Source organism: Pteropus medius, unplaced genomic scaffold (assembly GCF_902729225.1).
Source record: "Pteropus medius unplaced genomic scaffold, Ma_sr-lr_union100, whole genome shotgun sequence".
In the NCBI taxonomy this organism is placed as follows: domain Eukaryota; kingdom Metazoa; phylum Chordata; class Mammalia; order Chiroptera; family Pteropodidae; genus Pteropus; species Pteropus medius.
The window spans coordinates 5,389,104-5,677,461 of NW_024344374.1; the positions used below are offsets into that span (position 1 = coordinate 5,389,104).

A 288,358-nucleotide genomic window follows, 5' to 3' on the forward strand; every position below is an offset into this window, starting at 1 on the left:
AGCCATTCTTCTTGGCTAACTCTTTGAGAGGATCTTGGCTAGGCAGAGGCAGGTATAGAGAGTGGAAAGAGAAAAAAAACAGAGAAATCTTTTTCTGCCAATGGAACAGCTGCTCCTCTCAGCCATTCACTCCTTTCCCAGGCCCATGACCATGCAGAGTGATGGGTAGCACCAGCATTTAACCCCCAACAAAAACTAGAGACTATTTTCTAAAATAACCATATCTCAATACGGATGGAATCACGGTTGCCCATGTGGATACTGGCACCTCAGAGTAAAATAATCCTCATTTTGGTATTTGCCTGCTTGCTCATACTTTCACTCTCTAAATTAAAGTCTGTCAAGTATACCATGCCTAACCAGGGGAGAGGCCCATTGGAGGAAAGACCTATAGAAGAAGCTCACAGCTACACGTTATATTAATCAATCCAGTCCTTCGCAAAAGGGAACAGAGAGCCAAGCATCGCCAGACATCTGAGACAAACCATGGGACCAATGGTGGGGACCAAGATGAACAAATTACAAAAAAAAGTAATAATAACCCCTGAGGAAAAAGAAACTTCTCATAGAACAGAGAAGAGCTAAGAAAAACATTTGAATTAGTATTCTCAGAGAAGTTTTAGGAGATACTGAGAAGTTTGAGAAGATACGGCATCCAGAACTATATGAACAGGTTGCTATAGAAAAGGAGAAAAAAACAATAAAGTTGTTAAATTTTTAATATTTTCATTAAAAGAGTAAAGTCAATTTGATTTCATTAATGATCCCATTTTTTCACCCCTTTATCCACATCCTTTACTATTTAATGCTGTGGTACCTTCCCTATTTGTCGCTGGGTTTGTCCAGGTGACTTCCTTTAGCCAATGACGCTAGCAAATGTGATACAGACAGAACCTGGAAAAATGTGTTCCCTCCCTTCCACTTCTGCCATTACCATAGAAATATGCCTGAGCTAGGCTTCTGGACATATCGAGTTCTATATAAAGTAGAGCTCCAGCGGGCAGCTGTCAAGTCTTACAGAAATCAGGAAGAACCACCCATTCAAGTTTCAGCCAACGCTGCCCCTCAGGGAGGCTTTTCTTGGCCTCTCCACCCAGCAAACACCTCCTTGGCAATTATCTCATTAGCTTGATTCCACCTCATAGCACCCATCACTATTGAAATGGTCTCCCTTATATCTTTGTGTTCATGTTTATTGTTCTCTCCATTCGAATCACTGGTAAGAAGATTGGTTATTAGGAGTGATCATCAAAATAGTTAGCAGTTGATATGACCCAGGCACTCACAGATGAGGAAGGTCACCAGCGATAGGAGGCCTGGATGCCCTCTCCTGCAGATGAATAACACTTGTGTTAAAGGATCTAGGGAAGATCCAAAGGATCCCTGAAGCATCTCAGTATTTTAAACACTAGGTTGGCCCCCATGGTATACCATCTGAAGACCACCCTGTTGGTTAGGACAGCCATGTGATGCGCAATAGTAATGAAGCCCCATAAACCGTACAAATACAGCAAATGACTCATTTTTGAGTGCTCAGTAGTATCATCTTTGTGCCCCAAAGCATATACTACTATTGTTGGATCCCATATCAGGGTTTCCATGGCTATGTAAAATGAAGACTGATGAGCTCGAACGCCAAGCTCCCAGGCGCCCCTCTTGCTTTACGGGATTGAAGTCATTTAAGAAGAAGAATGAGATCACTTACACTTCTTAAAAACTGCGGGACTCTCTGAGCTTCCCGCTTCTCCCACTCACATTTCTCTGAAGTAAGTGAGGCACCACTTCTGCTTGGCAACCAAGAGCTGCCCTCTCTTATTTCCCAATGCCCCTTTCTTTGCCAAGATAATCTTTCCCAGACAGTGGCATTTCAGGAGGAATAGAAGACTCCAGAAATGGGAAGGAGGGGGGAATCCCACAGAAAAGGCCCTGGCAGTGCTTTGTTAAATGAATTCCACATTTGGATAGGAACCAGCAGCTGACACACATTATGAGAAGATTAGGAGAGAATGTGCACTGAATAGTTCTCCAAAACCAAAAATTAAAAAATAAAAATTTTCAGGCTATGGAGAAGAATGCTAGTTGAATAAAGCAATTAATTTTCCATACAAAATATCTGTTAACTGCAAATGGCAAGTTAGCTACCAACCAAAATAATTGACATTATTAAAGCTTCACTTGTTTGGTTAAAAAAAGAAGAAAGCCTGGTAATTAGAGCCAATTTTAAGAGAGGGACGGTTTGTTTTTCTAAATGCTCTCTTAGTGAACAAACAAGAGTAACTACTAACAGTTCTTTGGAAAGCCTATCAAGAATGAATGACTTCAAATTGTGATGTCCGCTTGCTCCTAGATGCATAAAATAAATTATTATTGCTGTATTAAGTATCCTCTCTTGTTTCTTAGAAATATCTTCCCCCATACGTGTTAACATTTGAGACATCAGCTCACACAAAGATATAATGAGTAAATAGTTTGGATGTTAATTTATGAATTTTTCCATTTTTAGAAAAACAGCAGCATTACCCTGGAAAGGCTACAAGTACACAACTCTTAACCCTGCTTCCTGCTGCCAAGGGGCTGTTAAATATTTGTAAATAGGAATCAAACATAGAATAAAGGCTTTCTGATTAATGGGGCAAGCCTTTCAGGAAACATCCAACTTGAAGGATAAAGCCAGAGAAGTCTCTAACCCTCTCTCACCATAGCCTCAAGAATTTTTTTCCAGAACCATTAACATTATATAACAGACAGAATCCCAGCATCCTTACATTTCAAAGATAACAAAAAGAAGCCAAAAAGAACCAGAGTAATGCGGGGGGGGAAATTTGAAGAAATCACTTATCTCACTTATCTCCACGTTGAAGTAGACAAAAAGCTAAATATAGCTTATTGCTAAGCTTGTTAAAACAAAGCTTGAAAACAATGTCAGACAAACTGAGAGAAGGTAGAATGACAAACTATAAATGTCGAGCAAAAGCTGAGGACAGACGGAAGTAAAAAATTAAGCACTCAGAATACCAAATGGCCATATAGGGAAGCCTAAATACCACAAAGAGGCACATTCAAGGTCAAGGACACAGAAGTTGGAGGACTCTACGTCAGAAGCCATGCACAGTATCTCTGAGGACCAAACTCCATAGCAAGAACAAACAGGAATAACAAATACAGAAAAAAGAAACAGATGCACAGATCAGGGAGACATGAGACTCTGAGTTCTTACCTCTCATATCCTTGTTCTGACACTGTTTCAAGTCCCAACTGCAACTCTGCCCTTTAATTGCCTGTGATACTTCTGTATTCTTATACTAAACCTCCAGCCCCTTTTCTTTAAGTCAATTCAAGTTGCTTCCTTTTACTTGCAACCAAAGAATTTTAATTAACATTGCACAGGCACATTAGAAAGATCTTGAAGTATATTGCCAAGTTGCTCTTCAGAAAGTTCATAGAGATTCATTTATCCATACAACAGGGTCCTGTTTTTCTCCATTCTTATTAACTCTGGATATTTACATTCTTTCAAATCTTTACAATTTCTCTTTTACATTCTAATGGCTGGCATACTACAAATAGCTTTTGCACACTATGGCTTTGCCACAGGAGGAATGGATATCAGGAACAGATGCTATACTCAGAGAACAAGTGTTCTTATTGATACAAAAATGTGTGTTATCTTCCATTGGGAAAATGATGAGATCATTTGTGGCTAAATATGGCATAGTAAGATCATGCTAAGCGAGAGGATCTTGGAAGGACTGGACACAGTGGTGGGTGAGTGTGTGCTACATCATAGCCTAGGATGGGTGGAACACAGTAGATATGTCTTGAGTCTCAAGGAAACTGTCCAGCCCATAAGGATTTCTTCTTCTCATGATCCCATTGATGCCCAAAGATGATCCATCAAAAGGATACCTAATCCACTACACTAAATTAATTATAACAAGACGAGGTGTATTAGAAAGGAGGAAATACAGTCATTTTACAAATCAGACTGACTACTCTGATAGCCTGTGAGTAACTGAAAATTATAAGAATTTATGCAAGAATTTAAGGAGGTCGATAGTTAAAAATAAACATGCACAAATCAACATGTCCTAGATAAAACTGATTAAAATATACAATACAAATTATTGCACTCTCCACCACAAAGAATATAAAATATCTGGGAACTTGCGTGAAAATAAATCTCTAAGATCGATGCAAATAGCGGCAACAACAAAAAACTAAGTTATATGTGTACAAATAAAGACTGCTTAAACTGAGACACACATTTTGAGATGGGACTATTTACTATTATAAGATGTAAGTTATCTCCTGAATTTAATTAAAATTCAATGAAGATATATTTAGAACTTGACAAAAATATTCATCTGGAAGAAAAGTCCATGAGGTTTATAAAACATTGAGCTAATAGGGGACAGTTATCCAAACACATATTAAAAATTACCATAAAGCAGTAATCAAAAAAGTGTGGTATTGGCAGTAGAATAAACAAAAAATTTTTTCAATTAAATAAAAATAACAATGTGGGGCAGAGATGCATGTGACTCACCCCTGCTCTTGGTCTCCTAGAACCCTGCTATAGCCAGAGATCAATAAAGAAGGGACACTGGTAGGGGGAGGGGGCAGGAAGAACAGACTAAAAATATATGTAAGTATTTGATATATGATAAAGATGAGATTTCACATCAGTGGGAAGAGAATGGATTAGTTAATGAATTTTATTTGAGAAAAATTAAAGTTAGAGCCATTATATATCTATCACGTTCAATTGCAAAAACCCGGTGTCTACTCTTAACTAGTTTAAGCAGAAAGAAATTTATTACATGGTACTAAATGACTTACAGAATCATTAAGAAGACTGAAAAAAGAATAGACCACAGGTTGTAATTCTAGGAATAACTCCCAAAGCCACATGGCAAGTCTGGGCTAAGAGAATGGGTACCGAATTGCTAAGTTGCTTCTCCGGTCGTGGGCTCTGAATGGATACTGCCTTTGCCAGTTTCTGTATTATTGAAATGAGTGTCATATATACTCTCTTTCTCCCCATTCAACTCACTTGTAAAGTCAAGTCTCACACAAATACATTTGATTCGCAAAACCTAAATCACATCAGAAACACTATTTGCACAAATGAGTAAGAACTTCAGGTTTTAGCTTTCTAGAATGTGCAATGCAAGGAGGTGTATTAGACCAATTCACAAAAAACAAAATGACCCTCAGATAATTTACATATAAAGAACCAAATTATAGAGTAGAACAAAATATAGATATATTAATTTTAAGCAATTAAACTAATTTTTAATAGTCTGAGTATTAATATACGATACATTACAGTGTGTTAGTTCAATATGAATTGAACATCCTAAAATTATCAGTATAAAATTGCTTAAGTAAATTATGGTACATTATATGGACTATTAATTTGAAGATATTTAATGACATGAAAAGGTGTTCATAATAAATCACTGAATTTTAAAATTAGGTAATAAAATAACATGAAGAGTATAATCTCATTTTGTGAATTATCCCTGTAAACTGTGTCATATGCATTAATAGATATATTATGTGTAATAAACATATTTAACTTATAATATATAACAAAATGCATATACACACATATTTATCTAGGGAGAGAGAGAATGAGCATGAAAAGGGTATATTCCTGAGTGGTAACAATAACTCTCTCAGGACTATGGGTTTGTGGGTTCGTTTTATTTCTTTTTTCTTGCTTGTAATTTTTTAAATGGATATATAATAACATAGTACTATATATATCTTCTTTTTTGTGAGAGTTTGTCTTTCTTTAAAAAAGAACAATGAACCAACATAATTTAGAATCAAGATTTTTAAATCCTAAGTAAAATACTAGCTAACAAACATTTTTAATAAAAGTTAACTTTTACTGGGAACTTACTGTTTGACAGACACTGTTTCTAGTGCTTTAAATGTATTGATAAATTTAGTCTTTATAACGACCCAAGAGGTAGACACTGTTATTATTTTTATTTTATGCTGAGGGAACGTAACACACATAAAAGGTTAAGTAACTTGCCTGAGGTGGCACAACCAGAAAATGGTTGAGCTTGGCAAGGCAATTCTATTATAGAACCCAAACTCTCAACTACAATACTAAACAGTGTTATCAATACTAATATTGTTAGCTGACATCTCCTGGGCACCAACATACAATACAGTTTATCCATTTAAGGTATGTAATTCAATAGCTTTTTGTATATTCACAGAGGTGTGCATCCATTTAAATAATTTTGGAATATTTTCATTTCCTCCTCCCCTAAAAAAAAAATCTGTACCCTTTAGCTGTCACCACCCACCCCCACCAGTCACCCTAGGCATTACCAGTGTGTGACTTGCATAATCTATTGTATCCTTGCAACAGCCCGATATGGTAGGGGCTAATAGCCCCTCTATACAGATAAGGAAATAGAAGAATAGAGAAGTTAAGAAACTTGCCTAAGTTCACACAACTGACCGGCAGTGGAACTGTGACTTAAATTTAGGCAATCTGCTTTCATAACACCTCTTTTAACTACTGTTATGCCACCATCCCCATATTATCTTATAGAAATTGAAACTATTGAAACCACTGAAAAAGTAGAAATTATTCCATGAATATGAATGGTTTGATTTGCATAAACCTAGTAATTAGATATATCAATAAATGCAATTTTAAAAGTATCTGCCAAAAAGTATTTGATAACATTCAATATATACTTCTAGGGAAAAATGAAAAAAGAAGATAAGAACCCTAAACAAGAATAAAGTATGCTTACACGCATATCTCAAATAGTTTTCATACCTAAATAGTGATTCAGAGAAGGCATACCTAAGTAATAAAGAATAAAACATGTTCATTATCCTGACTTAAATTTATTCTAGTAGTTTCAACCAATGCAATAAGTCGGTAAAAAGGAAAAATACGGGTTTCTCTTGAGGGGGAAAAAAAAAGCAAAATAATTATTTCCATGTAATAGATGACACAAATAGAAAAATACTAGAAAATCAACTTCAAAATTGTTTTCAGTAATACGACATTTCAGTAGTCTAAGAAACTGAATGGAGGGCTGTGGAAAATAAAACAACAAGATAAATGTGCGTGGGAGCGGCCGAGGGAGTAGAGTTCTAATCTGTCTTTCAGGCAACATAGTCCCCAGAAATAGGAAGTTATGAGGTCCTGCTTCGCCTCCCAAGAATGCATATCAGTCAAGATTCTTTACATTCTTTTCCCTTGCCTATTTTGCCCGGAAAAATACTTGAAACCACAATGGTGGAGGGATAGTTTATTTTTGTGTGTCAGTATTTTAACTGGAAGAGAAGAGAATTTTTCCTGGATCTTTAAGTTACAGTGATTTCACATTTTATTAGTTGTAAGATTTATCGCCCACATAGAAAAAGAAAGAATTTTTGCAAAGGGAGAGTGGAAAATTTAAGGACCAGCATTGTGTATTCTCTTCTTCCTGGATCTACTAGTCAAAAGCACTAGTTGTGTGGAGTAAAAAGAAAGGGCCTCCGAGTCCTTTGATGTCCATGAGGCTGCAGGAAATTAGAGGGACAATGTCAGGGAGCATCTTGCAAGACTGCTGCAGTCACCAGGGATCTGGCAGAAGGGAATCTTTAGCTTTGCATACCCAGGAGCCCAAATGCAACTGCTCAACTAGGGACTATGAGGATGTCCAAGAGCTTTAACCTAATGAACTTACTAGATACTTTTCGATAAACCACTCATTTATGCATCTTTACCTTCCTTCCTCTCACAAAGCCTCTGGTGGCTAAGAAGTCAATATATTCTTTTATCTTTAGAAATAAATCGGGACTGAGATGTACCAAATGAAAACTGACATAAAGTCAAAACTCTGGTCTGTATCCCAAATGACCATTTGAATATTAGGTGTGATCTTGGCTGAGCCACTTAACCCATCATGCATCTAAAATTAGCCTCAACGAGGTATCTTTAACCTGCTGGTCCCCAACTCCAGTAGGCCTGTTTATTAAAATCTCACTTAACCTCTCTGTGGCTTTGGACCCTGCTGACCACCGTTCCTCCTTAGGCTTTCATAATATTACCTTTCTGGTTTTCCTCCTACCTGTCAGATGATTCTTCTTGTTTATTAACTCACTCCTCACATCTAAGATCTGATTTCCATACTCCATTATTTGGCACTTCAGTTATTTGAGTTTAAATCACTTTCCCTGTGTAGCCTCATCCAAATCCACAGATTCAAGTTTCAGATCTTTATCCTGAGACCGAGAACTAATGACTGGACATCTCCCCTGCAACAAACCATGGAGATCTAAACATAACTGGCTCCAAATTGAACTAAACATTTACCCCTATGCCTCCCACACTGTCCAAATCAGAAAATGAGCTCTTCATATGATGTTGATGCTACAAGTCTGTGGATGCCTCTTTGAGTAGCAAAGTTTAAGAAACAAGGCTCTTTTTCATAACCCCAAATAGATGGTTAAGATTTGGGGATTCTACCTTGTTTATGTCCTTTCCCTCATCATCATCCCCACCTCCACTACTTTTATTCAAGATCTTATGACATCTCATTCAGTAGCCTCTCTATTTGCTCTACTGATCTCTCTGACACCCTTCTGGACCATGTCAATTTTTCCTACATACTTCTCTCACAGCAACCTCTACCAAAGGCAAATCTGAGACTCTTAAATGGATGGCTTTTCATGGCTCTAAACTTGTTTTAGCTTCTTTGTTTTGTCCACAAGGCCCTTCATGGTCTGGACTCATCCTATCAGTCACTAGACCTTCATCTTCAATCACCTTCCCACATTCCTTGCATCCCAATTAATTACTTCTCTTTTCCCAAACGTATCATGCCGTTCCACACACACTTGCCTTCCTACCCTCCCTTCCTTTGTTGGAACGCCGTTCCAAACCCTCAAGCTTATTCTTCTCTCATCCTCCCAGGATCAGTTCATTTGTTCATTTCACCAGAAGTCTTCCCTTACCCCGAGTGTGAGCGTTTGCATTAGTGGCCGCAATCCTTTGCCATCCTCTGCATTTATATTCTTTGCCATGTTTCCTCGCGCACAAATACCCTTCCCCATGCTTCAGCTTCAAGGCTGGCTTTGCACCTTGATGTGGCCTATATCACAGAAGCAGAGATTATAGCTCCAGTTCTGAGTCCCTTTAAACAAACGTCTGACATCACTAAAGAACATGCCTGAACCTGTCAAAAGCATGGGAAACTCACGGAGCAGAACTTCTCTGTGAGCTGCCCTAACCGAGTCCAGCTTTCATCAGCTGACCCTCTGAAGCCCCATGGACATGTGAGATTAATGCTTATTACATGCTACTGATATTTTGCGGTTGCTTGTTAGGCAGTATATTATAGCAATAGACTAACTGATACAGCCAAGGTGGTTTGTTTGTCCATTCTCTATCTTCCCATAGCATCTTTGCCTGCTTTTGTGCAGTTTATCTCCAAGACAAATGAGAAAGCAAGCTGGCACGTTGCTCTGCTGCCATTACTATTAAGCACATCACAGACTTCAGCCAGAAGAAAAAATTCCTCTTTTCATCCTGATATGGTTTTTAAAAAGGCAAGAACACTCTGCCTTGTACTATTGCACCCAAATAAATGCAGCCTTGAGTTCTTTCCTTTAAGTTATTAATTCTCTAATAAAAACAATTTTACCTTTGACTTTTACAAGACCGATGGCTACACATACATGCAAATCTTTATTTATAGGTGATGATCATGGAAAGAAACATGGTCTTCTGCCATGGATAAGCTAACTTTACCCTTGGTTACTTGGTGGAGCCTAGCTCACTTGCAGTGTGGAATAACTTGAAATACTTTTCAAGTAAAAATACTTTTATTTTCTCAGTACTTTTGCCTGAGCTTTTGTTTGCCACAAGGTAAGGTGTTGGGCATTGAGATCCATTATTTCCAAAAGCCTATGCCTTGCAAGGGTGATGGTAGGTCAGAGATCTGTCAGTGAGAGCAGAAAGCTGGAAGGCACCTGGCCCACGATCCAAACTCATCACTAAACCCGGAGATAGGCAGCTCGGATACCCAATTCTTACACTCATGAAAAGGTACTGCTACATTTGTTTAGGGAGCCATGCAGCCTCAGGCATAGGTGAGAGTCATGCTGGCATGGACATTTTTCACATGCTAGCACAGAAATTGTGTACTTAATTCTTTTGCATTGTATATACAGGCAAGCGTTGTGATGCTTGTGCAGAGATATTAAAAATGATGATTATGACTATGATTTAGCTGTAGGAGACATTCTTCTGATGGAATGTTAAAAGAGAAAAAACAGAAAACAAAATTGCTTGCATACTGTTATTATAAGACGTATTCCTAGAAAATAGACTGGAAGAAAATACAAGCCAAAAATGCTTCTTAGCTAAGTGAGATTAACAGTGACTTTTTGAAATGTTTCTATTTTTTAAAAACATTCAATGTGAAAATATAACTTTATGATGAAGATAATAAATGTTTCACATAAAATGGTACCTACTAATAAATACTGAAAAATGAAAAAGGAAGGTTTCTCAGTGAGCACTGAACCAGAACAAAGCCCTGGCATCTCGCCGCAGAGACAACTCCTGCCCAGGGCTCCACTACTCATCTGGGCCACGTCGCCCCTTCTCCAAACTGGGTTGGCAACATATGACTCACTCATTGGCTCTGGGTTTCTAGACTCCACACAGACAACGGTCCTTCCAACACAGTACAATTGAGACGATTACTGTTTACTTCAATTACATGCTAGTTATATATTCATGACAGGTTTTCTAGATTAAACATGGGACATACCTTGCTCTTTTGACCTTGCTCTTTTGCAGAAGGCTTTGAAATATTTCATCAGCAAAAGTACTCCGCTTTTGTTGTTGTTGTTGTTAAGTGTTTATATGCATAGAAGGCTCATTTTCATTTCATTTTCAGAAGATGCTTTTTCACACCCCATCCGCAAAGCTATGGCTTCCTTTATTCCGTAGCCCCGTGCTCTACCTACTGCCTGTTCCGGCTTTTAACGGCTTTTAACAAGCGTGAGTAAAAGCAGCTGGTCCCAATTCTGTTCATAGCAACCCTTCACACACTTGATGTCAAAACTGTTTGTCTTAATGAACAGCTTTAGTAATTCAAATTAGCTCACCTGCTCTGTTTGGCCATACCTCTGATGTTTTGTTTTTTCAGGAAAGAAGTGATTTTTTTTCTGGATATCTGTAAACAGCTCCCCATTAGTGTTAAATCAAAGGTATATCTTTTTTAAAATGTTCTATATTGGTGCAAATATCCCCAGCATTGCCTGTACTGTAAAGCAGATTGTATGGTGGGGTAGGGAGAGTAAGCAAGAAAAGATATCTTTCTCTATCAAAATCAATTTGTTTTATAGGCTATCACAAATATGCATGGATGGTGGTACGCAGTAATTACAATCTGTGTGCTAACAGAAATCTGTGCTAAATAACAGAGTAAAAATAATCTGTTCTAAATAACAAATTAAAAGTAATCTGTTTCTGGAACAACCAGTTTGTAATATGAAAGAAATTAGTACGCGATTCCTATAGAAATAATCTCATGGCAGGAGTGCTATTTAGAAAAGATTCTGTTTGAAGACTAATGAGAGGGAATATAGAGCTTTACAAAACGATAGAACAGGAATGTACCTCTTGCTCTGCAGAGCTGTCAAAACTATTGGGACAGGAACACGGAGAGTAGAATGTCAGAAGAGAGGACCAGGGACTGGATTTGTCAAGAGGAGTTCGGAGATGGGCCAAGTTGATGAAATGGGGAGTGAAGGGTCGGGTTCTTCCTAGGGAGAAACAGTGAAGTCAGAGTCAGATGTTCGTGAGCTGAGGTTTGGAGAGACCTTTCAGGAAAGAGCCAGAATTCTGAACATGGTTAGAGATAAGTAGCGATGGAAAAATGGCAGCAGGGATGGAAGTTGTGACCATTATGAATCTTGGACACAGGTGGACCTGGTTCCTGGATGATATCACATTCAGAGAATCACAGTAAGAATTTTAAAATCGTAATTATTAATAGCAATTAAAATTTTTTTTTCAATATTAAACATGCAACTCAGATACAAACACAAAACAGTGAGCGGTACCCAATTCAAAACCCTTATCTTGCCATCACTTACTATGGAGATTACCTTCATATCTCTTCCCCTGAGCTCTTTTTCTCGATTCACGCCCCCACCTCTAATCAGGGCTTTCTGTGCCCTTTCACTATTTCCAGGAACTGGTGAGGCAGACGAAAGTACTCCTCAGGGAGCAGTGAGCGGGGAACCGCCATGGTGGGAAAAGAGCTTTTTCTTGGGGAAGGTGGGATGCTAAAATGATCTACAGAGATTAGTGATTTCGATTATGTCTCCCTTCCCCTCTGGTCAAAATTACACACACACACACCCACCCACACACGCACACATGCGCACACAAGCACACAAGAAACTTCTTATATTAAGTAGGAACCCCAGAAGCTCTTTTTGTTTAGTCTAGCCTTTTCTGTCTTTTCTGCTGGGGACATCTGAAATTGCCCTTATAATGTGCTTCTGGATGTCTTCCAGGTGGACGGCCACAGCCACTCTCACCTCTTACTATACCTGATGCCTCTAAAGGCAAATTTCTAAAAAGCAAACACAGTCCACTCAATATTTAATCTGGAAGCTCTGTCCCAAGTTTTTAGCACTGACGTTATACCCCTGGTAACATTCTTCCTGGTTGCAGACGACCATCTGCTGTCCCTCTTCCCTTCAACCTAAAGAAAAGAATGAGACTCCACCCCACTCTGGGGTCTGTGACCAGAAGAATAGAAGAACATATGTGTGGGCAGAGCCTCTCAGTGAAGAAGGAGAGATGCAAATCGGGGTCAGAACTTGGCTGCCTTGGAGAGTCCCACTGCCACTTCTCTTTCGGGTTCTCTGTCTTTAGAAAATGAAGATGCCTGTGAACTCTATCCCCAGCAATAAGTTCTTAATTTCATTAAGAAATCCTTGTCTACAGCCATGCCACCCTGAACAAGCCTGTTACCGTCCTAAGCAGGGTCAGGCCTGGTTACTACTTGGGTGGGAGACCACCTAGGAAGACCAGACGGTGTAGGCGTGAAAAAATAAAAAATAAGGGATTGTAAGCTGACAAGGTTCTTGCAATCTGTGAGGTCAACCAAGGGTTGCCTCGCCTAAAAAAAAAAGAAAAATAAAAAAGAAATCCTGTGCCCCCAAAGCTTTAAATGTTGACTTCTTTTTCTTCTTAACTCTATTCTTCACCAGTAGAATAGAGCTTTCAAAGGTCTTCAAGGTAGCAGAGAAGTTTAATACCATTACTAATTCCCGATTGTAAATTCACTGCATGAATTCTAGAATTTCCATCCATTAACCACACCGGGAGAACAGCTCATTCTCAGACTCCTCCAGTCAGTAACTGGTCGGGTTGAGCAATACTAAGGACACCAAAAAGTGACATATTCAATTGCTAAAAGGGCTCAGATCAGCTCCAATACTGATCAAGTTTATCCTTTATTGCAATAAAGAGGATCACTAGTTTAGTGTCTAAGCAATTCCTCTCGGAGAAAAAGTTAATAACAAAACAGGAAAAAACTTTTGTAAATATCACATTGTGTATTTTCAGTGTAATTTAATAGACCATAAGGACACATAAAACTAATGTAGGATACTATGGGAAAAGGAGTAGAGAACAGGAACGAGTTTCTATGTGAGGAAGAGATGATTTATGTAATTAAAAAATAAATAATAGAGGCCAGAAAAAGTAGAATGAATGCTAGATTGCTGAAAACAGATTAGAGCAAGTACACCAGGAATTTACTCATGTATTCAATAAATGTTATTTAAGTACTTCCTCTGTCCTTCCTTCAGGCTCATACCCAGACATGGGGGATCCAAGAAGCAAATGAACACCTGCTCCTGTGGAACTTTCATTCTAGTGGGAATTATCACAGAATTTAGAGCATAAAAAGAGATTAGTGTAAATGAGAAGAGAAATGGTTAGTGAATGATAGATGAGGATGATCCAATATCTATAAGATTAGGTCTTTTAGAAGGAGACTAGAAACATCCCAGGTCAGTCTGACCTTCCTCTCCATGCTTCTGGCAGGCCTTTTGGGGGCAGCAGGAAAGAAGCCCTCATCCCCTGCCCTGGCAGTTTCACTCCATGCACTTGCTACCACGTGGACTGCTGTCTAAGGGCCCCCCCCCATTAGGGCAGGCCAGGTGCCCCAGTGGCTAGGAGCAGGGACTTTGTGTTCAGCAAAACCTGGGTTCAAATCCTGACTGTGCTTCTTAATTCTGGGTGACTTTGGACAAGTGACTTATTTTCCATCTGAAAGTAGTCTCAATAAGCATTGCAAAAAGAATAATCACACCGAAAATAGGAAAGAAAGAAAGAGAGAGAAAGAGAGAGAGACAGAGAGACAGAGAGAGAGACAGAGAGAGAGAGAGAGAGGAAGGGAGGAAGGGAGGAAAGAAGAAAGAAGACTAAAAGGCACATAAAAGAAATAATAAAAGACAAATTCTCTGAGCTGATTGAGGTTTACATCAAAAAGACTCACTAAGTCCTGAGGAGACTTGGTAAAGTAGCATTCAATTATGTTAATATTAAATTTTAAAACATTTAAGGTATAAAGTATTATTAAAGATAACAAGGACTACTACATAACGATACAAGATTTAATGCACTAGGAATATCATTTTAAACATGAATACTCCAAATAAAATAGCCTCAGAATACATGAGGTAGAATACATGGACTTTCCAAGGAAAAAATGACAAATGCACCATCAAAGTAGGTCTCAACTTGTCTTTCTCAACTGTTGACAGGAAAGTAGAAAACAACAACAACAACAAAGCAAAGATTTTAAATCATAATGAAGATGCTCTATCTAATGAAAACACACAGAATTTTTCACTCAACCATTAGAGAATATTAGTTCTCAAGTCTTCAAGAGACATTTAGAAGAAAACAGATACTAAGATAGAGACTCCCGAATTCCAAAACAAAGACGAATTCCTACGCTATGAAAATGTACCAAACTGACATCATTTATCATTCCTGCAACACTCACTGCTAGAGACAATCAAGCAATGTTCTAAAATTTCTTAAGAAAAAGATTATTACCCAAGAACTATAAACTCAGCCAAGAAAATGTTCACGTGAGAGGAAAAATGAAACATTTTTTTCACTTATACAAGCAGTCATAAAGTATGCTTTCTGGAATAAAAAGTCATTCGTGGAAGCCCAAAATAAAAATGATTCAGCATAAAGAGGTAAAGAAAGAGGAAGATGTGGTGTAAAAAAACTAATGAGCTAGATAACCAGCAAAGTAGAGTTATCTAAGGACTTGCTGGCACATGTTAGTAAAGATCCTTCCAGGAGAAACTGCATTATGAAAAAAAGGATCTGAAAATAAATATGCAGTTTTTTTTAATACATGCGGAATTTTTGAGAAAAGGTTAGGAAGGAAGTAAAACTGGTAAATTTCTGAATTTGAAAAAGGAAAATGCTCACATGTTCTTTGGATTGATAGAGGTTAAAATCTTGAAAAACATTTTTAAATATCTAACTTCAGAAAAACTAGAAAAGTAATTTCAAGCTGGCAAATTATAACAAAGAAAAATAAGCATATGTAAAGCATAATACAGTAGATTAAAGAGAATCAGCTAGATAATCCTATTATACAAAGCCTCATGGAATGAATAGTAGAACAAAACCAAGCTTTTGCTGGTTTTAAGCTACATGTCCCAAACAAAATAGAGTTGGAAAATGAATAAAAATGAAAACAGCAGGCTTAAAAATAATGTTTGTAGAAGTCTAAATTCAAACAAATAAAAAAATTTATCTTATAAAGTGAATTTAAAAATGCTCTATAATGTCTGTCTAAGCCATAAGCATTGAATTTGGCCAAAATCACGATGGGAGACTATGGCAAAACTATCTTAATTTGATATCTAAAGAGTAACAAAATTAATTATGAGATATTAAATTAAATATACCAGTCACAAACATTATTAGAAAAAAAACAAATCTGTGTATCTAGCAAAGAACTCACATACTTCACAGGTTTTTTTGAGGATTTGACACATTAATTCTAAATTTTAAATAGAACAAATGTATAAGAATACCTACAAAAATATTGACATAAAGGAATGGTATGGGTAAGTTTCCATGTCATATATTAAAACATTTAACACTGTAATAATTTATATAAATATTAAATTATCAAAATATTAAATTATAATATATAAATTGTTAAACTTAAAGACTTGAAATCAATAGAATACCTTTTCTCTTATCATTTTTCTTTCCCTATATATATATACATTTATAACACATATATGTACATTTATGAACAATTCTATAATTGGTGTTAGAAAAATTGGCTTGCTTCTTGGAAAAATAAAGGTGCATCTCCACTTCTTACCATACCCTTAAATAAATTGCAGTGCGATCAAACACTTAACCACTAAAAATAATAGAAGTACAAAATAAGTGGAATAAAAGATAGTCAAACACATTTATAAAATGGAAGAGGACAAAGGATTTCTAATCTTGTCACAAAAATCAGAAACCATAAATGAAAATAATACAGAATTTATTAAGGGAAAATTAAAAACTTATGTAGCCACAGACATACTCAAAGGTAAGAAAAATATTCACTTTATAGAGAAAAGATAAAGACTTAGTATAACAAATAACTTCCAAATTAAAATGACCAATAACTCATAAAAAGTAGAAAAAGATTATGCAAAGAAAAATAGTAAATTTATGAAAAAACCCTCAATCTCTCCAATAAACAAATCAAAATAAAAGTGAGAAACAGTTAAAACCAACTTAGCTAAGAATCAAAAGATTGCTCAGGACTAGTATTGGTGAAGGCACAGGGAAATGAGCTCTTTAGTAACTGGAAATCTTCAAGGATATCCAGTAAGTAGTATCAAAAACTGAATAGACATATTCAATTGTTATATCAGCAATTTTAATTCTAGAAATTTATTTTAGGGAAGTAATCAGGCAAGTGCACGAAGATACATAAGATTCTGAATCCAGTATTTTTATGAAGGAAAAAGTACAAAAATTTAAATATTCACCAAGCATTATTTTAATTACAATACATACACACAATAGAATACCAAGCAGCAACTTAAAAGTTAAGATACACCTGTATGCAAATGCATGAAAGTGGTCCAAAATAAGGGGAGAAAAAGATTGCAATGCAATACGTATGCCGTGATCCAATTTTTGCATGATGTGGTTAAAACTGATAATTATGTCTAGGAGGTAAAAAAAAAAAAAAATGTAACTTTATTTCTTTATAACTGAATTCAAACTTCTGAGGTTTTATTTTTCATACAGTAGTAGAAAAAAAGTTCACTCATGCAAGATAACTTCAAAAATTATTTTAAAACTTATTTTATTGATGCTTAACTCAATTTTCTCTGGGAAATTGTTCTCTTTCCATTTTCTCCTTCTTGCTTGAGTCATCTGGGTACAGGAAGAAGCTCGTGGATATCATGGTGTTGGAAAGAAGTATGGGCTATCTCTGAGACTCCCAAGGATTCCAGGCTTGTCCCACCTGGAGTCTGAGGAATGGACACTGGCTTCCGCCCAGGTGTAGCAGGTCCTGCCTTGCATTGGTGTGTGTGTAACATGCACCGTTGCTATCTGTGGTTCCTGCCACGTCCTCGGGCCATGAATTCCTGAGTATTCTACCTTCCAGTCACAGACCCTCAGCCTCTTGCCACCCACAAGTTCTCAGCATTTGTGCAATATGACAAGCTTTTTTGAGGGGATGATAGTACTAAGTAGTTATGTTTTAAAGAGATAAAATCATAACTCATACAAAAATTAAGCAAATACATAGCAAATATTTTATTTAGCTCATTAACTAATGAGAGATGTAAGATGTTATGATCCAGTTCAAGGAGAATGGAAAGGACAGGGTCCAGATTTCTCCCCATCAATATTAAGCTCCAGCAGGGCAACTGCCACCAGGAGGCTCCAAACTACAGTAGGGAAGAGATAGTTTGGGCCTACACAGCCAACCCTAGGAAATCTCAGCAAATCTTGCAGTTTGCTTTGCTCATTTCATTGACCTTTAAACAATGTGATCCTGTATTTAATGTAATTAAATCTGTTGGACTTCCCTGATTGTATTACTGGTGGGATTTACTATATTTGGATGAATAATATCTTCTCCTAAATCTATCCTCATTCAACATAGTGCAAACATCTGACTACCTCATTATTTCCATTACTCTAGTGTTTGCTGCCTCATTCCCCCTTCTGAGACAAGGTTAAGTCCCCTATAATATTCATCTCATTGGTAATAATGTCTCTTCCAATGGACGTTCTCCTTTCCAGACAATAAGCTTTGTGAGAATAGGTACCATATCTTTCTTGTTTACCATTCTTTCTCAGATATGTGGCATAATGTTAAACACAGTATATGCTTAATAAGTGTCTCACTAGGAATTACAAAAATATTTAAAAGTTTTGAAAGGGTAAGGTAAAGTATGATCCTAAATAGAAAACATAAGTAGAGATATATAACATGATATAATCAATATTTAAATAGAAATGCATTCAGCTGTGATTACCAGAAACCTGAGAAACTAATTGGGGCTTTTTCTTTTCCTCCATCGTAAGGAACCTTTAGTGTAGGGAGTCAAGAGCCTCTGCAGCAGTCACAGATAAAAACTTAAGAGTTGTCAGCTTAGCTACATTTTTTAAACGATGGAACTAGACGAAAGCATCTAGTAAGAAAAGATAAAAACAGAACGGACATGGCATTGAACTTTGGGGGGCCCCAGCAGGAGAAATTATTCAATATTATATTCTAATAACACCAAAGAAGTGACAATGTGAAATTTCCAAAGCTAGAGTCATAAATGTGGCCTTTAAGTCAGCTGCTTTGGTGAAGATTTAAAAGAAAGTGATAAAAATGGTGTTGGAAACTGGAAGAAAGCAAATCTTTTTTAAAAGAGCGGCAGAAAATTTAGTAACACTGACACCTACTGTAACATGGAAAGAAGAAAATGTACCTATGAATTGGGTGGTTTAACTAAGGATATTTCCAGGTATAGTGTTGGAGGTTTTGCCTCTCTTCTTTTTGCCATTTATAGTAAAATGCAACAGGAGAGAGATGAGCTAAAGAAAAGACTGTTAAATATAAAGGATCCAGGAATTGTTTGGGTTGAAAGTTGTCAATTTCTAAAAAAAGGGCAAATGATGCTAAGTAAAAAATGAATTCGGGCAAAGAACAAATTGAGGCACTGTCAGGAAAACATGCTCTAAAGATGAAGCTAAGATTTTGACTGTAAAATATTTTCTTCATATTTCAGAAAGATCTAAGTTGCTGCCTCCAACAACCATCCAAACAACAGGGTTTCCTAAAAATTAAAAAGTGTTCTCCCTGCAATAAACAACCATGTGTGGGTTTTTGTGCGGACATAAGTTTTAAATGTCTCTGAGTAAAATACCAAGGAGCACAATTGCTTTATCGTATGGAAAGAGTACGTTTATAAGTTTTGTAAGAAACCGCCATGCTGTCTTCCCAAGTGCCTGTATCATTTGTACTGCCACCAGCAATGAATGAGAGCTCCTGCTGTTCCATATTTTTGTTCCAAAACATTGAAAATATCAGTGTTTTGGATTTTTGCCATTCTAATAGGTGTGTAGTGGTACCTCATTGTTCTTTTAATTTGTAATTTCTTAAGGGTATATGACCTTGAGGATCTTTTCATGTGTTTATTTGCCATCTGTATATCTTCTTTGGTGAGACACCAGTTCAGGTTTTTTGACCTTTTTTTTATTGCATTGTTTATTTATTGTTGAGTTTTAAGAGTTCTTTCTATATTTTGAATAATAGCTCTTTATCAGATATGTATTTTGCAAATATTTTCTCCCAGTCTGTGGTTTGTCTTTTCATAATCTCGAAATGTCTTTCACAGAGCAGTTGTTTTAAATTTTAATAAAATCTAGTTTATCAATTATTTTTTTATGGATTATACCCTTGGTGCTGTAGCTAAAAAGTCATTGCCAAACCCAAGGTCATCTAGATTTTCTATGTTAACTTCTAGCAGCTTTATAGTTTTGCATTTACATTTAGGTATTTGATCCATTTTGAGTTAATTCTTGTGATCTCTGTAATGTATGTGTCTAGATTCATGTTTTCGCAGGTGGATATCCAGTTGTTTCAGCACCATTTTTTGAAAAGACTATCTTTTATATTACAACCTTGCTATAATCATTTATTAGTTCATTTTTGTTGTTGTTGTTGTTGATTTTTCAGATTTTCTACACAATTGTGCCACCTGCAGTTTTATTTCTTCCTTCCTAATCTGTATACTTTTTATTTCCTTTTCTTGTCTTAGTGCATTAGCCAGCACTTCCAGTATATTAAAAAGGAATGGTGAAAGGGGACATCTTGTCTTGTACCCTTAGTGGGAAAACTTTGGTGAGTTTCTCACCATTAAGTATGATGTCAACTGTAGCTTTTTTGGTAGATATTAAGTTGAAAAAATTCACTCTATTTTTAGTTTACTGAGAGTTATTTATCATGAATGGATTCTGGATTTTGTCAAATGCTTTTTCTGCATCTATTGATATGACCGTGTGGGAGGATTATTTATTTTTTGCTTATTGATATAATAGATATAGTATTTTTTTTTAATATTTAACAAGCCTTACATATCTGTAAATTCTATTTGGTTGTGGAATGTAACTCTTTTCATACATGGTTAGATTCAGTTTGCTAATATTTTGCTAAGGATTTGTGCATCTATGTTCATGAGAAATATTTGTCTCTAGTTTTCTTGTAATGCCTTTGTCTGGTTTTGGTATTAGGGTAATGCTGGTCTCATAGAATGAGTTAGCAAGTATCCCTTCTGCTTCCGCCTTCTGAGATTGTAGATAATTGATTTGCTATTATTTCTTCCTTAAGTATAATTCACCAGTGAATAAATCTGGGCCTGATGCTCTCTGTTTTGGAGGGTTATTATTGATTCAATTTCTTTAATAAATATAGATCTACTCAAATTGTTTATTTCTTCTTATATGAGCTGTGGCAGATCATCTTTCAAAACACTGGTCTATTTCATCAATTATCAAATTTGTGAGCATAGGGGCTGTTCATAGTATTCTTTTATTATCCTTTTAATGTCTGTAAGATCTAGTGATATCTTTTTATTTCTAATGTTAATAATTTGCGTCTTTTTTTTCTTAGTCTAGTGAGAGGTTATGATTTTATTGATCTTTTCAGAGAACGAGCTTTTGGTTTCATTGACTTTTTTTTAGTTTCATTGATTTCTGCTCCAACCATTACTTTTCTTCTGGTTACTTTGGTTTTAATTTGCTTTTCTTTTTCTAATTTCCTAAGGTAGTGTAGATGATTGATTTTAGATCTTTCTTCTTTTTAATATATGCGTTCACTGCTATAAATTTCTAAGCACTGCTTTCAATGACCCCACAAACACTGATAAGTTGTATATTCATTTTTATTTAGTTCAAAATATTTTTAAATTTCTCTTGAGATTTCTTCTTTTAGCCATGTTACTTATAAGTGCTTTTATAAGAGATATGACAACTAAATACAACCAATGATTTTAGACTGGATTCTTTTGCTGTAAGAAACGTTATTGGAAATATTGGTTAAACTTAAATGAGATCAGTGAATTAAATGGTAGTTTATGTATTAATGTTAATTTCCTGATTTTGATAATTGCATTGAGGTGGTGAAAGATCATGTATGTCCTTGTCTGTAAGAATTACACGGTATTCAAGAATGAGGCATCACACTGGCAACTTACAAATGGTTCAGGAAAAATGTTCTGTAAATTCAGCAAACTTTTCTGTAAGTTTGTTTCAAAATAAAAATTGTTTATTAGGAAAAATGCAATTGTGATAATTTTCTCCGCAGTCTGGAGCTCAAGAGTTCATGGTATGCCCAATTTCTCCTTCCTCTTGCAATAAACATTTAATCAAATGAGGATAGCCTGATTGAAATGGAGTTCTCTAAATCAAGGGTTGACACACTCTTTCTGTAAAGGGTCAGATAGCAAATATTGTAGACTTTGAGGGACAGACTCTCTTGCAACAATTCAATTCTGCTGCTGCAGTACAAAAAGTCATAAACAATACATAACCTAGTGTGGCTATGTTCCAATAAAACTATTAATGGACACTAAAATTTCAATTTCATACAATTTTCATATATCAGAAAATATTCTTTTTCCTAACTTAAAAATGTTAAACCCATCCTTAGCTCATAGGTTATAAAAAACAGGTAGATTTGGCCAATGGGTCTTAGTTTGCCAACCTCTGCTTTAGATTTTAAAATGGTCTTTACATGCCACATCATTGAACAGATTATTAGCAAATAATCTGTATGAGCATTATACATTGGAGGGAAGAATTAGAGTTCTATGCATAGTCTATACAAGGACAGGTGAATGTTACAGAATCAATGGTTCCTGCTTTTTAAAACTGATGACCCATTCTGGCTCCTAGTTACACACATTTCTTCAGTCAGATTGTGCCTATATCCAAGCCCATGCCAGCACACAAATGAAACCCCCGCCCTACCGAGGGTTTGAGATCAGGTGACGCTCACTTGGTGTTAAAAAATAAGCAATTTGTTTCCAAAGGTTTTGACTTGAAAATGTTCTCCTTACCTTGGTATAACGAAGGGAGCCGGTAATTGTTTCTACAGTTTTTATCTAGCACGAGTCACACTCTGGGTTTAAGAAGAAGGGCTAGAAATAATATTGCATGAATACATTTCAGAAGTTGAGAGACTAATGGGATAAATTAGAAAGATGAAGAGTGGAACCTAAAACAATAGTTACTTGGGAAAGAGAATGAAAAAAACTGATAAAGCTCACTAATTATATGTTAGTTGAATCTAACAAACTACTGTCTTACTAAACAAAAACAGGTAATACAATAGTCCCCTCTTATCCTGGGGGGATATATTCCAAGACCTCGACTGGATGCCTGAAACTACATAGTACTGAACCCTATATATACTATGTTTTTTCCTATACATACCTACCTATGATAAAGTTTAATTCATAAGATAGGCAGAGTAAGAGATGAATATCAACTAATAAAACAGAAGTTATAACAACATACTGTAAAAGTTATGTGAATATGGTCTCTCTCAAAATATCTTATTTCACAGAAGATTCATTCTTACCGTAGATCTTAGCAACCTAGCATACGACTTTTTCTTTCCTTATTAAGTCGAAAATTTTCACCTTTTCCCTTAAAGGAAGTGCTTCGTAGTTTCTCTTTAGCACATCCAAATTGCCAGCATCACTACTCTTGTGCTTTGAGACCATTACTAAGCAAAGTAAAAGTGACTTGAATGCAAGCACTGCAATACCACAATAGTCCATCTGACACCCAAGATGGCTACTAAGTGACAAATGGGCCAGGAACAGAGCGTATTCGGTGTGGAGACTCCAGAACAAAGGGGTGATTCACATCCCTGGTGGAACAGAGCTGGTCACGTAAGATTTCATCACACTATTTAGAACAACACGCAATTTAAAACTTGTGAATTGTTTCTTGAATTTTTCATTTAATATTTTGGGGGACTGCTGTATGTGAGTGGCAGCTAATTTATGAAGAATTCTAAGACATTTGATTTCTAAAAATCTTACATCCACCTAAACTTAAAGATACAGAATTCTCTTCTAAATATTCATTGAGACATTCATTTGAATAAACATTTTATCTTTTTTCCAACATCTCGGCAATATATTGAAAAGGGTGTAATTAGCATATAACTGGAAGATACCTATCATTTTTATCTTGGTAGTTATTAAATCTATAAGCATTAAGACCACTGTGATTTTATAAACTCAGTGAGTTTTTCATAAGCCTTCATAAAGGTTTTAAAAATCAGAGTTTTTCCAAAAGAAACTTACTCTAAAAGTTATACTGTTGAAGTAATTTAAAGTATTGTCCTAAGATGCTATGTTCCCTTTCATGCAACATCAAACCACCATCTCTTGGACATCGGACTTATTACTCAGGTTGAAAAGAGCAGTTCTGAGCTGGGGAAGCATATGGTGGTGGCTTCACATGAGTCCAGAAGACCCTGTGACGGGGAAATAAAGGAGGTCACAAGAAAGGCACCATGCAACACAAACTGGAAACTTGAACAAGAGAAAGAGAGCTGACCAGAACCACACTTTACTACTGATTGAGAATGATTTATTAAGGTCCAATTAGTATGTTTTTAATTTCAAATAGTCCATATCTCCTTCAGAATACATGCACATGAGTAAAAGTCCAAGTTCATTTCTTTTACTTCCAATATAAAATGTTCTGCGTTTTGTATAAAGTACGTGCAAACATCTTTTTGTCAACTGGTTCCCCATATTCTTTTTACTTTGGGCACTCAGAAGTCTGCCCTCTGCTCAGATGGTGACCACGCACTGACTTCCTCCTTCCTAAACAACCATTCTTCTTCTGGACATCTTTCTCTTAAACGTACTCCTGACTTTCCCATACCTGCTTCCTGACTGTCACTTTACTGGTTACTTATTACAACAAACTGGTACGATAACTGGTTTACCTAGACAATGAATGAAACAGGTATCACCTGATATGCCAGCAGTCTACCTGGGGTGATTCTAAGGGAATACCCAATATCCGGTCAGATACTGACACTCAACCATTTGCTATAGAAAGGTCCCTAACTATTAAATATGAAGACTTTTTATTTACTTGGCATGTTTGGTCTCCGCATTTTCTTGAGTTCTACATTACAGTTGTGGCTACCAAGAGCTGAATAACTGGTCGCTCAAACAAAATTTGGAATTGCTAGTCATTAATTAGGGTGTCCTGCTTATTTATGACAGTTGACTATTTCTAGTCCATGTTGTTATATAAAAAAGTACTCTAAACTAACCATTGCATTTCCTTTGTAAAAAAGTAATTTAACTGGCTTTCCTCACAATTGTCACCCATGAGGTGCAAAGCAGGAAGTCCATTTTTATAAAAGGTACAAGCATAAAAAGACATTTCACATTTAAAAAAAAATCCTTCATGGGAACATGTGATAAGTAAATAATCAATTATATGGACAAAGTTTTATATACACAAAATTTTTGCAACATCATTTATAATGATGAAAATTAGAAATGACCTAAGTAGTCAACAATACGGAAATGGTTAAATAAACTGAGTTGCACCCATTAAGTGGAATATTGGATAGCCATTAAAATTGTTTTTGTAAAATTTTTAACGCCATAGGAAAATGTGGCAATTCTGCAGTGGGGAAAAAAAACTGGTTATGAAATTGTTTACAGTATACTCCCAATTATATAAAAACGTATATAAAATACATATAGGCATACACAGGGGGAAAAGCTGTTAACGGCATTTACTTCTGAGTTGTGATATCAGTAATTATTTTTTGTTTTATACATATCTGCATTTTTCAAGTTTTCTACAATGACTATGTATTATTTTATAATACAGAAAGCACAGGCTATTAAAAATTCCTCCGATGTACTGATAATTAGAATGTATTTGGGTATTATAAATATGTGAGAACAATATTATTACTGTGCTTCATCTTCTATGAATTTTTTAGAGTACATATTATTTTGGTAATAAACTTACATCCCCTTTTTGTTTTACATAACACTTTAATAAAAAGAAAATATTGTGATTAGAGTATTATTTGTTTCATAACCTAAACAAATACCAGCTTTGACATCTAGGTTCTTCTATTTCCTAGAAGATTTAAAATTAATACCCTTTTTTCTTTTTAAGTAAGGCATATTGCATACATACATTACATGCATGCTTTCTAAAAAAATAATTCTAATTTACAGTTTTCCTACATAAGGAAAAAAATGAAGTTATGGTGGTTTAAAAACAGTCTATAATCTTATCCATCACAAGCACACTGATAGGCATAAACGTGTTTATTAAATGAAATGTATCCTTTAAAAAGAAAAAAAGGGAAGCCTGTATGTAAATGATGTTGTGGATTCAATTAGTCAGAATTTATTCTGACTTGCACCAAACCACACAAAATCTTTTGAAGTCTAGTTAGTGTAGTCTATCTAAATGGACACTCCAGAGTCTGTTTACGAATTCCATTACAAGATCGCCACTTTCTACTTTCAAAAAGAATGGGGATCCAGACGAGGGCTGTCACATAAGCTAATTTTCAACATGTATCAAGTCTTGCTGGGTTTAGGAACAAATACTGCCATCGGTTAGTGTTTAAGTACATGAGTTTGCTTTTCCTCTGTCTCTCGCACCCCACACCTTGCCCCAGCATTTGGGTAGCAGGAGGCGCTTTATCCCTCAATAAGATGACGGCTGGTTTCTCATCTTCTTTTGCTTTCTAAACCACGGAGTGGTCATTGCTGTGAACTCCGGCCAAGATGGTGTGGTTGAGGGAAGAAGCTGAGCGGTCTGAGCCTTCTGTGGGGCCGCTGGTGTTCTCACTGCGCTGGCAGCAGAGGATCTGTCTGAAGGTGGCGCTCATCTCCTTGTCCCGGTAGGAGTAGATGATGGGGTTCATGGCAGAGTTGAACTCAGCGAGCAGAAGGAAGAATTTCTCATAGGCCAGAACATCACACTGTGGACAGCACACGTCCAGAAGTAGTAAGACCAGTCCAGGGGTCCAGCAGATGATAAAGGCACCTACGAGAACAGGGATAGGGGTCAGGAGGATTTAAAAAAGAACCAAAAAAATATAATTATGAAGCATGAAGCAAGTAACAATAAAGTGAAATGATTTCAGTTCAAAATAAAAATACTGAGATTCGAAGCCACCAGATCACCATTTGAAATAAAATGTTCATTTTCTGAAATAATCAGAGACAGTTTTAACGATGATAAAATAATCGATTTAATAAAATCTCAATCCAGACCCTACTAAAATTGAGCACTTATGAGACACTGATGACGATTATTTTGAGCAAAACAGAGTATGCTAAGCAATTGAGATATGAAAAACTGCATTCAGAGTACATAGCTGGATGGTAATAAAGATAAGGTTTTAAATAGCATAAGATTGTTTTCAGGCAAAAAAGATAAGCACTGTGACAAAGGTCCTTTAATGTTTAGTTGAGGCACTGTTTCTGGATTCAGGTGACTGGGCTGAAATCCTTGCTCTATCGTTTAATAAACTGGGTGAACTCTGGCAAACTACTTTTGTGCCTCAGTTTTCTCATATGAAAAATAGAAATGATTATATTTATCTCATTAGGTTTGTTTCAAAGGATTAAAGAAGTGCCAAGAAAATAATCACTCAGTATATCTTAACAGTAATAACAATATTATTATCTGCTCAATAGCATGGGCCTCTTTGGAAATTGCAATTCCCAACGATAGGATAGATGTATGTTGACTTTTATTTTTATTCAACATTGTTTAAATGGTCCTTTTCTTTTTGCTTTACAAATATTAATTCATTTAATCAGCACAACAGCTATATGAGAGAGAAACTATTATCCCATCATGCAGTTGAAGAAACTGAGACTCAGAAAAGTTAAATAACTTGCTCGAGGCCATAGTACTGGAAAGTGGCAGACAGGAGGTAAACTCCAGAGTTTCTGCTCTTAGAGGCTGGCTCTAGAGTCCACATGCCAGAAAATACTGTGTTATACTCCCGTTTCTTGAAATAATTAAATATTTTAAACCAAAGTTCATGCTTTAAATGTTTTACTAATTTAGATGAACTTTGTTCTTCTTCCTCAACTATTCATTAAGATTTGGCTGTAACTATAAAAGGAATGGAAATATATTCTTAATCCAGCTTATTTAGTTCCTAACATCACTCGCTTGTCTCCCAATAATGTTATTTATTGTGAAATAACATTAAAAGCTACCACCATGTTATCCCAGAATGATCTGGGATTTTTGGCTAAAAGAACATGAGCCAATAGATCTGGTGAGCACCATCATGTCCCATTACATCTCACCCTGTATGTATAATTAGGCTATACAATGAGCAGACAGCAAATAGAGAGGATCCCAGGAGAGCATTTGAATCTTTAGATTAAATGGCACTAGCCTAGGTTAGACACAGGCTTGGACTAAGGTGGTGGATCTGGACTAGCCTCAGGGAATGAGTTTTGCAAAATGTAAACAAACAAGATTCAGTCTCCAAACGGCCCAGTTTCGAATGTGAGCTTTCTTTCTTTTTTTTTTTTTGAACCTTTTCAGCAGGAAAATGAAAATAAAGAAAGGAGAAAAGTACCCCCATAAAGCTCCTTGTTCTGAAACGCAAATGTGTATTGGTTTTAAACTGCTGTTCACTTTGAAGACAATCCAAGGTGCTTCATTTTCTAATAAACACAATACCTTAGATATTTTTGTAGAGGAAAAAAAAAAACATTTCAAATATCAAGAGATAATAGTCAAGAAGCTATTTGAACTTCAAGTAAAAACGTTAATAAAGCATTTATTCCATGTCCTTGAATTTCCTTGCTTGAAAATCACTCAGAAAGCTAAACATACAGGAAAATCAAAGGAATGCCTCTTGAGTTTCAGAAATAATACATTATTCATTGAGAAGCCAGGAAGGGAATTATTCTCAGGGTGGAAAATGCTTGGATGGAAAATGCATGGTCCCATTATTCCATTTGCTTGGAAACTAAAAACATGCAGGCCCTTCATGAATGGCTGAGCATGCTTCCAAGTTTCCTTTCCCTTTTCTTTTATCAAAGCTCTAATTGAACCCAAATTCAGAACTTGATTAGATACCAGCAACATGCATCTCAACAGATTTATTTTAAATAAAATGACCTTCTGCTCCTTCCAGGCAGCAGAAGGGAACATTCTTATTCTCGTGGACTTTTTCAAACTGCATGGCTGTTCAAAAGTGACAAATTTTTTTTTTAAAGTCATTTGTTGTTTATAATTTCTTTTAATTTTTAAATTGAAAAAGAACAAAATTTTTTCAGTCAGAGGCTCAGAAGCTAGTCCAATGAGTCTAACTTTTAAAAGACCAAAAAACGCAAGGAGCCTTATGACATTAGAGACAGGAAGTAGGAACACCACGGCCTGACACAGGGGTTAATATACGTGGACGCTTCATTGAGGAATTCAAACTCCTCTGCCTTTCTTCACTGAAAGGAACTGTTTTTAGTACTATGATCAGGCTACACCACACAGTCCCAAAACTGCATTTGGATCTTCAAGGCTCGATGGAATAATTTAAGGGACTCACAATACAGGCCTCAAAAATTAATATCTAAACCCAATCATACACAGTTTTCCCTTCTTCCTTCCCTTCTCTTTCATAGCAGTGCCATGGATCAAAATGACCAAAAGATGATGGACTACATAAGTGGAAAGTGGGGCCTGGAAAATTCCAAGGTAATTAGGCTTCTACACAACAGTGAGCGAATGTTATGAAATTAAATTTGTTCAAGTTATGGATTAACCGACAAGCTCCGAAAAAGAAAAACTACACCCAAGCCCCTTTAGTGGTAAGTAGCTAACCACAGAATTTAAGATGTACATCGCGGACCTCATCAACACAATCTATATAGACTCAACTGCTTACCTATAAGTCATATTGATAATAGTAAAAAGAACCTCCATCACCGCATCTCTAAAATGGAAAAGTAATAGCTCCCTGTCTACTCCATAGGGTTTGGTGAGGCTCAAACTAAGATACAACATGTAAAAGCTCTCCACGCACTGCACATCTCCATGACCACACTGCCTAGTGTGGGTAGTGGGCAGTGTAATCTGTGCAGACTGGTGTAGCACAGTTACCAGGGCACGTTTCCTCCAGGGAAGAACATGGGAGCACATTTTGGACCACGGAGACCGGGAACTTCAAAAAGCTCTGAGATGACATCATCTTAATGATGAGATTCCTAGGACTTGCAGTTGGATGTGAGAAAGATAACAATATGAAAAAGAGAAGAAACACAGAGAGGCACGGAAGCCCCAAATCACTTTAGAGGTTCTCATGGGTCAACTCGATACCTACCAAGATGGAGAATAAAATAATATGGTACTCTGTAGGGACAGTGCTTTAGGTAACTTGTTATTTCCAAAATATATCCGATGAACGAATCCCCATGGCCCAAGGCATAAAACCAAGGAATGGTATGCAACAGCATGAAAGTGAGGAAAGCGCAAGTAGTTTATAGTTATTTCTGGTAAATTCAGAAGCAGAAGTGGCAGCTGACAAGACGTCCATGGTCATGAAAACCTTGGATACGGCCTGGCTAAGACATTTGAAATTTTTCCAGTCCAGCATTGATTCTCAACCCTAGCCACATACTACAACAGCCTGCACAGCTTAAAAGAAATAATGATTTTCATCTACCCCTTCCCTCCTGAGATTTTAGTTTCATTGGCCTTGTTGGTCGATCTCATTTAACATACAACACTGTTAACGGTGGAAGAACAAAATGATCTGGATAAAAATAAAGGCGAAAACATCAGACGTTTCCAAATTCCAGAGGAGAAATAATGAGAGCCTCAACTGGGGCAGTGATAATGAGGAAGGAGAAGTACTGAAGAATTAGGAAAATATTTAGGAGATGAATTGCATGAAATAGATAAACAAGATAAAAGAGTCTACGATGACTCCTAGATTTTCTATTTGGGTGAAGGAAGGACGGTGCTACATTTCACTGAAGGAGAAAACAGGAGAGAGGGTAGGTTGGTGTTTTCTGAGGGGAGGTGAGAACAGAGATGATGACCTCAGTTTCATATATCTTTAGCTTGAGGTACCCGCAAGAATTCAGATGGAGATGCCTTAGAGATATCATGATGGGCTGATGGCAATTTGAATCTTGGGAAACTGTGTCTTACTGTGCTAAACAAGAGTGGTTACATTCTGCGTGATTTGCCAATGTTACAGGTCATATGGGGAGGAGGACACTCAAAAAATATCCGTGGGTTGGAATAAGTAGCAGAAGTTGCTCTTTCTAGAGCAAGCTTCATTCCTTTCTTATACATCTGTCAAATCCATCTGTGAGAGCCCCAGTGCCCACAAAGATGGAAGGAGAGGTGCTGGAATGTAGATGCAAAAAGCAGGGAGGAAGGAGGCTGTTTTGGAACAACAGGTCACAGCTGCAGAACCAGATCATATTACCACACCTTCCCTCACATCTACACAACCTCATCAGCTGAACAATGCTTACCATCTGTTCTCACAATTAAGAGTCTTTTCTTCTAGAGTGACTTTTTTTTCCTAACTAGTTATATTTTGCTTACATATGGAACATAAGAATCAAAGTTAAAGAGAAAAAGTGTCTTTGACAGAGAAGACCTCTAGGGAGAGAGCCCAAGATTTCTGATGAAAAAAACAGAAAGCATTTCCAGTCTGGCTGGCAAATTTGTGTTTTTACAAAAAAAAAAAAAAATCAGACATCCCACAGATCTAAAACAAGTTAAGGTAAATCAATTCTACACCAGGGCTGTGTCCAAGTTAATCACTCCTTGGGCCTCACTGTTCTTGTTTCTTAAATGAGATCTCAGAAACAGTCTCTCTATCTTAGAGTCTTGAAGTAGAGATCAAAGGGGAAAATAAGCATTCAAATACATAAACTACTTTTGTAAATTGTGTATTCCTTCAAGGCTACATCTTGGTATCCAAGAATCCAACCTAATTTTAGTTCATTTCTGTAGTTATATTGTGATTTCTGCTATTAAATTACACATATAAGATTTGACTACCTAGAAAATCCTTCTAAATGATATATCTTAAAAGAGGCTATGTTAGATAATAAACTATGGATAAAAAGCTTATTCCTAGTTAAACAGTTAAGGGGTCGCTGTAATGGAAATGTATGTGAATGACTTTTTGAGGTTAAAGCTTTTTTTTCCTAAAAGAGTAACCTAATAATAAAATGTTTTCTAGAACATGGAGAGTATAAAATTAATGCAACTCAGACAGTGCCGCAATAAGTTATTTATATCTTACAGTACCAATTTTACTTCATTTAGTTTAGTACCCAACACTTCCACTTCTTCATGGTCATAGTAAATGTTTCATACATTTAAAGTTTCATGATTTCATTCATTGTGTGACGTCCTCTAGTATTTCTGTTACCCACTCCTGACAGCAACATTTATCTTTTAGGGAAGGGCATTAGCAATACACAGATCTCCAAAGCACAGTGGTACATTCATTATATTCTCTTTTTAATATTCCTGGGTGTCTGTAAGTTTCAGACCCATAATACTGTCCTAATCAACACAATGCTGTCTTTCTTAACACAGGAGCATGCCTTCTGGCATTTCATACACTCATTCACATTAAACAGTGAGTAGCATAACATGTGTACTCCATAACCCATCACAGATTCTAAATCTCACCCTGCAACTGTACATTGGAAAGCACATGCTGAAAAGGCTTGCACGCTGCCTCTTACAGAAGCGCTGCCTCTTACAGAAGAACATCTGTGCTCGAAAACGGCCAGTATAAACCACTTCTTCGTGGCCACAACTCTGGCCAAGTGAGCAATACCTTTTATCTGCCTATTGCAACAGGCTCCTAACCAATTCCTTTTCCTCCATGTTTCTGCCCTAACGTCCAGCTTGCACAGAATGGCCAGAATGATCTTTCAGAAGCATAAATCAATTCACATTACATCATTTTCCTGCTTACAATCCCGTAAAGGCTTTCCTACTTGAAATCCTTACTGGGGCCCCTAAGGCCCTACGTAACCGGTGCCTACCAGACTCTTCAGTCTCAACCCTTTCCTGTCACCCCTCATTCACCAGGTTCCAACCACACACATCAAGGAGGTTTGTTTCTGTCTCAGGACATTTGCATTTATGGTTCCTCGCCTTGGAAGATTTTCTGTAGATCTTCATGCCCACTTACTATGAAATAGCACTTCCTCAAAATCCATCCCTGCCTACCCCAGCTAAAGCAGCACCCTCTCCCCGCTACATTATCCCATTTTATTATCTTCATATCCTTTATCTATAGTCAAAATTATTTATTGGTTAAATGTTTATGTTCTATCTTGCTTCAGTGAGAATGTAAGCTTCATAAAGGAAGAAAATGCTGTCTTTTCATGTCTGATTTTTCAGGCATCTAGAATAGTGTCTGATGTACCGTGGACACTCAGTATATCTTCTGCTGAATGAACTGGCAAGTCACAGCTAACTGCCCAACCGACATATCCAAAACAAGGAAAACTAATTAGTAGAAAAATCATTAAAATCTGTTTGGAAAACAAATATTAACACCTACATTGTGCAAGGCCTTTGATTGGTGCTACAAGGCATTCAAAGAAGCAAGAGGTAAACCCTATATGCAAACTCTCCTTATATATGCATCTGTTACCGTAGTGTAAACTAGCCTATTGTTACTAATATTGATGGATGTCAGATTATCTATGAAATTTACTGAGTTCTAGAGCACCAGTTTGAATCAGGAGTGAAGGGAGACCTGGCATTGGCCAAGTTGCTGCATCAGACCATGGATTCTGCAGTAGCTGCCTAGAAAAAAAATCACTAATTGACCCAATAGATCTTTGTGTTAATCCCTCAAGATTCAAAGTTTCATGCAGGAGCATTTGACCATGTTTAAGTCTCATATCCACACTCTAGTTATCAGAGTGGGGAGAAAGAATATATCCTACAAACCAGCATATAATGTCTTATCATTTTTTTAAAACATAAAGTACAGTTCTAATAATTTATCGGCATAATCAGTAGCCATACATAATATTAAGTTTGAATATTCATAGATTTTTTTCCAATGTCATACCTGCATTTTTTGCAGGGACTCTAACTGATGCACTGTTTTCATATATTTATGTTCTAGTAATTTGTAATACAGTTTATTTAAAAAGAACATTGATAATTTATGAGAGAATGAAAAGAATAATTCTCATTAATTTAATTTTTCCTTCTGGAATGGTATCTGTCAGTTACTTTCAGTGATTGATATCTAAATTATGGTATAAAACTAATTCCTTGAATTATTATGCCTTTTTTCCTATAGAAAGTTTGGAAAATATAAAAAAATGTAAACAGTAAATTTAAAAAGTCACTTATAGTCCTGTAGTCCAAAGACATTTTAGTATATGATTTTACGCTTTTTAAATGTTGCTTTTTTAATTCTAAATTTGTGCCTTCTTTCTGATTACATATAAATTAACACAGATTGTATACTAGTGATGGGTAAAAGGATTAGGAAATTAGATTTTTTCTTTTTAGGATACCATTTTTATTCTGATTGGTGCTTTTATATGGCAATGTATCCTAATTTAATCAATATAATATCTTCGTAAATCTGTCAGGATATTAGTTATCATTTATTTGCAACTGTTTGTGTTTCCTATATGACCTCTATTTCCACGTAAGATGCTACATTACATACAAATGCATGGGTAGGGTGCCATTTTTCTGGAAATGTCTGCCCATTTTGCGGGAGACTTTCCTGAACAGGAGATTCCCAGAGAAGACAGGATAGTGAACTGCTGCCAAAGCCAGCTTCTTCCTGTACCTAAAACATCCACCGATATCCTCTAATGAGTAGGCAAAATGTTATATTAGACAATCACACGGGGAGAGGTGTGTTCCTCTGAAAAGTTCTTATCTATGAACAGAAAAAGTGAAGTTGTAATAATGCTCAAATAACATAGAAGTAGCATGGCCATCTCATTAGCTCCAAATTCTAAGAAATCAAGAGACAGCTAGCAAACTAAAGATGCACTGAGTTATATGTCCTTACAAACACATGTCCTTACACACACACACACACATACTTCAACAGTGGCTAATGTTCTCTTGTGGTAGTATATGATCCCTGAGGTCTCTGTGAGCATACAAAACAGGAAATGCTTAAAATTTACTTTCAACAAAATCAAAACATATTAAACCATGTTGAGATGGGTCACTGCCTCTACCCTTCCTCCCTAAACATATTTTCTGATTTCTACCCAGTTCTGTCTTTGGGTGAACTAAAAAACAGTGCTATTTGAAATGTCTACCAGAGCATTTTTTCTTACAAACACTTACCATTTTCAGAAAGATGTATTTCAAACTTATGAAAAATATATCTGTATATATATGCACACATATACACATATACATACACTATATAAGTGTATATATAACATATGTGTATATAAACATATTTATCATACTCGCCCACACATTCAGAACAGTCACTGCATTTTAGTGTCTTAAAAAAGACAATGAGATTTTTCTTTCACATGCAGTAGACTATAAGACCCAAACCAAAAGGATAATGGCACTTACATATTATTCACACAGAAAATAATTCACCATTCTCAGGATAGTCAAACCTGTTTGCTTCCTAAACCTAGTGATAGATTACAACTTTTATAAAATGCAAATTTTCCTCCTTATTTTAAAAATGATAACTCTTAATTAAATCTCACAGAAAATCAATGTTGTCAACTTCATACCAACACCATCTAATTCAGAAAGTGATACTAAACTTATTGCATGACTGTGGTCCAGCTGTTACCAAGGTGATTTGAATAATATTTATCCCTTTAAAAGGATAAATAAAGTTCCCCACCCCCAGGATTTTTCCCTAGCAAAAATTCAATATAAACAGGGAATTTATAAGTGGTTTTGCAACGTATTTAATTTTTCAACTATAAATTAAGACTATCCCACAATGATATAAACTTAAATGAGTACTACGGTCCAGCTGAAAATGCTCACAGAATATAACTGATGACAGAACCCTGTGGATTTCATTCTTTGCAGTTCATGAACTACCAGCATGGAGCAACAAGATATGTGTTACTCAGGAGGCAAACTTCAAGGACAAAGAAACGCAATGGAAATTTCATTTATATTTTCTTACTAAAAATAATGGAGAAAAAAATGTAAGTTTAATCCAAAAGCAAATTCAGAAAAATTTGTGAAATACTCCTGCAACCTAAAATGTTTATAAAAATTACATATATTTTAAAGGGCTGAAAGAGATGAAAAGGAGAATGGCAGAAATTGTAAATATGACCATTTTTTTTGAGGCGATTCCTCCTACAGTTGCCAGATGTCCTGGATTGATATTTATGAAGCACAGATTCTTGGCAGAGTAGGAGAGAGGTAGAGTCTGTTCTGCTATAATATGATAGTTGTATGACTAAGATCTCTCATGTTATTAAAAAATTCTATAAAAAAGTTTGTAAATAAAGTCATAAAAACAATTATTCAATTGGGAAGTAGGTATTTAGGCTAAAGAGTTCCAGATTCAAAATCATAAACATATTTTTTTACATGAATTTCAATTCTTTTAACTAGAAGTTCAGATTAAAATATTGGTTGCTCAAAACTAACAAAACTAAGACCAAATATTACAAATCAAATTCTAACACATAAATCTTGAACAAAAGTCAATCAGTTCTAAAGCCATCTAAATAAATTGCAACAATATCACTTCTGGGGATTTATCCTGTAGATATATTCAAACACAGCCAGCATTTTTTTCTTTATGGCATTTTTTTATTTTTAAAAATTGGAAATAATCTACATAACCATAAGGAGAGAAGTAAATTACATTGGATTCATAAAGCGGAATCCTATTCAACTTTTTAAAGTTATTAAGGTATTCTATCCTTACTGATACAAAATGATCTCCAAGATACACTGTCAAGTAAAAAGAGCAACATATAGAAACAAACATAGATGTACTATAATAAGCCCCAACTGGAGCTAATAAACAATTAACTTTAAAAACATTTAGAAAGTGAAATTATAAAAATGGTACCTCAAATACTTTATTTGAACTTAAAATACCAATTTGTTTTCATTTGCCAATCCTTTAATACCGAGCTAAGGCTTTATTTTCATTTGAATACAGGTCTGCTAACTGGACTTCTGCAAGATCTTCCAAGCAAAGCCACGCCAACAAAGCCACACACACGATTTCCAAACTGGCTCCCAGAAGGTAGAGTCGGAACTTAAAATTCTTGTAACTCAATGTGAGTACAAAAACTTTAAGGTGTGTGTGTGTGTGTGTGTGTGTGTGTGTGTGTGTGTGTGTGTGTGTGTGATGTTCTCCAAATTTAGTTGTTTTTACAGCAAATTTAAAGCGATTTTTTTTTTGGTATCTTGCCTTCATTGAATATTTAACAAAACATTCATCTTAGTTTTCTCCCCAAATTATTTTCTTGTTGCACTCATTTTTATTAGAGAATGTAATATTTAACTAGTTATATCATTATCATAATAATCTGGCATACACACCTTTTAAGAGCAAAAACGACTACTTCTTAGCAATTGTCAAGAGCTGAATTATTGTCCTTATAGTCTATTAACTTTTTTTTTTTTTTGGTCTAAATACACGAGTGTGTGCTATATGTCTATATGTCAGATGCTATTCTGGGTCCTGAAGATACCACAGTGAATCAAACAGAAGAAAATTTCTCCCCTTTTGAGCCCGAGTTCCAGAGGAGTATGAAAGACAACTAATAGAACAAATAAGTAAAATATCTTTTAGAAGGGATAGTATTTGAGCACTGTGGGAGAGCAAGTGTGGACGTAAGGAGAGCAGTTAGGGGCTCATACAGTAATCCAGAGAAGAGATAATGGTGGCTTTGAACATGGGAAGGTGGTGATCGCAGATATATGTGGATGGTAAAGCTGATATGATTTGCTACTAGACTGGATGTTGGGGAGAGAGAAGAATCAAGGAAACCTGTAAGCAACTGAAATAAAGGACAAGGAGGTCACTGATGACAGTTCGCTGGGTCCTGAGAATGGAAGCCTCACTGGGTAGATTCAAGAGTAAACAGGAGAGAAATTGGATTCTGCAAGTATACACAACACTTTTAGGCAGTTTGCTGCGAAGGCATTAAGAGAAAAGTGGCCATAGGTATGAAGTACTATGTTTTGCAAAGCTTTCATTAACAATCAAGTTGGTTAAGAGAAAGTTAAGGTCTATACCATATGTGTGTGTATATAACCTCCACATACATATATGCTCATATACAGAGAGAATATTTTTAGAATGCTATATCAGAAACTGATTATTGCCAATTATATGTGAATTGTACACCTTAAATATGTGCAGTTTGTTATATGTCAATTTACTTCAACAAGGGGGGAAGAGGAGAAAGGTGGGAGAGAGAGAGAGAGATTGAGATTAAGAAGAGACTCATCAAGACTAGCACCAACCATCTGCAGTGTCTTCTTTCTCATCTACTGGTAGGAAGTGAACATCTGGCCTGCTCAAAACCAAGCGGCACACTTAGTGGTGCAGGCTGTGTGCTGGGGAGGCCTTTGGGTGTCTAGTAATGTCTGTGGCCAGATGGTTCAGTCTTTTCATCCAGGAATGAAATGTTAGCAAGCCCTTTGGCTTTAGAACTAAAGTTTGTCAGTATTAAATATGATATCCATATCTTAAAAAAAATAGCTAGTAGATTGGGGAAGATTTAAAATCCTATTAATGACAGAATGAGTAATAAATCAATGGACACACCCATATATTGTTGCTAGAAGAGTCATTTGACAGTCTTTTTGGAAGCAATTTGATGATGTCTAAATTTAAAAGTCCTCTTCTAACAATTCCACCTTTAGAAATGTATCATCCAGAAATACTTAAAGCAGCATATAAAATTATAAACACAGAATGTTCGATAAAGCAATATTTGTAATGGTGGAAAACTGTATATTTTAACATCCATCAATATTATAAAGAAGTGGAGTAGTAAGCAGCCATTGCACAGACTGACATTACTGTATTTACTTACCCACATGGGAAGATAAGCAAATTACATTAACTCTGTAAAGTTACAGCAGGCATAATTCCCCATTGGTTATAAAATCGCTATAGGTACTTACACGTGTATATATTTTACATGCATTACAAAAAGTCTAGAAGAAGGATACACACTGGGAGTTACCAGGAGGGGGCTAGGTGTGAAGACTTTAAATTTTAATGTAAACATTGCTTTAATTTTCAGTTTTTTAATAAAGAGCATGTTTCGCTTAAAAATAAAGACATATATGACAATATTCAGGCATTATTCTCACGACCACTCGAAAGGCTAGTTGGTGGGGAGAAAGACAGACTGAGGTTCCTTGGAGATAACACTTGTTTTAATCTCCCAGGCTGTGTGATTTGGAGGACTTTAAGAGTACATATTCATATTTTATGGGAGAAAAGAGATAGACCTAAGGTAGGACACCTACTGTTTCTTTCCCGTACTAGTTGATTGACATTGGACAAGTTATTCAATTTTGTTGAGCCTCAATCTTCTTTTCTGTTAAATGGGGATATAATCTATTTTTAGCACTATCGTGAGGACTGAATGAGACACCGTAGGTAGAATATAAAGCATAGGGTCACCTCATAGGCTCCCTTCATTTTTGCCTCTGTCCTCTTTCTTCAGGAAAAACCCAAGGAATAAATCTAAAAAAAAAAAAAAACAAAAAGTAAATATTTGGAGTGAACTGTTATTGGTTCTCCCAACAGAGAGATGGCAAACTGGGATGCTGTATTTCTTGCTATGGCCCTAGCCTCAGAGTGCCCACCAGGCCAGGCCATCCTTCAGTGTGAGAAACTTCTGAAGGTATCCGCCAGCATTTCTTGACGAGCTCTCCAATTTCAGGGTCAATCTCCTTTCTGCTTTGAGTAAAAAATAAGTGTTTTCTTTTAGTTTCTTACTTTTAGACCCTATCTCATCTTTAAAAAGATTTGAGGTAACAGAGAAATTAATAAAAGTTTAAATAATCCTTGATTTTACTATGCTTCAGGCGGCGGGGAAATGCTTTTTAAAGAGTGACGGGCTGCTTCAGCCTGCTGCATGCTGCTCTGGCATTCTGAAAACGGATGAAAGTGTTCTGGCTTTGGAGAGCCCGGACACAGCGGAGTGGTGATGCTGTACTCCGAGCATGCTCAGAGCTGTGTGGTACCGGAGCAGCTGCCCAAAGCCCAGGCAGAGCCCGTGGAGCTTCTGGGCAGCTGGCTACAAGTTTCTCTAGCACAGATGCTGGGGCCTGGCCACTTGGCAGGGTGTGCCCCACAGTCAAGAAAGGCAGGACTGAGTCGCCCAGGCCAGGACCAGAGGCAGAGACCAGATCTCCAGAGCTGAGAAACTGGATGAGACTGACTTGTTTTTAATGACAGGGACTGAGCCAGCTCAGATGTCTGAGGACAACAGATAAGGCGGCCAGGAAACTTCTTCAGGGAGTGGACACAGGCTGTGCATTTCTGCATTTCACAGGTTACAGCTTAGGAACGGACGGTGGGGACTTATGAGGTAGCGTAAGCACCGAGTTGGGGTGATCGAGAGGGGGTGATAGGCACTGGATGCATTCCAGCCACCTCTGTGGGATTGAGCCCGGGCCCCACCCTCCTGAAAACGGGCTGCTGGGAAAGAGCCAGTGCTGAGAAAATTCCATCACAGCCTAGTTTTGGCTAAAGAGGAAAACACACACACACACACACACACACACACACACACACACAAAAACAAAAATAATTTTCCTAAGAAACAGAGTAGCAACAATACAGAACCAAACAAAGTCAAGAGGGGCTTCAAGTTTTCTTTGTAAGGAATGGGAAGGGAATCAGGATCGTCCTGGACATTTCTCTTGCTTCTCTTGCCACATTTACGTAACCGCCCGTTTCGTACAGAGTTCTTAATCAAAGGTCTTAATCAGATCAAGCTTACAGACAGAAAACAATTTGTTAAGGAAGATACAAGCTGTGTTGATTCATTTGCCTACCTTCAGCTAGCTCCAAGCAGAATGTCTGCTTCCAGTTTAGAGTAGAGAGAGAAATGGACTTTCTCGATTTAATCCAGGGATATGATGTGAATGAAGAGTTTCAAGTCTAATTTGTAATTTAGTCTTAATACTACTTAATATTTTAAACTCTGCTGATACTTTCTAGGGCTCTCATTTTTCAAAAATACTACAAATAGCTTCCTTTTAGTAAACTTTTATTTTTCAGACATGTGCTATTTCTTCCAGTCTTTTGTGGTCTTTTTATTTTAACTATGTTCAGTTGTAAGGTACAACTATATCTTTTAAATGCGTTTTTACATTATATCTTTTATAATGCCTAGTTGAATTTATCAGGGGCAACCCACACTTGAAACATTTACAAGGCATCTCAGAATGTGAAATTTAGTTCTTTAGTCTAATTACCAAGTGACAACTAATTTTGTAGTTTGTTCTTAAGTATTCGATTTTTTTATTCCCCATTGTTTTCCATGGTCCAATTTGGAAAGTAATCTATACTTAAGCAGGTAAAAGAAAAAAAAAAGGTGAAGAATCACCAAGAATAGTATAATAACATGGATAGTATAAGATGGAACAGTACGCAACTGAAAACTTCCAATAAGATGCAACTATTATTATTATAATAGTATAACAACAGTGAGGTTGCTAGATGGAAGACTTCTGAAAAATCAAGTAATGCATGAACGTTTAACAAATACACAATATACTTAAGCATAGCTTAAAAGTTGGGGGTGAGGATCAGTAACATATATGAATATGTTTAGGTAGGAAATTTGTTTTTCCGCATCCTGCCTTCCCATCTCCCAATCCTCTTAGCATATGGACAAAGCTCCTATAGATCAAAACAGAGGACCTAGAGAGTATTATACTAAGTGAAGTAGGTCAGACAGTGAAAGACAAATACTGTATGATTTAACTCATATGTGGAATCTAAAGAAACCAAAACGAAACAGAAACAGACCCATAGAAATAGAACATAATCCGATGGTTGCCAATCGGGAGGGAGGTGGGGGCACAGAAATAATGAAAGTAAGATAAAATAAATAATGAAGGAAATGGGTACAGAAAGGGAATAATGTGTGTCCTTTGAAATAGATAATTGGTTAAAAAAAGTACTGTGGTCAGAAGCAGAAGCAAGGTAGACGACAGGCATCACTGTAGCTCTTTCAGCTTTAACTCATATGAGTCAATTATAATAATGAATGTATTTAATAAAAACTACAACATGCTTTGGTGCTTAAAAAAACTATAAACAGATCATACAGGGAGAAACCTGTGCATGTGTGCCATTGGTTTATCTGATAACGGAATATCACATAGCTTTTTTTTTTGCACCTGTGTTCTTCAAATAAGAACATCCCCACCACGCTTTCTCTGAGGATAAGAAGACACAAGGTGGAACAAAAAAAGAATACTGGAGAATGAATTCTAGAAAGATGGGGAGAACACTGAGGGCAAGCAGAAAGAAAAGGAACTGGGTATGGACTAAAAGGAGCTCTTTGGTGTTTTGTTTTTTAACTAAGAGGACATCCACACTATTCTTGTCAATGATATCGTCTCTACACTACTGATGTTGAATTTTCATCACTTTGGGATTATTTCATAGGGGTGACATAAAATTCTCAATCATGGCATTTTTGGAAGAAGAAAACATTTCATGAGGAAACACAGGATTCAAGAAATCCTACTTAGACTCATAGTTTTAGGCAAGTCCTATTCTCACTGGCCTTCGAATATATATTTCAGAAGTTGAAAAGTCTGGGGGTTCTTAATCATTTCTGTGACTTTTACCCCTCTGAAAGTCCAATGAAAACCATAGCTCTATCCTCAGAGGAGAAAAAAATGTCCTAAAACAACATTTTGCTTACAATTCTAGGCAATCTACACCAAAATTTCTGGACCAAATTCTTTTTTTCCAGTTCTACTAGTGCTTTCAGGAATTAAAAAAGAAAAATAGTCTGTTTGACTTTGCCTAGTAGCTTCAGAATTGCAGAACTATGATATTGGAGAATTAATGCAATTTGGCACTTCTATTGGTTGTATTCGTTTCAGGTATACAATATAGTGATTCAACATTTTTATAGCTTACAATGTGATCATCCCACTAATTCTAGTGATCATCTGTCACCGTGCAAATGTTTCACAATGCTATTTACTATATTCCTCTTTCCTTTTCCACCCATCCCCCACCCGCCTCTCAACGGGTAATCATCCCTTTGGTCACTGTTTCTATGAGTCTGTTTTTGTTTTGTTTTTAGATTCCACATATAAGTGAAACCATATGGTTAAAAAAACAACTCATCAATATGCTGCTTACAAGAGAGTCACTTCAGATCAACAGACACACACAGACTGAAAGTGAAGGGATAAAGGAAGATGTGCCATGAAAATAGGGATAAAAAGAAAGCTGGGGTAGCAATGCTCTGATATCGGACAAAACGGACTTCAAAACAAAGAACGTAAAAAGAGACGAAGAAGTATATGACATAATTTTAAAGGCCAATCCAAGAGGAGGATATAACAATTGTAAATATCTACACATCCAACGTAGGACCACCTAAAGATGTAAAACAAACGTTAATGAACATAAAGGCAGAAATTAACAGTATACTATACTAGTTGGGGACTTTACTACACTACGTATTTCAATGGATAGATCATCCAGACAGAAAATTAATAAGGAAATAACAGCCTTGAATGCCACCTTCGACCAGTTTGGCTTGATGGACATTTACAGATATTTCATCCCCAAACTGCAGGTTACACTTTTTCTCATGTGCACATGAATCATTTTCCAGGACAGATCACAAAGAAGGCCATGAAACAAGCCTCAATAAATTCAAGATTGAAAATATATCAAGCATGTTTTCTGACCACAATAAAATGAAACTAGAAATCAATTACGGGGGAAAAATGGAAAAATACAAACATGTGGAGATTAAACAACATGCTTCTAAACAGCCAATGGATCAAAGAGGAAATCAAATAGGAAACCAAAAACTACCTTGAGACAAATTAAAATAAAAATGCAAATCAACCTAGTTTAGGATTTCTCAACCTGGGCACTAAGACATTTTAGACAGGATGATGTTTTCTTGTGGTGGGAGGTGGGGGGAGGGAGGGATGGTATTTCCATCCTAGATGTTTAACAGCATCCCTGCCCTTTACCCACCAGATCCCAGTAGTACACCTAATCATGAAAATCAAAAATGTCTCCAGACACTGCCAAATGTCCTCGGGGGTTTGGGGCAAGGGGAATCAGTGGTCTAGATAATGCTTTTATATAGAAAGGAAAATGACATGAACAGCAACATCCTTAAAAATAACCTAGGTATTTGTATTAGTTTTCTAGTGCTGCCAAAACAGACTGTCACAAATTTAGTGGCTCAAAATATAACAAATTTATTATAATTCTAGGGGTCAGACGAGTTGGCAAAGCTGGATTTCATTCTGGATACTCGAGGGGAGAACCCGTTTCCATGACTTTTCCAACTTTTAGAGGACATCTGTGTTCCTTGACCCATGGATCCTTCCTCCACCTCCAAAACCAACAATCCAGCAAAATCTCCCCATCTCAAGGTCCTCAACTTATCATATCTGCAAAGTCTCTATTGCCATGTGAGGTGATATATTCACAGGTTCCAGGGAGAAGGAAATGGATTTCCTTGGTGGGCCATTTTCTCACTATTCCAGTATTAAAATGAAAATTTAAAGCAACAAATAATTCACACCTAAAATGATTTAAGATAGACCCCCCCCACCCAAGCCCTAGAAAATTGTGATTTTATTCTATGCTGCAAGTATTTTCCGAGAACATTTTATAGCATTTCCATTCACACATAAATTAATCTAAAGCAGAATCAAGTTCTTCGACTTTTAAAGTTATAGTTTTCATGACTCACCCCATGCCTCCCCGACCCTGTTGAGATCACTAGTATAAACTTACATTTTTAACACCCAACAAATGAGGAAATTCGTTCACTTCTTAATCTTTGGATTTTTCTTAGAATTTGAGAATTTCATTTGTAAATGTTTCCAGTTATTGTCATAGTTCTTTTGGGTTGCTGTAACAAAATGTCACAGAATGGGTGGCTTATAAACAACAATTTATGTCTCATGACTCTAGAGACTGGAAGTCCAAGATCAGGGTGCCAGTATGATAAGGTTTTAGTGAAGGACATCTTCTGGGGTGCAGATTGACAACTTCTGGTTGTATCTTCTCATGGCAGAAGGAGCTAGGGAACTCTAGTCTCTTTTATAAGGATATTAATCCATTCATGAGGGCTTCATCTTCATGACCTAAGTACCTCTCCCAAGGTCACACCTCCTAATACCATCACCTTAGAGGTTAGGTTTTAACATATGAATCTGGGTGGAACGCATTCAGACTACAGTGGTTCTATTTACAACTTCTTTACTTTTCTTTTACTCCTTTAATTTTTTGTTGTTGTTGTTGTTATTTCCCTTAAAAATGAAAGGAAAATTTGGTTATTTGAACCCTCATCCAAAATCTTCACCAGTAACTACTCTGTACTTTTTTTTTTAGATTTCTGTTCATGTGTGCCAAGGACTGGGGCATCTTCGGTTACAGAACAATTAGTGACAAGTTAATTAAACCCAATTATCATTCAAAAAAAAATTTTAAAGTCTTTTCTTCAGTCTGTTCCTATAAACTGCTCTTTAGAGTAAAAGCCTACATCTACTCAACTGTATCTGAAAGAGATGATGAGTAAATAAAGCCAGGTGGTATTTACACTTAAGTTTCCTTCCCTTTTTGAGTTTGATGTACAAGATTTGATTGTCTTTAAAAGCCCATTCCCCAGTCTTGGGAAGTTAAGCTTGGTGAGGTTGACAAGAGGCAATTAGGAGGAAGGTAAAGAGAGAAGTAGTGGCCTAAGGATAGAGTATTTCTTGACTCACTTTCCCACAAGAGAGGCAAACCAAATCTGAGGCTTTAATTTAACTCTTCTTCTGCATTCTCAAGGACAGGACTTCCATTCATAGAAGCCTATGGTGACAGCATGATTATAAAGGTGGAGGAAGGAAGGGGGAAGAGAGAGAAGGTAGATTGTGTTCTGGTTTTGTTCACAGGGAATATGATAAGTAGAAACATGAATAGAGTACTTTCTACTAAAAAAAAAAAAAGCCACTGACCAAATTCATTTGTTCTATTATGGGTAGTCTTAAGGGTTTTCACTCTCCCCTTCTAAAAGCTCCTGAACAAGACTTCTGGTCCATATAAGATAGTATATAGACTGCTTTCTCCCTGATCCTCCCAGCTAAGGACAAATACAAACCCTAGAAAAGATACAAGAGGAAACCAAAGAGAACTCTTAAATGCAGAAAGAGGAAGGTGAACTGGCTAGAAACCCCAGGACTGACCGGTCCTGCGATCCACAACCTAACAGAAGAAGGCAGCTAAGCCCAGATTTTTCCAGACTCCAAAGCTTGCAATAGAAGGTAGCTCAGGTAGGCTCACTCTCTTCGCAGATCACATGGGAGTCCCACCAACACACCAAGCTAGCCAGCTGCACTGGCAAGGGGGATGGATGGGAACGCCACTGACAGTAAGTGGCCAGGGAAATCATTCTCCTTACTCATCGGGCCTAAGACTCCCTTCCTACAATGAGAGGTAATAGGAAGCTGGCAGCACCAACAAAGGGGATCCTGACACACTCAAAAATGGCCTCATCTGGGAAGTGCTCTCCTTCTCTGCAGTCTGGTAGAAGCGGGAGGAAATGAGGATCATAGCACGAGTGCCAGAAAGCCTACCTGGCCTCACTGGCCAATGAACTCCTGCCCCTATCCTCACCTGAGGCACTAGAGAGCTATACCAAGGAAACTCATCCACCCTCTCAGGCAGCACTAGCAGGGACCAGTGGGATCCCTAGTAGCACCAGATAAACCAAGCAGACCAAAATAACACTACAAAGTCTCTGAAAATGTGTTATTGGAAGCACAGCCTACAAAATTAGGACAGAATTGGTGTGCTAAATCTAAGTGAGACAACTACCTGCTAAAAGAAAACATTTAAATAAGACCCCAAGTCTCCTAATACAATGGCCAAAATGTCTAGGATACAATGAAAATCGCCCATTATATCAAAAACTGGACAATTACTATTTGATTGAGTAAAAAGAATGAACTGATGCTAACACTAAGGTGGATCGTGTTAGAATTATTTACGACGATTTTAAAGCAACCACCATAAAAATACTTTAACATACAATTGCAAATTCTTTAGAACAAATGAAAAACGGAAACATAGCAGCAAAGAAGTAGAAGTTATAAAAAAATAACCAAATGAAAATTATAAAAATATGCAACAACAAAAAGAAACAGTGAGTTCAATATCAATAGGACAGATACCAATGAGCTTGAAGATAAATCAATAGAATCTACTCATTCTGAACAAAAGAGAGAAATAGACTAAAAAAAAAAAAAAAACCAGAGCATCAGGGACAGTGAGACAGTAACAAAAGGACCAACATTCATAACATGTCATCAGAGTACCAAAATAAGAACAAAGAGAGTGAGTTTAGAAAAATGTTAGAAGAAACAATTGTTTACAATTCCCAAATCTGGCAAAATATATATATATAAACCTACAGATTCAAGAAACTGTATATCTCAAAAAGGATAAACCCAAAGAAATCCACACCAAGATATTTCATAATTAAGTTTTGAGAACTGAAGCGAAAAAGACGAAAAATCTTGACAACATCCAGAAAGAAGTGACTCATTACCAATAAGAGACATTCAAATAAAAGCAAATTTCCCATCCAAAACCATAGAGGCCAGAAGAAAGTGGCACATTTTCCAAGTGCTGAAAAAAAAGGGGCTGTCATCTTCGAATTCCATATCCAGCAAAACTATCATCCAGGATTTAAGGGAAAATAAAGACATCCTCAGATGTAGGAAAACTAACAGAATTTGTTAGCAGAGTTACCTTTAATGAACGGCTAAAAAGCTTTCAAACAGAAAGGAAATTATAAAAGAAGGAATCTTGGAGCATCAGAAAAGGAAGAACAACAAAAGAAACAGAAATATGGCTACTAACAATAGATGATCCTTCTCATGACTTTTACAGAACACATTAGATGATTGAAACAAACACCATTACACCTCCCGATAGTCAAGACAATGATATTTAAAAGTGGGGAAAGTAAAGAGACCTAAATGGAAGTAAGGCTTCCACACTTCAAAGTGGTAAAATGTTGATATCAATGGAGTATAATAAATCACAAAGGTGTACTGTAATATACAGAGCAACCAATGAGAAAACTATACAAAGAGATATACTCAAAAACACTGTAAATAAAGCAAGATGCAATCCTGAAAGCCTCAAATATTTTCTTGGGAATTCTGCATATTAGATGGCTAAATGTACAGAAAAGCATAAATTAATTTAGGGAAAAGTACTAGACTAGGAGCGACCTTACTCTGGGATAAATCTAAACTAGAGCGTGATCTGACAGTAACTGGGACTGTAGATCACCAAAACTTACTAGGCCTCAGTTTTCACATCTTTAAAACATAAGTGGCTGTAACACAACCTGGTCCATTTACAGTGCTTAAATTTGATTATTCTAGAAATTATTATGGATCTCCATTCTTCTTACCTGTCCTATGTTATTCCTTATAATTCAAATGTCTCTAAAAGTGCTCTGGAAACTGTGCTCTGAAAACTATTCAAAGAATATTTGAGATTTCTGACTTATATCAGTTCAGTTGTTCTAAAATTTTCATACCAAAAAAAGACTTATCCTACACACACACACACACACACACCTTTTCTGGTCTCATAAAAGCTAAAATGGGTTCATAAGAAAATTATACTACGCTAGATAAAGGCTAAGCTCTTGTCCAATGCAATTAATTCAGCTTCCAATCAATTGCTCCTTGTTTATTTGTTCTTGGAAAGTAACTAATTGATGTGTTTTTCTTATTTTCATTTTTCTTTTAAGCATATTTTAAGAATATTTTCCACTTAAAGTAGAAATTAAAGTATTATTAATTTTAAATATTTAGAAATATTTAATAAGCTGTTTTATTTTTATTTTAAACTATTTCAAGATATTACTTTAAACAATTTTACAATGATTTATTAACTTAATAAAATATTGATAAACTATTTAGATGACTATTTTTATCATCAAAATACCTTAACTATGGTAATTTACTTTTAATTATTAAAGTCTTAAAATAGGAAATACCTATGTAAATCAATGTCTTATCACATAATACCTTTGAAAGAAATCCAAAGGGAACTATAAAGTAGAATACAACCTAAGTGGCTACATATATTTTAGTAAACACATTGAATAGAACATTCTAGCCTTTCAGAGAGAGACTCATTAGGTAATGGGGTTAGCTGGACACTGAAAAAATGCCTTTTCCTCTGTGGACCAGAAACTCTGCTGCATGGTACAACTTCTCAGAAAGCCTTGTAAATTCAGAGATAGCTCCTCAGGGTGCTGGGAAACCTAGGGTGCTGGGAAGAACCTTGTTGAAGGAAAGGGCAGGTGGGCCCAGTGTCCCTTCAGGAGAGTGGGAGTGCTCCATGCACGAAAAAGTTCAATGGGACTTTTGGTTTGCATTTTAGAAGGGACAGGAGAACTACAGAGCAGACAGCAGCGTGGTAAAGATTTGTACCTTCCCTGTATTCCTATTACCTTTTGTTTCTCAGGTGGATTGAAATTAAACCCTTGATAATATACAAAAGGTCTAGGTCCTTGTATAAGGGATAGTGAGAGAGCAGAAAAGGCTGGGGAGACACTATCATGGTCTAGAGAAAAGCCGGAGTGAGATAGAAGTGGACAGATAGATGAGGAGCAGACTGGGTCAGTGAGGGTTGTGGATGAAAAAAGCAAAGCACAAAAGCAATGCAGAAACAAAACTGTTAAATCACAGCTTTTAAATTCTGAGTAATAGAAAATGGAAAGAAAAACATGTCTTTCCACACACATGCTACTTCTGACCACCCATAAGGCAAGGCCCCTTCTCCGTGACCTCTCCCACGTGAAGGTGACCAGAACATGTCACAAAACCTTGGAACTTGGAAACCCGATCACTGCCAAGAATCTCCCTCCCTCAAAGGCAATTCTGACTTCCTTATAGATGCAAATGTCTAATCTCAGAACCAGAGATAAAATATAAAAATTTGAAAAATGAAAACTCTTATCTTTTAATGACGGTTTCCAAAAAAAAAAAAAAATAGAATGGAGGTCAAAGATGCTTTTCTGAATGCACAGTTCTCATTTAACTGTTTTTACTTCTAAAAGCAAAGAAAGAAGATGAAATATGAAAGAAGACGAAAGATTGAATGAGCTTCTTTTACACAAAACCCAATTTCAGACATTCAGCATTCTGAGAGCACTGAAATTTTTCTAATGGAGCTAGTGTTTAAATATTCAGGCTTTTGTCTACGGCCATGCCACCCTGAACAAGCCCGATCCCATCTGATCTCAGAAGCTCAGCAGGGTCGGGCCTAGTTAGTACTTGGATGGGAGACCACCTACGAAGACTAGGTGCTGCAGGCGTAAACAATAAAAAAAAAAAGAGACTGTAAACTGACAAGGTCCTTGCAATCTGTGAGGTCGACCAAGGGTTGCCTCACCTAAAAAAATAAAAATAAATCAAAAATAAAAAATAAAATAAATATTCAGGCTTTTATCAACTACAGAAACTGAGTCTAAATCTGAATCAACTATTAAAATATAAGGCACATGTCTCTTGCTGAAGACAATATGTCAACATTAGTTTTTTCATTATTCAGAAGCTGTTCAGAGAAACAGGCTAGAGCATCCACTCTAAATGTTACCAGGACACTCTGTCCTTCCTTCCTCTCCCTCCAGATGAGAAGGGCCCCCTTTAGTGCACAGGGCGCTAACTTGCCTCTCTTGGGATTGCCCCTCTGAGTGAAAGGACTGACCTCAACTGGACTGAGTTGATCCTTGGGAAGGTCTGCACAGGAACAAGGCAAATAGGTTAATAGGCACTGAACAAGGATCTGTGGCAGACATTTTGCATTTACCCTTCAACACAGCGTATTAAGTAGGATCTGTTGTCTTATTTCCCAGATGAAGAACCTAAAGTTAAATTCAATTGATTTGTCAAACTACATTCAAAATCTACAAATCTGTGTTCAAATCTACATATTCCACTGTATTCCCAAACCTAGAAATTCATCTGGCATTAATAGATGTCTGTCTGTCTGTCTGTCTGTCTTTACTTTAAAGTCTTGAACTATCTGATTCAAAAGCATTTTTCTACCAGACCATGCCACTTGGAAAATATAGACTTTCAGAGCAGCCATTACGTTAAGTACAGGTTTGCAAAGGTAGTATTTACCACTATTATAAGTTGCTCTTAGAGCCAAATCAGAAATGTTCATCTTCCTAAGAGAAATGAAAATCAGCATCAAATTGCCACACACATGCACATGTGCACACACATACACACACTTGATTCTAAGTCTCTCAGTCCAAGTTTTGCAAATGTAGCAATGACACATGATATATATACACTCATACACACACACACACATACACACACACACACATTTTAAATAAGTAAGTAAGTGAAGGGGAATTATGTGAAATAAGTCTGAAGAACAGGCTGTAATATAATTTTGGAAAGATGAGAATATTAGAGTAAGAAATGTCAGCTGTCCTTAGGCAGCAGGGATCCATTTGAATTGATTGTGAAGACCAAAGTGACTATTTTGCGGAACACAGAAGGGGATTGAGGTGCAGAAAGAGAGAACGGCTAAGAAGTTCAGCTAAGTACCTGCTTTATTCCTCCATAGGAGGCTGGTTGTTATTAGATTGTATTAAAGAGACATGTCCAAGCTTGACAAGTATCACTGCCCTTTATTGTCGAGATGGACAAAAAGGAGAAGTTCCCTACTGCTTTTTCCCCTTGGTTCTTGCCCACAAAGGATGCCATCATCTCAAACGGTACCTCTGCCCAGGGGAAAGCAAACTCCACACTCACGAATTTACAGACTCCCAGCCTGTGCTCAATTCTAATCATACCTAAGTCTCTTCGTCTTCTTATGTAGTTGTCTTCCTAACTTTTAACTGTCTTATCATTGAGACATTAAATACAAATGTCTTTAATGTGTTTCTACCAAACATCTAGAACAATGCTGGTTGGGAGAATAACTCATGGTTTCCTTCTTTCCCAGGCAGGCTAAAGGAGGCAGAACCCTCATACTTAAAAGGAAGATGCCTAATACAGTCTTCTCTCTCCCTCTTTCCACTTCTTTTCCTCATTATAGACTCAGAAGAGCGTTTTGTTTTTTGGTTTTTTTTTTCACTGAGATATTGCTTCTGTGTTTCACTTCTCCTTCTCCTTAAAAATGAATGTTCTACCTTTTCGGACTAAGTTAAGTGCTAATCCCATCCTCGAAAATGGAGTCTGTTCTTATTTTTAATCACCTGGCTTGCATAGGAACTTGAGTGAAACAGATCTCACAAGTTAAAAATAAAAGTCTGAATTCAGTGATTGGAATGACAGCGGTAGCCTCTGCGCAAACTACACTGATGTGCATACACTATATAGGTCCTATGTTTAAGACACATTGTCCTCAGGATACTTTGAATTGTTTTTAAACTCTCTGTATAACTGTACTCCTCAACTACTGTGTTGAGGATTTTTAGTTTTTCTTTATCTTCTTTCATTTAAAAAAACTAATATTTGTGGCTATTTTACAATCATGAGTATTAAGCAGCGTAGAACATTTGAAAAATAAAATATACAACAAAATTTATAATTCCCCCTGTGAAATCAAGACTGTGAACATCTTATACATATTTACAAATGCACACGTATACACAACAACCAAACACACACATATCTTTAGACACATTTTTTTCCTTCAGAATTCCCAGAAGTACAAAGACATAAAAGGATATGAACGGTTTAAAGTCTTTAGATGTATTATTTTAACTCCTTTTTCTATACTTATCATTATTAATAATGAATCATTAACTGATATCCCTAAGAAGAGAACTTGAATAAGTTTGCCTTCTTTTACCTCTCCTTGCTTACTTTTGGGTGCTTGTCGATATAATAATTTAATTATCAAATTATCAATTTTTAAACCATGGTAACAACAGCAATGATCCAAATAAAGCAAATGGATAAATATAAAATGATATAATCTTGTGGTAAAATATTAGGCAGATTTTAAATGTTAAGGATAAAGGAAGCACTATTGAGTATAATACCAATTTTATAACATAGCTATATATACTCATATGCATGTATACACACACACAATAGCTAGCTTATATTGAGGCTTTGCTATATGGCTTGCACTGTGCAAAGCTCATCAGATATACTTTATCATGGAATTCCTGCCTTGCAATAACCATATAAGATAGGCATTCCTACTACTTCTATTTTACAAATGAGGAAATTGAGGTTCGGAGAGCTCAAGAAGCTTTTTGGGCCATACAGGTGATAAATAGTAATGCTGGGATCTGAATCCAGATCTGAATGCATCCAGAGCCTCCATTCTGAGCCACAAGGCCACACTGCCATAGGGACAATAAAAAAAGCACTGGATAAAAATATATCAGAATTATGGTGGTCAAATGCAGATGACTTGTATTCTTATTGAAATGTTTCTGGATATTATAAAACATTGACATTAGACGTGATTTACTTTGATAACCAGGAATAAATCAGTGAACAGTTGATAAATATCACATGCAACCTTTGTGAGTCAGAGCCATGAGGCCTAGAAACCTTGCTCTGCAGGACAACCATTATTATAATGAGGGGACCTTCTGCTTGTCCACGGGGTTCTCCTTTTCCTTTCCGTGCAGCTGAGATGGAACAGTCTCCTAATGAGGTAGATGTCATTTTAAGCTCCTCAAGTCTTCTCTAGAGAATGCTAATTACCACCCCGACTTCCCACCCCGCCAAACAAACAAATATACTAACTTCAAACATTCTATACTAAACCAGAAATTTAAAAACAACAGTATTCAGATGTTATCCGGAAATATAATCTGAAAAGAAGAACCTGGAAAAAAGAACTACAATATGTATGGCAAACTGCAGAATTCATTCTTCTAAGTTAAAGTAAAGATTCTTAAAGGCTATTGGGAGATGATACAGCAGAATTCCTAGTTCTGTGTATATGTATTTTTAATACTATAACGACTTTGTAGTTGGAAGATAAAATAACTTTTTGAAACATAATCCAAGGAATGGAAAGTAAAATTTTTAAAATCTAACTTCTGGGGGGCGGGGCAATACGTTTTACAAATACTAAAAAAACTATGCAAAACTTCATTCTAGACTGAGTCACCCAATATGTTAGAAAGGCAAGCCCCACAGAAATGCTCTCCCTGAACTGCACTATGGCAGCGGGCCTCCAGCCTTCGTGGAGGAATGTTAAATGACCATATGGGACATAATCATAATCATGCATGTGCTGAATGTTGTGAGTTATTCAGCACACCACACCATGGCTGATGTGACCATCGCAGATGAAGACCCATAGAAGAAATGGTTCTTTGGGCGCAGTACTGAGAGGAGCTGTTTCTCCTGATGTTACCTTTTGGCCACCAAATCATGAATCTAATTGTGTTCACGTCCACATTAACTGCTAGAAAAAAATATCTTTGCCTAACTCTATGTCACTTTCTTACATTTATTTCTCCCTTTCCCTTTTTTTTCCCCCTTAAATCCTTTTTTTATACAAGGTTAAGAATAAATAAACACGGGCACATACTCTGTACATGTCTATAAAACTATTCATATAATATTGCTATTTGGACATAAAAACCACCCAATGTGAATGGAACCAGCATGTCTCCTATGGACCAAAAAGGTGAAAATAAATTTTCATTCTTTTAACAGTGAGATCCAAACAGTCTAAGGTCTGTCAGCCACAGGCCATTCAGCAGACACTCAGATTACAACCTGACGGTCCCAACAGAGCTGCTGGCTTATCTGCAGGGTCACAATTACATCCTGATGATTGTTTCCATGCCACTGTGCTCAGGAAGTAAGTGGTTGAGGTGGAAGACTTCTAGCTATCCTAACCAAAGGGATTGTTGGGTTAGAGATGTGACATTTCAAAACTGGAGTGGATGGAAGAAAGTGTAAGTGAAGGAATAAGTCAAGACAGCAGAATCATAGGAAAGAGGAATGTCTCAGCAGCCAAAGGGAGAGAAAAACTCAAGAAAAAAAGTGTTAAATGATACATTCTTTAAGGAAAGACAAATATTTCTGCAACAACATTAAAAAAGGTAGATTTAAATAAATAATACTTCATCCTTTAGCCTGTCATTTTGTAACATCAATTCATTTTAAAATGGAGCTTTTCAAAAGCTACTTTTTTTTTTTCAGCTGTACTCAAAACACATGGTACATCTAATGGACAGGCCCTAAGGTGACCACAATGACTCACATCCTTGTATAGTCCCTTGTGTGTGAGAAGAACCTGTAACTAGCTTCTCACAAATAGAATATGGCAATGGTTATAGGACAGCACTCCCTTGATTAGGTTCTGTTAAATGGCAAAGATGAAAGGATTCTGCAGATGTAATTAAATTGACTTTAAACTGATCAGAAAGATTATCCTGGGTCAGTCAGACTTAATCAACTGAGCTCTTTTAAAAAGAATCTAGAAGCCAGAGACTGGAAGGCACAGAGACGCTCTTTCCACTGCTGACTTTAAAGAATCAAGATGTCATGAATTCTACAGCACGGAAATAAATTCTGCTAACCACCTGAAGGATCTTAGCAGCAGATTCTTCCCTAGTCTAGCTTCCAGATGGGAACGTAGCCCGCTCACCACGCTGATTTCAGCCTGATGAGGCCCTGAACAGAGGACCCTCTAAAGAGTGACTGGAATTCTGACCTACAGAAACAGTGATAGTAAATGGATGTTTTATCACTGTTTATGGTAATCTGTTATGCAGCATAAAAAATGAATACAATATCTAAAGACAGTCAACTCACATAGGAATTGCCTTGCAATATCACCCAATCAGAAAAAAATGGAACGGAAAGTTCAGACTCCTTTTTTAGGAGTTTCTATCACTTACATTCTCTTTTTTCCTGTGTTTAACCTTAATGTTTATTTTTCAAACCACTTGACTGAGGTATGACTGACATCAGACTCATAACAGCTTACATCATAATTAGCAAAGCTCTCCCACATCAAATGTTTCAGATTCTTAAATTAAAGCGACTGCCACCATGTCCATGATGCTGGGCTGGAGGACCACCACACGGTGTCCTTGCGAAGATTCAGCAACCTACTTGCCTAAAGAAACCAGGAAATGATCAACCTGGCTGGCCTGGGACTTTCACAATTTTCTAGTCAGCCAACAGAGAATCAAGATAACATCCTCAGACTGTTCCAGTGACTCAGCACACTCAAGTCAATGCCTTCTATTCCGAAGCTACAAGACCATTTGTTCTCCCATCACTTGCCATTTGGGCATGAAAACCACCAAAGCATGGGACCAGCAAACTCCCTACAGACCTGAAAGAAGAGCCAAGGTTTCATTTCCATTTCAACACTGAAGTCAAAACATAATCCAAGGCCAGGCTATCCAGCCGAGACTCGGTTCCATAATAGCATGTGTTCTCTGCTGTGTGTACAATTATACCCTGATGATGTATTTCCATGCCACTGTGCCCAGAAAGTGGTTAGGCAGCAATGGCCCTGGCATGGGTGAAAGGGTTAGGCTTGGGAACATTTGGGGAAAAGGAGAATAGGAGGAAGAGAAAGTTATCTTTTTAGTGAGGCATTTTTCTGTTGTTTAGAAATTGAACTTAAAAATTCTTGTATTATAATTTTTGAGTGATAAATACAATGCTTTTGCTACATAGTTAAAAGGACACCAAGAATTTTCTTTTGAAATTATTTTTAACGAAGGATTGGCAATTCTTTTTTCAAAGTGTTGTGATTTCTACATACTAATTAAAACTACCGTGACACTTAAATGTACTAGATCCAGGCAAAATAGCCCATTTTATTACTTACAAAAACCAGAGACTAGCAATCATCTTTCTTTTCTTTTCCTTCCTTCTTTCATTTTTAACTTTTGAAATACTAAAGGCAGCAACAGAGCAAGTAAGGAACAAAGAGAATACCAATTATCTTTTTTTTCTAACTACCTTCCTTCCCATCTTCCTCTTTAATTTTAACTTTAGAAATATTGAAAGGTAGCAACACAGCAAGGAGGAAGCACTATACTGAAATCCCAGATCCTGAGCTATGATGTGGGCTCCAGCAAATACTAAGTTATCTTCGACAATCCACATAATCTCTTGAGCCTCAGTTTTATAATCTCTAAAATGGGGAAATTATCTACACTGTCATACCTATACAAAAGACACCGATAATGTAATGCAAATCTTAAGAGAGCATATGTGTCTATAGAAATACCTTAAAACCAAATGTTACAGGAAAGCTAGGTGCTTTTGCATTTCGTATTGATGTTTTCTCACATAAACTGACATACTAAATTTAAAAAGTCTGTTACTTTATTCCTAATAAAAATTGAAATGTTTGAAAGTAAATTTCACAGTTGCTGTCAGAATAAACAAAAATAGTAACAGTTAACATTTATTAAGTGCTTTAATAACATTTATTAATGACATACATTGTGCTAAGGGGTGCCATATTTTATTTTCACTTTATTTGCTCATCTGATTCTAACACGAAGAAAGAACTATTATTATCTCCATTTTGCAGTTGAGGAATCTGAAGTTTCAGGAAATTAAGCAATAAGTGGTAAACCTAAAATATAAAAGCAAGCAGTCTAGTCCAGAGCCCACAATTAACCACTCAGCTGCTTCGGATACATTTTCTGGGTTGACATGCCAAGGACAGCAGCAATGAGATGTGGTCTGAACAGGTCTCTGTTGCTGTAAGGCAGAGTGCCTCTTGTGAGTTGGGAGGTCTGATGTGGAAGTCATGCCCATCCACACCCCAGGGAGACTGCCACAGATCAACATCTAAAGATAAGGCACATCACTGGCATACTCTTTAGGTCATCTACAGTGGAAAGGATGCTCCATGGACCTGTGAACTGAAGAAGTCCTGTACGATGTACAGCACAGTGACTGACCTACAGCCAGCTACCAAAGCATCTCGGGGCCTCCGGGGCTGCAGCTAGGTCAGCGAAGGTCCAAGAGCAGAGACAGACACTGCTGCTGCTGCTTGATGGAGACGAACAGAGAATGGCCCTGGGCAAAAGGGAAGGAAACTAGACAGCCAAAACCAAGAAATAAATAAAAACAGGAACTAGGAAACAAGAAGGGTCAACCAGTTAGAACAAAACAAAACAAAACTGAAGTAAAGCCGTAAATCAGGAATACAGAAGACCCCTGGTCCCCAAACTGGGCCCTGAAGCACCTTAGGTTTCAAAGTGAATTCAAAGTCACTAGATATTTTATTTGTTTGTTTGTTTGTTTAAATTTATTTTTTATTATGGTGGCATTGGTTAACGAAATCCAGTAAGTTACAGGTGTACAATTCAACGAATTTTTTAAATTTACGGGAAACAGTAACACTGAACATGTCAGACTCCATGAGGTAGTTTGCAGTTTCAACACTAGATGGCATTACATTCCTTTTGATGACGTCACGTCTTCACAATCTGTCCATGATGAAAGTATTGCATACAACTCAATATGGAACAGGAAATGAAGATAGTGTCTAATCTGAGTCCAAATTTTGAGGAGTTGTGCAGTGCCCAACAGGTGTACTCTTTACTTAATAACTGCTATTAAGAAGTAGTTACGTTTTTGTTTTATGAAATGACTACTAATGTATTAGGACCTATATATTTAAGTTGATTTAACTGTTTAATAAATTAAACTGTTACGTATTTCTTTTGGCCTAAAGGCACTGTGAAAAAAATTATCGAGCGAATAAGTGCACTGAGGAATTATAGGAATTTAAGTTGTCTAAGGAAGACAGGAAAGTGGGAGATCTCAGAAGTGAGTTCTGTATATCTGTTTCTAGAGTCTTTTAGGATCCCCTGACACAGAAGCACCATCCAGTCCCAGGAAAACCTGTCCCACTGAGTTTGGGAAACTTGGTGGGTCCTGATCCTTCTGGCCTGCCCCTTCTTCTCAAAATGTAATGAAGATCTAACACGATGAGGACTAATCCAGGGACTTTAGTTTCAACATAGCAATACAGTCATTCGATGAAAACACAAAGTTATGTATTTTGTAACAGTGTCTACCATGTACTTACATGCCTGGTATCTAGTATCTTAATCTTTGGAGGTTTTACTGTTTCTTCCTTGCCTCTCAACATACAGGCAAAGAAATGGAAGCTTGGAGCAACTGAATACATTTTGCCCAAATTGACTCTGCAGATGTGCAGTAGGGCTAGGATTGGCATCCAGGCAGTTGGCACTTCAGAGGTAAGTAACAATGTTATCCCCTGTGCCATACCGTTCAGCTGTTAGGCCTTTAGGGTTCTAAAGAAATAAATACACATTAGACCTTTCCATGGAATAAACTACTTCGAAGTAGTACATATGTTTAAACGGCACTAAATGTACTTCTGGTTTTGTTTATTCTTAATTTCTAAATCCCAGAACATTTTCCACAACTTTCCTAGGTTTGATAATGTCTATCTTCATGAATAAATATAATGTAAATGGTTACAACATGGCACTATTAAGAGGAAAAAAAGCTATCCAATATTGGCATGGATGTAACAAAACATTCTCATTCCCTTGTGGTAAGAGTGTAAATTGGTACAAACTTTCTGGAGAATATTAAACAATAAGTAATCGATTCTCCATGAAGAAAGTAAAGATTCATATTAGATAATATTTATCTCAATGTTACTTAATAGCAAAGAGACAGACAGATAGATAGACACTAAATGCCCAGTGATTATATAACACTCCATCATTTGGATGGGCTGTATTGCATTTTCTCCCTAACCTTATCTTCCTCTATCATTCTCTCCTCATCTTCTCCCTTGCAAAGCAGATGTACAAACACATGTGTGGGGGCAATCATGGGCCCTCACCCACTACTTAAGGAGTGCCAATAGGTCCATTTCGAAAAAGGTGGGAAACAGACATTAAAAATGAGCAAGGACAGGTTAAATGACATATAATTTAAAACAAAGCCAGAGACACCTATCTCTGTCATTCTCAAGGTCTGTGTGACTGAAGTACAGATGCCTGGATGCCAACACAAAGATTCTGCTTCAGTGGGTCTGGGCTGGGGCCCAGCAATCAGCCTGTGTATTGAGCATCCCAGGTGATTTAGATGCGGGTGGTTCTTGGACCACACTTGGAGAAACGCTGAAGTAGTGAAGCCCTTCAAGGTACAGATGAGGAAACTGTCATAAAGGTTAAGTGAACTGCCCAAAGTCACTCCGACCAGTAAGTGGCAAATCAAAAGTTAAAATACAGTTAATGCCTTTTCGACCATACTATGTCACATTTCTTGCTTAGCATTCCAACCTTTTTTTCCTTTGTTTGGTTATTACTCTATAAGCAGCAGCTGCAAAAACATTCGTAGCTTACATTTACATGACACTTCCTATAAAAACAGTGTTCACAATCATCATATATGATCTTCACAAAATTGTATTATCTATATTTGGTGGATGATGAAACTGAAATTCAGAGAGATTAAGATTCCTACTTATAGTTTTATATATATTTGGGGCAGAGTAGTAGGACTTAATGAGTCCTGAGGACTAATAAGCACTCAAATGTTAACATTATTATTTTCTTTCCTTTTTTGGAAACTCATATAACCATAAATATTGTCCCAGGAAAAGATAAAATTGGTAGATAAAATTAATTAAAAATAGAATCAGTGGTCAAACTGTATACAGTAAAACTTATTACATATTAAAAGGCTCCCAAATCAAATATTTTTGATAAAACTTACCTACAGAATAAGGCCAAGAAAAGTAAATGTGAGAGGAAAAATAAAAACAATGGTAAACACTTTGTTACAATTGATATGTTCAAAAAAAACCTAATCAATAAATTAAATATTTTATAATCTATACAAAAACATGATTCTCATGAAAATTTTAGTTAAATCTGAAAAAAAATGTAGCAAACCAGAAATGTTTTAAGTTGTTGAAGGAATTAAAGTAGAATAATAGTACACTCCAGAAAATACCTTCTCAACAAAAATTGAACGTTTCTCTATGACTTAAATCTATAAAAATAGTGCAATAATGTCCTTAAAGTCTAATCAAAATAATAGGTCAAAATATCCCATAACCAAAATAAGCTACACAGTAATAAAGCTACATGCAATGTTGTTATTAAAGTTTTTAAAAATGTACAGCTGAAACTTACTGGATTTTGTTAACCAATGTCACCATAAAAATAAATTAATTAAAAAAATAAAAATAAATAAATAATAAAGTTTTAAGTCAATAAATGCTGAGGGACAACATACCGAACATATAATAGCAGTAAACCATTTATTATGTAATGTATATAATCAGATCAATTTTCTAATTTTTCCTAATTTTTTCTGTTCCTGCTTTTAATGCCTTTTAAATTTATGCATGCTTTAGTGACAGATTTCTTGTGGCAAGAAACAATTCAGATTAAACTAAAAACATTAAGAAATTTCATTATAGAATTACATCGTATTATCTTAGCACAGCAATGTAATAATCGACACTACTGTTAAACATAGTATTCAAATTTGGTCTCTACGGCATTCTCTTCCATTCCAAATAAGTTGTTCTTAAGTATTGGTAATTGTAAATAAGCTAGAGTATGTATCTGGTGCCTTAGAAGTGTTTTTTAATGAAAACATCTTCACTCTTTTCCTCCCCAAGACATTATAATTTGCCAAATTAAATAAAGCCAGTGCTCTAATCTCTAAAACTGTTGTTTATTTGATCACTATATATGAACTTTGTAGGCTGTCCAAGTACAGCCTCTCTTGTTTTCGTTCAGAAACCCACTGATTCCAGCTCCTCGGTTTATAGCTTGGCTTTTCCTTTGGGGCTGGAGCAATATACGAAGAAGCATCCCAGGCACCACATGCTCAGCAAGGTTAATAAAGCAAATCCCTCCAGCATGACACGGTGAATCATTTGCTGGCTCCAGCAAAAGCTTGTCAACTTTTCACTTTGTTAGTCTCCTGTACAGGTCCTGTAAGGCTGGGCTCCTAAGGGCTACCTTCTATCTCCCCAAAGAAAGGAAAACAGCTCAAGCAAACGAATTCATGCCTGCCACATGAAGAGAAGCTCTCTGAAGTGCAGAAGTACCTGTTTAGAATGAACTCATGGAAAACCCTACTTAAAATGCAGCGCTCTTTGTGTCAACAAAAGTCAACTGGGGCAGGATAAATAAGGGAAGCCATGACTTTCCAGTCTCCTGATGCCAGATTATGTCCCACGTCTTCAAAAAGACCCTGTTGTTGCTGTGTCACCCTGCTAGGACTTCGTATTTGCTTTGGATCATTATAATAACTCCTCTATTGGCGGAGGAGACCTGCCAGGGTTTAAGTAAAGCCATGACCACACTCAGTCTAGACACTATCATCTTCACTAAAATACCTCAAAAAAAAAAAAAGTAGCTTCTTAGAGGCACGCACTGTAGTTTAGACCTTAAAGGAAAAACGCGCGCGCGCGCACACACACACACACACAGAGAAACATAAGAAAAAAATCCTTTGTTTACATAGAAAAAAATGGCATTAAATGTTTTCAAAGAGCATGACAAAGAATATGTAAAAGGAGGTAATTCAGTTTTGAACTCATAAACATTATCTGTTTATAAGCATACATAATTCCTGAGAAACAAACATAAGATGCTGTAAAAACAGATATGCCCCTTTATTTCTTTCCAGAAAATTCAAAATAAAAATCAGAAATATTAAATAAATAGAACTGTAAGACAAAAAAAAAAAAAATCTATGTCTAGAGGGTTGATTGTCACTTAAAATGCTTAACTGCCTCCAATGCTGTGTGTTGTATTTGGCAATAAAATACACAAAGCCCAGTTAAATCTGATTTTCAGATAAAAAAAAACGAATGCTTTTGTTAGTATAAGGATGTCCCATGCAATTATTTTTATTTGCTAAATTTGGCGATTCACGTGTGTTTATGTGTTTATAGTAAGCGTAGGTGTGTCAATGCTTCCTGGCAATGATATTTCAATGAAATGCATGTCACTATAGAGCCCTTCTTACTTTCCACAAGATGTTAATTTGCACATGTAGAAATTCATCACTTTCCTTATAGGTCAGTAACCATTCAAACTTATTTACTTTATAACCAATTTGATGATGTGAATCTGCTAACTAGGGTTGATTCAAAAAAAAAAAAAATGAACATATTACGCCAGTGCAACATGCTGGCGAAAATATTATAAGCCAGCCTTCCCTCCCACCTCCAGCAAGTTACATGAGATTCACAGGCCTAAGAGGATTTAAGTGACATGTTAATTGCAATATAAGGAAGTGACTGAATACTGAATTCAATTCACAGTGCAAAGAGTATCTAATAGAAATGATTTCTTTGCCTGGGTTCACACGACAAACTTTTACGTATCTAAGACGCTATTCCACTATCACCTTCATCATACAATCTTTCCTGACACTGCCCAATCGAAGGCGGCTCTCCCATAGCACCTTGCATGTTTTATTCACCATGTTATGTTGTACCCATTTATTCAAATTATCTATCAAGATCTACTAAAATGAGAGCTCCTTCAGATCAAGATCCCTATTTTCACTGATCTTTGCACTCCTACTCCTTAACAGAGGGCCTACGAGACCTTCAAAACCTGTTTGTTGACAAAATAAACTAATATTAACAAGCTCAATCTGGTAGCTGTAAGGCATCTTGCCCATCAAAAAGTCCTCGATAGGCAAGATGTGGAACCGCCTTATAACTATCTTACAACAAGAATTCTGTTGAATGGCACTCGCTAGTAAGCCACATTAAATTTCAGGCTACACAGGTACATTTCAATTGTCACTAGGGAACCTGTAAAACTCCACCCAGAATAAAAGGCATGTTTTATTTATTCATTCAAAAAATATCCATAGTTTGCTAAGTGCAGAGCCCTGTTCTAGGTGATGGGAAGTAAGATAAAGCTCTGTCATCTCGTCATGCCCATAATGATACTCCAAAGAGGTCTGTGAAGTAGCAGTAAGAGATAAGGAGTTAAATATCCTTTTCCTCCTAGGTGAACAGTGATGAGGCCCAAAATAAAGGACCCACAGGTGGTCACACTGTAAAGCTGGGACCAGCTAGAGAACAGCAATAAGGTCTCATGACCCCATCCATTTGCCATTTCTTCCATTTATGTCAGACACAGTCCTTTACTGTGGATCAGAAGGAAATAGAATGGCGCCCTAAATGACACCTGGGCTTCCAGCTGTGCCCTAAGCCTTGCGAGTGCATCTGAAGGAACCGATGATTCTTTCTAATAGATGCTGACAAAATGTCCTGTTGCACTGCAAAATTCATTTTAATGGTCAATACCATTTAATTATCCTCAGAGAGTTACCAGGCTAAAAATGTCTTTTCTTGTGGTGCTAATAGAAATTTCCATATCTAGGGCTGAGTGAGACTCAATGAATAAGATGCCAGCAATGTTGCAGCACAGATGTATCTCTGGAAAAGCAAAGGTCGCTCAGAATAAAATTTATAGCCTGGTATTAGAGCCAATAGGTGCTAAAACACAATAGTACTTCTATACCATGTCATAGAAATGAAGCACCATCTCGACCATCACATTCACTATCGTATGCATGCTGGTGTGTGGGTAAGCGTGGGTGTGTCAGAAAGAGAAAGAAAAAAGTGGGGAGAAAATGCTCATGCAGACAAGACCTAATAGTCATGATAATACTTGCTACCATTTAGTGTTTTATAGTAGCCAGATACTGTACTAAGTGTGCCTTACAGGAATCAGCTCATTTAATGCTCACAATCACTTAATGAGAAAGGTCTTACTGTCCTTATTTTATCAATTCTGAAACTGAGGTTCAGTGGAGAGGCTGTCATTTACTCGTGGTCATGAAACTAGTTAAGTGAGGAGCTGGGATCTGAATTCTAAACTCTGACCTATTTTATTCTAAATCTAAGCTCTCGAGCCCTTAGCAACAGTCATTCCCAGTAGTCACCACAATTCGTTCAAGGGAACTTTGCAGCTCTGACGACCTTTAATGATAATGACAAATGACTGTGCAACATTTATTGTGAAACTGACCAGTACGACGTTTATTGTGAAACTGACCAGAATCTCTCAGGTAGATAAGGTCTGAATCAGACCTAAAATCAGAAAGCTTCATGGTCTGGTTGCTCTGTCCTCACCTCAAAAGGAACTCTGTTAGGTTAATGTGGTATTTTTGTTGTTTGCTTCTATTTAAAAATTTCTTCTGAGTATAAATATTTGAATGGAGTTGGACAACAAAAGTATTTGAAACTTGTTTTCTCTCTTGACCGGGGCCCAGGATTTGGGGTCTGGTGAACACTGTAAGGCTTCTGCAGAATGTCGCTCCTGACCACACCCGGGGTGGCAAGCTGGCGCTGGACAAACAATCAAGGCTCTCATGAATATTCTCTTGGGTTCTTCCTCAAAAAGGCCTTCAGTGAGGTGCCACGGGGACCTGAGGAGACTCGGGGGAGCTTTGGTTCCTCTTCAGAGCAACAGGATGTGCTGTTGGTCACCTGTGGCCAGGGAATAAGAGACTCTTGTGTCTATTTCTTTCCCCCAGCAACAGGACCAACTGGGAAACCTTCCCTTCCTGTCACGTGACTCTCTACTGGAGAGTAAAGCAAAATAATAATAATAATAATAATAAAATCATTTCTTTGAGACTATTTTCTATAAAGATATGTGTCACTCCCTTTAATGGGGAATAGTACATCTAACACTAATTATTGAAGAAGCTGGTGTGGAGAAAATTCACAGTCCTGGTTTTATTCCAATTCCATTTATTCCAATTCCAGAAAACTCTACATGGCTGACCCACTGTGGTTATGCCCTTATCATTTTATGTAGAGAAATAAACAGAACTCTAATCTTGGAAATCGAATTGGCCAACTTCATCTTACAGATGAAGGTACAGAAAAATGAATGCACAGAGAAAGCAACTTGCCCAGAACCACCCAGTTAATGGCAGAGTCAGGAGGAGATCCCAGAGCCATCTTGCCTCAATGAATATCAGTGGGAAAACATACACGCACTGGGTGAAACAGAAACTTAATAAAAAGCCCAAGATAAATAACAAACTAATATAATGCTGTTATTAGGAAAGCTATCAGGATGCTAAAATGTTTAAAAAGTACATAATATGCATTTGGTGATGGACAGAGGGGAGGGGGGTTGAAAGGCTGGGAGAATGGGGTGAAGGGTTAAAGAAGTACAAATTAGGAGCTGATAGTTGGGCACAGAGAGCATGAAAGAGAGTATGCAGTTAGCATTAATACAATGGTTAAGTGGAGGGCCAGGGGAGAGAGGGAGCAATTGGGAGAGGGTCGTTTTATGAACATTATAGATGTCTAACCAATGTACTGTATACTTGAAACTAATTTAAATAATTTATTTATTTTTTTTAATTAGATAATGTGCAAGTAATTCAGTTTCCGGTTATTTCTGTCAAAGCTTCATTAAAGAGATTACCAGTTGGTTATAATGAGGCCAAATTCAAGGGCACTCTGTCTGTGGGTACCTTTATAGCCAGTGTTTGCACCTAATCCTGGCTAGCCGCATAAACACATGTCTATGTTCACAAGGAAGAAAAGGACGAAGTGTGGCTAGGACTGAGCAAGGTGACAGCACAGGCAGTAAGAATAGCTCCTTAGTGGAAGTCAGCAAACCTGGATCTTGGTTTGGGCCTAAATTTCTAAATTAACTTGAGAACTTCAGTCTCTTTATTTGTAAGATAAGTGAGTTGGTTGGTGTGATTTTTAAGTTCCTTTGCAGCTCTAAAATTCTAAATCTGGACCGATCCTCACTTCGAAAAAGAAAAAAGTTCTTTACCATTTTTACACAGTGGAACAAGTCCAATGTTCGTTGAGCTCTACATTTAAAAAGCTAAAAGAAAACGTAGAAAGAATATTAATAAACAAACCAGCAGAAAGCAGAGCCTAGAGGAAGGTGACATACATCCTGAGGTTGACCAGACCAGTCTTGGTTTACGCCTGTTATCCCAATGTCCCAACCACTCAGTATCCATTTCCTCTAACAAAAGTGCCTCAGTTTGGATGATAAACCATATGGTCACCCCTATAAGGAATTGGTGTTCTTTACCTTAGAGAATCCTTCAGCATCTTTGATCACCTATAGGCAGAAACCCAAACTCCTTGGTATGTTATAAAGGCTTTGACCTCTTCAGTGTGAATGCCCCACTATCTGCTAATCACACTTGACTATTTTCAGTTCCTCAAAGGGGAGGACCACTGCTCCTGCTATTTCTTAGCTTCGCCACACCACCATCCGACAGGTTGGCAAGCACCTCCACATTCACCAAGATTTAGTTCAATACTGCCTCCCCTGAGAGGTCCTCCTTTCCTTCCACTCTGGATCACTCAGCCCATGCCTCTATTAGCGCCTGGACCCGACTGTTTTTGCAGGCCTTAGTCTCCTCTACTACACTATAAGCTCTGTAAAGAATGGAGTTTACCTTACGCATCTTTTTATCCCTCAGCCCACGATTAGCACTCAACAACATGTTTGATGAATTAAATAGAGAAGTACATAAAGATCTGCTAACACGATACTGGCCAAATTATTCTTCATCAGAGTGAACAAGAAAACAATGGACTTAAACCCACCTGGCCCCATCACTGTTATCACCCCCCAGTAACAGTCTCTTGTATGGTATGCCTCGTCAGTGTCCTATGATGGAAGGTCATGGTCTACAACAATCCTGCAGCTGAATTCCAGACCTGCTGCTTCCAGAAGTGACCTTGGACAAGTTACTAACCCTATCTTAACTCAGTTCCTTCCATGTAAAATAGGGGAAATAGAACTTTCCTTGGTGTAAAGTTATAAATAGTACATGGAAAGTAGTACCAAGTATTAACCCTGGCACAGAGAACATAGGTAAAAAGGGATCATTTAGCTTCAGTGGTGGTCATTTCCAGCCAGAACAGATCAAACAAGAAAAAGAATATTTCTCTTCCCCAAAAGGAAAAGCCCCACCTTGATTTATATTGTTTTCTGTCTCTCACTCTATCCCAGGGCTCAGATGCAAACCCTCCTTACCGTAACCCCGTAACCATTATTTCCTCTTTCCACATCCTGGTTTTTCTTTTTCCAAATTATCCCCAACAGAAGTGTCATCACAAGGAATAGAACAGGAAAGGCAAGGACTTACAACTCAAAGACAGACTGTGGTCAAATAAGGAAGAAAGTCTTGACTGTCACTTTGATTCCACTGTAAAATAAGACTCAAAAGGAATTCTTGGAAAAAAGTCAAGTAGGAAGAATTCAAGTTTGGGGAAGGACTACATGACTTCATGCTGAGACAATAAAACCACAAGTTAACTATACCTGGAAGCAAACACTCCCTCACTCAATCAGAAGCAGTCAGTTACTGGCGCTCCAACAGCAAACAGTGAAGAGGGCTGATGAAATGAGAGTCAAGAGAGTCATCATTCGAAACAAAAGAAGAGGAATGCTCCTTTAAAGCTCTCTTCTAGGCAGGAAACAAAGCACAGGCAGCTAGGTAGTTATCAACAGAAACAAATGGGTAAGGACGTTTCAATTTAATAGCAGAGCACAGTTTAAACAAAACACAACATATGCTGATGATTTTTTTTTATTATTATGGGCGGACAGAATAGCATGGCAGTGAAAATCACATGGGCTCTGGAACCAGAGTGCCTGAATGAACTCCAGCTCCTGTACTTAACTAGCTGTGTGACTCTGTACAAGTACCTAACCTCTCTGTACCTTGGTGTTCACCTCTAGAAGAGGAGGATAGCAAATAGATAATGGCACCTATACTCCATAGGGTTGCTATTTACAAATACTAATTCCTAACATAGAATAATAGTACTGGGCAAACAATTAATGGTACATAAGTGTTTGACAAATAAAAATATTAAGATCCAGTACTCACTCAAAAGCAGCTTATACACAATCTTGTACCTAAAAACTACTACTGGTATTGCCATCATAAATCTCAAAGGCACCTTTATTTTATGTTGACTCCTAGGAATTTGACTTGTTGACCAACAAATCCTTTTTTTGATCGTGAGGTCGTTTTGATGTGGTGAAATGGAAACTGAAGGTTTTCTCTACAGTGTTAACTGAAAGATAAACATATTATTTATTGAGCATCCATGTGATCAGTCACTTTCCAAGCTGTTGTATTTTAATTGGAAGGTAATGTAGAAAAAATGAGACAACACGTCATTACAATCCCTGCCTGTCGTCGCAAAGCTGATAATGTGGCAAAGAAGACAAATATGAAAAACCAAACGTGTCAAAAAAAAAAATAAAACAACAACAACAAAAAAAAAACCAATTGTCTATAAACTAATTTACAATGAGAAGAGCTTCAAGTAGACTAGAATTCTTGTTCCTACAAAACCAACCCATCTCTTCCATGCAATCAAGGTTACTCAGAATTCAAGCAACAGAGTGCAATGTATGAATGGTATTAGGCATCGTCATGATAAGCATCTGTTTAGGACTGTGAATTCCCTACTCTAAGCCTTCTAACCACCCACCGCCCACCCCTCACCTCACCCACTCTCCCATTCTTGCTGCTTTTTTCAAAAATGCTGCGGTGCATTTATTTAATTTCTCCTTCCTATGTCACAATCACATACATATCTTGCCTCACCAAATTTCTTCACTTATCATCCTGACAGCAGTTTTCCATGTTTTAAACTTCTTCCATCACACACCTATAGAAATAATGCTATTTATTCCAGAGGTTACCTGTTACCTATAGTCAATCTTTGTAGAGTCTACTAGTTTAAACCTCAGAGAGCAACATTATTTCTGTTATTTTCAGATTTGAGTGGGTATGCTGAGGTAGAAGGGGCATTTAGGGCAGCTATCCACTGAAATTGTTGCCCCATAAACCCTCAAAATAATTCTAATTTAACCTACAAAGCAACCCGATGAGGCCCAAAAGTTAATTTTACGTGAGTCAATAAGCATACTGCACACCAACATATGTTAGGCATTATAAAAAAGTCAAAATTAAAACAAGAACTTGGCAAGTTCATACTCCAAGTTCGGTAGTCACTTTCTGCTGGTCCTCTATGGACTATAAGCGGCACTTGAGGTATAATAGAAAAGGGTCTCCATATGGAAAGTTTCAACCAAGGTTCAGATCATCAGTAAAGAAACAAATATTTGAGTCAATACAGAAGCGAAATACATTATGTTGTTTAACTGCATACAAAAGCAGCATCCATGGGAAACTGAGACGTGTTTCATTCACATCATGGAAAACATGTGCTTGTGGCACAGGTACCCCAAGGTCTTTGTTGATAATTAAACACATAGAGAAACCACTTGTGTACCATTAAGCTTCATTGGCTAGAACAGAATAATCTCACATCGGAGGGGACGAGGCCCCCAGCGGGAACATTATCTAAGTGTGTCAGTTAGTGTCAGGCAAGGCTTTAGTTTTGTCGGCAACTCCAAGGTCTCACCCTCATCTTTACAGGTCACAAATCAGGATACCTATATACGATCTCCATGACGCATTTGTTCTAATCGAAATAGATGGGACCACTACCTCAACTGGAATGCTGATTTAGTGATAATTATGTCTTTCTCTCTTTCCAGTGACTAAATTAATGTAACTCCCAGAGTTTCAGGAGAGCTACACAATCCCAGGTTACATTCATTCAACATTACTTTACAAATTGGAGCAAAGAGCATTAGAGGAACTTTCCACTGAATTTCCATGGGGAAAACTGGAATGCTGACAGATTTTTAAAAAGATTTGAAATATTTTAAATAAAAATATTATCTTGAATATAGTCTATGGAGAAAATGTAATTCAATGCGGGTAATTATCTAAACAAATTCTCACTGGGTGAACTTTTAAGAGGCACTCTGAGCTCCAAAAGAAATGTTCCGTGTGTGACCTTTTCGTGGGTACATTTATTTTTACATAAATAAAAAAATAAATATGTTCATCTTGATCATTATCACAAATTTTTCATCCAAGATAGTGATTTAAAGGCAAAAGTTATTTAAGTATACATAAAAGAATAAAATCTTGCTCTTCACCTCAAAATACGAATAACTTCTATTGCTGCAAACAGAAAATGAATGGAAAAAAACATAAATTTTCATAAAGATGACTGTCATAGAATGCCATTAACTCGAATCCCTTTTGTACAGTAAATCCATACAAATCCTTGATACACTTACCTACATGTATGTAGTAACAATCACAATGTGAAAGATAACTTAATTAGAAAGAGACTCATAAAATAACTACATATAAAAACACTATCTGAAAATCTGTAATAAAGAGACCAGAAGGCAAAAGTTCCACAATCGGGTGTAAATAAAACCTGTCAAACGCTGTAATTTTCAATATTCAATAGCCAAACTATCAATGACATCTTTCACATCACCATGTATACCAAACCACTGAAACATGTATTTCCCTAACGCCGGCTCTGTAATTGTAGAAAGACTTGTCTGCTGACCTTGCCATAGGGATTTGATATAAAGTATCTCATCCCCTTATAATTCCTGCATATATACCTGGTGAATATTCATATTGTTGTTTAACGCACTCATAAACTAATGTAGTTTATATTAAGACATTAAGAATCTATCAATTTACAGTCAAGAAAAAACTTACCAAGCACAATGACCACAGTCTTCAGAAGACTCATCATGGTATCACGATTCCGCCGGGGTCCAGAACTATGCCGAGACATTCTCATAGTCCTCTGGCGAACATAGCCAAAAATGTGAGCATAGAGAACCACCATGACGACAAAAGTCACCAAGTTGAAAATGGCCCAGAAGACTAAGTAAGAGACACTGTAGAGGGGTGCCATGTTGGAACAATTTTCAATATCACAGATGCAATTCCAGCCCACACTGGGGATAGCACCCATAACAATGGCCATAGTCCAGATGACCACGATCACCACCACCACCCTCCGGTTGCTCATCCGTGTGTGGAGCTGCATGCGGAAAACCGTAATGTGCCTCTCAATTGCAATAGCCAGTAAATTCGCCACAGATGCCGTCAGGCTGGTGTCTATGAGGCCCTGACGAAGGAGCCACGTGCTGACAGTCAGTCTCCGAGTATTAGGTCCTGTGTTGAACATTAGGTAGAAGTAGGCCAACCCGGCAAAGAAGTCTGCAGCAGCCAGATTAGCCATTAAGTAATAAATAGGAAAATGGAAGCGGCGGTTGACATAGATTGCCACCATGACCAGTAGGTTGGCCAACATGATGAAGATGCAGACGGTGATTCCAAGTCCCATCACCAGTTTGCTGACTGTGTTCCATTCTGTCGCAAGATATTTTCCACTCCGGTTATAAAAGAAGGCGATGGACTCGTTGTAGAAGCACTGTGGTTCATTCATGGCTGTGAACTAAGAGAAAGGAAGAAAGATGAAAAAAAAAAAAGAAAAGAAACCACAGATCCAAATTTAAGACGTATAGATAACATAAGACTTCATGGTAAATGTGGCAAGAAAGAAAAAGGCAAAGAATTTGAAACTGTGATCCTGCATAATGTTCTATGATTATATTGAAACCCCAAGGTTTCTCACTGTATTACTGTCCTCAAGATTAAAGACAGTTGGAGTTAAATAAATGACAAGGTCTGTGCTTGGTGGTTGCACATCATTGAAGTCTACTAGAAAAGCCACATGGCCCAGAAATCTTGCTTAAAATATATGAGACGGATGAGAATTCTGCAGAGCATTGCAATTGGAATATTTACCATAGTGAAATCTACTTTGACCTGTTATTTAGGGGCTCTGTAAACATAGCTGGTTTATAGATAGGGTATTATTGCCCTATTATTCTGCATTTCTGTTCTCACATAGAATGTTTGATCTGTGACAGACATTTTTAATGCAAGTCCCCACAAGGACCATCAGTCCCAACATTTCAAAGAAGTCACTATGCATCACAGCGTCTTTGCCCAAAGCCAGCATTCACCGCTCTACATTCCTGTGGTCAGCCCTGTCTATCCCCACAACTCCTATCCCCAGAATAGCATTCGTCAACCGATCAACGACATTTGAGAACTTTTTTTTCTTTTTGGGGGACTTAAGAAATATATTACCTAATGTAATCTCCAAAGAGGGGTTGACACTTTGACACTGCTCTACAAAAAGCAAAGTATACTTAAAGTATATCTTTTAAAATGTAAAGTGATAAATATTATGTTTTCTTATTTTTCAACTAGAATATATTTGCTTATTAATTATTTATACTTCACTTGAATCCCAAAAGGATTGAGGAAGTTTACAACAGAATAATACAGGTAGTCATTAAACTATGAAGACAAAATTAGAAAATTAAAGTAACACAGAGAAACTGGAAAATTACACATCGAACAGAATAAATCACTTTCCTGAAGACTTAAGTTTGTTTGCGACTTCTAGAATTACAAAAAAATTTCTTGAAGACAACTCATATCCTACCTTTTTCTTTTTATCTTGCACTGTGTTTTAATTATTTAGCAAATGTGAGTTTTAGCCGCTATTTTTTAAATTATTTTTTTATTTTTCAATTACAGTTAACATTCTACTATTATATTAATTTCAGGTGTATAGCCTAGTTAACTACTATTTTTGACCAAATATTCTGCTGAATAGCTACAAGTTGTGCATAAATGTTTACCAAACACTGAAAGTTCCAAAACAGTGTGAAATGCTTATTAAATGGTTAGTCTTTTAGTGGCCCAGACATCTAGAGTCTCTTTCCTCATTTAGACATTCTAGCTTTTAGATTATGCTTCTATCATTACACTTACGATGCTGTCTGTTGTCTGTTTCTTAAAGTGATCATCGTCCAAGGGAGGAGTGAAGCCCTTGCCTTACCTGCTGGTAGCTTATGTACTTTCCACAGAACCGCATTCATTTGAGAGCTGCGATTCTGGCTTGCAGTGTTCCATTCCACCCCAAATCTTGCCACTGCTCTGGGTAATTCATCTAATTTTCTTGCCTTTCAGTTTCTTGACCTCCTCTCTGATGACTTTCTATTTCATTGCGACACAGCTAGCCACTTCCATGGTCACACCCTGGACTCTGTAACCACTCAGAACCGTCTCCCTTTGGAAATAATTTATACCTTCTAAATAGCACAATTTCCATTTTTCCAAATTTCTCATTTGATCCCCAATACATCAGTTCTTTGAAGTCCTCTATTTCCTTAAGCATCCTATTTTTCCCAATGGATTGCCCTCTCTGTCTTCCCTTTTCCTTATCCCGCTTAGATTCCATAGTTTATCATTTTCACATCTTTATTGCTAACACAGGAACACATTATCTTCTTGAAGGCTTTGAGGTCAGACGTCCTTTAGAATTCAATTTTTTTCTGGTTTTAAGACCAGTTACACAGTACATAAACAATATATGATGTAACATCCCTATCGAAATTTGGAACAGCACTCCTTAATCATACACATTAATTTCTGAAGCAAAGATGCATACACTAAATTTGATAAGATTATGAACAGCCTCACATCAATTCATTCAGAGCAAGTTTTGTCACTAAACGAGTTATGAAAAAAATTTTCAGATAAGGAAGCAGAGACCTTTATTTTTGAATCTACTTGCCCCATTGTACTTCTGCAACATTTTCTTAGAATAACACCAGTCTTGGGTGAATGCAATTGGTTGCTACTTCCATACCTACACCAAGACTTCTGAGAAGAGTTAGAGAAAGTTAACATATCTGGCAGCTTGATTCTGGTATAAATTCATGATGTCTAACCTGAAATGAGATTTTAGTGCCACAAGAAATCTGATTTTTCCCCTACTTATAATTTTATATCTTCTCCGTAGTCATTTTTAAACTTGTCTCTTGTTCTCTTATTTATTTGTTTGTTTGTCTGTTTGTTTATCTGTCTATCTATTTATTTATTTATCTTATTATGGTGACATTGGTTAACAAAATCCAGTAAGTTTCAGGTATAGAATTCAACTGTAAAGCATATGTATATATTGCATTGTGTGTTCACCGCCCATACTTAGATTTCTTTCTGTCATCACATATTTCACCCCTTTAATCCCATCTACCTCCCCGCTACCCTCTGGTAACCACTAGTCTATTGTCCATGTCCCTGAGTCTTTGTTTGTCAAGTTCGTTTGTTGCTTTCAGGTTTATATTCCACACATAAGTGATATCATGTGGTTTTCAACTTCTATCTGGCTTATTTCGCTTAGCATGATTATCTCAAGATATGTTATTCTCTTTTGAGCCTCATCTTCCCTTTCTCCATCAGCAGATGCTAAAAAAGAAAGAGAATCATCAGATTAGAACTCTTTTCCCTTTCTCCCACCAAAGACAAAATTACTTATTCAAGTACCCTTCCTTTCTTCTTTCTGTTACAATGGAAAAGGTGTACCCTTTGCCATCCCAGTGTTCTGAATCCCATTCATTCCTACTATTTCAAGAAACTTGTTCTATAAATTGCTTCCTTTCTCCTCCTTATATCTTCGGTTCTGCCCCCTCCACTCCTTCTCTCTCCTCCTCTGAATCTTTCCTATCCACATTCGAGTTTTGTCTCTACCATCTCGAAAAAGAAAGGAAAGGAGGGAGAGAGGGAGGGAGGGAGAAGTGAAGAGAGGGAGGGAAAGAAAAAGGTAAAAAAAAGAAATCCTACATGACCTCTTCTTCACCTTCCAGCTTGGATTATTATTCTCTTTCGTGGCCAATTGCTCTCTAGTGTCTCTCTTACACTAATTTCTCAACTAACTATAGGATGGCTTCTACCCTGCCAAATCTACTCCATCAAATCCACTCTAGCCAAAGTTTTCAATTCCATGTAACTTCCCAAAGTCACACCAATCTCGTGGCTATTCCAATGAAACTCTTCAGCCCTCACCTTACTGACCTCCTCAGAGCATTAAATACATGACTGAGAGACTCTCCTTAGAAATATCTTTTTGGCTTTCATGACAGCACACTCTCCTGGGTTTTGATCCCTCTCTTGCTGGTCTTTCTCAGTCATTTCTGAGGGTTCCCCATATTATGAACAATATTAATGTTTCTATACGTTTTATGTTCTCATTCAACATACTTTCATTGAGCTTTCTAATATGTCCTCCAAGATCTTGAGTATCTTATGTATCCCAAATAATCCCATATCTATTTAACCCATACCTCTTTGCTGAGATCTAGGCAAATATCAAATTGCCTACGGTTACCTCTGAGATTAGCAGTTCCATCTCCGTGATCAAAACCAAACTCAAACACATAATCTTCCTTCGTGATCCCTAAGGAACTGTGCTCTCCATTCCAGAGACTGGAGAACCACTCTCCCTCCAGTGGTCTGAGAGCTAAACCTGGGAATGCCTTCTTCTCCCCTCATCCTTACCACTTAATCAATAACCAAACCCTGTAGATTCTCCTTCCTGCTCGGCCTGTCTAACACTCCATTCTCACGTCCACCAGCATACTACTACACTGGCTTCCTAAATGTTCTTGCTACCCAGAGCCAGTCTCTTCTCCAGTGATCTTCCTAAAAGACAAAGTTGGCCATGCTGCTCCCGTACTGGAAATGCTTCAGTGGCTTAAGAGAGCATGTAAAATAAAAATCAAAACTCTTCGACTACCTTATCAGGCCTCCCTTGCCTTTCCAGCCTCAACTCAAGCTATTAATGACTTCGAACTCTCTGCTTCAGTTATATGCAACATGCATATAACTCTTACACATTCGGTTCTCGGCATCAGTGACAACAGTGGTTTTCTGCATCAGAATCACCCAAAGGGTTTGTAAAACACAAATTTCTGAATATATTCTGAGAATTTCTGATTTAGTAGATCTGAGGTGGGGCCCCAGGTGATGCTGATGGTTCTGGTCCAGGGACTACACTTTGAGGTCCGCTGACCTAGAATGACCTTCCCCAATTTTGCCTATACTCCATGCATCAGTTTAAATGTTTTTCTTTCTAGTCATTTTCCCTAGACCTTCCCACATCTGGGCATGGTGTTTCCTACTACAGTTCTCTGCATTATTCCTATAACAACTCTTACCCCACTGTATAGTAATTGGTTAATTAGCTATTGGTGCCTCCCCATACTGGGCTATAAACACTGACAGCGGAGATTCTAGCTTTCTTGTTTGTTGCTACGTAACATCCAAGTGACAGACGTTTTAGATGTTAAATACATATTGACTGCATTAACGAATTAAAGATAATTCCAAAAATGTTTACACTTTACAAGTTTCCTTTCTGCAAAGGATAAAGAAATTATAAATGTAAATGCAAAACTCTGTTCTATCCTTTAGCCCTTCTAACCATTTACTTTCTTTGGACAAAAGAAGTTTTTAAATCAAACATGAAGCATGTAGTATTTCACAGCACCCCAGCTCCCGAACACCAACTGCCAACAATGCCACACGGTGACGTGTGGAGTTTCTTTGCTCTTCTGTAAAAAAACAACAACAAAAAACTCTACAGTTAAGGATGACAAAATAAAATGTAAGTTGCCTTTTTAAATCATAATACACCAAGATGAATAAAACTACTAGAATTTGTCTAATGGTATCCCATACATTTACTCAGCAAATGGCCTGTAACCCATTCCCATGCCATCTCTTAGCTCTCAAAAATTGAGCGGTGGTATCATAAAAACTATGCCATATTTAATGACATTATATATGATTTTTTTGAACATCCGTTTTGTGAAATTGTACTAAATATACATAAGGTCTATTTCAGAGTTAAAATTCTATACTAGGAATTCTATATTTTATAAAAATTACCAGCTAAATATTAAAACAGGAGAAAATATACCAGAAATTAAAAATAGTAAGGGTAGAATACAGCAAAGAAAAAGAGGAGTTTCAGCTAGATTTAGTATGACAGGACTCAATTGAAAGATTTAAATCTTCTCTCCTATTATCTGCAAAAAGTGGCAGGTCTGGAGAATAAGTGAAGGAGACCCTGGGAGAATCTCCCATAGTAGTTAGAAGGGCAGTACGAATGGGCTTTCTTATTTTTTCAGGACCCGATGGATTTAGGCAGAAACCCACATCACGCTCTGGGAGAATCCAATTGAACTATGATTGCACTATAAGTCACTAAGGTAGTCATAGCTGTAATGATACAGCAAACAGAAAAAAAAAATGCACATTTATTATCTAATAGTGTTAGAGGTCAGAAGTCCAAAATGAGTCTCACAGGGTTAAAATCTCACCGAGCTAAAATGACAAGGTTTTGGCAGAGCCGTGTTTCTTTCCAGAGGCTCTAGAAGAGGGTTTTTAGAGACTGTCCACATTCCTTAGCTCATGCCTCCTCCATCTTCAAAGCCAGCAATGGCTAATCAAGTCCTTCTCATATTGCATCATTCTAATGCTGACTCTTCTTCCTCCCTTTTCCACATTCAAGGAACCTTTTGATTACATTGAGCCCACCCAGATAACCTAGTATAATCTCCCCATCTCAAAATCCTTAATCACATCTGAAAAGTCCCTTTTGCCATGTAAGGCAGCAAGCATAATCACTGGTTCCAGAGATTAACATCTTCGGAAAGCCTGTGCCCACCAAAGAGATGAAAATAATTTCTGAATTAAAAAAACAGCAATTCAGGCCATGAAATGAAGTATAAAAATTCCAGGAAACTGAAATGGCAACTAGAAGACATACTTAACAAATCCACCCACCACTCAGAGAAGAAGGTCAGAGATGACAGAATGAAAGGAGGCACATAGAGGAAAGAAATCTGGGTACACTAGGAATCCAAGAAAGACTAGGCCAAAGCTGGAAGTAATATAGCTTGAAACATGAGAAAAGTTACTGCTTAAGAAGAAAGACATCGGATTACCATTTAAGTTTGTATAAATTATGAAAGAGTTCATTAAAAGCAACTAAAATTTGTAGATAACTTGGTTAGATTTTCGAATCTCAAGGGTAAAGTTAAAAATTCTAAAAAGTAACCCAAAATTAAATAAAAAGTAAACAAATCAAATATCTAGGGAGAGAGAACAGAGTGTCATGAAGCCTCTGCTGCAGAATTCCAAAGGACAGAAGACAGGCAATCCAAACCTCCATTATATGGAGAAAATATCTGAGAGCCATAAATTCTACAGCTAAGTACTGTATACTGATGTTCTCATGTGGGCGCAATAAAGAACAGTCCCAGAGATATGGGAGCTCAGAGAGCACATCACCTCCATTTCCTTCCTAAAGAAAACACAAATGCAAGTAAGCCATGAGAAAAGTCGAAAAGAAAAACAAACACTGGCAGCAAGCACCAAAAACCCACATAATGCGAGTCTAAGAAATTGCCCTTCACATGCTTATAAAACTTAAAACTATCGAAAATAATTTTCGAAAGGATAATTATAAAAATAATAATTTAACAACAATCTGGATTAAAATCACCATATCAATAAGAATTTGAAAACAAGGGAACAGAGTGTGTAAATATCTGTTAATTTTATTATTTCTCAGGTAAAAATCAAAGCATATTGTTATATTTAAATTATAACAATAATTTTCAAAACTTAGTTTAAATATGATGATCCAAAAACCACCAAATTGCGTAATTAAAATACTAAAGGAGGATGACTACTTTTCATATTACTGGAGAAAGAGTGAAAATAGAAAGATAAACAATGTATAGAATGACAATTTTGTGAAATGTATATAGGTAAGACTATAAATGATTTTCTTTACTTCTTTAGAAAAGTAACTAATATTTATTGCAAGAAATTTAGGGAAAAATAAATATATGATTGGACAAAACTCAACAAATATTTTTAAGTTTATTATTCTAAAATCTAAATCACTATAATTAGAAATTTCTCTATAATTAAGCTACAGCTTATCTGCTCTGCCTGAGAAACAAAGACATAAATAAAATAGGATAACCCCAAAATTGTCCTCAAAGCTAAAAAGAGAAATCCACATTCATGCCCTTTTCACATTTACCAATTACATCTCAGGATGATGGAGCAGAGGGAGGAGGTCTCATTGGCTGCTCTACAGAACAGATGTTTCAAATCTCAGAAATTTACCTCACCCTATCATGTGATCTCAAAAGAAGTCATAACAAATCTGCCAAGCCTAAACTCTAAAGAGGCACACATATGGTGTTCATCGTCACTGTGCACTTCATTTATTCATTCGCACATTCACAGACATTTATGGAATGCCAGGTATGGGCATGGCACTGCACTACACTACACTATGCCTTCAAGGGGTGCCAAAATGATACACCTGAGTGCCTGCTGTATCCACTCACAGTCCATCCCATGTGTTTTTTAATCTCCAGAAAGATAATTACATATTCATTAGCCAAGTATAAAAGGGAACACTTGGCACAGCTTACAGACTGGTAATTAAACCTATGTGATTAAGTAAGTACTTAGAGAAGAATGTAAATATGTGCTCTACTGTCATTTTAAAAGAGAGATTTTAATCTGTGATGGATAAAGGACTAGTAATAAGACATCAATCGAGCCAACTTGGTTTCCCACTTTTGTTAAAACACAACAATGAAGCAGGGGAGGCCTTCTTCCTGATTCTGATGCTCACCAGCTAATTTGGTCTTCAATGAGTCTCATAAATGCTCTGAGTGTCGATTTTCTCATTTGGAAAGGAAGATATGAATTACTTCTAAGGCCTCTTCAATTCCAGTTCTTAAATCTAAAGTAATCAGACCTTCCACACAGTTCCTCCCCCACAAAAGATTACAAAAGAGACAGTATTGAATTAAATGCCATTAAGTCTCTATTTACAAGAAAAATAGTTCCCATACTTTTTATAGCCTCAAATTAGAAACAATAAAAAAAAAGTGGAAAATCTGCCATTAGAACTAGAAACAGGCCACAAAACAATGCTGATACAAACGAAAAATGTTTTAAAGCTAGAATCTTTAAAATAGCTGAAGAATATGCAACCCCTAGATTAAGGTTTATCAGAAAAAGTACATAAAATGCTACTTCTTATAAACTAACAATGTATATAGATATGATGTACATATGTGTAAAAAATAACTATAGATAACAAATTATAAATCAATGAAAATACTGTGTATCTTTTACACCCCCTTGTAACAGGCTGAGATAAAATGGGCAACATCCTCCTTGTCAAATTTCTAGAGAGAGAGAATTCTGAGTTGGTCCTAAAAGGAAGGAATGGAAAAAATCACTACAAACACTAAGACATGCTGGAGAAATATACGTAGTCTTTTAGATGCACTGCTGAGCTAAAAGGCAGCTAAAAACCAAGGTAATAGGCTGCCCGGGCAGCAGATTCCCAGATTATGGATACAGAGCATTAAATATTACTGGGAAAAAAAGATGAGCCTTTGGCCTTGACTGAAGCAATGAGTTAGAACTGAGATTCAATCATTAAGTTTAGAGACTTGAAGATATCCATATCAATAAAAAAATAGATAAGAAAAAAAAAATCTGTGCAGTTGCACTGGAGAAAACAAGGGAGTTTGTCTGTTTTAGCGTAGGCTTCATGTTGGGAAATAAATAAAAGACTCCCTTCAGAAATCATGATCCCAAGCCTATAAATCACACATGGTTGGGATTTGAAGTTAGACTATCTGTTAAGTCTGAGAACCCGCAATAGGAGAAATTAACATAGACCATGGTCCTGAGCTTGTGATATACCCATCCCCCTCCCACTCCATGTGCCTGGCACCAGCAAGCATCTCTGGAGGGCCAGACCTCAATGCAGCCACGGAGGATTCTCTCAGATCAGCATCAGTGAAGATGAACTTATCATCCAAAAGAATAATACACAGGAGGGAAACCACATGTGAGAAATGTCAGAATAGTCCACAGCAGGATCAGACCCAGGAATAATTATATACCCATCAGATTTAAGACAAAACTGAACTAACTGAGTTTTTATATTCTCCCTTTTCCACTTCCAATGGTTCTGGAGTTACACTTCTATTCTTTAATGCTTATACTTAATATTTTAACATGTATACCTACTTGAAACCTAAAGGTCTTCCTTTTTCTTTGTTAAGCTTTTATTATGATGCCTCTGTTCCCATCTTATGTGTTACTGTGGTTTAGCATTTTACTTCCATTTGTTTTGAAACCTACCTAAAATATTACTGTTTTGATTTTACATTTTCAAAGTTTTTTTTATTTGGTTATCTTTGTATGAAGCCAGCACAGCATTGTTACAAGGAAAGAGTAAAATAAATTATTAGCTAATATGATTTAAGAACATAAATGAAAAGTTCCTAAATAAAATATTTTATATTTATATTACGGAATTATAAAATTTACATATATAATTATATATTACATCATATAAATAGTGTGTGTGTGTATATATGTCTCATAATGACTAAATAGGGTTTATTCCAGAATGCAAAGATGAATACAAACATTTAAAAATCTGGTACTATAATTCACCACATGTACAAACTCAAGGAAAGAAAAAGTCCAGTGATCATTTCAATAGACATGAAAATGTGTCTGGTAAATTTTAATATCCTTTCAGGATAATTTGGCAATCTGGGATTAGAAGGGAACTTCCTTAACTTGATAAAAAGTGTATGGCAATTGTCATATTTGATGGAAATACTCCTGTTTAAAACAGAAACAAAACAAAGTTGACTCAATCACCAATAGCTTTTAGCACATACTGGTGATCATGGCCAAAACAATAAGAAAAACAAAACAAAAAGGGAAGCATCAGAAAAGAAAAAAAAACTTACTGCTTCTCACAAATGATATGATCAGTTACATATAAAATACAAGATACTCTATAAACCAACTGTATTAAGAGAATTTAGCAAATTTGCTGGATTAAATATCAAGCCATATCAATCAACTGTATTCTTATAGAAACACAAGAAAAAATATTTTTAAATTACTTCAAGAACAACATATTTACAACAACAAAAGCTCTAATGTATCTAGGAATGAGTCTAAATATTCCAAAAAACTTACAAGAAAACCTAAATAAATGAAGACAGAAAATATTTCAGGGACAGAGAAAGAGGTTAAGATGTGAATTTTCCAGAAACATATGAATTCAATGAGATAAAATGAAAATCCTGAGTTCATGAAGCTTGACAAGCTCCCTGAACATTGATATGAAAGCACTAAAAACTCAGAGTATCCAAGATAACTTGGATAACAAAGAACTAGGTGCCCTATGGAAAAGCATATGTAATTTTAAAGTAATAGCAGTAAAGACATTGTCATCCTGGCTCAGAAATACATGAATAGCCAATGAAATAAAACAGAGCCAGAAACATACACTTACATGGTAACTTGATATGAAACATGTTTTTACCCATCAACAGGGAAAATGGCATAATTATTTATGTATATGAAAAAAAGAAAATTGAATATCTATGCCACATCATACACAGAAATCAATTTCAGGTGATGTAAAGATATATGTAAAACAGAAATAAAGAATTTATAACTCAATATGGGGATTCTTCTAAACAAGACCAAAACATTGTCAAAATTTAACTAACGAAAAATTCAAGATTTCTGTGCTACTAAAGGCTTTATAAATCAGTGAAAAGAAAAGCTGAAGACTAGTAGAAAGTTTGGCAATGTACATAAAAAAGGCTGAGTTTACAGTGAAATATAAAGACTGCCTACAAATCAAAAAGAAAAAGCCACACAATCCAATAGTAAAGTAGGCAAAGATGGGAACAGGCAATTCAAAGAAGAGGAAAGCTTAATGACCAATCATCGCACGAAAAGATTATCCAGGGAATCCGAGAAAGTTAACTACAAACTGCAGTCAGATCCAATTCATCTTTCCATCAGGTTGGCAAAAATTAACAAGTCTAGAAATATCAAGAACTGGTGAGGACTGCCATACAGGGCTAACAGGAGTAAAATTTAGTACCTAACTACTTTGAAAAACAGTTTAGCAAAAATCACTAAAGTTGGACATGTCATGCACATGAATGAAAGATTCCGACCCTAGAAAATCTCACATATGTGCCAAAGGAGACATGTATAACGATTTTCATTGCCTCTCTTTTATAATATCAGAATATGAGAAGTATTTTGTCAATTGGAGAATGAATAAATAACAATATAGACAGAAAGGCATACTATAGAGCAGTTAAAATGAAAAAGAAAAGCTTTATGTATGCTGATAACTACAGCAATTTGCACAAGTATGGACACAGTACTTGTATGCAATGTGTACAAATATAAACATTATGTAGGGATGTTAAAAACTTGCAGAAACACACTATTTATTGTTTATACTCTTCACACTTTATGTATATATCCACAAACACATGTGGGGGAATGGTAAGTATTAATTTATGGTCTGAGCTAAGAGTGAGATTAATAAAATTGGGAAGTACAGGGGGCTCTAACTTTATAATTGTTCATTTGTTTAATTTATTAAAGCCCTAAAGATGTTGAAGCAATTATATCAAAATGTTAAAATTTTACAAAGCTAGGTAATAGAGATACTATTATAGTACTCTCTACACTTTTCTGTACACTTGACATATTTTAAAAAAACATCTAATTTTTCAGAGTCGCAGCAAACAGGAAGTTGTCAATAAGAGGAAGGAGACCAGAAGGAATGCAGAAGAGAAGCAGCAAGCAGTAGTGCTAGGCTTCACCGGGCCCAAAGAATGATTGATGGATAAAAACTAAAATACACAGAGAAGAGTCACTTAAAATTTCTATTTCTTGAGAGACGACAAAAGGTATAGAAGATAACATCACAGATTTACCGTGGCTGAAAGCTTAGGCCTTAGAATTGGCGATACCTGGGTTTAAATTCCACTCATGTAGTTTCCTAATATGACTTCAATAAATCAAACACCATCTTTAAAATGTAGCCTTCTTGAACTCATAGATCAAAACAAAATAAGTCATCCTATCGAAAAAATAAAAACATTATTTTTCCATTAGCCCATTTTTTTCATAGGCTAATAGCAGAATATGTTTCCTTATTATTTTGATCCAGTTTTTTTTTTTTTTTTTACAATGACATGTGTGTGAAGTTGGAGTCCAGGCTCTCTTTCTTCCAATGGATCATGTATCCCTACACAAATATTGCACTGTCCTATTTATTATGACTTTATAATACATTATCTAAAACAGCAGTTTTTCCTGCTTAGTTCTTCTTTAAGCTTATACTGGCTATTTTTGACCTTTTGCATTTTTATATAAATGCTAGAATCAGCTTATGAGGTTTCATTTTTTTTTTGGAATTTTTATTGTGACTACATTCGACCTATAGATGAATTTGCAGAGAAATGACATCGAATCAATAATCTTACAATCCATCGGCACGGTATCCAGTGACACAGTGTCTATTTTAACGTCCATTAATAAAGTTTTATAAATAATTTCAAAGAGTTCTTACACCTATTTTATTATTAGAGTTATTCTAAAGTATTTGATGATTTTAATGCACTTGTATACAGCTTTGTTGGGTAATTTTCTCATCTAACAGTTGTTTGTTATTGAAATATAATTGACATATAACATTGTATTCATTTTAGGTGTTCGATTTTTTAAAAACTAGGATGTATACCCATTTATCTTTTTCGTTGTATGTTACTACCTATATTTATTGTACTCTTTATTCTTACAAACAGCTTGACTATGCTTTCTTTTTCCATAACTAGCCTAGAGGAAAGCAATAAAATATACAACCAAAAAGAGGCAGCATTTAATTTTTTAAATATTGAAAGCAATTTATTTTTAATAATTTTAAGGAAAAAATCATGCAAAAAATCCTCATACGAATAAATGCATGTTCCTGATACACCATTTAAATTAAACATCATGGTATAACTGAGACTATAATCTTCACAGACTCCCTCTCATTTGTCACCTATTTCTTGTATCTTTTCTTTCTCCACTGTCACAGAGTTGAATTCCCATCTGCAGATTCATTGTTGCCCTACTTTTCCCAGCTAATCTTGAATAAGACAGTGGACTGATCTGCAGCTGAGGCTCTATATTAACATGTCTCACAGAAGTGGGATCTATGCCTGACCATGACTGCTGAGTCCTGAGTTCTCACTGGCCATCTACACACAATACATCACGTCAGAAGTGAGCCCTGACCACAGGGTTTATGGCTGGGATTCTTTCTGGGTCTCCCCGCCCCCATCTTCCCACTCCATTGCTTTTGCCAGGTTACTTCAGTAACCTGATCAGCCACAATTAAGTTAATGCTACACAGAGTTCCAGATATGCAAAGCCTTCAGAGTCCACCCAAACTTAAATCCAATGAACGTCCCTTCCAAGCCTGAACTAAGGCTCCAAGCTCCCTAAGCCGGCTGGTGGAGATTCATCTAAGTGCAAATATTTTGATATCAGGCAGCTACCTAATTCACCAACAATCACACCCTAATCCCTCTTCCTGTGGGACTAGAGTTCTTGCTCCCAAAATTTGTCTGAATCTTTGAAAGTTGCTTTATCGACAACTGTGGACCAAAAAAAGGGCCACCTACTAAACCTGACAAGCTCAGGGGAGGCCTGCATGGCAGGTCCTACAAACTCGGAGACCGAAATTAACCGCATAGGATGGTCTGAACATAAAAATTCCTAACTAAAAGCAAGTCAGCAGCGAGTAGTCACATCTTGGGCCTGAAGCTTCCTCAACAAAGGTCAATCTTTACCTTAAGTGAGCCTATCTATTGTCTTTGTGCATCTAAGATAACTCACCCTTGGAATATCAGAGCAATCCCTTTTTTCCAGACTCCTCAGGGCACAACCCACTGCACCAGAGCACAGAGCACAGAACTCCTCACGGTTATCTTGCCCCACACATACCATCTCTATGCGCTGTAAATGTTAATTATCAACTCTCCAATAACCACCAACGTGAAAGAAGTATGTAAGTATGTGTCCCTCCATTTTACCTTTTTTCCAATCCCAGAGACTTCCCCACTTTGCCTTCTCCCACCCCCTTAATTCACCACCAATGAATTTCATGTAATCCTCCTTGCATCTCCTTTGATTTTAATGTATAAACTGCAAACTGCCATTCTCTGGAGCATTTTCTCAATCCATTGAGAGTTAGCTTCCCGGCAATTGTCGTCAGTTTGGCACAAATAAACTCATTAAAATTCTCTACAGGTTTGAAGGTTTCCTAAGCGGACACAACCTAGCCTTCCGAGAACTAATGTGCCCCCATGGCCCTTTTCTAAACATTTTATCTGATGCTAAAGAACAGGTATCAACCACTGTCACTTCTCTCCCAGCCGGAGCCTGTCTAGGATAATCATTTTTTGAAATGGGATAAGTTTAACCTAAGGGCAGTTCTTAAAGTGATGCTATGCAGTCTCATCACACAGCAAACGAAGGGTGATTTTTTAAATGACAGTCTTATTGCAGCAAGGTACAGTTCTCAAAAGACATAAATCCCCTGGACCCTATGATTATGATCTCCTCAGCTAGTAAAAACAGCAGGGCATTGTCCCACCTTCGTGTTTATTCATGGAAAAGCTGGAACAGAAGTTCAAAGAAAAATAGCCAGAGAAGCTAGGAGCCGGGAAAGGAAAACAGACAAACAGCACCATAATGGGCAGTAAGAGGGAGAAAGCCACATCCCTTTGAAGGATAAACAGGTAGCTCCATTAATCATTAAAGACTAAACCAATTAGAGAAGATGAATTGGAAAGAAAAAGAAACAAATGTGAAAGGTCTCATTGTGGTTTACCCAAGGTATCTTGGTACAATTTTGTCTTAAGAATAGAAAACTCAAAATGTGCCCTCAGATTTCAAAATATGATATCCTCTCAAACTTTATCTGACTTTATAAACACAGAAGGCAGCATAAATGAATTTAAATTGCAATATGAGAACAAATTTAACTTCTAATGGAAACATGGTTGAAGATGGAGTAAGTCAGCAATCTCAATGTTTATCTCCACATGCATTTATCCCTGGCAATACATTGGAGTTTTCTGTAGAGTGTTTATCTAACTTGGCTTTCTTTGATGGATCTTCTGGCATACTCCATACGCAACACATATACACAGACCATATGTAGAGGTAACCACTTTCTCCCTGTAAAGAACTCCCAGAATAATTATGGCGAAAAAGGAAGGAACTAACTAACATATGTCAGGTATTTATAAGGGGCTGATAGTATACGAAGCATTTACCAGATATTTTGCCATTTAAACTAGTGAGTATACTGTGTATTATTTAAATTTTAGAGATTAAAAAAAAATTAAGCTGAAAGAGATACCTGTATTAAAAGATCACCTTGCTATGGGATTTGAACCGGGATTTGAACCCAACTCACCTAGATCTAAGCCATGCATTCTCTTTTCTCAATTTCATGTGAGGTAAAGCTAGACCACACTATGTCTTCATTGTGTAGAACTGGAAATATACATCATACTTCAATTAATTGGTCACATTTTAGTCTAAAAGAAAGTACTATCAAGACATCAGTGATCTCTTAGTGACTGATAATAATTGCAGCCATTCCCTTACTTTGGAGGCTTTGGTATATGTCTCATTTTTTTATTCTTCCGTGATGAAATATTATTGTTAATATTTCAATCTATTTCCTCACTTAGAGAATAAAGGGGAGTAAACTATTTAAACCTTAAAAAAATCTTGAATAGTTTTAAGCAGAACAGTAAACTAATCTAACCAATATTTTTAAAAGATAACACTTAACACCCAAGTACAAAAGCACATTATAGGAAAACAATTGGGGAAATCTGAATATGAGTGAATATAAGATGATTAGAGTTTTTAAAATTTTGTTAAGTGTAATAATGGTACTGAATGGTTATGTAAGTGAATTATTTTTTAGAGATACACACTGATGTATAAAGGTTGAAATGAGATGACACAATGTCGAGGATTTGATTTAAAATATTTTACCCCCCCTAAATGGAAGAAAAATTAAGTATAGTAAAATGTCAATAATTGTTGAATCTAGGTGATGGCTATATTGGGATTTATTATATTATTCTTTTTATTTCTGTGACTGTTTGAAAACTGCCATAATACAAGGTTCTTAAAAAAAAGTCTTTCGATCTCAAAAAATGTAACCTATTTAATATGGCATTCAGTTGCTTTAATCCAGAAGTATCGGTCTCTAATATCAGAAATAAAACCCCTAAAACATAGATTTAGGAAATATGATGGATTTTGTTAAGATGACCTATTGGCAATAATGTTCAAAAACACCTTTCTTCTAACAAACAATAAGTAGAGACCTACTTATGTTACATCAGAACACTGAATTAAGAACTAAAGGAACAAATCTGTTGTTTAAGACACTGAGAATATACTCAAATTTACGTCATTAATGAAAGCCACAGGAAATCTTGTAGGACCTTAGAGAAATCAAAATATCTTTGTTTCCTTGGATTAAAACCAAGATAGCCATTTAGTAAATGACAAACAATAAAATACCTTGTAAAATACTGATGGAAAAGAATCCTTCCTTACTGGAATCACAGGTGTGAGATCTGAATACCTTTGAAGTTTTCAAACCATCATTCCGGTCTCTAATACCAGTCCTGGATTTAAGAGAGGCCAACCCCCTCATTCATGTATTGAACTACTGACCCTTCCATTCAAAAGGAAAAGGAAAATAAAACTTTTAATCCATACTTTACCCACAGTAACTAGATGAACCACAATTAAAGTAATGCTAAACAGAGTTCTAGAAACAGAAAATAGTCATGAAGAGTGGCATACTTTTGGGTTTTCTATCCCACCTCTATCCCCCACTACATCCACAGGGCATGAACATGTTAATTGAACCAAATGATGAGCATGTTCCCATCTGCAAACACATCCCTGGAGCTTCCTTTGGGTAAGGAAGCTCTTTATCAGTGTCTGGACTAGCAGGACTAGAAATCAGCTACAAACACAGAGTCTTCCTGCTGCTGCGAGTCCAGTTTCGCCTCAATATTCATCCTGCTTATTAGCAAAAACAAGGTGCTCTCTCGGCGTGAGAAAACAAAAATCCATCTTACAGTCCAGGCAGGAGTAAAGCAGGGAATACAAACTTGTCCCACTTCAAAGCACAGGGCATATCTTTCACTCACTAAACAGCAATCCCGGCAGGAGTGACAATGAAAGCTTTCTTCCCTATTATTGTTTGAAACAATCACAGGCTATTTGTTCATATTAATTAGTTTATATCTAGTATTTGGCAGCCTTTTTTTTAGAAAAATGCTCTTTGTTACCAAGTGAATAGAGTAACAAACAAAGCCAAAAGCTTTAAAAAAAAAAAAAAAAAATTCTTGTTTTTGTCTAGAAAAGGATTTTTGCCTTAGAAAAAGATTGTCAGGCCTTTCACACTTGAATGTGGGCTTATCTCTTCACAAGCCCTTGAATTCACTCTAAAAGAATGCAAGTTGATGTGCCAGACAATACCAGGCTAAGCTGATCAGGGGGCTGCTTATTATGCCTCGCCTGAGGAGATGCTGTATTTCAATTACTTTTACCTTCTCTGAACCTGCGGAAAACTTGATAATAGGAAAGAAGACATCAATACAGGCAAGGGCAAGACAGTCTTGGGCTAAAGTTGACTGCACAAATTACATGTGAAGAACTGACACCAAATCAGGAGGCCCATGATCGACCAGAGGATCCTGGGAACCAAGTGAGTCCAGAAGAGTACACTGCCTCTCCCCTGCGACCTAACACCCCAGTTTACAGCTGACTCCTTCCTAGCAGGCTTGAGTTTCTCCAGCTATCAGTGGCCACTCCTGTTCCTAACGTACAGTAAGAATAATGGGGCTTGCTACCCTGGTTGAGATAAATGAATTTGTTCAACATAATTGTCAAAAGACAGGGTTTGAACCCAGGTCTAAGACTTGAAAACTACACAAGCTTCTTCGAGATTAATGTTAAATTCCTTAACAGCACTTGCGAGGCCCTGCAAAAATCTTCTCCAACCTGGTAACCTAACCCATCTGCCTCCTCTATAACCAGAAGTATGCTAATAAATAGTCAACAATGGGCTCTTAGGAGTGCAGGGCTGAGCTTGCCAATTTCCATGATGTAAATACTCCACCCCGCCTGATTTCAAGCTACAAGCATGAAGTCAATGGGCTCGCTAAATTCCTGAAAATTTAACAATCAGATATTGTGAGCCAGCAGAGCTGGCTCTAGCACATCTTTTCTTACAACCCAGTGCCCTGTGATACTGCAACTATCCTGAACTAACATCCAAATGCTGTGCTCTCTCTCACCTTGAGACATTTGACATTCACAAAGGCTATCTACTCTTCTTTACCAGAATAACTCATACTCATTCATAAGCTCCCTGGCAGGCGGTCTTCCTTCAAGAAGCCTTCTCTGATCCGCAAAGTCTCCCTGGATACTTCACTTAACTCCTAGGGCACCCACACCCTCTATTTCCTGGATCACAGCATTTGTAACACAGCATTAAATTTTTTTATTTCCTTATCTGTATATTTCCCACTAAATTTCTAAACTCTGGCAGGACAAAAGCCTTGTTTATCTTATTTATTCCTATATTCCCAGGGCTGCCACAGTGCTTGCCAAACAATACTGATCTAGATGTTTTGAGCAGTATGTGCCAGATACTGCTCTAAGTTTTACACATATAATCTAATTTCATTATTAAAACAACTCTATGAAGTTGGCTTTATTATTATTATGCTCATTTTCAGATGAAGAAATAGAGGCACTGAAAGAAGAAACCTCCCATCCCCACCCCATCCCACTCTTATGTGCTCAGTTAGTAAACACTGGAGCCAGGGTTTGAACCCACGCAGTATGAATGGAGAGCCTTGTGCATCCTTCTAGACCAGGGTTTCTTGACTTTTGTTCCCATTGGTGACTTTCAAGGAGAATGTTTTCATTAAATTTAAATTCTCCCTAATGAGAGAAATTAAATATCAAAGAATAAGATTTCTTCAGGTAGATTTAATCTTCAGAGGGACTGGCCATCTCCTAAGGTCCAATTTTTGCCCTCTTGGGGGCAATATCACTCCCTCTGATGATGTATGTTCTAGACCTTTCACTATGCTTTTACATTAATGTACCATATGTTTACCCCTAAAAGCATATGGTCCTGTTTAACAGTTTTAATGACATCTTCCTATAAGTATTACTCTGCATCTTGCTTTCTTTTCCCTCCATCTGATATCCTGGAGAGATATAGCTGTGTTGAGATATATATATTTATGATTTTTTTATTGCTGCATGATATTTAAATCATATCAACATTCCTGAATGTTTTAAGTCTTTCCACTGTTGTATATTCAGAAAATCTTGTATTTTTTGGCCTTCGACTGAGGCTTTAATGAATATCTTTATGCACATCTCCTTGGACTCATGTGTGAGTGTTTTTCTAATGTAGAGACCAAGATAGGAACAGGGTATTTGCAAATTTTAACAGGTACTGTCAAATTACCCTCCGGAATGACTGTACCAATTTATATTCCCACAGAGAATTCATCAGAGTACACATTTCCCCAAGTGTTTATATTAACTATGACCTGTTTCTACCTTTGGTGGTGTTAAACATTTTAATTAAATAAGTCATTTAAAAATATTTATATTGCTCACCGGCAGATAGCAGCTTGTGTAAGAGGGAAGGTGTGTGTAATATGATAATATGATGCTGCTGGAAATGCTGACAAATGACAGCAGCAGCCCCAGGATGCTGAAATGCCTCACTCAGAAGACCTGTCCGAGGGCCCAACTTCACAAACAGCCAAGCATAGTCATTGTACAGGAACAGCTGCAGTGGTCTCTGAAATGGTGACCTCAAGCAACAAGGCACTGAATCTTTTCAGCCATTCGCCAAGGCTCTCAGGCACCAAAAACACTATTGAGGGGAATGGACACCAAATACCTACAGTAAATGAAATATTGCAGAGACAATGACCCATTTACCAGAAAGAGAAATACCCATAATGGCAGTAACACACATTATAGAAACTAATACTAAAAGCTTTAAAGTGTTAAAGTCCATTTTATACGGATTTTATCCATATAAAATGCCAAGGTCTTTTAGAGGCAAAAAATAAAAAAGGCATCTATAGTAAATAAAGTAAAAATGGCCCCTTCTCCCTCTCCTTCCTTTCCCTCCCTCACATATATATACTCCCCTACTTGAAATACAAACTACATTTAGTAGCTTGCAAAATAATACAGGAAAAAAAGTGTAGAACAACATTTTGTATCAAGATTCAAATTTCAACCAATATGGTTCTTTCTCAAAGGTATACTTTCTTCTTTAACCTTGGCCTACAAATGATTGTCATGAATGAGATGGGAGGTCACACTTTAGGAGGAGAAGATGAAAGAACAAATAGAAAGCATATATTCTGTCATTTAATCCATAGAACCATCCCGTGAAGTACGATCACAGAAGAAATTGGAGCTAAGTGATTTTAGCATGACTCAGGCTCCTTATCCAGCAATCAGAATGTGAAATCAGGCCTAATGACTCCAAAGTCTCTTTCCCCAATGTGCCACACTGCCGGTTGAAACTGAAAGAGTCCAGTTACTACTCGAATAGATCAGGTTGTAAAATAATCTAAACAATGTTCCTGCCGTATTAGTGTTCAGAAAAAATAACTCATATTGCTGTTGTTCAGAAGTTCCTAGAATTGCCTTTTCTTTTTGGAGTTACTAGATGAACTCAAGGCAAAATACTAAAACTTATCAGAGGAGGACAATGAGACAGCACTCAGAAAACTTGTAAGATTAGATCTGTTCTAATTAGATGTATGTCCATAAACTCAAAAAAAGCCAAGAGAGGAAAAGCAGTAAATTCACTTCTGACTGTCTTGATTTGGAATTTGATGCCTAGAGTAATAGCTAAACATTCTAAGCTCTGAAAACCAAGGCCCCCGTGAATGGAAGCCAGTTCACTAAAATCACGTGCTCATTGTTCCAGTTGCTTCTTGAACTAAACAGCACTGCCCTCACAAAAGCACTATTTTCTGAATACTCACCAAATGATAATTAGAAGGATACACATGATCGCCAGAATCAAACACACTTTCTGAAGCTCAATTTAAATATTCTGCAAAACTGTGATTAGCTTAAACCTCTGCCAGCTGGAATCACTTACCTGGGGCTGTGAAATTACAGGGGTGGAAGTGGAGGCAGCGGCCATGGCAGCTCTGTAGTTGCGGGCAGTGACCGGGCCCCAGCACTACAGCGCCAGACACACGGGAGTCAAATTCTTGTGGTTGCTGATCAGATCGCAGTCATGCTAGGAGAAACTGTGTACCTGGAAAAGGTCAGGAATACCCACATTAGCCTACCACCACATGAGAGCGAAGTACCATGGGCCAGAAGAAGCAAAAATCCCTTATATGATGCCAACTACTGGCTTAATGAAAAGAGGAAGTCAGGAGGGAGCATCTCACATCTCAACACCAGGATTTCTGCACTATTCCCCCAAGTCATGTGAAGTCGATGTATTTTCCTAAGTCTGAATCCAACTCCACATGCTAGCTACATGTTCTGGGGAGGTAGTGTCAAGTTGTGAAGATGGGGAGAATGGGCTGGGGGAGAAGCCATCCAGTTATTAAACAATAAAGGAAGTTGAGTGACCCACAATTGAGAGCTGAGAGTTTACATACAAAGGGCAGAGAGAATAATACCGTCACGTGTCTTTGCGACCACCCAGTTCAACCCTGCCTATCAGCAGAGCAAAACACTGAGGGTTGGAATTTTGTTAATGGCAGAACCAGCACTAAAGCAACAACCAACTTCCAGTCTAATACGAAACATAAGAAAGTGAATGTGTTCCATGTTTATATTTCCTCAGGGAACTCGGATACCACTTTTAAGACTAAAGAGAAGGCAGACACCCCAAAGTTATAGAATCAGTCATAGGAATGAGTCAAGTACTCAAATGGGTGGTAGGGGCTTCAGAAGTCAGACCTCCACATGTGGAAGGAAGCGTGCACTTCTAAAATCCTTTGACATCCTCAAGGAGGGGATGCTAGATACGTACACAGTATAACTCACTCTTCCATTATTAGCATGTTTATTAAGAAAACTAAAAAAGCACTAAATTCCCTGCAGTAAAGCATGGCCCAATTTCTGTAAAAAGAATGAAGTGATTGGTTTCCATGTTGCAATTTAGTGCAGAGGAAATTTTTTTTTTTCATTTTAAGAATTTAAGAAAATTCTTGCATTTTAAGAAAATTGTTCATTTATAGATTGTTTTCATGCCAGCTAACAAATCTTTTTATTCAAAAGGTATTTATTGAGTATTTAGGCACCCCTGCCTTTGTCTGTAAATATACTTTCTAGGTTCACCGGAATTCAAGATGATATCTGAATGCTTTTAAACTATTAGAAAATGGTACTATTAATAACAGTGAAAGTAATGGAGCAGGATCACAAGATCCAAAGACTTGAGCAGGAGTTAACAGTGAAGTTGGACACGTTATCTTAGTCCTTTGACCCCAAATCTTCTGGTACTGCTCTACGTTAGCTGAATGATGCTGAGCAAGTCACATAACCTCAGAAGAACCATTTTTTAAAAAGTAATCTAGGTTTGGAAGCACTTTCTATGAACTTTAAAATTTGACTTTTACCCTGTCTTTGTGTATTATCTTTCATACTATAGTTTCAACAGCTTTAGGTTCTAATTGTTTAGAACTGTGGCATGTTCCTACCTGCTTCCCTCTGTTATTAACAAATAAGAAGCAAAGCTGTGGAGCTGTTTTGGTACGACATTCAACACAGAGTCCATAGGTGCCCTGAGACAACACTGCTATTCTCCTTAGTCTCAGTTTTGGGGGTGGGGTGGAGGGAAGACCTATTGTTTATCACGCTGTGAATCTAAATGAACAGCCCAGGAGAAAAGTACATGTTTATTGCAGTGCCTTCTCTTTCATGATGGCTGCTAGAGTGCAGAGTCTACTCTAAGAAAATTATACATGGGGTGCTGTTTTGTACTGAACTTATTCCTGGCATCATTTTGTGCCCACTCCTACTTCTTTACTTTTCCTTTTTCCTTCTCATGTATTTGCAATTCACGTGATCTTGCTCCATCATGTGTAGGGTGAACAGATGAATATATAAATAGCTTGACAATCAAAAAACAAAACGAGCGGGCAGTGAGAGTCCATTCTTAAAGACTCAGACTGTGTGCTCAGATCCAATATCATCCCTGCCCAGATAAGTCATTAAGTAATATAACCTTAATATATTTTCAATATTCAGAGTACAGAGAGCTGCCCAAAAGATGAATCCTGGGCACCTAGCCTGGAGTAAGGAAAAGGATATAGAAACTGATGTGACAAATATACCACACAGCATCATTGCTGAAAACAAAAGGGGGAAGGTGGGAGGCTGAGATTTAATGAAAGCCTACTAGATGCTGAGCACTAGAGCGGTCATTTCACATACAGTTTGAGGCGGATATTGTTAACTCATTTCAAAGATGAGAAACCTAAGACTCTGAAAGGTTGTGCTATGTAACCAGAGTCACAACCACCAGAAATGAGGGAGCTGAGACCTGACCAGGACCCATGCCAGGGCCCAGGCTCTTTCCATAGACTAATCCTCTAAAGGAACAAAAATTAAGAAGAGACGGAAAGTGCCTGGGGTCTCTTTTTTAAAAATTTCAGAAAGTCCTGAAGAAAGCAAGACGAAAGTAAGATGTCCTGCAGAGTAACTATTTTCTCCACACCCTGAAACAGAGAAGCCTATGCTCTCACCTACATAAAAATTTAATGTGTACCTAGTTTTGATTTATGTTAAATATCCTCGAGATGCATAATAGGTAGTACACATTATTAGTCTGGTATCTTCCAAAAGAAAATAAGTCAGAAAATTAACTGCCTTCCCCTAAACCATTTAAGACATATGTAGTTTAGAGGCTTTTGTTGAACATTATAATTGTTGAACATTGTAAGGACATTACACGAGCTCTTTATAAAATGGTGTATGGTTACTTGACTCTGAAAATATAAAGGACTAAGCAATACTACCTCAAAGGGTACAAATCGGCTCTCTCCTGGGAGTGATGTCTTAAAATTATATTTATGAAATCTATTTACTTCCCAATTTATTTACAAAACTGGAAAAATTATGGGGGAACTAGACACAACGACAAAAAAGACAATATTCTAAGTCATATTGCTGTTCAGTCTCTAGCTAAGTAAACTGGCTCCTTGTGATATAATAATCCCTTGCTTTCCCAGATTCCCAGACTGTCAACTACAGATTTGCACAGAATTTTTAAAGAAATATATCGCTCTTGAACTCTTCCAAGTACCTGGATAACTGTCCTGCAGTTCTTCCCATCTGTTATCAACCTAACATTCCATTTCCTTTGCTTGAGCTCCAAGACTGCTTCAACTACAGGAAACCACAAAGCAGTGTGGGTTGGCCCCACTAACTCCAGCTATCCTTAGGTTATTACTGTTGCCCATTCTCTTCTTCTCTAGTTGTCTCCATTTACATTCTAGGTATCTCTTCTAATCTATATCATTCTTTACAAAACCACAAAGCCACCTCTAAGGCCTCTCACTTGCAAAAAATGAGCTTTGTCATTTATTTACTTGACCATTCATTCCCCTATTGTCACTGAATAAGAATGGCCTCAATATCCCTCCCTACAGTTCAAAAACATATATATAAAATACAATTTACAAATAAGAAAACTAAATCAGCTCATTCTTCTGTGCCAGATTACAAGAGAAATAACCAATTAAGTGTAAGAAGTGGAAATATCCTGAATCAGTCCTAGAAGCCACAGATAGATCCCACCTATTGCTTAAACCTCCAAAAATATACACTAGAAAAAATCAACATGGGAGGCTAACAGAAGGACTAAGACACAACATCACCTTAATGTGAAGCTGCAACTGTATGGACAGAAAATCAGCAAATGATACCCCAATGGACTCATAATGATACTCCTAGTTCAGCGGAACAGGCTTGAGGGAACTGAGCCATGGGGTGTTGGAATATACTGAAAATACACTCACTCCTTAAATGGGGTTCCTGGCTCCAACTAAGCAAGTAATCTCTGGCTGTATTTACTTCTAATTTGCATGTGGCCATGATGATTGCCCCAGAAAACATGTGGGGAATAAAACACTACCAGCTGGCTTCTGATACGGGCAGCCGTGCCAAGTGACAATAACCTTGCTAATTACCGAGTGCCACACCAAATACTTGAAAGAAAATCTCTGGTTCTGAGGCAAACTTCATTTTGATTACTTATGCAGCTGATGCTGGCTCCTTCCCTAGGCCTCACAGGAAGATGAATTTCTAATTTACAAATTAATCTACTATAAATCTAACCTTTTTACTTCAGCTGGACTTGAGTCAAACAGTGACTCATTTTAGTCTCTTGAAAAAAACACAGGGTGATACCCAATACTGAATATGCACAGACTTTCCTAAGGATAAGCACAGAGAAAAATCTAAATACACCAAGCAAATGAAAACTGCTATGGTTCAAGAGAAGGAAAGACTCTAAAATCAGAGCAAATATTTACTTAAGAAATAGGTGTATTACATAAAGGAAAACTTAAAAAAAATATGAGATGAGAAATGAGCCTGCATTAACCAAAAAGAAAAAAAAGAAAAATATCTGAATTATTAACTTAAATGAAGGCAGTAGATTAAGCAGAAAAGAGCATAAAAAATAAAGCAGAAAATGGTATTAGTGAAGCAGAAGATTAAACTATAGCTTGAGAGAGCTACATGGAAAAATATTTTAAAGCTTCCATACCAAAAACAGATCAAGAAAAAATACTAACTAAGGAAAGAAGAAGCTATCAATGATGAAACTAGGAAAGGATAAATTGATCTTCAAAATTTTAGAAAGGTGTTTCACATCTACAGGACCATTTAAATCAAATAGGAAAAAATTTCAGACCTGAAATTTGTGTATCTTGCTGCAGAGAGCTCTACAGTGTGGCAGAAACCAAGGGGGAAAAACTCTGAACCCCAAACCCAGACGGGTTCAAAAAAATGACAAGATGTAGGAAGGCCAGAGCTATAGCTTAGCGTTCTTAGTATCTATTCTCCCTGCCAGAGATAAACAGCATCTGAAGCCAACCTTATATCATCGAAGGCCTGAGACTGGAAGATTCTTTTCTCTGGAATTTGAACAGATGAAAAGACTTAAAAATAGTAACATCAGGAAGACGACATTGACCCACTGAAACAAAAACAAAATGCTTCGAAACTGATCATTTGAAATTCAGTAGAAGGACTGGAAAGTGAAGTTCCTAAAGTAAAAATCCAAAATGTGGAGCAAAAAACAAAGTGAAAAGGCTAGGTCCAGGAGATCTGATGGCCAAATAAAAGCAATTCCAAAATAAAAGAATAAAGGAAATGAAAGGAGGGGAAATGAAATAACTCGAAACATTTTCTAAAGTGGGAAAGTCTTAAGTTTGTTAACTGTAAGGGCCCACTCAGTCACTACCAGCCCACCTCAATGATTTGAATCTGCTCACATTAAGCACATCATTATGAGGTTTGCTGTTTCTTGTAGTTTTTTTTTTTTTTTTAACACTAGAGAGCAAAAAAATCTTATAAGCTATCAGAAAGTGTGCGTGGAGGAGCTCAGAAACAAAGGATCAGGAATCAGTCTCTGGACTTCTAAACCGCACCTGGAAACTAGAAGACCATGGAGCAACGAGAAAAGTGATTTATGACCTCGATTCTATTGGAGGATGTTCTTCAGCAAAACAGGGAGGAAACTAAGAAAAGGGAAGGCATGTGATACAGGACTAGGAATATAATACAGGACATAAACAAAGGGAATTTCTGGCATAATTGTGAAAGGAGACCTATGAATGACAGGTAAGAAGACTCACAAAGGAGCCTTGACAGAATAACTGTCCTTTGGATATATTAAGTGCAGATTTCTAGAACTGACAGAGTGTCTGGGATTGAATGAGTAATAAGCACATAAAAAATCAACCAAACATAAAAAGAATGATTAATTTAAAGGAGAATAAAAAATTTGCAGAAGAAAAGGATTCATAGACTTCTAGATGGCTCAACTCTGAACATCATTAACAAGATCATAATAACATTAACACTGTAAAGGCCTAATCTAAATCATGAACTAACTATATTAGGACAATGAGGTAAAGAAAATGGCAGTATGTGTATGGCACACCTTGCACATGGAAAAGTCTATAAATATTTAAAACTGATATATCAAAAAGTACAGATAAAAATCTTAGAAATGCAATGCAAATACCAAATTAAACAGGTAAAACAAGAGAAAATGATAGCTATGGTGAAGATAAAATGGTACGGAGAGCCAGAGACTCTTCTTATCAACCCTCATACAGCTATTTAAGTTACAAACATAATGTTGATAAAGAAATAAAAGCAAAACAGGAAAATTTTTAAAAATAATATCACTGCTAAAACAAAAAATTTAAAGCTACAACATGCAGAAGTTCCACTGCAGAAAACCAAACTGATGCCAAAGAAGACTGGCTTGATAAAAATATACATGCTTATAACAATAGAAGTCACTAAAATGATTAGAAATTATGGCCCGACAGACAACAGGAATTCAATATAAGAATAATCGGTATACTTGAGAACAATGGAACAGAAGTTATTTAACTATAAAAGTAAACTTTTCTTAAAAGATGTTAAATTTACAGGTTTAAAGAACTCACCACAGCACAGATAATGAAAAAAAAATAGGTAAAATGTACTAAAACAAAGTTAAAAACATCTGTGTATTAAAGGACACAATCAAGAGTGAACAGGCAACCCATGGTATAGGAGAAAATATTTGCAAATCATGCATCTGAAAAAAGTTAATATCCAGAATATATTTTAAAAACTCCTACAACTCAACAATAACAACAAAAATAAACAACCCAATTTAAAAAAATGGTCAAAAGACTTCAATAGACAAAGAAGATATACAAATGGACAAAAAGCACACAACAAGATAGTTAACATCTCCAAGCATTAGAATGGCTGGTAACTCAAAAATAAATAAACAAACAAACAAACAACAAGAAAACAGAAAATAAGTGTTCAAGGATGTGGAGAAATTGGATCCTTTATTTACTGCTAGTGGGAATATAAAATGGTTCAGCTACTACAGAAAACAGGATGACGGTTCCTCAAATAATTAAAAATAGAATTATCATATAATCCAGAAAACTTCCAGATATATACCCAAAAGAATTAAAAGCAGAGTCTCAAAGAGACATTTCCACACCCATGTTCACTATTCACAACAGCCAAAAGGTGGAAGCAACCCAAGTGTCCATGGATGCATGAATGGATGAACAATATGTGGAATATACATACAATAATATTAGTCAGCATTAAAAGGAAGGAAATTCTGACACATTACAACATGGATAAACCATGAAGACATTATACTAAGTAAAATAAGCCAGCCACAGAAAAACAAATGTTATGATTCCGTTTGTGCAGTACCTAGAATAGTCAAATTCATGGAGACAGAAAGTAGAATGGTGGTTTCCAGGGGATGGGGGCAGGTGATAATGGAGGGGTGTTTTTCAATGGGTATAAAGCTTCAGTTTTACCAGATGAAAAGAGCCTTGGAAATCTGTTTACAACAACGTGAATATACGTAACATTACTAAACTTGAAGATGGTTAAGATGGTTAATTTTATGTATAATGTATGACACCATAATTTTAAAAAGACCTCACCACATTCCAGGAAAAATATAAAGTGCATGATCTACGACTGGCTTTGTTAAGTTATTAAACTTCAAGAGTTAAAATAATTCCCATAAAAAAATCAAGTGGGGAAAATCAAATCAAAAAGGGAAAAAACTGAGCTAGACACAGCCATCACTCTGGCCACAACAGATAAGACAAAGGAGCAACCTGGAAGACTTTGTCAGTTGGCATTATATAAGGGATTTTTGCTTCTTCTGGCCCATAGTACTCAGCACAAGCAATCTGTCAATCCAGGTAAACACGGAATACCTGCCAAAATAATGGTGACCAAAAAAGACAGTTATTATAGCTGTTTTTTAAATAGCTATCTGATTGAAATACATATATAAACTGCAATGAACTACAATAAAAACTCAAGGAAATCATAAGGAAAAAATTCACCTTTTGAAAAAGAGTTAATGAATGCTGTTTTATTTCTAAAGTTAATAAATTAAAATTTCGGGCTTAAAAACAAAACTAAAAACAAATAAATAAATAAAAAGTAAAGGAGGAAAAAGGCTGACAAGTAAATGGCCAAGCTACATTTTTTATCTGAGCTTCCTATCCTCACCACTGCCTCCCATAAGACCAGTGAGACAAATGGTCCAGCTGAGACAAAGAAAGCTGTGATCACTTTCAGAATCCATTTGCTTCACATGCAGTTAAAATAAAGAAATTAGAAAAGCACTTGAGGGGAAACCATCTCTACCTGTGGCGGCAAAACACTTAGCTCTCTTCTTCAAAGTATCAGGTCCAAGATCTTGCTTTAGTATACTCACAGAAGACAGTATATTTCATGTTCTTAAATCTTTCCTTTTCCGCACATAGGATCAGTTTTTTTCCATTTACTTCTACAGCTTTTCAATCAGACCTTTTATTCTACATTTGTCCTAAAAGTCTATCATTCTCTCCATGTGGCACTGAGTGGATACATTCAAAAGAAGGAATTCAGCTAGCCCATCCTGGTCACACTGGCTGGCTGCAGACGAAGAAACTCAAGCACCACAATCACACTATTTTATGTGTATTTTATTAGTTCAGAGTCCAATATTCTGCAGATGGAAGAAACTGGCCAAAAATTATTTAAATAAGCTCACTGTCCTGATTTCAAAGACTATATTGACAGGCAAACAGTTTTCACTTTTGAACAGTGTTCCTGATGAGAAAAGATGTGACCCTAAAACTTGTCGAAATAACTAGAAATTGTAAAACACAATATGCAGCAAAATCTCAGAACAGTTGTCACTACTAGGGCAAAGAATATATTGGCAATACTCTTTACAATCTCAAGCTTAAGCTACTTTGTGTTATATTGGAAAGAAAATGAGGAAAATCTATAGTTTATGAATAGTGGGTCAGGAATGAGCTAGAGTTACAGGTTTCTGAATTAGAGAAAAATGTACTCAAGTGAGTGTGCTCAATCGTGAAAGGAGAGAACAAGGAAAGAAGGGACAGGAATTAAGGAAGAGAAGTCAAATGAAAAGAGGTAGGACAATTAGAGGAATTATCCTTTAGGAAAGAGACAAATTTATTTTTGCCCTGTTTCTATTGCCCAGCACCCACAATGTCTAAACTCTTTTCGAATCATCTTACCATCTACAGCCATGACCCTCTGCCTTTTGCATAGGGACCCAGAGAAGTAGAAATTAAGAGATCCACTTAGGGAAAGAAGTACCTGTAGCATTGGGCGGATACATTTTTATTGAGAAATGTTTGAAGAGGGAGCCTCTGAGCCAAGCTGAGCATTTGCAATCCACAGGTTTAAGAACAAGGAAAATTACAACCCCTATAACCAAGCCTCAGGCCAAGCTAGGCTTTTCCAACCAAAGCCAATGGAGGAGTCACGGGAAATATTTCCTTCTGAAAGCAATTACGTGTTTCTAAAATCAGAAGTAATTCCAAAACGGCCCGGAATAGAAGAAATATGAATATACATATTCATATTGGTGGAGGTGAGGGGAAGGGAAAGAGAGGAGAAAGCAAATGAGGGTGGGGCAAAGTGTCAAAATACCTGGCCGGAACATAGAACTCTACAGCTGCGATAAGAAAAGAGATTCAGCACAGAAAAAAAGTTTGTAGGAGCAAAAGGTTCTGCTGACAAAGGCATTGTCTACTATTTATAGTTTTGAGTAGCTTAAACTTCAAATACCTTTGAAAGTGTAAGTCAAAATCAATTATGAATGTTTGAATTGAAGAACAGTGATTTAAAATTGTACCCTGACATAAAAAATTATGCTTGAAAGATAATTTTCAGATGTCTTTGCCACAATGTAGGAAAATAGGGACTCAAACTCATTTCTGGTACAGATGCAACTTTTACAATCTTTCTGGAATACTGTGTGTGTGTGTGTGTGTGTGTGTGTGTGTGTGTGTGTGTGTGTGTTGCACCAAGATCCTAAAACATATGCTGAATCAGAGGGTATGTCATTCCACAACTAGGAATTTTTACTGTGGAATGAATTAATATTAAGGGCAAAGATTTTGCTACAAGGATGCTTAAAGCAATATCATACGTAACTGGAAATTTTAGAAGCAATCTAAACATCCAATAATACAATACTTGCCGACTGAGCTATTAAAACCATGTTTACATGCAATTCAAGTTTATACGGTCAATAAAACTTAAATTCTTTTGAAATTATGTATTTACATATCTCCCCCATTTGGGAGAAAATACAGACCCAGAAAGACAATATATATACATGTATTATGCCCTGAAGTGCTACAGCCTTTTCAATTTTTCTACAGAAAAAAGAATGTACGGGACTAAAACAGAGTAACAGGGATCAGATATAACTGCCTGCCTTAAACAACCAAAAAAAAAAAAAAAAGAAGATTAAAATATACAAAATATTGGATATCAGGCAACAAAGAACAATGATCCCCAAGAAGTGGGAAAACAACACGGTGGGCCCTGTGATTGCCCCACTTTCTGCCTCAAGAGCCTCCAGGCTTCAGTACAGGAGAAATTCCAGTGGATCCCGGGGAACTTAGTGAGTGGAAAAAGCAAATCTGAGAACCCAAGAAGCTCAAGGCACTTAAGAGTTCAGAGTATCACAGAGGAGAAAACTGGAAATACAGAAAACCCCAGAGATCTTCAGTACCTCCCTTGAGTTTTCAACAGAGAACTGATCAGAGATGGCACATGATGAAACTGCTAAGAGGATCAAGTAATATCCATTTCAATAGTTTCGTTTCCCACCAGCAAAAGTGGAAAACCTCATAATCCACAGGACACTGGGAAGAACACTCAGAAGCATCTTACCTCAGTAGTGGGAAATAATTAGCCCTAGACTAAACATTAAGATGATCCAACTGAACAAATTTTAAAAGCAAGACCTCCAAAGATTAAACTGTTTCCAAGTAATTAACTGTGACTCAAAACAAAGCTTGAGAATATTTATAGGAACACAAAAATATCCAGTATCCAACAAGGTAAAATTCACAGTGTGGCATCCACTCAATGATTACCAGCCAAGCAAAGAAGCAGGAAAATATAACTCATAATGAGGACAAGAAAAAAAAAGTCACTCAATTGAAAAATATCCCAAACGGACAAGGATGTTAGAATTAACAGACAAGTACATTAAAATAGTTATTAAGTTATATTCTAAATGTTAAAAAGGTAGAGACATAAAAGATATTTTAAAAGACTCAAATCAAATTTCTAGAGAAGAAAAATATAATGTATAAAATGAGAAACGCACTGGAAGGGATTAAGAGAAAAATCTGACATTGCAGAAGAAAAGATGAGTGAAGTGGTAGAAATAGAAACTATCCCAAATGAAATATTGATAGAAAAAAAATAAGAAAAATTAAAAGAACATCAGTGAAATGTGGGAAAATTTCAAATGTCCTATCGCACATGTAATTGGAATCCCCAATGGAACGAAGACAGAAAAAGTATTTGAAAAATAAAAGCCAAAAAATTCAAAATTTAATAAATACTATAAAGATTCAACAAGTTTAATGAACCATGAGCACGAGAAACAAAGAAAAATGCACAAAGGCATATCATAATCAAATTTATCAAAACATAACAAAAAAATATTTAAAGTTGCAAGATTTAAATTTTAAAAATTGTAGCATAGACAGGAACAAGGATATGGATGACAGCAGATTTCTCATCAGAAACAATGAAAGAAAAAAGACAGAGATAAACATCTTTAATATAATGGGGCAAAAAATGTCCTATCAAACTAAAATTCTTCACCCACAGAAAATATTTTTCAAAAATAAAAATAAAACAAAAAGATTTCAAACATAAAAAAGCTAAAAGAAATCATCATAAACAGACCTTAAACTGCAAGAAATATTAAAAAGTCCATCAGACACAAGGAAAATTGTATCAGGTGAAAATAAAAATATTCACAAAGAAATGGAGAACATCAAAAATAGTAATTAAATAGGTAATTATAAAAAAACAGTTTTCTTATATGTTTCTTTAAATTATAATCAACAACTCAGAATGGAAGAAAATATCTGTAAATCATATATCTGATAAGGAACTTGTATACAGATTATAAAAGAATTCTTACAATTAAGTAATAGACACAAATAAACCAATTTTAAAGTGACAAAATATCTGAATAGACATTCTGAAAATAAAATTATACAAATGACCAATAAATACGTATATAAAAAAACATTCCACATCATTAGCGATTAGGGAAACAAAAACCAAATCCACAATGAGATTCCACTTCACATCCACTAGAATGGCTATAATCAAAAAGATAAATAATAACAGTGTTGGTGACAATATGAAGCAATCAGAATCCTTTAACATTGCTGTGGTAATGTAAAATAGTACAGCCATGTGAAAGGCAGCCTAGTAGTCCCTCAAAATGTTAAAGAAAATTTCCATATGACCCATTGATTCCACTCTTAGGTATATATACCCAAGAAAATTAAAAATACATGTCTACACAAAAACTGTACAAGAATGTTCGTAGAAGCATTGTCAAAAAAAGTCAAAAACTGAAAACAATCCAAATGTCCATCAACTGACAAATGGGTAAAAATTAAATGTGGTATTTCCAAACAATGGAATATTATCGGTCAATAAAAAGAAATAATGATAAATGCTACAAGCACGCATGAACCTGGAAAACATTACGTTAAGTGAAAGAAGCAGCCACAAAAGGCCAAATATTGTATGATTCCATTTATATGAAATGTCTAGGATATGTAAATCTATGAGACAAAAAAGCAGATTAGCTTTTGCCAGGGATTAGAGGGAGGACGAATGGGGAATGACTGGTAATAAGTTACGTGATTTCCTATGTGAAAGATGAAAATTTTCTAAAATTAATTGTGGTGATAGTTGCATAACTCTGAATATATTTTTTAGAAAACACTGATTGTATTCCTTAAATGGCTGAATTATATGTGAATATATCTCAATAAAGCTGTTAAAAAGAATTGACAAAAATAATGATGGGGTTTGATACAAAGGTAAAAGTCAAAAAAAAGGGGGAAAATGTAAGTATACTGGCGTAAGGTATGCTACACAGAGGTATAATATCACTTAAAAATAACCTACAATAAATTAAAGCCTACTGTAGGTGCTGAATCAACCACTAAAAACAAAAAAAAAATTATAGCTAATATTCCAGAAGAATATAAAATAAAATCATAAAATGTACCAAACACAAAAAAGGAAGAGAAACAAGGAATAGATGGGACAAATAAGCAAACAGAAAGATAACAGACTTAAATATAAGCATATCAAAATACACACACATTAAATATAAGTGGTCTAAACAACCCAAATAAAAAGCAGAGATTGTCAGATTAGAGTTTTTAAAAAAGCAAGATCCAACTATATATGCTCCCTTACAATAGCCATACATTAAAAATGAAGACACAAATAGTTTAAAAGTAAAAGGATGGAAAAAGATATGCCAAGCCAACACTAAACAAGGTAAAGCTAGAATGCCCATATTAGTATCTGACAGGGGAGATTTTAGAGCAAAATATATTGCCAGGGATAAAGAAGGTCATTTCATGATAAAGGTGTTAATTCATCAAAATGACATAACAATCCTAAAAGCTTAGGCATCTAATAAGGGAACTTCAAAATATACAAAGTAAAAACTGATGACAGGAACAAAAGACAAAACCACAATTACAATCAGAGACCTCTGTCATTAATTGATAGAACAGAAAATTAGTTAAGTGTATAAAGGACTTGAACAACACAATCAACCAATTTAATCTAACTGACACTTTGAGAACACTCAACCCATCACCAGCAGAAAACATTCTTCTCAAGTGCAAAAGGAACTTGTACAAAAATAGAGCATATTCTGGCTATAAAACAAGTTCCGATAAATTTAAAAGGATTCAAGTCATACAAAGTATAGTCTCTAACAAAGCTGAATTAAATTAAAAATCAATAACAGAAAGATCTCTGGAAGATCACCAAATGCTGGAAAATTAACATATCTCTAAATACCTTATGGGTCAAGAAGTTAACTGAAGAAGGAAATTAGAAAGTATTTTAAATTAAATGACTATTTTGAGTATTTTGAAATGAATGAAGATGAAAACAACAATATTTGTGGGATGCCATTAAAGCAGTACCTGAGAGGAAAATTATAGCAATAAATATTTATATTAGAAAAGAAGTCTCAAATAAGTGATCACATCTTTCACCATCAGAAACTAGAAAAATATCATCTAATTAAATCCAAAGTAAGCAGAAATAAAGGAAATAGATCACAATGAAATAGAAAGTAGAAAACAATAAACCTAAAAGCTGTTTCTTTAAGAAAAATCAATACAATTGCCAACGCGATAGCCAGACTGGTTAGAAAAAAAGAAGAGGCACAAATTACTAACAACAAAAATGAAAGAGGGGTGGTCACTACTGACCCCATAGGCATTAAAAGGATGATAAATGATAAAGAGTATAGGGTGGGCATAAAGAAAGACAAATAGATTAAGGGCACATAACAGAAAATTCAGAAGTAGACCTACACTTAAACGAACTAATTTTTGACAAAGGTAAATACATCACGTAGTGGAGAAAGAATAGCCTTTTCAACAAATTGTGCTGGAACTATTGGATATCAATGTGCAAAAAAAAAAAGATTCATATCTCACACCACATACAAAAATTAACTTAAATGGCTCACAGATCTAAATGTAAAACTTAGAAATACAAAATTTCTATACGAAAACAAAGAAGAAAATCTTTACAGACTGGAGTTAGGCAAAGTTTTCTTAGATATCAAAAGCATAATCCACTGAAGAACAAACTGAAAAACTGGACTTCATCAAAAGTTCTTCTGCTCTTCAAAAACACTGTTAAATAAATGAAAAAACAAGCCACAAACTGGGGAAAAAACACTTTCAAAGCATATATCTAACACAGGACTTGTATCCAAAGTACATTTCTTTAATGTCAAAATTCAGTAAGAAACCAAATTTGTTTTAAAAATAGGCAAAAGATTTGGGCACTTCACCAAAGAGAATACACAAATGGCAAATAAGCACAGAAGAGCACTTCGGAAAATGAATTAAAATCACAAAGAAATACTGCTATATATCAATTAAAATAGCTTAAAAAGATTGACTATCCCAAATATTGGTGAGGATAGGAAGAAATTGCAGCTCTCACACACTGTCGTGGGGATGCAAGATAGAACTGGTTTAGAAAATAATTTGTCAGTTTATTTAAAAGTTAAATATACACTTACCATCCAACCCAGCCATTTCACTCTTAGATATTTACCCAAGAGAAAAGAAAATATGTCAACACACAGACTTGGGCACAAATGTTTATAGTAGCTTTATCTCCAAAAGCCAAAAACTGGAAACAGCTCAAATACCAACTCACAAATGAATAAACAAATTGTTACTACTTAGCAATAAAAAGAAATGGAATACTACTTAGCAATAAAAAGAAATGAACTATTCATATGCACAAAGCATTTATCAGGTCTCAAATTAACTACACTGAGCAAAAGAAGCCAGATTAAAAAAACATTTACTGTATGATCTCATTTATATGAAACTATAGAGAATACAAACTAATCTCCGGTGACCAAAAGTATATCAGTGGCAGCTCAAGAATAGAAGGGGAGGCCAGGGCAACAAAAGGGAAGAACTTCAAAGGACAGGAAAAAATCTGAGGGGTGATCGATGTGTTCGCTATCTTAATTGTGGTGATGATTTCAAATGTTTATTCATGTGTTAAAACAAATCAAATCGTATACCTTAAATATGTACAATTTAGGTATATCCTCAATAAAAAAATATTAAAAGAGTATGTCTCATAATAAAGAAAAATGCTATATTATAGATATTTTAAATACAATAAAGAACATTGTCCTTGAAGGGAAAATACTGGCTTATAAGAAAATCTGACCATTAATTATTTTATATATATAGACATACATATATACATATGTATGTATACATGAATGTATGGGGGTGTGTGTGTGTATATATATATACATATATATAAATAAAATCATAGGTTTGTAGCAATACAAGGACAGCCCAATGCAGTGTTAGAGATTTAATGAGGTAAGGAGGATGTCCCCTTGGGAAGGTAGTCCAGAGCACTTGTCAGAGCCTGAAAAGGGAGGGGGCATCCAGTAGAGGGAGAGAAAGAAGTATGGACTCACAGTTTTCAATAGCTATAAAAATAAAAATAATTGAGAGAGAGAGAGAGAGAGAGTGAAGGAGAGAGAGAACACACTCACAATGAGAAGCCTGGGAGTGGTGATACTCCAATAACTGCAAGTACTCTAGCACTTAGATCTTGGTCTCTAAATACCATTGTCTACTAGAAGAAATCAGGCTATTTGGAGAAATGTCTAATTCCAGAGCTGGAGCAAGAGAAGTACATGACGACTCAGAACATCTTGTACCGGAAAGCAAGACAGCATTCAAAGAACTAAGGAGACATTTTAAAAGGATAAGAAAACTAACTTGAAGAGTATACCCCTCCTCAGCTTAAATGGAAATTGTTGAGCTTAAAAATAAATGATAGATTTATAACCCTTTGAATAAAATAGGAATCCATGAGTTCATTTTAATGTAAATAAGCCAATAAAAGTTTGACAAGAAAACAGATATTTACATAGACTCAAATACTTCCTCACATAATACTTATTAATTATAAAAGAAAAATAGTAACTTTACAGTAGAGAATTTTGGAAGACACCACCTTTATCAAGTGATCAAAGTAAACATCCCTGGAAATTGGGACAAATCAACATTGTGCACCACCTGATAGGATACAGAGAGAAGAATACAGCATCACTTCTGTGACAGTCCTGCCAGAGTTTCGAAATCTGAATTTAATCACAAGGAAACATCAGTCAAACCCAAAACGAGGGACAGTCTACAAAAAAACTGTCCTATAATCTTCAAAACATCAAAGTCATAAGAGAAAAATGAGAAATTCTTTCATAATTTAATTAAGGAGACTGACAAGCGATATGACAAATATAATGCAAGACACTGGACTGGATGCTTTGCTATAAAGGATATTATTGAGACAATTAAGGAAAACTTGAATGGGATTTGAAAATTAGCTGATAGTAAGATAAAAATGTTAATTTTCTATTTCTGGTGGTGGCTCTGTGACTAATGTAGAAAAACATCCTTGTTTGTAGGAAATATAAAGTATTTGAGGGTGTTAAAGCATCATGTCAGCAATTCATTCTTAATCAACTTGGTTAGATAAAAGGTTTATACATTTGTACAGTGCTTGTAACTGTTCTGTAAGTTTAGGGGGTAGGGGAGAGAGGGAGCTGGGGCGAGAGAAGACCTGTCACCTAAAATAAAATAGAGCGTGTTTAATTAGAAAAATGTGTTCATGTGTCACTACTAACTGTAAGAACAGACATGTCCAAGAATAAATTTAATTTTAAAAAATGTTTTAATCTATTTAGAAGTTACTGTTACAAATTACATGACTATCCAGACACACATGTGCCTGATTTTAGAGAAGACAGGAAAAGATGTCCAGACAAATCGCAGAGTATAAGAGGCATTTGCCAAAAGTCAAATAGATCTTTTGAAAAGGGAGAAGTCTATACCACAGTAAACAGTGCAAGAAGCATCGTACTACCAAGTTTTGCTGTATTTTCAAAACAGTATAGTATTAGAGAGATACATTTACAAAAAGGCAGAAGCCCCAGTAGTAATCTGTTGCTTCTCTTTAAAAGATATAAGGAAAATGTGAAAAGGTATCATGTTCTTTGAAGACGGTGGGTTATGAAATTTCTCCTGCCTACGGTGACAACAATCTCTTCCATATGTTGTTTGGCCCACAATGTACTATGCAAAATTATGAAAGTTTTGTTTATTTTCAAAATTCAAGAGTCAAATAGGAATCCTGGTTTCCTTCATTAATTTCTTATTAAACTGGAGATAAGTTAGCTTAAAAAAAAAAAAATTCCGTGAACATCCTAAGTCTAGACTAATACTACATCCTGCCTGGAGTTTTGAGAGGGGAAAAATACTACCTGTTGAATACAATTCTAGTATCTACTCTGCCATGGGAAAAATAATGAAACACTTAACTTCATTTCCTTTCCTGCTCCCAATATACACCATTTCTCCTCTGTGAAGTCCCTCATGGCAATATCTCTTTAAAACAGACTTCTTTAAAACAGTGAGTAAGAGAAAAATCTAAAGAAAACTAGTGTTGTGCTAAGGGATCAATTATTCCCAGATGGGTTGTGGATATGTAAATACCAGTTTCCTGAGACTTCACATGCATGCTTTTGCTAACTTGAGAGGTCAGTAGGAAAAGGCTGGCCTCACTCATTCATATAACATTTCTATGAGTAACATTCAAACATTATCACCTCTGTGCATGAAATTAGGAATGGGAAGCAAAGGGAATTAAAGGACTGTTCTCAGTTCACAATGATTTGTTAACGATGAAAACAAAAAAGGGCCCCTCCCTAACTTGCGTGAAATGTATTCTAACTCCTGCTTTCCTTTTACAAAAATATTTTAAATGTAACAGTGGATATCTTTTTAAAATTACTGTTGAAGCTGTTTATCACAAAAACAGCAGAAAATGGAAAGGAAAAGAAGCCTCTTTATAAACTGTGAAGAAAGAGTAAAACCACAAAGTGGCCACAAGGCCCCCATGCCTAAGGCACGAGCTAAAAACCATCTGGAGATCTAAAAACAGCTGTGAGGCACCACTTGAAAGACTTCTAACCATCTAATCATTAGCCTGAAAGATGCTGTCCTACCTGTCCAGAAAATCCCAGGTGGGAATCCAAACGCGGAGAATGGAGACTGTCACAGAGAAAACTTCTAACTAGTATGAAAAGGGATTACATGGCCCCTCCAAAGAGAGGATAAGACATTATACTATTAGAAAGGCAACTCTGGTACAAAAGAAATCAGAAGGGGGAAAAAAAGTTTTGCTAAACCGATATTACCTTAAAAATCGGGGAGAAGAAACAGCCACACGGACTCTGTGGATGCAGTTTCTACCAAGAATTTCCTGAGGCCTGAAAGGAAAGGAGTGTGTTGTAGGGCTGGGCTTAGTGTGATTGCTGTTTTAAGCCAAGTCATGGAGATAAAATAAGCAGGCAGGATATCTATAAATCCGTTATATTCCAAGAATTCTCCGTTTTACGCTACTGTAGTTCTGGGCTCCAAGAAACTAAATGCGATGTGCTCAATCCACCGCAGAGGAGTGACACGGAAGGAAAAAGGAAAAGGCCACCTCTCTGAAGAACCAACCCAGTTTCTTTGGGTGGTGGCTGTGGAGGTGACTGGGGTGACAAGCAAGGACCCTTCTCCGGCTGGGGCCTCATGGTTTCGTTTCGGAGCCTGATCTCAGACCCATGTTACGCGAACTCCTCTCAGTTGGAGTTCATAGCACCACTGATTTCTTTTGGCTCCAATCCTGCATTGCAGCTGTTTGTACTTATTTGAGGTATGGTGTATTTTGAAACAAAATGAACTAGATTTCCCCTTCTGCCTATGTCAGTGCCTGGTAATGAGAACCATTAACTCTTTCAAAGCCAAACTGCTGACAGTTGTAATGCATCTATCACATGCAGGAAGACATAAGGAGATACTGACCCAAAGCTGGGAAAGGTTCTCCAAACAAGATGCTTGTTTCCAAGCAAAGGGCAGATATTCCATCATTTAATTAGAAATGGACTCCATCCATTTCCAAACAAGTTTCAATCAGGTTATAGAAAGTTATAAAAGAACAAGAGTCATGGCTATGGTCAATTATATCCCAACAAACTGAATAACCTAGAAGAAAGGAATAAATTACTAAACATACAACCTACCAAGGCTGAATCAGGAAGATATAGAAAATTCAGACAAATAACAAGATTGAAAAAGTAATCAAAAACCTCCGAATATAAAAAAAAGACTAGGACCAGACAGTTTCACTGGTGAATTCAACCAAACATTTAAAGAATTAATGCCAATCCTTTTCAAACTCTTCAAAAAAACTGGAAGAGGGAAGACTCCCAAAGTCATTTCACAAGGTCAGCATTACCCTGATACCAAAGCTAGATAAGGACACTGTGAGACAAGAGAACTACAGGTCCATATCCCTCATCAATACAGACACGAAAATGCTCAACAAAACTCTAGCAAACCAAATTCAACAGCACATTAAAAAGATCACAGAGCATGATCAAGGGGGATTTTTCTCTGGGGTACAAGGAAGGTTCAACATATGCAAACCAATAAGCATGATATACCACATTAATAGAGGATAAAAATCATATTATCTTCTCAATAGATGCAGAAAAAGCATTTGACAAAATTCAACATTCTTGCATGATAAAAACTATCAACAAATTAGAAACAGAAGGAATGCACCTCAACATAATAAAGGCCATATGTGACAAACCCACCGATAACATCATACAGATAACAGCGGGGCCACTGATTCTGAGCCCTACTGAATCAGACTATTGAATCAGACTCTTTATGAGTGAGAACCAAAAACCTGGATTTTAACAAGTGCCCCAACTGAGCCCAGGTTGAAAGCCAGATGTGTTAACTACTGCATCAGACCAGTGGTTCTCAATCTGTAGCATGCAGGATCCAGGATTCACTGGAGGGCTTGTTCGAACACAGATGGCTGGGCCCCGTGCCACTGAGTTCCTGTTTCAGTAGGTCTGGGATGGGCCTGAGAACTTGTACTTGTTCTCAAGTGATCTGAGTGTTGCTGGTCTGGGGACCACATTTTGAGAACCACTCACTAGACTGTTCTCTAGGGGAAAAAAATGTAACTATTTGTGGTGATGGGTGTTAACTAGACTGAGTATAGTGATCATTTTGCAATATGTACAAATATCGAGTAATGTTATACACCTGAAACTAATATAAAGTTATATGTCAATTATATCTCAATTAAAAAAAAAAGACTAACTGAAACTCCATGGACCAGTGAAGAAAGGCGAGAGAGCAGGTCTTAGTTTATAAACCCTGGACGTTAAAAAACATAGTGAAGTTACGAAGAACATGTTATTTTTGAACAGGATTCCAACCCAGTGTGTGTCCACGAGAATAAGAGAGCTGCAAAACGTACCCACCACATCATTAAATGAATCGATCTGTGGAACGAAGCTGTTTAATGCTGCCCATCTGAACCGTGGAGGGACTCTGCCAAAGGCAACAGCTTTAGTTTTGACAACGTCGATAGCAAGAAAGGATGTGGCTATAGGTCTGAGGCTTCTTAAATTCATTTCCTGTTTATGAGAGTAAGATCATACCATATTTCTACTGGAAAGGCAAGAGCTTATTCATATAAAGATTTTATGTTATTCAATTATAAGTTTAAAATAAAGTAGAAGGACATGGACACAGATAGGCTTTATTATCAATTAGAAATGAAATTTGTCAAAAGATAATTCCTTTAACTACATGATTCTCAGTGAGGCTGTATCAATTTTGTCTAAAAACACAAAAGTCTGAAAGAAAAGTAAAAGCCTAAAATCTTTGAGTTCAGTCAGTTTAATCCAGAGACATTTCATTAGAATCCAAGCTGTGGTTAAATCAATAAATCTTGCAAATGGTCATAGACTGATTTCTGAATAAAGATGACATCAGCCCAAAATTCCTTGATCTGTCCCCACCCAATTTCCAGTTAAATACACATAAAGACAAACAAAAAGACGAAAATTCAAAAAAGGCTCTGAAACCAAGAATAACAGCCAGTCATGTATTAAGAACCTGAGAATAACGTCTACTAAATGGAGTAAAGATGAAACAATTAAAAGCGGTGTCCAGTGAATGTTTTGCTTGCTGAAAAGGAACAACTAGAAGTCAGTCAGAAAGTTCAAACTTCTACCATCCTGCCTTATTTTCCACAATAAAGAGTGGGGACCAATCAGAGCATCAGGGAGCAGCCCTGTACTGTGCAGCTCTGCTTTCTGAAACGACCAGACAGTGCCCGACTATTCTGCCTTCTTCCCATCACTTTCAAAAGTTCTGTGCAAAGAAGTTTTTTTCATAAATCAGTAAGCACAATAAATAATCCACTGGCCCCCTGAATAAGGGAGAACAGAAGTTCAGTTTTAAAAGATCTGGGTACAGGAAGAATTCTAACACAAAGAATTTCCTTGTCACTGGCCAAGTTTCTCAGTATTGATTTGTAACATGGGAAAGAATGGGCCCCACTTTGACTGGGGAGACTTCTTTGGGGAGCGGGGAAAGGTTTTTCCGTTTCAACAGCCGAGGTACACTGCCTCAGGGGTACTCAGGGGGATGGTCCTTGCTGACGGTGTCAGGTGCTCATGCAGAAGGACACCTGGTTACTGGGAGAGACAGGGCTGGAATCTAGCAAACGCTGCACTTCTTGCCCAGCTGTGTGCCTAGTGTGGAGCGTGCCTGCCCAAAGGAATAGCCTGAAATCAGTAAGGAGATAACAGCCAGTAAAATGGGGGGTGGTTTTAACTCCAAAGTCTAGGCCTGCACTGTCCCATATGACAGCCATGTGCCACATGTAGACAATGCAAAAATGAAACATTTCCATCACTGCAAAAACTGCTATCGGACAGGGCTGGCACACTGTTCACAAAAATTGTGAGGTAGAAAAAGCTTTGTTACTTTTCAATTAAAAATGAAGTAGTAGTATCCTCTTCTATAAAATGTAGTCTCCAGAGAGCTCTGCCATTCTGAAGTGAGAATGAAATCTAACTAAAGTCTAACTAGGACGATGCATACATTAAGACAGTTATAATAAGCTAATAAATAACTTTTTGTTCATTGTGTTTTCTAATTTTTAATACATTAGAATCAAACACATGGAAATACTGGGCAGTCCTAAGTAATATTCCTTAAAAAGGAATAGAATTCTAATTACATATTCATCTATTTACTTCCTTGTAAAATTCTCTTGAGAAATCAATTTTTAAACTTACTTCTAAGCCACCTCAATTTGCCCACTAAAGAGTAAATCACCATAATACATACGTGTATTATAGTTATCTTAATGCAACATAAATAGATTTGATTTTACCAGACAATATTCATTGTGTGTCAAAGTTAATCATACAAAACCAAAAGCAAGCGAGAACATATTTCAGAAAGAACTTATCTTTAAAAATGGAGGAAAGTATCACATGATGTAAACTAACAATGGGAGAACAGTGAGGATGAATGTAAAGCAATATCCTTCGCCTTCTGAGAGCTGGCTAGGTAGGCATTCTCTTATCTCTAATCAAAGTTGAATAAACCAGAGGATCTAAAGCCATAAATACACATAGGATTTTTCCTGCCAAGGCTAATAGAACAAAGCAATTAAAATTGTCAGTAAAAGAGGAATATAAGAGTCAGGCTCTATAGAAAGCTGTGTCCACCCAAAGTCTAAAGCACAAGTGGTATGTGACTTCTTTTTAATATAAGGAAGTGTTGGTTACAGGAAGCCTAATTTGCATACCCAGACCAGGAACTCTGGGAGTCCAGGAGCCCATTTAGAATGGAAATCTCTAAATTCTATGGAATCAATAGGAAAGTACTTAAACCATAGTGATTCATCCTTAAACAGAGAAAGAAGGACTATGGCTGCTCCTATCCCTAGAGTTAGCAGGCAAGTCAGAACATTCCAAGGTAGAAAAGAAAGAATAGCTACACACCTACATTTCAAGTGCCTGTTCAGATAAAGGCTGGCAAGAGTGAGAACAGCAGGGTGGAACTCAAATCGCCCTAGAGCTATCCTGTGGGGTAACTAATGTCATTTGCTTAACAGAAGGTACCACACATTGAAAGAGAAAGGCTATTTTCATAAACATGTAGACATCTCTGACAATGACTTAAGGGTTTTTTCTATATGAGAGGAAAACTTCCTTCTGTTTAGGGGTTTGGGGGATGGAGTAGAGTGAACTATTATTTGGGGTGCAGGGACTGAAACGTGGTGGCAGCAATCACAGAATGAATGGGCAGAGTCACCCAGACGCCAAAGTAACATGGTAGGGTCAGGACTTTCCTTCATTCCCAGGAGCACCATCCCACACAGCCTAGAGCATGAAAATTACACCAGCCTTCATGGAAGTGAAAACGAGATGCTGGAGCCACATACCCCAGTAACTATCCCCCAAAACTTTTGATTGCTCTTCAGGTTCTTGCTGCTTACAGAAACAAGAATATAATGGAAACGAGAACTAGTCTAAATAGTAATAACCCAAAAGGTACTAAATTTATTTACATAATCATTGACCATTGTTCCAACCGACATGTAACATTCTTGTACTGTTTGTAATGTCAAAGTCATATTTATTATTTCTATATAGTTTATCCCAACAATTCAGACTTAAGGGAAAACACCCGACTCATTGTTACATGAGGACATAATCAAGGCTCTATCATAATGCCCAGTAGACAGCTGCCACAGTTCTTTAGGCCATAAACAATTCTGAAATTGATAGTAACAGTGATAGTAACAGACACCAATTTTGGCCAATGCTGACTTTGCAAGACATTTCTCCCATCTTAATCCTCAACTGGTCATGTCTAGTTTTGAACTCAAGCTTGCTTCATTCAATTAATTATTCTCTCTTCTGTGCCTTCAGCTTTGTTCTCTCCTCAGTTCCCAGTGGTAAGGATAAAAGCATGCTATAAATCCTATTAAAAAAAGAAAACAAAAAAATACGACCTTGACCCCAACTACTACTTCTTCTTCTTGCCCCTTTCCTAGCCCCCTCCTCTTCCCTCTCTTTTCCTCTTTTCAAGGCCAAGAATATTGAAGGAACAGTCTGTGCTCACTGCTTTACCATCCTTATAAGATGCACATGGTTTCTGCCCTCATTATTCAAAAATTTGAGAAAAGATCATTTTCCTCTAAATAAAGACATTTCTCTGTCTTTATTTTACTTGACCCTTTAGTGGCATTTTACATTGTTAATCACTTGACCCTTTAGTGGCATTTGTAAACTTGCCCTACTCATGACACCATGCTCCCTTGATTCTTATCCAACTTTTTGATGGCTCCTTCTCAGACATCTTTGTAGGATCCTCCTTCTTTGAGGACCTAGAAATGCTGGCAGACCCCTGAATTCTTTGCTTAGCCCTTTTCTATTCTACTTCTGCTCACTCTCCCCAGGTCATCTTATCCAATAGATCCCAAAGACACTTGCAGGTTGGTGATTCTTAAATATGTATCCCCATTCCAGAACATTCTCTCACACTCCAATTAGCCTGTATTTCATTTAACAAGCTCAAATTCAAATTTATGTGAAATCCAACTTCTTATTTTCCTACACTAAGAATGTCACCAAATCTTGTTGACTACACACTTCCCAACAGATTCAAATCCATTCTCTCTCCTCTAGCCCCCACTGTCACTTCAAGTCGTCTCCCCAGGACAATTGCAAGGGTCTCTATCTCTAATCTAATTTCACTTCTCTGTCCCTCTCCAATTTAACTGCCCATAATGATCTAACTGCCAAAACTGTGAAAAGCCTTTCAATTTTTAAGAATTGGAAGGGAGGAGGCAAACTTCAGATTTCTTTGTACGCTCCACAATACTTCCCATGACCTGGCCTCTGTCTCATGCATGAGCAAGTCTTCTATTATTTACCAACCAACCTACTTGGAATTCCTAGAAAACACATGTCATTTCATGCCTTTTCATATTCGATTTTCACTGAACAGAATGCCCTCTTCCGCTGCCTATTTCCCTCTATCTTTCAGTCTTTTATTATCGAGTCTCGGAAATCTCCTTCTTAGTCACCCACACACACACCACCTTCAGCAGGGAGTTGGCTGTGCTCTCTTATACGGCATCATATCTGCACCTTGCACGTAGATAACATTCATCACACTAAATCTATATTCTTTTATATGGCAACTACTGGACTTTGAGCTCCTTGAGCACTAAGTCAGCACCATGATTATCTTTCTATCCTAATGCTCAGGGTACCTGGCATATAGCCTGTCCTCAATAAAGGCTTGTTGAATAACAAAAGGAAAAACTAATGTGGATGCATGGCCCCTAGAAGTAAAAAGAAATGAAATAAAAAATTGGTTTACTGAAAAGTACAAAGTACTTAAATACAACTTAACTCTGTTTCCTAACCTTTAGGAATCTCCTTCATTCATTCCTTCATGCAACAAGTACTATTGCGTACCCACTGCACACAAAAGGCTGTACCACACAAGAAACAAAGTGCTGGTAATATAAAGTCTTCCCAGCTTTTAAAATCACTACAAACCCTGACAATTCAAAAGCCTTCCTGGTAAATCACATATATTATTCCAAATGGCCACTAAGAAAACAAATACATGCACACATGTGCGTGTACATGCGTGCGCACACGCACACACACACGCACACACACGAATTGGTGGGAGGATGACCCTATGATGGTCAAGCATTGTAGTTAACTTTCTTCTTTAACAACATCCCTTAACTCACCCCATCGTCCTTAACATTCACCTGCTTCTTAATCATGAATTTAGAGTTCGCCATTGCCTGTACAAACATCTACATTACCAATTCCATACCATGCCAATTCCATTTTCGAAAATTACAGCCTAAACACACAAAAAAAATTCTCAAATGATTTGGCGTTACCCAAATCATACCTCCAAACAGGTACACAGGCAAACTAACTCGAATAATAAATTCACAGTGACATAAGATGACAGACAGATCTTCACATCTCATAAACAAAAATTTTTTGGGGGGTGTGGGAAAGTCTCAAGAGACCTAAAAGAAAACGTAATAGGACATTTACATTATCCTAGAGTGAGGGGTGGCTATTTTAGCATAATGCCAAAGCGGAACTATAAAAGACAAGACTGATAAAAATGACTACCTAAACATTTAAAGCTTCTTCATATATATATGAAATGCACATTGGAAGAATGTTTTGCATCATAAGAAATGCCATTAATACCATTAGTTTTAAAAAGCAAATTATATATATTAAATACACGGTTTAAACAAAAATACAGCTACAAATGAGCATCCTAATAGAATGATTGACAAATACAAATGGGAAATTTATAAGAGACATACATATGGTCAATGAGTATAAGAAAAAGTTGTGCTTAACCTCTTGAATGATCAAAGAAATCTGAATTTTAAAAATCAAATGTCATTTCCCCCAGTGTATTGATTTGCTGAAATTTATAACACTTGGTGTTAGTTAAGTATAGCACTTTCATGTACTATGATCAGGAGTTTCACTATGGAACAATCATCCTGGTCCTTCAGGATGTCTCTAGCAATATCTATCAAAAATCAAACAAGCACACCCTTTGACCTAGCAATTTTGCTTTAAGATATTTATCTTGAAGAAATAATCAGTGAGTTATACTAAGATGTCTATATAAGGCCATCTTTTATAACAGAGAAATTGAAAGCAACCTTAAGGTTCCAAGGAAAGGGATTATTTCAATAAAATTTTTTTCAAAAGATGAAATATGACCTACTATTAAAGAGTTATACTGTAGACTTTCCTTCTAGGAATACTGAGGACAAAGTACCCTGAAACTCTCCCAATAAAAAAACATCTAAAACTGCTAGGTGCATGTAAACATATACACGCGCGCGCGCACACACACACACACACAACCTTTGTAAATGCATAGCCAACCTGGCCAAAAAAGTAATGAACCTCCTGAGAAGCCAAAATATGTCAAGGAAGCAAGCAAGGTAAAAGAACACTGAACCTAGCAACCAGTTATATCCCAATCCCAGGTAACTTCTTGTTTTTGACTTTTATAGGCAGAAATCAAGAGGAAGGTGAAAGGCAGATCAAAGCCCTCTGCAAAAACCTGGGACATCCCACCCTCAACAAGTCAACTAGGGGAAAAAATACTAACCCACAACACATAGGAAGAGGGTAAAGAAATGTGACTGTCTCAGATTTGGATCTAGATAGGAAAGAGTCACCCCTGAGAACTTGTATCCAGACACTTGCCCTCATATAATTGGCATGGCCACCCATAAAGCTTAATATTTAAACTGATGTGAACATGATTTGATCAAGTCCCTGAGGCATCCAGCAGAAGCAAATACAAGTTCTTCCTGAACTGATGCACCTTAAGAATTCCCAGAAGTAAAGAAATATGAGCTCACATTAAAAAAAAAAAAAAAATCACAGAACACACAAAGAAGCAAGCCAACATATACGAAAGCCATCAAAAACAAGAAATAGCAGAATCGGACTGATGAAGTGTAGGGATGATGGAATTAGCAGACGCAAATTATAAAATAAAAGTTTAAAAATAAGAGGATATATTAAAAATATGATACATTAAAAGTGACAACACAATTTGAAAAAGATTCAGAGTTTCTATGAAAGAAAACATAGTATTTCAAATTAGAAACTCCAAGAGGGAGATACATGTCTGATTAAGTGCAACTGATGAGAAAATTAGTAAATGGGATCATTACTACAAAGAAATTACACAGAATGGAGGACAGATGCACAGAGATGAAAATCTGAAAGTGAGGTTCAGAGGCAGGAATGATAGTGAAAAAGTCTCAAAGACCTTGAAATGGAGATTCAGAACCAGGAACTGGCAAAACAGAAGTAAAGTGTTACTCAAAGAAATAACAGCCAAAAATGCCCTAGAACTGGTAGCAGATATCCTCAAACTCAGGAAACAGCAAGATTAATAAAGAAAAAAATCTACACCAAAAACAAATTTAATGCAGCATATATTGATGCAAAAATGTCTGACACATTCCTAAGGTATTTTAAAAAAAAAAAAAACCCACAAAGCAGTATATACCCTACAGTCATTTTTATTTTTTAAAAAGTGTGGGTTTACAGACATGTGTACACACTTGGAACAATTGAGTTTTTTTAGTGACTATTTGTTTTTGAGTGGAAAGATTTCTATCAATTTTTGATTTCTGCTTTTTATCTTTTCCAGGGATCCTGAGTTGTATATATATATGTCACTTTTACAATAAGAAAAGTTACCAAAAATTAAAAGAAAATAATACTGGCCATATCTGTGTATTTACTATCTGAAGAAACATATACCAAAAATGTCAACAGCATTATTTCTAGTTTCTAAAAATCTGGATGATTTTTACCTACAGTTTCTAATCAATGACCAAACAAATTATATGTATAAATACAGAAGAAAAAAAGAGTTGATATTCAAAAGCATCGATAGTGGTTTTATTACAGATGCTAAGCTATGTGATTTATAATTTTTATATTTTATAAATTTTTGTTGCTTACTTTGTCTATATTGTTTACATTTTACACATCTCATTTGTTATTTCACAATTTAAAAAATTTGACATACGTATACGAATACATAGGTAGGTCAGTTTGTCTTAAGAGTTCTGGGTAAAACTTTGTGCAAGAAAACCCCATTTTAAAATAATCGAATGTGTAATCAAACAGGCAGCATGTCCATATATTTATATATCATGTTTTTAGAGACTTATAATGTTATAAGAAAGTGTTACCTTTACATGTTAAAACTTTAAAGCTCAGAATAAAAATATGTGCAGATCTCATAAAGAACCTGCAGGGGAATAACGGGCAGAAATAACACAAGAATGTTAACAGTGGCCGTCCCCAGTGCTGCAGTCTTCTTCTTGCATTAATATCTGGCAGGGAGAGAACAAGAGGGCCAGTCAGGTTCTCTCAATGTTGACACACATCTGGCCTCAATTTTGAGTCCTGGGAACCAGAGCAGTGGAGGCAAGAGAACCGAGAAAATAAGACAGGGGTTAAAACCACCTATCTTAAAACACATTAAAATTTACAATCATTGGCATTTAGAGGGGGAAAGTCAACATTTACTATGGCCTTTCAACATCCAGGGAAAAGACCGAGGCAACCAAGAAAAAGGGGGCAAAGCTAATAATGCTTGGCTGCTGCCACTTCTCCTTAATAACATCAAAATCCACATCAGATATATGATTTGGGTGTTTGTGTATAATATCCTTGAACTAGAAACCACAGATTTTAATCTCTAATTTATTTAGGAATAAAAATTCAGACCGTAGGCAACATATTTTCATGTGACTTTAAATACATATTATTAGCTAATGATAGGAAACCGCACACTGCCGAGTTGAGTTCACACGAAATGTCATGACTCTCCCTCTTTCCGTAAGATCTCTGAGGGCAGATCCCTCACCGAAGAACAAGAATACAAAATATCTGGAGAAAACTTTAATTTATTCTATCCAGCCTTCCTCTGATCTTTAAAGTAGTAATTCTGCAGTGCTTTCCAAATTCACAGCAGACCTGATGTATAAACATCGAATCATCAAAGACAGTTCAAGAGAGCACTTTGCTTCTAGAAACATTACAAGCTAAAACTAAGAGCTTCTACACCTGCAAATAATAAACTTCAAAGACAACCCAAAACTAGCCTGGCATTTATCATGTGTGTACATAAGAGTGTGAGTGTGTGTGTGTGTGTGTGTCTGTGTATGTGTATGTGTGTGTAAAATCAATTGACCAACTATGGTTCACCTAGTCTTACTTTAGCCTTGGATTCTTACATAGCGTCCTAAAACTTTTAAGTGTGCTGTTCATAAAATTTATAGCACCTCACAGTTGGAAGGAAACTTCTGAGGTCATGTAGTTCTACCTCTTATCCAATGCTTTAATCTCTTCTACATTCTTCAATACCTGCTGGAACATTTCCAATGACAGGAAGTCATTCTACCTTCCAAGGCCAGCCATGAAGTCCTTGGACAGGTTGTTCACTAGAAATTCTCTTCAGCATAGTTCAAATCATCCTAACTAAAAAGCCCATCAGTGGGACCAGCTGCTCTTCTGTAACCGAGTTGAATCTCATCCTTTAGGCAGATGAAGATAAAGATCAGGTCACCTGTTTCTTTCCTCTTTCTCAGAATTCCTATTTCACGGATCCTTTACAACTCCTTCCCATTCTCCACTTGTGATCACACTATTCTTAAAGGGTGTCACCTAAATCACAATACAAGACCCTTGCTGGTGGTTCTGACCACCCCGGAACATGGTGAAACCAACCTTTCACATGTTCTCACTTGAACGGTCAGATGTTTAGAGAACATACTATAATGAAATAAAGTCTATAGCTTGAAATAATGGCCATTTCAAATGGGTCCAGCTTTGAAAATGCTATTATTATGAAACTCAGAATTATAAAAATTAGAGTCCCCAAATCCACTGTTTCACAAAGAAAAGTGGTCCACCAGTAGAGCCGTTACTAATACAGAGTCCTGGATCCTTCCCAGATTGCCTGAATCAGAATCTCTGGGAGAGGACTGAGGCGTTTGCATTTTAAAAATACTCTCTGGTGATTCTGATGAAAAAAAAAAGTGAGAACCAATGACCTACCCTATGATGCCAAACTGTTACTGCTTTTCCACACACAAATTTATTCATTCATTCTATCTCTGCCTCTATCTCCTGGCAGCCCACAAAGGCAGAAGTGAAATGACCAGTACAACCTGGGTTGGTTTCAATAGACGGTTAAACTGGGATTAGAACTAGGGATTGGTAATCCCTTCTTTTAATTCCAGTCCATCCATACCCCTAAAGAGAAGAACAGCATCTGGGATGTTGGAGAGGGGCAGACCATTAGGTAGGGCTGAATTTGGGGAAATGGCCTAAAACAATTACCCACTCACACTTGATCCATAGAGGTTAGTGATAAAAGGCTGAGAAATGGTATGATTTGGAGGAACCTGCCAAAAGAGATGAGTACAAGGAAGGCAAGAAACGAGAGGAAAGAAAGAAGGAAGAGAAACCCCAAGTAATAAGAAGGGGAATTCTTGTGACTATACAGAACACACCAGATGGATTCAGACTGTAGCTTTGTGAAAGTTCTGGAGTTTCATTCATAATTTTAACTTTTAGGTTTTCTTATTTAATGCTAATTTTTAGAAAATATTCTTCCCCAAGTAAGCAAACTCAAAATCAAAGTAGCTGATGTCTGTCTGTACTGGCGGAAACAAGAACAACAACAAAAATTCAAGAGTCATTCTTAAGATACTGGGACGAGGGTCAAGTTTATTTCCTCAAATATCAAGAAGAAATGAACACAAAATGTGCCCATACAATTCTTTCTGTTGTTTTGGGTCCTAGTTTTAAAAACTACACTTCATTCTAGTTCCAAATACAGATGCAAAGTGCAGACAAAACATCCTACCACAAACTAAATCCAAAAATGCCCAAGACCAACAAATCCACAACAAAGAGGCTGGACTCCAAACCCAAAATGGTAAATGTAATAACGATGACCCTCGCCATGTGGTAAAAGATGAATCCAATTAATGTTACCTTAAAAAGAACTTCAGTAACTCCTCTCCTTCCTGTCATAATTGCCCAGTGTAGGCCTCAGAAGCCAAGCTGTTCCATGGAGACAGATCAGTGATACACAGAAAAGCATTTTCTGACCAATGTACTACTTTCACCCTATGTGAACTCTATGAAACATGCACTAATGGATTCTAAAGGTATTTAAAGAGGCCATAATCGGTCAAACATTTACAATTACAAGGGGATCAATAAAAATGGAGATGTCAAATGGTTACTTCCCAGATTGCTCCATTCCGATTCTGAAACAACAAAAAGACAGCAGTGACTCAAAAACTGACATTTTGTTAAATCATGAGGCTGGAAGGGACCTTAACAGTTATCTAATAAAACTCCCCTACCCTCCATTTCCTTCCACAAACAATTTAGTCATTGAGCAAGTTATTATCGAGGGTAATTTCAACACATCCAAAAATCTGACCTCTCTGCTTAGCCCTTCATTACCCGAAATTGCCCTGTGACACTACAAAAATCCCCTAACTGGAACTGTACATCCGTACAGACGTTCACACTCACATACACTATATCTGCCCTTGGATGTCAAATCATCTAGCTTCCTGCCCGCTCCATTTCCCCTGTTCATCAGCCCTGTCCAGCCTCAGTACTCACCAGTTCCGGCCTAAATGTCATGGTCCACCCCAGAAGCTCCCCTCACACCAGCCTGCTACCGACCACACTCCTTTCTGCTCTTCAATAGCCCAGTTCTGATTAAATGCCAACTTCCTGTTCTGCTCCCATACACAGCCTCCAGAGACCACATGGAGAAAACTCAAAGACAAGATGAAGATGTCACTACTGATCAGTGTATCCTAATCTCAGCAGAGCCACAGTGGGAGCCTTTAATGCTGCCATTTTTCTCTGTTCTCTTTCTTTTCTCATGGTGTCTCTTCTAAGCCTTTTCATATCCATCATGGAGAAAATCGGAACTTTAAAAGCCTCTTTAAGTTCTGCCCTTCCTCTCTTTTTCTCCTCTACCTTCTATCGCTTGAATGATCTAGGACATTATTTCACATATCTTCTCTGGCTCACCTACCACACTCATCCTTAACCACTTCTCTCAAACTTAGATGCACATTAGAATCACCAGGTGGCTGCCCTAGTGTCTCTCCCAAATACTGGGACAAATGGTCTGAAGTGGTGCCTCCGCACGTAGTTTATTTTAAAAGCTCCCCTAGAGAGTCTTAAAATAAGCCAAGTTTGGGTACCACTGGCCGAGACAACTTCATCCACTTCCATGATTTTAACTACCAAATCTGGAGCTCTTTTCTGAGCTGCATTCTCACATATCTAAATGCATTTTAAAACCACCACTGCCCCGCTCTGCATATTTATAGGCATCTCAAACTCAACAGGTACCAAACTACATTCCTCATTCTTCCAGTTATGGGCTAATTTGTGTCCCCTAAAGATTCACATGTTGAAGTCCTAAACTCAAGTACCTCAATATCTGATCTTTTTGGACATATGGTCTTTAAAGAGTTAATTAAGTTAAAATGAGCTCATTAAGGTGGGTCCTAATTCAATATGAGTAGTATCCTTACAAGAAGAGGAAATTTGGACACAGACATGCACACAGACAGAGGAAAGATCATGGGAAGACACAGGGAGATGACCATCTAACAATCCAAGAAGAGAGGCCTCAGAAGAAACCAACCCAGCTGGCACTCTGATCTTAGACTTCCAACATCCACAACTGTGAGACGAATTTCCATTGTGTAAGCCACCTCGTCTGTGCTACTTTGTGATGGCAGAACCAGCAAACTCATACACCTCCAATACCCTCGCTCTCTCTTACTTTGCCGTCTTAGTCAATGGAATCACCATCCATTCGCCATTACTTCTCCCTCTCCCTCACCTACCATATCTAAATTACTAAGTTTTGTCAATTCTTCCTTCTAAATATCTTTCTCATCTTCCTCCTTCTTCTCTCCAAACCCATTATCATGGGCTTAATTCGGGTCCTAATTATCTCCCCCTAGGATATTCCAGTCCTTTCCACCTACCACCATTTCATATGGCTGTGTGAAGAATAATCTTCCTGAAATCCATCTAGCATGCCAATGCTGTTTTAAACCTTTCCATGGTTCCCCACTGCCTTAAGTCCAACCTCCTCAAGTATAGGATACTGAGTTCTCCAGCTACTTCCCACTTCAGCTATAACCTACCTTGCTCATTAAGCTCCCACACTTTAAATCTATTTAGAACTCCCCTAACACATGACGATGATCCACACAATTGTCTTTGCACATGCAATTTGCTCTTTCTGGAATACCCTCACTTGTCCAAACTCTGTGCCTGGTATATATGCACTTTGTCCTTCCAGCCCCAACCTCAGATTCGCCTCTCAATGAAACCTCTTCTGACCTTCCTGCCCATCCGCATTAATCACCATCTGTTCTATACTGCCTCTGAAACTCATACATTCTTCACATTATACTGTGACCATAATTTGGCAGGTGTCACAAACACAAATACCCATAGGGACCAACCAGGTAACATAAATAAAGTAGCTAGTGAAAACAATCTTAAATTCGCATGATACTGAAACTATGCTTGCACTAGAACCAATCGTGATGCCTACCTGTCTGTGTCACTTTTTAAAAGCTTGTATTGAGCCATATGGGGCCACATTCATTTAGCACACAGACTGCCAGTTTTGCAAACTCTAGCCAAAGGCATAAAATGTCAGAGACTTCATTTTTCTTCCTTCAACTCCTTGAAGTAAAAAGACCACAGAACATGCCTGTGGGTACTCCCATAGCCCAAATACCTGTGGTCATGGCTGATCCTCGTCCCTGCTACTCCCTCATGTCAGTGGGGCTGACACTTAAAGCACACAGACCCCCACTTAACTGACTATGAGAAAAGGACAGTGTTGAGTTGTATAACCCTGAACTCACTGCTACTCAATACTTACCAAAAATATTCTTTTGCGAGAAATAACATTCATAAGCAATATCCTGAAAGAAATCTAGCCCATTATCTCACAAGGAATGTGGAATGTCTACCCTTGGACAGAGCCACACCAGCAAAGAGCTACTTGTCTGAACTGTCTTGCTTTGGCTCCTACAGAATTGTTTTACTGAGATAAGCTTTGGTATTATGCCATTGACCTATATTGAGCAACATTTTTTTAAAACTCCACTGTTACATTCATTGTAAAGATTGTGTTTGAAGACATTGTTCATTACATTAACATATTTAATGTTTAAAGAACCACAGATAAAATCCTGTCTCCTCCCAGTACCATGAACAGTCGTGCCCCTTGTTTAGTCATCATCCTCAGAGGCTCTCTGGATCATACAGCTGAATGTGTCCCCTCTTCGTGTCAACTACTAGTAAGAAGAGTGAAATGTGTTTCCCTTTTCTAATACATGGATAGGACACCGAGGTGGATCCTCTGCTTTGGCCTTTGCTTAAACTCACACTCCCACTTTATCTTCACTTCCTTCTTGTGCTTCCTAAAGTCCTTTTCTTTATCTTCAGAAGGAACTAACTTTAGCATTGCATTTATTGCACCTCTTCTATTTGTGAGCTTTTTGAAGATAAGGTCTTCCTCTTACCTTTGTATCTCAAATCTAATAAATGATCATTCATTAATTGAACATCAAATTGAAAACTGTATCCCATGTGATTACTTCCCGTTACAGATGAAATGGTAAATGACTTCTTAAGGAAGCTAACTCAATTTCCCCCAAAGAGCAAAAGTGGTCCCTGACCTCAATGCCAGCATCTGGAAGAAAATAAAGCTTCTGGGGACCAACATGACAAATACATACTAAACAAGTACAGGTATAAATACTATTTAGTTTTTACTTCTTTGTTATCCATTTTTAGAGTACTCGTTCTCTTTTCCAGTAGTTCTTTTTCAGAACTACATTAACCAGGAATATGCCACAATCGGTTGACACAGTGAATGTAGTTAAAACCAAAATAGTTTACGGCATGTTCAAATCTTCACCCTCAAAGGGTACAGGAGGACCAAAGGAAGGCTTGAGAAGATGTTCTTTGTCAAAATACAAAACCGTAGACAAGAAGAGGGTATCACTGCAGTAGGGAGAAGCACGTCCACTAGCGAGGTTGGGTCAGTTCCACTCGGTGTCATTGATTATTATAAAGCTTCCTATTATTCCAATCATTTTCCAAGTTCCAAAAATCCACATTTCATTCATACAAACTTGTATCTTTACATTTTCCCAAACTCTGCTGCTAGGAGTATGAAGTGTTATCACTGTTTTGGAAATGGATTTAATCATTTCTCACCATAGTCATAAAAATCATCCCTCACCTTCAGGCATAAATTCTGTAACTGGGAAATCTACCCTAAAGAAATCATCTGCAATGCAGAAAAAGCCTCGCACCAGAGCTCACTGCAGGGAGGCAGAGCTACTGAATAAAGGTCCCAACTAATTATGACATACTATTAAGACAAAGAACAAGATACTTGTTGTACCCAGTAGGTTTTCAACCATATAAAATGTACGGAGGAAATATTAAAAGGAAATATCCCATAATACTGACAATGGCGAGCTACAGGTGGAGATTATAGCTACTTTCTTTTCTTCTTTATATTTTTCTTTGTTTTCTACAATGAACACATATTACTTTTGTAATTTAAAAAGTTTTTTAATAACCTTTTAAATATACTTAGAAATCAAATGATATTACTCTCAAATTAGTAATCACACTCTTAGTCTCAGAAAATTACATAGAAAGCTGCTGCATGCAGTGTTTTTTAAAATAGCAAAGAAATGAGAAATAAAACTAAATGCCCCAAAACAGGACAATGGTTGAATGGACAATAGTTTAACAACTTAATGGATTACTATTAGTTTATTAAAAATATAATGATTCATATTGTACTGCCACATATAACAGTAGATAGAAAATGGTCAGTAGAACAAAAACACATCTGTTGCCTCTAAGCAGAAGTAGCCCATAAAATAGACCATAAAGAAAAGAGGCCAAAAACTAACATGATTAAATGAAAAATATATTACATTAGGGAACTGCAAATATGAGTGTTTGTTTACTTAAATACTGCCATAACATGCTTTAAAAAATAATTTTGAAAACATTTTAAGATTATAAGCAGTTTGTTACATAAAACAAATATTTTAAATGACTTGAGTAGTTTTAAATACTGTTAAGATGTGTTTACTGAATAATTTTTATCTGCTACGTTATTCTATCATCAAAATGGGAGGAAGAAGGAAAAAGGAAGAGACTTTGGTATGTAAATAACTTTGTGCATTCTCCCAGTATTAGAATAAGCCCCAGATTGTCCACTAACCTCACTCATAACTGCTACTGGCCAGAGATAATACTTTTCCCCCCAAATGAATGGAATGTTAAATATGTTTTAGAATAAATCTCTTACAGAATATAGACATGTAACCCAGGCTAGTTCTTGCTCCTAGAAAATGTCTTCAACAAGGTCCCTCATACTTCAATCAGATAAGAATTTGTAATTCCTGGTCCTCCACTTTGAGGTGGCCAAATGCTTGAAGAGTTGCTGAGACTCTGTTTCCCAAGGTCATGGTGACAAAGCCCTGCATGAGTGTTGAGGTTCCCTTGAACAAGCAGAGGAGTTCAACTGATGCTCCCAACTCCGAAAATAAAATTCCTTTAGGGAGCTTTCAAGTTTCATCCACACAACTTCTCCAGAATGCCTTTCCTTAGCTCATCGGAACACTCTGTGACTCTTCCTGGCTTTGTCTGACTTGAACCTGACCTAATCCCATGACCCCAACCCCTTCTGACCTGACCTATTTCTAGTACTAGCCTTGAACAATACCTGTGCCTATTACCAGCCTATGATCCCAAATACTGAGACCTGCCCTTGCCTTGTCGCAGATCAGGAGCCTGAGGTTCTGGCCAGGTTTCCAAACAGTGTTAGCTTAAAAAAGAAAGATATTCAACAGCAAATAAAGGAATATAAATTAATAAGTCGACACCAATACGCAATAAGTAAAATAAGTAAAATACCCCAGTTACTTGGACTTCCTGAATAAATATTTATTATGAATGAAGAATTAGGTAGAGCTCAAATAGAAAAAGCATTCGTCTTATCTTTTTTCCTCAAATATATTTTCCTCAGAAATAAGAACAAGTAGAATAAAGTGTTCAAATTATAAAAGTTTTAAAATTACAAAAAAAAAAAAATAATGTATCAGATCAAATGATTTAATTCACTGGTAAGAAAAGCCAATTTGCCAAGTACCCTATACTCCCTTCCACATAAAACTCATTTCTATCAAATATTCCTTAAACTTGAAATAGCCATTGAAACTGAATTCATCCTCCATGATTCCTCAGCCCTTTAAATCTCTTTGAAATAACATCACTCATTGTTCAATGAGTTTTTATAAAATATGGATTATATACAATTTAGACACTGCATATTTCCCCCAAAGCAAGCATCCAGCATATAAACCTAAGATAATGATATTTTCATCTTTGCCGAATCTGAAAGGTTAAAAAAATTAAAGTCGATTATGGGCAAACTACAAACTACTATGTTCATGTCTTAAGTATGTGCTCAGGAGAGTCCTAATTTTTGCCCATTCTGCCATGTTTCCAAGAGAAGCATTAGTGGTGTTGTACCATCTGAAGGTGTTTGTGCCACCTGAGCCTTCCCTTACAATATACATGAGGAGGCCAAAAGCTAGAGTTCTCTCATGTTTAGTCTAAGTTCATCAGACTAAACTGGTTCAATGGCATGGGATCATCATTTCTTTGAAGATTAAACAGCCAGAGCAAAGCTGAAAATAATTAGCATTGAATAATACATGGGGAGAACGATTTGTGCAAATTGATTCCATGTCCTCTATTTTAGGACAAACACCTGAAGGCCTGGGAAGGTTGGGTACTGTCAGAGGCCCTATGGACAGCAGGGGGTAAACTGGCACTTCAATCATGGCCTCATTAGTCTCAAACATTAGTCTCATGTCTCATTTAGTCTCAAACCGACTTTATGAATTTCCAACTTAAAATATTTTTTAAAACTCTTACATACATAGCTTTAAAACAGTGAGAGAAGGAATGCATCCTAAAATTCTACAATAGCAAAAATAAGTAAATAAAAAGTAAAAATCCTAACAGCGACGATCACAAACCATTATGTTTAAAGAAATCACCAAGAAATATCCAATCATCTGGTCTTCACATACCAAAATTTCTGCATTCTCCATTTTACAAATTATGCATAATTACTAAATCAGTAACCACGTTATATAAGAATATTTATTAATCCAACCAAAACTACTTCTATCTATGCAGAGTTTTGTAGGTTCCTAATGCAGAGTAAATCTTCAATAAATGGTTGCTATTACTATCTAGCAATACACAAAATTGCTTAATAAAAAACTGTTTCAAAACATACTTACAGTCACCTCCCAAAAATATACTTTCTCCTCCTATTGGACTGTTGTCGAGTGAAAAATTTAAAGAGCCACAAACAGGAAGTCCCATTAAAGTATCATGAAAAATGCCAAATCATCAAACAAAAAGGACATCTTCCATCTGTCATTCATTCACTTCCAGTACTCTTGCTCCCGTTGCTCAATTCTCTCCCATGACTCTACAATCCTACGCACACTCCACCATGTTCCTTTGCAGAGTTAATCCCTTCTCAATCTGCAGACCTAAACGAATGTCACTTCCGTAGGAAATCCTGAATGGCCCTAACGTCAGATGAGGTTCCCCATTTAATCTCTTTTGAAACTCCCTATTCTCTTCTCTTGGAGCATTTATCACATTTTGTATGTATGTGCTTCGGTGATTATGTGGTCACTATCTTCCTTCCCACTACAGTCCATGCTTCACGCCTCCACTAATGATGATTGCTTTATTTACCACTCTATTCCCAGATACCAGCACAGGAACTGGTACTGTACATAACAAGGATATATTGAATAATAAATGATCCTAATTCTACATAGAATAGCAACAGAGTAGATCAATGTTTTTCGAACTGCAGTTCATGACCAGATCAGCGTTCAAAACTTCTGAGTTATGATCGGTACTTCTTATTAATGAAAAGTATAGGTTATGATAGAAAAAATAAGGAGGAAAAATAGTAAATGCTATGAAACTCTAGTTTTATTCATGTAAGCACAACCATTTCTAACTATAAGTCATGGTTTAAAAAGGTTTGAAAGCCACTGAACTTATGTCCCAATATAATTATTCCAACTTCTCATCAAAATGCTTAAGAAGGTGCACAAAATGGCAAAACCTGACCAACAGTACTAGAAAGAGAGAGGAGGAAAATCCAAAATCAAGGCATTATTTCCACTAACTACACTCTGTGAAGGATGAGTAAGAAGCACATTCTTGGACCACATGAATCTGAAAGATGCACATTGCACCCTTAGAATTTTAACAAGACAGACGCTCTGATAAGTGTATGAAAAATCTCGAGTCTAACTCAGAAATGCAAAAGATAGAATTGACCAGATAAAAATGAGGACATCCCCTAACTACACAAGAAACACCTGTCAAGCCAGCCAAAGTAAGAGGCCCCAAGTGTTAATGAAGGTCAAAATTGATTATAGATACACACAAATTATTGCTGCAGATTTTATTACAAAATAGAATACAAAATGTAAAGTCCATACTTAAAATTTAAGTTATGAGGTGAAATATATAAAAATGTTTTATATATATATGAAAATTGGGAAGAGATAAGAAGGCAAGAAAAATAAAGGCATATTAAATTTGTTATTGTGCAGAGGAGTGAGATCGAAAGTTACTTATTCTTTGACTTTGGGAACCAGAAAAAATATAGGCTTATAAATGTATTTGAAACATAAAGGCAATCACTAATAAAACTGAAAACTAGACTTGGCTTTTCTACACAAGGCTATAGTAGCTTTTGTAACAAAGAAAGCTCAAGGGTAAGAATAAAGATCAAATATACTGGTTATAACAATAAATGTAAAAGTAATGTTTCCCTATCAGAAGTATGTTAAATCAATTAAATGTTGTTTACAAGCAAAAATATATTAAATAAAATGACACCAAAAGTTTAAAATCAGAAAGATGAGTGAAGCCATTTCAGACAAAGACAAAAAAAAAGAAAAGAGGATTGGCAACATTAAAAACAGGAAAAAGGTAGACCATAGTCCCAAATGCATAGAGGGTTATTTTATATTAACACATAGTAGAGGCCTAACAGGAACCTTTATGTATTTAATATTATGTTAACACATAAAAATTGCTATAAAGAAATTGACAAAAACCTATTTGTAGAGAGAGACTAAAGGACAGCTCAAGTACAGAATCAGGACATAGAGGATGTGAATGATATTATTCTAGTAGCTGAATTAATAAATATATCTATACTTGTCACCTAGAGAAAATCATGCTCTTTTCAAGCATCAGGACACAGAAATCCTTAGTTAACAAGAAATAGAAACTGTACAAACCTCACTTAGTTACCCTGATGAATAAAACCAACAATTTATGCAAAAGTTACGTGTATACAATAAGGCAATATTAAGCCAAGTCATACTGAACCACTAGTATTCCCAGTGAAGTCAGATATTAACAAGAATTACTTTCCCTGAACTGTTTTAAATTTTTACAGTGATTTATATTAGCGCAAAACAGAATTTAAACTAGTTCCATTTTTAAAATATTGCTCCTTTTACATGAAAATTCCTCACCCCTGCTGATTATTTACTTATGGTTATTTTAGTTATTGAAAATGGACTACTACACACCAAAAATGCCAACTAAGTTGGTCAACTTTTACCCTTAAATAATTTCATCGTTTAAAACAAATGATCTAATTTCAACTCAAGAAGTGAAAAACAGACCAAAGTCACCTTACCTTCCTCCTCCATTCTTACCCCCAATTTCACTAACTAATTCATCTTTCAAGCCTCAGTATAAATGCTATTTTCTCAGAGAAATCTTCCTCACTCCTCCCAGACAAAGTTAGTCTCCCTGTTACACTCTTCCAGGACACCCTGCTTGTCTCGCTAATTCCAGCCACACTTGGAGTTACTTGATTAGAGGCTGTCTCTTTCACCAGATTGTATAGCTCATGCAGTCAAGACATATTATTTACTATAATAAGCTCAGTAGATAGTAACTATATTTGAGTTCTACTATGTGCAAGGTATTATACTAAACATTGGGTAAACAGCAGTAAATAAATTTTTAAAAATTAATACTTTCCCTAATCTAAGAAGTCAAAAGAAAATAAATATGAAGAAGAAAATATCAGGCAATGGAAAGGGTCACACAATTTAAAATATACTAATTAGAGAAGGCCTCACTAGATGGTGACGCTTGAATTAAGACATGAATACCTGGATGGATACCTGGGAATAGATAACCCCAGGGAGAAGGGAAAGCTGATGGCAAAGTCCTAGAAACCAGTTTACTGTGTAGGTAAGTTCGTGGAGATTGCTTAGAGTAAGGATAGGACTCTGGGAACATCAGCACCTAAAGATGGACAGAGAAACACAGATCCTTTACTGAGGCAGAAAAGAAGCGAATGGAGATAGCGAGTGATTAATATGATACATATTAAATATTGTGACTCTTGAGTAGCCATTGGAAATTTAAAATGAAATAGATTTTAATGGCATGTGTATTTATGATACACAGCAGAATGCTATTAAATATTCAGCAAAATCAAATATTTTTACAACTGCAAGATATTATCCCCCAGTGGAATAAGGAAGTATTCTTCAGTGGTAGAACTATGGATGAGTCTTCTGTACTTCCAAATTCTAAAATGAGCACATACTGCTTTTGCTATCAAACGGAAATGAGCATAATTTTAAAGAATCGTAATGGCCTGGAAGAAAAAAAGACTAAGAGCAGATTTATTTTTGTTTTATCTTACACTCAAGAAGACATGCCAATATAATTATCTGAACTGGAAATACATTTTTCATTGGCAAAGGTATTTTTTTAACCAGGCAAAGAGCATTTATACTATATCCTATTTTTACCTTAATTAGGTAATTAAAACTTCAATTTACTTGATCAGATTTAATAAAATCTCTGACAAATCTGTTGGAGTTTCTCAAAATCTGATCTTTAAGCTACTGGGGTTTTCAAATTTTTTCTGAGAAGTTTTTCGGCTTGTCTTGAACAGTAGAAATGACAGTGCCAGGACACTAACTGCCATTAGTCATGCAGTAAATTAAAACTATATTTGCAATTGCAATTCCTCTCAGCCCCCAAATCACCACCAGTCTTCCAATTATTTTCAGGATTTTTTTTTTTCTTTTTTGCCTTTGCTGGAATGAATTGTTTTAGAGATTCTTCTTCACTCCAGAGAAACATCAAGCTGAAACTCCATGTCCTTTTTACCATTCAGAACCACCTCATCAAGAAAAGCCATAGCAGATGCTCGATGGATGTTTGATAACCTATAAAACTAACTTAATCACCTGCTAGAAAGAAAAATAATGTAAAGAAGCAAAATGCGTCTTGTCCATGTTAAAGCATCAAGTTTATCAATGGACAGAATCCTTTCACAGTATATTCATATATCACATCATCATGTTGTACATTTTAAATATCTTGCAACTTTATTTGTCGATTGTAATCAATAAACATGGGGGGTGTAACAAAAATAATTTTTTTAAAAAACCACATATATATCACTCTATCCATTCTTCAGTTTATCACATGAATTTCACTAGTATAGTCATGTCTCACATAAATGACATTTCGGTCAACCACAGACTGTATATACAACGACGGTCCCATAAGATTATAATGGAGTTGAAAAATTCCTATTGCCTAGTGACATCGTAGCTGACATAATATCGTAGCACAACGCATTACTCTCATGTTTATGGTGATGCTGATAACAATCCTACTGCACTGCCAGTCATATAAAAGTACAGCACATACAAGTATGTACAGCATGTAATACTTGATAATGCTAAAAAATGACTATATTATAGGTGTATGTATTTACTACACTATACTTTTTAGAGTATACTTTCTACTCATAAAAAAAGTTTGCTGTAAAACAGTACGCCGTGTTAACACTGGCAGCAGCCTCATTCATACATCTCATGCTTACTCTTGTGCTTGATTTTATCTCGCGTTGTTTTATAAATTTAGTATAGCCTAAGTGTACAGCGTTTATAAAGTCTACAGCAGGGTACAGTAATTTCTTTCACATTCACTCACCACTCACTCACTGACTTGGCCACAGCAACTTCCAGTCCTGCAAGCTCCATTTATAAGTGCCCTACACAGGTGTGCCATTTTTTACCTTTTATACCTATTTTTTTTTTTACTATATGTTTTCTACATTTAGAAGCACAAATACCATTGCGCTACAACTGCCTACAGTATTCAGTACAGTAACATAATATTCTAAGAGTGGTAGGCTATACTTTATAGCCTAAGTGTGTAGTAGGCTGTACCAGCTAGGCCCGTGTAAGTGCACTCTATGACATTTGCACAATGACGAAATTGCCTAATGATGCATTTATCAGAACATATCCCCATTGTTAAGTGGCACATGACTGTATTAACTTTGACATATGACAATTAACCCTGAGTACTGCTAAGCTGACTTTCCAGCTACCAGCTGAAAATCTCTGCCTACGTGCCTTGCTAGAACAATCCTACTCTCATGTCCCTTCTCCTGTTAATGACATCAACGTGCCCTTTTATTTCCCCAACAGCTTCCAGCACCCTCCAATTGGCTTTTCAAGACTGACCCAAAGCATTACCACCACTCTGCCACAGACTGTAACCTGTCCCTCACATGCAGCACTTGGGCCTTCCTTAATTATTCTTCTTGTGTGTGGAATGAGTTTCTCGGACAACTCGTCCCTTGAGGAAGGAATCCTACTGCAAACCTTTCCTCTACTCCAAAGCAGAGTTACTCTCTCCGCCCTCAGATATTCAGACGGTACCTTGTTTAAACCCCGGTTTACAACATTTATCACTGTCTGCCTGATCTTACGCATGTGTATGCACGGCTCTCCATGTTTGAGTTACTTGAGAGCAAGGACCATACTTTCTTGGTGGTTGTTTTTCTTCTTCCTCTTTTTTAAATCTGTTATTTTAGTGTCCTTAGTCAAGCACAAGGTCTAAACCACTGCGGTGCTCAAAGATTTCAGCATCAAACTGTATTGACAGAGTGTCATATAAAGTCACTAGTGAATTTGAAAAAGTCAGTCATCCTGCCCCAGCCTTTGAAAATGTAAGTCTCTGTGTCTACAAAGAAAGTAAGGAAAGTTTTGTGGGACTACAATAAATACTGGGTATAGAATGAACACCTCATTTTCTTGACATGACAATAATCCCTCTCCCAACAAACTATAATCCAAGATGGCAAAGCAACCCCTTAACAAAAGGCAACTCTGTTTCAGCTGTATTACCTACCCCCTTAGTAAGAACACCCCCCAACCCTATCCTCTGCTGCCTGCTGACTCCTAAGGGGGTCCTTGTTTAATACCCCCACAATGAAAACTGCCTATAATGAGTAACTCCAGCTACCTTCTCTGCTCCAGAAATGGTTGATAGGTGGGAAAAAAGGCATTCACGGAAGGCCTGGCAACAAAAGGTTTGCAGATGCCAAATACGTGCTCCAAAATGCCCCTCCTCCCTTCACCCGAGATCCAGATGAAGCAGAGTCCCTGTGGAAATAACATTCTCTGCAATGATATTTGTTGTCCTGGCAGTCACACAGCTGGAAGTAGTTTTCTTGTTCCCTGTTCATAACAGCCAGACATTCATATCTCTCTGACAAGAACTCTTAACTGAGTAATATCATGCTGCACCGATTCAAGAAGAGCCATGTAAGATCTTTGGACATGAAACTCTGACCCACGGTGGCGGCCTCAATAACAGCCTCTCTAAAACCAAAGAGAATGGAGGCAGGAGGGAGTGCGTGCACACACTGACACATACAAAGATGCACAGAGACATACACGCACGCAAAGATAAATATAAATATGGACATATTTAAACAGACACACACACACACACATCCCACGCTCATATAAATACAAATAAACACTAACATTTTTGTAGGTTTCTATAAGCAAAGGGACAAGTATGGAAGGCTATGTAACAAATTGATGATGAAGGGGTTACATTAGATGAGTAAGGATGAAGTGGCAGAGGGTGATCATCACATTTATTTTACCTACATCTATATTTTTGAATCATTAGAAAACCATACATTTTCATAAATGAATGCAGCTACCTTTTTCTGGTTAGAACACTTTCTATTGTATTCACATCCCTGAGTAACTTAAGCAAGTTAAGTAAAATGCATTAATGAAGCAAAGCACTGTGTGTGATAGGGTGACCTCAAAATAGGTCTGACTTCCCACGAACACTAGATTTGGATTATTCTAGGAAGCAAGTCATACAATGAATATAGAAATTCAAATATAAGTTGTGTCAAATTTAAAACTATCCAAAATGAGATGGAAGCAAGCCAGCATTACAGATAAGACAATAGCTACGTCTGTCTCTAGACTTGACAACTAACAGGTAAATCTGGGCAAAACATTTCAAACTAAAAAAAAAAAAAAGATGAGAATACCAAGCTGTCTCCTTCTTCTTCACTTGTTTAAGCCGGAAAAGCTAAGTGACCTGGAAGTGCTGAGATGAGTTTGAAAAAAACATTCCTAAAGTTGAAGAAGAGCGCAACAAACATGCTCCGTATTTGAAGGGATTTCATAAGAACCTCTGTTGTCAACATAATATTGATGGAATGCGAGCTCGTTGAGAGAAGGGGCTTTACATGCCTTGTCTTCTACTGTTCCCCAGGACATGGTAGCTGCAACAAATATCTACTGAATATGAAATATTCAATTTTCTTTACCCCATCCCCATAACTCATTAATAATGAACAACAATGCTACTTTGAAATCACACTAATTTGCTGAAACAAATGCCAGGGAATTTAAATAAAATCACCAGCACCACCACCACGCCTCCCTTCACCCCATCCCCCTCGCCAAAAAAAATCAAAAACAAAAATGTATCCTTCTAAGAAATAAACTATACTAACCTCGGGCTCCTTATACTTAATTAATTTAATTAATTGATTAAACATGCCAAACCCGAGTTCTCTTGCTGAAAATTAAACTGCTGGATCATTCATTCAAACTGTATTCAGAAGACAGTAGAAGGCAGCTGCCCTCATCTCCTTTAATTATATCTCCTTGTATCCCAGCATCTTCAGATTCAAGGGCAATTAGAACACTTACCCAAATCAGCTCCACCCTCTACATGCAGCTGACAAGCTACACATTCTACCTGTGACAGAGGTATTGCTGGTGAGAGGAAACCCGGAGCTGCTAAGTGCTTCTCCCAAATGGATCCCACCAGAGTCTTTCTAACAGATAACTGGCCAGACCCCTTAGCTCCAGAGACTGGGGTGAAGAGGGGGAGACAGCAGGAGGAGCAGATGACCAGAAAGAAGATTCTTAAAGAAGTATTAGTCTACAGTATTGAGCAAGCTACTTCTATTGGAGGTTAAGAATTTTCAGGGTCGAGTCAGCCCTCGGTGCAGTACTCAGGATACGGATCTCTCCCCATCTCCCCTGTCATGCCCCTGTCCTTTACCAGGGCACTGACTCCACTTCCAAACTAATAATAATTCTTTCTCTTTTATGCTACAAATATTCAACCACTGTGGTTAAATACTATGTATAGCATAAACATGGTCAAGAATGCTGGTGGTCATTGGAGGCATGTTTAAATTAGCATTAACCAGCAGGCCCTACCCTAAGCAAAACAAAACAAAATGCTTTCTTGCTCAGCTCTGTGCCTGGAGAGTGATTTTAACCCACATGCTCAAAAGGCCTCAGAAGGTCTAGACATAACACAATAGCATCATTAATTTTTACTGAGTTAAATGTCTGAAAAGTACAAAGAGCAGCATCAAGTTGGAGGAAATATGGGAAGAGAAACCACATATTCACTTATTCTGAAACTTTATATAATCTGGATTAACTGGCAGCAATGCCCTAACTCATTAGCCATGAGTTACAATGGAATTTAACAGAATAAAAGTCCAGTGACCTCTCAATCATTTCACCCCTTACTATGCCCCAAAATGTTATTTAGTGTCTTCTTACATCTTGAGATTAACTAATACTTTCCCCCGCCCCATCCCTATGGAGCACAGCTCCTTAAAATAACATCCAAGTTCCCCCGTAATTTACTACCTGATATCTTTCCAGCCTTCATTACCCCGGACTCCAATCGCATGTTCAGCCCCCAACATTCGCCTTTTAAAAGACGCATCATTTTCATCCTTCTATCCCTTCTGTGAAGTCTTCCCCTAAGTCAGAATTTAATTTTCCATTCCCCGGCACGCCACGGTTCTTCATGCCGCTCAGTTATCCAATCCAGCTGCTACATACTGCAGTTAGCTGCGTGCTTTCCCTCTTACTGGCTCTCTTTCCAGAGCCTCCTTTTCATCATCCTTATATCTGCCACTAGAGAAGGAATTCAGGAATTGCTTATTGCATTAAAATTTCCTCCTTTTCCCTCAACTCTAAGACATCCGTAACGGCTCTCCATTAAAGAGCGAAACAATTACACAATAGGGACTTGTGGGGCAACACGACGGGTAAAAATAAGAGACTGATCAGGAGTATGATGCTGAGTTAACCGGGCCAGAGCAGACTTTCAGGCTTTAAACCGAGAACGTATGTTCAAGTTTTTATTATATCGCAGTCCACTTTTAAAATAAATCATGTTCCTCAAGTGTGTATATTGGTACCAGAAAAAATAGAGAAAAGAAAGACAGGTTGCACATCAAGCACAGACATTAAAATCTTGACCTCAAACTAAATTTCAAAAGTCTTATTTACTGAATACTTGGAGCTTCCCAGTGAAAATGGAGTGTATTCTGCCCAGACTGCAACTTTCCTTACTATTTGAAATAAGATTTCTGGCCCTAAAAATTACTATCATACTGAATACCATCATGTATTAAAAAGACTTAGCAAGTAAGAGTTTTACTTTCTTTCAATTTTCCAGTAGGTCTAACAGAACAGATTCCGTAAAATCTTGAAAATTACGGTATAATTTTTTAAATCAGATTACCCTTTGGAAAAAATTAACTTCAAATTGAAATAGAAGTTTCAAAATGCAAGTTGTTGAAAGGGCTCCCACATTCTCACCTCTGTTATTCCCCCCCCATCATTCATACATGGGGAGGAACAGAGGTGAGAGGCCCACAGCACAGGGCAGCTGCTGACTCCATAAGACAGGATGCAAATATGGAAGGAGTACAGGTCAGCTGTAGAGATCACCTTCACTCCTTCAATTTTTCAATTTTACAGCTTATTAGGTTTACACATTTTAAATAATAAAGGTAATGGGAGATGGACCCGAGGGTGTGGGGAGTATTACTAATACCCTGGTGGAGGAAGAAAGAAAAAGAGAAAAATCGACTCCCAGCTCAAGGCTCTTCCCCCTCCAGGCATCGCCTACTGCTGGTTTCCTTTCACCTTCTTGGCCTTCTTGTCCTCTCACTTCCCTCCTGGACTAACCCTTCACACTTCCCTTTAACCCTTTCCTACTGTTTTAACATGGGATAACCACCCAACAGTTTTCAGTTACTTGGAGAGTGGGAAGAACTGCGAAGATCATCAAACCCCTCCATTTTCCAGAAGAGGACAAGACGGAAACTAACGAGCTGACCTGACTGGCTAAGGTCGCACCGCTAGGGGACGCGGCGTGCGTTCCGGCTCGGATTATGACAACCCAGTCTTCCTGCATGGCACCTCGGCCCGTGCCTTCCAGCTACACACTACTGTCTCATGCTTCTCGGCTTCTTTATCCTCAAATTAAAAAGTTATCAAGAAAAATGCAGCCTTAACATATTTATAATGCTAGTTGTTATTAACAATTTTGTATTGTTATACTCACTCCTACCCCAATTTGGAGAATCAGGGGCTGAAACAACTGGACGTGTGTGTGTGTGTGTGTGTGTGTGTGTGTGTGTTGCAATTTAGTTGTTCCAAACAGCCAGAACTTCAGTACACACCCTTTTTCCTTGGGGCTTACTCTTCTATTTGACAGGGGAAAATATCTCTTTCCGAGAATTTAGCAGTTTCCCAGTGCAGTCTCCCTTTAACCAGAATTGCAGGGTTTGATGCACAGACTTCTCACTTCACAGTTATACTTAAGCCCAGCAAACGACACTTATGCAAATTGGTGAAAAACAGACTGTTAGAGCCTGAAGGAATAGAGGATTTTGCTCTAATAACTGCAGTTACATGTTTTCAACATTACGTTTGCAAATACGTATCTACTTCAATGGGAAACAACGCATTCATAGTGAAACTTCAACAAGTGAGCACTCGCTGGAAATCCACATTTACGAAGAATCCATAGATTTCAACAAAAAGGACATGAAAGAAAGAAGAGCAGACGTAGTAGCAAAGAGCAACAATCCCGGGCCCCAGACCGAAGGCAACAAGTCCAGGATGCCGTCATTCTTACACATCAAAGGCCAAATGGCACGGGAGGAAAAAGGAGAGAGAGAGAATAAATTTCACATCCATTCAATACAAACTAATCCTACACAAACCAAACAAGCCCGTTGATTTCAAAACCACCAACTCAAAGCCAGGTCCCTCCCTTGCCTTAGATTTTCCAGTTACTTGCTAAGCGTGTTTGTTAAGCGTCTGGACAGAAACTTAAGTTTAAACTCCTGAGACCGGGAGAAACTACTGAGTCGTCAGTGAGAAGCAACTGGTCCCAGAGCTCCGCGCTGCGGGGCCAGGGACCCCCAGCGGTCCACGTCCACCCGGACGCGGCTTTGGGGGAATTTTGAGCGCCCCCGGCAAGCCTTCCCGTGCTCCCACCCAGTCCCAGGTAACCTGAGGCCACCTACGTGTCACTTGGGCGGACCCCGGGACGCACTGACCTGGCTGGGGGAGAGGAGGGCCGGTGGCCCGGCTGCGGCAACTTCTCTCCCGGGGCTCGGTCAACTGGTTGGTTTGGGAGGCCAGGACAGCCTCGCCTCCTGCAGGCCGGCTCGCATGCACGCACGCACACACACCCACACCCGACACCAGCGAGCGCGCGCGCACACCCACACTCACCCACACTCGTACAGCCACAAAGCCCGTCTGGCGCGGGACAGTGCGACCCCAACGCGCCGCTTAGCTACGGAGGCCACAGTGCGGTCACAGGCTCCGCGCCCAGGGGGCGCCGTCACCCCACCCCGCCCGCCCGCCCGCCCCTTTACCTGCGCCGGCCGCAGCCGCCTGGAGCCCAGCTCCCGCCGCCCCGCGGCTGGCCTCCAGCTAGGCGGTCAGTCCCCCGCGGCCTCCGCCCGGCGGTCAGCCGACCCCGGCTCTTCGCCCTCCCCTCAGCCGGAGCCCGGAGCGGGGCTGCCCCCTGTGCCCACCCCGCCAGGATCCCGCGCACGGCCGGGAGGCCGGGGAGGGCTCCGCGGCGGCGGGGCCCAGGCCGCCCAAGATCTAGGCAGCGCTCTGCAGGGAGACAGCGAGACACAGCTCTGAGAGCGTCAACTGCGGCTCGGCCCCAAATGCTCCAGCTTTGGCGCGCCGGCAGGGGCGTCAGGACAGGGGGCGCCGAGGGAGGGCCAAAGTAGCAAGGCGGACGCCAGCCTCCTTCTTCCTCCGCCTTCTTTCTTTTCCTGCTTGCTCCACGTAGCACAAGTCAACAACTCCCGCACCCCCAGACTCCCACCCCCTAGCTCATTCTCTTACCTGGTGTGACACCCCTAGAATTCCTACCCTTTGCGCTTCCTCCCCCCATTCATTTGCCGAACTTCCCGCCCCGGCTGCCTAAGCCTCCATTCATTATCTTACCAACCCCCCCACACACACACTCCACTGCCCCTGATCAGACACACACGAGGCGGGAGCCCCGCGGCTGCCTGCTCGGAATCCCTACCCCCTCCCTCCAGTGCTCACCTCAGCATCCGACAGCTGGCAGCGGGGTTCGGGTGGGTTCCCCCACATGTTGCATTTTCTTTTTGTGGCTCTTCTCTTCCCACTTGAAAAGCTCTGGGAAACATCGCGGGGTCCGCAAAACCCCTGAAGTATATGGCCTCTCGTAGTTCAGTTTCTAAACTTTCCAGAAGGCGCAAAGTTTCTCCCAGTGCAGCGTTTAAGTGGAGGTTGCAAAGCAGGAAGAATCGACTTCGCTGCTGGAAAGGTGCACACGTTTCTATTTAGGAGTTTTCGATTCACTGGGTCTGCAGACCAAAGCAAGTGTGACTGTGTGTGCTCCCTTAGTTCTCTATATCCATAATTGTAAATTTCTCTTCCGCTTTCCCAGTGAAACTTCGCAAGTGCAAACTATCAAGTTTAGAAGAGTAATTAAGGGCGGGGAATGCGCACCTGGAGGTGTGGGCGGGAGCGGCGCGGGACTCAGGCCTGGGGATCGTTCTCGGGAAAGTGCAGCCACAGAGATTCGATCAGATCTCGTAACAACGCCCAGTCAGTCAATCGGGGGCTCTCCAGCCGTGCCACCAGCCACCCACCACTTCCCACTTCTGGCTTCCCAGGATTTCCGGAGGGTTGGCAAATTCTCTGCCTCTCGTTCCACTGCTAAAGCCGCCACACATCAAAAATAGCTGCTTGAGAATAAAAAAAGTTTGGTGAACTCTCGTCTGAAATGTCATCTAGGAGGCCACGACAGCCGTATGACAGAAGACTGGGCAGAACTGCTACGACTGCATCTAAGAAAGAAATGCAGCACAGAGAGGCAGGGCTGCATTGGTGGTGGTCACTCAGTAACCTTGGTCTTCGCAGAAAGGTCACTATAAACCACAGTGGGCGGGACGGGAAACCTTGGAGGAGGTGGAAAATCCAGGCTTCCGGGGAGTATGCTTCGAGGGGAACATGATCACCTCCTTCCAGGGACTGCTGAGAACCCTTGACTGGTTCGCCTTGTGGTTTTCACAGGATGCTCAAGGCTAAGCCCTGGCTCCTGGTCAATTACTATCTGAAGCTGTTTCCTTTTTAAAACAATCTATCAATTCTCCTTTTTAAAAAAAAAAAATAATAATCAACTTTAAATGACTCTGCTTTCTCTCTTTTCCTACCAATTTATGATTTAGTTTACAATAATCCACTTAAAATGTGAAAAAATAGAAATTTTAATACATGCACTACTAATATATTCATATAAAACATGCAGAAACGCACATAAATAGTCTTATCTCACAAATAATGAGTTGATCTTAAACTCTAAAAAAATATATCGGGACAAAGAAAAATGTACACTATAAAATCTAAGTATAATAAAAACTACACATTGGTAAGAAAAGAATATACTGAAAGAGACTTTTGTTTCAACAATAGCTCTACACAGAAAAATCTCTCAGCTGATTTTCCTGTCTCCTCCTTGCTACACATTTTTTTTATTTACTGTTAAGTTTCTCAATACCAAAACTTCTACATCTAGTGAAAAGAATATTTAAAAATTTTTATTTTAAAGAAATTATATTAATTATATCAATATTATTAAATAATTATTTAATTAACTTAATAACTAATTATTTCAATGTTTAGTTCTTCCTCATAAATCAAAGGTAAAGTGAAAATGAGTTTTTTGTCTACTAGTCAGCTTGGATATTTTTCAACATAGTGATTTTATCTCTTACTGTCTTAAGAAATATGGCTGCTTCTGCTTTGACTATATATTATTAACTGCCTTAACTACTCTGTGCTCCTTTCTAACATCAAATAAGGAGTTCTATCCCCACAAGACATGAGTATTAAGGAGTTCTAAGTTACTTGCTGTAAAACATTTTATGTCCTCTTTATTTGCTCTACCATGGCCTAAAATGGAATGGAGAACAACAAACAAGGTCAGCCTGGACAGACCTGTCTTCTGGAAGTGCAGACCTGTCTGGATGTAAGCGCTCTACAGCTAGCTTTAGGTCAATAACTTTAAAATCAGATTCTGTTCAGCACATAGATTAATCCATCAAAACTAGTACTGTGTTCCAAATGAGCCAGTTCTGTCATCTGTGAAATGGGATGATAATACAAGTACAGTCTGTTTTATTGGGTTCCAAGTTGTCTTTATCAAACTAAGATATTTGAGCAGGCTTGTTAAAACACTAAAGTGGATGTTGTTTCAACAGAGATGAGGGAGGGATACCTTGATATACTTTCTTTAATGCTTTTATCTGTCTGTGGCCCTCCTGCCATTCAGTTACCCCTTTCATGGATAGGCACTCTAATACTTTCTGTCCTACTGTCCTCCCTTATCCTCTGCCAAGCAATGTCTCCCTACATTTGTTTCTTCAAATGACTTCAGCAGCACCAAATATTCAGACAGCTGGTGTCAAATGTGAGAAAAAATATTTTCAGCAAAATGAAGAGAATTTTAATGAGGGATATTTCAAGTCGAGTTTACATTAATAATTTGAGGATAACGTAGACCTTGTCAGATTATTGACGTTACCTAGTAATCCGAGGACTATAATTTGTGAAGCATTTAGGATTGAAAAATTGGTTGTCAATACTTTGGGCTCTGTTTGTTCAGAAAGGTTTGCAGGTCATGCCAGTTCTCCCTTCCTCCCCATGCTCCCTTCCATCTGGCAAAAAGCCTTTGAAATTTTCTACTAGAGAGTAATCAAAACTATCAGCAAAAGGATCTGTTGGAAACTTTCCCTACAGTCTAATTATGTAGAGACTGATTCAAAGAATATATTCTTGTGAAACAATACCCTGAGAGAATTCAGCCTGCTAAGGAAAGTTTTTCAGATGTCCCCAGGCAGAGGTATCTCCTTTTCAAAATGGAATATTTGTGCCTCTCCAGTGTTTTTCCTCTTAGCTAGAAAGAAAACATTCTTCTTAGGAAACCTATTTTAAAAGGCCAGTGGCAGAGGTGAGTGAGGCAGCCCAGTTTAGTAAACAAACAAACAAAAAAACAAAAAACAATGACACTCTTCAGGGTAGAAGTGGCGTAAAGAGACTCCAGGAATGGGTGTTTTGGGGATTGTGTGTGCAGCAGCCTTGTATGAGGACTAGACTACAACGAAATGAAACCCGTAAAGAGAGTGACTCTGTGCTCACCTTTTCTGACAGCATGTTTCTGCATGAATAATCGGTAATGTCTGAGGTGGATCAAGGACAAGCAAATCCTGCAGTCTCCCTTCACCCAAATAAGAAGGCTTCACTCTAAAACAAAGGGAGGGAGGAAAAAAGAAAATGAAGAACAAAAATATATGTGCATTTTATATATACATATATATATATATATATATAATTTTAGAGCTAAAAATAGACCTAGATACAAAGAAATCATAGGGTCACAAAACAAAAAGCTAGTTCTATAAAACAATAATAAAATAGGTAATTTTCTACTAGGACTGAAAATGGGAAAAAAAGAGAAAAGAAACAAGACTATGAATTAGATTTCATAATTTCAGTAGTGTTTTTAATACTAAGAATAGTGTATTATATTAAAAACAGCTAAATTAGATGCCTTTTAGTAAGATGTAAATTATGAAATTATTGATTCAAAAATTTAAAACATGAATATATTTATAACCACTAAATAAACTGAATTCGTATTTCTAAATCTACTTTAAAAAGGGGTCAATGGTTGGGTGGCAAGGACTTATCAAATCTTCATAGACAGATAAACTCTATCCAAATAGTTTCAAAGAATAGAAGAAAGCACCCCAATTATTTTATGAGCTAATAAAATCTTGATACCAAATTCAGACAAAAACATAGAAAAGAAAATTACAGGCCAATCTCAAAAGGACTAAAAATTGTGTACATACAATATTATCCAACAAAGGTCAGCAATGTGCTTTTAAAAAATACATAAGTACATTGGATTGATATAATGTAAGAATGGTTTAACATTAGAAAATATAAATTTGCCATTCGTTATATATATATATATATATATATATATATATATATATATATATATATATATATAAAACGAATATATATATATATAGTATATATATATATTTTAATCTTAGCAAACTAGGAAAGAGAGGAATTTCCTGAACCACCTAATTCTAGAAGCATTATTCTAATGTTAATTCATTAAACATTTTTCTTTAAGAGTTAGGAACAAAACAAAGATAGCTTTTTCATTTCTACTCAACATTGTACTGAAGCCCCTTGCCAGGATCCCAATCTCTCTCTCTCTCTCTCTCTCTCTCTCTTTCATACACACACATACACAAAGAAATTAGAAGAATACGGTTAGAAAACAAGAAAAAATATGATTTATAGGTGATTCGGTTGTCTGCTACCAAATTCACGCAAATCTATGAAAGTATTAGAGCAAATAAGAGAGTTTAACGACATTGTTGAATAAAAGATCGATATGTAAGGAAGCCACAGCCCATCAGAGATATCAAGGTTTTAAAGGCTTCACTAGTAAAACAAATCTTTACTATAACTTAGATAAAAACTAATAGTAAGGTATAGTATCTATAAGAAGAAAACTATAAAACTTTCTCGAAATACATAAAAAGGCCTAAATAGATAGATACATCATGTCCATGGATGAGAAGTCTCCATAAACACAATGCAGTCTACTCCAAATTGTATTAGGGGTTTTCATAAACCTTGACAAACTAATTCTAAAATTCATGTGGAAATGGAAGAGACCAGCAATAACAAAGACAAGTCTATTGAAGCATAAGAAGGGAAAATGTCCCCTCCGGATACCAAAATATCCTAAAGCTTTACCAATTGAAATAATGTGGTATTGGTGGTATGATTAGTAAATAACCTAATGAAAGAGAATGGCAGGTTCAGAAATAGAACCATATATAAATGACAGATGAGTCAATGTAAATTAGGGCATCAAAATGTTCTCTTAGTAAATAAGACTGAAACAATTAGTGCTCTCTCTATATATATATTATATTTATTATATTAATATAGTATATATTATATTTAAAAAAACAACATGGGATCTCTACCTCACACTGTAAACAAAAATCAGTTCTTAACGACGTAAAGACCTAAATATGCAAAGTAAAACTTCCAGATTTTCAAATACGTTCATCGTTTCAGGGCAGAGAAAAATTTCTTATACAAGGTATAAAAAGCACAAACCATAAAAGTCTGCTCCTTTCAAAAAAATATAGCTGATTCTAATATGCTGGATTCTTGTGAGTTCTAGCACTTACATGATGTCTGCCACAAGACCTGCAATGACTATTCCAAGGAATATCAACAGTATTGTGCCACTCCAGGCAAAAATAGGGCAGAAGGTTTTCCTAAGTCATGTGTATTTTATGTCATTTCTGTTGTTTTGACTTGATAGCCTGTTATACCTTCTAAAGCAAGGTAGAAGCAGCACTACTATCGGTCCCTTAACAGAAGGCTCTGAAATATTTTTGTATGTAGACCCCCCTTTCAGAACCTAATTAAAGCTATGAAACAGCTCTAGCAATAAAAGTGGAGCATATAAGTTGTATTAGAGGTTTCTAACTACAATATGCATTCTTGCCTTCCCGGGCACAAGCTAACTAGCTTTCCCAGCCTCTCCTGCAGTTAGTTTAAGCCACAAAACTGAGTTCTCTCCAGTAGAATGTGAGCATAAGTGACTTCTGCCGATTCTAGGACTACCTATAAAATCCCCTCACATGTGTTTCCTCATGCTTTTCACCCCTTCTGGATGACTGTGATGAAAATGTATACATACATACATACCAGCCTTGCAAGCCATGGATTGAAGATGACAGGCAGCCATTAATCCTGACTCCCAAGTGTCCATGTGAAGGAGAGACTCCCCACTGATGTGAACATCCACTCTGGATTTCTATGTGAAAAGGAAATTTCTTGTTCTTTGAGTCACTAAATTTTGGGAGTCTATCAGTTAAACTATATATATGTGTGTGTATATATATACACATACATATTTTGACTGTAATCTCAAGGGTTCAATGACACCCCATAACCTAGCTTGTGGATTGATTTGAGAAAAAGAGAAAGTCTGATGTACTTCTCTTGGGAATGGGCACTCGCTAAAAATGAGCAAGCTAGAGCTGTTAATCCCTTTGCACAAACTCTGCCTGATTAAGTACTGATTACACTTAACTGAATGCTCCTCGCCGTCCCCCACCCCCGCCCCGCCCATTTCTCTGCCAACATATACTCTGCCAGAAGCAGAGGAACAGTAAATTCTGAAAGTTTTAAAAAATGGACATAAGTGGAAGACTAGTCAGCAATATCAGGAACAAACTCCTGATATACGCAGTATGGATGAATCACGAAAACATGCTGAAAAAAGAAGACAGACACGAAACAGTGCATACTTTATGTTTTCATTTCTATGGCGTTCCAGAATAGGCAAAATTAATCTTTGATGTTTGAGGAAGAATGATTGCCTAGGGAGAGAGAACCAACTATAAAGGCACCCAAGAAAATGTCCTGGGGTGAGGAGAATGTCTTATATCTTGGATTGTGTGGCGATAACGTGTGTGTATGTAATTGTTCACACTCATTGAAGGGAACAGTTAAGATGGGTACAATTTATTGTTTGTAATTTACAACTAAATCATATATTTTAAGTGTGAGTGAAATTATTGGGATCCATACAATAATATTTCTAAAACAAACTCTTATGGAATAATGTTCAGCCATCACGTACATCCTTTAGGGGCTACTATTGTGATTAAACACATATGAACACTACAATATCTAAGAGCAGAAAATGTACTCTTATGTAAAACCAAGACACACCATAAACATGTCCTAAGAAAAATTAACTTTATAAAAAACAAGTCAATACTTTATTCCTATGTATAAAGCCTGTGATTTTCCACAGCTAGTATCCCAATTCTACATAACCATAAAACATATTTCTATCATCAAAAGTTTATAGTTTCTTCTGTCCTTAGTGGAATATAATAATTATATGACAAGACTATATTTTAAGATTTTTATTCCACTTTCTCTTCTCTATCATTGTTGAATAGTCATATGTTCTGTGCTCATTGCTTAGGAAATTATGTGGCAAAATAGAAAACAGAAGAGTCAAAAATCTTTACAGGAAGCTTAAGCTCTTAAGAGAAGGGGATCTACAGGCATAGAGTAGTATGTATACACCGGAAGGAAAAACAATACTCATTTTACCTTAATTACCTCTTTAAAGGTCCTATCTCCAAATACAGTCACTGGGGATAGGGCCTGGGGATTAGTACTGGGAATTAGTACTTTGACATACAAATTTTGGGGAGACACAATCTTGTTCATAATACCCAATAAGTGTGGAGTTCTCATCCATGATTGCTAAGAACATCTGGCCGCCTCTTGTCTGCACCACGGAAAAGTTACAAATCCTAAATAGGAATGAATTTGGTATATTATAGCCACAACCTTAGGAGGATTACTATGCAGACAAGAAGTGACCTCGCAGAAGTCACTGCTAATTTGCAGAGTACAGATGGACCATAAGGAGTTTGAAACATAAACACAGGACACTTTAGAACCCCTAAGAAGATGCAGTATGATCAGAAGAATTGAGCCTTGACAGAATTTGCTGATAAGGTTAACTTATCTCCAATTACCAAGAAAATATCTGGAAAAATATCTGTGAAAAGTTATCCTTAAAACCCACGTCTGGGACTTTAAGTTTCTGAAAGATGAACGGCAATAACAATAAGTGGACTTCTTCCCAGAGAGAGATCTGCACTGACTTGTAGAAATTTAGACTTAGCATAGATCTGACCCATGAGATATTGGTTTTTGCAAGTGTGAATTACCTTGAGTATCATAATCTATTCCAAGATGAACTTGAATGAACAGGATCCTTCCCCCTCCATAATTCTTCCCACTGGTAATGGAGAGGGAAGAGAGGATTCTTGCTCACCTCAAGCAGGAATGCTGAGGCAGCCTCTGTAAGCAGCACAATGGACACATGAGTGAAGTGGCCACCGCTGCAGAGAGGGAGCCTGCGCATGGACCCAATAGTATAGACACCCACTTACCAAAGCTGATCCTCCAAATGTTCTTTCTGAATGTCCAAACTCCAAGCAACAGAGAACAATTCAAAACCTAAAGTATGGACATAAGCATGGACCAACTCTGAGCCTTTAGTATGGACTATTTCTTGAGGAGACCAATTGGCAACTTGGTGGCAAGTTGACTAAGTTGGGTGTCTTCCATCTTCAAAGGGCTTGTGCCTCCACAGGAATGGACACCTGTTCTGGATATGGATGGTATTACCTTTCATGCCTTCAGGGCCCAAACCAGCATCACTATGGAATGTCTAATCCACAGGCATGGAATTCCATACAACATCCAACCAAGGCATTTAATTTACAGTGAAGAAGGTGCAAGAATAAATCATGCAGTCTTATCACATACTGCCCCATCCAGAAGCTTCCTGCAGAAGGATGAAGTGTCCTGCTAAAGACACAAAAGAAGCACCAACTTGGAGAGAGTACCCTGCAAGGGTGAACTATCTTTCAGGATGCAGTATATGTATTGGATCAGAGAAATATTTATGTGGTGCTTTGTCACCAATAGGAAAAATACATGGGTCCATAAAGTTAGAGCATGGAAGCAGAAATGACCTTACTTATCATCACTCTCAAAGACCCATTGTGAGAATTGCTGCTTCTCTCCACAACTCTGGGATCTGCAATGTAGAGGTTCTGCACTCTTACCAGGGTCAAAGGTCTTACAGGAAAAGTCCCATTAAACTACAAGCTGTGATTGCTACCTGGGCAGTTTGGAGTCCTTATGTCTAGAGACCAGCACACAATAAGTATAGTTACCATCCTTTTGGAGATAATTCACCATGATAATGAATAGGAGGATATAGGACTACTGTTATTAAATGGGGGCATGGAGGAATATGTGTGGAACTCACATGGCCCAAGTGGGTGCCTCTTGGTACTCCCTTGTCCAATTGTGACTGTGAACGGACAAATATAGCACCTAAAGAAGAGTATGGTTACCAATGACACAGAATCCTGAGGAATGAATTTGGGTCACACCGTGATATAAATTACCAAGACTGATGGGGGTGTTAGCTGAGAGTGAGGGGAATTTGGAATGTGTAATGGGGGTGGGGGATGAAAGAAAAAGGTAAGTACCAGTTGTGGCCTTGAGACTAACTGCAGTGATGAAGGCTATATAGTTGATCCCACTAATCTCTCTTTTCCTAGATTTTCCTCAGGAACAGAGACCCACCAGATACCTGGGAGGGGCTGCTACCTCAACAAGTCTAAAGAAGTGGATCTACGTGGCACAAGGAGTGGACTAGGGAAGACATGGAGATGTGCCATTCAGATCCATTTCAAGAGAGAACTCACTGATCAGCTGTAAAGAGTGTGGTTAGCAGAGAGTCCATGGCTTTTAGCACTTTCAGGGTCCTTTGTAGCTTAAGATAAGACCACATTCTTTTCAGGGCATCCTTTTAGCCAGTGAATGAGCAAAGCGATAGCCAAGATCACACTCTCCTCGTGGGGGATCCTGGCCAGTGACTGGGCAAGAGGGTGGTACTGGGGCCTCGCCATTTCTGTCCAGTGAGAAACTTCTTTAATAGACCATCTCTGCCCCCAAGATTTCCATGGGGCTAGCAAAAACTTTATTGAGTCTGTCTGATGATCTGATGACTTCCCCTGCCCTATCCTGCTTCTTCACCTTTTCATTTGATAGATGTATCAAATAAACCCTTTGCTCTCTTAACTCAGCCTCAGCATCTACTTCCCAGAGAACCTAACCTGTGAAAAGTATCTTCCACAGTTACCATTCTATTTAAGTCATCTTACTATTTACTTTTAAATAATTATCACATAATAGTCATTTCATTGAGATTTTCAAATTGTTTGAACTAGAATTGTTATAATATTGTTATATTTACCCCTTTGTTTATCCTATGACTGTAGATTAATATTTTATTTTTTTAATGATTTGCTTTACTAAAGGTCCTTTTTTACTCTTTACAAAAAACAGATCTAGGATGTATTTATCAATGCAATTCATTTTCTGCTGTGTATTTCATCAATTGTTTTATTTATAGTCAAGTCCTTCCTACTGATTTTCTTGGGTTTATTTTATAATTCTCTTTAGTTTCTCGTGCTCAGTGCTTAATAATTTATTTTATTCTTTTTTTAATAATAACTTTTAAATGCTCTCGACTGGGTATAAAATTCAGTCACTTGGACTAATATGTACATTTCTCAACGAGGCTTTATGAATGGTATATACTTCAGGCTTTGCATATCTTTGAATATTTTCTGTTCTCTTCAAAAAAAGAAAAATATGTCGTAACTTAGAAATCTCTTCATATTTACAAAAATATGTCTTTATATAATAGGTTTATAAATAGGTTTATAAACCTTTATAAAATAGGTTCAGAAAAGTTTTCTTATACTAAATAGTTGTGGCCTTTGTTTTGTTTGTTCTGTCTCCTTTAGGAAGAGCCTTAGCCATACATTGGCTCGTTGTTCTCTGTTCTCCATTCAATAACTCTCTTGTTATTTTTATCTCTTTACCTTTTCCCCCTGCATCCTAGGAGAGCTTACACAGTATTAAATCCACATTATTGATTATCTTATCCATAGAATTTTTCTTTTTAATGACTCCAACGTAGATTTTATTTACATTGAATTAAATTTTTTTGCACATCTCCTCTTGTCTTCCATCTTCTTTTTCATCGTATCCAATTATCTTTTTTTCTCTCTCATGCTGTTAACATTTTAGATCAAAATGCCCTTTTTATAACACGTCTGTTCCCATTTCTTAAAAACCTGTATTTTTACACTTTGTTAAATAGGTATGCCTAAGTCTGTATATAGCACTCAGTAAAGGTTTAGTAAATATTTGTTGGATATATTAATTTTAAGTGAATGAATGAACCTTTGATTATAGGTCAATTCCCATAGTAAAGGGAAAAGATAATATGCTAACAAAAATTGGCAGTTCAGTCAAAAAAATGAAATATCATTACTTCCTGTGTTCTGAATTTCATTCAAAATCAGTTTTTAAGATGTAATAAGAGAATTATCCAATATTTAACTTAAATCTGTTTAGAAGAGATAACTGATTATCATCAAAATTATATCCAGCTGATGTAAGAGGGCACTTCTTTTTTTAAAATTGCCTTGAAGAAAAAATTTAAAATTTTTTTGTTGAAATCTGCCCACTCTCTTGCACTCTACAAATATATTTGAAGCTCCTTCTTTTTGTGTTCTCTTGAAAAAAGCTCTTGTGGTAATATTACCCAGCTACAAATGGCCAGGGTAAACTTCCTTCATGAAGCTTCTTGCCTAGAGGTGGGATTGGGTCATTATGTCTGTACAATAACCACCCCTGCAAACAACATATGAATGCCAGATGGTTGGAACTGTTCCATTAAGAAACTGATGTTTTCATTGTTTGGAATTTGATTTTGTAACTTTCTCCATACAGTGATTTGATTGCAGCATTTAGAAGCCTTAAGAGCTTTCCCATAAATTATTCCACCCCTTGAATGTGAAACTAGGGTAGGCTTATTAGCCTGTTTTTCCATTAGTATGTCATTCCCACTTTCTTACTCAGATGTGGATAATTTAGGCAGGATTCATAAAAAGAAAATATGGGTTTTGTGCTTTGGTTGTTTTCTTCAAGAAACTTGCTACTGAATAACACTTCTCTCACTTTGTTCATTGAATATTTATATATGAATATTTATGAAAAACTAAATAATAGCTGACAAAGTTCTTACTATGTACTTATGTGGCTCTTATATTACTTTCATAGTTCTTACACTATTTTAAAGATTTTATACATATTGATTCACATAAGCATCATATCAACTCTGTGTAGTCAATACTATTATTATTTCCACTTTATAGATAAAAAACTAAGGAATAGTGAAGTCCAGTGACTTCCCTAAGGTCAAATAAGCAGTGAGTGCTGGAAGTAGTATTTCAACGCAGGGAAAAAATGTTTCGGAATTTGTGTTCTTAACCACCTCACCCCACAATATGTTGTTTAAGTCCCAAATAATCCAGCTTGTTCCAAAAGAACAATGATAAAACTAGATTCTCTGCTCTCTGTTTAGACCTCATTAATGTGAAGAGGGTCTTGCTATTATTGTGGCAAATGTCTTATCTATTCTAAGCTTTAGAGAATATGCCAAAGGTATCAATTCTAGGTGCCCAGTCCTCATCTATAACATTGAGATACTAATATCTTTATTGGATTGCCATGAAGATTAAATGAGGTAATTTATGCAAAAATCTAAATGTCTGACATATAAAACGCTTCAATGTTAGCTATTGTTATTAATACCGAGCAAAAAGCAAAGAAGCAGACTTTTTTAATAGAGAAGATAAAGGTGGAGGAGAGAGGCGAGAGAGACATCAAATTCCCTATGTATCTAATGGGTGTTGAGTAAAACTTTTCCAGATTAACAAAAATGGATAACTAAGGCTGGAAGCTGAAAATAAAGAGATTCCAAGTGCACATTTTCTAAAGAGAGACACTGACAAGTGGAAATGGACTTACATGGTATAATAAGAGACCGCACAACTCGCTAGCCACTGATGGTACCCTTTCCCTTAACCCCAGTATGTAACGGGAGAAAGCAGGAAGGCGAAGATTTTCAGGGAGTTTTCATAAATGACTAGAAGTGATTCTCACTGATTATACATGCTGTCTAGTGAAACCACTATTAAATTATGGACATAGCAAAAGCAACAGGGATGGGTAACCTGTTGCACCTGACTCAATCCAGCATATTGATGAAATCTGAGAAATGTGAAATAAGTGTGAGGGTACCAGGGAAGAATATCATTCATTGTCGGCTCCAAAGGCCCTCTCTTGACAACTCAAGTCGAGGTAGTTTTAGGTGAGGGATTTGACGAAAGGGTAAAGGAGTAAGAAAAAATACAGAGCTAGAGGTGGAACTTCAGATTAAATGGAACTTAAGAGATATGTCAACCAATTGCAATGTATGGACATTAGTTGGATCCTGATTCAAACAAATAAATTATGTTTCAAAAAATAAGACAAATGGGAAATTTAAATTGTGACTGGATACTTGATATTAAGGAACTTATTAATTTTTAGGTGTGATGATAGAATTGTGGTTATATTTTAAAAGTTATTTTTTTTGAGATGTACATTGAAATATTTAAATAAAAAATAATATTATGTCTGAGAATTGTTTCTAAATAATCAGAGAATGCATGTGGGTAAAGGTACTGATGAAAAACATTTGAAGGTGTTTAAAGGTTGAGTCTTTGAATAAAATAACAATGATCTCTTTAAAAGAAGCATACTTAAAACAAAAATAAAATAGAACTTTGAAAATAAGCAGAATGGGAAAATACTAGGAGTATGCTAGTTTAAAAATTCATGGATGGCATTATTAAGATCAGAATAACTAATACTCAAGGGAAGTTTTAAATGAAGTAAAAATGGATAGTTCATATGAACAGATGGTATAATTTATCAAAAAGATATACTAGTGAATATTGGTGTATAAAACAACATTGCATTAACTATCTAAAGCAAAAACGATTTAAAATGCAAGGACATTTTAATATAGTAAAAGAAAGTACAAATCAATTTGACTTATATAGATAAAAATATTCCAAAAGCAATATTATAGAACAAATGGCGATATTATAAGATTTCAAAATAACTACATAAAATTACTTCTACATGTTCAAAAGTGACTTGTAATTTCATTCATACGTCATCCCAAAATGAGGCTTAAAAAAATACAGCTTAATAAATGCAGAAAAGTCCCATTTGGACTTGGGGATATAACAGTTAACTAAATATACTCTTCTTCAAGGAGCTGCAATTCCAGTGGGAGGAGACAGAAAAATCAACCAATAAGCAAATAATACGTCAGATAGCAATAAGTGCTATGCAGAAGGTTAAAGTGAATGCAGAGTTTTTAGGGGAGCATTTACTTTAGATAGAATGGTCAGGAAACACCTTTTGTAAAGATGGCATTTGAATACAGATCTGAGGAAAGCAGATAAGGGGATGAAAAAGAAGTGAGGATAAGGATTCCACGTAGAAGGGAAGGTGAGTGGTATAAGACCTGAGATGGCAGTTTGCTCCCCTTATTCAATAAGGGAATTAAATAATTCAAAATGCCTATAAAAACAAGCGACACTTTAAACAGAATAAACTGGGGAATATTTGTGTAATATAAATAATATTTTTTTGAAATATTTTAATCTGGTTTTCCTTTTTTCGAGCATCCATCTAACTTGGATGATGGCCGGGGTAATTACAACTGGTAGCACCAGGAATGTAAGAGAAAGAAAGCGCACAATGTTCAGTTTCTGACTGTCAAATGGCTTTGCCCAGAGAGAAAAGGACGTTCTAAATGCTTTGAGCTCGCACTTAACATAATTGCAAACCTGCTCATAGAATTCCTATCTGTAAGTATAAAGAAGAGAGAACTCAGTAAGCAAAGGCCCTCCTGAAGGAACGAAAGTCTGTCCTTTCTTTCTCTATAGGAGTTTGGAGAAAAAGAACAGATGGGATGAAGTCAGATCCCAGGCATCTCACTTTCCTCCTCTTAGTGCAGAGATCAATATGAAACTTCTAGAAAAGGTGTCAGGGAAACTGAGGACCCTGGAGCTACCGGACTCCTTCCCAAGGTCTAAGGAAGCCCTATCTATACACGTTCAATGCGATGTTCAACAATGTGTAAGAGATATAATGCAAGATTGGCAGAGGGAGGTGGCTGGAGAGATGGCTTTCCACACCTACATGTGGCACCCAGGGGAACCAGACATTCCCAAGTGCCTTCATGTGGATGACCCAAGGGCACTGAGTGGATTGGCAGACCAGTGAGTGTCTGCTGTTGAAACAAAGAGGCTGCAGTGGTGAAGACTTCCCGCCTAGCTTCATTTCAGCTGGTAGAGTGTGCGTGAGTTATTTCGAGGTCTTTGCAGTCAGCTGAGTCCCTTCCAGGATGGAGGCAGGCAAGTTTGTCAGTCTCTTTAAGACTCGTGTTTCCATTTTCTCTTGTGGTTTTATAGATATTTTAGTGAGACCTTATGTGAGTCTGCTTCAGGGAGTAAACTGTTGGCTTATCAAAAAAGGGACTGGGATGGCTTTAGGTACCCTTACCCTGCCACCAATAATCTCCATCACCCTTACTCTTTCAGATGAACAGTTACTTCCTCAAACTTAAGTCAAGTGCTACACGAACCCAACCTCGGGCTTCCTTCCAATCCCATTGCTGCCTCCAAGTCCCTCATACATAGAAATTTTATAATCATCAGTGGCTAACCAGATACCATTTTGAACTCTAAACTCTTAAAACACACACTGGAACTTAGAAGTTTTCTTTTCTGAGGCTGAGAATAACAGGCTTCCATCTTTCTATTGACAATTTTAGATCTGGCCTCTTCTTTCAGCCACTTTAAAGTTACATCTTCCTTTCTAACAAAAGGTAGGCACCTCAGTAGAACTTCTGGGAATAAGAGTAATGAATTCGATTAGTCATTTATTTCTGATAGTACTTTCTTCTGATTCCCCTATTGTGCAATAAGTATTTCAAAGAGAAATGTTGGGATGTATGACTGGCCAAGTGATCTAAGAATTTAGCCACAGGTTTTGGCTAATTTAATTAATGCTTTAATTAAATTGGGTCATCCTCTATTTCTTCTCCTTTTCCTGTCTTCTACTTCATCTCGACGGCAAATCTGGATGTTATAAGCTAAAAAGAACCTCTGTAGCTACTCACTTTCTCTTCTCACTCCCTTTTTCCCACTTCTCACGAGCGTCCCTTTTGTTTTGGTCGTTATGCATCTCCCTGACCGCATTCCCCTCGTTCCCTCTGAAATGTTCATTCTTCTTTCTGCTTATGTGACTTCATTATACGCATAGAGCCCATTTTTGGGCAACTTTTATAGGCCCGATACCTGTGAGGACGTGTTTGTCCTTCAACTTTATTACGACTAGTATTTCTTGTTAAAAGGAAGGTTCCTAGGCCTCGAACCAATAAAAAACTGTCAGCATGTGTTGGGATTCTTCATTTTACAATCTTTCCAAGTGATTATGATGCACACTAAAACTTAGTAAAAAAGATAAAACCTTTAGTTCTCAATTCTTGATTCTTCGGTTCCTTCCTTTCTCCCTTTTTTCCTTCTTTGGAACTTAATGGAATACTCTAGGCTCACTTTCTGGTTTCTATTTAGCCTTTCTTCCTCCCTTCCATGCTTTCTCCATCCCTTCTTTCTCAATCTCTCTCTCGTGCCTTGGCCTGTCATTTAGGTGCATCATGACAATATGCAGAGTATTACAAGTGTCTGATACTCTTTATAAAAATTCAAAAAAAAAAGAGAGAGAGAGAGAGAGAAAGAAGAGAAAAGAAAACTAACTTGGGCAAGAGCTGCTGGACTGAAATCTCCCTTGAGCTATGGACACATAGACTACAAACTACAGAAGAGTAAAGGGCCAGGAAACCCAAAAGTAAGCACAGCTGGGATCCATAAAGTCCCCTCCCTCTCTGATTCAGGGAGAAACATTAAAACAGCTGACCTATTGCTCCAGCATTTCTTTTCCATCATCAAGAATGTGTGATAAAGGGATATTTAAAAGCTGACATTGTCCTGCCTCCTTTACCCTTCACCACAATTTCACTAATTATTTTTCAAGAAAGCTTCCATCCTAAAGCCCTTATATAAAAAGGCTTAATTCTTCCATGTGGTTTTAGAGTTCTGTGTTCATAGAATATAAAGAAATCTCTTCAAAACCTGCAGAAGTGTGTAATGCAGGCAAAGTCTGTGGTTGTCGTTTTATTAAAAACAAAAAGCTAAAAGAAAACTGTTTAGATTGCAATTTTTTTGTTGCAGTTGATGTTACTGAAAAGTTGCATATTAAATAAATTATGGTTAATAAAAGCATCTTTAAACTGTATTACCAGAGTCTGTAATTTAAAGAAATGTTGTAGTATTTTTTGGTCAAATAATAAATTCTCTTTGATGTGCAAATATTCGCCTTACTGTGTTACACTTTGCAAATTAAGATTGATCAAAAATCCATTTTCCTTAAAGTGGAAGCATTGTATCTCAAGTAGTATTTTGCTTTAAATGTTGGGAGAAACACAAATTCTATACCCATGTTTACCTTGCACAAGAAACTATGCTAATTATATGTAAGTTAACTGGTGCGCATCTCAGTTTACTTAAAAAATGTAGAAAGTGGACTGAAAAAAAGGTTCTAAAATGCTCTAAAATTATCTCAGATGACTAGGCTTTGTGTCTACAAACTAGATAACTTCTTTCACTTAAAAAAAAGACCTATTTTATCACCACTGGTTGGTTTTTAAAATAACAAATTCCATTTTATTTGCAAATATGCACAAAGAGACCTATTTGATTGCCAAATTTAAATAATTTATAGACAGATAGCTTTCTTAGAGATAGAAAGGGGGGAAAACTAACAGCAGTACCCACAGAGAATTATCTTCCAAATACCGCCTCTAAGTCTGGACTTCACATCAAGATCTGGCAAACAGTAATGAAATTGTCAGCTCTCTGAAATAATCAGAGCCCACTGTAAGTCAGAGGTTTTGCAATTGACTTAATGCCCATTTCTCTCTTACGCAGAAATCCCCCTTTAATTCTTATTCTTCTCATTCTTGTAATAACTTTATTAATGCCACCTATACCTCCTTCAGCTGTACAAACGCACAACAGGAAATATAGTTAAAGGACCAAGGCCAGAAGGAAAGAAAAAAAAAAGTGTGTATGAGAAAAAGAAGAGACGGGAAGAAAACGCCAACCCCTGAATAGCTTCAATATGCCCATCCCAAGTCTGATAAACATCTCTTTCATATTAAATATTGGCTGGAAGTACTTTTACATAAAGGAAAAAGAAGACCTTTTTATGGCTTTGAAAGGTGAGCACAAGATCAAAGCAGCCAGGATCGAAGTTCCTTGGCTGGAATTCCACCAACACAGATGGAAACCCCATTTTTAAAAAATCAAATCTGTTCACAAATAAAAATAAGCCACTAAGTTTTAAGAGCTCTGGCCTGTGTTATGTGGAACATCAGGAACCAATTAAGTTGCTCTCCCCTTCTTGTTTATCCTAAATAACATGGTCTTTCCCCTCCTCTGACTATACCAGCTTCGTGTCCCTGTGGCAGGGGTCTATTATTTCACTCCCTATTGAAACTCTTTCTCCACAGCACATAAGACTTGGTAAAAGATTGAATGCCTGCCTTTTTACCATGCTAAGGCAAAATAGCTAAATATCTATCTTACATCATGTAGTGTTTTCTTTTGCCCCGAAAAGACAGTTGGCAGTTGGTTAATGGCTGCGTGCATTTGTATGTTGAACCACGATATCCAACCATCGACTATGATTCTGTTTTTCATTTGCTTAAACTTTTCACCTCCCTCCTGAGCTTATAATGGAACATATTCTTCATGTTCTGCTTTTAGTTTTCCTTTTTTAGGCTTGTGCACATGGTTCAGTTCTGAGAGGATAGAGAGCTAGGCTTAGTGCCTTATTGTGAAATATGGACTGTAAAATGACATCAATCTTTCCAGTTACTGTCTGAGATGACACCCCTCTGTGTGTCTGTTTCCCGTCTGCCCACCAGGACCACAGCCCTAGTAGGGCACTATGTCTCATGTCGGCACATTGACAAATCTACATATCTGCTCCTGGGTGTATTCCTAGGAGCAGGGTGGATATTACACATTGGAAAGAGCTACCAGTTAAGTTCAGAAAACCACGAGTCATATGGCTCATGACTTGTACAATACGAAGACATGATCATCCTTGTACATTTTGCCATAGAAAACAAATGGGGAAAGAGGAGTTTGGGCCGATGCCCTTTTAAATCTATCCAGACAGCAGTGGAGCCTCAGAATGCTTAGGTAAGAGCATGTACTGACCTCACAGACTTTTTGGAGCTTCTGCTCCCAGTGAATCCCAATCAGTGAGTTCAAAGTACAGTCATGCGTCTTGTTAATGTCCAGATAATTATGCCAGGAAATGACAGAGGAAATATTATCTCAAAGCTGAAACATAGCTTTCATCTTATATCCACTATAACCCAAAAGCTTAGCTTTATCATCCCCGTGGCTCATCAAGAAACACTTTTTCCTTAATAAATGCTTTCACTGTTCCACTCGAATCTGCTGAGTAATTGCCATTTACTACTGTACAATATCTCACAATGCTTTTCTAACTCAACTACCAGATTAAATTATGTACCTTCAGGGACAGTTGATTGGCCGTCTGCCTTGCTATCTCCACAGCAGTGCTACTTTTTGTGCTTTTCTAGGAAACAGAAAGGTGTAGTTGCCTTCCTACAAACTGCCTAGTGACCTGGCATCACCAATGTCTCCAGATTTCTTAGTAACGTCCAATCGAACTCAAGTGGTGACATACTATAATGGGAAAGGGGATCGGATCAGGGAAAAAGAAATCTAAATTTAGCCAAATTTCATTATCAAAGATGGCACCTGATCTCTAAACCCCAATGTTCTAAACTATTAAAGGGATAGCAGAAAATTAACATTCACAGAGTAGCTACAATATTCCAAGCACTTCAGAGAACTTTTTTTTTTTAATTCATACATTACCCTTGCAAAGGAAGACTTTCTCTCCCCATGTTATACAAGAGAAAACCAGAGCTCAGAAAGATTAATTAATTTGCTCAGGGTCACAAAGCAAAAAGTGGCAGAGCCAAGGTTTGAACCTATGTCTGACTAGCTTCGAGGCTATGCCTCCCCCGAAACACATGTATGAAAGCATTATACTTGGCACACAGTTAGTGCTTGATAAATGCTCTTTTCCCTTCCAACATCCTTTCTAGCTTTAATACAGATTCTATTATAAATTCTAAGCTTCAAACCTATTCATTTATGCAAATCACATAGCTCATTGCACACATACAGTCTAGCACTATCTGCGGAATTTCCACTTTAATTCTTGCCAGGCTACTTTCTCTTATAACATCTTCATTTCTTTCAGGCTAAATTTCTTGCTACTCTTTTTGACCAATGTTCCCACATTCCCATCTTTGACATCTCCCAGGTTATGCCCTACCCTCCAATACCATCTTCCAAGTTCTGACCCTTTTTTGTATGCTAAGACCTCTTGAAATTTCAGCCTTCATTAGAGGTCTTCTGAGAAAAAAAATAAGCATAGTAATTCCCTGACTCCTCAATGGCCTAGGTGACAACTTATTTTCACTAAACAAATATTCATATATCCATGTATATGTAATATAACCATATATAATAATATCTATAATATATACCATATATAAAATTATATTTAAAATATGTACTATACTATGTATATATAGCCTGTGGATAACTATGAAAACATACACACACACTCTTCATAAAAATAAATACTACTTTTCAATAACAATGTAGTCTAAGTCATATTTAGAAAAGCAGCATTTTCCTAAAGGAAATAAAATCTGCAAAGATCCACCTCTGCCCACAATGAAGTCAACTTTTTATAGGAATAGCAGAGGACTTTAGCTCCTAGAAACCACATGATCTCCCTCCTCTCCAGTCCAAAAAATAAGATATTTGTGGTGGTCTTCCCATAATAAAAGAATATTCCCCACCGCACACACACACACACACACACACACACACACACACACACGCACACACGAACATAACTGCTGAAAGCTTTGAAATCACAATGTTTCAGTTAGGAATCAAGCTTCAAAACTGTGGGATCTCCTTCCCTCAGAGTTTTAGCGAGAAATAAGTTTAGCCAAGCACTTGGCCAGACTCTGAGATGAAGACAGCAGATAACTTCCTTCTCCTTAGGCAGCAAATCCCAGAAGTTGTGACCTTTTATTGCCTGTTAAATTTATTCTCATACCAAGACACCTATTTCTCCATAATTTTATATTCCTATTTTTCAAAACCCATAGAATATGTGAGAAAGGTAACTGTCTCAAATTTTACCTTAGCTAAACTGATATGCTATTTTTGTTTTTGTATTTGAACAATTTTACTTTGACGTTTACCACTTAAAAGAATGTAGGTTAAAGGAATCGTCGGGTGCAGGAAAAGGCAATAAAAGAGTACTTCAGGTAGGAAGGAAAAGAGATCTTACAATTATCTCTGTTCTTCCCATGGACTGAAATTACCCAAAAGGTGTCTACTTTAGGTTATTGTTACGTATTTTTAAAGATTCTGTCTCTATTGCCCTAAGGTAATAACACTTGTATATTTTTAAAATTAATATTATTATTTCCCTCCCACCCTGAACTGAAGAAAGGGAAGAAAAGAACAAAGGAAATCTGGAACCTGTCACTATTTTTCTCTCCTCATCAGCTTTTTCTCTTACTCACTTCCTCGTCTTGCTCACTGGAGATCGCAATCCAAACCATGCCCACAGGGACCCGTCACTGACTGAAAGAAACCGCCTCAGCAGTACACACTCACAATGTCAATACTAGAGTCTCATTAAATTTTTAGAGCTGGTTATATAAGCCAAACACTCTTCTTAGTCTAAAGGCATCCTATTTTCTGGGGGAAAACAAATTGCTAAGTCATACAGGAGAATAAAACTACTCGACACGTCTCCACAAAGCTCTTTTGCTGCAGGGAATAAGCCCAACATTCTCATCCCCAACTCTATCCTCTCAGTTACTGACCACAGGGGAGTATTAAAGACTGTTCTTTGCTTAAGTGGAAAATTAGGACACATCAAAATCCTACTGGTAGGAGACTTTGGTGAGGCGGCTGATACTCTAGAAATTTTCAAGCTTCAGATGAATTAGGTATCCAAGAAAAAGTTATTGAAGAATATGACCAATAATATCCCACTAAGAGGAAACTGAAGCCTTTCTCCACATTTCCCCTTGCACTAACACCCTAGCATATTGTGATAATAGCCTTGTCCAAGGAAGAAGGAAGAAGTGGAAAGAACTGCAGAGAAGGTTCAGTGCTGTAAATAACAGGAAAACCCCATTTGGAGATGGCTTGTAGAAAGGGATAACTGCGAAAAATGTTGTCCACCCTGAAATAAATGGTGTGACTGTGGAACACATCTCAGAGGGAAATTTGAAGAGAGCAGTTAGTTACCTATTGGTTTAGGCATTTATGGGGGGGGACATGGAGAAGCTAATGAAACATCTAATTTAATTAGAGAATGGCTGGGGAAACTGATCCAGGCAAAGGGCAGATGCTATAGAAATGAAAAATATGAATTTGGTTGTAGGGGCAGGGTAGTTTTCAAAAGAGAGCTGACAGCACATTGTCTGAGGCTTCCAGGAAAGTAAAGAGGCAAAGTCGACCTCATTAATAAGGACTTTTGTGAGATCAGATTAAAAATGCCTACCTCAAGGTTCTCCAGGGACCCTCAGATGGATCTGTGCAGCCTCTTTTCAGAGGGTGATGGTGTAGAGGGCTCAATCCTGCTCTTGGGAGGATAGTCTGCTGGCTTCAGGCCAATTCTGAGGTCACTCTGTCAGACCAGCAGTTATTCAGCGAATGAGCCTTTTTAAGGGCAAGGGATCCCCCCTCCAACTTGCTAGAGCATATGGAAGCAGGCAACCTGAATGCCGTGGCCAGATCTCTCTCACTGGCTGGATTAGTTGAGGCAGGAGTTGAATCCAAGGCAAGCTAAATATCTGGATGGATTTTTAAAACTGGTAAATACCATTGGCCTGCTCTTGATGCAAATGGAGAGAAGAAATTGAGCTCGTAGAGGCTACCATGTGTGATCAGCAAGAACTCTTGGGAACTTCTGGGATGTGCTCCTTGAACCAGTGGTTTCCTTAAGCATTCTAGAAAAATCTCCTTAAGCCTAGATTCCTAAGAATCCAGATATAGTTTGGAAGTAGAACGAGGAAAAGGATAAACTTTATATTAACAATTATTTTAGTGCATATAATCTTCATTCAAACGGTCAAATAATTTTAAATTGTTTCCAAGTTGACATTTACAGTGCATATGACCCCTAGCTTATCAATAATTGCTCTCATTATACCAAATTTACTTTCTCCATTTCTCTTTGTCAGCTGCATTTAGTCTCTTAGTGACCTGGTATTCAGTAATAATACATATACCTAATTTGTGATTATGTAAGTTTGTTGCCATTTCCACTGGAATTATTTCACAGGTTTCAGAAGGCAAGATAACTATGTTAAACTGAATCATTTAAGATGGCTGGTTCCAACTGTGACTAGTCATGTGACCGTATAAAAGTTACAGAACATCTATACAAAATTGATTTGATAATAGTACCTGCCCCAGAGAGTCGCTGTGAGAATTAAGTGAGGTGACATATATGTGACACTAACCGGACTATAAAAGCTGCTCAATGAATGAAGTTTCCTTCTGAGATATCTGCGTGGTGGACCCTTTTGCGGCTCTTCTCTTTCCCACTTGGCATCCCTTTGGGCTGCCATGAGCCAAATGATACTTTTTGAGTTCTTACTAATTATTAGTCACTGAGTACTTTATATAGATTATATTTTTTTCATTTTTAAATAATTCTGTAGCTATATACATTTATTATCACCGCCCTCATTTTATAAATGTTGAAATGAAGCTTAGATGGTCAAGGTCACATGACCAAGGAGTAACTCACATTCTGGCTCCAGTGCCTGTCCCCTTAACCACTGCTCTACACACAAATGTTCAAAGCTACTATGGTTTTCAGGCCAAAGGAAAGTAACCACCTCAGACTAACAAGCTTTTCTAAGATTTCGGACCCTAATTCTCTTCCCAGTGCATTTTAATTAGCCTGAGAGAAAGGATCTGACAGAGAGAAAAATGTTAGAACACTGCTCTCAGAGCACCAGAGTTCTCCATATTATTACTATAATAATAGCTGCTATGAGCATCTACTATGTGATGATGCTACACTAGGAACCTTCTTTATATTATTTTATTTAATTCTTAGAATGATCCTTCCAAGTATTTATTTTCACCCCTATTTTATTACTGAAAAAAACTAACCTTAAAATAGTTGAGTGACTTAATAACCGAGGTGGGATTTGATCCAGGTCTCAGACTCTGAGCCTTTGTACTTTCCAAGATACTGTCTTCTAAACTTTTTTTTCACTTTTAGAAAAAGTATGTATTGCAGCCTTTTTGCCTATAGTCTTTGACCGATGACCATCTGTAATTCTTCGTGAAAGAATTAAAGTGATAAAGAGACTTAAATGATTCAAGCAATCAATTTCTGATTATCTCAAGTTGCCAAACAAAGCTAACTTATCCTATGCGCCAAGACCTTTCACCAAGAAAAGGAATAAAACAAACACATTATTTTATCTTTGTTATGTGGTTTACAATTCCTAGTGAAAGGAACTCAGCTGTAAAATTAAGAAACGAAAACCAAATGGTTCACAATGAAGTTCTGAAATCTATTCTCTTTAACAGGTAAGAAAAAGGGGGGTGGGGAACTGGGAAAAATAACTAAAGGAATGATCATGTTCCATGGAAAGAACACAAGGGTTTGGGTTCTACTCTCAGTACATAAGCCATGTATTCTTGCACCACTTTATTTCCCTGAGATAGTTTTCTCAACTGTAAATGGAGCCAATGTCTGCCTTTTTTAACCCACTGAATTGCTGGAAAAATTAAAATAAGAGAAGGCATAAAATAATATTTTATAATTTATAAAGTCTATTTAAATATATTGGTCCATCATCACCATTGCCTTTGGAGTCAAATGGATCAGAGTTTAGTCCTAATTATACCTGAGATGTTGATCAGATCATCTAATCTCTCTGTCCTTCCACACATCATTTATAAAATGAATGTAGTAAATATTTGTTAATTACCTACCCCAGAATCAAATCTTCCTTTCTGTCATCCTAACATTATCCACAATTTTTACTCAGGAATCTACCATACTTTAGGTCACCTGACCCCATCTTTCAGTTTCAAGGGTGAATCTTAATTGAACTAAGCAAATCAGGGACTACAATCTACCTTGCCATAGCGATTGATTTACAATTAGCATAATCTGATAATCAAAGAGATTGGCTGAGAAATAATCACCCTGCCCAATGAAAGACATTGTTAGTTTGCAGATGAACTGAAGCTTTGAGAAAGAAGCTTTCTAGCTCTTATGAGATAGTGCCTAAAAATATTTTTATATTTCCAATTCTGGTCACGATGGAATAACTAATCTCATACTAATGTTTTAGCTGTAAACAACTAGAAAACTATACAAAATGTATAAAACAACTGTTTCTAGACACATACAATTGTCAGCACAGCATTGTGATCCCCCTGAATGAAGGGAAACAAATGAGCTGAGTCCAGTGATTACCCCAGCTTTCTGCATGAAGGCACTTACCAGACATTGACATAAAGAAGAGGAATCCAAGCAGAGCACAGCAGTCTTAATAAGCTGGAAATACAGACAGCAGAGTTCGGGGAGGCCAAAGTGGCTAGAATTTATATGGAATACCAGAAAAGAATGAGGTACCTAGATACCTTGTTCCATAAATCACCTTCAAAGTTTGACCAAATAATAAGCTGAGTATTTACAGTGTGAGAGTATACAAGAGCAATTGCTAAGGAAAGAAAACTAATGTGAAGCTGTAAGTTGAACCAGAAACGTTTCTTAACCAGGAATGTTAAGAAACATTTTACTTCTGACCAACCATTAAAGAAACCTCAATGAACACTCAGAGCATTCATTAGAATCTACAGAAGGCTGCACTTTAGAAATAGGGTTTAGCCCTGGAGTAAAGACTACCTTAAACAGAGCTTTAGAAATTCTTTGAAAGGATTGAGAAGATCTAGAAGTAAATTAATTGATTTCCAGAATAAAATCCAACACTGATTAAAGAAAGGCAATAAAATCCAGACACTCAAAAAAGTCTTCATCACCATGTCAGCATCCAACAAAAATTATTATACATGCTTGATATCATTAATTTAGTCTTAGGTAAATGCAAACCAAAACAGCAGTGAAGTACCACTTCACATCCACTAGAATAATCACAATAAAAAATATGGAAAATGACAACTATTGGCAAGGATATGGAGAAATTCCCACACTGCTGATGGGAATGTAAAATGGTACAGACACTATGAAAAAGTTTGGTGGTTTTTCAATAAGTTAAACATAGAATTACTGTATGAAACAGCAATTCTACTCCTGGGTATATACACAAAAGAATTGAGAACATGTGTTCAAACAAAAATTTCTACATGAATGTTCATAGCAACACTATTCATAATAGCCAAAAAGTGGAAGCAACCCAAACATCCATTAACTGATGAACGAATAAACAAATTAAAATATGTCCATACAATGGAATATTACTTACTCATAAGAAGAAATAAAGTACTGATACATGCTACAACATGAAAACTTGAAAACTCTACGCCAAATATAAGAAGTCAGACAGAAAAGATCACATATTATGTGATTCCATTTATGTAAAATACTCAGAAAAAGCCAAACCATAGAAACAGAAAGCAAATTAATGATGGCCAGGGAGTGAGAGAAAGGGAATCAGGAATGACTACTTAATGGATATGGGTTCTCTTTTGGGGTGAAAAAAATGTTCACCCCATTTTTTGTAACTATACATAATGCTACTGAACTGTATACTATAAAGTGGTTAAAATGGTAAATTTCATGTTACAAATATTTTACCACAATTTTAAAAATTATTATTATATGTGTCAAGAAGTAGGAAAATTCTTGTGATTTTATTTTCCTTGTTTGAAATTTTTGTTATAAAACAAGGAGAAAAATCAGACAATAGAAACAGACTCAGGAATGAAAGCAATGATGGGATAAGCAGGTAAGGACTTTAGAACAAAGATTATAACTATGTTAAAATATTTCATTAGTTATACATTGCTGTGTAACAAATTAACTCAAAATTTAGCAGTGTAAATAGCATTTATTATCTCATATTTTCCAAGAATCAGAAGTTCAAGAGTATATTAGCTGGTGGTTCTGGCTGAGAATATAGTGATTCTTTAAGCATTTAATGAGATAAATTTGTCAGTAAATACAAAAAAAAAAAACACAGTATAACGGGCAGTAAAAGTAAACCTGGTAAACACTACAGGAAAATAGCAAACGTGGCAGGAAATGTAAAAGAGCTTTCCGGATTTTTTAATTTCTTTAAAAGATAATTGGTGGGATTCTTTTGTTTGCAACAGACTAAGTCTTTATTGAATGACCCCTCCCCTCTGCAGAAAACAACTATAAAATTTAAATATAAATATAGTGCTGAGACCATTATCCCAAGACAGAACCCTGATGACTGAAAGAGGCAAAGAAGGCAGAAAAATCTTCTGTGTCACATCCTCCAGGATGTACAAAAACCACTAGGTAAGACTTGCCTGGTTATGTCCTATGCTGGAATAATCTAAGGAGAAAAGCAATGGGGTTCACATAAAGAACTGAGATGAGACTCATCTCAGTCCTCACTGGGAAAAACCACAGGTTAAACCAAAAAGGAGGGAATATGAATTTATTTTTACAATTTATTGTTTGCAAATCAAAATTCTATATTAGATCACTGAGAAAAAAGTGAAATATCTGTCCGTATGGAGTTAAACATAGAGTGAAATTCTAAAATTCTCCATCTAACAGCTCTTACATGTCATCACGCTGACATGCCTCCAGCCAGTTGGGATACTCCCAACAACTGATAACCAAGAGCCATTTGAGGCTGTGGGAAGCCCTTCCAGGCAACTTTCTTAGACAATGTCATTAGCTTCTTGTTTCCATGAGTACCAAATTATTTGTTTTTAAAAGATTTCCTATGACTTCACATGTTTTTTAAATATTTGGACTGCATGCCTTATTTAGAAAGTCAGCACAGCCCATGTTCGAGAAAGGAACACAATATGACAATATGGTGTGAAACTCACCTCAGTCCTGCTCAGGACCAGGAAATTCCAGAAGCACATGAGTACCGACCACGAGGGTGCAACAGGGAAGGTGCACGTAGAGGGGCAATCCTAAGAAAGGATAAATTTCTCATCGACCAAGAGAAACAAATTAAAATTAAAAAATTCAGTGTTGCTAGATTTTGACATCATCAGTTCTGCTCTTTGGAGTTTCAACATGGTTAAAACTTCCTGTCTTCTCTGGGATTTAGATGAATTTACTACCCGCTCCTGCATTGCTTCTCAGCTCTTGTTGTACTTCAGAATCACCAGAGAAGCTTAAAAAAATTACTCATGCTGGGTCGCCATTCCCAGAAATTCTGACTTAATTGGTCTAGAGTGCAGCCTGGGCATCAAAGTATTGTAAAGTTCCCGTGCTGATTCTAACATGCAGCAAAGTTTGAGAACGAGGTCTCCAATGCTTTGTTTCCTCAAAGTGCGGTCTGAGAACCTGGTAGCTTGTTGTTAGGACTGCAAATCTCAGGCAACATCCAGATCCTCAGAATCAGAATCTCCACTTTAATAAAACTCTCAGGTGACTCACAAGCATATTCGGTTTGAGAAGCTTTGTTCTACTTTCCCATACCTCTTTCCATTCTGCGGATCAGTAGTTCTCACCCTGGCTATACATTAGAATCATCTGGAGAACCTTTCAAAACTACTGATGTCTGGCTCCTCACTCCAGAAATTCTGATAGAGTGTGGTCCAGGCATGTTTTTGCTTTTTGCTTGTTTGTTTGTTTTTCTTTTTTTTAAAGCTCTCCAGAGGGTTTTAATAAAACTCAGGACTAAGAGCCACCGCTACAGAAAGACATTTTTATTCTTTTAATTTAATAGCCTTTGGCATAAAGTGACAATTTCTGTTAAAAAAAAAAATGTAGGTTCTCTGGGTTAGATAACACTTTAGTCTATTTTTCTGCATTAGTTACCAAACCGTTAATTTCCAAAGGCAACGGCAGATTTGCTTATCGAAAATAAGCAGATTCCCAGTATCTCACCTTCAGAGAGTTCCCTTTGGTTGATCTGAGATGGGGCCCAGAATCTGCATTTTTCACAAGCCCGATCTGGAATTTTGATGTACATGGTCCTTGTATCACATTTTGAAAACCGCTGCTTGTAAGGGAAGAATCTGAGAATAGACTTTAATGAGGATGAGAGAAAAAGGAGAGCATGTAAGAGCCCAGACTACAGGGTGAGGGAGCAGCAAGAAGTGATGTAGACAAAGCAAAAAAATAGAGCTGCAAAGCTCACTGAAAGAAAGATGAAACTGTATGGCACAATTCTCAGAAATAAGCAGTGAAGATCAAGTTGTGCCTGCAGCAGGCTACTTCCTGCCCGATCGACTCCCAAGTTGCCCCGGGGAAAAGCAGCATGCCTAACCTCAGTGAGTACCATCTTGAAAGTCCAGAGGGAAAGAGACCATTTAGGCTTTTAGCCAGCCATAAAAAAAAAAAAAGAAAAGAAAAAAGAAAAAAAAAAAGGAAAGGAAATCCTTCCATTTGCAACAACATGGATGAAGCTGGGAGATAGTATGCTAAGTGAAATAAACCAGACACAGAAATACAAAGACCATATGATCTCACTTACACGTGGAATCTAAAAAAGTGGAACTCATAGAAGCAGAGACTAGAATGGTGGTTGCCGAGGGCTGAGGAGTGGGGGAAGTGAAGAGATGTTGGTCAGAGGGGATAAACTTCCATATTATATAGCTGCAATTTGCTAAGACACTAGATCCTAAGTGTTCTCACCACAAGAAAAAACTGAAAACTACGTGAGGTGATGGATGTGTTAATTAGCTTGATTGTGGCAATCATTTCACAATGTGTGTGTGTGTATGTGTGCGCGCGCGCACGTATACACACATAATCATCACATCGTATGCCTTAAATATATACGATTTACATTTGCCGATTATACCTCAGTAAACCATGGGGGAAATCACTACAGCAGGGGAAAAGGGCTTGCAGTTTAAAAGAATCCCCTGCTAATTTCTACATACCTGATTGTATTAATGAAGAACATTACTTACATTTAATATCACAGTTCATTAGGGTCATTATTGGATTAAATGAGATAATGCATTTAAAACATTAGAATAGTCCCTAGCACATTGGAATATTCAAAAAATATTAGAGATTATTTTTACTGTAATGATGGAATTTGTGTAACCTATACCTCAGAAGTCCCATCTATAGCTTTCCACCTCAGGGGTCATAACTCCTTTCTTAGGAGTCTTAGTGAGATTTATGTCTGTTATACAAGAGCTTGAAGATGGGGACATTATCAGCCACAATCTGTCAATAACTGACCAGAAGATGATTTTCTAGAGAAGGTCGGAGTGATGAGAACAGAGAAATCCAGACCCCAGCATCCAGTAGTGATTCTTTTTTCCCTAACAAATCCATTCATAAATCATTCGATTTCATTCAATGAGAGTTTACTACTTAAAAACGCAGATTGAAATCTCATTTAATCTTCAATTGTTATTAGTTCCACTTTACTGATGGGAAAAGGTCTAGAAAGCGACAAAGCAAAAAAAAATTGGGGTCTGTCTGTATCCCATGACAGGTTGTAACCACTCTACATTCCCCTTCCTCAGTAACTATTATCCCAACAAATGTTCACTTTGGCACAGCATCAAAACAAGCAAAGACAAGTCATTCGTAAGGCGACACTCGGCCATGCTAAAATGAGATCTCGACGGCTCAAAGCAATCTGAAATCACAGAATGTTAAGCTCTTTCTCTTAAAAGACAGATTCCAAACCAGACCGGAGGATACTGCTATTCATTCAGGAACTCAGGAGACCTCTCAATTCACCAGAGCCTGATTTAACTTTGTTTATAAAGTAACATTCTTATGATTTGGGATGTCAGGCAGAGCTGGAAGGCAGTAACCCACTGGAGGCCTCCATCAAAAGTCTGAGCCAGTCCTACCAGCTTGAACTCGCACTTGATCTCTGCCTTCCTCTGCCCTCAGCACTGCGTGACTGCCTGCAGGACCAGGTCCAAAGACCTTTTCCCATTGCTTCCTCTATGAAGGGCACAAACCACAATATGATGATTGGATATACGTATGCATTGTAAAATGATCACCACAGTTACACTGATTAAGACATTCATCACCTCCCAGTTACCATTTTGTGTGTGTGTGTGTGTGATGAGAATGCCTAAGTCTAGTCTCGTAGCAAATTTCAACTATAGAATACAGTGTTATTAACTACAGTCACCATGCTGTGCATTAGGTCTGCAAAGCTTCATCTTTACAACTCAAAGTTTGTACCCTTTCACCAACATCCCCTCATTTCCACCACCACCCCCCAGCCCCTGGTGACCACCATTCTAGTCTCTGATTGTGTGAGCTGACATTTTAGAGTCCACATGTAGGTGAGATCACAGGGCCCCCACTCCATGCTTAGTTGTGGTACCCTATTTCTGCGGTCCCAGGTCGCAGCTCAGGTTAAAGGCCCCACTACGCTACTTGTCTCAGTTAGTGTTCTCAAATGCCAGGAACTGACCTTAGCGTGGGGGGTTCGTACCTAGAGTAGGAGCATGCGATGATGTCAGCAGAGCCAAGGAGACCAGCCTTTGATTGTCTAGAGCACTTAGGGAAATGAAATCCCAGCAGGATTCTGATTTTCCTCCTTAATTAACTTCCTCCATTCCCTTAGGCATTTGTTCCTTAGCGGGATCCTACTCCATAAACTTTCCTTTGTCCTGGCTCAGGGGTGTTAAGTAAATACCTGGGAGCAATTGCCTGTAGCTTTAGAGGGCTTTTTGCAGTCCACAGCAGGCCCCCTGTCCTGACAGCTTCTGCTAATGTTGATTGGAGTGCTTGTGTCACGCTTCTGTCTGGAGGAGGATTTCAACAGCCCTGCTCTATCTGCCTAGAGCTTGTGCCAAGGGAGTCTTACGGTTCCTGATCAAAGAACTTCTATAAATGTGCGTTTATTCCTAGCAAGTCTCTTGAGGGGTCAACAGGTGTTTATTTTATACACGTTAAAGGACTTGTTTTCCCATGATCTCTAGGTATTCTAAAATGGAGAAGTCAAAGGACAAACAGAATAAATCCATAACTATAATGTTAATCCCAGTTTTGAAACTCGGATTAAGGCAACTCATTACTGATCAAATAGAGCAAATGTTAATTCTACAGATAAGTGTTATAAATAGTATCACCAAGTTCAAGTTAAAATCACACATGCTAGGAAAATAACACTGAAATCTGGTGATCTGCAGGGTCTCTGTTTCTATCACAATAGCCTCTCCCTCTTCTTAACCTTGATGGCTCCACGGTCTGTCAGACATAATCAATCACTTTGTTAATTTTTTAAAGAAGCAAATGAGGAAAATTAAGAGAAAGGAGAAGAGAATTGGGGACAGAAAAGGAATCTTTTTACTTCTTGTAGATTAGGAAACCTGAATCTTGATTTCTATGGCTGAATTATGCTTCCTGTTAAAACACTGCTGTTATGCAGAATTAATATTACACTGAAACATTTATCTTGATTTCCTCTTGTTAGTCATTCAATATGTACTGGGGTTGGGAATAACATACAATTTATCATCCAAACAGGGATAGTTTAGAGAATGAAAGAGTACTTTATTAATCCCACCAAGCCAAAAGAACACACCAGAACTATTCTGAACAAAATGGGAGGTATGGTCCCCTTAATTATTAAGTACTTTTTATATACCTTGTATAAAAACAGAAAATGTCTATGGGGTAGGGTAGAGGAGCTGTTCTTCATTCCTAGATCCAAAATCAGTGCTAACTCCCACATGCTCTCAAAATACCAAAAGGTTTTGGTAAAATCTATTGGTTCTTTCAAGTAAAATAAAAATATATGCTCCAGTCATTCGACCACTGATTTTTCTGGCTGGGAACAATTCTCTCTAGCCAAATACTATACAGTTTCTTCCCTGTGTTTTTTTAAGAACAGGTAGAATTTTGAAAGGCAATTCTATATTTAATTGTATTAATATATGATGAGCAGGTCACTGAAACCTAATCTTACAAAAAATACTACTCTCTTTTGAAAATGAGGAAATCACTGTCTCACCACTCACGGAATATTACACAAAGAGGGGAGATCTATTTTAAATAGTCAAGCAAAATAAAGTGCAAAAAAATCATATGTGTACATATATGCGAATATATAAATATGTATATATTTATACATATTTCCAAAACTGAATATATGTATATTCAGTTTTGGAAAGATGTGAGCGTAGTTGACGTTAACTCATGTTTTCACAGAACGGATTTATACTTTAGAAATATATTTTGCCCATATTACTACAGTTGATTCTCAAAACCACTGGGTCAGAAAGTATTTTACAGTCAAGGAAATCACTACAGATCTACACAGACTGGCACTTGAAGCTTCTAGCTCTGATTCCAGTGCTCTTCTTACAATAAAACAATAGCTCATTATAGATGTTTAAGGGGTAACAGGTGTAATAAAAAAAAATTCCTTATACTTCCATCAAATTTAAAACTTTTTAAAGTATTTTCACATTTATTCATTCAATATACTTAAAGGGCCTACTATGTGGCATGCACTGGCTAGAGGCACAAAAGTGACTAAAACTGTCCCTGGGTATAAGGAACTAGAAATCTAATGTATAAGACCGACAAGGAAATGGGTCCAAGTCAGTGGATCGTTGAAATGAAGTACGTGTGCAATATGCAATGACCCACAGGAAAGAGCACCAAGTCCAGGCTGCTGGAACCTAAGAAGACATCCCAAGGGTATGACACTTGCAAGAGAAGTGAGATTTGCCAGGACAAACTGTGGATGAGCTCATGACCTTGAGTCAGGGAACATCAGACTACGTGAAAGCAACACAAGTTGTAAATATGTAGCAAAGGATGGTTTCAGGATAAGATACTGGATAAGTGGCTGGGCTCGGGATGGGTGCCTGGAATGTTGGGCTAAGGAAGTTGAATTTTACCTATCGATTTAGGGTGACAATGAAAGAAGGAGGTAAGATGGGAGACAGTGAGACACCTGGGGAAGCAAATGAAATAGGTTTGGTGAAAGATGATTGGGATCTAAATTTAAGATAAGGAAGAGGACAGCATAGCCAGGGAATGTATTTAAGACATAGAATTAGCAAAATTTAGGTCTAGATGTGGGTGATGGGGGGTGAGAAGAAAGCAACCGTAACTCTAAGTTCTTTGAGGAACTGAGTGATGAAGTTTCAGGAAACAAGACAGGGCATGTAGAGGATGGAGGATGAGTAAGTTTCTGAGAAACACTAAGGAATTCAGTTTTGTACATACTGAGTGTAAGGGTCCTGTAGAGCAGTCAAGTGGCAAGACCTAGAGAAAACTAGAACTAGATTTCTGAAGCTCAGGAGAAAATTCTAGGCAGTAGTTACAGATTTGAGGCACTTTAGTGTGAGGCCATAAGTGAGGCAAAGAAAAGGAAGGAGGAGGAGGAGGAGGAGGTGGCCACTCATTGAAGAGAGAAACAGAAGAATACTTCCACTGAGGAGAGGAGGAAGACTTTTTAAACAATAGAAGGTTTTACTGTGTTTTATTAGAAAAAGAATTAGTTGAAAATGTGTGTTTGAATCAATCAAAATGTAGCAAAAAAATTTTCCCCATCACTCTGTTGTTTTTGAGAACCACACATGAAACTCCACAGTATTTTCCTCTCATAAATGGACTTGAAATCATATATATAGAAAAACAAAATTAGATGAAATTTTCTTCCATGAGGTCAAATTGATGAATGTGTGGTGATCTTTCATAGGCCGAGCCATACCAAAGAAAAATGGGCATAGTCCTAGAAGCCCAGGACTGACCTTCTAAGTTTTCTGCCAGCTCCAATACGCCCTCTGAAATCACATCACTTCATTCAGCCTCTGCATGTACTTGTATCTAAACAAATCGTTTCGACTTCCACCCACCCATTTTCTCATCCCTTTCAAATAAAAGATGTAGCTATCCCCATGGCCAGCAATAAAGCCAAGGCATGACTAAAATCTATTTAGCCCTGGGAAACAGGCCACATAATAAGGAAGAGGGAGGTAACTTCCCTAAGTGTCCATCAGTGAAGTCACTTTTGGCTCTGCTCTGATTGTACAAATGGCTTAGGCAACTGGACCTCATCATCTCGTGTTGTAAGAAATGGCTTACTACAGTGCGACTATGGTTCTGAACTTTGTGACCCTGGGCCATGTTATGGGCTGAATTGCTGTCCCCCCGCCACCATCCATATGTTGAAGTCCTAACCTCCAGTATCTCAGAATGTATCATATTTAGAGACAGAGTCTTTAAGGAGGAAATTAAATTAAAATGAGGTCTTCAGGACAGGCCGTAATCCAATAAAACTGGAGTCCTTATAAGAACAGGAGATTTGGGCACACAGAAGAAAGACCGTATAAGGACAGAGCAGGCAGGTGTTCATCTCCAAGCTAAGGAGAGAGGCCTAGGGAGAAACCAAACCTGCCAATACCTTGAGCTTGGATTTCCAGCCTCCAGAACTGTGAGGAAATAAATTTCTGTTGTTTAAGCCTCCTAGTCAATAGTACTTTGTTATGCAGCCCCTAAGAAACCAATACAGGCAGTTATTAAATGTGGCATAAAATATGTGCCAGGGATTTGCCAAGATGAAGTTAAATGGGAAAGAAAAAGCAGACTTGTTTTGTAATTAAGGATATTGGTGATGCGCAATTATACTGTGTAAAATGTGTGAATCTATTAATAAATTCTATAGAAGTTTAACCATCCACAAGGGAAGCTAGTAGGTGGTTACTACATCTTTGCTACATAATTCACTGGTGAATACAGTTTCATGGAATTATATACATTCTGTGGCTCAGATGGGATTCAGCCCTTGTCTGTTGTACCTCAAGATATAAGCGAACTACTTTGAGCAGATTGTATTGAGTTGATTCTGCAAAACTCTTAATACTTGAAACACGAAATTCTAAATAACATAACATGATATTTCAAAAGCAGAAAGAAAAAATTGTGGATCCTGTCTCTGCTTCTTTCCCAAGTTATTTTTTTTCCTTTTCCTTTCCCCATTCAATTAGTCGCCTAGTCTTTTGAATTAGCACTCAAATCTATTCCCCGCCCCGCCCCCACCTAAACTGACTACCATTGCTTTCATTCAAACCCTTATAATTTCTGGCCCATTCTACTACACACCTAAGTAGACCTTTCAAAAGGAATGCAATATTGTGTCATGGTTAGGGAGCACAGTCATTTGAGATAGAGTTTCAGCTATGTCACTTAATAGTTGTGCGACCTCACCCAAATCTAAGCCTCAAATTTTCATGATTAAAATAGAGGTAATAACAGTACTCTCCTGAAAGCTGTTGGAGAACTGAAATAAGTAAAAAGTATTTGGCATAGTACATAGCAAAATACTCAGAAAATATAAGGTGTACTATTGTTGACCTTTTAAAATCCATCACCCTACCATGTTTTGTCATGCTCTCTTCCATGACTCTACGAGCCAAGATTTTCTCACGCTTAGATTTCTTGTAATTTATATCAGGAAAACAACAGACTTGTTGAATTTTCTGTTTCAAACATCACAGGCTTCTCGTGCCCAAGTCTCCTAAATGAAGGGGCCAGTGCTCTCCATTTCAAAATCCTGTTCCTAGCTGACATTTCTCAAGACCTTATTATAATTCATTCTCTCTAGTTTCCCATGCTCCTGGGTTCTTTTTCTAACGCACAGAATTCATCTTTATAATGCTTCAGTGGCCTATTCTAGTTCAGGAGAGGAAGCTCAAATGCTTTCTCACAGCCCACAGTGCCTTCACCAAGCTGCCTCTACCTCCATATTCTCCTCTCCAGCATGAGGGCCAGCACAGGACCTCACAGGTGCTCAGCAAATGTATGTTTAATAACAGGTGCTCAGCAAATGTATGTTTAATAACAAGAGTGCATAAAAAACACACCCTGGCTCCTTCTCCTCCATCAGCATCAGCATGTTGTATCAGTTTCTTAAGGCTGCCATACAAATTACCACAAAATTTGAGGCTTAAAACAATAAAAATCCATTCTCTCACAGAGTCATGCTCCCTGTAAAAGCTCTAGGGGAAAATCCTTCCTGCCTCTTTCCACTTCTGGTGGCTCCTAGTGTTCCTTGGCTGGTGGCTGCATAACTCCAGTCTCGACCTCCGTCTTCATGCGGCCTTCTTCCCTGCATCTCTCCTGTGTCTATGTGTCTCAAATTTCCCTCTTTTTCCTCTTATGGCACCAGTCATTGAACTTAGGACCCGCTTTAAAACCAGGATGACCTCATCTTAACTTAATAATATCTGCAAAGTCCCTATTTCCAAATAAAGTCACATTCACAAGTAACTAGGATTAAGACTTGGACGTATCTTTTTTTGGAGACACAGTTCAATCTGCTACAACTGTCAGGAGTGAGGGAGGTCACGCGGCGAGGAGAGACTGGAGCACAGAGAGCTCCAATCACGCTCAGGAAGGAAATGGGATTTATATTTGCAGTTCAGAGATCAAAGTTATATGGGTGCTGAACATGCCATCTGACAAGAGAGAGTCCTTGGTGCCAGCCTGGGGTAGCAGGGGAACAATGTTTTCTGCTCAGCTCTCTCATTTTAGATCCATTTGTTAGTGGTGGTTGTTTTTGTCCCATGGGAGATTATGTATTAATAAGGTAAATTAGAGAAAAGAGAAAAAAATCACATAAATCCCATCATCCTCACATCTTTTTCTCCCATATTTGGGTTTTAGATTGGTTTTTTAATGGGTGATTCAAAGTTAAACTTGCACATAACTTAAAGTTTATAAGGTTTGCTACAAAAAAAAATGATAAGTCACAAAAAAGGGAAAAAAAAAACAAAAACAATCCTTTGCACCATAGTTCTCTCCCATTTCCTGCTACCCAAGGACAAGCACTTTCAAATTGTTCAGCTGATTCTTTAAGTATTTACTTTCCTATATCTCAGTACCATGCTGTTGGAAATATTTCTTGATCTGTCAGTTTCAGGTGTTATTAGTTGGCTGGCACCGGTGCCTAGGCTGCTCTTCATCTGTTCCCGACTGCCACCATCACCACCACCACTACCACACACATACATGCACACCTCACACACATACATACACACATACACACACAGTCACACGCTTCCTACCCCCTTGTGCTCTCAATGTGTTTATTCACTTTAGTTAGATCCAAAAGTCAGTGTTTACATTATCCATAGCTGAGTCAGAAAGTATGCCATTTTTTGCTTTGTTTTCTATTTATTTATCACTAATGCATTTTAAAATTCTTCTCTGTTGTCTCAACACCTTTCAATTAATTTCTTTTGGGGGGAGCCCTGTCCCCTGGAGCTAGTTGACCTGTTTTCACTGATTCAGTCGCTCCCTATGCCTGCTACACAGCTGCCATCCTGGGGTGCCCCTCAGCCTTCACCTTGAGGATTCCCTTTCTTCTCTGTCTCCCATGGGATCTCTTGTTTCCCAGGTCCCATGTCTTCCTTTTTATTCGTTTGCTCTCACATTGTGGTGGAGCATCTCCTCCAGTAGCTTCCTGAGAAAAGCTGTTTGGTTGGTAAATTCCTAGAGGCCCTGAATGTCTGAAAATATCTGCAGTCTCATACTTAACTGATATTCTGACTGGGAATTGATTCTAGTTTGAAAATAATTTTCATTCACAATTTATAAGAAATTGTTCCATTGATTTCTAACTTCCTCTGTTGCTGTTGAAAAATCCCAGATCATTCTCTGCCATCACCTTCCCCCAAGCATCCACCTCTACCTCCAAGCTTATAGGATTTTCTCTTTGTCCCCAGGTTCTGTAATATCATGATGACATGAGTATCAGCTAGGGGCAGGAAAACTGACCATACTCTCAGATGCAATTTTTAAAAACCTTAATAAGAGAACCAGTTACGTAGGCCACGATGAAAGGAACCGAAGGATTTGGAGGCACCTCAAGATCAGCAAGTACAGAGAGCTAATTGCACTCTCTGATGTGAAGAGGCAGGGAAGAGGAAAGAAACTTCTGTATCAGATCCTGCTATCATGCTGCAGCTCTGAACAAAGGGTTGCCTAACAGGCCCTGTGGCAACAGCAGGAGCAGATTGCTAGGACTGTGCATGATATTGTCACAGCCAGGGCCTTCTGGGTGTGATGAGAACAAAAGCACACTGTGCCCTCACTTATGTAATCTCCCCAGTGGGGTCTTGGTGGTTGCTGACTGTATATTGGTCTCTGGCTTATAGGATATCCTTTCCTATATTCTAACAGAACTAAGGCCTTCTTTTTGCGGGGGGAGGAGGGTATGTATTACATGTGGATACAGGAAGAGGATTAGTTGGTAGAACTTAGTTGTTTGTGACTTAGTTGACAGAAGGAGAAAAATCCAGCTGTCCAGCAGGAAGCTCACGACTCCAGGACCCTGCGTAAAAGACAGTTTGAGTAAAAAGGAAATAGACAATTATATTTGTATCTGGAAGGCCTTGAAGATAGCCCTTCTAAGTAGGAAAAAAAATGGCAGACCATGAAGGAAGACATCAAGACATTATCTAAAGGACCCAGGATGGGCCAAGGTGGGTCTTACTAACCTCTACAGAAGCAATTTTGTATGAGCTAAAGAATGGTACCCCTTCTGTTGAGATAACAAAAAAAGATTCCCATTCTGGAAGCACAGTTTGGTGAGCAGAGCAGGAGTGGGTGCCAGGCCCCATTTACTCCCTGGGCCAGGCACTTTTATCAAACAAAATTTACAATTATGTAAAGTGGCCATGGGTCCTCTTTTAGACCTGAAATATGATAAATTTGTGAAGGTATGAACCATTACCAATAGGGCATCGCGATGCCGGGAATAAAGAGGTCTACCAACACCATCCAAGAGCTGACTCAGAGTAAAATAATAACAAATTCTTGGAAGATAAAGATGCAGAAAGATGAATGATAACCAACTTATCAGACTCAAGAAGGATGAATCCTACACCAGCAACAGGGAAAGCCAAGACACCATCAGAATTACAACGCAAACAATTCCCAGAACGCCATCAGAATTCCCACCCCAAAGGGGCTCAGAACACAGCCTCTTCCATTTCCCTAGTATGTCCTTTACTTTGAAACAAGCTTCACTCACAATTATAAGGGAGCTGTTCTACAAGTGAGGCCAGCAGAAGCCTGGGAAGGACCCTGCTGGCCGTCTGGAGCAGTAGCTGCAGAGCTGACTGTAAGGATACAGAAAGCCCACCCTACGTTTAGCTCCCCTGATACCTTGAGCAGAGGCGAGATGAAGGAGGAGTTATTTTGTAGGACTAACAGATAGAGGGACGGGTTTGTAACTTCCAAAGGGGGCTGTGGAAGCTACAAAGTTCTGGGTGGAAGAGTTCCAAGGCAAAGTAAACCTTGGCATCCCTCATTATCCAGGTTTGCAGAAACATTGGAACAGGGTCAGTTATGCTTCCCAGGAAACTTATGGCTGCAGGGACTTTGGCAAACCATCAGTCCGTGCTTCTTGCTGCTCCTATACCATACTCCTAGACCCAGAAAAACAAAAACAAAAACAAAAACAAAAACAAAAACAAAAAACGTTGTCTAAGGAGCTCACTTTTGCATCACCGACAATTTGGCTCAGCTAGGAATAAAGAATATACCGGAACAGTAGATCATAAGTTTAGGCTCCGTGGGTAGCCACCTTTGTAGCATTGCATTTAACATCTTGCTGCAACTCCCTGTGGACAATGGAGAAATTTCCAAGAACGTGAAGGCCTTCCACCTTCCTGAATATCGCAGCACCGGAATCCCTGAGACCTTTTCAGGAGGTCCATAGGTCAAAACTCTTTTTTCATCATAAGACTAAGATTTCAAGACTTTCCCACTGCACTGACATATAAACTGTTGGTACAAAAGCAAGGGAAGGCAAAACTGCCGGCACAAGTCAGGGCGGCAACACCAAAACGTCCTAGTAGTCTGGGAGTCACCATATTTTCCTTTTATTGCCACTCATTCACATTCACAAAGGGAAAATCCAGTTTCACTTTAAACTGTCTTTGACAAAGCAGTGAAAAGTAGTAATTTCATTCACTCTTGATTCTCTTTAACATTCCGTGTGATGAATTTGGCAGCATGCATTAAGTTTGATGCATACCAAGGTAACCGAAAGTAACGTGTTTGTCTCAAAGAAAAACACTTGTGTAAATCTGAGCTCCAAGCGGAATTAGCTACTTTTTTTTTTTTCATGGAACATGATTTTTACTTGAAAGATTAGCTGAAAGATAAACATTCTTATTTAGATTTGGATGTTTGACAGACATCTTTTTAAAAATTAAAAAAGCAAACCTGTCACTTCAGAAAAACAACTGACAGTATTTGTTGCCAATTATAAAATTTGAGCTTTCAAGCACAAATTATAATTTTGGAAAATTTGTACCTGTACCATGAACTTGACAGCTTCCCGGTACTCAAAGAAGTTTCTGTTTTTTTTAAGTTACTTAAATTGTTTCTCTGAGACTGGTGTTAATGCGAACAGTTGAGATGTTTTGATGTTGTATAACAAAATGTGTCAACATTTAAACTATCGACATAACTCAGTGACCCAGTATCATAACATGGTGAATGAGTAAAAGATCCATTCAAAGTGCAGAGACCAATATTTTTCCTTTCACATAACTGAATATGAAAGGCATTTGATAGCTTCAGATTTCACATTGTAACTGACCTTTAAGAAACTATCACTTGTGATTTAGTGTGGTATCAAAGAAGAATACAATTTTCTGAATGGCTACTAAAACTGCTCCTTCCTTTTCCAGCTACTTATCTGTGTGAAGCTAGATTTTCCTCACATACTTCAAAAGAACATATCACAACGGATTGAATACAGAAGCATATGTGAGATTCTAGCTGTCTTCTATGAAGTCCTACATTGATTAGGAGATTTGCAAAAATGTAAAGGAATTCCCTTCTTCTCACTAAATTTTTTGTGTTGAAAATATAGTTATTTTTAATTAAAATGTTACTTGTATTAACATGTATGAGGTTTATGATCATTATTTTAAATGAATTAATATATAAATTAAAGATTTATTGGGGCTAGTTTTCATAAAAATGTACTATTTATGTTAATATGCAATAGGCTTATTATAGTTATTTTTAAATGACTTAATAAATAATAAAATTTTCTTAGTTCCACTTTCTAAATATGGTAAATATATCCATAGAAGCAAAAGCTAGTCAGGATCCTCAATAATTTTTAAGAGTTTGAAGAGGACCTGAGAACAAAAATTTCAGACTCCCTGCCCTAGAGTATGATCTGAGTCAGCATGGTTGAAGCTAGCTTGCTGGGCAGGCCATGGGAAGAGGCATAAAGTAGAGTAAACGTGACTTTCTTAAACAAAGCCGATCCAGAAGTTGCATGCATCATTCCTGCTAACATCCTATTGGCCAACACTTAGTCACATGGCCATGCCCAGCTGCCAGAATGCTGGGAAACATGGTGCCCACCTCGGCAGCCGAAAAGGAAGAATTAGAGGTCTCTGACATACTCCCAAATCTGCACTTCATTGGCATTCTAAGATAGACTTTTCTGAGTTGTTTTAATGGTAGTTGTGTTACAGTGGCCAGCACTGCATCAGCTGAGGCTCATGTGGATGATGTTGGGGCGATATAGGAGACTGTGAGCTAAGAGTTTTCAATCCTGTGATCCAAGAGGCTCAGCTGAGGAAAGTGGCATTTATAATGGGCAATGGGGCCTATGCCCACTCAAAGATCCCCTTATGTAACACCAGGACCTGAGGGCTGGCCAAGCGGACAAGGACAAGTAGATATAAACACTGATATTATACAAAGCACTCAAGACCCCATCATCCACCAGGGCCCATGTTACTTTATCAAAAGCATCAAGGGAATGTGGGTAGAGAATGGCCCCTCACCATAGATTTCAGTGTTCTACCACCACACGGAGACTAACTGCTTCAGAGAATTATGGTCCTGACAGAGGATAGTTGCCCCTCCCTCAGAGAAAACTCTCTCTCGGTGCTTGGACTAGTCACCAGAGGCTCAGTGGAGAGTGGGTGTAGGGTGGGTAAGGCATTGTAGATGCGACCAGTCACCATGTGTGCCTGGCCTACATGGTTAACACAGGATGCCAAACACCGACCTCAGCTGCTCAGCTCAGGCGATTCCCTAGCTCAAGTCACACAAACAAATCACTTCACTTTTTTTCATCTTTGTCTCTTGGCCTTTAAAAGGGAGAATTAAAAAATGTGTTCTGTTCATAGGGCTGCTAAGAAAATCAAGCAAAATATAACTTACAAAACACTGTGCACCAAAAAGGAAAAAGGTAGTAGCCAGTTGCCATGGCCATTACCTCTGCTGACTCGGTAGAGGGATCTATAGGTCGCTTATGATTTCTTGTGTTCATAAGTCCTTTTCCTTGCCACTCAAATTTATTTTTTTTTTATTTTTAATTGTGGTAAAATACACAAAACATAAAATTTCCCATCTTAACCATTTTTATGTCTACAGTTTGGTAGTAATAAGTACAGTCACATTGTTACGCAATCTCCAGAACTTTTTCATCTTGCAAAACTGAATCCTTACACATTAAATAACAACTCTCCGTTCCTCTCAAAACTGGTCTGAAAGTAATCCTTCCTCTCAAGCTTCCAGAGCCATGATCGGCTAAGCTGACATGCTACAACGCAGTGGGACCTCCAGGACTTTTCTTCCCCCTCCCATTATTTACTCATGAACATGAGTTATGTTGAGCTCACCATAAGACAGGTTCTTTGCAATGCTTTGAGGTTAAAAAATATACACATTATTCTCAAAGATCTCAGTACATTTTACAAGTGTCAGTAATCAAATGTGATTCAATGGTCATATATGATGCAATTAAGGCCTGTACAAGGTAGAGGTAGCACAAAAGAAGAAACCATCAACCTGGCACGGAGAGGGGTATGAAGGAAGCACGTAAGGAATGTTATTAAAGTTTTCATGGAGGAGAGGTTTCTCAAGTCAGGATTTAAAGAATGAGGGAGCAAAATCACCAGATAACATCATGAGATAACAACGAAAAAGTTTTGGAACACAAACAGTTCAGTCTAATATGAGGTATTTTTAGTTGAATGTTTGCTCATCAATTGTCTCATTCACCAAAGAGGTATTAAATGATGATAATTTCAGGCAGGAAGTTTAACAGCACTAGGGAGGGTGAGTATGACAGACCAATGAAGGAAATTATTTTTACAGAGAGACTTGGATATTCCATCTCTGTGGGTGACACCCATCCTTAATATGTAAACATTCCTCTGGGTACTAATATTCAGGAGACAAATGAAAAATACTTGTAAAATTTGAATTTTTTAAATTGTATTTAAAATTTCTTCCTCTCGTGGTGTCTTTCCTTTCTTTGTTTCTCTTTCATGACATAGAATTTGAAAATAAGTAATTCTTTTGCTGATATATTTTTAGTTTCCATGTTTGATTTCAAAGCTTGAGTTCTGTTTATATTGTTAGAAAGCCTACCAATCGTGCAGGGAGAATTTTTTTTAAATATATTCTTTTGTCGTTCAGTACCATTTTTAGAATTTAATCTTTTTAGATATAATTCCTAAAACCGCATTTTATCTACAGTGATTTCAAACATGTCTGTTGGACATATGCCAAGTTAACTACTGAATTAAGAATTTAACTTGACTTACTCTACTTTTTGCCTAAGTATTCTAAAATGGTTATAAGATTGCTCTAAATTATTTCAAATACAACAAGATATTTGAAAATAGATGCATTATGGCTCAAGTATGAGAGTTAGTTATTTCTAGTACAAATTTTATGGATGTTGTTAATGAAGAATCAAAATATTTACAGATCTGTAAAATTTTAAGATCCCTTGTATCTTGCAATTGTAGTAATAGCTTCCACCTCACTTTAAAATGAGGGAAGACAAGGTAGAGAAGAATGGAAGTCAGAGCTGGACTCATCCTGGAGAAACAGTCCAGGGGTTTGAGAAGCACTCTCTTTGCTTCAGAAAACTAACAGCCCAAGGATGTCTCAACTTCTAATCCAGAACTCACTAAGTTCCATCTTTCTCTGTCTTGGCTCCCAGAGGCTACAATTCAGAGGCTGCATTCCACAAAAGAATCCTAAACCCAAGTGAAATAACTCCGAAATGCCAGGCACTCGGCATAGATCAGAGGCCAGAGTAAACATGTGGCCCAGGGAAACATACGAGAATTGTAGGCAAATTTAAACTACGTCTCCCTTCCCCGTGATTTTACTTTTTTAAGTCTATGACATAATTATGGCAATAAATTAAAATTCAACAAAATCTTGAATACAGGAAAATTTGAAATCTACCTGGGAGACTAGAGGTATTTGCTTTTATGTATATATACACTGGCAGTGTGGGGGAGATGGAAGTTTATCAAATGTTGTAGGCCAGGGGCAGACATCCAGTTGCTTTCAATTACTTAAGAAGCAGGAGAGTCTATTTTGACAAAGCTTCTCCAGGTATAATTTAAATTCCATGATTCAGGAAGTTTAATTAGACAAAGAAGAAATGTCCTGTACTAATTTGTTTCATCAGCAATCTCTCCTATTACAGAGTCTTTAACTAAAATGCCAAGAAATATTATAGTCCTCAGGATGTGAAGTATATAAAAGTCTCATTAGGTTTCTTTTTATTCCATTTCCTTCTTTGGTATCATTTTTTCCATACTTAATTAGTTTTAACCAAAGTAAATATTTTAACATATCTCCCTTCTGAAATACAAAGAAACACAAATGTTTTTAAAAAGTGAGCATTTTTCCTGTTTCATTCTGTGATTTAAAATTTTCTTTGAATCAGTTCAGATACTAGAACATCTGTTTTAAATATAACGCTTTTGGTATATTTTCCTCCCACATTTTTGTTAAGTGATACATCTCCATATTGGTTCATTTTGAATTGATTCATCTAGAAATGATGTCTGAGTCTTTTAAATAGGAAAACATATATGAGGAAATGGCTATATTATTCATATTTAGAATATTATGTTCATGGACATACACATTTGTAATAAAAGATTTAAGACACGCATGAGAACTTCAAGATACCCACTAGCTCTCAGGAGGAGGAAAAACAATGGCCTTCAACTGTATCAGCAACATTTTACTTCTACAAAAGTATTACTCTACAAAAGTATTCCCCCCTTTTTTAAAAAAATATTCCGTTTATGGGCCTAATTCTGCTCAACACAGAGGAATCTGTTGGCTAAAGATAATTACATTTCAGGTTACAGAGTGAACCTACTGATGAAATGTCTAAATCACTACATCTTTTAATTTTGGAAAAATCTAAGTGTGAGAAAAATATAATTCCAGTATTGAAAAAAGATAGTTTCTGCAAGCCCTAGACCAAGGGATTTTATTATCAGCCCTTATTAAAAAGGCAACTTTGTATTTAGCCACTGAAATACAAATCGGTTATCATTAAAACCAGTATGGTTACATAAAAAAATGAATTGTGGTAAACTATCCTCATTTCTCTTTTAAGAGATTTGTAAGTTTATTAAACTGATCAGAAAGGCAGTAGAAAACATTTATCTGAGTTATAACAGGGCACCTGACAAAATCTAGCATTCATTGTTCAATAAACAAATTATTGAACACTGTACTTGGCAAATGCCCACCTTGACATTTAAACAGCCTGATCCATCCATGCTTCGCTCCCCAGGATCTGTTCATATATTTCCAGCAGAGGCCCTCAATGAGTTTCCTCTACCCACGTCTCTGGTTAACTGAGTGCTGCTCATCTTTCAAGATTCAGGAGTCACCACCTCCAGGAAGCCCCACCCCCTGAAACAGTCCTTTTTGTCCACAGCCAAAGCTTCTTGTGTACATCTTTATTCAAGCACCTATCCAACTGATTTGCAGTTGTTTACTTGCTTGTCTCACTCTCTCCACATTTCCATAAGGCAAACAAATAGCAAAGTCTAATCCATAGGAAGCAATTTCCTAACTGCTCCCAGAATTAGCTACTGGCATCCTCATCCTAGGTGTTTATCATGAGGCTGAAGTGATGGAGTTCTAATTACATTTTTTGAACACCTATTAGGCTAAACACTGTATTTGCTTTACCCTTAACATTAATACCTATAGCAATCAAGCTCACCCATTTTGTTGTAAAGGAAACAGGGAAACAAGGAAGTAAAATGGTACATGTGGCTATTTAGGGGCAGATTTGGTCCAGGTGTTCTGGTCCCAAGACACAGTCCATTCTATAACTCAGTGCCTTTGAGCCACAGCTCTTATCCTAAGGCAGCATCCCAGCAGGGCTTGCAAGGGATTCCTATCACCTCCAAGTTCTACCATACTGTATGTAACTTTAAAGTATTTTCAAGTACTAAAGCCTTGTAGGAAGGGATGACAAGGTATGGATCTCTTCCCACTAACAGTATGGTCCCCTGCAACCCCTCAATGTTACTAAAATTAGGGAAATTATATCAAAAGCGGATTTTTTTTCCATTTGTTTACAGCTGATTGTTCAATGTTGCAAATAGAGTTTGAGTCTCATCCAATTGGAGGTCACTGCTCTACGCTTTTAATGTGAACCTGGAATCTTTGTAATGAAACACGTACAAGCAACAGGAGAGCTTGAAACAGTAAAAGGGCACCAACGTCATTCAATTATAAGGAGTCATAGCTGTACCTTGGACAGTTAATAGAATTCAAAATAGCTAACCTTGCCCTAGGTTTTAAGAATTTGGTAAAATACTTCTGGATTATGACAGCTGGCTAAAAATTCCCCATTTCACTTATCCACTTCTTACTAAAAAGGCGATGAAGACACTGAGAAAATATCGCTTGAATGAAAACTGATCACAAATCAAAAATTAGGTAAAAAAAAAAAAATAGGTATATTCCAATTTAGATTACTTCTTTTATTTGCCTAGAAATACGCAGGATTTTTGTCTTCATCCTTATCATTAAAAATTGTTTACAGGATGTGTTTGATTGTGGATTTTTTAAATTAATTTTTCTCCAGAACATTTCCTGTTTTGCAATTTAATTGTTCCTGCTTGTTCTGCATCTTGTGTATAGGATCAACAGTTTTATTGTGAGGAATCTTTGATTCTGTCTTCCATAGCTATCATTTTCTTTTTCATCATCACCCTTTTCTCACGCGTTCTGCAGAAACACATCTATTTTGTATTCTACTTTACTGATTAGATTTTTCCACACTCATATGAAGAATTTAAGTAACATATTTTTAGATTCTTTGTAGTCATTCTTTATCTTATCTGAAAACTTAATATATATATGCCCATTGACCACTAAAATGCCAAAAGACAATCAGAGATTACATCCAAATGATTATAGCCAGACTGCCTGTCAGGAGTGAAGGCAAGAAATTCACACCTCCAAATATATAATGTACTATTTACATGCACTTTTTAGAAAAATTCAGATTAATGTCTCCATATTATTTTTATACAAGCAGCTAATACAAGAGAGAAAGAAGAAAAGAAAATAATGGTGGGGATGGAGGGGGGTGGACACTGCTCCATACTCAACTTTCTGATAGCCAAAGAAACAAGATAAAGAATCGTTTGGAAAATGTGAAAGCAATCATTAGTAAAATTCCAAAGCCTTACAGAGATAAAAGCAAAGAAAACATACGCCATAAAGCAAAAGACAGAAAACACAGAAAATGAAAAAAAAAAACAAATCAAAAATGGCAGAAACAAGAAAAAATAAATCAACTATAATAAATATAAATTGAATCACTTCCCCTAGGAAATGTGTCAGAGAACAAAGTCCAGCTATATTCCATCTATATGAAATAAATCCAAAGCAAAAATAATGCAAAAATGGCTACAATAACAAATACGGTAAAAGATATCAAGCTAATATTAGCAAAAATGAAGGAACGGTCACAATATTAATGTCAGATTAACTTGAATTAAAGGCAAAAAGCATGAACTGGGTCTAAGAAGGCAATACACATTAATAAAGGGTCTATTTAAAAATGAATAAATAACATTCATAAGTGTTTACATACATGTTGATGAAACATTTAAAATTAGACACTAACAATAGCACAACAGTATTGAGAAATGTTAGCATTGTTTTGGTCAAACTACTAAAAACTTTGAACAAGTTGTTGCTATTGATTGTGACCAACATCTGGTATCTGAGGGACTTTAAATATATGATTTTCGCATCTACATGAATGAGGGTTCCTGAAGAATGCTCAAATCATCTTAAGGGGTGACCTAAAACAAGCTAAATCTTATAGCTCTGAAAGAAACAGTGACCAGATGTTTTAGAAAGCCTAAAGAATTATAAGACAAGAGATTAATTCTGATTTAAAGCATATGCTGCATCCTGCAGGAAAATATCTTAATTTGCAGGATTTTATCACCCAACTCCCTTCAAGAGGTCTTTCACCACTTCTAGGGATGAGGTACATGGTAATACTTGTGTATTTCTTGGGCAGACCCTTGGACAACTTCTTTCATTTCTTAGAAGAAACGTTGTATGGCATATGGTGACAATGGATGGGGTCATCTATAAACCCACAGAGAATAGTGCTATCAGGGTGAGGCACATATGTGCTGGGAATTTGTACATATTTGTACACATTTCTTTGAAGATAAAATGCTAAGAATGGATCACTGTAATGGATTTCATGTAATATGTACATGAAATTTTGTGTAGAAGGTAGATAATCACTTGAAGATTTTTTTTTTCTACGCAAAGCAACCCTTGGTTGACCTCACAGATTGCAAGGACCTTGTCAGCTTATGATTCCTTATTTTTTTATTTTTACACCTATGGCACCTGGTCTTCCTAGGTGGTCTCCCATTCAAGTACTAATCAGGCCTGACCCTGCTTAACTTCCGAGACCAGATGGGATCGGGCTTGTTCAGGGTGGCATGGATGTAGACTGAAGATTTTTTTAAGTGGTAAGATGTCTGGCTCATAACCAGTTTGATTTTACTTTGCCAATATACTCACATTTCAGAAATTACCAGAGGCCTCTTCCCTTCTTAAAATCCGATGAAGACCAGTGGCTTACGAAAGTCTATATATTCACGTCTGAGGGAACAGAAATAAAAAAGATATTCTTGAGGTAAAAAGGTTATTGAGAAAATGATTTTTCAAAGGAGTTTGAACTCGCAAGCTTCCTTTACTAAATTCTCAATATCTATACCAAGATAGCTTAAAATACAACTATTAGAATAAATATCCTCATGAAAATAACATCATTCTAATGTTCTCTCCTAAATCCAAGCTTATTTCATGAAAATAAATTTAATTTAATATCAGAATTGGCCATAGAAATTCAGTTTGGGTGTATGTTGAAAAACATATTTATTATACTCTAATTCTGCCCCCAAGAAGGTCAGTTGTATTTAGTTAGTAGAAGAATGCTTATTCTCCCTCCGTATTGCTATCATAAAACACATTGATCTTTGACTGTAATCAGTTGGTGTTATTGTTTATGCTTGAGAAATGTTACAATATTGAGCATGGAAGGCTCTGTCACAGAGGGGAAATTATTTGGACCATAAATGGTTATTTACAAATAAAGCCAGCTTATTCATCTGTTTTTTGTTTATGTTGCTAATTATCAGAGCTAAATGAGTCTTTTCATTTAGACATCTTCTGATTCCCAAGTCTCCTTCAGGCAGATTTTGAAAACCAGAGGATTTTTTTCAGCAACTATCACAAGTAAATATTTAGCTTAATTTCGAAACTACTGCATTGTCATTCCTGCCCCCTTATCTTTTCCTTGTATCATGGAATCATAACAAATAAGGACACTTTAAATCCAATGGAACAAACACTGGATAGTTTATGTGCCACAGGTATAAAAAATGAATATAGTTCCTGGTATTCTAGGAGATGAAAGGAAACCAAGAAATCCACAAATGTTGACTTCTAAAAATCAAAACAATTGTTGAGTAGAGGGCAATGGGGAAGGAAAGCAGATTCAAGGTAGAGAACATGAAGAGAGGAGCACAGTTAAGGATTTGCCATTAAGACACAGGTAAGCATTAATTGAGTACCACGTGCCCAGCAGTACACAAATTTCTTTACATACATACATTGCCTTGTTAGTCCTAAAAGAATCTTTTGATGTAAGTATTGCTGTTTTCACTTTAAAAATTAAGTAACTGAGATTCAGAGAGGTTAAGTGACTTGCCCAAAGTCATACATCCTAGTGAATCAAGATACAGTCCACTATCTGTAAGTGGAATTGACTAAAAAGAGGCCAGGAACTGCTGTGTGACAGTAAGGACCAGGTTCGGTTTAACGTCTATGAATTTACAATAATACAAACTTGTGGAACTATACGGATTTTTTCCAGCAAGGCTTGGCAACTCAAGACAAAGAATGAAGAAAGCTAATTGTAGTAATCCAAGACTGACGAAGGACTGATCTGGCTGTTGTGGCTAAAGAAAAGGAATAGAATGTGCCAAAGAGTCCTGTAGAAATGAATGTCAGACCAGGAAAGGAAAATAGTGCTGCCAGTTGAGGGCTGATATATTAGTAAAACCGAGTTGTATTGATAGACTACAGGATTCAGTAAAGACGAAGAGGTTGAATGGAGGTCAAGGAGTGAGAAAGAGGAAAGAACAGGAAGTGCAATCAGAATTGAAATTTCAAATTAGATTTTAAATGTAGAGTTATGGAAGTCAAAATGGCTGCCCACCCCTTCACTTCCAATCTATCCTAAATGATTAGACTAAGCTAAACATGGTCATCTCAGTCTTGCCACTAAGAACTGGTTGAGGACTAGGCCTGTAACTTAGTCTTGGTGTTATGAGGGAATGTCTGCTGGGGAACTTCTGAGAATGTTTTTCATTACTATAGAATAGTAATGAAACAGACATCAGGGTGGGGGGTAACCCAGCCCTCTTCTTCCTTCAGATGCTATCATGTCTTGGTAACTTGCTACCAGCTTAAGGATGAAGCCAATACCAAGAGGAGGACAGAGCCCAAGTGAATCACAGAAAAACAAAATCAGCCCTGATGGATATGCCTAAAGCTGTCTTACATTTTAACTTTTATTATGTGGATTACAACTCCCTTATCTTTTAAGGCAAATTAAACTAGGATTTTCTGTGCATTGTAACCAATGGCACGCTGAATGATGGTCAAGCGTGGTTTCAGATGATTGCAGTATATTTTTACGATTATAAGTGACTAACATCCAGTGAAATCTGAAGCTGACAAGCAAAATTTGAGAATGACCTGATCCAAACAGCATGAGCCTTAAGGGAGGGAAAGTTTTAGATTGATGAGGTAAGAGGAATGTTCTAAGAAAAGCACCGGTCTAGGATGCTAAAAGACATTGTTACATATGTAATAATAAAATAAATTATTCATTTAATCAACTACTGAATGCCTATAAAATGCAAGAATTGTGACCTGTGTTGGGGATACACAGTAAGCAAAAGTAGATATGTCTCTGCCCTAACGAAGTTTTGAGTCTAATGGAAGACATAGACATTAATCAAATCAAATAATCATACAAACAAATAAAAAACTGCATCTGTTACAAATAAAGTACATCTGCTACGAAAGAGAGGTTTAGATTTCTAGGTCAACACAGAAAAATGTACACGCTACAAATAATTCTCTCCCATCCTAATGAATATGAATGCTGTATTAAAATTATAAATAAAAATGTTAAAAATACAGAGCCAGAGATCCAAAGAGAGAGAGAGAGAGGTATTAGGAATGAGAAACAGGGAGGGAATCCATAACATTTAGTGGGAGCTGAAGTCAGGAAGTATACAGAAGATCCAAATGAGATGCAGGCCCTTGGGGCTGGGATTCTAGTGCCAGATGGTGAAGGAAACTGAAACCATGTCTCAAATGCTGTGCTGAGCCAGAACCGGGTTCACTCTGTCAAACTGAGCACTGGGAATATGTCACCCATGTATGGACTGGAACTGAGAATCTCCACACATTTGCTCAAGTTTATTAGCAGAAGCCCCTATCTATGCCTTGTATAATGTAAGGTCCAGATTTCATCACTCTAGTTGTACAAAACTTCAGAGTGGGAGAAAGGAAAGTAGGAAGTTTGACATAGCCGTTGTGGAGAATGGGTGAATAAATTATGATTTTATAGCTGAACCATTGTGACCTATTATGTGACTTCCTCCTGCAGCACTTGATGCAGACATGGAAGGAACAGATATGTGGATTCATCGAGGATCAGAAATCTCAAGGTGATGAACAAAACAGGTAAAAGAGAATTTTGGCTACAGGAAGGAGTCTTTTTGAACTCATGAGCCTTAAACTCTAAACTGGAGATAGAGAAATAAAGAAAAAAGAAGATGGATTTATTGGATTATGTGCTTTGGAGAGGTTGAATAAAACTCTAGTAAAAGTGTTGAACAGCAACTATAAGAAAAGGAGATTGTGGTTACAGATAGTGATTATGTAGTACTGACTTTTTAAATGGATCAATTATAAGTGCTAATAATTAGCATGAGAGTGCATGCCAGAAGAAGAGAGGAGGACATCACGACTGATTAGGAAATTAAGGAGTTCAGAGATAATGGCAAAGAATGGGTCATTTATGTCATCATCATCCACACGTAATGTAAAAAGATGGGAGGAAATGAAATGTAGATTATGTTTTAGATGAATGGCAGGGGAAATGACTGGGAAAGTTGGTGTACGATAGCAAGCAATAAGGTAGAGGGTAATAAAGCTTAATGTAAAACGCCTCAAAGAGGGTTTTTACAAGATGATGGAAAAATGAAGGTGACAATGGTAAGCTAGGAAGACACCAGCCCTACCTTCTGGTCCTAAGGTATACATAAAGGGTTTGTGAACGTAAACAGCCACAGCCACTTATAAGAGCTTCGAGTCTTCACAAGTAAGAGTCAGATTTCACTAAAGGCAAGGAAGGGATACTCAGGCAAGAGGTTAAAAATATGAAGATAGATGTCGCTGGCCATGGAGCAGCAGTTCTAGACAGAACAAGAGAGTTTGGGAAGTGGGTAAATATAAAGCAACCAGCTCAAGAGTAAGGAAGCAGCAAGCATGAGGGGGACTTCGCTTATGCTTTGACCAGTTGAAAAGGAATAAGAAACATGCAAGATCTGGGCTTAGTAGTCTCTTTGAGGAAGGTAGTCATCGGTCCCAGTAGCCAGACTTAACTCACTTGACTTGAGATGTTGATGGATCCAGAACCTGTGGATAAAACTAACTACTAGATGAGCTTCATTTATTAAATCAATATTATGTGCCAAGCATTACTTGTATTTATTCCATTTAAATCTTACAACAGCCTTGTGAATTAAATGTTATTAATTCTCATTTCACAAACGAGGAAACTAAAGCTTAGAGAGACTAAGATGTCAAAGCCAGAATTCAAATACAAATTTCTACCAGTGGCTCATAAACTATAACAGGTCAAAACATGCTTTGAACGCTTTGCTTGGCTTGCATGCTTTCAAAAGAAATACATATAGATTTCTCCTGTGGGCATCTAAATTTGCTGGCTAGCTGTGTCTGACTCCACACTTTGTATACTCTAAAGTATTTAAGAGGAAAAAGCAGGTTGCATTTCTGGCCATGACTGAGTAACCACCCTAAACAATTCTAAAACAACAAAATACATACAGCAACTGCTCTGAGGTATTACGCCACAAGCAATGCAGGATCATGATCCTCAAGAAAAATATATGAGATAAAATTCATATTTTTCCTAGACTGCTACTTGGGGGCTATTTCCAGATGATTGAGTAGGGGGATGAAGTCCAAGCAAAGGACAGTAGTTTCACTGAACTAATGAGCCAGGGATTAGAGTTTGAAGCTACTGGAGCATCTGGAATTTGTGCATCATGGTTCAAGAGAAGAACTGCACACAGGAAGGGTTCTGAAGTCTAACAGGATGGCAGGTGGGTTACTGGACAAAAGCTGGGCTTTAGATATATACAGGGTGAGACTCCACAGGGCCCAGCAAAGAATAGATGATACAGAACCAAGAGACGACTGGTTACCCGGGCCTGAGAATTTTGGATTTCTAGCCCAGCCAGTACTGACAGGCCTTGTTGATAATCCTGAATATTAAGTTGAGACTCTAGAAATGTCATGTCTTAGGAACAAGGACTTTGACCTTACGTAAAAGCTACACCCTAAGAATAAGGAGAACAATGGACAAAAATATTTGAAGAGGTAATGGCTGAAAATTTCTAAAACTGGTGTTACTCAAAAACCTACAGATCCAAGCGCCCAGTCAACTTTAAGTAGCATAAACTTAAAAAAAAAAAAAATCAAAATCAAAGCTAGGTATATTACAAACTACTGAAGAGAAAAACTTAAAAAGACATTATAGAAGAAAAAAATACATTAAATACACGAAAACAAGGATAAAAATGATGTCTGACTTTCTATCATAAACAGTGAAGGCTAGGAGACAAGAGAATGTCATCTTTAAAATGCTAATCAAACAGACAAAAAGTCTACTTAAAATTCTTAAACCCGTGAATATATCCTTTAAAGACGAGAATAACATAAAGATATTTTCAGATACAGGAAAGCTAATAGAATTTGTATCCAACAGACCAGCACTATAAGAAATACTAAAAAAAGTTCTCTAGGCTGAAGGAAATGCTGTATCAGTGGAAGAGTTGTGTCAACACAAAGAAATAAATAACACTGGAAACAGTAACTATTTGAGCAAATACAAAATTAGCACTTTTTTCCTTTCTTAATTTCTGTGAAAGACACTGACAATTTAAATTAAGCAAGAATAATGGCATTGTGTTGTAGTTTTGTATCATATGTAGAATATAACAATAGCACAAAAGATGAGGATAAATGAAACTACAAAAAAAACCCTCCATTTACAATAGTATCAAAAAATAAATTACTTAGGAATAAAGTTTTAAAAAGAAATTCAAGATTTGACCACTGAAAACTACAGCACATCATCGAAATAAGGTCTTTAAGACCTTATTATATAAATGGTAATGGAGTTCAAGACTTGATATTGTTAAGAGGGAAATTCTCTAATAATCATTCCATAGATTCATTGACATCCCTATCAAAATTCTAGCTGCCTTTATTTTTGTAGAAATCAACAAGCTGATTCTAAAATGCAAAGAATCCATAATAACCAAAACAATCTTATAAAAGAAGTACAAAGTTGGAGGACCCACGCTTCCCAATTTTATGAGACCAGTACATTTCCACTGTGCTACTCTATCTACATTTCCCAATTTTAAAACTTACTACAAAGTGACGGTAACCAAGATTGTATCACATTTGAATACGGATAGACATACAGATCAATGCAATAGAATTGAGCCTAGAAATAAATTCATATATTTATGGTCAACTGATTTTTGATGAGTGTCAATATAATTCAATGTCAAAGAACAGACTTTTCACTAAGTACTGCTGAGACATTTGTATATTCACATGCAAAAGAATGAATTTGGACCCCTACTTTACATCATGTCAAAAATTAACTCAAAATGAATCAAAGACCTAAATATAACAGCTAAAACTATAAAACTTTTAGGAGAAAGCATAACGTAAATATTATGACCTGGATTAGACAATGGTTTCTTAGATATGATACCAAAAGTTCAAACACCAAAATAAAAAAATGAATAAATTAGACTTCATAAAAATTAAAAACTTATGTGTTTCAAGACACTAGCAAGAAAGTGAAAAGACAACGCACAGGATGGGAGAAAACATTACAAATCATATATCTGATAAGAAACTTGTCCCCAGGATACTCTTACAACTCAGCAAATAACCCAACTGAAAAATGGCAAAGGATTTGAACAGACATTTCTCAAAAGAAATACACATATGTGCCCATAAGTATGTGAAAATCTACTCAACATCATTAGCCATCAAGAAATACAAACAAAAATCACAATAAGATACCACTTCACATGCAACAGAATGGCTATAATATATATATGAAATAGACAATAAAAAGTGTTGGTGAAGATGTGAAAAAAATCTGAACCCTTGTATATCACTGATGAGATTGTAAAATGGCATAGTCACTTTAGGAAACAGTTTGGCCATCCTTCAAAAAGTTAAACACAGAGTAACCATATGACCTGGCAATTCTATTTCTAGCTATATACAAAGGAAATTGAAAATAAATGTTCACACAAAAACTTGTACACAGTGTTCATTGCAGAATTATTTGTAATAGTCATAAAGTGGAAATCATTCAAAGTCCATCAACTGACTAATGGATAAACAAAATGTGGTATATCCACAAACAGAATGTTATTCGGCCTTAAAAAGGAATGAAGTACTGATATATGCTTCACATAGATGAACCTTGAAAACATTATGCTAAGTAAAGAAGCCAGATACAAAAGGCCACATATTATATGCTTCTTTTTATAGGAAATGTCTAGAATAGGCAAATCCATAGAATCAGAAAGTAGGTTAATGTTTGTCAGGGGCTTGGAGGAGGGGGATTGGGGAGTGACTGCTAAGGGGTAGGGAGTTTCTTCTTAGGGAGATGAAAATGTTCTGGAATTAGATAGTGGTGATAATTATACAACTCTCTGAATATATTAAAATCCACTGACTTATATGCTTCAATGAAGATAAATTTGATGATATTTGAACTATATCTCAATTTTAAAACTTAACTCTGTAGAAAGACATAAAATAAAGGCTGTCTTATTTGGGACAGGAAAATTCATACTGTGAAGATATCAACCTTTTCTGAATTAATCCATAAATCCCAGTGCAGATCCAATCAAAATATTAAAAAGACTTTTTTTCACTTGACAGAATGATTATAAATTTCACTTGGGAAAATAAACATGAATAAATCATTTAAAAAAATCTGGAAAATATTATAAAACTTAAGATGGTTGAAGTATAGAATTAATGCACCTGGATATAAAATTAGGTATGTGGGTTGAAATGCTACAATGTTTAAAAGCATATGCAGTGAGGCATTTTTTATTTTTAATTTTTAAAATAATATAAATTGCTTTTATAATGGCAAAACAATAAATCAAACAAAAAAGCAAATTAAAAACTAAATACTTTATGCACCCCCTTGTCTAATACTAGTTTATTCAATATCAGGCTAAAAATCCCTCTTATTTCAATGTATCCTCAGATGCATGATTTCCAGTCATTTTTTCAACCCGTTGATTTTCTCTGAATATAGATAAATTTATGAATGGCCTCCCTAGAGTTTGGCACCTAACCTGAATACATAGGATGTGGTTATTCTGGTTACTTTGTTTACATTAAAGTATCCTAAAATTGTATTAGCCCTTGAGGCAGCTAATTCGCAATGTTGACTCATATTGAGTCAAAACTAATGAGTAAAGCCCTTATGACCTATTCATAATCAGTACTTGCTAAGCCAAACTGTATCTAACACCTCGTGCCTTGTGCAGTTCCCTTTTAATATAAAGGATATAACCTTACCTTTATTTCCATTATTTCATCTCAATCAAGTTGTCTCATCCTTATTTAATACAATCATTAAAGGTATTCATTAACTTTGCAAACTCTGTGATATCTGAAAATGTGTAAGGAACAACCCTTAGATCATGGTCCAAGTCACTGATGAGAATTATCAGAACATCTTAAGGGACAAAGACTACAAATAATATGAACATCTCCTTATGCATTAATTAGCTCACATCATGTTTCTGGCATCTAGCCCAAAGGTGCTCAGACTTTTGTGCATTTAAAAGGCACCTGGGTAGCTTGAAAATTCCCTGGACTCACCTCTAGAGATTTTGATTCAATACGTCTAGAATGAGGCCCAACAACAACTAACATCCACAGAACTCTTTTTTTTTTTTTGTTTACCTAAAACTGTAATTCTCTCTATTCGTTATAAGCATATTGTCATATACCCTGATGAAGATGCAACGTCTATTGAATTTACCTACCAGCCTGGCTCCCTGTCAGAGAAGAAAATGGGGTTGATAGGACACAAAACACAAGTTACCTTCTTATGAACAATGTTGCCTATTTACTCACAAAACATTTTTTTTAACAATCAGTCCTAGAAGCTTACTTTCATGCATTTTTATTAACAAAAATCTGGGGGTCTAGTGAATGCCAAAAATTATGCTAGTCTATACTCCCACTAGTGGTAAGAGTTTTTCCTTGTACCACTGCTCACAATAGGTCTTCTAATTCTTCACTGTAGTTAATCTAGCAAGATAGAACCAATATATTTGTGTTATTTTTTAGTTGAGATATAATTGACATATAACATTATATTTCAGGTGGGCAACACCATGATTTAATATTGTATATATTATGAAATGACATGTGAAATAACAACAAGCCTAGTTATATTTGTGTTATTTTAATTTGCATTTATATCTTTGATAATGAAGTCGAAAACTTTTTCATATTTTTCTCGGTCATTGCAAATTCCCTACTAATTTCCATTTATCGGTTGTTATGTTAATTTTTTTCTAATAAACTTATATTATGGCCATTATTTTTAATCTGTTATATGGGTTGCAAATAGTTTTCTCAGTTCCTTTGTTTCTGTTTGTTCTCAGTTTGTCATCTTTTAAACTATTTATGATTTTTTTATATAGTAAATATATTTCTATTTGTTAAGTAGACAAAGATAAGAATCTTTAATTATAGTTTCTGCCACTATTTGAAACTATGCTCTTTTACAAAAGTCTTCCTCCAAGATTATGTAAATATTCAATTATATTATCTTTAGAATTTAATCTTTTATATTTTTATACACTTCATATTTTTATACTTTTTATCTTTTATGTATTTCCATAGTTCTTTTAAAATATCATCCTTCAAAAATCTGGATCAAAGATGTAATAGCAGTATTAGTATTTAGTATTTTTAAATACTAAAATTCGAGGAACTGCCTAAACGTATCATTAGACGAGATTAGTTGATTATGTAGAACATTTATAAAATAGAACACTGCAGCAAATGAGGTTTTGCTCCAGAAGGATATTTTCTGACATGAAAATATTCATAATTTATCGTGAAGTGAAACAAAGTAGGACTACACATAGATACCCACATATATACATATTCCAATTTGTAAAAAATGTACTATGTATATGCTCATAAAAGACAAGGAGTTGGAAGAGGCAAGGATAGATTGCTAATATGTATGCAAAAATATTAGCAATGTTTGTCACTTCATGGTGAGGTAATGAATGTTTTCATACCTTGCCTGCTTTTTATATTTCTAGAGTTTCCATAGTGCATGTTTTGAAAACAAATATGACACATGAATTTTGACGCTTAAACTCTATACTGTGTTGAATTCAAATAACTTTTGAGCAAAATAGGAAAATATGGTAAATTATAAGGTAGAAACTACTAGGTTTTATATGACCTGAACAATAGGAAGTTATTTAGAAATTTTTGTTTTCAAATGCAACTGTTCTGTCACTGAATCATCAATGCCCAAAGTCAGTAATATGCTCACTGTGAATGAGCACAAGTTTAACTATTTCTGTGTTGTCATATGCAAATTAAAATATAGTCACATTTTACTAAAATGATTGAATCAGCATATTTCTTCACATATATTCTTATATTTAAATGCTTTTTAACAGTCAATTAAAAACACAATTCTCGAATAAGAGTTTCAGCAACATGAGGGTTTAGGTGGCTCACTGTGTCTCCCGTCCCCAAGTCCACCCCCAAGTCTGATAATTTGCTTGGAGGACTCACAGGACTCAGTATTAAGCCATACTCATGGCTATGATTTATTACAGCAAAAATATCAAACTGAAGGCTGAAAGATACCATGCACAAGCTTCCAAGAGTTCTTTCCCAGTGGAGTCACATGGAACACACTTAATTCCCCAGCAACGAGTTGTGACAACATGTGTGAGATGTCTTCCTGGGAAGCTCATTAGAGATTCAGTGTCCAGGGTTTTTATTGGGGGTTGGTCACACATGCACCTTCTCCGCCTAGTATGTTCTAAAATTCCAGACCAGAAGGAAAGCAGGTATTCAGCAAAAAACACATTATTTGTACAAACTCTCTAGGTACAGGGAACCACTGTTATGAGTTCTGGGAATGGTAGGAATCTTCTAAAAATCCAAGTTCCCAGATACCAAAAAGCCACCTTGCAAGCAGGAATTTCCAAGTGATAGCAGGCTCAGGCCTGCAATGTTAATTCTTTTCTGCACACACCTGCTCACTCTTAAGGTACAAGTTACCAAGTTCCCAGATGTGGGAATCGCATGCACATATGTGTTAAGGTCATCCATACTAAAATAAAGTTAAAGAAGACATAAATGAATAAAGTCTTACTCTCAAGTTTACTTTTATTGGGTCCACAAATAAATTATTTGATAAGCTACTAATTCAGAAGGGATTGGAAATTAAACTATTACAATATTTTCCTAGATTTGTAAAATTAATACATATTTGTTATGGAAAACATAGAAATCCAGAAAACTATAAAAGAAATAAGATTCACTGAAACCCTCAATCATGGATTATCATTGCTAGCTTTTTCTATTCATGTACATATATTAACATAGTTGATATCATAATTAATATTAAATTTTACTTTACTTATCTTCATTTTTCTATGTCACTAAAAATTCCGAATAAAACATATTTCATATCTCTGGTTTTAATTTCTAAAGCCTTCTCCCTTCTGGACATACAGGTTTTTTCCTGTCATTATATTTTTTTAAACCCTCATAAACCTCTCAAAGGCTTCCTATTGCTCTTAGAATAACTGTCAGAATCTTTAATATGGTCAACGAGGCCCCACATGGTCAAGGCCTGCCCTCCTTCTGCAACCCTAGTTCACTTTCCTGTTCCTTCTCTACACACAGTCACCAAGGCCTTCTTTGAATTCCTCGAATAGGCCACTATCTCGCACTTCCTGGTTTTCACATGTGTAAGGAGTCCCTATCACATATCCTGCAATTCTCAGTTTTAATTAGTCATGTTATTATTTAAGTATGCAAATTTTTTAAATGTACATACCCCATAATAGGTGGTAATCTCCATGAAGGCAGAGACTACATCTGTCGTGTTCACTGATGTATGACTCCCAGTGCTAAATGTGCTTTGGAATACAGACCTGCAAAGATAATTGTGGAATGAAAGAAGAAATGCATAAATAGTAAGATTAATAACTTAGTAAATTTGATAACTTTATTCATTAGATTACCACAGTTCTTATTATTAAATATTTTCTTCTTTGTAAACCTTTAATTTCCATATTATACCTTTTAATTACCTTTTAATAATGGCAAATAGTTAAAAACATTTAATTCTGGACACATTTTTCTTTAATATAGGCCCATTATATAGCTATCTTATTAATTCTAGTAATTTTTAGATTTATTCTTTAGAGTTTTCTCCAAATCACAGTGACTGTGACTTAACGATACTTTGAATAACGCTGTTATATTTTATGATACGTTACTCTCGTATTCACTTTTAGTAGTGAATTTCAACTTCGAATCAATACTTATTTCATAGAGTATTTTTTAAATTTCCTTGTGGATGAGTGTTTTGCTCAATGTATTTTTAAAAATCAATCTCTATGTCTTTTAATATCTGCTCTTTAAAATTTATGAAGTCTTCATTATAGATAAAAGAGTTCACTTACAGATTTTTGTTTATTTTGTAATTGGGATTGTCAGGCTAAAACTCAGTGGTAGAGTGGGGAAGCAGGAGATTTTTCCCTTTGCTGGATTGTGGAGGAATTGAGAGGCCTAGCCTCTCCTGCAGGGCACAAGGTCACAGGCACCCCATTTGGAGGATACGAACCTGTTTCTGAAACTTGGTAACAGGGTGATGGTAACAGGATAGTTGCCCTGAAGGGTCCTGGGAATGAGGAATAGGTTTGAGTTTACAAATTTTGGAAATTCTCACATCAAATATCAAGTATTTTCTTTTCTTTGTTGAATCTCCTTTTGTTTTCTGGTACTGTTAGTAGAGTTTGGGGGATCGTTACAGCCTGGGTGTTGATCAATGGGCCTATGTCCATATTTGAGTTGAAGCTGTCCAGGGAGAGCTGAAGTAACTGAGGAAGCCAGTTAAGATATAATAAGTTATTACCCAGAGATCAGAGATGCAGGCCAGAAGGAGGTCACTAGCCCAACCTCGCAATCTAGGAATGATCTGGGAAATACTCAAGTATTCTATAGGGAGTCCCAGAGACCTTGGGGAGGAGAAAATGGGAAAAGCCTAACTTTCCTGTGGTCAAACATAATGAGGGCTTAGATCTTTTCATTGAGAATTAAAGGGAAGTGCTCTTTCTGACAACTGTAGAGGTCAGCAACCTCTGGGTTACAAACCAATAAATTCTTTTAATAGGCAGTCAACAAGACAGAAACTACTTTTCCAGATGCTTTTGTGTCTTCCTGCTTCATAGTACTATGATTGCTATTCTAAAGGGCTATTTCAAAATATGTGATATTAATAACTTTGTTTTTAAAAACACTGAATATAGATGAAGGTACAATAAATGTGGCATCTTCATATATGGTAAGAATAAAGATAAGATGAAATATATATTATTTATACCATTTACACAGTATAAAAATTTTGAAATCACATACAAAATTAGAGAGGGAAGTAAAACAGGCAGCAGCATGAATTAAAAATAGCAAATAATATTTTAAGTAATTAAAAGTTTTAAAATATTTAAAATATTAAGTTCCAAGGGATAGTAGTTATTTGCTGCAAAATAGGATCCCATGGCTTAGAGTTCCTGGTTGAATAGAGAAGAGCCAAACATGGCACAGGTAGTGGACACTCACTGCTATCTGGACTATTTATTTTCTTTCTTTCTTCATTCTTCACTATCTGTTCTTATGTTTGTTGAGCACATGGCATACGTCTTCCTCAGCAAACAGTAATAGCCCTTAGTGGTAGCTTCCTTTCATACTTCTACATAAATGCTAAAGCAGAGAAATAATACGTGCAAAAAAATGTTATTTATACCAGTAATATATGAAGACAACCTAAACTGACTAGGAGTCAGAAAATAATTAAACATCTCATCACAAGTTAACTCAGCAACGTGCTTTGGAACCCTTAGAAAATAATTTTCTAATTTAATTTTAATTTAATTTTAAAAGATGCAACCTGGGAAACTTTTTATAATTGAACAATAAAGGTAAAAACAATATAAAATATATGATAAAATATAACAGTGTTACTGAAAATAACATAAGTCTCAGTAACTGTGATTTTCAGGTAAAGACAACCCTTTGAAAAAACTAAAGAACCTGCCTGTCCCTGTGGGGGCAAGCTCAAAACTGAATTATGCTAAATATCCAGATCATCCTTCTGATAATAGCAGAAAACAGTAGCAGAAAAGTAGACAGAAAACAGCAGGAACTGGAGTTTCACCATTCGTGACAACCACAGACCATCATGGAGCCTTCTCTGAGAATATAGAAAAGGAAGGATGTTCTGTGTTCACAACTCCAGTCCACCCCTTCCATTGTCCAGAGCCTACCAACTGTGAATTTAAAATTCCATCCTCTCATCTTCCTCCTCTCCAAACTTCTCAGTCAAGAGTTCTTTAGCAAATGAGTAAGACCTAGTACGTTTCTCCCTGTTAGTAACCAAAGTGACATAAACAGAATTGCCCAACATTTATTCAGCACATGTTTTCTTTTCATTTCAGGCACAGAGATGGCTGAGGACTCATACAGATAACCTGACGCTGCAGGTAGCTCATCATTTGTGTATCTCCAAACATATTATTTAGGTATGTGTGCAACCTTTACTTAAAAGAGAGATAGACGGGTGCTGAGTCGGAGGACTGGGGTCGCAGTCCTCAGCCTCCCTTGCACTCCCTGGAACCACAGACCCATTGGCTGTGACTAGAGCATGCTTTCTAGAAGCTAATTTCTCCCACCCCAACTGCATATTTAGGCAAAACACTCTTCAACCACCTATAGAACTCTACCCAAGAGTAGTTGTGATAAATACAATTTTTTCCATATAGTTACATTTTCACTAATGTTTTAGTACTCCTACAAGCCAGGCTGCTGTATTGTTGGCTCACCTGTTTCCCAATTATAGGAAATCAACTCTATGACTTAAAAAATCAGAGTGGTTGACTTTGGGAGAGAGGAGGTAGTAGGGGCACGGACTGCCTAAGAAGAAACAGGGGGAACTTTCTGGGGTGAAAGTAATATTCTATATCTTAATAGAGATTTGGATACTACAAGTGTATGCATCTGTTAAAACTCAGGAAATTAACACTCGACTATTGCATTTCATTGCATGTAAGTTTTACATCAAAAACTATAAACTAAGAGTCAACTCTTGTTAATGATATACATGATATATGTGTATATGATGCATACATGATCCAGTATACTGATGTCAGTCAATTGAGGTCCGCAATTTACTTTGAAATGCATTGTTATAAATAAGATGGATTAATAGATTATTAGAGTTATAGCCAGATAAGGTACAAAGCAAGTATGGTGGAATGTTAGTAATAGAATATAGATAGGAGCATTCGCCGTAAAATTTTTTCAACTTTATTGCATGCTTGAAAACTTTTTCATAACAAAATACGGAAGGGAAAAAATCAACTCACATTCTCAGGCCCAGTTCTAAATAAATTATGGAATAAATAATTACTTCTTTGTGTCTGCCTCCAATGACCTCCACTCCTGATCATTTTAACGTTTTGGAGTTAGTTACAGCTTCATTCTCCTCTAAAAAATAGAATTGCCTCAATTGTTTCAGTATAGTGCCAGTACTGTGAACATCACAAGCTCATCTTTAATTACTTCGCCTAATCTGGAGCATTAGTGTATTATGTAAGATCCTTTGGTTGTGATCACTACATACTGACTACTTGAAGCAAATAGGGAATTTATTGGAAGGATATAAGGAAGCTCACAGGATTGAAGGAAGACTTGGAATCCAGGCACGGAACATACAGAAACTAGACTGCTCAGAAAGTGTAAGTAGCAGGAAATATATAGTGTTGCCCCAGGGACTGATGCTGTAATGAGTCAACTCCAATAATTAACAGCCTTTCATCATTCTACTCAATTCAAATTCCAGGCAGAGAATTTCCAAAAGGCCTTCCTTGAACGTTAGACTGTATTTATTGGGAGAAATCGCATTTCCAAATGGAAATCCAGGTGCTGTTACCAAAAGAAACTGAAATGAATGCTGAACAGACGAAAAACAAACACTACAGAATACTTATATTTTTGTCACCCTTAATAAGACCCTAGATCCTGTATTATTTACTCGAAAACTACTCTGTTTTCAACTTCCCTCTCTCTTGTGACCAACTCTAACTGTAACTATCTTAAAAATCTCCACCCAAATTTCCTAGGTTGTAATTTGCTCCTCTTCTCAACCCAGAATCCAAACTTTCATAAAGAAGCATAATCTCCTTATACCCATTATCTCCTGGATCCCACATGAGTGTCTCTCAGCCTGGATCACTTGCAGTATTTGAATCTATTTTGTGTTTGGGAAGCTCTTCTCTAGATATTGAAGACGAGAACTAGGTCCAGCTGCTTGCCTAATACAATATATCAGACTCTGAAGAAGCCCAAGGAGCTGCTAACCTGATTCACCCAAGTGCCACTCTCTCTAGAGCAGGCGTGCTCTCATCTCAGGATGATGACTTCTTAAGAGAGCTGCTACGTAAACACAGAGAGTAATGAAAGTCTGCAAAGCAGAGTAAGCCATTTTAAGCAACTGGATTTGAAGTAACTAACAATTTCAACAGAAATTTGTGAGTCGGGAATGGAGACTTGGCTCTGGAGCTGCACATTCAGGCCATGTTTATGTGAGTCAGGAGAACGCCTGGCTCTGAAGCTGACACACTAGCACGGTTGCGGCTGGTGCCTCTCAGGGTAATTTGGAGTGCGTCCAGCAAGGACTGGCTCTCCAGCGTGGGAGGCTGGAGGCCAGCTGGAATTGTTCTTTCCATAGGCACCACACTCCTGGTTTTCCAGGGTGTCCTGAAAGAGCACTCTCATCAGCAGATAGCGACCTAGGGGGTTCCCATCTCCACTTGATTTTCCAAGTTCTGACTTCATTTTCTCCAGGGCATTTTCTCCTTATTTTTCTGGTTACAAGGGACTACAGCTGCTTTATTTGGCTATGTTAGTCCTTAAAAATGAAATATCAATTGATTTAGGAGTCAATTGATTTAGCTGCCTACTCATGTTCAGAAAATTTTAATTATAGTTCTGGCTTCATAAGTTATTAATTGTTTGATTTTGGGAAAAATCTCTCAAATTTCTCTATATTGGAATTTCTTCATCTGTTAAAAAAAATCTGTCCTATCTACTTTAGATAATTATGAGGATGAAATATCATAATTTTTGACTATTCCACTATAGGTTTCCTGTGTTTCTGATAAAATAATATAGGTTCTTTATATATTAAATATATTAACCATTTAAAAAAATGTTTAAGTCTAGTGTTTACCTTTAATTCTCTTTAAGCTGATTTAAAAATATAAAAAAGAATTAAGTGCAATGATTATAAAAAGAATACATAAATATTATATTTTTAAATAAAGAGACCCTCCAAAAAATTTAAAATTACCCATAACCTCAAAGTATACATTTTGGAATATACACTTATCTTTTGACTATCCATGTATTTGCACATATTTGTGTACATAAATATTTTATAACAAAAGTAGGATCAGAAATACATGCTGTTTTGTAAACTCCATTTTCATTTCACAATACATTGCAAATATGGGGATGTGAAACAGTTTGTAAAAAATGAAATACCTTGCAAATACTCCCTATTGCTGCCATTATAATTATTTTTACTAGTGACCCAGCAAAAATACTAGGTTTTCCTGGGAAAGTGATTAATTTTAATATTGCTTCCATTCTTAAAAAAGAAGTATTGTTTTTAAAAGAACACCAGTTAAAATTTATATAATGTTGACAGCTAAACAGAGCTGAAAAGGACTTGCACGTGTGAATGTGGTAAAGCACTGCGCCAGAAGAATGGAAGCTGAGTTTTAGAGTCAGATATGTTGTATTTGAATTCTAGCTCTGTCCATTTAAGTATCGCTCTTTCTGTCTATTAACAAAACAAAATATAGTTCTTCCTTTAAATAATTTTTTTAATTTAATACTTAAAACACACATAGAAAAAATAATAAATAGTACCTATCAATAATATTACTATGGTTATTGATATCCAACCATTAATATCTAAATTATAAAAATAGGCCTTCAAAAATAATGGAGATTGCCATGGCTTTTATGGTTTAATTTAGAGATATAACCTATCATTAAACTGCCACGAAACTGTCTTCCCCCTTTATCTGGATAGAAAATTGGACCATTAAAATCTTCCCTAGGAACATCTTACTGGCAGAATAAATGGAAATACATGACCAGAAATTTTATGAAAAGAGAAAATATAATAATCATTGCTTCCAATAACTGCAAATGTTCAAAATTCCTGTTAATTAAGAAAATGGTTACAATGATACATAATTTTTTACCAATTATGTTATTAAAATAGAACAAATGCAAGAAGCCCATCGCTGGCACTAAAATAAGCATTCTCATACACTGGTGGTGGCAGCAAAAAGTGCTCTAGTATTTTAGAAAGTAATTAGATAGTGTGTAGCCATTTAAAAACCAGTAATCACCAATAATCTTAGTTCTAGAATTCTCTTCTAACAAAAACTTTTTATTATAGTAGAATCCTCATCACAGATTTAGTTGTTACATCTTAATTTATATTAGTGAAAAATAATACAAACATCTGAGAATAAGAAAATAACTAAGAAAATGTTAGCCCATCTGTCTAGGGTAATACAAAGCCATTAAATGATGTTTAAAGTAAGTCTCTAATAACATTAAAAAATGCTTATGTTATAACGGCATGAAAAGTGTAAATTTGAGAATATTTCATAGGTCTTGTGTTATTTTGTTTTCTCTTTCATGCTTAAACAAGGAAACATCTCTTCAGACCTTACTTTGGCCTACAACCAGAACAGGTAGATTATCTTCAGTCTTCTTCCATTCATTTGCATCCTGACCTGATCTCCATCTAAAACACACTGATGTGCAGAGCCTTCTAGTGTGGCTCCAGTTCTCTGACTATAAAAGAAAATTGGATACAGCCTGAGGTATTATTTTGTTCAGGTATATTACCCTGAAAGCCTTCCTTGCATACTCCACATTCTTTTCATTTCTTCCCAGACATATACCCTCTTAGCTGAAGCAAATATACATCTTGGAAAATAATACATCCCAGTACTCCTCTCCTTTCATCCGTGCAACTGTCAGGTTGCCGCCATGAATGAAAAAAGAAGATATCTGATGGAGGCTAAGAATTTGAAGGGGGATAGTACATTTGGCATGCTTACTTAAAAATCCATACATATGAGGTGGGGAGGGAGGCTGACCTTTTTATAGCCAGTGACTCTTCTGTCTCTCAGAGCTAAGGTCAGAGAGTGGAGGTGAGTCCAAATCCCTTCTGCCTTATTTTCCTGCCTGCCATGCTCTATGGCGTTAGCTGGGGAGCATGTATAGGTCATGATCTTTCAGTTTCAACCCAACTGCTATGTTATTGCAGCTAGTGGAATTTTCTTCTGTTCTCTGAAATATGGTCTCCTATTATCCATAGTATGCAGGATCTTTACTGATTTAGTTTTATATACCAGCAATACCCTAATGGAATACTGGGAAAGGGCACATGACACACTGAGTTTTTAAAGCAAATTTGGTAGCACTAAACCTAAGTAGGCATTGTTAAAATAAACAGTTGCCATTATCTAGGAGTGTTTGAAACATCTTGATCATAGATTACTGTTTTAAATTATTTGCTGACAATATCTAATTGTAAAGAGATGTTTACAGTTCTTTGGAAATTCAATGTATATAACTTCGTTTTATTACATAATTTCTTTTAATAAAAACCTATTTGGGATTGCACTACTCTTGTATCCATTTCTAAATTTGTCTTCCTTTCATTAGATATTGGTCCTAAGAACTTAATTGAGATGATTGAAGAAACAGGTAATGTAAAAGAAGAAAAATAATTTTGTTTTGCTTATGGACTTTTGTCAAATGATGGCATTAGCTAAATCTGATTAATTGCTTCAAGGACAAAAGTGTTTGTTGAAAATATCAGAGACATCGTTTTTTTGGATGTAGAGAAGTGGAAGTGGCAGCCAACTATGCATTAATGAAATTTTAGGTCTATTTACTTACAGAAAGCCTAGGAGTTAAAACTGCATGCAAACCTGCAAGCCACAAAAAATGATGTAGAAAGATGAAACAATGGTAGTGGCACACCAAGAGGTTTCAATTAAACGTGAAGTCATGAATGCAATTTAATTGGGACCTCCTTCCAGGGCCAGAAATGAGGCCTGTGGTTCTGTCAGGGCTGTGCCTGGCTGTAGCTTATGTGTGAACAGCTACATGCTGAGGGGCTTGCAGTCACTCCTTACATCAAAGCTGTAAGTCAAGCTTCTCCAGTGACTTTAAAGCAAGTTAAATAAACACCCATCAGGGAAAAGAGGAAAAGCTGTGGCTGAGAAAAACACAGAGAATTCAGAGCAGCTGCGAAGCAACAGATATTACAGAGAACCACCTTGTCCACCCCCATTTGGCAGGTCTAAGGACGTGACTTCCCCGAGTTTCTCAGAACCAGGATGTGGTGAACACAGCAATACACCACCCAAGTCCTTCTTCAAGGTTTAACTTGCTGCTCAGCTAAGAGGAATGTGTCAGCAACGAACCTTCAGCTGACAGCAACTTCAGAGTCAGTCTCATCTACCTAGAACTGCTTTGCCCATGGTCATACCTGTCTCAGGGCAATCTGCATCCAATGACCAAGCAAGCTGAGGGTATAAAAGTTTCGCCAGTAATGTACACAGTATTTCTCCAGGTGGCCCTAATACATCAGAAACACAATAAAATAAAAATAAATAGAAAAAGAGTGTGATGTAGAGAATAAAATAATATCAGGTGACAGAATTAATACACAAGCACATTCTATAAAGTCCTGTATACTTGCTAGCAGTGGGCTGCAACTTTGAGCTTAATAAGAAATGTGGCCTCTGAGTTAGTAATGAATGGATGAATAAGTGAACAAAGAATTAAATAAAATATGTAAAGACTAATAAAAAATCACTAAGGAATGTAAAAATATCTGAAGATATGAAAAGACACTCATGATTTAGGTTTTAAAGATAATCATACAAATATTCTTCCCAACATAATTCATAAATTTAATGCAATAATGAAAATTCTAAATGGTTTAGGAAATTCTGATGTTCACCTGAAAGAAAGATAAGAATAGTTGCAATATTTTGAAAAACAAGAATAAGAAGGGGGAATTGAACTACCAAATTAAAATATATGATGAAACAATATTAAGAACAATGTGAGATATGAATAGAAAAGAAACCAAATGATAGCAATCGCACTAAATAAGAGATAGAAACAGACCCAAATATAATACTAGAATTTAGTACAATTTCACAATTCTGAAATTTTGATAGGGCTCAGAACAGACAGCTTATTTCTAGTGCACAGTGTTTACTACAGCAGCTCATCTAGGGCTGGTGGTTCCAAGATGGCTTTGATCATGTGTCTGGAGGCAGGATTGGACTTGGACTAGCTGGACAACAGATCTCTCCCCGTCTCTACCTGCCTCTCTCTCTCTCTCTTTCTCTCTTTCTCTCTCTCTCTCTCCTCTTTGTCAGTAATCTAGCACGAATTTCTTTAAATGGTGACTGATGTGAAGAGAACCAAAACAGAAGTTGCCAAGTCTTTTAAAGCCCACAACTAACTAGCACAGCACAACTGTAGCTGCATTCTATTAGCCAAAGCAAGGCACTCCAGCCCAGACTCAAAAGAAGGTAAATAGACTCTAACTCTTGACATGAGGAGTTACATGTGTTTACAGGGTTGGGATCTTTTCATCCCATTGCTCATGTCCGATTCTGTAGACAACCTCCCAGAATAAAGTTTGTTATTATTATGATACACATATGCACGCACACACACCCCAGTTGGTTTTTCAGACTAATTATAGCAAACATTCTCTTCTAGATAATAGAAAAATAAGAAATGTTTCCCAAACTCATTTTATAATTCTTACATAACCTTGATTCTAAAAGCATACTGAAGTACAGCAAGAAAGGAAAATAAGCCAGTGTTATTTAAAAATATAAATCAAAAACTACTTAAATATTATCAAATAGAATCCAGCAATACGTAAAATAAATAATGCATAATGTCCAGTTTTAGATGGGTTCATATCTGAAAACTTAATGAGTGTAATATGATTACCTTTACCATAATAAATGAAGAAAGAAATGAACATTTTAACACATGAGGGTAATTTTTTAATTCGAAAATAATTCATGATTTTAAAGAACTCTTAGCAAATAAAAATAAAAGTGAACTTCCTTAACCTGATAAACGGAATCTACTGAAAGCCGACAATGATCACCCAATGGTGAGAAGTTGGAGCATTCTTTTAGAAAACCAGACCGTAATAAGGATACCCACAGTCACTACTTGTATTCAACACCGTACCAGATGCCCTAGCCAGAGGGTAAGGAAAGAGGAAAAGGTAACTGGTATACAGGTTGGAGAGGAAGAAACAAAACAATAATTATTTCCTGATGATATTTTTTCCATTTAGAAACTCCAAGAAACTATCAGAGCAAACAATATAGTTTAAGTTGTATAAAAGGTGAATATATAAAATCAGTTGCATTCTCAAACATTAATAATCCAACAAGGCTGTCATGGATTATTCGAAATAACATAAAAATTAGCTATTATAAATTTTAAAGAAAACATGTCTTAACCTCAAACTCTTGTGAATTAATGTTAATTTTTAAATGAAATATTGGACTAGCAGAAATTATAGGTGAATGTCTAAGTCAAAAGAGATTTTCCAAGTGCAAAAGCTATGGAAAGAGTCATAAAAGAAATAACTGATAAATTAGATTCCGTAAAACATATTATTAGATTTCGTAAACATGATATAAAAAAAATTGTGATGCTTAAGTGATAAACTGGAAAAAGAGCCACAAATAAGAAAAAGGTCAATACCCTAATGTACAAAGCATATTTATAAATCTTAAACTCCATTGAAAAAACACTAATGTTCCAATAGAAATATGAGCAAAGAAAATTCACTGAATAGAAGTTTAGCCTCACCGTAATAAAATAATTACCTATTAAAATAACAGTGATGTGTTAACTTTTCAACCAACAGATGAAAAATAACACCAAGAAAAGGTAATTGGTTATGCTGTGAGACAGGTCCTTTCATACACTGCTGTGAGGACCTGACGCTGCACCAGGCTATATTTATATAGCGTGATATAACAGTATCTATACTTGACACTGCCTCTGGGTCTGTATCTATTTATATAGCCCAGAGAAATAATTATTTCTTTGTATACTTCATAAAAGTAAAATATACGTTAATTTATATTTTTATATAATTCTATTTTATATTTTATTATACAATTACATATATATAACATAGGCACAAAGTTATCCATGATATTAAACTATAAAAAAACTCAATATGCAACAAATATAAAATGGCTAACTAAATTATGACTCACCAGTAACTGATTTCAAATTTTGATATTTTTGAGAACACTTCTTCAAGGAGAATTTTGTGCAGAAGCCCAATACATAAGTCATAAGTTAGTAAAACATGGAGCCACTCTGTTTGAAAAGTACAATGGAAGCCTAGGGCCTGATAGAATCAATGGCCTCCCTCCCAATTCCTGCTTCTTCCCAGCCCTGTGGTAGCCACCAAGACAGCTCTATGAATCCCCAAGACTATGTGAAAAACTGTAGGGGAAAGAGAAAACATTGCTATAAAATATTATAAAACTATTGTATTCATTCTTTGAAAAATCTGTAATGATGAGCAAAGCTCGAGATATGATATCACATACGAATTAATATACAAAACTTCATTTTGTATGATCTCAACTAGATAAATATATGCATGTAAATATCTAGTGATTCTATTTTGTTCTGTGTAGTTCGTCTGTAATTTTCAATTTTTCTCCCAAGACCATAAATTCCTTTCATAATTAGGGGGAAATGGAAAATTATTAACAAACGTGTAGTTTTTATTCAGCCCCTCTACTTCATGCTAGAATTATTGTATGCATCTGTAGAAAAAAATATCTTGGAATTTTTAAGAAAAATTTATTAGAAACAGCTAAAGAGCTCTCCAATAATCTACCTCTGGGACGTTTATCTTCAGTGTTATTCAGAGCACATCTGAAATCAATTACAGCCCCCCAACTGGCTTCAGGAACCTCTGTGTGCCTCCAGCCATCTCCACAGCAAATTGCCTCAGCTGTGGTCAAAGTCAAAATTTCTCAGTTGCCTTGGTTGACCTAGAAATGTTTTATGTAATTTGCCATTATCTGGAAGGGAAACAGTTGTTCAAAAATAAATATTTTTTGACTTTGTCTTGGTAAAGGGGTGCCAAGAAATATTCTTCATCGTTAAGACATACCAGAAGAAAATAACAAATATTCAGTAAATAAATGAAATCTCCAAAATAAATCCAAAGAAAAATCACTGTTAATCCATCTCTTGATACATAAAGGATTATTTGCTTTTTAATCTTTGAATACCAGAAATAGGACATTTATAAGGACTGTAAATATGGAAATAAGAGGCAGAAGTTTTATTTTTCTTCCTTCCTCCATTCAGTAAATCTATAATATGAAGGTATTGTAACTAGGGGCTGGGAATAGAAATTCATGCATAGGAGGGGTAAAGAGAGAGGCAGAAATGCAAAGAAATTATTTCAGTTTATTGAAGAGTGCTATAATAAAGATGTGTGTAAGCTGTTCTGGAAATTCAAAAGAGAAAACCACTAACTTACTTTCCTAAAGGTAGAAGAACAAGGGAGAGAAATCATAAAGGAAACATGTGAAGGGGAGGATGGAAGCAGAACTATCCAGTGCTTCTCAGAGGCAAGGATAGTATTATAGCCTTAAAAAGAAGAAAGAAGTAGAAAAACAGAGGAAATATGTTGTATAAAAAGAAAATAACTGACCTATCTTTACTTTGATGATCACTAACCTCAATCCACTCAATTCAACTATATTTTCGTATCTCATCCACTCATCTATTCTCTAAGATGACCAGTTTGTACATTTTTCTCTCTCCTCAAATCTCCAGCACTTCCTCCCCATTGTTTTCTCTCTCAGACGATGAACCTGCTTTCTTTTCATTGAGAAAACAGAAGCAATTGAAAAAGAAAGACTGGTACGTGTGCCTTTACTCTCCGTTGTCCTTCTTGTAGCTAATGGATATACTCCTGGCCTCCTGGCTGAGGCCAACCCCTTCACTTGTGTGGGAGATCTCACCTCTCTTGCCAGCTTAAGAACACTACTTCAACAATTGTTTCCTCTATCCCCTGCATCTTCAATTTCTCTCTCTACTGGCATACAAAAATGAGATCTTAAAACCCTCGCTTGATCCCACATTTCCTCCCAGCTGCCATAACACGTCTCTGCCTGCCCTACCACAAAAGTCCTATAAAAGGTTGACTATATGTGGTATCCCAAATCTCACTCTTCCAATTCTCTTTTGAATGCATTCTGATCAGGCTTTCCTCCCAACCACTCCACTGAAACAGCTTCATAAACATCCCTAACCTACCTACTTCCATCACTCAAACTCTCTACCTTCCACATCCCTCGCACCACCGCCATTTGACATATCATGTATTCACTTGCTAGTTTGTTGCCTATCTCTCCCAACTAGGCTGTGGTCTCCAAGACCTATATCCTAAGGGCCCAGAACATTGTCTGACACATAACAGGTATTCAATAAATATTTGTTAAATGGATGGATAAGATTTTTTTAAAAAATTACTATGCTTAAGATTATGCAATTATCAGTTTGGGCAGCAGAGTCAAATCCAGATGTACCCGACTTTAAAATCATGTACCCCAGTTTCATGCTACCACCTGGACCTCTGATAGGGGTGACTGGAATAGATGGCAGTAGCATTAGTGAAATAGTGTCTATAACGGAAGGAAGATTTGAGCTGGAAACTTGTGAAATCACTTAATAGTTTGCAAAATAAGCAGAACATTAGAGACATTGCCTGCTTACTCAGAGGCAAGTAATCTGGCAGTCTCAGATATCTGCTACACAATCCAGAACGAGAAATGGAACAACCATGGCCTATAAATGACCTAAGCAGATGTCACAAAGCCCAGGCTCATACACAAGGAGCTTAGCAGGTTCCCTCAGAGCCACAAATTTAGGGTTAGGTAGTCCAGCCACAGAAGCTTAAAAACAACCAACTCTGAGGACGATACTAGAAGGAGAGCACCTCTACACATATACACACACAATTTCTAGAAGACTTTGCAAGAACTTAAATGACTTACTGTAGTTTCATTCAGCCTTAGCACAGCCCTCCACACCTCAATAGCCCTTCACACTTCATAGCCCAGCGGTGATTCTCCTATAAAGCAGTCCAATACAGGGTAGCATATAACAATAATTATTTGGATCAATAATCTGAGGTAGGGAAGAGAACACTAAGTTGTATTCAGTATCTACTTTTTAAGAAGGCAGAAAGATGAATCATATATTTTGGAAATATAGCCATAGAATCTAGTTGCAAGTTTTTAAAGTCAGCGTTTGAAGAGGTAAAATATCTGGGGGAAAATTTTGTTTAATAGAAGAACTCAACCCCCCAATCATGCTGAATAAATGGGACATTAGCATACTTCTCCAAAGGACAAAAAACGAACCAGTAAGTGTACTTGATTTTTATTTTCAATTTGTGTTTGACTCATGCCAAAGGTATTTGAGAGGTAATATATATATCACAACTCTGGCATTATAGAAGTAACATCTGATTTCAACAATCCAACACAAATTGGTATTCACCGATCCAAGGAATGGGAGATTTCTTACTTGAGTAAGAAATGAGTAGTTCTCTGATCTTCTAAAGAGAGAAAATAGTCTGTGGGTAACTAAGTATACTTTTTTCAAGTTAAGAGATTGTTTTTTCTAAGATTAGCAATATAACATTCTTAAAACTGGAAATAAACTAGCAGTACCAAAGGAAATCCCAATAATCAGGCTGTTAACTCTGCAGACCAGAAGGAGAGAGAAATAAGGGCTTAATATTAAAGTTTTCAAAAATTTTCCACCCTTATTAGCACTTCTGGTTTCAGATTTCACTGCTGGCATTAGTGTATCGAAGCTTGTTTTTGTCACACACTGAAGATTTATTTAACTCGAAAGTCCTTCCCAGTTCACGTGGATTGAAACCATAACTAAATACCTTGTCACATGTTTCTTATTGTGGATAGGCATACATAGCTTTCCAAAGAATAATTATTATTCCAGTGTACAGATTTTGCCCAGACTTTCAAAAGGTAGACAGACCATAGATCTTGAAACACTAAAAAACTTGTTTGGGATTTTTAATCAACAAAAGACTGTGTTCAAGGTTTAAACATGGAAAACAACTCATTTCTCTAGAATACAGGAAAATAAAGCTTTTGAAAAACAATTTCCCCTTTTCTTTTAGCCAGCTTCTAAAATCTATGGTAAAAAGATATTACATGAGAAAAAGCACTCTTTTTTTCCCCTGTATTCAGTAGTCCAAATCTCACAGGAAATATTTTAAAGATAGAACTTTTTGCTTTTGGGGGAATGGAATGGTTTTCATTAGGACCACCACTCTACCTCCTAGCCAAATCTTTTTAAAGTCCCTACAATCTGATATTTAAACATATAAAATTCAAGGCAACATAACATAGGAATTAAGACTATAGCCTCTCAAATCAGACACACTTGAGTTTGAATTTTCCATTCTACCTGTCCTAGTGACCTTAAGCTATTAACTTTTAAAAGCCTGTTTTCTCATCTGCAAAATGGGATAAAAGTATGACCCATTTCACACTTTCAGGGTTACTGAGAAAAAATAATGAAATAACACATTTAAACCACCTAGCACAGAGTAAATGGTCAAGCACTGTTATCAGAGACTACGACTATGAATGTGACTGTGATTGCAATAAATAACACAGCTTTCTGTGAATGAGTCTGATTTCCCTTCTCGCACCACTTGTCTGCCTGGCACACAAGTCATGTAATATTTCCTTCTTAAATATTTAGCAATAGTCTGATGATGGGATGAGTTTTAACCTGGATCCATGCTCTTGAAAGTCAAGAAATGCAATGGCTCCTCTCTGTTCCATTTGATCTACCCTCATTGTTCCTTCAACTTTCTTCCCAACTCTCAGAAACAACTAGAGAAGGAAAGCATGAGGAAACCTGGTTACAATAGGAGAATGTTTTTTGCGGATTTGGAGACTGAGGAGCACAAAGTTTACTCGGGAGAGTTGAAATAGGGACATAAAATATGAAGGACATTCAGCCCAAGTGAGAACAAAAGAAATTCTGATTTATGTATGTGTCAATCATCAATAGGACATGATGAAAGATCAATCTGGTAGCTACTTTTTGCCCCACACTCCATAATTCTGCCTTGAGCCTTTTCCATCTCTTTAAGACAGACTCCTTTCATGTGCTAACTATATTTAAAAAGTACCAGTGAACAAAAAGTAAAATTAACCCAGTATGTTATGAACCAAGAAATGATGACTATCAAATAGGTAACATTCCTGGAAGACTGAAAAGAGGCGTTCAGGTAAATTCAATGGCTCCTGAACTACTCTGTGGCTTTCACTCAAGTCCTATCCAGAAAGAAAACTTTAGTCCCTTGTTTTCATGTTGGGCTGGACAAGCCTGTTTTGGCAATTATTATCAGTGACTTACTTTGACATTATAAAATGTTATTTATTCAAACTAAAAAGAACCTGCAATGGCCCTTCCCTGTTGTGCTTCCCCATCTCTCCATAATTATGCCCTTTCGCCTCCGTTTTTTTTTTTCTTCTTTCTTCTTCTTCTTTTACTGCAGGATTTATAAAATCCTTTGAAACATGTTGTTTCCAGATGTAGGTCCCAAGTGCCCTGTCATTCACTTCCTGTCCAAGCACTGAACAGATGAAATTACACAAGTTCGGCCGTATGAGTCCACCCTCCAATGCCTTCGTTAAAACTCCAGGATTTTAAAGAGTCTGCCCAATTCCTAGCAGGGAACTTTCCATACTTCCACCCCCAAAGCTGTAAATTATTACCTCATTAAACTCAATTGTAAATGATTAGGTGTCTGGAATGTACTTTCCTTTCCCTACAGCCTCCTTGGAGTAATTACTGCATCACAGGCCTCCCTACTTAACTTAGCACATTATTCAAGCAGTGCAGTGTTTGAGTAGCTCGCTGAAGGAGGAGGCTTTATTTTTGTTAGGGTATTATAACTCTATCTTTTGGTTCCAACAGCAGAAGATTTGTGATCTTCCATTTCCCATTGAGCAATCTCTCTTTTAACATGAGAAAGCTGTAATCAACAGGCCTTTTTCAAGAATTCATTTTTCTTTCTACCACACAAGCAGTTGGAACTACAGAGCTTTTGTTTCTTTCTGAGCACCAGTGAGAAAATTTAACATTTTGAAAAGGCTGCTGTTGCTCCCATTAATTTCCATAAGTAAAGATCATTTGGAAAGAGAGTAAATCTTAAACATTCTCAGTGTGAAGAAATTAAAATTTGTAACTCTGTGTGGTGATGGATGTTAACTAGACTTATTATGATCATTTTGCAATATATACAAATATTGAATCATTATATTGTACACCTGAAACTAATATGTTATATGTCAAATATATCCCAAGAAAAAAGACCATCTGAAAAATGTTTAAACTTTTTTCTGAGACAAAGAGAAGCAAAGGTAACTCAGGTATTCAATGCCTATTCACCTAATTCTGACTCTTTGATGAAGTTCTTTTAAAAAAAAATCTTAGAGTCTGAAAAGGTCATGGGTAAAGGGTTGGAGAGACAGAAAGAGGAGGAGGGGCTGTCACATAGAATAAATAATCTATCCAAAGTTCCCAACCTGGTTGCCATCACTTTAGCAGGAAAGGTAAAACTAATATTCCCAGAGGGACAAAAGCTCAGAAGGCCAGTCTTCTTTCTTATAGAGGTTTCTGCCTCTTTAGTTGATTCATTGGTTTAGTTTTCAGGTTTTCACTATGCCTGTCTTGGGCTGCTCTGCCATTTGTTTCACTGCAGTCAATCACTTCTGCTTTACCATGCCTCTGGAATATAGGTAAAAATATTGACTTACCATATAGAGAAAGAAAATGAGGGCCAGTAAGCAAAATGGGTTAGCTGAAGTCAAACAAGTGTTAGCAGTACAGTCAGTTTAAAGTAGTTCCTACCATGTGTGAAGAAAAATCAAAAATAGATAAAGAAATGAAGCATCATTCATTTCTAACTTCTAAATATGTTTCTGTGTATTGTAGATGATGCTAAAAGAGTTCATTCATATCTGGACATAACAGATAAGGGGTGGACCAGGTAGCCTAGGTGTCCATTTATCTGCATTCATTTGTGTATAGAGAAAGTCCAGATGAACTTTACTTGGGGGACCACTCTCTAACTGGGATGGAATAGAAAAATATAACTTGGTCTTGGTGCTGGCCAGGCACCTCAGAATAGACAGAAGGATTATAGGAAAGAGGTAAAGGAGCTGTTTCCCTGAGGAAGAAAAAAGAGCAGTGTTATGCAAGTGACAAAATGTGACATAGAGTCAAGAAGGATACAGGCTCCTTCCTTATGCCTACATACAGCATAGCTTTGGTGTGGTGAGGAATTAAGGAATTTCAGTGTCACTCAGGCACCCCAAGGGCCTGAGGACTTGGGAAACAATTTTTGGCAATGTCATCAATGTTATCGTGGTGGAAACCACCAGCACTGATGATTCTCATGAAGTCCTATAAATTTCAGCCATTCAAAAGGGTGCACATGGTGGAAGAATATGAGCTAAAGCAAGACACCAGAGAAATAACCAGGTAAGACTTGAAAGGGCTCGACATCCTTTGTCAGCCTTGGGCAAGTGCCAATGGAATTTATAACAGTGACCTTATCCAGACCTCTGGTCTGGTGAATTCTGGGGACATCAATTTATACACAAAAAAAACATATTAAAATTAGTACCACAAAATGGACACAAAAAATTAGTGAAGTAGACTGAATAGAAGCAAAGTAGGTTTCTAAATATTTCATGTTAACTGTTTTTTAAGCAATTCACTCCTTGACTAATTTTTTAATTCCTTTTTAAATTTTCATTTAAAAACCTATTAGAATATTAAGGTTATTTTCTCCTCCTGGGGGTTGAAAAAACTAATATGAGAGAGCTTCAACTACTAATGATGTAAATATTTTTATGTATTTGTAAGCCACTTGTAAGTTTTTATTTGTGAATTATCTGTTAAGACATTTTCTTATTTGCCTTTTTCTTAATTTATGAGAGCTCTTTATATTTTAAGGATGATAATACTGTGTCATTTATTTGACAAATATATTTTACCTCTTTTGGGGTAGGACTTTTAAATTCATTTATCATAATTTTGAGGTTAGAATTTTTTTAATTTTTATTCTCCTTTATTATTTTTTCTTGAATTTTATGCTTAGAAATATTTTATTAACCTATAAGTAGAATCTATTCCACTGCATTTTTTAAGATTTTTCTTTTGTAATTCCTTGTTTCAAATTAACTCTGCAATAACGTTGGATTAATGGGTGAGAAAATGTTGTAACTATTTTTTACAAATAGGTAGTTTTTTCCTTATACTGAATTGATATTACCCTGCAAAATGTTGGGAAATCTCAGTTTTTTCTTCATCACAAGCTAAAACCTTGTCTGTTTCTTGACTTTATATTCTGTTTTACTAAACTACATTGGTTTACTCTTGTGCCAATACCGCAATGTTAAATTATAGTATGTTCTAAAATTCTGTGATGTAAATGTCACCTCATAATTCTTTGTTTTTCATAATTTTATAGCAGAGTTGTACTTCAGGTTAAGGTGTAGAAGGCTGTGATACACCATTGTTCTGACTAGAACAATTAGAAAAATATGAATAACTTAAAAATTCCTATGCTTTCACACATTGGAGACCTATGAATGAAAAGAATCTAAAGCCTTCCAGTTAAGAACAGGCCCTAGTAAGGTGAGCGGGGACCCTAGAATGCTTTTCTCCCAGGATCACTTGCTGAGTTTATACAGAAAGAATCTGCTGGGGTAAGGAGAAACCAGTTAAACTTTTAACTGGCATAATGAATATGCCATGTGTGCTTATGTGATGGAATACCACCTTATGAACCCCAAATACAGAGCTAATACTTTCTTCCAGCAATTCTCCCCATTAGACTTCTGTTCAGTGTCTGACAGAAACATCTGGGAATCTGGGAGCAAGGCTGGAAAGCATATATAGATCCCAAAGTCCACTAGAAGGAAGAGACTGTTATATACACAGATAAGAGTTTGCTCTCAAGAAATCTGAAGACAAATGCAACCTGAAATAACTTAGCTACAAACCAAACTGAATCCTGTTAAATTCTTGATAGGATTAAAGCAAAAAGCCTTCCCAATCCCCTTCGAGCTGCCTAATAGGAAGAAAAGATATGACCCTCTGAAGGAAAGTCATATTTACTTCCGTCTCTACGGTTTTAAACACAATAAAAAGTTTCAATTCATGGAAAGAGCAGGAAACAGTGACTTTTATTTGAAGAACAAATATAATCAATTGAAGGAGAGCTACAGATGACCCAAACGTGAGACTAGCTGAAAATAACTACAAAATTGCTATGAGAAATTTTTTTAAAGTTAAAGCAAAAATGGACCTAATGGATGAAGACAGAGAATTTCAACAGAGGAATGAAATCACTAATAGCAATAAAAGAGGGATTCTAAAATATTTAAAATTAGGAATGTACTGGATGGGCTTAATATCACTCTAGATATAACAGAAGAAAGAGTTAATGAACTTGAAGACAAGTTGATAGAAATAAATTTAAACATGGAGGAAAAAAATGTTTTTTAAAAGCAGACAATAAAAGAAATGAGATAATATCTGTAATTAATAATTTTTACACATATACAGGACAGTTTAAGGACTACTGCTGTAGATCCAGCTTAGGGGATCCAAGGAAGATGAAATAACATGAACGAAGAATACTCCATAACTAATCAAAAATCAGGCCTACAGATAGAGGAGTCAGGACATAAAAATAAAACCTTCTGGTGTGGAAAAGTTCACGTGAGAAGTCTAATCTTCTCTATGTGTAAATGATCAGTTGAAACTCTTAGAATAATATCTATTTATCCAAGGTCAGACAGCAAACTATTGGCAGAGCTGAGATTGGGTCCTTAGTCCTGTGAGGAACGGTGGGACTGGGGTTGGGGAACTGAATCTAAAGGAGTGAAAGAAATTTGCCAAAAATCACTGAGGAAGGGGCATCTTAGCCAGAACTGGAAGCCAGGCCTCCTGCCTCTTAGGTACATATTCACGAAACTTCATTTTTATCCACCCCTGAGCCTCACACTCTCCATACTACAGAGTCTTTAAGCATGTTTGATAGTTGCCTGGTGCAGGAATTTCTCCATGAAGTATTTATTATCCACATCACTGTACTTAAATGTGGTTCTCAATGTTCCCAATCAATAGAAATGTGGAAATGAGAGATTCCCATTGAGAGGTTAAAAGCCTCTGAACTGACTCTTGGCACACTAGGACTGTGACATTCCCCACCCACACCCCAGTCAACAAGAGTTATAAGGGTAAAGAATCATTGGTTCAGAATGATTCTGAAGAATAGGAAAGCAAAGGGAAAAGTAAAGGAAACAAGAGCTTGTTACTTTTTTTTTTTCTGTTCTGTTTGGTTCTGTTTTTTTTCCTTTTACTTCATTGAGAAAATATGACAACAGTCACCATTTTAAGGAGTGTACAATTCTGTGTGGTTTGTACATTCATGAGGTCATGCAACCATCACCACTATCTAATTCCAAAACATTTTCATCATCCCAACCAAAAACCTTGTACCTATCAGTAGTCACTGCCTATTTCCTGTTTTTCTCAGCCTTTGGCAACCATTAATCTGATTTTTGCCTGTATAGATTTGCTTCTTCTAGACATTCCACATAAATGGACTCATACAATTAAAAACAATATGAAAAAAAAGAAAGAAATGCTTTTAAGTCATACAGTCTATTGTATTCTTGTTATAGTAGCCCCATAGACTAAGACAATTAGGAAAATAAAAATTAAAACAGTGAGATACCATTTCATACCACCAAGGTGGCTAGAGTTAGAAGACTGACAATGCCAATAAGAATGTGGAGCAATTGAGTTTCACATACAATGCTGATGGGAGTGAAAAATGGTAAAAATCACTTTGGAAAGATGTTTGTCAGTTTCTAATCAAGTCAAACATTTATCTACTCTATGATCCAGCAATTCTATTCATATGTGTATACCTAAGAGAAATAAATGTATATAGCCGCAAAAAGATTTGATCAAGAATGCTTATAGTAGCTTTATTCCTGATAGACAAAATAATCCAAATGTCCATCAATAGAAGAATGGATAAACAAGTTGTGCTACAGTCACACAATGGACTGTTATAGAACAATAAGAAAGAATAAGTGACTGATATAGATAACTACATAGATGAATGTCAAAGAGATATAAAAGGGTACCTACTGTAGGATTCCATTTTTATGCAATTCAATACCAAGCAAAATTAATCTGTGATGATAGAAATCATAATGTAATTACCTGTGGGTTAGGGCTGTCAACTGTGAGGAAGCGTAAAAGGACTTTCGAGTGATATGAAAACATTCTACATGCTTTTTGGTGGTCATGACGGGTAAGTACATTAGTAGAAATTCATTAAATTATAAAATCAAGATTCGCACATTTTACTGCATTAATTAAACCTCAATAAAAACAATGTTAAAAGCTGTTTGTTGCATATGTATTGCATATACTTGACTTCACGTACTTCCATACACCAAAAAAATAATAATTGATAGGCTCAAAATACCTATGTTGGAATTTGCTAGAAGTCAAATTAAATATGAAAATTAATTTTCCTAATTGTCTTAGTCTATGGGGCTGCTATAACAAGAATACAATAGACTGTATGACTTAAAAGCATTTCTTTCTTTTTTTTCATATTGTTTTTAATTGTATGTAACTTGAGGAACAAACAAGCAGAGACTCATAGACAAGAACAATAGACTAGTGGTTACCAGAGGGTAGTGGGAGATTGAGAGGAGGGAGGTAGATGGGGTAAAGGGGTCAAATATGTGGTGGCAGAAAGAAATCTAACTATGGGCAGTGAACACACAATGCAATATATATATATATCGCTATATTGCTATATTGCTATATATATATATATATATATATATATATATATATAGCCATATATATATATATGGCTAAATTGTACACCTGAAATATATATATATATATATATCATATTGCTATATATATATATCGCTATATTGCATATAAATTGTACACCTGAATATATATATATAATATTGCTATATTGCTAAATTGTACACCTGAAATATATATATATATCGCTATATTGCTATATTGTTAAATTGTACACCTGAAATATATATATATATCGCCATATTGCTATATGCTAAATTGTACACCTGAAATATATATATATATCGCTATATTGCTATATTGCTAAATTGTACACCTGAAATATATATATATATCGCTATATTATATTGCTAAATTGTACACCTGAAATATATATATATCGCTATATTGCTATATTGCTAAATTGTACACCTGAAATATATATCATATTGTTATATTGCTATATATATATATATATATATATATATATATTTAGCCATATATATATATATGGCTAAATTGTACACCTGAAACTTGCTGGATTTCCTTAACAAATGTCACCACAATAAAAAAAAATTTTAAATAAACAAATAAATAAATAGAAAATTAACCTGAATATAATATATTGAGTCATCCTATCAGAAACATGTTATGTCTCCATTTATCTATTTTTATTTCAATACCCTCTCGCATTGTTTTAATTTTTTTCCTTAATTAATTTAAAAACTATCTCGTTGAAATTTTAATTATATATTTTCCATCATACTTACCAATGGTCTGTTTTCCATATATAGGAAAATAATAGTATAATTATTTTAACTGAACTTCTTTGTTTCCATTTTTTTCTCTTTCAGACTTTTTATTATTGTCATTTTTGTTCGTTTGTTTTCTGTGAGACCATCACTAATAATACTATTGCTTTGTTCTTAGCTCAAACTGCCAAAAAACTATTTTTAAAATGTGATGAAAAAACCTACACAGTACTATATGTCAGTTATATCTGAAAAAAAAAAAATGAAAGAAAAAAGTGATGAAAGATAGTATTCCTGTCTTCTCTGGAGTCTTGATAAAATGTCTTTAGCATTTACTGTTTAGTATGATGTTGGCGTTAGTTTGAGAGAGATATTACTATTATATTAAGATATTGTCCTTCTATCCGTAGTTAACCCTGAATTTTGTCATGAATGGACACAAGAATTTTACATGTCCAGGTATAGAAAATTAATCTCAAGAATTTAGAAAAATGTTCAGATGGTTTCCTATCTTTGGTTTAATGATGCCATGGTATATTATGTTAACAGTTTCTAGTATTAAATTATTCCCTAGTCCTTGAACTCATATTTCTTTTGATCACGTTCTACATTTGATTTGAAAAGAACTTAGAGAGTTTTTTTCTACATAATTGTAAATATATAGTTTTATTCTTGTCTTTCATATGCATTTTAGGAAATTTTTTTTGCCTCTGTAACTGTAAATGTCCAAAGTTTTTTTCCTGTGATTAGGGTTTTAGGAAGTTTTGCCTCAGTGATCACATATGTAGAGTTTTAATTTTGTCTATATATTTTGTCAAATTTTAGTACCAGTGTTTAACTAGCAATGTACAATGAATTGGGAAAGTTTCCTTTTACATATTCTAGGATATTTCATTTACTGTGGTAATTACCAGTTATCTGAAGGTAACTGGTATCTTAAGGTAACTGGTAAGTAAAAACTTAATGATTCAAGTCTTTATCTATCTTGAAAATAATTCTTTTTGCAACATTTTCAGTTAATTCAAAGGTAATTGACCTATTAAATTTTTCTGTATCTTGACTCAATTTGAGCAATACATATTTTCCTACAAAACTGCTAAGTTTCATACTCTTTAGCATTAAGTATCACATTCTCGTGTAGATTTTTATAGCTACTATTTAGAGTTAGATCCCATTTTAATTCATAACAGTGTGTTTTGTACATGGTGAACTTTATTGACAGTATCTGCTTTATGTCTTGATTAATTTCTGCTTTTACCTTTAATTCTTTTCTCTTGCTTTCCTTAATTTAATTATTTTCCAACTTTTTGATGACTGTTAGCTTATTTTTATTTTTTCTGATTTAATAGAAATGCACTGAAAGAACGCATTCTGGATATATTTTTAGCTTCCACTATATAAGATCTTATACCCAGTGTTCTCATCGTCATTTTCAATAATCTCAGCTTAAAGCTTTTTCCTATTTAACTCAAGAAAAGAGACACATTAATTAGCAATCAGGTTTGGCTGCTGTGAGAGGCCCTTATTGACAGTGCTGAAATAAGATAAATGTCCGTGCAGGCAGACTAGGGCTAAGGGCAGCTCAGTCTTTTCCTACCTTGCTATACCACCAGTTTCCACAGTAAGTAGCTTCTATATCATGATTTCAGATCACTCTGGGAGCTCCCACAGAAGCAGCATAAGAAGAAAGGAAATGATTTGTGAAGTATAAATTGTACATATTACTGCCGTCCAGTAATTAGAATTTAGTCACATGGCTGTAACCGTAAATAAAGGATTATGGGAAATGTAGTCTTTCTCTGGTCAGACGGGTGCCTAATTAAAAATTCATTACCATGTAAAATAGAAAAAGAGATAAATAGGGAACAAATATATACCACAGAGTTTTAAAACTATTTCCACTGAGCTAATTTGTTTGTTTTCAATTTCTAGTATTTTTTCAGTGGATCAAACAATGGGATTTGAGCTATTTCTAGGGTTTTTTTTAATTTATTGATAATTTTTATACCTTAATACATAACTATATACATTTTAAATATCCATAGATATTGAAAAAGAATGCATTTTCTTTATAGGGTACAAAGTTTTATGACTATTTATAAATCAGCTCTTCTGATTTTTCCTATCTATTCTTAGCTAAAGTACTTTATCTGTCGATTACATTCCTCCCACGATCAACACTTCTGCTAGTTTTCTACAACTTCTCTCTAAATAGATCCTTAGAGATTATAGAGTGGTAGGAGATGGCAGCTTCACATATCACACTGATATAATTCTATAAAATGTAACTTATCTTAGAAATGGTTATTTGTTATTTTCACTGACATTAATAAGTACCTTGCACAAATGTACCTCTTTTAGAGCTATAATTACTCAAGTAATATTAATAAATAACTGGACTATATTTCAGGTTGAAGTTTCACTATAAATTCTGTTCCAAAAAAATGTTAATTAAATTTCAATTATATAATTTGGTTGTTTTTAGATTAAGAATTTAGAAACTACTCTACATTGTAGCCAAAAATTTTATATAGCCCTTCTATATTTTCTGGTGGAAAAACAAGCATCGTTCCTTATTGTGGCATGTTTCCATTATTTTTTAAGTTATTTTCATTATGTCACTATTCATCTTTATGAAATTTTTAAATAAAATTGCATAAATTATATAAATTATGTTAAAGATTCACATATGACCCTAAGAAATTATATCGTGCTTAACAAATCCAAAGTTTTTCATTTTATAAAATATAACCTTTTGTATATAGGGCAAAACTGGAGAGTTAAAAATGAGATGTAGACCTGTAACTCGTGAAGCAATACACTAAAAAATCTAGAATTAAAACTTATAAAGGCTGAATTCTTAGTCATAAGATGTATTTTCCCACTGCCATGTTAATAATTTTGAGTGTCTGGCACTGTAGTTCAACTGTAAAAACAATGGAACTCCATCAAGATGGGAGTGTTGAAGGGGAGGGGAAGAAGAAAGCAAAGAAGGGTGAGGAGGATATGATTTTAACATCTGAAACTCAATTTTATAATGAGAAACAGAGGAGACATGATGTCATACTGTAAAAGGTAGCTCCACTGTATTTTTTTTTTCAACTTGGCTTGACCTGAGGTTTTCAACAAAGTCCAGATGGAAAGAAGAGAGAAATATATATTTATATATTCCAAGTTTGAAACAAAGACTTAAAGCAGGAGGTGCCTCACTCATGAATTTAATGTGCTTGCATTTAACACAGACCAAGTAAAGCTGCCTCATTATTCCTTCCTCCTATGCTCCTTATCCCAAACCTTTTAACCTCTCTCTAAATCTGCAGGATCCCATCTGGCCTGGTTAGTCTCCCAACCACAAGCAGAGAGGAGGTTCTTTAATTCCTAGTAACGGGAAAGTTATCTATCATTTTTCATCAACTCTAAGACTCAGGTTTGGTTTCTCAGTTTTGGTTTGGTTTGATTTAGCTTGGTTTTCATATTTTAATATCTCTGAAATTGGGATGGGTCTTAACAATCCATAATGTTTCATAGTTTAATTGATAAAGTTTTTTGTTTGTTTGCTTGCTTGCTTGTATTTTCCTTAGTGGAACATAAAATAATGCTGTATCCACTGTCAGTGTTGCCTTAGAATTTACAAATTATAATAACTCTAATGGGGGTGACTAATGAGACATGGGGACTTTATTTGCTTTGTTTTGCTTTGTTTTGTTTTTACTCTGGAGTGACATCTTGGTTTAAGAAGAGACCTAGTAAGAAGTCTCCTGGGAGCTGGTCTATATTCTGTGAAAGTTCACCTTTGTGGCTGCTCTTGATTATGCAAATATAAGGCCAGCTTTTATATTTTCACCTGAAGAAAGGCTGCCCTTCCTCCCCGAAAGCTCTAAATAGAGAAGATATCAACTCACATAAGAAGCTCAGCATCTTCAAAACGTAAAGAATGGAGACTGCAGCCTCCATTCCCTAAATTCAAGGCCATAGAAATCTGGGATGAACCAGGGTACCACTGAGCAAGAGATGCTGGAAGACAGTGACAATGAGTACACAAAAGGAAAAATAATCGAGGGGGAAAAAAAGGTTAGTTTTTCTTGTGTATGTGGTAGAGTCTCAAAACAAGCCTAGGTTTTAGGGATAAAGGTAGCAGGCGGCTGAGATAGGAAGCCCTAAAGAGTTGGTCTCTCTGGCATAGTGTTGAGCTGTCTAAAGAACAGCGGCCAAGCACTGAATGTGGTAGCCCAGCCAGGAATCACTGCAGGGCTGGCAGGAATCCAGACCACCAAGAGTATTCCTCAACAGCAGACAGGAACCCATCCGGCTCAGCAGGACCAGCCTTACACAGCAATGACATGCAGCAGAAGCCAGAACTAGCACCAATGTACTGATTCAATTTGCCAGTCCCCTCTCTCCACCTGGCATTTGGAAGTAAGATTGACACCCTCTGAACTGGGTTTGCCCTTATATTCATGGAAAATTAATTGAAAATTAAGACACTTGCCAATCCTTGTATCCCAGAGGCTACAGTAGACCATTTGCCTAACAATTATAAGTACCTGTTACAAATCCTGCACTACAGAAGAAACTTCAAAAATATTCCCAATAATCTACTAGAGGTTGAGATTATTCTAAGGCAACAGAGTTGCAACGGTTGAAAAAAAGGGGGGGGCATTAAAAAACACAAAGCTAGTTAAGTGGTAGATAAAAGATTCAAGCCCAGGTCAACCTGACTTGGAAAGTCATGTTCTTTTTACAACATCATGTTGGGCTACTTCTGAGAAGGTGAGAATCCTCACAAAGATATACTGGTAGATCAAGTTCCTCAGAGATCATCCACAATGCTTGACTGATTGTTTTACAGCTGGATTAGATAATAAAGCCCATGTTTGGAATATGAAGAGGAAATATCAGATGAGCCTAGAACCAGCCATCTATTCCAGTGATGTACAAGACCCTAGTCACATTTCCTTGGGTTCAATGACAAATTTAGGAGTTCCCGAATGCCTCTAATGAGAGGTTTTCTGAATAACAAAGGAAACTCTTGGCTCTACTTTCTCTGGAAGTATAGAGGAGACTTGAAAATCTTTCAGAGTCTCTTTTCAAACTTAAATAAGGAAGAGTTTATCACTAATCTAAAATCCATCTACTAAAGGATTTATGGGGCATCTCTAGAACTTTCTGGACACTGAGCTCCTTAAGGCAAAGGGACAAGTAACACCACTGCATTATTTTTACATTCTTTTTCTGATTATAAAATATGAGATGACTTTGTATAAACTGTGGAATAAAAACAATTCGTATGAACAAAAAACATTTGATTCATAATATTCTCATGAAGTGATAAGAACTGTTACCAGTTCAAACTGCTATGCTTCCAGTCATAGTTATTTTTTAAAAATCATAATTAGTACCTCGCATGGAACTAGTTTTATAGCCTTCTTTTACTTAACATTACATCATGAGTTTTCCCCTAGCCATTACAAATTTCCACAATGTGCCAGGCTTGTAAGTCTGAGTATGAGCCAATTGGGGATTCTAATCATGGAATAGAGAATAAAAAGAACATAGCGCCTAACTGCTAATATGTTCATAGAGGAAAAGGTAACCAAACTCAGCATCCCAGATGAGGCCGTACCTGAGAGGCAATGGGAAACCCAAAGTATCATTTCAGAAGGCATGAGTGGAAAACAACAACAAAAAATCAGAAAACATCTGCCCCAAACATTAAGGAATATGGGTTGAACTAGTTAGGGATTTAAAAATCTATAGAGATTTACTAGGATAATGAAATCCAGAGGGAGGGATACTTTTATAAATAGGCTGATTAAATATAATTTATCATTCAAACTAGGACACTATTGGTAATTGCACTGCAAAAGCTACTACAAACTAAGATATTGCTAGTAAAATCATGACAAATTGTGGCTTTATTTATGGATCTTTTGTAGCCAGTCAAGAAGATGTGAAGGTGAAGCGTTCTTAAGATAGGAAATATTACAAGAAACATATTACAAGAAATATAAATTATACAGTATTCCTAAAGTCTCCAGGCTGTCCTGTCAATCCCTGCATTCATCTTTATGCATCACTGTGATTCAGGGTTTCCCTTATGTCTTTTTTTCATTCTCTATCACAGGAATGCTAAATGGAGAATGAGTTTTTGGTGGAATGAATGAATGCGGAGTAGTAAAAAATGGGTTGGATTTACATGGAAAAAGGCACCTGGAGTCCACAGGTGGTAGGATTGGCAACCCCACCATGACACTATAGGGACAGAGGTAGCACATCTCTGTTTCCCAGGATGAGCAGGTAATGTGTCTGAGGCAGAGGGACATACTATTTCTCTGATGTAGATGGACTTCCTAAGGCCTGAGCTGGTAAGTGTACATTTCTGAACAGTCCTTTGCTCAGCAAAGGATACCTAGAAGATCCTCCTATTACTTAAAACATTCTGAACAATTTTAATAAAATATTTTTCTACTTTAATCAGCCAAGAGTCCATTTCTGTTGCATACCACTAATCCCTCTAACTGCTAAAGCCTTTCAGAAGTAACATGTTCTTCATTCCTCCAATTCTTCTTATGGCCCAAAGGGTTAAGTCCCTAAAACCGATATTAAATCCTTATATCCAGAACATATAGAGCAGCTTTCTATTTTCCATAATTTTTATTGGTTTTATATGTAGAAAAATGTATCTAGAAAGTCATTCTAATCTTGAAATAATTTTACATATAAGAAGGTATAGAGAGGAACAGGAATGGGAATGGTCAAAGGAGCTTGTCTTTAATCAGAAATGTTCTGATATTTAATGAAAAGAACATAATACTATGTAGTATATAAAAGACAGAAATCAGAAACATGAAGAAGACCCAGGCTATACCATATGACACACTTATTAAGCAAAATAGAACCCAAAATATGCTTGACAGCAAAGTTTAACTCCATTTGCTAGATACATTCTAGTAATATATGAACCTAAAACATCAACTTCTTGAACAATTTTCACTAAGAGTTATAACAGACACATCAACTTTCACCAACCTAATCTGTTATTTGTAAATAACAGGTTATATATTTATAAAAGTATAAAAATTATTCACTACCCTTGTTTATTTTTTAGGATAGAGAGTGACAAATGGTATGTGGAGTACATATGCCTTAAGAAATAATCTATATCCTTTTCACATTCTTGAAAAACTCTGAAAAAAAATGAGATTATTTTACACAGTTAGAGAACTGTCTGGGAACCTCCCTTAGTCTTGAAATGTTCTCTGGACATATATTACACTTTTGAAAATCTGGACAGAATAAAATTTCATGGAAACTATGACAGCACCCAAAATGTTTACGATTGAATACAATTATTACAGTATACAGTATCTCTGCAGACTGTAGTATAGAGAGATCATCTTTATTATTGTGACTGAACTATTTGGTAATGCTGAGCCAGCATGACAGAGAAAACACAGAGAATCTGAACATAGATCTGGGCTAGAAAACATATAGTCAAGAATGCCTGCAAGTCCATCTGTAAACCCTTGACAACGCATTATCTACAGAGATAGAAACATTTCCCTCCTTTCTCAGGGACTATTTCAAAATGAATGAAAAATCTCTAAATGGCCATGAGCTGCTTCAAAACAAGAGTGCAGTGTAAACATCAAATTATTAATTCTTCTATGGGTCACAGTACATTTAATCTTGGCACAGAGATGAATATTGATAGTGTTTACCCAGTTTGCTGAGCGAACATTTAACAACATACAGGAAGTAGTCAGTGTTTGCAATCTGGCTTGGAAATTCTGAGTATTGTTAATTTTTGAAGTTATATATTATTTTAATCTTAGTAATTTGGCTACTTTTGTTAAAATAAAAATTCATGTTTTTATTTATTATTTATGTCCTTCCAAATTCCTCCAAAAGATTTTAAGAAACATAAAAGGAAAAGAAAGATTGAGACATTGGAAGGATGTGGTAGCATAAATAATTATATTAGAAAACTACATTAAGAAGAAATATTTCAAATGAACAGAAGACTTAGATACTTCTACCAAATAGAGGGAAATATAAAGCTTTGGTAAAAAATGGTACCCGCTTATCAACTTCTGCAGCAAACTTTCTTAAAAACACACTAACATTCTGATGAAGGTTCAGAAAACTATGTAACCGGCAATACGATTAATAGACACTATAATGGAAATATGTGGAAGGAAAGGAATTTCCACTAACTAAAATGTCCATGAAGCTGGCTTGAGAAAAAATAATTCAGGAATTCTCAAGCTCCGTCATGTGAAGAAAGAAAGGGCTCTACTGAATTGAAAGACACTTCATCTCCCTTCTATCTTTCACAGCAAAGGCAGAAATGGGAAGAGCCTGATAAGAATGTACAATGCAGGCTGTTTTGTTTCACATGCTCTTTGGTTCAGAGAGGGAAGTTAAGAGAAAAGCATGCCTCATAACAGCAAAATGCACTCTATAAATGTATGGAACACAGCAAAACTTTGGCTAAAAGGCACCCAATGAGATGATAGAAAGACTCAAGGATAATCCACTCACCTTGACTGATGACATAAAGACCAAGTCTGACTAGGTCTTATTTTTTTAAAAACAAAAAAGAAGAAATTTTATTTAAAATGTGTTCAATTTTCAAAATATTTAAAATGTTTTCATTTAAATTTGTGTAAGAATTTAAATTTCAAATTTTTAAAAAACTGAAGAAAGAGCATAAATGGGCCCTATGAAAAAAGGTATGCATTACAAAGAAAAATAATATCACTCTAATGACCTAAAAGAGACTTACCTATCTTTGAAAATGATATTTGGAGAGAATCAAAGGAAAATTTTAGAAAACTTGGCGTCCCTTAGAGGGTGTTAGAGGATGGAGCAAATAGGAAAGCGAGAACAGGAACAGGTAAGACAGTGCAACAAAATGAGATGCAAAGGCAATAACTGGAGAAACAGCAGAATTAAAATCTGCCATGGAGACATTAAAGAGAAGAAACGATGGAAAATAAAGCAAATGCGGAAAATAAGTTCAGGAACCTTCCCAAAAATGTAGCTGTAAAAGACAAGGAGCTGAAAATTATTTTAGATGCTATAAATATAGAGGACGTGGATGAAAATCTAATCAAAGAATTAGTGATGGTCAACCAACAAAGTAGAAACAAATCTATGTCATAACTTTTCTGTGTTTAAAAACATGAAGATTAGAACATTCATATCAAGAGCAATTAACATGTTCTAAGTAAAATTACCAAAAATAGACACATACCAAAATTTCTGAATTACAAAGATAAAGAAAATATCTTACAAATTTGCAGGGTCAGAAGGATGTTGCCCACAAAGGAAATTTTGAAAATTAAAAAATAAAATATAACGACAACCATCAAAAAAACCCAACAACCCACAAACAGGCATTGTACTAGCCTCAAAATTCTCTCCAATAAAAAAATGCCAAAAGAAAATAGAGAAATGGCTATAGGATTTTGGGGGTAAAGTCACGACACAAGAATATTATTTCTACATGAGTACTTATCCCTGTGTGAAAGAAAAAATAATCATTCCAAATACACAAAAACCCAGAAAACACAAAATCCAAGTACCTTTTTTTCTTAGACTAAATTTTCCCTTTTTAATTACAAAATGTGTAACAAATTTATTATTTTTTTAAAAAATCAAATAAGCAATGGAAAAGATTAGACTTGCCCATAAATCTACCATCTAGAGATGACCTTACAGTTTCATTTAGCAGTATGTCACAAATTATTGTCCATCTCATTTAAAATTATCCTACGGCATCATTTGTAATGTTGGGATTAGGGGTTAGAGTTTATTTCAATATTGAAAATAATAAATTATGGATGTGCCGCCATTTATTTTACCAATCCCTGTGACCCAAATGTCAGCTGGGCTCATCCTTGAAAGGGCATTGGCGAGGTCCAATACCTTCCTCCAAGATCTTGCACATTCCAAAAGGATTTAAATTCCTATGATTACCTCTGGCTTTGAGCTCTAGCTCATCACTGAGTTCATTTTGCATATGATTGCCTTGGCATGCTGTATTTGATCTTGTCATATTTCTGCTTAAAATGTTTTAATAAATAATTTTCCATTGCCCTTGCAATAAAGTATAAATTACTCAGCTTGAATTACAAGTCCTACCTATGCCTGCAGCCTCATTTCCAGATACTTCCCCCCCGCCATTATCTTCTCCCCTCCTTCCCGCTACGCTCCAACAATATGAGCACTTCACTTCAGTTTCCCAAATGAGTCAAACTCGCTCTTATCTCCAAACCTTTAGCAAGTTCCAAAATTATTTATTGATCTATATTTCTAGGCACTTTGCTAGAGACTGAAAGGGCCTGGTCCAGAATAGACAAACAGATCAATGGAAGAGAATATGTAGCCGGAAGGCAGATTTTAGTATGTATAAAAATTTAATATTTTATATAGCACACATAATGAACTATCTAACTGTTCAGAAACATTGGCTTCCATTGGGGGGGAAAAAAAGACTAAAATAATAAAGTGAAAGCCTCACCTAATACTATGTATAAAAATTAATAAACCAGATCTAAAAATTTAATGGAGATTTATAACCATTAAAACTTAGAAGTAATTACAACTGGTATTTAATCGTTCTTGAGGTGTGAAAGGAATTTCTAAGCATATAAACAATGGAGGAAAATCTTAACGGATTTGATGACATAAAAATTAAAAACTTTGGCTATTAGGGAAAACAAAGAACAAACAACAAACTAGGCAATATATTTTCAGTTGTAATGAATGTTTTAGATTTTAGGAGGTTCCCAGTTCAGTCAGAGAAAAGGTCCAACTCCATATATCCTCCAGTTCTCTGGCCTCATCACCTGCCACTCTCACACTCTGCGCCGGAACTAACTTGACCCACAGACACATGGACTTCCTTCTGCTCTTCAACCCATCTTACATGCTTCCACCTCAAAGCCTTAGCACTTGTTATGCTTTCCTCTGGGTTTTCTCTTTCCCAGTTACCTGTATATCTTGTTTCTGTATTGCTATATTTAGTTTCCTATTGCTGCTGTAACAAATGACCACAAACTTAATGGCTTAAGACAACACAAATTAATTATCTTACAGTCTTGGAAGCCAGAAGTTCTAAAATCAAGGTGCCATTCCTTCGGGAGGCTCTAGAAAAGACTCCATTCCCATGCTTTTTTCAGCTTCTAGAGGCTGTCTGCATTCTTTGGTTTATGGTCCCTCTCTCCATCTTCAAGCTAGCAGCATGCTATCTTCAAACCTCTGACTCTGCTTCTTATAACACATCTCCGACTGACCTTCCTGCCTCTCTCTTTTAACAACCCCTGTGATTACACTGGGTTTATCTGGATAATTCAGGATAATCTGATCTCAAGATCATTAACTTAATCACACCTGCAAAGTCTCTTTTACATGTGAGTTAACATATGCACAGGTTTCAAAGATTCAGACACAGAAATCTTCGAAGGAGGACATTGTCTATAGAACCTCCTTCAGATCTTGGCAAAATGTTATGTTAAAAAGTTTATGATATACCTAAATAAAATAAAATAAATAGGAAGAGCTTCTGCTCCATTCCTACACCTGTCCTTCTCTCTGTACTTTATTCTTCTGCATAACACTTTATACCAATTAATTTATGCAATCTCCATTAGGCCAGGGCTTTGTTTTGTTCACTCATGTATTCCCATAACTAGAACAGTGGGAAGCACATGGTAGGTGCTCAATAAATGTTTGTTGAATGAATAAGTGAATTTTTTTAAAAAATGGCTTTTATTTCTAGGGCAAAAAAAAAAAAAAGGAAAATGCCAGAAGTGGTAAATTTTCTCTTGTATCAAGAAAGCAATAACTAAAGAAAGGAAGATAGAAAGAAGGGAGGGAGGGAAAGAAAGAGCACTGCCTCTCCTCAAATAGCTATTGATTTGTGAAAGTTCTCTGATATTGGTCCATAAATTGTTCACCAAATCATGCATTAATGAATTAGATTTCCCTTAAATTTCGGCCAATTCCAAAAAAAATGGGGGCAAAATGTGAAAAAGTCTATATATTTGTCAAGAAAAATTTTACTTCTTACGTGTTCCTCCCGCCTCCATGGTAACCTAAGGAAGGTAGGTCTAAGGAAAATCAGAGAGGGAAGGAAAGAAGAATGTTGAGCCCACGTGAACAGTTAAAAGTCTGCTACGCCATGATTTGTAGTCTGTTATTCAGCAGGAAAGAATCTTGCAAAAATAAGCATCTTGTTCTTGGAATGTCAGAGAGAAGCACAATAATTCAAAATCCAATCAGTGGCATTGAGCAAAACACATATTCTTTTCTCCTGCTAGTTTTGGACAATAATTCCTTACACAGACTTTATGGAGCTGGAAACTACTGGAATAATGAGCAAGTCTAGGAAAAACCTGAACCACGCTGGCTTGCTAAGATTTAGGGTTGGGGCAGGGCTGTAGGGCGTAACCAAGGGAAAGCATGGCAGGGGGAGTGATGTGTGAAATGGAAGACTGAATTCTGGCAAGGGAGTGCTTGCTCTGGGTTCTCATAGCAGAATAATGACACTTGAAACCTTTGCTTTTACATTTCCTTAAAATATATGAGGCCACACGATTTTTCCAGTCACTCTTGCTGTATAAAAATTATCCCACAATTTAGTGGTATAAACTACAATTATTTGATTTTGCTCACAATTTTGAGGGTCAGGAATCTGGGACAAGCTTTGCTAAATAGCTCTCACTCAGGGTCTCTCATGCAGTTGCATTCAGAGGTCCACTGAGGCTGCAGTGTCATCTGAAGTCCTGCCTAGCTAGATATCCATGATGGCTCAATCATGTAGCTGGCAAGTGCTGCTAACCTTCTGCTGGGATTTCATCTAACTATGCACATTCTCCATCATGGTGCAATTAGGGTTGTCAAACTTCTTACATGGCTTCTTCTTCCCCATGATAGAACATGGCTTCTTTATCCCAAGAGATAAATATGAAAGCCACATGACCTTTTCTGATCTTGACATCACTTCTGCTGCATTCTGTTAATTACAAGTGAGTCACTAAGGTAAACTGAGATTCAAGGGGAAGGGGATATTGACCCCTCCTCTCAATGAGGTATGCCAAGCAACTGTTCCTTTAAATTATCTTAACCAGTTTGTTTAACTGTTCCTTTCTTCCTTGGTATGTGGTACGTCCCCCTTCGGACATTGTTCCACTTGTTCTATGCTGGGATATTTTCTTCTCATTTCATGGAATATATTGCTAATTCTTACTGATTATCTCTGCACTTATTTGGTGCTTAAAGAAGACTTTGCTTCCCTCCAAATTTCACTGTACCATGCAGGTTGAGGCCACATGATGCTGCAGTTCCCTATGTCTCTATCTTGAACTGACTCTGTCAATAGCTTTTTTCATAGGTAATTCTGTTTTTTCTAACCCAATGATCTTCTGTGGCAATAGAAGAAGAATAGAGATGCTCTTTTGGGTTCCCCATTATTGCCTTTAAAATGTCATAATGCTTCTTTTGTAACCTCATTCATCATTTTCCTGGAGCAAATCTGCCACTGATATTGTCATTTAATTAATTTCTTCATACAAATTCTATGTAAGGTACAATTACTGTATCGACTTCAGCTGTTTGCATTTAATTCCATCAAAAATTATCTCATGATATCAGAATATGAAGAATTACTCACTAAAGGAAAATAGATGTAAAAAAAAGAGAGAGAGCTAAAAGTGTACTTGAACTGAGCCTGACTCATCTCCCAAATGTGTACGCTGAGTATGGACCCTCTCCATACACCACTGAAATCATCAAAATTATGACAGTGTCCTAGGATTAGAGCAGACACCAATGTCTTAGCTAATTAAAAGGCAATCAGCATAAAAGGGCTCTTGGACTCTGATGAAGGTAAGTCTCCTCCTGTTTTTAATAAAGACAGCTAATTGCTTGACTTGATTATCTACTTCCTTCTTCAGTATTAAGTTTACAAGAAAAAAAATATCTTTTTTTAAAAAGCCTTGAAGATTTAATTTTCCAGCAGCCTTCATATTTAAGGGAAAAAAAATATTTGTTTTTATAATATATTGCTTGACAAAGTGGTTTTTGATAATGTCTGAACTGTTTGGATTGCTTTTGGGACACATTTTAAGCTGTCATTTAAAAAAACAACAACAGCTGAACCATCTATTCCAGCAACTCCATGAACCCCTGATTCTGTATATTGTGGGCTTATAATTCTTTTGCATTGCCACTATGAAATTTTTTCCATTGAACTCCGTGCAACGTAATGAATATCCATATATAGGATATAAGAGGCCAACTTGGCCTCCAAACTTCATACTTGAACAACCATTATTTCTTAAATATTTAACATTCACAATATGCATGATTGTGTGGCATGACAGACCACCAAGCTAAGATAGGAACAACCATTGGATCTAGATAAATAAGAACAACCAAAACCAATGTCCTATGTCTGTGGCCTTATAAGACTTGCTGCCATAGCCTCATTCCTGCTTCTTCTCACCTCCTCTTCCCCAGTTCTTTTGGTTTCCAATAAAATTCCCGGATGGCTCCAGAAGTCTCTCTAGCCAAGGTACCTCCTTACAGGTTGTCTTACTCAGCCGCAGCTGCTGCCTCTCCTAGCCCCTGCTACTCCCATTGGTCTGCAGCAAAAGACAGCAAGGTATTCCCATCACAGAAATGGGTTGTGCTTTCATCAGAAACACTGAGACCCCAGAAGCATCTGGGTGTAACCACATGTTCATTAACAGATTTTTCTTATTTCTATTTCCTAGGACGTGGCATATCAGGAGTCTCTAAAGAGGAAAAAAGAACTTTCCACATTCTCTCAAAGCTAAGAAATAACTGATCACATAAAAAGTGAAAAAAAAAAAACACTGAAGCAGAAATGGAAAAACAAATTGAGCTGAGGACATGGATAAGCTATAAATGTTACAGTGGTAGATCTGCTAATTCCTCTTACTGCTCTGTCTATTGCACTGGATGAAAAGATTAGTAACACTGGAAACTTTCAAAGATGAAGTTCAAATGCCAGGTAATTTGGGTTTTTCTTTTTTTACTGTAAATAATTTTAGGAAAATTCATCTCTGGTATGCAATGATCAGGAAATATTTTCTATGAAATAAAATAAGAATGCTTTTTATTGGTATTGGTTTTTAAAGATTACAAAGAGCAACAACATACATTATTCCATTCAATCCTTAAAACAACTCTATGAAGCAGACAAGAAGGTTAAACTGTGGTCCTCATTTTTAAAATGAGGAAACTGAGGCTCAAAAATCCTGAAACTTCTGACCAAGATCTTATAGATAGTAAATGGTGATATTTGGCCCTTGATCTCAGTTCAATGTATTTTCCATTACATCATAATACCTCTTCATCTAACTCCCTTTTTTTTTTCTTTCACTTTTCTGGAAAAATCAAGACGCTCCTATTTTTAAAATGGAAAAGGTTGTTGGGTCTATTTGGATCATTCAGGATAATCTTAGCTCAAGATCATTAACTTAATCACACCTGCAAATTTTCTCTTTTTTGCAAATGTACGGATAATAGACCTTCATTGTAGAAAAACAAGAGGAAAACTTGAAAAGGAAAAAAGAGGGGTGGTGGAAACCTCTGGGTTATCATCCAGAGATAATAACACCTAGAAATAATAGCTTGGTATATTTCCTTCCAGACTATTTTCTATGAAAATTTGCCAATAACTACATACGAAAAAATTTCAATATTCTATCTATTTAAAAAAGGTCAGTAACTACATATTTGCTTACAAAAAATATATCACTTTTAGACTGCTTTGTGCCCCGCCTTTTGCTCTTAATATACTTAGAACAACTTTTTATGTTAATATTTAAATATCTATACCATCATTTTGATGACTGAATAATATCTCATAATGTAGGTATATTTTAATTTATTTAAACAAACCCCTAAAATACCGCATTTATATTGTTTCAATTTCCTCCATTATAAATAAGTAATGTCACTATTTCCTTAAGAAACATCAGACAAACCCAAATTGAAGGACATTCTAGAAAATAATTGCCTTTACTCAAAAAAAAAAAAAAAAAAAAACAAGGCCAAGAAACATAAGGAAAAAATTAAAAAGTGCTTCATATGGGAGGAAAATAAAGAGACTGGCCACAGAAGACATAATTGGAACCATTAACAAACTTTGAATATGAAGAGTGTATTAGCTAGAGAACAGTATTGCATCGATATTAAATTTCCTAATTTTGACAACTGTTCTATAAAAAAATGTCCTCAATCTTGGGAAATATATACTGAAGTATACAGAGTTAAAGAAATATGACATCTCCAACTTACTCTCAAGTGGCTCAGAAATATTTACCTGCATACACACATATATACACACATATTCCACAAAGCGAATGCTAAGCAAGTAGGGCAATATGCAAAACATTGGTGAATCTCATAAAGAAGATAAGGTAGTTCTTGGTACTACTCTTGCAACTTTTCTTTTAGTTTAAAATTATATCGAAATAAAAGTTACTCTTAAGTAACCACTAGGAAAACTATACCAAGTGATATGCACAAAAACGTGATAATAAATAAATCAAGATGGAATTCTAAAAAATGTAACCCACAGGAAGGTGAAAAAGAAAGAGAAACAGAGGAATGAGAAATAGAGGAAACAAACAAAATAAATAACAAAAATGTACATTTAAGCCCTAACATATCTTTATCTTAAAATCTAAATATACCAATTAAGACTGAGATTGGCATAGTAGATTAAAAAAAGCATGATCCATTAATATGTTGTCTACAAGAAACTCAACTACAAATATAAGAACATAGATATGTCAAAAATAAAAGGATAGAAAAAGATATATCATGCAAACATTAATCTAAAAGTAAGCCCCCAAAAATCAACCGATGTTTAAAGTAAAACTAATGGCATTTGTAGGGATAAATCATATGACAACGATAGCACAAAGAAAGGGAGAGAGTTACTTCTCTCCTGAAGAACCTCCAGTGGCCTCCCATTTCAGTAAAAGTAAAGCCAGTCCTTACAAAGGCCTACGAGTCCCCATGCCATCTGTACCTGTTATCTCTCTCACTCCTCTCCTATAATTCTCCCCCTCACTTACTGTGCTCCAATCACACTAACCTATTAGGCTGTTCCTGGAAAATCCTGGACAAACTCCCACCTTAGAGCCTGAGCACTGGTGGCTGCCTCTGCCCAAAAGTCCCTCACACGAGGTGACCAGAGCCTAACTTGTAAATAAGGCCCATTGAACAAATCTACTTAGTTATAACTCACGCACTCATCCCCAAACCCCCTTACCCTACTCTATTTTTTTCCCCAAATACTTATTACCTTTTAACATACTATATAATTTCCTTATCGAGTTTATTATTTATTTTCTGTTCCCTCCTGCTAGATAATAAGCTCCAATCGAGTATGGATTTTGTCTGTTTTCTTAATAAACACATCTCAAGTCCATAAAATAGTGGCTGGTATATAATAATTGCTTAATAAATGTATTAATAAATATTTGTTGGAGAGAGGGGAAAAAAGAGAAAGATGTTTGTGTCCCAACACAGATATTATTCTGAGAATGCAGAGCACCAAAAAAGAAAACATGGCTAACGTAGACAGTTCAGATTCATTTTAGCCTTTTTGTATAGAGGACTGTCCTGATGAAATGATACTTTAAGAATATCAATATAGCAGAGGTTAACAAGTTTAACCTCAAACATAAGTTCAATTTTCATAAAGAGTAGAACAAGTAAATGAGAATAGACAGACAGTTCTGTGTCAACCATATTCAAACTGCATATCCTATGCTTAGAGTTACCTTGACAGAATAACTTGATGTTTGCACAAAGCACCTAGATGTGTGTGTCCATCATTTTCTATTCCTTTTATTCATTTTTGAAAACTTCATTGCACACAAAATGCTAAAGCTAAGGGATTTGCAGAACGTCCATTAGAGATAAGAAATATCTAGCTGCTATTTGTTCATTTTCAACTAGCAGACATCTCTAGGCATAGGTGTCGCCCAGAGTAGTAATGTAAATAGGTCGTTTAAACAAGGAATTCAAGTAGAAAATGGAAATCACTAAAGTCCCATTAATGTCTATATCAGCCTGCATCATCTGGAAACAAGGCAGAAATGTGCACCTACTATCTGAGCTGATGGTAAGAGGGCACATCAAGTTCTGTCCATTCTACAAGCCCCCTAGCACTCTCCCAAACTAAAATTTTGTCAGTCTTCAAGAACCAGCTCAAATACTACCCACTTCATGAAGACTCAGTGATTCCCACAAATGAATGAGATTGGCTGTTAACCCCCAAGAACTTCATTGATATCAACTTATGATACTTACCTTACCTCTCTGATATAATAGTTATGAGTATTTAACATTGTCGCCACCATGAGGACATGAATCCTGAGTTTTTAATCTTTTGTATCTCCTTTGGCACCTCATACACATATCCAATAAATCCTTATTAAATTGAACAAAATCAAATGCTTCCAAAATAGTCTCCCATTCCAGTAGGCCAGCAAAGACTTTTGTATAAAGTTGGTATTCGCTGAATCCATTTGAATGGACTCTCAAGAAAATGTATAGTTCTGGCAACTTCTTTTCCATATGAATTCCAGCAGACCATGAATTAAGGTCAGTAGCTATTACTTGTTCTTATTCTTTTATTTAAATTAACCAAACTTTCTCTCTTCAGCTAAATTTTATTGATTTTTTATATAAAATAGCATGTGGCCTGAATGACTGCCTGAATCATTCAGATGTCGGCTCCATGAGGACAGTAGTGTTTGTCTCTTGTTTCATTGCTCTTAGAGTGGTTAAAACAGTCCCTAGAACATAGTAGATATTCAATAATAATGTCGAGTGAAGTTTTTCTAAGAACCATATAAAACCAGCTTGTTGCCAATAGACTATGAAAAAGCATGTATATTACTATCACAGTGGTAGATCATTTTCCAACAGCCTCTAACGATTTCTCTCATGCTTGTAGGCACACGTCTCTGTGCACATTAAGAAGTGGAGTCTGTTTCCTTCATCCTTGAGTCTGAGTTGGCCTTATGACTTGCTTTGACCAGAAGAATGCATGGAAGCGATATTCCGAGACTTACGCTCCCAGATCTTAAAAGACCTGTAGCCTCTGCTTTCTCCTTTGGATTCATGAAATGATAAGAACCCATAGCAAAAAGAGAAGCCCAGTTAGTAGGCCCCAAGCTGTCCCAGCTATCCTAACAGAGGTTTTTAACATGGCAGTGATCTTAGATGTTTCAATCCCACCCAGGTTTCCAGCTGAATGCAACAACATGAGTAATTCCAGCCAACATGCTGAATCAAGATAACCATCTCACCAAGCTCTGGTCAGTTGCAGAATCGTTAATAAATAACTACTTTTTGTTGTTATAAACCACTAAGATTTGGGGTAGTTCATAAAACACACTACATGACAGAGACAATCCTTTTATTTCCCCTATGTATTTATCCTTTCTGTATACGTGCATAAAGAATAATGTGGAATGATTATCACTTAATGTATGTTTCTGGGTGGTGACATCCTTTGATGGGGCTTTTTATTTTTAGTTTTTTGATTAGTACTTTATATTGCTAGAATTATATTAATAAAAATGTATATTATAAAAACAATAATTATTCTTTTCTTTGTTTGTAGATATCAAACTACTATACTCTAGCTTTATAATAATTCTTACTACCTGGTCAGGCAAATCCACCTCCCCTGCTCTTCTTCAGAAATAAGCTATTAATTTTTGTTTTTCTATACAAGTTTTATATAGAGATTGACAAGTTCCCCCCAAGTAAAAAACTTGATGTTTTTATTTAAATTACATCAAATCTATATGTCAATTGGTGAAATATTACAATTTTTATGATTTTGAGACTTCCAATCCATGACCATTGTATGAATTTTAATATTATTTTAATAAAATGTTCTAATTTTTCCTTAAAAATGTGTAAAATTTTATTACATTTATTCCTAGGTAATTCATGGTTTTACACAATTTTAAATGGTATGTGTTTCTATGATTAAATTAACTTGGTTGCTGGTATACAACAATACAGTCAACTTGTGTATATTGATTTTCATATCAAACAAACTTGCTAAGTTTCTTTGCTAATTCAAATTTATCTATAAATTCTTTTCAATGTCAATGGATATACTGTTATTTGTAAATAATTACAGTTTTGTTTCTTCTCTTCAAATCATTATGCTTTTATTTTTTCTTTACTGTATTGATGTGGCAAGGATTTCCATTTCAATGTTATACAGAAGTCATCCTTGAAATCATCTTAATCTTAAAGGAGATGTTTTCTATGTTAATCATTAAGATTATGCTTACCCAATGCTTTCTGAAGTTAACTTTTTTTAGATTAAGGTAGTTTTCTTCTATTATTAGTTTGCAAATAATGAATAAATGTTCAATTTTATAAAAATTCTTTTTTTCTGTACTATCATACTTTTCTTCCTCTACTTGTCAGTACGGTGAATTATAGTAAATGAAGTTTCTAATATTAGAATCATCAGACCAACCTGGCATTCTTGAAATGACTCCAACTGGATAATGATAAATTAATTGTTTTATATAGTGTTAAATCTGATTAGCTAAATTTTTTAGAATTTTTGTATCCATGGTTATGAGTGAGATTATCTGTAATTTTTTATTTTTTAAATAACCCTGTCAAGTGGCAGTACTATGGTTATATTAGCCTCGTATCAATCTTATTTCATTAGAAAATAAATTTATCAAAAAATTTAAACAGATAATACTTCATGTAAATGAAGGAAATTTATCAAAAAATTTAAACAGATAATACTTCATGTAATTAGTATAAAAGACATTCAAAACCTATACAGAGAAACATATACAACTTTTTAAAAAATTATTAATGTAAATCTTTTTAAAATGGAAACTCAAAATTGTAAAGATACAAATTACTCCCAAATTGATTGATAGACTCATTGCAATCCCAATTAAAATATAACAAATTTCTTTGTTTAATATTTGATAAGTTGACTTTATGGAATTGCAAAGACATAAGAATATGCAAAATATTCTTTAAAAAGTTGTGAAGACTTGCTACACCAGATATCAAGACTTATTATAAACCTATAATAATTAAGATAATGTGGTATTAGCTCAGACATAGACAAGTAGACTAATGCAACAGAACAGAGAAATCAGAACAGACTCATGCATAGATACTTGATATATGACAGAATAACATTGTAGATCAGAGGGAAAAGAACGGATTTATTTTTAAAATGGTGCTAAGACCACTGGGTATCTAAATGGGGAAAAATGAAATTGGGCTTTTCTCTCCAATGTATGTACACAAAAATTAGTTCCATGTGAAATAAAAAATAAATAAATAAAGGGATAGAAAGAAGCAAAGAAAAAAAATTAGTTCCATGTGTCAAGTGGGATTTATTCCTGGGATGCAAGGCTGGTTCAATATCTGCAAATCAATTAATGCAATACACTGCGTAAACAAAATGAAGGGTAAAAATCATATCGATAGATGCAGAAAACACATTCGACAAAACCCAACACCCATTTATGATAAAAATTCTCAACAAAGTGGAAATAGAGGGAATATACCTCAACATAATAAAGGTCATATATGGCAAACCCACAGCTAACATTATAGTGAATGGTGAAAAGCTGAAAGCCTTTTAAGATCAGGAATAAGACAAGGATGTCTACTTTTTCCACTCTTATTCGACATAGTATTGGAAGTCCTAGCCACAGCAATCGGATAAGAAAAAGAAATAAAAGGCATCCAAACAGGAAAGGAAGAAGTAAAACTGACATTATTTACAGATGACATTATACTATATATAGGTAACCCTAAAGAATCCACCAAAAAACTACTAGAACTAATAAATGAATTCAGTAAAGTAGCAGGATACTAAGTTAATATTCATAAATTGGTTGCATCTTTATACACCAATAACAAATTATCAGAAAGAGAAATTAAGAAAACAATCCCATTTACAATTTCATCAAAAAGAATAAAATACTTAGAATAAATTTAACCAAAGAAGTTATAAACCTGTACTCGGAAAACTATAAAACACTGAAGAAAGAAGTTAAAGAATATACAAAAAAGTGGAAGAATATTCTGTGCTCTTGGATAAGAAGAATAAACATCATTAAAATGTCCATAATACCCAGAGGTATTTTTCACAGAACTAGAACAAATAATTCTAAAATTTATAGGGAACCACAAAAGACCCCATATAGCTAAACCAATCTTGAGAGAGAAAAATAAAGTTGGAAGTATCACGCTACCTGATATCAAACTACACTACAAGTCTATAGTGACCAAAAGAGCATGATACTGGCATAAAAAACAGATACATAGTTCAATGGAACAGAATAGAGAGCCCAGAAATAAACCCATACCTATATGATCAATTAATCTGTGACAAAAGAAACAGGAATATACAATAGAGTAAAGAGTTCTCTTTAATAAATGGTGTTGGGAAAACTGGACAGCCACATACAAAAGAATGAAACTGGATTACTTTCTTACACCATATGCAAGAATAAACTCAAAATAGATTAAAGACTTACATGTAAGACCCCCCAAAAAAATAATAATAAAAAAATAAATGTAAGACCCAAAACCATAAAACTCCTAGAAGAAAACATAGGCAGTAAACTTTGAATTTAATATTTTAAATTTAATAAACTCTTAAACAGTAAATTTTTTTTGGATATATCTCTTTAGTCAAGGGAAACAAAAGGAAAAAACAAATTAGACTACATCAAACTAAAAGGTTTCTGCACAGTGAAGGGCACCATGAACAAAATGGAAAGACAACCTACTGAATGGAAGAATGCCTTTGCCCATCATACATACAATAAGGGGTTAATATACAAAATATAAGGTACACAACTTAACGTCAGAAAAACAAATAATCAAATTAAAAAATGTGTAGAGAAACTGACTATACATTTCTCTAAAGTGGACATACAAATGGTCAATAGACATATGAAAAGATGCTCATATAGGTTTTTTTGGATAAATAACCCAAGAGTGGAATTGCTGGGTCATGTAGTAGTTCTATCGTTAATGTTTTCTAATGATTAGTGACATTAGAAAATCATTAGAAAAATACATATTAAAACTATAATGAGATATCACCTCACACCTGTTGGAATGGCTATCATCAATAAATCAACACACAAGTGTTGGCGAGGATGTGAAGAAAAGGGAAAACTTGTGCATTGTTGGTAGGATTGTAAATTGGTGCAACCACTATGAAAAACAGTAGGAGTCTCCTCAAAACATTAACAATAGAATTACTATATGACCCAGCAATTCCACTGTCGGCTATTTATCCAAAAAAAAAAATCCAAAACACTAATTTGAAAAGGCATAGGCACCTCTATGTTCATTGCAGCATTATTTACAATAGCCAAGATATGAAAGCTAACTAAGTGTCCATTGATAGACAAATGGATAAAGAAGAGGTGGTACACATATACAATGGAATATTATTCGGCCATAAAAAAAAAAAAAAAGAAATCTTTCCATTTGCAACAACATGGATGGACCCAGAGGGTATTTTGCTAAGTGATATAAGTCAGACAAAGAAAGACAAATACCAAGAGTTCACTTATAAGTGGAATCTAAAATAAATAAATAAACACACAAACAAAACAGAAATAGACTCACAGATACAGAGAACAAACAAATAGTTGTCAGATGGGAGGGGGTGGGAAAATGGGTGAAAAGGGGAAAGGATTAAAATGTACAAATTTCCAGTTATAAAGACAGTCTCAGGGAAGTAAAGTACAGCATAGGAAATATAGTAGATAATACTGTAATAACTGTGTATGGTGTGAGAGGGGTATTAGACTTATGAGGGCAATCACTTAGAAAATTATATAAATGTCTAATCACTATGCTATACTTCTGACACTAATATAATATTGTATGTCAACCGTAATTTTAAAAAATTTTTAATTTTTTAATTAGTTCCATGTGACTTGAAACCTAAATTGAAAGGCAAAACTATGAAGTTTTTAAAATACTGGAAAATATCTTTATGAATCAGGGTAGGTAAGGATCTCTTAAACATAAACAAAATCAACCCTAAAGGAAAAATCCAACTATATTAAAATTAAGAACATTTTTCATATCCCAACAATATTTGCAACAGTATAACGAGGAAAGTATTAGAATCCTGAATACATATTAGAATCCTGTATAAATCAATCAGGAAAAGACAGACAACCTACAGAAAAATTGGCAGAAGTTCCAAATAGGCTTTTCACAAAAAAAGGAACTCTAAATAGATAATAAACATGAAAAGATTTTAAATTTCACTGGTAGCTGAAAAATGTAAATTTAAAATACCAAAAGTTATAATTTCAGAACCATTTCATTGGCAAACATGCAAGTCTGACACTATAATGTGTTGGTTAGGAAATGAAGCAGTAAGAAAAGTCAGACACTGGTAGTAAGATTCAATATTACCACTTTGGAAATTCGATTAGTTTTACCTATTTATTTGAACATAGGCATACACTATGACCTGATAAGTCTGCTTCTAAAGAGTCTCATGTACATATACAACAGGAAACAATAAGTTCAACTCTTACTGTTAAACTACTCAGCCTATTACTTACTAAACGTTTTGAAGTGTGATTACAACTGATGTTGAAAATCATAAGAAATGGACAGTATTTTTAAGAAAGAATTTGATGACAACCTGGATTCAAAGGATTATAAGACAAGAACCCTGGTTGGTATGCTCTTGAGGGGAAGAAGGGTGACATTGAAAAAGAAGCAGACTAGTCTTCTGACTTCAGCTATCTAGAAACAATCTCTCAATTACTCTCTGTTGTAATTTTCCAAGTTTATACGAGGAATTCAAAATCCAGTGAAAGGCTTGGCTTTATGTTCACTGGCCTTACTGTGAGTGGAATCTTAGAAATGCTAGTGCCTTATATATACAATGTTCTCTTTGTTTGAAGATTTTGTTTTCTAACCAAGGAAATGATTAATTAAGTTTGAATTCTCCCATCCTCCTCTATGATATTCTAAACAGCTGGTACTTATTTGGGACATGATATTAATTTTGCTTGGAATCCACGGTAATATAGTATTTGTTTGTTATGAGCATGTTATTAAGTGGAGTTATGATTTTTTTAAACCAATCAGCAATCATCGCATTAGAAATTTTCCTTTATGCAGACAAAATTAAAAATTTACTTCCTAATCTTAGACATCAAAAAAATATCTTTTTCTAATTCAGTTAATGAGTAAGCACCATCAAGCCCTAAAAATAAAAAAATGTTAAATATCTGTAATTCATAATAGCATCAAGTTTTCTTTGATTAAGTAAACTGAATTTTCATTTTCGAAAAACCACTATAGTTGGTTGAGTTATTATTCTTACTTCTTTAAATTTTCATTTAGCAAATAAACACTGAAACGAAATGTCCACCAAGGGGAAAAAAATGTGAAGAAGACATGCCTCAAACAAGGGTGTAACTCATGGGGGTGGTGAAAACAGTTGAGGGAATCTGTTGACTGGCTTGGCTCTCTGCTAGATTTCATCTAGTCCACCTGTCAAATACCAAGAAAAATAAGTGCATTTCGCAGAGGCTGATATCGCCAGCTCTCTCCTCTGACCTCCTTTCTGCCCAGCCCTTTGACCTCCCCTGCAGGAGCTGCTCTGAGCAACTGTGCCCCGCACCTAGGAGGGAAAAAACTCTGCAAAGGCCAACAAGTCAACATTCCACAAGGAACACTCTGGCTGGGTAATTCAACAAATTCAGCTGTTATCCTGCCACACCCTCAGTCTAGGCTTCCACCCAAACCTCCTTCTTCACTATTAAATATTATAAGCCAAGGCCCCCAGCCTCTCTTTTCATTCCTCCCTAGCCAATCTACCTCTTCTTTCCACCTGTGTCTTCTGTCGGCCAGCCTCCCTCACCCCCACCACTGCACCTTGTGAAACCCTAATTCCATAAGGAACTAACTTCCTTTGGTCTTCGAATATTTCCTTGAGCATTCCCCCAACATTATTAACAAATGAATTTACTAGCTTCCTTCCCAAACCTAGCATTCCATTAGGTACAACCACCCCCTTAGTCATCAGGACACCAATCCGTAGAGTGAACATGAACTTCTCCTCCCATTTGCCTCCCATATCCAATCTGTTGCCATATCTCGATGACTCTAACTCTAGTGACTTTGTGTCGGGGAGGGAGAACTAGATGGGCCTAAACTTGGTTATTAACCATCCTATTTTTAAAGGTTTTTTGCCTTAATTATGGTTTCAAATATATACGTAATAGGGAGAGCAGTACAGCAAATATTCCAAGTACCCACCACCTAACTTCATCAGATTTTAAAATTTTATAATACTGTCTTTGATTCCATTTCCTTTTGACACCTTTTTTTAAATAGGTGAAACTCAAAAATATTGAGTGATCTTCCTCAGTTCCACATCACAAAACCCAGCACAATGTCTAAGACTCGGTACATAAAAAGAATCATTGGCTCAAGAGAGCTTTCATGTTTACGAACTTCCTTGAGTCCCAATCCTTTTTCTTTCCCTATTACCCTTTCCTTTGAATATGCATATTTCTATCTGCATTGGTTGTCTCAATATTTTTCTTGCAATATCTTGATATTTTCTGTGAATATGCATGTTCTTATTTCCTTTTATTTTTCTTTCTCCCCAGGTCGTTCATTTTTTTCACTTAATAATATTTCATAAACACCTACTATGTGCCAGGCACTATTCTAGGCCCTTAAGATATATATCTATCAACGTTTTTCTCTATGGAGCTTTCCTTTCGCTGACACCTCTTGTTTTCTGATCAGCTATCAATTTAAATTTCTTCCCCTTTTCCTTTTATTGTCTCTACCCTTATCATCTCTTCCCATACTTCCCTCACCTGATTACAAAAGAAAATGGAAGCATTATTTTACTTATTTACACTCGAATGATGTGTTCTCCATATCTTAATTTTTTAAAATTGATTATTAATTTCATTTTGAATAACGTTCATATTTTTAACAGTAGCACCAAGTCTGCAAAGAAACTTTTATTTCTCACTAAGCACCCTGTTTCCTAAACCATACCTGAATATTCCCCATCCTACAAATTTACTTCCAGGTGCCTTATTACATGGGATGCTCTCAACCCAGATTTGTCAAGGTTCTTTGGAGATTTGGTTGCAACTGTTTTTTCACTCACGTCTCCAGCATTGAGCACAATACCTGCTGCACAGGATGAGATCAAGAAACATTCATTGTATTTTTTAAGAAACAATAAAAATCAAGTTACTCATTGTTCGGTACAGCATATTTTCCTTTAGCTGACGTGCCACTATAGAAATAAATACCTCTGCTTTATTAATCAGCCAAAGCAGAAAAAGAGAAGGTAAGAAGAATAGAAAATGAAGAACTCACAATTGTGACTGAGAAAAAATTGAGAAACTCTGAGATAGTTCTTTAACCCTGTGAGAAAGGACAATCAGAGGTGGGGTAGAAGCAACTGCAAACAGTTTGCCTCCTTATTAATCCTTCGAGGGGAGAAACCTGTTCTAAGCAGGAGATTTAACAGCTGCAGCTCTACCAGCACATTCCACAAGTCACAAGAAAACTGATGAGAATTCAAATACTCTCTGATAACAGGAGGAAACAGTTTCCAGAGAAAAACACCAAGAAAAGGGACTTGGAGCATTTTCTCCCTTAGAAAAGTAAAGAATTAAGCCATATGTATCTGGAAGACTCCAGTGAATCAGAGGTTGGAGATGGCATCACATGCCCCTGTGAAGGTTTACAAAGAGGGTCACAGCATCAGTGTTAAATCAAACGACCAGGAAGTTAAAAAATTATAATCTCCTCTCTCTAGGCCCCACCCTGGTCCAAGCTACTTTATAATATGCCAGTGAGATCTTTACCTACATCAAGTGATAAAGCCCTTTACGGTTTACTCCCTTAGGAGCTTGGTGATTGAGCTCATTTCGAAAATGAGTGAGAGCTGTTTGAGAAATAAGCACCCCTGGCAAAGCCACGCTGCAGACTCTTGGAGCAGCTGGATCTTTATGGGGACTCAATAAACCACACCCTTAGAAAGGACAGTATATGGCAACACCTACCTGCAATGCAATGAGATCATGTGGGTGCTTGTTAAACATTCAGATTTCTGGACTCCAGCTCTTTTCTATTGAATCAAGGGTTCACATACAGAGAAGTAGCTCAGTGTTATATAACTAGGAAGTTTAAAAAAAAAAAATTCTCCTCCCTAAGCCTCACTCAAACCCTAACTGGTTTCCGACACTTTTGTGATATCTTTCTTCTCCACTTGCAAAGATACAGCTTGTGAGGGTCAAATGAATTTCAGCAAGTTTCCCTGGTGATGAGTATACACTCAAGTTTGAGAAGCAGCGGCTCAGAGGTCCGAAGAGCATGGTACACGTAGCTGGCATGAGCCTTCGGCCTCCTGCCCTGTGCCTCTGCTCTGCATCCTCCCTTGACCTCAGCCTGAAGGAACTGCAGGCAGGAAATCCCTCCTTACGGCTCAGAGCCTCTGACTCTTTGCTCTTGCCTGGAGCCGTTACACTGGACTTTGTACTCCTGACACCTGCTTTTATCTATCACATTATCCTACTTAGTTTTCTCTTTCGGCAGATTTATGTCCATTTTTATTTTGCTATCTCATTATTCTAATACATTCCTCTTTCTAAATTCTAATTTCTAACTAAATTGTAAAAATAAGCCATCGTTCTTGTTTTTTTAATTTAGTGATAGAACAGTAATAACAAATGTTCATTACAGCATCTAGATGGTGAGTTTATTGGTGTTCACTGTACAGTTTTTTAAACTTTCTGTATGTTTGAAATTTTTCATAATAAAATATTGGGGAGGGGGATTCCAAAGGGACAGAAAGGGAAAGAGTGAAAAGTAAACTCCTCCCCTCTCCTTTCACTTACTTCAATCTACTTCCCAGGAGATAATCACTGTTAACAATTTCTTATCTATTCTTCCAGAAATTGTCTATGCCTGTACAAGCCTGATAGCACACATCATACACATACGTGCATGAAAGTGTGATAGCAAGTCTGAAACTTGCTTTTTGCAGTTATTGACACATTAGGAGTATCTTTTCACATCAGTATGCAGAAATGTCTCATTTTTCAGTTACTATATAAAATTTCATTTCATGAATAGACATAATTCGAGCAGCTCTGTGTTGAGAGATATACGTGTTGGGGCCACACAGGTTGTTTACAGTTTGGTTATTTGTTTTGCTGACACGTGCCTATGCACAAATGTTGCAATGAACAAACTTATACAGTTATCTTTTATATTCATCAAGTATTTCATAGGGTAAAATCCTAGAAGTGAAAATGATGGGTCAAAATTTGTACTGAAATGTTTCAAGATATTGCAAAAGTGCCTCCTAAATAGTCATACCAATTTATATGTCCATACAGAGTACCTATTTTCCTATATCCTCAAATATGCTTAATATTTTGAAACTTTTTAATCTTTATCAATCTGATAAGCAAGATGAAACTCTGGTTTTAATTTCATTTCTTTAATTCAAAGAAATGAGCATCTTTCTACATTTTTGCCATTTTTTTTCCCATAAACTGCTTTCATATTCTTCACCTAAATTATATTAGGGTTTTCAACTTTTTCTTATAGATTTATTCAAAACTCTTCATGTTTTAAAGAAATTAATATATTTGCCATGTATACTGTAAAAAGATATAGCCAATTTTTTTTGCATTTTTATCTTATTTGTAATATCTTTTGCATTGCAAAAGTTGGGAGTGAGGTTTTAACCACAAAAACAGCTTTTCAGGATTATACAAACAAAAGTGATCATTAGTGAATTGGAACGATGCATAAAAATACAGTATGATCTCACTTATGTGCAAAATCTAAAAACAAACAAACAAAATCAAAAAACAAACTTAAAGATACAGAGAACAAATTGGTGATTGCCAGGGGGTGGGGAAGTAACGGGGACAGGGAGTGGGGGAACTGGGTGAAGATGGTCAGAGGGTACAAACAGTAAGTTCTGGGCTGTAATGTACAGAATGGTAACTATAGTTAGCAATACACTCATGTGCTGCATAACAATGTTTCAAAGATCAACTGTATATACAATGATGGTCCTATAAGATTATAATGGAGCTAAAAGATTCATATTGCCTAGTGACATCATAGCCCTTATAAGGTCGTAGTGCAACATATTAATCCCGTGTCTGTGGTGATGCTGGTGTAAACAAACCTACAGTACTGCCAGCCACATAAAAGTATGACACATACAATTATGTACAGTACATAATACTTGATAATGATAATAAACAACTATGTTGCTGGTTTATGTATTTATGATACTATACTTTTTAATCATTATTTTAGAATATGCTCTTCTGACTTATAAAACAAAAAGTTTGCTGTAAAACAGTATATTGTTACAATGACTCATCCATCTCATATTTACCACATCTCTTGATTGCATCATTTTCTGTGCTTGATTTAATCTTGTGTTGTTTTGTACAGTAACATATGCTGTATAGGTTTATAGCCTAGGAGCATTAGGCTATCCATATAGCCTATGTGAGTAGTAAACTATACTATCTAGGTTTGTATAAGTATACTCTATGATGTTCATACAATGACAAAAATCGTCTAAGGATGCATTTCTTAGAATGTATCCACATTATCAAGTAATGCATGACTGCACTGTATTGCATATTTGAAAGTTGCCAAGAGAGTATAGATAGATAAACAGAAATAGATAATGATATATAGAGATATATATCTACCTATATATGTGTCATATATATATCGACCTAAATGTTTAGTTCATCTAGATAATGGAATATCATGCATCAATTTAAATTGCTGCAGCTTTGTCACATGGAAAGGTAGTTTACAAAAACAGTATATACTTACATATATATAATGCTTTGCAATTTACAAACTCTATCCTGCCATGTGATGCTTCCAACAACTCTGAAATATGTCACTATCACCACTCTGTAAATAGTAAAACTGAGAGTCAGGAACCAAGAGATTTCTCTAAACATTTTGATGTTTCCATAATTATGGAATATAACTTGAAATATAACTATATTTCTTTTGAAATATAACTATAGTAGCATATGTCCCCCAAATTATAAATTTGTTCTCAAAATTCAAATTCAAATTTCCAAAATAATTCTAATGTACTCATTTTATGCATTTTTATTACACGCATTCAAAATCTAGCTTGTATGTTGTAAAGGAAGTACTTAGTAGACAATGTGCCTAGTGATGCAGACCATAATGATCAACCACTCCTTCATTATTTCTTTTTAAATAGTATCTTTAATTAAACCTATCAGTGACTAATATAACAAGCAGTCCTAACTTAGGACTGTTTCTACATTAAGTTAGAATATCATTTTCTCCCTCCGTTGGTTCCATGTGATTTTTCACAGAAAGTCAAGCAGGAACACTTGCTGCTAAATGTCCCATTAGCATTCTCTGACCTTCTCCACAGTTGGGCTGCAACTGTGAACCTGCTGTGGCCATTGAGACACACAAAAGAAATAGAAAAAGTCACTTAATGTCTGGACTGATCCAAAATGCCAAGGAGCAGTCAGCACATACCCAGCAAAGGACAGAAAAGAAATACACAGGCCCTGCTGGACTACAATAAGGGAAGCAAGATCCCGAAGACCTGGAGCCACAGAATCATCTTCACCCGAAAACCAGGGACATTTCTGGGAAAGCAGGTGACATAAATACATAATTACAAATCTCCCCTCTATAAAACAAACTATAATTTTTTTTTAGAAAAGGAAGCACAATTACTGAACAAAAATAATGCACATAAAATCCAAGGAAAAGTTCCAACCTCATAGTGCAAACTTCAACAACTACTGAATCCACATATTGCTATTCTTGAAAGAATTATGCATTGTAGGATGATAAAGTGGAAGAAATTTAGGGGAAAACACTAATGTCCCCTAATTTGGAGAGACAGAAGTTTAGGGCTGGTAGATCAGGAAAACAATAAACACCCACTTAGAGCCACTCCCAGCAATCCACCTCTTCCCCCACCAATACCCGCTTACTCCCCCACCCCCCACCCCTGTATAAAAACAACATTCTAAGGTCATGTGTGTGGGTGGGCAGGAGAGGTTCCTCTGGCCAATACTGGAAACAAAGAAGGTGGCAGATATCAGAATTTAGAAATTCCAACCACTTCTTCTTTGCCTGTCTCTGCCACAGAGTCTGTAAAAGGTAGCGACTCAATTTCCCTGCTTCCCATCAGTGGGAGCAGCCATGGACACACTCATAGCCAAAGAAATGTAGGCAGAAGTCTTTTAGTGCTGCCTCTTCTTCACCCCGTTTCTCCCTCCTGGAGTACATGCACAGCCTAGAGATGCAGCAGACATCACCGAAACAGCGAAAACAGCCGCACTTCTCCCCAGTAAGGCAAGGCTTTTTTTTTGAGGCACTGGGCAGCAGAACAAGAGAATGGAGGACAGGTATAGCCATGCCACATGGAGAGCTATGGAGAGCTATGCATAAATAGCATCCAGCACAACGCTTCAAAGAAAGAAGATAAACACTAAGCTCTTGCTGTGTGATGGCCTAGGCTCATGCTCCTTCTCCATTCGCCTTAATATGCTCATAATAATCCACTTTATCATCCCACAATGCACAATATTTTCAAGAATAGCAATACGTGGATTCAAATACATGCCAGTCAGTCCTCCAGCTTATTATTATTATTCTAATAATAACCAGATATACAGAGAGGAGATCCAAGGATAATTCGGTCACCTTGTTAATGATTAAACAGGCAGACAGACCTCTCTTTATTCAAAAAAATATAAATAGAAGAAAGAGGGGGTCTTTGAAAATACTCTGCAGATGAATCGTATGCATTTGAGAAAAGATGGGGGTAAATTTCTTGGTGTTTTCCACAAATTTGAGAAGATATAAAGTTACAGACTCAAGTCAGAGGCTGAGAAATAGGCAGAAATATAAATATATAACTAAATTTAATACAGAAATAATGTAAGGGAAAAATACGATAGAAGGCAAATTTTCATTGAAAATGATCAAGACCAGAATATACAATATAGAAAATCACATCAGCGATCTGAAGGACAAACATTGGAAGTCTTTTCAGACTCCAGAGAAAATTATCAAGAAAATGAAATATCAAGAAAGGTGACAAAGATCACTAGTCTTATATATTCGACATACAGAGAAAAGAACAAATAGAACAAAAGCAGTATTCAGAGATATAACAGAAAAAAGCTTTTCTGATTTTATAGATTCAGGCAAGCCTACTGAGGAGATACCTCAACTTAACTATTTTAAAACTTCATGGGTAAGAAAAAGGATCCTACAAATTTTCAAAGGGGAAACATAGATTCATTACTACCGGCCTCAAGTGTGGGGGTGGGAAGAAGAGAACCTGTTAAGTTGCAAAAAATTTGGTATTTTGCTTAAAAAAAAAAAAAAAAACATATATATATATAGCTTGCAAAAAAATTCATTTTGATTTATATAATCTGGGAAGTTCTGGGAAGTCCAGGATAAATCCGGTATCAGAGTCAGCTGATTGTGGACTCCGAATGATTATACTCAGGTCTGTCTCCTTCCAATTCTCAGTTCTGTGTGCCTCTGCTTGTCCTCATATTCATATTCTATCTATCTATCTCTCTGTCTCTACCTCTATATCTACCAATATCTGTACCTATCTATTTATATCTATCTATCTATCTTCATATTATCAAAGAAGAAAGGAAGAAAGGTAAGTAGATAGACAATAGATAGACGCACAGACAGATAGACGAGAAAGAGAGCACGCACTACCAGTAACCCCAGTAACCCCAGACTCACATTACTTATCAAACGTAGCAGAAATAGTAATTTCTCCCAACTCCTTACATCAATTCTAGGGGCGTTCCGACTGGCCCTGGTCAGTCAGGATCCCATCTGAGAAGCAATCATTACCTCCAGTGATTGCGATTGCCCAGCCTGCACTGTGCAGAGAGTGGGGAGTGGGGTAGGGGTAGGGGGGCCCTGCCTGGCATCCTTATTAACAAGCTCCACTGAACCATGTGGATTCTCCCAAAGGAACCATAAGAACTAAAAGGGGAAAACACTAACGACCACGGCTCACTAGAAACGAGGAAAGAAAACTCAGTCTGGCCTCAGATACTCCTCCACAACAGTAAGTGCTATGCAGGATAATTTTTTTTTTTTCTGAATTTTTGGAGAAAAACACAATAAAAAGAAATCAGCATATAGGCAACATAACATGTGTGAAAGTAGCAGGAATACATTCCCAGGTTTTCAAGGGCCCAAAACCAACCCTTCCCTAAATAAATTGCTCAAAGAAAAACTGTAAACAACTAAGATACGAGAAAAATAAAGATAGCTAACAAACAATAAACATAGGTTTAAACCCAGCAAAATGAACCAAAGCTTCACTTTTTCCCACTATTATACATTTTGGTTGGAGAAGGTAGGTCCACCATCAGGCCAAAGAACAAGCAGAGAATAAATAGGAGAGAGAGCAGTCTGAATAGGAGATTATGGCAAACTGTGAGTTATTAGACTGTAAGATTTAAGAGATAGATAGGTTTGGTGTGATGATAAGGCTAACATGTAACCCCGGAAGTGAGTGGCTGAGAGTCATTTGAGTTTAAAATGTCAAAGAATTGTAAGGATAGGGTCCTGGAATTGTCTGTATGGGCATGGTTTTTACTCAGACAATGCAAGAACTGAGCCAAGGACCAGTCCACAAACACGGTCACGGGAACAGCAGTCATGGATGACATCAGTGTCTGAAGTTAGAGGTTGGCTTAGCTGGATAGGGTAAACTTCCTAAGAGGGAAAATTTCCAGTGGAACTAGAAGAGGAATGGGGCTGAGTGCAACAGGATCAGAGAGGATGTTGATCTGTGTAATACCTAAGACTTGAGTGAATGAGCAGCCTCCACTTGAGAGGGCTATAGGGGAAGGGGTGTGTCCTCATGTGAGAGACCCATTTCAGTTAAGATAGGAAGTGCAAGGATTGTTTAGATAAGAGAGTTTGTTTAGTAAGGAATGACCATTCCAGAGGGCACACAGGGAAGATTTGGGAAGAGGGGAAGAACAGTGTAGACTTGGGTCAAGCAAGAGGACTATACAGCATTATCGGAATGCAAGAAAGTATGAGAACAATTAAGTGACAAGAGGAGCTTATATTTTGAGGGGTGGCCATGGTTGGTAAGGATTAGGAAGGACACTGTTGTCAGTGTGATTCTGGGCAGGCTGACAGTAAGCAGCTGCTGAGGTCAGCAGTTTGTCTCCTGTTCCTTCCTCCAGATGTTACCTGCAGTACAAAGTTGTCAGCCCAGCACAGGGCATGCCCGTTACATCCAGCACTAGCAATACAGAGCTCTCTTGTTCTCATGTCCTAAGCCAGAGGTCATTATTCAGTCTTAGAATCAGGAGCCAGTTCTGCTCTCGATCTTGGCGCTTATCCTCATTCCTGCCAATCATAATTTTCATTTTTCAAGAAGAAGCCTTTAGAGACATTGTGTTAACTTCTTCTATTCTCCCCTGGGAATCAGGCAAACAACCGTGAGGATTTGGCTCAGGCTTCACCAAACAGCCCCAGTTCTCAGAATGCTGAGAGCTTGTTGTGCCAGAAGTTTCTCGTTCAGGTTCTAATAAATTTTCATTCATGGAGTTCATTCAGAGTTGATATATCTCACGCAGTCTGCTTTGTTTTGCTACTGTGTTTCTCATACTGTATTTTATTTTGTAAAGACTTTTATCATAAGATAAAAGTCCCACTGGAAGCATAATTTCAAAGCAGACAATTTTCCATACTGTTATTAGTAAAGCCCAATTATACCAACCCAAAGAGCAGTAAACACCATATGCTTGTCATTAAAAGTAGCAAAAGCCAGGATGTCTACAATCAAAAAGACAGGTAATAACAAGTGTTGGCAAGGATGTAGAGAAACTAGAATCTTCATGCTCTGCTGGTGCGAATGTAAGGTGATATAGCCACTTTGGAAAACAGTTTGGTGGTTTCTCAACATAGAGTTACCATATGAGCCAGCAATTCCACTCCTAGGTATATGACCAAGAGGAACTTGTACACGAATGTTCATAGCAGCATTATTCATAACAGCCAAAAAATGAAACAATCCAAATGTCCACCAACTAATGAACAGATCAATAAAATGTGATACGCCCATAAAATGGAATATTATTTGGCATTTAAAAGTAATGAAGTAATGACACGTGCTACCACATTAATGAACCTGGAAAGTATGCTAAGTGAAAGAAAGCAGACACAAAAGACCACTTATTGTGTGATTCCATCTACATTAAATTTCCAAATAGGCAAATTTCCAAAATAGACAAATTATATATATTGTATACTTTAAGTGGGTGAATTTTATGGTATGCGAATTATATTTCAATAAAGATGGTTTTAAGTGGAAAAAGTTAATTTTATAAATTTTATTTCATAGGCCTAATATATTGAAGGCACCAAAAAAATGTTTGCTGAATGAAGAAATTAAACAACTTAAATTCATGAGGATCGTAAACTCTATGCCTTAGTAAAATTCACTAAAACATTATTTTCACTACAATAATTTTAAGTCAGTTACAACTTGAGACAGAGATAAAACTGATGTTTGTACAAGCAATATCAGTACTTCTGGAGTATACCAAACCATTCAAACAAAACATTCCTGGAAATGTTTATTTTAGTGTCCATTCTATCTGAGCCATTAGTAAATAATATTCCACTAACGGGTACTAATGTAGTAATGTAAAAAAATTAGAATCACTGACCTCTATCTCAGAATTCTTCAAAACTACTTCACATTCACTCATTCAGATTTGTGTTCCTCTCATTTTTCCTAGTACATTGAATTTCACTGGTCTCAGAGTTGGGCTCAAAGTGAAAAATTAGGTTTCTAAATCTGGCCTAATGCCAGCTTCTTGCTTTTATGGCCAATCTTGGACATGCTTCTTGGTATTGAATGAGGCATTATCCCTCAGAATTAAGCACAACAGCTAGGAGAAAGAGATATCACAGCCCAAACTAGCCTTCCCTACAGGGCACTGTGAATCAAGAATTACTCCAGGAAGCTTCAACCTATAACTGTGCATAAAAAGAGTAAGAGATGTGGCACCTTCAAATCCCTATATCTAGGGACTGGAGAAATAGAAAACAGAGAAACTACCGTCTCAGAAACCCTGTAGATCTAAACTCACATAGAAATTCCAGCTCTAGAATAAAGAGTCTATCAGTCTTTCTCTAACTTAACATTGATGACGGACAGCCATCTACCCCACGAAGGTCAACTTATAAGCAACTGTAATCAGAAGCCCAACTCTTAAAGAAGGCCTTCCTATACTACTAGTAATGCCACCTACCAGCCTATATAATATTAAACATGAAATGTTTGAATAACCATATTCATGAGCTACTGCTGCCAGGGAAATGTTTAATAGAATTACACAGGAAGTATCATTGTACTGTAAGATCAGATGATTAATTTACTTTTGGCATCCAACAGAGATATGAATTCCTAACAAAAGAAACAGCATAAATTTTCCCCTTTTAATATTTCTAAAACCAGCTTGCACATTAGATTCAATTGGGGATTGAATCTAATTGAATCTAGAGATTCTGATTAGTCTGGGCAGGACCTGGGAACCTGTATGTCTTAAAAGCTCCCCACAAGTGGTTCTAATGGGCAGCTGAGGTTTAGAAAAAAATGTTGTAGAGTATTGGAAAGCAAAAAGCCAGCAGAGAGAATTTAAAACAGGATAGAGCACATAGGTAACAGAGCTTCAGACCCAGCAAACAAACTAACACCTACCCCAAGTTATCATCAAGAATATGGTGAGCATTTTACTGGCCAAATTGTAGAGAATCAAATTTCTGTACTAGAAGTTAACTTTGAGCACTTGTAGATGCAAAAACTGTGTGTAGTCCTGAAAAGACAAGTGAAACAAGCAAAGGACATTCTAACGCAGACATGAAGCAACACAAGGGAAACGGACACCAGGCTGGATCAGAACCAAAATTACTCAGCTTTGAAGGGATATCACCACATACTGAACAAGGAAGAGCTTGAACTAATAGGAGAATTGCACTTAATACTGTACATGTAGTTATGTGTGGATGCGCCCAATTTAGACAATAGTTATTTCAGAGCGTGGATTCTTGACTAATCATGTCATCATTCTCAAAAAGGCCCATAAAAATTATTATATCTGGGTACTTGGACTCTGCTTGACTCTGAGAACCAAGATGTGGTGCTAAAATGGGCAGAACAAGTAAGAACTCTCTTTTACTAAAGCTCTATTCTTTCTATGTCGCTGTTAAATTACACACCGAGAAGGTATCTAGGAGAGTCCCTGAGTCTCGCTCTGTCCATGAATGCTTCAGAATTTGAGCCTTGAAATCATCAAGACTTTGGTTTCCCTGCTTTTTAAAATGTTTTGGAAATTCTTTCGCATGATTTCAGAGACCAGGATAAAATCCTGGGTTTATTAAAATGGCTAGAAAAGCTCATCCTAAGCCAAAAGACAGCATGACATCTCTGTCAAGAACTCCTCAAAGGTGGCTTGAGGTGGTTCCATGAAACGAGGCGTTTGTTTGAATATTTTCCAGTTAAGGGGGTTTGGGAAGTTGAGATGATTCTGAGAACAATTTATTTTTAAATTCTTCAAGGTTCCAAGAGGAAGCAAGACCAACCTGGCACTCTGCAAGGCAAAACCAAAAACAAAAAATAAAAAAAAAAAAAATCCCTCTTGGTACCAAAGGAGGTGAGTCCAGGAAGAAAAGACAATTACTCTCTTGTACTAAAACCGGCTGCCCAGGAAGCACACTCAGGGGTCACTTCTCACACTCTCCTGCCTGATCAACTTTCAAAGGAGAAAGAGAAAACGGAGAGGTTTCAGAAATTATGTACCAGAACTTGCTGGAAGCCCTTACCCATCTGACAACAGCTTGCATGTTCCTGACTTGTATGATAGAGATACTAGACCTTCCGCTATATTTGCTGCAGCTTCCCCCGTCACTCTACTGTTCACCTCATCTGTGTTCAGTTATGAAGCTTTTATGATTAACTCTTAAAATATAATATTTACCTAGTGAAAAATATGTTCCTTTGAGAAAGCTTTAGATTTTTTGAGTTTAGAAAGTCATCTATGTACTTCAGAGTTTCGGGACATTTGATACATTTGACACAGTCACTACTCTTTTGTGTGGTTTATTTATACTCAGTGGTTTTACTTATCATTATTATTACTAATATTCATCTTATTTTTTGTAGGCACGATTTTAACTATTAGTAAATGTCATGTTTTAAATATTTTTATTACAAAAGAAATACTCATAAACACTAAAACCATACAAAATTTATGATGAAAATATTACTAGTATCTCTCCACCACTCTTTCATTCCCATTATCTTGAGATGAACACTATCAACCACAAAGTATTATTTTTCTATATCCCTATGGGAAACAAATATATAAATATGTTCATGCACAAATATATGTACAGTTTTGTTTTATATGGTTTTCGTTAAAGTGGTATCACATATACTCAAATCTGGCAAAATAGATAGATAGATAGATAGATAGATAGATAGATAGATAGAGTTAGATAGATAGATAGATAGATAGAAGACAGACAGATAGATAGATAGATAGATAGATAGATAGATAGATAGATAGAGATGCCCCCAAAATCACACATAACAAGATCTAACTAGCTGTTTTCTCTTGTTGCCATTTATTCAATTCTCGGCCTCATTAAAATTATTAATTACCTTCCAACTGGCCACTTTTCAATCTCAATCTCTTATTAGCATCTTGTCATTGGCACTTTCCAACCTTAATCCCATCTTCTTTTTGTAGCTCCTTTAACTCTTTCTGTATCATTTCTTCTTATCCTCATTATTCCTTCCCTTTTTCCTTTGTTGCTCCTTCTTCCTTCATATATTCCTCTCTCATTCTATAATCTCACTGGCATATCTGGTCATTGCCCATGACTTTTAAGAAGACTCCAAATTTGTATTTCCACCCTGATCTCTCTGTGACCAGTGGCCAATTGGGTATCTCTGCTGGATGTCTCATGCGTCTCAAACTCTAGTTTTCTTCCACAAATCTTTCTCTAGTCTGCCATCCCCTATCTCAATCAACAGTCTCTCCATCCATGTTACTGCAATAACCAGAAATCTTCAAGTATCTTTGTCACTTAACTTTTCTTACACTTTGTACCAAGTACCACTAACTTTATTGCTAATATTTATCCTCTTATGCATTCCACAACCCAGGCCTTACTTTAAGTCCTTTCATTTATTATCTGAATTATTTCAGATCATCTTATTTCTAGTCTCTTCCATCTTCAAGTCATCCTCTGTGACACCATAAGAGTGAATTTTCTGAAATAGTAAATCTCATCATGTTAGTCCTCTCATCGAGATACTCAGTGAGCCCCCTGCCCTATGGAACAATATGTACACTCCTTCATATAATACAATCTGGTTTCAAGAAGCTCTTTGAACTAATCTCATCACTCCTCTCGTGCAAACTGTCCTCGTGTAAAGAACAGTTCTTTAAAATTACCATGTTCATAGTCCATATCTTTATCTTGTTGTTCTACCCAGAAAAAAATAATAGGAATAGCTAACATTTATTGAGCTATGATCTATGTGTCTTTGTTACTCTTTTACTCTTCGTAAAATCGCTGTAAGGTAAGCACTATCATTATTCCCATGATACAGTCAAGGATGCTTGTCTTGTAAGGATATCATTCCATTTGCTCACACAGTAATAACCTACTTGTACCTCATCAGGGTGCAGCTCAAATTTTACCTCCTTCCTCTCTAGCCTTCCAGTCACAATTCAAAACATAATAGGTGTAAGACAAAAATGTATGCTGAATTGAATAAAGACAGAGTAGCTAGAAGGCAACTCGTCAATATTCTTACACAAAACTGAGTAAAATATTCACTGGTGTTTGGGGCTGTACGGAGCTTTCTCCCAAATGTTTGCTATTTGAATTGTTTCTCGTTTGTGCTTGCCATTTTGGTCCTTAGTACTGTTTGGAAATAGCTTGTTAAATCACTTATATAAGCACTTCCTGAACCAGAGCCAGTGGGATTCCCTTCACGTTCATTGCCTTCTGAGAAATAGGTCAGAAACATCATGTATTAACACTTTTTCCCCATCTTAAACATATAGATAACCATTACTACCATGTTACTCTAAATGTTTCCTGTGAAGATGAAGAGCATGGCTAAAGTGGCACGCTCTGCCAGCATGACAAGAGAATAAGACTGTCTCAACCCTTTAGCATCACACCCTTAATCCTGGGGAAGATGACCACTTGTCTTCTCTGACTATGTCCCCTCTCATGGAGCAAGGCTTTCCTGGAGTCAAGGGTACATGCTCACCCACAGCCTGCATGTCTCCCTCAAGACCGTGCATGTTTCTGGACCCCAGAATTCCATGCCAAAATGGCCCTGAGTCCACTCCCAGAGCCAGAGCAGACCTGTTCCATGGCCCTGCCTCTCAAGAGCAGACCACACCAACAAAGAGAACATCTCTAGGTTCAAGGAGTAGCCAAGAAAGGCCTATTTGTGGGGACATGGGTGGTGCTTATACATATAGGCTGGGGTGTCCAGACACATACATATGAGTCCACATACTGTGCTGGACAGACAGAGTGAGAAAGATGAGGGAGCCACAGTATGGACTGGGGGCAGGTTCCTCCATGCTGCCATGTTCAAGAGTGGAACTTGAGTTTCTAAGTTATTCTGAAGGTCTATTAGTCAAGGTAGGTGGACAGATTATTTTATGTAGCCCTGCGTTAGCCTGACGTATCACTTGTAAATATTTAGACATCATACTAAGGGAGCACTCATTTATATCTCTGTGCTGAGCTCAGTCAGTTTGAGAAATGGGCCTGCACACATAACAGAGTGAGCTGTTAAGTAGGAGAGCCAGTTCTTTAGTGGCACTCAGTAGAAAAAGCTAGAAAAGCCAGGATCAGGAGTCAGGCAGGCAAGAGATAAAGAGTAATGAAAGACTCTACACACACAGAGCATATTCAGGAATTAGCTCTGTGTAAAACAGATGAGAAAAATCAATCCAGAAGATAGAGCCAAGTTCAGAGTCTAGGGACTCCTAGGGAAGGCATGAGGAAACAGCCATGAAGAAAGTCTTCAGAAAGAAGTCTGAGTGAGCATCCAGGAGTATATACACCAGCAGGAAGAAATAGGTGAGAAGCCAATTCCATACCAGGAATCAGGGACATTTCACTGTTTCACTCTGGGAGTGCCATTTGATGCTTACTATGTGAGTGGTGCCCTAGTGTTTGTACAATGCTGCAGCCCTAAGGGAGGCAAAGAGCAGCATTTCCATGTTTCCACAAATATAATTCCTACAAGTGACAGCAATGCCAGCTATTCCTCCTGTGCTCATAGTATCTGCTGAACACTGACAGCAGGGCCAACAACATGAGGCCCTAATAATGTAAGTCTCCAGAGGTGGTGGGAACTGTTGACCTGGTTATGGGGCTGGAATAATGTCACATCAAGCACAAGTTATTGCAATAAGCATTGCTAATTTCTCAAAGTACTTCAGAATAACAGGAGAGCTAACTGGGTAAGAGTTAATCTGGTATTTTGTCTGGCCCATTCCACATCCCAAGAGAAATGAAGCAGGATTCATCCTTTCTAAATCATGCTCAGGATCAAGAAACACAGATGATTCAGTGTCCTACTCTGTCTAGATTCAGAAATTTTTCAAATTAGAATATGTATGGTAACAAAAATCCCCAATCTCTCAGGAATTCCCATGTGTTGTAGAATGTATACTAGTGAAGCTTAGCAATTACGGGATTAATTCTGGAATCAGACAAATCTAGTTTCCTTGACGGTAAGCAAAAGAAACTAAGGCTAACTTAAGCAAAGATGACGGTGATGATGATGATGATACAACAACATTATGGTAGAGCTCTCGGAATTGAACAGAAGGCTGGCAAATCAGACTTAGAAAAGACACAAAAAACAGACATGTCAAAGGATTTCATTTCAAAAAAGTCTTCGGGAAACCAGAAGGATGGATGAGTTTCAATGATTCACGGTACTTTTTTTCTCTTTTTACAGGATTTAAATTTCATTTTTTAAAGAAGCATTTAATTGGCCTAGTCAATTAACTAGGCATATGACTAATCTTGATTAGGGAAAACAGGATACCTTTACCAAGTCTTACAAAACTCTATTAAATAGAGAAAATGGCAAATTCTCCCCAAAAGATTACTAAAGGAACGTGCAATGGACATAAGGCAGCCAAAAATTCGTAAAGGTCACTACAGCTACTTATTATCTGTGTGAATTTAAATAAAACACTTGTTACTTTAGACTGAACATTTGTTACCCCACCACCACCACCAAATTCATATGTTGAAGCTTAATGCCCAAACTGATGGTATTTGTAGGTAGGATCATTGAGAGGTGATTAAACCATAAGAGCGGAGCCCTCATGAATGGATCAGAGCCCCAGAGAGCTCAACCAAAGAAGTCCCTGTCCCCTTCTGCCATGTGAGGTCACAGTGAGAGGACAGCTATCTAGAAACCAGAAAGCAGGCCCTCACCAGACATCAAATCTGCCAGTGCCTTCATCTTGGACTTCCAGCCTCCAGAACTGTGAGATACAAATTTATGTTGTTTATAAGCCACCCAGTCTATGGTATTCTGTTACCGCAGCCTGAACTCACTAAGATATTTACCCATTTAGACTTTCTGCTTCACAGGTCAGGGATCTTTGCTTCACTACCGATGTATTCCAATTGCCTCAAATGAAACCTGACAGATGGAGGATGCTTAATAAATGTTTGTGGAAAGAATGAATCTCAAGACTCAGTTCTCACATTTGAAACTAAGATGCTTTGTAGATGTATGTAAAATGTCTACATAATGTGATAATATGTATGTAAAATATCTACTACATAAGTGCTATACCATAAGAGGTGCTCAAGCGATTCTGATTAGAGTTATTGTTCTTACTAGAATAAATTTTGCTAGAATTATTTACTATAAACAAAATAGAAAAACTCCATTGTTACTATGAAATTGCTACACAGAACAAAAGTTATTCATTATTAGTTCAACAAAGCCTGTTACTGAATTCCAGAACAAAGTAAATAACTTGACCAACGATGTCATAATAGGAAAGGAAATGGAAAAGTGAATTTTAAAAAGCTAGCACGTCCTCAGGGGAGTCTGGCAGCCTAAGGGTGGCACCAATGTGTCATTAGCTCCAGACTCCAAATGTTACAGCCCGATGATTTCTATCACTCTTTTCTTTCATTCTCAGTTGATTTCATTCTCCTTATCCCAGAGCAGATACTACAACAATATTTCTCACTCTCTGAGAGCCTCCGTTACAATCCATTCCTGCTTCCCTCACTCTCAGAGCTTGGTCTTTCTACTTCTCTTTAAAAATTAGAAGCCATTAAATGTAGACAAAAAAGAAAAGAGAGAAATTAAGCAACTAGATCCATAATATTCACCCACATATTCTCTCCTTTCTTTCTATTTCAGTGAAAAGAAGTTTTTCTCTTCCTTTCCAAAGGCTAGCTTTTCCACCTAGACTCCAAATTATGTTTTCCCCACTTATTCAATAATCATCTCTCCTTTATTAGATCTTAATTCCTCCTCACCTTTTCAAGTTTCCTTTTTCTTTGATTACAAACCCCCTCACCATTCCCTATCCTAAAACTTCTCATGACCTTATCTCCTTCAATCAGTGAGCCTTTTCTGCCTTCGCTTTCTTTGACAAACTATTTAAAAAGTTCTCTACACTTACTGTCTCCCCTTCCCACTGAAGCTGTCTGCTGCCCCCATCACTCTGTTGAAGCTGTTGGGACAAAAGCCTGCAGTGACTTGCCAACTTCTGGATCCAGGGTTTGCTGTTGATCATCATCCAACTTGAATTTTGTGCAGCAGATACTTCCATAGTTTCCATTCTGGATCTCCTTCTAATTATCTGACTTAAATTCTACTTGTTTTCTCCAGTTTGTTCTCTCAGCAAACACATATTGAGTGTCTATCAGGCACTACTCTGGGTACCAGAAAATAAAAGTGAATAAGATTTAAATGCAATGCAGTGTCCTGGATTGAATTATGGAATAGTAAAAGGACGTTAGTGAAAAAACTGATAAAATCTGAATAAAATCTGTAGTTTAGTTAATAGTATTGCACTAATGTTATTTTCTTCATTTTAAAAAATGTACTGTAGTTATGTAAAATTATAACATTAGGGGAAGCTGGTAAATGATTTATGGAAATTCTCTATAATATATTCGCAACTTTTCCATAAATCTAAAACTATTCCAAAATAAAAAGGTTTAAAAATGAATAAAATAATGTTCCCTGCCTTCTTTGTCCTAACAATGATCCACAGTCAGGTAAACGAGGTAGATGGTAGAAAAATCTATGAACCACAGACTCTTCCATCAGGATTCAATATAGAGGCAATCTGTTTTTTTCTCAGCATTTTTCCCCATCATGAGTACTATGATGTGAATGCATCCATGTACTACACCGTAAGCGTTTTATGAGAATGGAATGGAGGCATATCCAAGAGTGAATTTTTACACATTCTTAGGAATAAATTTTGAGGCTTTGGAAGACTTCAGATTGATAGAAGCCAACTCTGGCTAAATCACTCTACTTTCTAAGAAGTTGAATTTAAATATATTACCTGCATACTTTCTTTGTTCTTCTCAAAGCAAATAGTTTAAAGTTTGTGGGAGTAGCAGGCCAAACAGAGGTGATTTTTCAGCCTTCTTATTGTCTGGCTGCCAGGGTTCCTGGAAATGGTATTTTTAATGAGCATTTTTTCTTCTGCTGGAGACTTTGATGTGGTTGAAAATTTATTTTCCTCTCAAGTGTAGGCAGGGCACCAATTAACCCACACAGAGCACCCTTGCTGTCCTCTCAGCTTGGAGTTTATTATACTTACTATACAGTGTATAAACCCATTATCTCACCTCCTGTTATGCTTCCCTCCTGCAGACTCAAAGCAATTTCTTAAGCAGCTTTCTGCTCTCTCTCTTGGTCTTTTAAAAATCTCCATTTTGCCTTTTTCCACAAATGAACAGATGACAGCAATGGAGGTGGAAAGAGGAAAAGGTAAAATAGGAGAGCTGCTACTCCAATCGGTTCAATGAGTCAGCCATAGTGTTGGTTTTATTCACTTCTAGATACATTTCTACGGAACCTACGACATGACGGGCATAAAGGTACAAAGGTGAATAAATTAGATATGGACCTAAGGACTCACAGTTTAGTGGTGGAAACTGTTACATACATAACTATATAACAAGGCAAGAGGAAATGAAGGCTAAAATTATTTCCCTAAAATAATTAAATATAAATGACAGTTACATTAAAAATGTGTTTTCATACAAAAGGGCACTGCTCTTGGTTAAATAGGAATTATGTAACCCTGTAAATTTAAGGCTCTCCCAATCTGGCGGTTGGGAAAAAAACTAATAAAGTTGAATAAAAGTAATTTAAACATGCAAGTTGGAGGCATCAGGCCAAACTGTGCAAGGCCTCATGTTGCCAACATTCTCTCCTCCCCTATTGCTCCAGCATGTTGACTCAGGCTCTCTCTTCCTGTTCCTCAGGAAACTCAAAAGAGAAAAAATGATTTTCATTAAAAAGCGCATTCTTTTGTCACATGGCAAAACCTATATGCGAAGGATGCTGGTAAGTAGATACTCTAGCTAAGCAGCCATTTGTCCTTCTACAATCCCTATTATTAACAGAAAGATGGATATTTGGGGAGAATTGGCAGTCTCTGCCACAGGGGAAGGATTATAAGAGCTAATGTTCCTTAAATGCAAATTTCTTACCTTCAGTTCAGACCCCCATTTCTGATCTAGGCCTGTATCACACACGTGGCAAACATGTCTGGTTGTCCCCTACTATCCACTGTCCTCTTATTCCTTTAATAATAAAACAGAATTTTAACTGGCACACAGTCTCCCAAGTTAAGATTTTTTGCAGCCTGCTTCACACCTAGTCATGGCCGTGTGATTAAGATCGGACAATGGATGTGAGCAGAATGGATGTAAACAGAAATGATGAGTTCAGCTTCTGAATCCTACCTTGAAGGGAAGGTATGTGGATGGTATGTATGAAAGGTATGGCCAGGGCTGGCCTAGTCATCTTGGATCTTAACATAGAAACCACATGTTGAGAATGAAAGAACAACACAGAAAAGGATCCCAAAAGATTTGAATTCACTGGACCACCTGTCCCGACATTTAGAGGAAAGAAAAATAAACTTTATCTTTTTTTAAGCAACTATGTTTTGAGGTCCCCATCACAGCAGCCTAAACTAGAATCTTACTGCAAAGTCCTTACTTCTCCAGTACCTCTCTCTATGTATACGGCCACAAAAGTCACTGACTTTCACTGACAAGCCTGAAGCCGGAAGTAATCCTTGACTCATTTTTCTTCCTCACCTCCAATAGCAAAAATATCAATTCCTGTCCATTTTATCTCCTAAATATTTTTAAATCTGTTTTTGCTCTCTACCCCAACTGATAATGCCCATATCCATCTTCTCTTGTTGGGGCATCTTCATAGCTGCTCTCCATGCCTTTAGGCCTGCTTAAGGTCAATACATCTTTCTAAGGAACAGAAAGGATCACACTTCCCTCTGCTTGAAACCCTTTGATTGCTCCCCAAAATTCTCGAAAATATCAAATCCAAGCTCTTTAGCAAGACTCTCAAAGCTCTTCATGACTACTGCTCACCCAGTGAATCTCTCCTTATGTTCCTAACATACAACATTCTTTTATATCTCTGTGCTTTTGCATATATTTTTTCTTCCACCTAAAATTTGTCTGGATTTGATACTAAAAACAAAGAGAACAAATGAAAAAATAAGTGGGATTACACTGAACAAACGAGCTTCTGCACAGCAAAGGAAACCATCAACAAAATTAAAAGGAAATCTGCGGAATGGGAGAAAATATTGCAAACCACATATTCAATAAAAGGTTAATATCCAAAATACACAATGAACTCATACAATTCTATAGCCAAAAAAAAAACCACCCAATTTAAAAATGGGCAACTGACCTGAAGAGACATTTTTCCAAAAAAGACATAAAAATGGCCAATAGGTACATGAAAAGGTGCTCAGCATCACTCATCATCAGGGAAATGCAAATCAAAACAACAATGAAATATCACCTTACATCCATTAAGCTGTTTATCATCAAAAAACAAGACATAATACTCTATGGCCATGCTACCCTGAACAGGCCTGATCCTGTCTGATATCGGAAGCTAAGCAGGGTCGGACCTTGTTAGTACTTGGATGTAGATAGATAGATAGATAGATAGATAGATAGATAGATAGATAGATAGATAGAAAGAAAGAAAGATGGAAGGAAGGAAGGAAGGAAGGAAGGAAGGAAGGAAGGAAGGAAGGAAGGAAGGAAGGAAGGAAGGAAGGAAGGAAGGAAGGAAATCCTGCCACATGCCACAACATAGATGAACCTGGAGGGCATTATGCTAAGTGAAATAAGCCAGAGAAAGAAAAATACTGCATGGTGTTATTTATATGTGGAATCTAAAAAGAAAAAAAAATATCAAACTCCTAGAAACAGAGAGTAGAACGGTAGTCACCAGAGAGTAGAATGGTGGGGAAAATAGGGAGAGGCTGGCAAAAAAACATAAACTCAGTTATAAGATGAATCATGTCTGAAGATCTAATGTATAACATGGTGACTATAGTTGATAATATTGTACTAGATAATTTAAATTTGCTAGGAGAGTATAATTTAAGTGTCTCATAAAAAAAGGTAAATATGTGAGGTGATGAATGTGTTAATCAAGTATTTGTACATCAAATCATCACACTGTACATTTTGAATACATGACAATTTTATTTGTCAATTATACCTCGATAACACTGGAAAAAAAGAATCTAACAAGTAAACAAAATTTAAAAATAGATGGATGGGTATATAAAGAGACAGATGTAGACAACAAAATGAAAATAATAAATGAAAGAAGATTAGAAAACTAATTGAAAATTCTACCAGATCTGGCAGTATCTCAAGCTCCCTTCTAAGTAGCTTACTCTGAAACTCAGTCACCTAAAAGCAACGTTTGGCACCACCTAAAAGATGTTTCCAGCTATCGTGTTAAAAGGGAATTTGGGAAATATAGATTAGGAACTCAGCTGATTTTTAAACTTTCTGGACTGTTACCTCTGTTATACACAGTCTGCCTTCTTACAACAGTAAAATTCAAAGACATAAAGACATAATTGCTTCCTTTCAGCACATAAAAAAAGGAAACTAGGATCTGAAAATACTAAAGCGTATGCCAAGGAAACTCTAAACGTTCTATAATCGCACCAGAGAAAGTACGTAGTGGCAAGTAGGAATACAGGCTGAGTCCTGAGAAATCTGAGAGAAAAAAGGCACATGGGAAGCTCACCTTGAACTTAACTGAGATGCCTAGATTCCTGTCAGAGCCTTAAGAACATCGACATCTACCTGCTCTTCTCACAAATTCAGAATCCAAAGTTAAAAAGTTTCCCAAGTCTATACAACTACCCCCCTCCCCACCTCCCTCCCAAACTCCTGCTCAAGAGCAGAAATTTCTTCTCATTCCATCCAAGATCTGTCCCCATTTTCTATCTCCTTTGTGAGTGGCAATTTTTTTCTTCAGGAAAAAAACTAATCATGTTATAATTGAAACTGTCCCTTTCAGAGTCTGCTTTGTTTCAAGTGAAATTGTGTTGGGCTATGAATCTAGCAATGAGCAGATAAATTCATATTGTAATTAAGTCCATCCTGAGCATAAGTTCAACAGTTTGGGATATGATGAGATAAAATATTTTTGAACATGAGAATTTCGAAATTGTACAAGATAGTCTAAACTTTGAATGTGTATTCAAGTTACACACTTTAAATATAGCTGTTTGCTTCTACTCATGGCAAGAACTTGACTAAGCTTATCACTGTCACCTATTAAACACAGAGCTCGCCAAGGAACTGTCTCTCTGGTTAAATACTGCTCTCTCCATAATGAGAAAAAAGGTAAATTCTAGAAAGTTCAGAAAGTGACTATCAGAGGGCCTTGATTTTTTTATTCCCTAAGTAAATAATGCACAATAGTCAGAAATGACAATGAAAGTCAACTTGCATAATTTTAATTGGGTACTGGAAATCTTTCCTTGTGTTGCCAACAAAAACATATGAAGAGTATCATTTCAGAGAAAGGGGTAACAAAACTTCCCTTGAAGAGACTATTTAAGAAAAATAGTAACACTTGATAACAGAATAAGCTTTAAGAATACCTATCATGTGACATTTCCATGGAAGAAAACACAGAAAATAAAGGAAATAAGAGTAAACCAGCTAGCTTCATTCCTAACACATATCAATCTGATGTCTAGAGATTGCCAGCTCCTTACCTAGCAATTTTCTGGTCATCAGGCCTCTCATGACTTTGCTTGGTACGTGGAGAGAATATTTTGGCCACCTGCCTCACCTGAGAACCAAAGACTAAAAGATAAGCAACACATGTAGACAGATTGTGAGAATCTGAGCATCATAAACCACATAATTTAACAATTGCTTAATCACTAGATTTACCAAAATAAAACACCAGTGGCAAGAAGGTTCTCAAGATTCTCGTTCTCATGGGTAAGGGAAATTTTCTCATTCCAGTAAATGAATTTCTGACATATACACAGCTGCTACATAGCAATAATTAAGCCTGGGAATTAGGCAGTTCAATTTGAGTGGAAAATCACTAATCATTCAAAATAAATAGATACTCCCAAACAAAACATATCTTTGTACAGTATTTGAGGATAGGTAGAATAAGAAATGGTACTGACTCTCTAAAGTCCCTAGCCACCCTCTTGTGACATCTCATCACGCTTTCCTACACCTGTTTCATATTTTCTTCCCTTGTTGTCCACCATCAGCTACGTCTCTGACTCTGTTCCTCCCTTACATCCGTAACCTGCTAGCATCTCTTCCAACACTGACAGCCAATTGATCGACGTGTGGCTGATTCATTACTAAACAGCTGAATATTCACTCTAACTCTAGTCTCTACTACTGGGAACACTGACTTTAGCCTGATTTTGCTTCCACCTTTCTCTATGGCCTTGAGCGAGTTTTGACACTTTCTGGGTTTTAATTTCCTTATCATTAAAGTGAAGGGTAGGACTAGATCACTCAGAGACTCCCTCAAACTATCACATTCTCATTCTAGAACTCACGGCAGTATCAAATTGGTTTCTAATCTTAAAGTACTTTCACTACATGCACCATTGAATTTGATCTTCATACAACCCTATGAGGTAGGTAAGGTAAGTATTACCAGCCCCATTTTAGAATAAGGAAGATGGGGTTCAGCATTAAATAAGTTTATTGAAGCCACACTACTTGTTGGTGGAAGAAGTCTTCTGAGTCCTAATTTAGTGTAGTGTTTTTTCTTACTCCACTGTGCTATTCCATGGTAGACGGGTAGGATAAATGGAGGCCCCCAGCGGGCATGCTTGGAAGACGAGGATGATCAGGACTGGGTTTTCACTTATCTCACTGCCATCAGCTGGCCTTTTTCTGGATGAATGTCTAAATGAGATATGCTGGTAGAAATCCGAGTAGTGATGAAAAAGGAGGTAAAGAGCTTTAGGCAAAGGATGAGGAAGACAAAGCCAAAGGGGAGAAATACAGGAGCTACCATATTCACCGTAACTCTTTAGAGAAGAAAGCTGCTTAAAGAGAACTTTTAAGAAGTTTTGTTCAAAGGTATGCATTGAAACCCCTTCTCCCACGTCCACAAGAAAACAGTTCAAATCAACATCACTTTTTTAATGTTTTTTAGTTCAACTTGCATTTTGTTTTTATTTTTAGATGTATGAATTTCTCATATGGGTCCTAACATTTAGGTAATAATGAAAAAAACACTGTTAGCTATCATCAGTCCCACTGAGCCAAAATACGACAAAACAATAAGCTCCCCCACCCCAACTTTCTCTCTCTGTCTCTCTCTCTCACACACACAAACACAGGAGAAAGTACTGTAAGCCATTACTTTGACCCAACAATATGTAATCCTCTACTCACCCTTTACTGAAGAAAAGAGCCAACTGTGGGCCCATGAACTGTCCAATATACTTGGGGGAAGTTGTTTGCCATAGATGGTGACAGACAAAATAAAAGGATGTAAAAATGTCCTTCCATTCGACCCCAACTGAATGCTGAACCTGACGCTCATTATCTGAATGCTGAGGGTCCATTTGGAGCATGGGGAAGCACAGTGTCCTGAAAAATAAATCAGCATAAAGCTAAGGAAAAGATTTGAGTTCCCAGATCTAAATAAGACTCTTTAACACTGCTCCCCTTCCCCCCCAAATACTCTCAAAATGCAGTATTTTCCAATCTGAGGGATTTGAAACAGTGGAGGGCGTCAAAGTGTATGCAAGGAGTCTACAAATCAATAAGGTACATGCGTTTTTTTCTAGATAGATACCTAAAATACAACTGAAGTGGGAAAATGACATTAAAAAGTTTGTAAACTGACATAAGAAGAAACACAGCGAAGTCCAACTTAATTTCAGATCAATTTAAAGAGATATTTGTGTACCTCATAGTTTTCATCTATCTCCCAAATCTACTCCTAAAATTTGCCATGCACAAAGGAAAACAATAGTATTTAGCTAATTTTTGGCACATGAAATATCTTTTACTCCTCCCTTCGGAAAACCATTTTTTTTAAAAAAAAGCATATTCAAAGTAATAATTTCCATAAGATAATAAGAGTAAAGCAGAATATCCCAAACTTTTTACTAGACATGGTAGACTATTATTTAGAAAGCATTTAAATTCAGCACAAACAATATAATTACAATGAAACTCAGGAAATCTTTTTCTTTGGATCCACTCAGGAAGTGGAAACATGCTTTCTGAGTTCCTTCTACATGACAAGTCTTTCAAGTACACTATTTAATTTTATTAAGACAACCTTTTTTTTTATTATGATAATCTTAAGATTGCACAGGGAAGAAGGATGAGATGGTCCCAAACCCATTATTGCTATGTGTATGGATATTCTGGGTAAAGGATTAGAGTGACTTATTCTACACAAATTCTATGGAGGTATCCCAAAGAAGCTCATATTTCAGGAATGGGTAAGGCTACTCCATAAACCTCTAGGCCTGTCCTTTCCGCAGATGCGATATCATAGTTGTGTATGCACCAAATCGATGATTCCAAACTATATCTTTTGAAAGCGTTGTTGACTGAAAAATAATATCCACTAGGTGTTTCATCACCAAAAAGGATTTATTCGAGAAAAAGAAAGGGTTGCAACCCAAGGCATGCAGAGATGGCAAGCCACGTGCACACTCCAGCCTGAGTGCCAAGATAGAAGAATATTTATATGACAGAAAAAGAAGTTAATGGAAGGGGAAGTTAGAACCATAGAGCTTTACTATAAACATGGAGTTCCTATAGGGTTCTCTCGTATAGGGTTCTCGCCGTTATGCAGAGCACAAGAATTTCCATGAGTCCTAGCTCCTCCCATAGACCTTCCCAACTTAAAGTTCCAGTTCAGCTTTATTATTGTGCTGGTCTCATTATATCAGAATCATCAGAATACTTATTAAAAATACAAACTCCTAGACCTTGCTGCACAGCCATTAGGTACCAAATTCTAAGTGGTACCATATCAGAAAAGACCACTAAAAACCATCACAGACTGTGGTGAGGTTTCGCTTAAGGGTGTAAACCACTCCAGCTGAACAGGTCCCTCTAGGAAACCTGGGCCACCTTTGGAGAGAGTGGCAGCATTCTCACCTGAGAGAGAGAGTGAGTTTCTTAATATGGGGCAGCCTCGCTTTCCCCCTAGTGATGCGGCCTGAGGGACAGCTTCATAGCCTTCCCAGCACTCTTTCAATAGAGAAGTCAGATCTCTCAAAGAGAGAGGCCACATCTCCAGGCATTCTGATGACCCCACCCCACCTCACCATGCCCTTGCCACAACCACCTCAGGCTGGGAGCATCTGAACACATCTGCAGGGGTCCTCTTGGAAAAGGTCTCCATGCCTCAAGGGCAATCTGAGTCACAGCAACTCCCACTCCTTCAGGGTAGCTCAATCATTTCCTGCCACTCAGTCTAAGTCTTCTGTTAAATTATTCATTCCTTTTATTTAAAAAATCAATCCTTTGCTTAGAAAGAGAAGGCTTTCAAACGAACCATGTGATTATACCCATAAGAAAAAATTTGAGATGATAAGGAAGAAGAAAAAGCATAAAGAGAAGGAGAAACAATATGTACTTTTTACTCCCATATATAAAACTGATTCCAACAGAAACTAATTACAAAAGCCAATCAAAAAATGGTCAGGCTCCCCAAACTACACTCCCAACTACATCTTCAACCATGTTTCTAAACCCTACACTAATGTTCATTCTAGGCCTTTCCTCAATTTTTAGTCTTGTATCATCATCAAATAATAAGCACACTAGTAGGAAAACTTCCTTTTGTCGTGATCTAGATGTTTCTTAAGTTTTTAGTCTTCCATCTTGAGGTTTCTATTCCTCTGATTGTCCACTGATGTCTCTACCAAGGACATTCTCAAGTCATGAGCCTTCCTTACAGCCAGTCAGTGCCCTGGTGTGTCCTTAACAGAAATGATCAACATCCATGCTCATTCAGTGGAGAAACAGTTGTATTTTAGATACTGTCACAGAGAAAAGGAGCTGATACTGTATCAGCCCTTAAACTGACCCAATCACAATCTGAGTTCACATGCAAGTCATATTAAGTAAATTCATTTAAGTTAAGCACTTCTTCATGGTAGCTGGCTAATTTTTATTAAAGTAATTTATATTCATTTCCTCTTACTAGGTCTTCTGCCCTTCCCATAAGTCGTTTTACGCAGTTATGAATCTATTGTTTCCTCTTGGGACCTATTTCCTTCAACTTTCATACTTTTGGGTATCCTAATATCCTAAAATAGTTAGTGAAGCTCTCAAAAGTGACTAACTTAACCTAAGGTGTTACTCATTCATCAAAAGAGTAGTTTTCAGGAATGTCTTAAACAACTCCTTCCTTCAAATAAATTCTAATGCAGAAACTTAATGTATAAAACAGGTAAAAGTGGAGCGACTCTGTTTTTCGGGGGTGAGAAAACCCAGATAGGTGGGAACGTGCTTATTCCTGACCCCTGAAGCTGCCCATAATGACCTTTCCAGAAATCTAGGATGCTGTAGACCACATTTTAAAAACATGTATGCTAAAAGAATTTGAATTCTTTAGATGTTTTATATATACTGATATCTTCTTCCCTGATTTGTAAACTATGTCATGCTTAGATAGATCCAAATATTAAAATTAAATGAACAATAAATCAATCAATATAGAATCAATAAAAAAAAAATACTGCAACAAAGAAAGGAGCTAACCAAAGGCTTGAAAACTCAGAGGAACAGTAGACTCCTAAAAATAATAAAATAACTTTTTAAGAATCAGAAGAAAATTCTGGCAATTAGTTGCCTGATGCTCTCAAAGATACAAGAAGATAAGACCTTTGTAAAATGGAAATAGCAAGATTTAATAAACAACAATTAAATGAAGAAAGAGATGCCTTAAAAACTAGAAAAAAGTATAAGAATCCAATATTTCATAACAAAATTAAAATCTCCATTGAAGAAGGTAAAGAGCAGAAGTGACACTGAATAAAACTGAAACCATGATACTGAAGACAAATCTGAGAAGTTATCACTGCACAGAGAGAAAATGGAAACAAAAATTTTAATTATGACAGGAAAAAATAATAATGTTTAAGAACAGGAAATAAATATCCAAGAATTATGCTTTGAAGAAAGAAATCAGAAATATTAGAGTGGGCGGGCAGGAAGGGAAGGAGGGAGAAAATTTTTCTGGATGAAAAAGAGTCCTGGGCCAATAAAAAGTCTGAGTTCATCGCGTTGCAGGAAAAATTATTAACCATTCCCAGACACAAAGCGGCCAATTATTTTAATTATGTGGATAAAGAAAAATTCTATAAGATGTAAAAATAGGAAACGTTTACCTACAAAGGAAAAAATTCAAGCTTGCCTCAGTCTTCATCGCATGTACAAATTCCAGAAGAAAATGGAG

The 288,358-nt window shown here is 36.6% G+C and overlaps 1 protein-coding gene and 2 pseudogenes across 5 annotated transcripts; 1 reads left to right on the top strand and 2 right to left on the bottom strand.

The window, feature by feature from the left end:
• Window positions 1–24,210: 24,210 nt before the first annotated feature.
• LPAR1 (lysophosphatidic acid receptor 1) lies at window positions 24,211–146,962 on the bottom strand. Of its 5 annotated transcripts, none has more exons than XM_039870692.1 (4): window positions 146,147–146,962; window positions 93,882–94,043; window positions 71,516–72,263; window positions 24,729–26,686 (listed from the first exon to the last, which is right to left on the bottom strand). In XM_039870692.1, exons 2-4 carry the CDS (start codon window positions 93,924–93,926, stop codon window positions 26,385–26,387), a joined length of 1,095 nt encoding a protein of 364 aa, XP_039726626.1. In that variant the 5' UTR covers window positions 93,927–94,043; window positions 146,147–146,962; the 3' UTR covers window positions 24,729–26,384. The 5 variants fall into 5 exon arrangements, with proteins under 5 accessions (XP_039726624.1, XP_039726626.1, XP_039726627.1 ...); XM_039870693.1 differs by lacking the exon at window positions 146,147–146,962 and adding an exon at window positions 145,453–145,857; XM_039870694.1 differs by lacking the exon at window positions 146,147–146,962 and adding an exon at window positions 145,307–145,402.
• Window positions 50,132–50,250, top strand: LOC120608792 (uncharacterized; annotated as a pseudogene).
• Window positions 146,963–195,796: 48,834 nt separating the features above from the next.
• LOC120608806 (uncharacterized) lies at window positions 195,797–195,915 on the bottom strand (annotated as a pseudogene).
• Window positions 195,916–288,358: the final 92,443 nt, after the last annotated feature.

Coding starts and splice junctions, on each gene's coding strand:
- LPAR1 (XM_039870690.1), bottom strand. CDS start 86,620: ATGGTATGTGTGGGGCAAGATAACCGTGAGGAGTTCTGTGCTCTGTGC. Junction 72,264..86,509: donor ATTGCTCTGATATTCCAAGG/GTGAGTTATCTT, acceptor CCTTTCTCTTAG/TTCACAGCCATGAATGAACC. Junction 26,687..71,515: donor GACTGTGGTCATTGTGCTTG/GTAAGTTTTTTC, acceptor CTGTTCTCGTAG/GTGCCTTTATCATCTGCTGG.